General features: G+C 40.9%; 3 protein-coding genes and 1 long non-coding RNA gene across 19 annotated transcripts; 1 reads left to right on the plus strand and 3 right to left on the minus strand.

Annotated features, from left to right (window-relative positions):
• Window positions 1-1497: 1497 nt before the first annotated feature.
• On the plus strand, window positions 1498-177200 carry TIAM2 (TIAM Rac1 associated GEF 2). 5 transcript variants are annotated; one of them, XM_082306988.1, is made up of 29 exons: window positions 1498-1609; window positions 29994-30037; window positions 35142-35299; window positions 85992-86103; window positions 87172-88374; window positions 94200-94635; window positions 99501-99673; window positions 101158-101382; window positions 111654-111839; window positions 113083-113229; window positions 116873-116935; window positions 121747-121914; window positions 124574-124675; window positions 125126-125207; window positions 126116-126208; window positions 127300-127560; window positions 145921-146024; window positions 165011-165190; window positions 166711-166779; window positions 167160-167285; window positions 168553-168661; window positions 169240-169419; window positions 170851-170969; window positions 172119-172227; window positions 173102-173160; window positions 173985-174090; window positions 174867-174954; window positions 175522-175676; window positions 176554-177200. In XM_082306988.1, the coding sequence occupies exons 5-29, from the start codon at window positions 87178-87180 to the stop codon at window positions 177195-177197; spliced, it is 5181 nt and encodes a 1726-aa protein (XP_082163114.1). In that variant the 5' UTR covers window positions 1498-1609; window positions 29994-30037; window positions 35142-35299; window positions 85992-86103; window positions 87172-87177; the 3' UTR covers window positions 177198-177200. The 5 variants fall into 5 exon arrangements, with proteins under 5 accessions (XP_082163114.1, XP_082163113.1, XP_082163115.1 ...); XM_082306987.1 differs by lacking the exon at window positions 29994-30037; XM_082306989.1 differs by lacking the exon at window positions 29994-30037 and having other exon boundaries at window positions 121750-121914.
• On the minus strand, window positions 171005-173186 carry LOC309588125. The gene is made up of 3 exons (XR_014227677.1): window positions 172823-173186; window positions 172269-172346; window positions 171005-171533 (listed from the first exon to the last, which is right to left on the minus strand). It is a non-coding gene; the product is annotated as an uncharacterized lncRNA (long non-coding RNA).
• Window positions 177201-178439: 1239 nt separating the features above from the next.
• TFB1M (transcription factor B1, mitochondrial) lies at window positions 178440-206783 on the minus strand. Of its 12 annotated transcripts, XM_082307000.1 has the most exons (9): window positions 206736-206750; window positions 205834-205894; window positions 205280-205437; window positions 203580-203731; window positions 199792-199900; window positions 197921-198072; window positions 192078-192197; window positions 181395-181522; window positions 178440-178712 (listed from the first exon to the last, which is right to left on the minus strand). In XM_082307000.1, exons 3-9 carry the CDS (start codon window positions 205410-205412, stop codon window positions 178451-178453), a joined length of 1056 nt encoding a protein of 351 aa, XP_082163126.1. In that variant the 5' UTR covers window positions 205413-205437; window positions 205834-205894; window positions 206736-206750; the 3' UTR covers window positions 178440-178450. The 12 variants fall into 12 exon arrangements, 11 of the variants coding, with proteins under 11 accessions (XP_082163126.1, XP_082163125.1, XP_082163127.1 ...); XM_082306999.1 differs by lacking the exon at window positions 205834-205894 and having other exon boundaries at window positions 206736-206783; XM_082307001.1 differs by lacking the exons at window positions 205834-205894; window positions 206736-206750 and adding an exon at window positions 206756-206781.
• Window positions 206784-231041: 24258 nt separating this feature from the next.
• On the minus strand, window positions 231042-270219 carry NOX3 (NADPH oxidase 3; the record flags this gene model as incomplete). The annotated part of the gene is made up of 13 exons (XM_082305677.1): window positions 231042-231168; window positions 233063-233187; window positions 236413-236559; window positions 243896-244058; window positions 247677-247930; window positions 249062-249154; window positions 252299-252428; window positions 255195-255376; window positions 258440-258585; window positions 267170-267254; window positions 269099-269209; window positions 269412-269507; window positions 270175-270219. The coding sequence occupies 13 exons, from the start codon at window positions 270217-270219 to the stop codon at window positions 231042-231044; spliced, it is 1704 nt and encodes a 567-aa protein (XP_082161803.1).
• Window positions 270220-288358: the final 18139 nt, after the last annotated feature.

A 288358-nucleotide genomic window follows, 5' to 3' on the forward strand; every position in this document is an offset into this window, starting at 1 on the left:
ATCCCTCACTGACAATACACTTGCAGGCGTCCTACTACGCACAGGTAGGTTTTTCTGACAGAAAGCACTCGCTGGCCAGGAGAGTCTCTTCTCTCCTGACAGACTATCATTCTGATGACTCCATCTCTCACTAAATTACAGAAATGAAATTATAGGCATGAAGCCAGCAGAAAAATCCAACTAACGTAGTATATTGTCTAAGGCGCTGAGCCTACCATGAGCATATGTCTTCTGCTTCTTGCTCCAGCCTCCTGTAGAGATTCACTTCCACTCAGTTTTGCCACTCTGATGCAGTGGCCCCCTCTGCAGATAGGGTGTAGCCTGCCTGGGGAGGAGGCAAAACTAAGGGCCAGCTGGGGCATGAACTAGCTGAGGAACAAAGGACCACCACAACGTTCACCGCGCTGCTTCCCAGTGCAATGAACATTTTTTGATCTAGTCTTTTGATGAGAAATGCATCGTTCCTTTACACTCTTGTATTTCTCCTGTTAACGTATTCTGGGTGAGCAATCTGGAGCAGGAGCAATAGCAGTCAGGTCTCATTGTAGGATTAGAACTCACAGATGCACAGTACAGCAGTTAAATACGACTTTTAGTAGGTGTATTTTAAACCAAAGATCAGTAAACAAAACCAAACAAAAATCCTCAGGAAAAAAAAATAACGCAACTGATTATCCCAAAATAAAGCCCTTGTCCCCAAGCTCCCATCTCCCCTGGGGAGAAAATGACAGGGCTCCCAACATAGCAAAAGTTAATTATGTAATATAACATGCAAGCAACCTGTGCTTGCACAGTGCAATAATAGCAATAAATGCATCAGGAGAAGTGAACACGGGAGGTAATTGCAGATGGCGTGCCTGCTCCTCTCTGCTCTCACGGCTGGGCCGCGCAGGGGCAGCGGCCTGGCCCCAGCTTTCCTCAACAGCCGCAAGAATTGCAGCTGTGCTGCCCCAGCCCTTTGCAGCCCCTCTGCTGGGGAGCCCCTCTCGGAAGCGCTCTCCTGGGGGGTGTCTCTTCCCTTGCAAACCTGTGTGGGGAAGCACCCAAGAGGTGTGAGGTTCCTCTCGGGTTTAATTTCTCCTGCTGCTGTATTAACCGGGTAGGTAACTTGCAGTAAGTTTGTGAATAAACGAGGACTAAAACACAGGAGGCCTTGCTCTGGCAAACGGCGGAGGACGGGGCGGCAACGCCCGGATCCTGCACCCTTTGCCTGCCCTTGCAGGGAGCCGGCGGGTACAGGTGAGCACCCCCAGCCCTTCCCGGGGCACTACCAGGGCGGGCACTTCTGCCAGCCCGGCAGCCTCGCTGCTTGCCCGGGCCGCCCCTGCAGCCCCCGCCGCTCGGCCCCGACGTGCGGGCGCCCCGCGGTGCCCGCCCGGCCCGGCCCGGCCCGGCGGAGAGGCGGGGCGGGGTCAGGCCGCGCTGCGGGCCGCCGCCGCCCCCGACGGGAGGGAGGGAGGGAGGGAAGGACGGAGGGGCGGGCGGGGGAAGGGCCGCCGCCGGTGCGGGGAGCGAAGTAGAGGCAGAAACTTCTCCGCCGGGAGCCGGGCGCGCCGGGGAGGGCGCGGATAAAGTCCTCGGGGCTGCGGCGCTCCGCACCCGCGGACAGGTAAGGTGGGGGGGCGGCCGGCTGCCAGCCAGCCCCTGGCGGGAGCTGCCGTCTGTCTGTCTCTCTGTCGGTCTGTCTGTGTGGTGAAACCTGTCCTCTGCTGTTCGCCTGTGCGGCCGGGAGCGGGCGGCTCCGCGGCCGCGGGACGGGGTCTGGCCGCCGCCTGCCTCCGCGGGGCGCGGCCGCTCCGGCCCCCGGCGCCGCCGAACAAAGAGCCGCGGCCGCGCAGGGGTCCGCGGGGAGCCCCCCCAGCCGCCCGGGGAGGCGCCGCTGGGGCGGCCCGGCAGCGAGCGGGGCTGCGGCCGCCGGGTCCCCGGCTCCGGGCGCTCTCCCCGCCCCGGCTGCTGCGGCCGGTGCCCGTCAGCGACCGGGGGGCGCCGGGGCTCCTCCAGAGCCCCTGCAGCCGGGCTGGCAGCCGCCACGGGCGTGTGCCTGTGCCCGGCTGCTTAATGAGGATTTACTGGGAAACCTTACTCCGTCAGAGGCGGTCGTTGCAACGTAGGGCTCGGCAGCCTGAGAAAACACAGATCAAAATTTGAGCAAAATGAAAAGGTTTGCTGTTGCAGATCTCGGTTTAAAGATGACTGGAAGGTGAGCTTTCAAAGTAAGAGGTGAAAAGGGAAAAGAGTGGAAATAGTTTTAGGTCTGGTGAAGATGGCTTGCTGAAGATCATTTTTGCACTGAGTTTTAATAATGTGGAGTAAATTTTGCCTTTTTATACGTCTGCAGGGCTCTTGTTTTCCAAGAGAGCTGTGTGTATGAATCCAAGGGTGCTGTGCTGGGTTCCCTACACATCCAGAACTCCCACTGAAATTAACGTTTTGTTTTAAGTTAACAGCGGGATTAATGGTCATTTTCTTTAATCAACTTTCAGTAAAGCTATACAAGAAAATCCCACTGGAACTGTTGGGATCTTTGTATATGCAAAGAATGTGAAAGGAAACCAGTACTTTGTGTGACCTTTTTTTATCTAACTTAACTTACAGTAATGTCCTTTTATGTTTTTGGCATGAGTGAAACTCAGAATCCTACAAATATTTCTCTGTGTATTTGGGTTTACTGCTGTGATTGGTCCCCGTGGGAGGCATCGGCCGGTCCCAGAGAGGCTTGCTCTCTATAGCTGGGGGAAATACAGACATCTTGCTTTGGATGCTTTTGTGCTAGGATGAGCTGCTATGGTCCCATCACACCCTCTCCCTTGCACCAGTTCCTCTGACCCAGTGGAAAGCCAGCTCCGGGAGCCAATGTAACAAAAACATAACACGGACCGAGCATTTTTTGCAGGAGTTTTTTGCTGCTTTGGCTTCCCAGAGGAGGGTCTGGGAGAGCTGCTGAGCCCCAGTGCTATGGGGAGAGGGCAGGGAGATTGTGGGAGGAAGGGGGCCCACCCTTATCGCTCCACTGTCGGTGGTGATCAGATGAGTGTAGCAGGGCTGAAACTACAGTGTTGGGGTATGGTTTTACTTTGGGTGGTTCAAGCTGGCATAACCTGGGGTTGCCCTGGCAGCCCCTGCCTACCTCTGCCTCTTTTCCCCATTCATAACCAGCATGAATGCTTATGCTGCCCTGCGGTGAACTGGATCTAGGCACCAAGCAAAAACCAGATTTAATTTTAACCTGGATCACTTCCATGATTTGGTTCACTGGGGGGTAAGAGGAGAGGAAAGAGGGTGTGGGGAAGGTAGGGCTGCTTTTTTAAGCTGGCAAAACTTGATATAGCTGCCAAAACTGCTTGTGGAGCTGCAGTGGGACTGTAGGTGCTCCCAGCTGCCTCTCCCCTTCCTTGCCTCCCTTGGGAGCCTGTCCAGTGATTCTGCATGTAGCCTCGGGAGCCTTCCCTCCCTGGGTAAAAATGCGCCTTTGCAAATTTAATCCATTAAGCGCAATGGAGTAGTTTGTAACAGAAAGCAAGTGCCCAAGTGTTTGCATAATTGTTGCTTTGGACAACAGTAAACACTGTAGATAGCACAGTACAAGTGCAGGGTTTTGAAAAAGAGCGTGATTTTGTAAGCTCTTACAGGTTTTTGCTGTTCTTTGCAGTGTGTCTGTCTAGTACTTAATGCATAGGGCGAGCCAGAAGTTTTACAGGCTGTCATGACACTTGTAGTAATAAGTAATTATCACATGGGCTTGTGACAGCAACGGGTGCTCATCCGCTGGGTGAAATAAGCTGTGTGTGTTTCCTAATCCGGGAGCTGGTTGAAAAGTAGAAACTGGTTCCCGGCATAAGGCAGCAAAGTCCTTGTTCTAGCTGAAGATGGGGAATCCAGCCTTTTCCCTCCTGATTTACACCATCCCAGCATGTCACTTGTGCTGGCTCTAGTGGGTGTGAGTCAGATCAGGTCACTGATCAGGCTGAAAATTAGTTTTCACAAGTGGAAAAAACCCATCAGTATTCTGACTGATCTGCTCCTGTTTCAAAATCTGTAATAGCGTGGCCTCAAGACAGGAGGTGGAAATCCATGGCCAGAGATGGAGGGTGCTGTGAGACCACCCCTTTTAGTAGCAGTGCAGTTTGAGATGATGTTAAGTTGATGGTGCAGTTGCTCCTTCCGTTCCCCTTATTGCAGTCCCTTGAAAAGCTGGCAAAAGGTATTCATTTAGTGCTCAGGTCCTGCGGAGCAGTCACTGACTCATGTTAGATCCCTACTCTAAGTATTCTGACTATCTGGAGGTAATAACTCTTGCTGCAAGTACTGATGATAATTAGTTCTTATTACTTGTTGCCTACAAAAGGGAGGTAGGCCGTATGTTTGCATGCGGAGCTTGACGGTATTGATTTATGGCGTTTGGGCACTCTTCCTCTTGTGTCATGGTGCAGCTCTTCATGGGGTTGACCGTGAGTTGGTTAAGGGCTCTTTTTTGCTTGTTTTTAACAGCAGATGTGCTTCCAAAACCTGCATTTGTTATCCAGATCTGAGCTTTTCCGTGCTCAGCTGATGGCGTTACCACCAAGCACTGCTGAAGGCCTCACCGAACCGCCTTCAGTGAGGTGCCTGCAGCGGGTGGTGTGGGTGCCCTGCCTGCTGACTGTGCACTAGTGCTCTCCCTGCGCTGTCTGCTCGCGTTAGCAGTGACAAATTCAGCTCGGACCTTGCATTTGATAGTGCGTAGGCACATCAGTAAGGATCCTTCATGCTGCGGTGAAACGCCCTTATAGATTGGCAGGGTTGCCGTACCATTTAGAGCCAAAGTTGAGATTCTGATAATGCCAAAGTGAAGTACATTGCTTCTGAAAATGGAATAACAATAATAATAATAAAATGGAATAGAAAAGTGGCAACTGTTTCTGCATATACTGTCGAATTCTCTGTGGGATTTTCTCTCCGCCCCCCCCCCCCCCCCCCCCCAACCTAAATTGGAGTGACACAAAGTAATGCCCTGGAAAAGTTTGGACAAATGCTACCAATGAGATTATATAATACAATAGCGAAGGCATTTATTATGAAGCCTGTTCTTGATTCAAAGACGAAAGATTTTCCCTGGTGGATTGTGGATAGTTTATAGCTTCCTCTCCCCTCCCAAAAGCGTATGTATCGTATTGTGTAACCGCAGAAGTATATGCTTACTCCTCTTCAAGAAATGGTTTGTGAGACCTTTAATAGCAGTTGTAAAGCTTGTAGTTCGTTGCTTGGGATAGCATATCTGAAAATAGGTTTTACTGTCGGTGGCAATTAAAATATGAGCACTTTTCTGGGCTTTGTTTCTGTTTCTTGTGGGCCATGATTAAATGTTGGAGTGTCTGGATTTAGATGTGCTCCTGTCTATAGACGTTGAGATAACGATTTCCTAGGTGATCTTATTGCCCCCTTTCTCTCTTTAGAATTTTCTGTTTCTTTGTTTATTTTAAAATCAATTATTTGAAAAAGAGTAATAAATAGACTGCGTGTGTTTTTGGTTTATCACATTTGCCACTGAATCAAATATGCTGTAATATGCAGTTTGCAAAGCAAATAGGTGATATTGAGAAGCCTTAAAAGTTTTGAGGTCATGGGGAAGATCACAGCAAAGGAAGCAAGTTTGCTTTGCTTTAGATGTAATTCTTATCACTCATCTTTAATTTTTCATTCCTTTCATAGTTTGTTTAGTTTGGGTTTTCTTTCTTCTTTCTTTCTTCTTTAGTATAGGGTTTCTTATTTCTAGGATATATGTGCTTACATCCCAAACATTAGGGAAGTGTGTTTCTCTGCAAACAAAAGTGATATCATTTCCAAGGGATGAAGGGTGAGAATGAAACCCTCACCAGGTGCTCGCCTGCTGAGTAAACAGTGCCTTCTCTCTTGTGGGCACTCAGTACCTTGCTGCTGGGACTGGGTCAGCTTGTGCCTGGGCACAGCATCGTGGAACAGCAGTCTGGCTCCTCTTTGCTCACCTGCGAGCTCCTTTTCCCAGTGTGATGCTGTGGCTGTGGCTGGGTCAGAGAGCCGTGGGCTTGCGCAGTCGCCCGCGGCTCACGTGTCTGTAGTCTGTCAAACATGGCGGCGATGGAGGAGCCCTGCCGCGACATGCCAGCGTGCCAGTGATCTGAGGAGAGCCTGGATTTTGAAGGTACCAGAAGGCCCCTTGCCTGTCTTGTCGCCTGGTTGTGCTGCGTCATTTGCTAATGTGGTTTTGTACTTGCTGGCCTCCATCTTAGTGGAGTTCTTCAACCATGTTAACTGATGTGATAACTTTTGCCTGTCTAGACAGGGCCTTGCTGTGTCTGATTAGATCCCAGCCTTGTGGTGTGCATCACTGCCTGTTTCTTATAAATGCGATGAAGGAAAAAAAAAGTGCACGTTAATAGTGCTTAGTCTGTTTTTTTGCTTTGCAGTGTTAGTATAAAATGTTTATAGATGTTTACTTTTTGCCTGGAGGAAAATAGTTTTAGTCAAATGTCTCTCGGATGCAGTTTAGAAGTGAACTTCTTATCTCCAGTTAGGAAGGAGAAGACAAATGTTCTCTTTGAGAGTATTAATTGGGGCTCCACTGAAGGCAGTTGCAGAAGTTTGTTGCTCACTCAAGTCGGGAACTTCTTCTCATGTGTGTAAAGAAATTAATTTCTCTGAATCATTAATAAAAATCACAAGCAGGAAAATGGTTCTTGCTGCTTATTTTTCTTCCTTACTGCTTTTTGGAAGTGAACTAAGTTGAATTTAACTTTGTCGCTTTCAATATTTAAGCACTGTAGAGGAAAGGTTATATGGAATAGTTTTCTACTGTAATTAAAGAAAATAATTTTTTACTAGTATCGGGTTTTAGAGAAACCAATCTTTACAAAGTATAGGGTTCGAGGTAAATTTGGGGTGGCAATAGCGTCTATCTTGTCTTTTTCTTCCATGCCTTCCCCAGGAAAAGAGAGCTTAAGATTTTTAAGTCTCTTAATTAAAAAAGAAAAAGTATCTTGGGAGAAGAAATGAACTTCTAGTTTTGATTCGAAAAGTAAATCAGAAGGTGGTACAAACGTGCATGCTTCTCAGTAGCTCTTATTAGTGTTTTAAACTCCGTGCCATGGTAACAACTGCTTCTGTTTTCCTTGTGCTGTTAGGATGGATTTAGACTTAGAGAAGAAAGGAAACACGTCAAAGGAGTTACCAGACCCTTGTGGTGTCTCGCAGGAATGGGAAATAAGACAACATTTTTTGGAGCTGGGAAAAGCAGTCACAGCTTGGCGGGTGTGCAGTGCCTGCCCAGAGGAAATTCCTACTTTATAGCGAGAGAGTGGCCAAGGACTAGAGCATATTATTCTAATTAAATCATTTAGATTGCATCATCGTCGTTCGAAAGGCTGGGTGCATCTTCTCCGAGTATAAAAATGAGAGTTATAGACGTGTTCTGCAGGGACACTGTGAAGAGTTTGGATACTTACATGCCAAAATGTCTTCTTCAGCTGATGCTGTAAAGTTTAAATTGCTGATTTGCTTTGATATTAGTCACTTGAAAATGCTGTTAAAAACTGTATCTCTTCAGAGGTAGGAGACATGTTTATGTGCATTAACCATATGTGGAATTTGTTTCCTTTGTGAAGCACCACAATATTAATAAAATAGCTTTTAAAAGGAAACACTAAATGCAGCCCTATAAAAATAGGACATTCAGCTCTTGTTCTAGTTCAAGAAACCAGTCTACTGTGGAAAGACCCGTCCCAGCTCTGGACCTGATGTTGGTGTTGCCGTGCTCCTGCCACAGAGCGTTCCTTTTGGCCAGTTGGTGCAAATTTTATCTTGACTGCCCATAGATGTGACCTGCCCGTAGATACAGAGAGATCACACTTTAACATGGTAGTGGTACCAATAATTAGTGTATAATTGTCATGATTCCTAATAGAACTATATCGCAATTTTAGTGTGTGATATTTGACAGTGTTAACTCCCTATAATTAACTTGTGTGATCATTGTTTATATGACAGCAGAAAGAAGAGAAACTTGAACCATTAAGATACCATTGTTTGGAATACAAAGCTTGTTAAGTAATTATAAGCTTTCAAGCTTTACCAACTGACTGCAAGGCACCTTGTTTGAAAAAAGAAACTGTTAAAATAATTTACTTTTTTTCTGTGGTTTTAAACCAACAGGAATGTTTTATTTGAGCTAAAATATTTTGTATATATTCCCCTTTATCAGATCTCAAGGGGAAAATATTTGCTTAAAGATATTCAAGTTTTCAGGTACGTAACATTGCTTAGTTTCAGGCATTTCAGTCTGAACTAATTAAGTTGAAATCATCAATGAATACATGTCTCTGTTGAGTTTGACTTGGTCTGAACGTGAGCTTTCTAGAATCGATCTCATTGTGGTACAAGGGGTCTTATTAATTTGATCCTCGCGTTTCTTCCATTCGAGAGGCGTGCAGGCTGATGTTCGCCTCCATCCCGCTGCTCACCAGGAGGCGTAATCGGATCCAATTCGAAGGGATTCCCCTTCCATGGGCTTTTGTTTCCTGTTACCCAGCAAATGCATCAGCTGACTCTGTAGTCCCCTCTAGTTGTCTGTCGTATTGAGCTGGCTGGTGGAAGTATAGGGGATATGGGAGATGCCTGCCCCTGCTTTTTATTCTCCATGTTATCTTCAGCTCAGCATCAGCTTTTGAGGAAAGTGCCAAAAAAGGGAAGGAAATTCCTAGCCTGCTGTACTCATGCAAGCAAGAAGGCATATTGTTGCCAGAAGTCCAGTGAGTTTTTCTAACACTTTGATTCTCAAAAATGACAGCAGTCAGTTATTTCTGTAGGAGAAATACATTTGCTCATTTAACTGCATCACACTTTTTGCATGCAAGCTTTGAAGTTCCAGTTGTACTGGTGCTAAAGCCAGAAGGCGATGGTGGGACAGATACGGTGCTGCTTGTTTGAGATTCATTTTCACTAACAAAATAAATCAGTGTCACCTGACAACAGTGATTTCAGTGTAGCTATTTATCCACATAACTGTGGTCCTCATTTGGCATACTGTACCTATAAAATCCTTTGTATATGGGAATATGTTAAATGGTGCTAAGTGCTATTATGCTCGTTCATTATCACAAAGCACAAATAGCACCTGAAAAGCTGTTACAAATAATTATAAGTTGGTTTTTTTGTTTTTTCTTTTTTTTAAATAGTGTAATTACTCATGCTGACTTTTTTTTTAAAAACTCCCACTTTGTCTGGGTTTTCATGACCTCATGTTCACGGTCTTGCTGTGAACTTTTCCCCTCCCTTGGTATTTTTTATTTGGCGAGAGTATCATTTTTGTTGCTGAAAGTAAGAAAACTTTCCCTTAACTAAGTGCATTGGGCTCATGGAGTTCTGAATTAGGGGACAATTTTTAAGTTGCATCACAATCCAGTAGTTAACAGCAATAAAGGGAAATATCTGCACAACAGACAATACTCTCCCCTCAGTAAGGTTTATCAATTTATATGATGCCAGTAATGCATTGGACATGAGATAAAAGAAGACACCACTAGCAGGCAGCTTAATCTAGAAATATCCCCCAAGGATAATATAGATTGCAATTGGTAATAGGGATTGAACAGGGTTTTAGCATGTCATATCATGGCTGTGATTTTTATTTTTTGTAATTACTCTGTAGGCTTCTGGTTTTCTCTGCATCTGTGACTTACTTGTCTCAAGCCAGGTCAAGGTCAACACAACATTTCTAAGATTATTAAGATTTGTCTTATAACTGGCAAAGTGATAAAACTGTTATTTTTAAATTTGCGATTGAGTTGACATTTCAGGAACATAAAATGATGTGAACTTTGATTCTTGGCAGTCGCGATGTAGGCTACTGATGTGTGTTGACGCTCCCTTCTTGTTGAGCAGATTTGTTGCAGTTGGCGTATTATTGCTAATAGCTCTCAAATTCCAGGCAGTAGTCCTGTCCTACCTTTGTTCTTGTTATGAACAACCGGTTCCTAGGCTGTCAGCAGGCGGGGAAATTGTAGGGTAGTGGGCAACTAACTGTCATATCAGCCACTTGAAAGTGTGCAACAGATAGCAGCAAGGCCTAATTAACAGCTACAATTGCACCATTGGGAAGTACCTAAGCACACAGAGAAGTCCTCCAGTCTGCTCAGGGTTGCCTTGATTATTTCGCTGAATATTGTGGACACTTGAACGCCAGTAAAAATACTGTGTATCCGATTACTTCTCCAGCATCAACCCCTTAATAGCCATCACAAATACTTAAATGCAATGTGTCTTCCTAAGGACCAAGTCAGATGAGGTTTGGATTCAGATGATGAAATCTGTGTTTTATTTTTTTTTCTTTCTTTCTGTCTGGTCTAAACAAAAGTAGGAAAAAGGAGAGCTGTGCTGTTTTTTCCATTATTGAGAGACTTCACCAGAGCATCTATTTGAAATAAAGTCAGTCCCTGTCAGTTAGTTTTAAAATCTGAATCAGGGACTTCCTTTCATCAGTAGTAAAGATTGATTTTTACCTACCCTCTATTATTATGAGCAAAACTACATTTTTGTTGTTGTTGTCTGCGGTACTGCCATGAGCCTAAAACCGCAATGAAATCATGAAGGGAATATAGAACAAAATAGGAAACTTGGGACCAGTGCTCCTGTACCGCTTTATTTATTGAGGTGTAGCTCAGATATCGCTTACTTGCAGAGTGTTTGTTTCTTCAGTAATGAAAGGTCGGTGTTAGTATTTTCTGCCTTTCTAAGGTGATGAAGTCTGCTTCATTTTGTAAAGTAGTAGAAGGCCCTCAAAAGAGTTACCAGATGCATGCTATGTATTGCTCTTTCATAGAATCGTTAAGGTTGGAAAAGACCCTCAAGATCATCGAGTCCAACCGTTAACCTATCGCTGCCAAGTCCACTACTAAACCGTGTCCTCAAGCACCACGTCTACCCATCTTTTAAATACCTCCAGGGACGGGGACTCAACCAATTCCCTGGGCAGCCTGTTCCAATGCCTGACTACCCTTTCGGTGAAGAAGTTTTTCCTAATATCCAACCTAAACTTCCCCTGGCGCAGCTTGAGGCTGACCTTTCTGTTGAGGTACGCAACAATATTATCATCAGCACTGTCTAATGAAGGAAAAGAAAGATTTGGGTGTTCTAGTAGCATAACTGATGCTTGACAATTAGTGATAACATCCTTAAAGTAATTCTTTCCTAAGCGTTGTGCTCTTTCATAATGTTACCAAACCTGGGTCTTCGAGAAACGTTTTCCTTTCCCTTTTTTCTCTGTTGGGAGATACCTTCTAGACATCATCTTTCTCCCCTGTATTTCTTTTGGATCTTGACAGCTTCTACATTTGGTCATGGAAAAGACATTTCCCATAGCAGGGAACTACATTAGAAAAACAAATCACCGAACAGTTGCGGTTCTCTTGTTTGACAGTTTATGGAGCAAATGCTGGCTATGCACCATTTAGCATTCTCCAAGACAAAGTACCCACACAGTGCTGCCAATTTCATTAGAGAGCTACACCAGTTACTTTTAAAATTTGGTCCTGTTTACATAGGAATTTCAGTTTTACTACCATACCCATCAAAAGGTTATTGTCTGCACACAGAGAGTCACTGTTTTTAGCAAATCTGCCTATAAATCTAAGTAACCAGTAATTAAATGGAAGTCTGAATACCAGGCAAGGAATAAAACTGAGGGTCTCCCTGTGGATTACGAAGTTATGCTTAGCATGGGCTGGTTTTAAGCACCAATCAGCCAAAAAATATTGTAATTCATCATTAGGACCTACCTTTCCAAGAACCCAAAAGTTAAATTTCAACAAAAGGTGAGAGATGACTCAAGGAACAAAACGGTCACCATGAAGTGATGATTTCTTTTTCCTCTCAAAGAAAGGTAGCTGGAATTGGCGTTGCTTTTCCAGTTCACGACACACGTGGGAATAAAAGCTGGGTGCCTGGGGATGACGTTGGGAAAAGCATGTCCAAAAGCTTTGTTGTTTTCTCAGTTACAGCATCAGCCTCACGCTCATCCTCCACGTCTATCTGCTTTCTCCCTTCACTCCCATTTCCATGGCCCGAGATCCACAACAGGACCTCAGCAGGTTGAGAAGCAGGGTACAGAGTTCACATACTATACACATGAATTATATGTCCACAGTGTATCAGGCTTTGCCAGAATCTGTCTACAGCCAAGACATAATGTATAGCAACACATTTTTAATGAGGAACATGCATCTGTTACACGTTTAGCAGAGGATATATCTGGAGCAGTGTTAAGAAAATATGCTTTGGTTTTACAGTCCCATACCCCTCTGTCTGTCTGTAGAGATGTCATTTTTGAGTCAAAGACCAGACACAAGGGCTTTCAAAGGCTGTAAGTCTTAAAGCTGGAGAAAAGTCTGGCAGCTCTACCCACTGTAAACACGGTGTAAGTCTCATCGTCCCCTCTTCTGCTCCTCCACCCAACCCACTAAACAGGCGTGCTCTTCGGAGGTTTGAGGAAGTATTTCCAAAGAAACACTTCAATAAAAACACTGTTTTGTTTAAGAAGTCTTACGCAAATGTGTAAATTCCTAATTTTCAATAGAAAAGCTGTTGTAAAACTGTCTAATTCAAAGCTAAAGTCAAGTGTATTAGTTTAGTTAGACTCTCATTTCAACACCTTTCATCGACTTCAGGTGAAAAACTTTGTTTCCTTGTCAAAACATTGACACTTGAGTCAAAAACTGGCCTGAAATGTTTTTTGTTAGATTGATAATGCAGATAATGGGTGTGAATGGCCCAGACAAAGCTGTGAGGGTGATGGCAGCTCCCTCTGTGTGTTGCAGGGAAGGCAGCCAGGAATGAACTCTGCCCACGCTTTGAGCCAGCACAAAGCACTGAGCAGTGCCAGCATGTGCCGAGCCCAAGGTAATGGCACAGAGCTAAAGGTGATGTCCCTGCGGCTCAGCTGAGTTTATTAGTTTGGCCCAGAGCCATGCTAAGTGTTCAAAAGGCTTTTGGTTATCTCTGAGTGTGGGCAGGGATTGCTTGTATCTGTTCAGAACAAGTTTGAACCTGTTGGTATCATAACCTATAGAATATCCTGTGAATCTGCATCTTTGATGAAAGGAAACTGGCATCATTTGGTATCTCGCCTCTCTTTGAGTTTGTTAATTGATTTTTTTTTTTCTTTTTTTACCTTGCAAAGCTTGCCTCACTGTATAGAAATATTAAAAGAGGAAGAAGCAGTTAGTTTCTGATTTGGCAGCCATCCAAGTCCAAAAGACCAAAAAGACATCTTTTTCTGGACAGTGTTCACCTTCTTCATCAAACCTTGTTTTTTGAGCCCTCTACTCCTAGACTCAGGAATCGTCAGTATAAAGCTGCTAGGAAGCAGCGTTTCCACACGGGAAGGTTAGGAGAGGTGAAGCTTTTGAACCCAGTGCAATCACTCCCTTCTGCATCTGCAACCCAGGGCTCCTTTATCTCCCCTGCTGCCTTGGTCTGGCTTGAAGAGAGCTTTTGGAGAAAGATATAATGGTATAAGCATTTTTTCTGGTGTCTAGCCATTTTGTGCTTCAGGCCCTCTCTGTTTCAGCTGTGCTTGGATGGCATGCTGCAGGTTCCTCTGGGAACAGTTACCAAATGACCTGAAGAAGAAAACGTGCCAAGGAGACCTCCTTAGCTGTGCAGTGGAAAGTTGCATTGAGGGAATGGTGGCTTAGAGCAAGTTACAGACAGAGGTGTCATCTTCATCAGGAGTACTAGTCAAGGGCATTTTGTTGAAGCTACGAATCAGACGATGCAGAACTCGCATCTGCTCAGGATTTCCATGACCCTGTCAGCTAAACAGCTGTAGAAGAAGACCCCTGACAGAGTGATGGCACTGAAGGCTTTCCCATGAGGCATCCTGCTTGTATGACTTGTATGAAGCAGCCATCTCTATGGTGTCAGGAAGAAAGAGTTTTACTTGACTTAGAGCTACCTGGGTCCTCAGTTCAACAGTGTATCTCTGGTTAGGCCGCAGAAGGCATCATGCTGTATGTGGAGAACAGGAGGGAAGATGTGTTCTTCCTCTGCTGAAGAGGTGTTGAGGGTGAATCCCCCCTCCGCTTCTGTTCACAGTTTGTGTACAACTTTTACAGATCACTTCTCTGCAGATTTCCCCATGGCACCTCAGCTCCCACCTCTGGGACTGCTCTCCATGGAGAAGTCGGTGTGCATGCGGGTGGCAGGCGAGTGTCACCTGCACAGTAAGCAGCAGGAAATGTTAGAATGAACCACTACTGACTGAAACAAAGGTTTGTTTTAAAATGGGGAGGAACGTCCTTGCCCAAACCTCATGTTACTCTAAATTTGTCTTCCTAAGATTAAGAAAGGAGCGGTGATTAAATGTGGCTCCCGTTGTCCTCCTGTCTCTCACCCAGAGTGAGAGGAGGAGGAGGTGTGCAGAGAGCTTGTGTCAACAGTGCTAGTGATTGCCACAGGGTCTTGGGGGGCAGAAAGGATCTAGGGGAGAAAACTAAGTCATCTACGAGGGCTGGTGGTGCGTCCATGTGAGGAATGGGTCATTCTTGTGCCTGTTGCGTTGGGGTGGGGAGGTGCTATAGGGGTAGAGACAGCGGCTCCTGTGCCCCACTGCCTGGCCTCATCAGCCTTGGCCAGGCAACGCCACCTTCCTCCAGTCCTCCCCATCCAGGTGTGTGATTTTGGCTGCTCCCCTTACTGGAGGAGAGCAGCTTTGTCCATCAGGAGTTGCAGGGGTGGCTTGGTTTCTTCCCAGGCTTTGGAAGTGACTGTGTGCTGGGGCCAGGGAGCAGTCCAGCGCTGCATCATGTGGGGGGTGTGCTGCCAAATCTGGAAAGCACCCCTCATGTAACCTCTCATGCCCTTCCGTGCTGCTGGGGTGGCCGCCAGCCCAGACCCCTGTCTACCCTCAAGTACTAAGTGCTCGCCTGGCCTGCTCCCTCCTCCCACAGCTTCCCTGCCTCCCAGCCCTGGTGCGCTCGTCTGCGGCAGCGCCTGTCGGGTCTCGTACCCCTCACCCCCCAGCTGGCACGGGGGTAAATGGAGCTCAAAGTGCTTTCTGTTCAACTTCTTCTCTATAAGCAAAATAGGTCAAAGTGTGTTCAGGATGCTGTTTCAGTATGTATCAGAATACCTTGCGGTATTTTGCTTTACTAAATATTTTAAGGCTTTTACACTTTGGCCTGTGTCAGGATAAAAATAAGTACAGGACTATCAGACTTTCCCCGCAGGACAAAAATTCCATTTTCCAACCACCTCTAATTATTTCCATTCTGCTGTCTGGAAAGGATCTGGAGACAATTTAGGAAGCCAATTTACAATTGACTTGGGAAAAAATTATTTACCCTCCTGAGCCTCCTTAGATGTGCAGCCAGTGGCATGTGATCAATAGAAAATCTCATGCTCAATGATTTTGATGCTCATGGAAGGACCTTGAGACCACAAAACTCAGCCTGGGACCTTCTTACCTGTACGTGCAATTTTTGTAGCTACGGTGGACCAAACTGCCTGCTTGTTGAAGAGCTTTGCATGGTGGGGGCAGTGCCGAAGGACCATTAAAAATGTGAAACAGGCAGCTGTGCCCTGCAAAACGTCTTGTCGTGAGGCATGTGGCGTGCTGTTGCCCGCTTCCTTCCCCCAGGAGCTTGGGTAACCTTGCAGCTTCTGGACCCAGCAGTGGTATCTCCAGGCGGCAGTGGGGCACGCTCCCAGCTCCTGCGGTCCTGAGGGTGCTGGTGAGTAGCATCTGTAGCTCCAGCAGTGAAGGGAGGTACTGGGAAGGGTGCGTGTGCACCTTGGGCACCGAGCTGCCGCTGCTCCCAGAGCTTTCTGTCTGATCCCTGCTCTACAGATGGATCCAGATTTTTCTTTGGCTTTTCTTACATACCAGAGGTGCATACATCATCTTGCATGCCGCTTTAATCCTATCAGGGCTGTGTTTAACTGGGGTTAGGATTTGTCACTAATGAGTGCGTTGAGGTTAGTAATTTTCAATTACACTTTTCTAACTCTCAATTAAAAAGGTGGTTGACTTTTTATATGGAGAATTTAAAAATTCTTATTTTTCATTTAGGCTGGCTGCAAGTTGTAAAATCAGGACTCATGGGTGTACAGAATTAACATTCTTAAGAAATATTGTAAAAAGTGTTCTTCGTGGTTTACATTTAGAATTTTATTTTAAGATTTTATGTGCTTTATGCTATGCTGGCAAATTGAAAAAATATTGGATCCTTATATGGAGAACCAACAATTTCCCACAGCCCTGCTTTTACAGGGCTGAATGCATTTCATTTTGTGTGTGATTTTCCCCAGTTGCCAACTGACTACATCATACAGCTTTTTTGGCTTATTCTTTCTGTCTTATGACCATCAGCAGATATTTTGAGTAGCATATTATAAAGCCACAGGTCCTTTTTGCTGCCTTGGATTTTGCCTGTTACCACTGGTAATGGAAAAGATTTTATTAATTTTGCAGCATCAGTAAACGTTTCAGACAAGGCTTCGAGAGAGCTTTTGTGCGTGACTCCAGCGCTCGGTGCTGGTTGCCCTCCGCATTGGCAAAGGAAGAACGTGTCTAGCAGTCTCCAGTGCGTTCTTCAAAAGTAGCGCGAGATCACTCTGGAGAGGGATGAGGAAAAAGACGGGTACTTGTAAACAGTTCAAGATGCTCTGCAAATCCTTCAGAATGATCTAAGAGTTGAAGAGATGGAGCTGAATTTGAGGTGTACTGCTGAAGTGGAGAATAACTGGAGGAAGGAGAAGACGGGACCAGGCACAGAGGGTGGCGGTAGTGGTTGTAGAGACGTGGAGTATTCTTGCACAGCAAACTAGTGTTTTATGGAAACATAGACTGACCACCCGAAATTGAGTTACGGAAATCGGGGAGGGGATAACACTGCTGGTCTGTTGCAGTTGTTTTAGGGCTACATCTGGACTATTGCTTTCAGGACTGGGCACCGCAGCAGTAGGAAGGAATATAATATATATAAACTATCATGCAGTTCACAGCAGTTTAAAAATTTATGGTGTTTAGGACACTGTGTGTATTTTGGAGAGACTTTGTAAGAGAGTAACAAGTGATCGCATACTGAAGGCTGATCCAAGTGGAGTAAGCTAAGATGTGAACATGGGATAGCTTAGCTTAATGGTCATGGGGAGAGGGCTAACATACTGATCAGCGTATAACCCTTGTGCAGAAGGGACTATTGCTTAAGGTGCCACGAGGGATCACGAATGGTAAAAATTGGAAGTAGTAAGCTTAGTAGCCAGTTTAATCTGAATAAAAGGAAGAGCATCTTCGCAGTCGGATCTCATAAGTAGCAGAGCATTTATTTGGGGAAAAGATGTGAGCCCTGTCCCTAGGGATGTTTAAATTTAGGCTACACAGGACATCAGAATATGCATTGCTAGGAGGCAGCCCTTCACTGGCAGGGTGAGGATTGGCTGCAGTATTTGGCTGTCAGCGATGTTGTTACGATGAAATGTTTCCTGGAACGATACACAGGGGGGTTAGCACCATAAAACATTTGGGGTTTTGTTGGTATAATGCTTGGGGTGAAAATATCTGTGATGAATTGTCACTGTCAAATCTCTGAGCCAACGTTTTTATTAGAAAACATGTCCTGCAAGATCTCCCCATGCAGTTATCTGTGTGGAGAGGGTGTCACCCAAGGCCAGTACTGATAGATCATTCACTAAACCTTGTATTGTTGTAAATGGCAGTGTGTACTGAGAGCTAAGAGCAAGTGTAAAGGGTGGCTTTTATCGCTGCTTTCAAATTTGCCTTTAGTCAATTACTTTTGTCCTCTTGCACTTTATGAAGGTTGAGTCCCAGTTGTACAGGAGAGGAGGTGTTAATTGACGTTCACTGAATTCAGACTGAGACAATTCTTAATCAGTGGCTACTTCTTGCTTGTCTAAAACTGGTGTTGAAATGAAGACATGCAGCCTGCCAGCTATGAGGAGTAACAAATAGGACTGAATCATCCCAAAAAGCGCCTGGGTTATTTAAAATACTTATCTTTTACTGCTTCTTTTTCCCCATCACAAGATCATCATAAAAGATTTTTCCAGTTTCTGAGGTGTGCTCAACCAATAAGCCCATTTAAACATTTTGTTTCTTTTAAAACAATTTACTTTGGTTTGGAACCGTTCTTTATTTCCTCTGATTCACATGCTGACATTGTTTTTATTTCTTGCAGTATTTCATGTTTCACTGGGATTTCTGTGTTACAGGGAAGACGATCACCCAAATAAAACATGTTTGGTAAATACTTCAAGCAGCTATGTGGAGCTAACTGGTTTTGGATCTCAGGATGGGACCTTGACATTAACTTTTTGTTCACTTGTATTCTCTATATCCTCTTGAGATAGGAGGTTCTTATTGTGCAGTTATCTTCCTCAGCCAAAGACCTTTTTATGGGGAACTTTTATGTTTTGCTGGCGGCTTTTTCCATTCTTCTCTATGGATTTCTTTGTAGAATTGCTGTAGTTGAGGTTTGTTAGCAGAAGCTGGATTCTTAGTACATTGTTTACCATATTGCACTTAGTATTATGGTATGAAGTATTATTGGTAATTTATTCACCAGTGTTTTGAGTAAAGTTTTTTTTCTATTCATTATTGGCATCTTATTGTAAGTATTTATATTATTGTACTTATTATTGTATGTATTATTGATATACACACGTTTATAATACATATATATATATATATATATAATATATATAAAATCTTGCAGAGAAAAGATAGGAATGATTAAATGGTGTCCTCAAAAGTTGGTGGGAAGTTTATGGGGGAGCCATGTCAGTAAAGGTACAGCAGAAGTTCTCTCTACTGTATCTTGCCCTGGTTCCTGCCATGCTTTTTTGGACTGGTTTTGGAGTAGGAACCGTAAGCTCCAAGTTCATGGTTTAGCCGTGTGAGCTCTTTGCTATCACATGGATAATAGACATTCCCTTTTGCATGTCCAGCATAAAAAGCGAGTCAACTGGAAGCATGTTTGTACTAAGCCACATCAGAGTTATCCTCTGAATCAAGGCTATATAATAGGTCCTTTAAGAGTAAATTTGTACAAAAAGCTCAGAATTTTTTGTCAGTTCAGATATAATTTGACAGCTCTAGTTTAATCCCTAGTAAATTTACTGTTTTATTTCATCTGAAGGAATTGGAATGTGGTTAATTTGTATGCATCTTCATATACCACTAAAAACTTCTGTATGGAATTTAGATTAGATAAGGTTCCAGGAAATGAGAACAAGCCTTAGATGTGAATGACTGTAAACATGCTTAAAGAGTCATTCTGTAAGAATTAAATAATGTTTAGAGTCAATTCTCCTGATTTTTTTTTTTTCCTAGAACACAGCAAACAGTGTAATTTGAGTCCTAAAATCCAGATGAGTATCACTGCGATGCTTTGCTGCCTCGTCGTAATTCATGGACTATGCTACTTTACATAGCGAGGCAATAGGTGCTATGCAAAAAAAGTCAACAAAACAGCACCTCTGACAGCCAGAAACCTCTGGAGAAGTTTTTTAGTGGGTGAGGATTTTGTGTCCTAGCTGATTTGGAATAGAAGTGATGCCTTCGACTCTGGGTCACTGCTCTGAAGGCAAGGCGCTAGTTCCCTGGAGTTCTTGCTGTGGTAAAGCCTTTTAGTCGCTCATCCTTCAGCAAGTGAATGTTGACACTCTCTGCCTGTCCACATGGTAACACTGCTCTTCCTGATGCATCCTTTTATATTTTTAATTAGAATTATAATTTAATTATAATTATGAACAGCTTTAGCTGAATGAAACTATCGGTTGTTCCAGTGAGCACAGTATAAACCCAGCGTTAAGTATGCAACTATTTCCAGTGATTTAGATGGTAGCAGACTTGTGCCTGGGATTATGTCCATGTTCACTAGCCTCTGTGGTTTAAAACTCACGTGACAGGAGAATATCAGTTTGTTATCCAGTTTAGCAGTCCCATTTGCTTTTATACTTACTTTGCAAAAAGAAACACGTTTCACCTCGAGTGTTTTGTTGTTCTTGTGGTTGTTGATTGGTTTGTTTTTACTTTTGCAGGCAAGTAAGTATTATAATTAGAATAGACCCCTCCTTTGCTTTCTGTTTCCCAGAAACGTATTAAACATTAATCTCCCAAAGCTGTTAATCTATTCCATCAAGCTTTCCTGATGCATCCTTTCTTTTCTTGATTGTGGATGTATTTTTTGATATTTGTTGTTAAAGCTGCATGCAGTTTTATGATTCTTCGAAACCACCAAGATAGTGGCCTTCTTTGTATTAAAGTCCATTTTGGAAATGGTTAGAATGGGGTCTGGTACAAACCTCCTCATTATTTTTTCAGGTTTTTAACAGGTTTATATTATACTGTAGATTTACCTTTTTCTGAAATGCAAAACCACAGAGGGGGCAGATTTCTGAATTATGAAGCATGCTCTTAACGCTTCATAAATGGCAATAAAGACAGGTTGTGAAGTGTGTGTGGCATGATCGTGTCAACGAGGCTGGGCTTTTTTGTTGTTTTGGGGGTTTTAGTGGGTTCCTTAGTGCTTCCTCAAGTGGAATTCTGCAAGTTACATCTCAGAAATTAGTCTAAACTTGTCAGGTAACAAAGTAATCCCTTGCCAATCAAGGTATACTAGATAGAGTATTTTAATAATTAGAATTGATTAAATGTTAAAATCGTCCTAGGAATAAAGGGTAGGGATAGGATACAAAAAATTCAAGATGTTTCTGGAAAGTAAGCAGTGAAGCAGCCCAGCAGCAGTCGCGGTACTGCATGGGTCGCAGATTGTGGCAGTTCATTCAAGCTCGGCAGCCCAGGCAGTGCTGTCATTTTACAGATGTGCAAGCTGAGACGCAGAAAGTCAAATACAAGCTAGTCATGGCACTGTCAGTAGTCATAAATGATTTAATACTACCATGATTAGCCAAATGCAGGATAATTAGCTGGTAAATGCACATTGATTATTTTCTTCATTTTCAGCCCCCTCAGTGCTAGAGTTTGTATGCGTCAGGGCACTGTCACAGGGAGGAGCAGAAGACCTGCCTGGTGCATGAAGCTGATCCTTTGGATAAGACAAAAAATATTTTAAAGTAAAAGTGGAAGAGTTTTGACAAGGTGTTTGTTGTTGTTTAATAGATGGAGAGAAACCTCTCAGAAGAAGTCACTGTAGCCGGTCATCCCCGATTGCGGAGTTTCTTAATAGCTGTGACATTGCAGCATGTTGTGCTCTGTCTGCAGACCGGTAACCTGAACTTCAAGGGGCTTGCAATAAGCAAAGCTGTGAAAGACTGCTATAACTCATGTGCCAATCACACTTTTCATCCCTGTTGTTTGAGACAATGTGTTCCGTTTCTCTTTTCCTGGCCAGGTTCATTTTTTGGCTGTTAAGTATTTGATGCAATAGAAGCCTACGTTTACGCTTAGCAATGAAGCAGTCTGTGATGTCTTCTCAGCACATTATATTAGGTTTTCTTGCCTTGGGAGTATTGCAAGCTGGCTGAATGTGGATAGACTAGGAAGGCTGGCAATCTGAAGCCATCATTTGATCTTTCTTTGATGTAAATAAATTTCTGTAGCTAAAATAATCAAATCAAAATTTTCCACATCTTCTTACAAAGGTTCAAGAAAATTATAAACTTTTTTTCCTACTGTCGTGTCCCGTCCCGCCCCCCCCCCCTCCCCCCCCCACATTTTATATGTATATGTGTAGTGTGTGTGGAAACTTCCCCTCTGTGCCTCTCATACAAGTCATTGACTTGTAGAGTACAACTTCTGCAGAGTAGTTCATGGACTTCAAGATTTTGTTTTTTAAAAAAAAAATTAATTATATTAATCCTTTTGGCTTTTTCTCCCCATTGTCAATGAGATTTTAGGAAGTCTTCTGTCCCCTGATGGGATTATCAGCTTTGGGTGGTTTCCAAAAGACCCCTGGGGACTTTTTCTGACTCTCCTCTCTTTTATGCCCTATTGGCCATTGATACTTCATTCCTTAAAAAAAAGAAAAACAAAAAAAAAAAGAAAAACAAAAAAAAGAAAAAAGTAGTCCTCGATTGTTGTACCAGCTGGTTCATTGGGCAATTTGTCAGACCATTAAGATAACTCATAATGGTGTTGACACAATTGTGTAAAAAACAGTGAAATGGCGGCCGGGATGGGACTGGGGCTTGGGTCTAACTTCAAAACAAAGTGGATTTCATTACCAGGTCCGATACATCTTTTGCAGATGCTGTAACTTGCTCTGTGGGGAAGGGATAACCTATAGTAGTTTTTCTCTGCTGTTACAGCCTGGTGTAGAGTTCATTAAAATCAATAGAAGTCTTTCCATCAGTCTCTTAGTGAGCGATGCCTGCAATCTTCTTGTAATGCACAACTAGGTAAATGCTGCTTGTATTTCTGTTGCTATTACGTAGAGATTATTGAACAACCAGAGCTAAGATAAAAATGCTGAACAGTAGTAGCAGCGGTCCTGTGCCGCTACGCCGGTGCTTCCACCACGGATCAGCCCGGGGGACGTGCAGAAGGAGCGACCGCTGGTTGTGATGGGCTGCTGGGCTTCACCCAGCCCTCAGCCCCCTCCTCGCCCTCCTCCTGGCTGCTCTCCTGGCGTGCTGGATGCGCTGCCAGCAGCGGGTTTCTTAGTCAGGGGCTGGAATGCGTGGGATGACTGGGGAACGGTAAAGTATAAAGGGGATTTAGGAATTGAATGGGGCCAGGACCTCTCAGATTTACATTAATTTATGCGCTACTGCAATATACATACCAAGCGTAAATGCACTCTGTGTTTAAAAGGGATTAAATGGTTAAGTTCAAAATTCCTTGTATGCTGAGCATGGTCTAGATGGTTTATAGCTGTAAGCATGCAAAAGGTTTACTTACAAAATTGATTTATATGTTCATTTATGTTCTTGCATATTGAGAACAGGCAAGGAATTAGCAGTGTTGCATGAGCTGCACTAGCACATTTTTCACCTTATATGGAGAATTGCCTGCCACTTATCAAGCGGGTCAGATTTGCTGTTATTGTCACATTCCTTAAAGTTGGAAGAAATCACGTTTCTCTGACTAAAGAGTCAACTTGTAAACTTATGGTTTTGTAGTTTGAATGCTGTTTTTTCATCCAGGAATTGTTGGGATGGGCAGCGCTTCTTCAGAAAAATAGCAGCGTGCAAATTTTCACTGCTGTGTTGTGGAGTTCATTCCTCGGCTCGGGTGGAGAAACTTAGATGCTTGCAAGGGAAAATATGTCTCTTGTTTGGAGTCGTCTGGAGTTCCTCCTGGCTGGCTCTTCTGGTCCTGAAGAACGCCACAGGAAGGAAGATCTTGGGGAACGAAGGGAAAGACCTGCAAATCGTGTACCTGTGGTATTTAAGGGGCGACACCTCACTGCTTTGTGTTGTCTTTATTCCTGCTAGGGTGGCTGGAGTTTGAAGCAGCCTTTTCATGGACTTGTTCAGACAGTGACTGACAGCTGTTGGCTGTGAAGTCATCGACCTGCTGTGGAAATAGCTACGTCACAAATTCATCATCTGAGTGTGGGGTTAAATAAGTGGAAAATATGGAAGTGGAGACGAATTGCTTGTTCAGTCACTGATATCTCAGAGAAGCCAGACAAAAGACTGAAAAAATACTTCAAAGATTACGAAGATGACGATTATAAAATTTCCTTTTGTGATAGTGTAAAAGTAGAGCATAGAAGTGCCAATGGAGGCTACATTCACTGAAATACTTGAATTTGGAAGGTGGGAGATCAGTATCAGGTCTGACTTAGTTAAGTCTTTCAAATTAAAAAAAGAAATGTTTTCTGTATGAAATATTTCTGGGATTGTGGCATTCAGTAGGGCAGTAAGTCTCACCTACTGCCGCTTCTTATTTTTTGGGTACATAGACCATTATAAATTTTTACAGCGTGTGCTCCACCACTCTCGTGCCTTGAGTTTGCGTTGATTGTAAAGATTTTTCTATGGTACGACTTGGGAAATAAAATACTTTAAAATGGTAGTGATTAGGTGCAATGATTAGAAAACCTGGTCTGAAATTGCTGTTGCTGATTTTGCTTTCATGCAGACCCAGAAGAGTTAACTGGAAAATGATACTCAGGTTTTTCTTGCTCCATAAAGGCAATGTTGGCTGTATTTTTTTGAATAATAAGACATAAGGAAGAATTCATGAGTCTAGGAACATTTGAAGCCAACAGAAACAAAAGGGTAGTTTATATGGCTAAATACTTTGAAAAACCAACATTTGAAACATTTAGCCAAGTGGTTGCGTTGAAGTATCCATGCAATTTTGAGGGGGTAGGGCAAAAGATACGGATTTTTATTTTCTGTTTGCTTGTTTGCGGTTTTCCCATTCTTCCCCTTTAATGGCTCACCAGAAAAGAACCAGTTTTCTTATCGTGTATGGATATAAAAGATCTTAAACTACATATATTTATTTTTAGGACTCCACCCTTGGGCTTTGGATTTTGTGAACAGCTATTTCAGTAAATTTACATCTATATGGGGAAACTGGCAAATTGAATACTGTGCAAATCCACGTTTTAAAAAAAGCAATTGCTATTATAGAAGGTAAATGATATCATAAGAAAGCCAAGTAAAAAAGATTGCATTTTTGTTTGCTACTAAGGGAATGATCAATGCTTCCTGCTGGCTTTTGCACCCTGCAATTGGAGATCCTGGCATGCAAATGGTTTAAATAATGCGAGGTTTTGTGACTGGTTGGCGCTGTATAATACTGGGACTGGGGTGACTTAAATATACAGAGTGTGGGCCAATCCCAAGGTCTTTCTCAGGCAGAACACCCACTGAAATCACATTTAAGTGTCGTCAGTGAAAGCTTTGCCAAAGAAATCACTATGGATTTGACCCCAAAGTTATTACTACTAAATTTCATATGTAAGCCTTTCATTATTGTGTTTTTTAAGAATGGAGTACTCGAATGAATCCTGGAATTCATTATAACTTTAAGTTTTTACCAGGGTATCGGCCTCTTAAATTACATTTCCCCTGGAAAAAAAATTTCATCCTCTTTTTTTTTTTTTTTTCTTTTTTTTTTTTTTTTCTTTTTTGTTGTTGCTCAAAAAGAGGTAGGAAAGATACTCTGTGGTTCAGATTTGTTTTGCCTCAGGCAAGCGATCTACTGAGGTGCCTAAATTAGGAGCTTGGTCTTCCAGCCTCTCTGTGCACAGTGGAGAGGGTCATACCCAGAGGGGCTTTTGCTCAATGCCGCCTTCTGGCTGTGACTCCCCCTCTCACCCACCCTGTTAGCCCCAGGGGTGCTGTAGGGTGCCCTGGTTTAGGAACCGAGAGGGCTGTAGTTGGTAGGTGAAGGACCTGCTGTGATTTGTGATATAAGCCATATGTGATCTGTTTCGAAATTCCTTTTTAGGAGTTAGGGGGTTGATGTTTTGTTTTTTTTTTTTTTTGTTTTTTTTTTTTTCTTTCTTGTCTCCATGGATGATGGGGATTGGTGATAGAGCAGTGTCCTTTAGTATAGCAGATCCCGTGTTGCGGTCGGTCCCTTGCAAGGTCTCTAGTCTCTCTTGCTCTCTCGTACGCTTTGTGTCTCTGGCTTTGGTCCCTTCCCACAGGCTGCAGGTTTTGTGTCGGATCTCATGAAGTGTTTTGTGAATCGTGATGTGGACGGACGGATTATATGATCCGCAGACCCTTTCAGACCAGATGTCTGCAGTGCCTGGCTGCTTGTGGCAGGCCTGGCTGAACCAGGTGGTCTCTTCCTGGCCTCAGATCCCAAGAGAGGCATCTTCAGTACAGAAATCTGGATGTTTCACACTTTATACTGCTAAAACGACAGTAATACTGCCTTCCCCTCTTTAAAATACCGAAGCAACAACAACAGAAGGGGTGGGCCGTTAGTGTTTTAAAACTGTTTTAATATGCCCTTACGTTTCCAACTGCATTATACAGTATTATGCATAAAATATGGTAGATAGAGGTGGTAGGAGCACCTTTAAGCAAGCCTCCCATATTCTAACATCATATTTTTACCTGTGTTTAGCTCTTGCCAGCCTTCAGTCATTCATACAAAAAATTTCCACAGTGTTTTTTCTGCTTCAGGCTGAAACCTCTTGGAAAGGTTTTCAATAGAAGAACTGCAACTGTTTTTAAAAGAATGCATTACAGAAAATTAGAGAGGTTTGTCAACTTTATTTAGCCAGCCGTTCCTTCAAAGAGTTGTTATACCTTTAGGGAGTAAAAGGGGGAGTCGGGGTGCTTTTTGCAGCCCCATGGAAATTAACCCAGATTTACCACCCTACCAGATTTGGTGAAAATTGTTATCTGCACGTGCTCGCAAGAGCAGGTTAGAGGCTTGCTGATAAAATCTTCAAATACTCCCACTTTATAAAACGTGCTTCAACCCCACCAGCCTGCGTCTGTGCCTGGGGTGATGAATACGATGGGTGGTACCGAGCACCCAGCTGGGTAGCTCCATGGTTCCCGCTGCCTCTGCTTTGTTGAAGGAGAAGGTATCTGGGCATTTAATAGTCTTCCAAGTTCAGTAAAGCTTTATGCCAAGGCATACTTGAGACAATAATTGAAAAGCAGTTGAAATCACTACTGTTTTACTAGTCATCATTTGTGCAGTTAATTTCTGATGAAGCTGGGAGTAGAATTTATACTCTGGTCCATATACCACTCTCAAGAGTGCCTAGGATGAGAGGTGTGATGCCTGAAGTTTGGGAACAAGGTCTGAAAAATAACTTTGTCTTCTACCTTTCAAATACTCTAATACTGCCAGGTTTTAGGATTTACGGATAATTCTTTGTTATTTTAAAGTCACAACTGGTGGAGTCATGACTTCCATAGAGGGGATGGATCTATCTATTTTATTGAAAAATAGCTAAGCATGAAAATACTACTGGGATGTTTTATGAAGGTTGAAATAAAACAACAAAACCAAGAATCTAATGCATGTTATCTTTAAGCTGTTGAAGAAATCAGGATAACACAGGTTGATGACTTGAGGCTGGTGGCCAGACTAAGGTTAGGTCTGAGTCATTCTGCAGTGTGGGAAAGAAGTTGCTGATGATAAGTCAGCATTGCTCCAGTCAGGGTCTAAAAGCTTCATGTCGTTTGGGTTCCCTTCTCCCACGTTCCTCTTGTTCTTTCACATTTATAATAGCATTGATAAATCTTGCTTCTCCCTATCTTTTAAAATATTCAGCTTGCTCAGAAGGCACAAAATACTCCTCCTAGTGAGAAGTGCTTTAGATCTTTGCTTTCTCAGTCATGATCCCTGGAAGGCACCAGGAGCTTTTCTGGGAGGGAGAGTTTATCTTTGGGCAGGTGAGGTGCAAAGGGAGAGGGAAGCACTTGCCAGCCTCTAGTGTTGGCCAAGTTAGTGGGCTAAGAAATAGCTCAGGATTGCAACAAATAGGTAATTGCTTGCTGAGTATAAATGACTAGGTTGTTTTTACAATCTTTCTGCTAATCTGTCGTGCTAACCATGATGAAGAATGATGTTTTGTCACCCTTCAGATTTGCATTCACATTTCACGCCCAAAGGTGAATGTTGCCATGGACGTCCTAGCAACCTGCAGCAGTCATGATACACCATTTAGCATTTCCAGCCTGTTCAGGCTATTAGGATATTCTGTAAGGATTGTTCCTTAGCACTGAGACTGCCCATCTCAAAGCATGCTCCCACCAACAAAAATGCCACTAATTAAAACTTGTGTGAGTGGAAGTGTTATCATCAACATTATGCTCTTAGTTTGGAAAAAAACATAAGAGTTGTAAAGCGAGCTAAAACAATTAAACCATTCAAGACCCTGTGTTATAAAACCTTAGATAAGACTTAATCAGTGTGGCAAATTATAGGTTTGTCTGCCTGGCAGCTGGAGTTAGTGGCGGGTGACTTCCCAGGGATTTTGGGTGCTGAGGTAAGATGGAAGAACTCCAGTGTTTCCCTTCAATGTTTATCTTGATGTGCTGAATTTTTCACAAACATATTTAAGCAAAAAGCCAGGATTTTGGCCTATATTTCAGGTTAATATTTTGAAGTCAGTTTTTCCCACCATTTCTCTTGCTTTTAATCAATTATGAAAGTCCTGATGAAAACACAGAATTACAATATCAGGCTATTTTCTTGTGCATGACATAAGGTACTAAAAATTATACAAGATTAATGTGCTAGAAACAGGAAAATTAAGTACTTGGAAAACTATGAGATAATGTAGTATTTCCAAAGCATTTCTTACTTCATGGTATCTGTAAAATGTAGATATTTAAGTGTTAAATTTGCTATCTACCACCAAATGTGAGCAATGCCCCGTTGATAATGTTGCTAGCTTTATGGAAATCTGAGGCTCACCTTTCTACGTACAACTTTTTTTTGTCTTTCTTTGTTAGCTAAATGGAGAATTCCGCAGAAATAATGTCTAACTCTTTTTCTGCAAAAGGTTTTAATTTCTTTTGACATTTTGCTTAGGAAATGAAGACTTCTTTTTTATTTTTTGGTCCTGAACAGTAGCACCATTTGTGGGTCTTTACTGGGGTATTCAGCCTGAGCTGTGACAGAGAATAACACCGCTGTTGCTTTAAGCCCACAGCGTTGCTTTATATAGATATGGCCTGGTTTATACTGTTGCTTTAAATACACAATAAGAGAGTTCATCTCCATTTCAGAAAAGGTTTATGACTGATCTCTGCCTGGCTAGGAATGTTTATTTTCTGAAGTTGCTTCACTGCAAAAATGTTTTGAAATTGATAGTCCCAAGCTGGTGATGGGGCCTCGCTTGCACTCTCTGCAGATCTAATCCCTTCACCACTAGAAAGCTGTGGTTTTGTGATGGACCTCACGTAGATCAGGCTCAATTCTGGTATTTCTGTGTCCCTTCCCCATCGGTCACCCTCTTTTTAAGTCTGCATTGTTGAACTGATCTATGAGTGTTGGCAAGACCATCAGAAGCCTCAGTAAGATTTAGTTATTGGTCCCAGTCCTTTGCAATAACATAGGCTTATTTTCTTTTCTCCATAACTTGTTGATGATGAAATAACCTTGAAATAAAAAATTTTAGGAAAAACCTTTCCACCAGCAGGCATAATGGCAACAGAGAAGGGATTCACAATGGATTGATTCTGGATGCTCTTAAAATGGCACGCTGACATAGGGTCAGCTTTCTCGCTTGACTTCTGCTGATGCCACATATTGATTATGTATTAAGTTGACAGCGGCCAATGGAAAAATCCTTTCTAACCGTGTACCAGGAGTTCTGCAGGGCTGTGGTGTGTCCTGTGTGGTGGCTTGTGCTTTGAAGGTGAATGAGTATGCCAGGTACGAGAAGAAGCATACACAAGAGAAGAGATGATATGAAGCATGTAATTTAGGATGTAGAAGAGAAAGCTCTGCTCCTCCCTCCCTGCTCTGCTTAGCTTGGCTGTCCGGTCTGCCCTATGTCTGCCTTCCTAATGTCACTTTCGGGTGACCAGGAGAAGTTTTGGGCTGCTCCTGTACACAGAGCTGAGTCACCAGTTCTACCTACCACCTTGCAGGAGACCTTCCTGGACAAAGGGAGATGGAGCAGGAGGGTTATTTGCTTGAAATCACCTGGCGATCAGCCATTCTGTCCCTAGACCTGTGGGAAGGAGATGGCCTCCCCCTTGGTCACAGGGCAGTAGGCAAGGAGAGGGTCATGCCGTGGGGATGCTTTCTATTCATGTGTAGAGACCAGGAGGGGATTTTCATGGAAAGTGAAAAGTTAGCCAGCCCTTCTTGCTGTTCAGAGCATCAGCAGACTGAATTGTGACCCTAAGGGCAGGTGAAGCATGAGCTTTACCAGACTACGGGCAGCGTGAGTTGTGGTGCACAGATACGGTCAAGGAAGACTTACCCGTTTTTCAGGGGTAGAAGACTCATGACCAGGCTGTAGGCCAGTCTATGGCTGGAGAAATTTTGATGAGAGCTTAAATAAGAGTGAGGAAACCTTTAAATAAGGTTTTCTCTTTGATTGTCTTTCTAGGTGGGACCACTCGCTGGATGGGAGTATACCTGGTTTCAGTTGTGGTATGTATGTAACGCTGTGTACATTCCTGTCAAGTATCAGTGTCATCCTTCATTGCTTGCCTGAGCCAAGTCATTCATGACTGCAGTTCTTTGGCAGGGCTTTGCAAACGTGTATTGAACCTCTAGCCTGTGTTTGTTTATTTTGTAAAAACACAATAATTCAAAAAAATTAAAGAGATGGCTATGAAATCCAAGGTGAGAAACTGTGAGACTTCCCAAAGACTAAAGTAAAATAAAAAATGCCTCAGAAGTTTAACACTGAAAGTGTGGGTTTTTGGTTGTTGTGTTGTGGGTTTTTCCTTTTTTTTTTTTTTTTTTTTTGAAGTTGAATAAAGAGGGAAAGCACTTTAATGCAGAACTAATTAATGCACATTTCTCTGGGGTGGAGTGATCTCTGTTCAGTCACACCTTCTCCAGAGTAACTCAAGTGGATTAATCAATGATCATCTTTCTAATTAAACTACTGAGTAGAGAGTTAGAGGCTTTAGATGATGATCATTGGTTTTGTGTAAAATCAGTGAATTAAAGGTAAGTAATGTTAACAAGATGTTCTTTTTTCTCATAGGATCAGTGAAAGGTTAGGAAAAAGGTCAGCACTTTTGTTCATGTGCTGCCTCTGAAATGTAAATCACCAACAAAAATAAAAAATACTTTCAAGTGCTTTCAGAAATATATTCTGAAAATAGCAAGAGAGGCGGGGAAATAAATACCTTGGATCATCCCACACATACATACCTGCTTGGCTCAGTTTTGCATCTGACAGAGCGGTTAGGGTAGATCCTGAAACTCTGCTCGGGAGCATGAAGTTTCCCGAAACAAACACCCAGGCACAGGGAAGTGAAGTCCAGCTTTCCTTGTGCAGCTGGCTTCTGCCTTCTGGGCAGAGCTGCACACTGGGGCACAGCCCTGCCTTTGCGGGCAGGCCGAACCCATGCACTCAGTAAGTGGTCCCTTCCTGCGGACCGGGGGTTTACTGCCCGTGAGCTGATGCTCAGCGTGTCACTGGGCAGCCTGGACTCTCAGGAGCTGTGCTGCTGCTTATACGGAATATATGCTGAATATGTGCGTCCAGTACATTGGCACATTTAGAGTTGTTCAATTCAGCTGAAAAAGTTGTGGGATTTTTTGTTTGTTTGTTTTATTTTCCTGTAAGCAGGAGCGGCTTTCCATGGTATTACACCTGATCTGCAGACTATTCCCAAGTTTCTCCAGGGGAAGGGGGAGGGGTGGATAGCCAAGAAAACCACATGCAGCAAACCAATGGACTGTGCAGAAGGCTACAACAGCTGCCACAGGCTGTTTGCTGGTTGTTGGTTGAACATAGATGGCACAGAAGTTGTTAAAATCTCTCTCCTGTCTGATGATCGAGAGGTCAAGGTCTGGATGTGTATACTGTGCATAACTGTCCTGGAGAGCTGTTCGCAGTGCACTTTATAGGAGGGCACTGTGCTGTCGTTAGTTGGCTCCAAGCAGCTAACCCTCCAGGGGAACCACATGAATGAGCGTCACCTCTCTGCTTCCTTCTTGCCAGACCTGTTGAGGTTTGGTAGCATCTCGTACCTCCCTTTCGACATAGGAGATGTACCGCAGCTGAAACAAATGGAGGTGTTTGTAGAGTTGTGTTCCTGAATTGCTCAGCACCTGGTCATTGTACACTGGCTTTAACCAGGGCAATAGTTTGTACTGAAGATGTCTGCAACCCAGCAAAAAACACTCCAACAGTTGGTGTTTGCTCCCTGCTCGTGCAGGTGGCACCTACCCTGAGTTTGTACTGCCCTTCCCAGCTAGCAACTGAGGAACTACATCTGTGACTTGAATGTTGCTATTGAGTGTATAATGTAATTCACTCTTACTTTACAATAGAGCTGGAAGGGCCCATGGTATCTTTGTACTAATGTCTTTACTTCACTGCCATACCAGCTAGCCATTTGCTGGAGTTTATGTTTGTGTACTCCCCTATTCAGCAGGAAAATGAAAGTGCGAGTACGAGATTAAGGGCAAACTGAAGTTCTGGTACCATAGCACTTACTGTCTAATTCATTCTGTTAAGACATTCACAGCTATGCCTACTTGTCTGTCCTTAACTAGACGGCAGAGCTTCTGGTGTTGTATTTGCCGTGTTTAGTGCACAGGATTTTGTCATTGTTAGTGTACAGGAGGCTAGAGTCTCAGTGTGGGATGTGTGAGGTTTATGTGACTGTTACTTTAGTACAGCAGTTCTTTGTCTTTTAATTACTACTTTCTCTTTTTTACCCTTTTCCCTTTTTTTTGATGCATGAAAGATTTTTTTCAGATTGATTCCTTCAGAAGTGCTTTGCCCTCGGTAGAAGTTTGATGAGAATCCTTGGTATTAAAAGACTTGTTTTGGGAAAGGGGAAAGAGGAGTGTTGTAAGACCACCGGTGTAAGATGCCTTTTTTCTCCTAGCCTGCTCTAAAAAGATACGTGAATGGGTGAAGCTCTACATGTATGTATGCAGCAACATCCTACCCTGTATTTGGAGGCCTATGGATTTTCCTTACGTTAAGCCTCATTATTCAGGACTGTGCAGATACGGGGAAACGGGTATCACAGAGCTGGCAGCACATTGCTGGGAAGTTTGTATTCACCGTGGCAAACTTCCTTCAACATTTGATGGAGTGTTTGTGGGGGAGCACTGTGACCTCCCTGAGAGGTAACTTGCTGGGAGTGCTGGAAGCACTTCAGAAAATCTGGCCCTCTTCCCTGGCTGGGAAGCTTTCTTCAAACAGAGCAGGATATCATCCTTCATAAGTCTCCGAGTAAGACCTGAGTGGTAGGGAGCTCTTGTATTTCTTTGCTGTAAATTGGTTCTTTTCTATCAAAAGTAGTACACAATCTGTCTGCTATAAACGTGCTTTCATTTCTGATCGTTCTTGCCCAGATTGAAATGCTTTAGCTGTACATTTACAAATTTGGGGTGACTGAGTGTTAGCACCGTGAGGTCACCACGGCTGTAATTAGCTAACAGCCAGCTGCATTTCCCCTAGAGTTATGGGCCAGCAAAAATCCAGGGGAGTCAGGTTTGCCCATGAGGGCAGAGTTTAACTCTACATTGTTGAAATTACATGTATATACTGACACGGATCTTGCATTTAGCATCATACTAGGTCTCACTCCGTGTCTGTCAAAGCATCAGTAAAGAAGCCCTGTCTGTGAAGGGCTGGAAATGGAAAATGCCTGAGCAGCTCTCTGCAGTGAGCTGGAACATGGGAAGAAGGGCACTTATCAGTTCAGGGATTTTGCAGTCATGCGGGTGAGAGCAAGCTACTGTCCAAGTCTTTTAAGTCTTAGTTGCTGGTGTTTGGGAACTGGGTACCATGGTGAAGGAAGCGCTGTGTCTCTTTGAGAGGCGGATCCGTGCTGTGCCATTGTGTAGGAAAAGTAAGTATGACAAAAAGTACATGTCCGGCACGGTGGCAGCGCTATGAACTTTGTGACAGAAGGGATCCATGGCACATGGGTCATGGCGGTGTTTTCTGAACGCCATCGTCATGGCACTTGCAGCCCTGCCCTGCAGCTTGGCTCTGCGTCTCTTACAGCGACGATGAGGAGGGTTTTGGTGGTCTGTGCTCTGAGTGTTCTGTGTAGATAGATACATACCCTTCCCCACTACAAAAGCAAGTCTCTATTTTGTATTTGGAACTTTACAAAGTGGTTTTATGGTAACAACTAAGAAAAATATCACTTACACCTTCTTACTCATGTTTCCTCTTGGGTGTAACTTGCAGCCTGATATTGCTCTTTACTTTGTTGTCCCATTGTTAATTTGTCCCTTTTGTATGGTGGTTTTGCAGCTTGTATTATTTGCTGTTTTGTCTGCATTTTATTTTAATGGGACAGACTTTGTTTTCGGTGAAGTCAGTTTGGGACTTTGCTCTAATTCCACTGAGTAATCTTATAAAAAGAAAACTTCTAGTTGCCCTATTTGTATGCTTGACAGCTTTAGATGGGGGAGTAACCCCTAGTTTCTGTTTTACATGTTTACATGTAACATTTTAGTTGAGAATCTGTTTTGTTGTGTACTGACTCCATCATCAGGCTTTTCAGTAAGATCTGCCTTTTGAAGCATGAGTACGATAAAACTCTTGTGTTAGTTTTAATTCTGTGGTATGTCAGTTTAACTGTTGTAGAAATAAGGATATTTTTATGACAAGGTGCTGTGTGCCGTGAAGAAGCTGTTGAAAATCAGCCGTGCCAATTTAAACATCACAGAAAATATTGTAATACAGTCTGACACTTTGCAGCATGAAAACGACAGACTTTGTAGAGTATGAAGTTCTCATTGCCAGCTCTTGGGAGCTCAGTTAGACACCATGTTCAGTGTATTTGCATTCAACAAGAAGAGCGGCTCTGTCTTCTGTCTTCCCATTTTCAGGTGGTGTGGGCAAAAGAGCAGCTGGTTACTCTGTATCGGTCTGCTCAAAAGCAGTAGCCAGCCTTTCAGAGCCTGGCTCAGCTGGTGCCAGAAAACTTCCATGGGAGGTCTTTGTAGCTGATGTGCGGCTATTTTCCAGAGGTCTTGGCTGGGATTTGATAGCCTGTCCGGGCCTGGGATGCTAGAAGCTTTAAATAAGAACATATGGGAATAGACCTGAAGGTGCTCTTGCATGGGTCGCAGTCTTGTCGTGCTGCAGGCACTGTTCACTGTCGGTGCCACCACTGTAGAAAAGGGACCGTGGTGGTGCTGGCCCGTTTCAAGCCACCTTTCCTGGTTGTGTGTTTCCCAGACAGAAACCTGGACAGCTTAACAAAAGCTCCTCTTGAAGCATGTGTTTGTAATGTGTTGCATTAGTGGTTTCTAACGTCCCTTTGTCTATAGAGAGAAGTTTTTAGCTGCTGCGCGTGAGCAGTCCGCGCAGAACACCTAAGCGAGGTATGAATTGAGCAGAGATGTTTCTAGCTGTTTTTTTTTCGGGGGGGGGGGTTTGGTTTGGTTTTTTGGTTTTTTTTTTTTTTTTTTTGCATGCGAGTTGTTGGCTTTGCATGGAAGAGGTTAATGATTTAGTTGGCAGTGGTTCAGGACTAAACTTATTTCTAATGTATCTAGGGATACATGTATTAACAAAACAGTTTTTGTTTTTCAGATTGCCAGCACTACAAAAATAGAGACTTCCAGCAAAGAAGTCTTCAGCTCGTGAAGCGGCAAGGGCAGTGTTGATAATACACCCCACCCATCCTCTGTGCTTTCGCCCCAGGATGCAGAGGGAAACAAGGCGTGCGGAGAGCACATAAATTATGCAAGGTTTGTTTGTTTTTATTTTGTTGGTTTGTTTATTTCTGAATGTATAAATTGGATTATGAAACAGTTGTAGGCCAAGGTCCAGATACAACCAGCTTAAAATTCGCTTTACTCTCCGGGTCTTAATGTTTCATATTGGCTGGGTGCCTTTGAGGTTTCAGGGTCAACCAATAGTGAACACGAGCACTGGGAGGAACGTAGGCTATCTGAATTGTTTCTCTCGAGGCATTCATCCGACTCTTAATGCCTCTGACTTCAAAATAGCTTGTATTTACAAAACTTCAGTCCAGACAAGCATCCAAATCTGTAAATAGCACAGATGCAGTTTTCTATACTTAACTTAAGGAGGGAGCGGGAGGGGTTTAGGCTTTTTCCTGCCCAGCTATTAAGAGTGTTATGATGTGGTAGATGTCTGTCTATCAAAGGAGAGGGAATGAATGAGCAGTTTCTGGTGTAGACTGCATCATTCCAGAATTAGACAGAAAATTACCAGCAAAGAGATGCCCTACTCCTGATGTCTCACTGTCCCCAAAGGACAGAGTGGCATTAAAGTTTAGTTCTGGTGATCATCACATGTCTTTCTGCTGTAGTCACGAATCTTATGCATGACATATGAGAGAGAGAGATGCTTTGGTTGAGGGTTTGAAAGACCTGGTGCAGTTGAGCTTATGGGAGGGCAGGTTTCCTCCACCTCTCTTAGTTTTGTTACGTGAAATGAAGGGGTTGTTCTAGAGATTTTAAGACTTAATCATGATGTTTTATAAAAGGGTGATGAGAGAGTGTTTATTCAACTTTTCATTATTTTTAATTGCTTCAGCATTGTTTGCCATTATTAATTGAAGAAACCCCACATTGTTGTCAATACTGTTCTGTCTACTACACCATGTATGCTACTAGTTAATACAAAACCCAGACGTGTTTGGGCTTTGTAGCAGGAATCCACTGTGCAACCCTGACAAAGCCACCTTTTAGGAAGTTCAGGCCTATGGGCGGTTCTGCACATCACAAAGTCCGAGGAAGCAGGGTTGGACCTGAACGCATCCAGTTCATCCTCATTCCCCGGGAGTTTCTCTGACGCGGTCTTAAGTACATCCACTGGCGAGGGCTGCAGTTTCAGAGGGTTTCAGTCTCATCCTGTGCTAGGACAGGATTTCTTTTCCTGCCTGACAAAATACTTTGGGGCAAAATTGTGCTGAATAAACAAGGGGACTCTCCAAGTTGCACGTTTTTCTCCGACTGGCATGCACCAGGCAGGTGACTCTTAGAGCTAATTGTTGTATGATATTCAAACAGTTAAAAAAAATTTTTATATATATATATATTCAGTTTATTTTGTAACCCAGTCATCTCTCTCAAAATCAGTATATAATAGAGCATTGCTACATTTTGTCCTGACTTTAGAGTTCTGCCACTTGAAAGGAATTTAGGGCACCAATGCCGCAGTAAATATGCAAGAGTTCTGCATTTGCTGTTCATCTGTCAGTGGAGTATTTGACCCATTCTTTTCTAAAACAGACAGGTTATGTTTAATACTGGCTTATACATTCAGGATATATTATAAAATGAAAATGCATTTGCAGGAGTGATCAGTGTTATATTGAACATGATTACAACAGTCTAGAAGCTCTTCTGAATTTTGGAGTTTTACCTCCTCAAAAAGGTAAAGTAATACAAACAACCAACGCCAAAATAGTCAATTTGTAACTGATTTTGATAAAAGGACAGCTGTGATGCTGTGTCATTATGATTGATACAACTAGACTTACTGTTCCGGTGTGTTGTGCCATGTTCTATTGCCTCAGGTTAAAAGTGTCACTGAGATTTTATACACTGCAGCACTCATAAAAACTCTTAATTTGTCATGTTAGTCAACATGTTGGGGGCTTGGTTGGTTTTTTTTTCTTTTTTGTTTTGTTTTGTTTGTTTGACCCGTATTGGTAAAAAGAAGTATTGGACCTGATTCTAAAATGTAATGAAACGAATGTCCGTTGGGGGATTGGGTCCCACAACCGTCAAAGCCTGCTGTTTGTTTTTGCCATGTTTCAGTGCTGTGGGGTAGATGCAATATTTATTGCCTTGCAAGTTCTTCAGCTTTTTAACAGTCAGTACGTTTTGTTTCTTTTTGATTGTGATCACCTGCAGCTTTCCAAAAAGCAGTGGAAACACAGAGTGAGTTTGTCAGTGGCAGAAGGTGAATTTCAGAGCCATGTGAAGACATGGAAGAGAAAATTACAGCATACAGATTCCTAATGATAAACACACCAAGAGCATCCTAAAATTATAAAGCAGTGTGGTGCATTAAAGCATTAATTTGCATTTTGGCTAAGGCGTAGCTGCATTTTTGGACTATCCCTTTAATTCTACTCTGTTAATTACCTGCTGACCAGTTCCTGGGGTGGAAGCAGCAGGAGCTGTGCCTGCAGCAGTTCCCTGATGTAGTGGTTTCTATCAGAACAAGCGATGGGACTGCTAAGGTTACTTTGAAACCTGGGGTCTCCCGCTGTAGACCAGCAGACTGAGTTCAACAGGAATCTAATTAAAAAGTCCAAGATATTGAATAAAGCTCACACGTGCCATCTGTTCAGTTTTACAACCTGAAATTACTCAGTGAATTGCAGTAACGAGTTTGATTGTTCCCGCATTTGTGTTGCAGCTGAATTTTGTTACAGCAGTCAGCCCGTACAAGCAGAGTTGTGCAGACTCTGTTAGTGTTAATAACCGCTTGGACTTCGTTAAGTATTCCAGCAAAGTAAGTTCTGGAGGTAGAGGTGGTTTAAAACTTAATCTCATGAGGAAGGCATTGATACCCTGCAGGCCCTGTGCTGGTTTACTAGCTTAGAGCATGCTTGGAAGGGGCAGCACGTGCTGGGCACTAAGAAGGTACCTGGCAAGGCGCGCTTCCTCGGGCTCTGCAGGAGCAAGCCCTTCCTGGCCGGCTGGAGTTCCCGCCGGCAGGAGGCAGGTGGATAGTTTCCTTTGCAGGGTGGTGGGCTCTGGTTCCTCGGATCCGAGGGCTCTTGGTTCATGCAGCTGAAGAACCTGCTTGCTGTGCATTGCACGTAGTCTTCAAAGTGTCACTCTGCCTTTGGGTGCTGCTCAGAAGGCACAAGCACGCATGCCCATACTACATACCAACTCTCAAGTTGCTCTGGAGAGTGATTTGTTGTGCATGTGCAAAGTGTAGCAAACCTGAGTTAGGAAGAGAGCTGGTTAATGTGAGATATGGACGTACTGAAGGTGGTACGAGTGAAGTACCTCTTGGTATGCGTTCACGCTGGATCTTCAATGGTGGCGTAGCCTGAGGAGAACGGACACCTGATTTTTCAGAAGAGCTTCTTTTGAAGCAAAGCTGATGTATAATTGAGATAAGTAGGTCACTGTGTGCTTACTTTAATAGCTGTTTAATTATGACCCAGCATTGCTGACATATGCAATAAGACTGTGGACTCAGTTGTTCAATTAAGATATGATCATAACTCCATCTGTAGACTCTTGCAACAAATTGTTCCTAGGTTAAAGTAATTAAAACCAAGGCTTGGTTCTTTATCTCCTTTCCAAGTGAAAGTCTTACTAATGTGGTTGATTGGATGAGAACATGCCAAACAAAAGTGTGTAGACCCAGGGGAAAAAAAAAACACACCAAATTTGTGATAGAATGACCAGGAAACTACTCAAATGTGGGGAGAAGGACACACACCAGTGCCTTCACATAAACCGTGGAACAGAGCAATCTTCAAAACACTTTCAATAACATACAATGTTGATACCAACAGCATACATGCAAACTTCATGCGAAACAAGGTAGAAAAGGCAGTTTGGGCAAGCCCCTGTGACTGACGTTCAGGTGTAGTCTAGAGGAAGAAAGGTTCAAAACAGGCTGAGGAAGTGGAAGAAAACGGAGGGGAGCCTTGTGGCCTGCTGCTTAAGCTCTGTATTCAGGAAACAATTTCTTATTGACAGGCAATGGCAGATAAACTCAGTAAACTTAGTTACTGATTTCCTAAATAATCAATCTGGTGTATGCATTTTTTGCAGTGTAACCCTAGAAGGACTGTATAAGGCCATAAAGACTTCAAGTTGAGATAATGTTTATATCTCCAGAGCTGGATAGCTGTAGTTACTGCCTATCCTTATTTTCTAGCCGTACATTAATTTCCCCGTTGCCTCGGTGTTCTCTGTCACAGCCTCGTCCTCCACTGCCTGACAGCTCGACTGCACTGTCAGCAAGGATCATCAGCCTTACTAAAGATGACACCGAAAAGTTAGGCATGCCTGACAAAGCTTAATGATGCTACCCTCCAGCCACAGGGCAGCTCTCCCTGTTATGTATATCCACTTTGACACTTCTGTAAGCTGGCACTGCTGGCAAGATACTGAGATGAAAGGAGCAAAGTGGCACCTTTCCCCCGTGGAGCTGTTGGGAGGTACCATGGGAAAGGGAACACAACTTCCCGCGGGAGCGCGCGATGCCGACCCGTGGCCCTGCCAGGATAACTGCCTGTGTGCCCGCTCTTGCTCTGCGGCCAGTGAGATGTAGCTCGTCCTTCGTGCCGGAGAGCTTCTCCTCCTCCGCTGTAACACGCGGGGGCAGGGGGTTGGTGTGTGTAGGTAGCGTGGCTGATACCCAGTAAGCATCACGCCAGGTTTTTCCTGGTGTGTACGGCCAGGCCTTGAGCACGAATGGTGGTGGTCTGTGCCTGAGCACGGGAGCAGGAGCAGTATTTGTGTTTCTGTTTCTCTGAGAGGCATTTTAACTGAGCTCACTGTCAGTCAGGGTAGATCACTGTTCTCCCACCTGAGCCTTACCACTGTGATCAGCAGCCTGCGGACATCCCTGCCCGAGGTTCTGACAGCTGCTGCTTTTCGGCTGCTCAGAGATGTACTCTCCTGCTGAGGAGGAGCTCTCATTTCTGCTCCCTCTTTCCAATGTCCTGTGAAACCTTACAGTGTAATCTGCCTTTCCTACTGAAATACTGTCTTTTAAATGATACGTCGGAGAGGTCTTTTTTTTTTTTTTCTTCTTAAAATTATGTACATCAAATGTTCCCTACAGTCTTCAGCTGAATTTGCATATGGAGCTAATCTCTTAAAAACCATGTTCCACTTGCATATTGAAGAATGACATATTTCAAAATCATTGACTGTGTAATACAGGATAATTTTAAATAGGATAGCAAAATGATCCTGGAAATAGAAGATCCAGAAAAGAAAACAATGGATACTGGATATTGAGTATCCTCACTTCAAAACAAAATCAGTGTTTCTTGTTCACATGCTCATGCCTTGCACAACATTTGATGTCTTATAAAAGCATTGTGGACAATATTAAAAAGAAATTTGAGGTTTTTTTTTTTTCTGTCTAAAAGACTATTTAAGATACTGTTGCCTCTCCATATTTGCTGTTACAAGCAAACTTAGTGCTTAGTCCAGTCCTAACGTTGCATACATTTGCATGACTTGAATTTTTTCTTACTTTTCTGTCTGGCCTGTTGTTGACATTAAAAAAATAATTATTGATGGATCTGAACACAACAGGTGTGCTAAATTTAGGATTTTTATAAACATAATTAAAAATACCTTTTTTTTTTTTTTAAAAAGAAAACATAATATATAATAATTCAATAGTCTGGAGTTCAGTGCACTTCCCTGTAGCAACACTAGTCTGGTAGAAGTTTCTACAGTGCTGTAGAATTCAGTTTTCAGGTGGCTGGGCCAGTAAACGTAGCCTCAGCTCGTTTGTTAAGATCTTGTGTGAAAGCTCTGCTTTTCATATAGTGATACAGTTGCTGCTTAGGTTGCCCATAAGTGGATAGCTTGTATATGAGTAACAGCTGTTGTTAAGAGTCCAGTATCTTATGAAAGACATTTGGCCTTTAGGTATATTCTGCCTTTGGACCTACCAAGCCATTTGATTTCCCAAAGTGTTCTTCCTTTGAAGTCTCTGCAGTATATTTGAGGAGGTGACAATATAGTTGCAAAGCTCCCTTTCATTTGGGACCAGAGCGGAATTTGAATGGAAACCAAATGGTGCCACCCACTTTCCTGCATTGCTGATAAGGGATCTTGCACACTGATCGCTGAGGAACTTCCCTCTAACCTTAAAAAAACAAAACCAAAAAACCCGCCCAGTTTTAGGAAGTGCAGTGCTCTGGATTGAGTCACTGCAAACCTGAGGTTTAATGTTGTTGATCTTTTCCGCGCTATTAAAATGCGACTGGTGTAAGAGCTGCAGTGTTGTTTTGCTGGGCATGAAACAGTGGAAAGGGCAGGGCACGGTCCAAATCTGTATCACAGGGACCGATAAATCAACCACCTAAGCACTGAACCTTCAGCTTCTTGGCATATCAGAGGGAGGGGCCAAAATTGCATGGAAGATCGAAGGCATCAGAAGCTGTGATTGAAGCAATCTTCTTTGCTGTTTCAGTTTTATATTTCAAAGCTTTTTCTTTACCCTTTTCTGCTTTATGAGTTGGCACAATGGATGAAATTCTGTCGCTATTGAAGTTAGTGGGAAGTTTGCCATCAGCTTTAATGGGACCAAGGTTTCACTCACGGTGTTTTAAGATGGCTTGAGTGTTTATACAGCATGTGTGTATTTTATGATTCCTTGGTTTGTCGGTAATAGTGAAAGTGTTAAGGTATCTTTTTCAGTTACCTGAGGAAAATTATACTTATTTTTACAGTAGGAAGTTTCACCTAGTTACAGCAAATTTCGTACTGATTTTCTCAAAACTTCCTTTTTTTTTTTCTCTACAGGAAAGGGCGTTTTTACTGGCAGACTAACTTTCACTTAACACAAAAATTGACAATATCTTTTGACTTTTAAGTTATACAGTAGTAAAACTAGTCGCATATTTCTTCGCTCCTCAGCTGACATGCTTTAGGTTATTTCACCAGCTGTGTGACTTCAATGTACTTAATGGTAAAACTGCACATGAACTTTTTTGAGGAAAGGACTTCTGTCTCAAAAAAAAAAAAAAAAAAAAAAAAGGTGTCATGGAATGACATGGATGTTTTGATGGCTGTCTTGAAACAGCCCTGCTAATTCCTCTAGTGGGTAAGGAAAAAAATTGCAAGAAATAATTACACTTAAAGTATGTGTCAGTGTAATCTACTTGTGTAGACCTCTGTGTATTCAAATTCATATAGAATACTTCTGCTCTTTTTTCTAGAAAATAATAGTGTAAAGATGTCTCATTGATTCTTAGCCTAGGGCACTGATGTCAGATGCATTTTTTTAATATATTGTATACATATCTGCATATGTGGCTTTCATATATTTTCATTTCCATTAAAAGGTTGTATGAAGGGTGAGTGGGAATAGTAGAATATTGAGCAATAATGAGATAGTAGGCTGAGATATTTCTTCATTTTCTGGCTATTTTTAACTGGTAAAATTTACTTAGATGGAAAGCAGTTCTCTATACTCTGCATTCAGTTAAATCCTCATGAGCTATGTCCTAGCATTCCTTAATAAAATCCATGTTAAAATGTTAATGAGTTCATCTGGCTTCCAGGACGTGGTCTTCTGTTGCACGTTGGCAAACCTGACTGAAACACGATTATTTCTTTGCACCTGTTGATATCTTGCTGCAACCTGAATTAAGTGCTCTTGAGGGCAGGGACTGAATTTTTACTCCGTCCACTACCTGACGCGGTAGGAGCTTGTGGGAAGGGAACGGATGCTTTTGAGTTTCAGAGCAGAATAACGTGCTAATAGGATGGTATCTGAATGGAACTGGGGGTAGTTCATAGAATCATAGAATGATAGAACGGTTTGGGTTGGAAGGGACCTTTTACAGGTCATCTAGTCCAACTCTCCTGCAATGAGCAGGGACATCTTCAACTAGGTCAGGTTGCTCAAAGCCCCATCCAGGCTGACCCTGAATGTTTCCAGGACATGTTGCCACTCTGGGCAACCTGTTCCAGTGTTTCAGCACCCTCATTGTAAGAAATTTCTTCCTTATGTCTAGACTAAGTCTACTGTCCTTTAGTTTAAAACCATTACCCCTTGTCCTATCGCAACAGGCCCTACTAAAAAGTCTATTCCCATCTTCCTTATAAGCCTCCTTTCATGAGGGAGACAGACGAGGAGACGACAAGAAAGCTCTGGCGTGAGGCTTACTGTGACTTTTTTCCATGTGGCCTTCTTTTCCCCAGCCATTACTTGAGCATTCAGCACACATTAATCTCTTCAGCTTTCCTGTTTTCACAGCCGCTGCAGGTCTCCCCATCTGTCCATAGCCACTGTAGATGAACCATGACATTACTGAACAGTTAATACCCAAAAAAGCATATTTCCAGGTGTCAAATAACTAGCTATTCCATAGCTTGTTGCCTTGTTCATCCTTTTCTCCTCTCAGGACCCAGAAGCCATGCTGGGAGAGGGAAGCCTTTTTGATGCTTGTTCATTCCTTGCGTCAGCAGCATCTGGGTTATTTCAGGAGCTCAGCAGATTGCTGCGCTAGAGCTTAGGAAATGATTGTAAGATGTCTGTGTTGGTTTATTTCCTGTGTGTCATTTCCTGTGATATTTCTACAGAATAGCCCTTTCTGTTACACAGCCATAAATCACCTGCGCTATAATGCTGCCATAGAAAATGGAGCAGTACGTTACACACGCACACATGCAATGAGACTGTAGTGCTGTCTACTAATGCTATTAAATATACTTAATATAGTGGTAGATTTCTGGAAAATCAAAAGTGAATTCCTGTGGGAGTAACAAAATAACAAATTTATGGATATTTGTGTCTCATTTTGTGATAACTCTAAATGTATTTCTGTCTTCTGAAATGCTTTTGGAACAAGTCTTTTTTTAGCTAATGTACATATCCTCTAGCTTTTACAGGCTGTAATTTCTTTAGTGTTGGCTTTGTTCTCCCCAGAATATTTTTCATTTCTTCTTAAAATAATGTGAATTTAGATCAAAGTATTAGCAAATAGCACAGGATTGGCTGTATACCCAGAATCTCAAAATCAGTATTTATCCAGACTATATATAGCCAATTGATTAAAGTGGTTTCAGGTTTTGTGCAAGTCAAGAAGCTATTTATGTGTGTTGGAATAAAAGCCATAGTGTTGAACAAAGTTTTGATTATTCACAGAAGTTGGAATTGAAAAGATATTTGATTTCCAAGGCTTTTGTAGAATCAATAAAGGAAGATTTATAGTAAAATCCAGGAGATGAAGGGTGGGTTTCCTAAGTTCTTTGGACTTTATGGGGAAAAACACAGAGAATGAAGTTGACGTTTGACAATTTTTAAAAATTAATATATTGCAAAGCCAGAAGTGATCACTGTGGTCATCTAGTTTGATTTCCTGAATTACACAGATTGCGTGACCAGAATTTTTTTCTTTCTAAAGAAACATTAGCTCACATATTTTTGCTTTAAAAAAAGAAAATAGGCTGCAATCCTTGATAGACTGCTTCATGATTTCTGTATTTCTGTAATTCCCCCCAAACCTTGCTTTGCCTCTGCCGCTGCTGGTCACTTCTGGAGGCTGGTTCTCCTAAGTGGACCTGTGAGCCTGACCCACCACATCCCCTTCGAGGTTCTCGCAGAATGGGATGAAATAAACAGTATACGTTGCTTTACCAGCTGCTTCTTTTCTGCATGTGTTTTGACAGCCAATGTACAATGTGAAATCCTTTCCTGCTGAATTAAGTGCGCAGCCTGTAGGAAAAGGTGCAGCAATAGAGCTTGGGGTAGCTGAGCCCCGTCCATCCCTTGGCCACCATTCTGCCTGGAGAAGCCCTCTTGTCTGTGTGCCCATCTCTCTTCTCCCTGTCTTTCCCTCTCTTCCCCCCGCCCTCCGCTGGAGTTAAGATACCACTTCAGCACAGCACTTCTGGATTTGTAAATGAAAAGCCCTGTTCGTTATGATAATGTGCCCTGTGTAATTGTTTGAACATGCTTTGCCAGGCAGTAGCAGGTGGCATTCAGCAGTAAACAGCCTGATTTTTGAACTAGTTACAATAGCAGAAAATTGTAATAATTTCCCTAGACAAAGTCTTGGCATCACTGAACACTGTGGGGATTTTACCATCAATGAGATCTGGGTCAGCATTCATCCACTGCTGGTTTTTTCTTTCTCCCCCTGCCCTTGGCAACTTTGAGGAAGATTTGCCCTACTGGGACAGAGATGGCAATCTGATTGTAGTGCTGAGCGGTGCCTCCTGCAACAAACACTTACGTTTATTGACAACAGTCCTGGTCAGAACCATGTCATTAAAATGTTGTGAAATTTTAAAACCAAGGTTTTATAACTGAAAGAATTTGGAAACCTTAGTTACAGAGTCACTGCTTCTGTCTAGACTGTGGAAAGAAAAGAGCAAGTGTTACACTGCGAAGCGGTAGCTTGGTTTTTGGCTAAAAAGTAACAAAATATTCTGTATCTCATACAGAAAACTGACTTTGTCATGAAGATCAGTTTTCATTAGAAAAAAAAATGTGTAGAACTGTACTGTCAGCTAGTGGATGTTTTTTTCCAAACACTTCTGCAAGGAGTGTATGGAAAATGTATACTATGACTTTTCCAAAAATGTAGTCTAAATCTGAAAGGGCTATTTTAAAGCAAATATAGTATTGAAAAGTTTCAAAGCCATTAGTTGTAAGCTGTGCATTATTTATTTGGAAATAATTGCTTTTGCCTATTTCCTGTAAAAACGGATCCAACCTGCTGACACTTGCAACAACCAATTTTTGTTTCATTTTGGCACAGTCAGTTACTGGAGGCTTTTAGCACCATTGTAAGGGCTAATACGTCATTTCCCTCCCACGTTGCTTTTTTTTTTTTTTTTTTTTTTCCCCCCACTAGTTCATCTGTATATGTAACCTTCCTAAAGTAGCTTGGTCTTAGATGTCCTTATACCTAGAAAGCTTTCCCTGACATCTGTACAAAGGTTTCCTCACTGAAAATCAAGCGGATTGATTCTCATCTGTTCTTGATGAGGCTGGCCAACAGCTGATGCCAAATCTCTTTATAACAGTCTTTTATGTACTGAAAGAATATTCTGTTTTCCATTTGTTGTTCTCTTTTCTAGAGGTTTGTCCTTCCTTTTTCATTTCTTCAAATTGCCTATTGTCTTTCCTTTAAATAACTGAACAAAGGAGTTCTCTAAAAGTTCCAATAATATTGATGAAAGATAGAATTATTATTTTAGATCATTGTAATAAATCAAAGAATATTTTTTGTTTAAAAAAATTCTGACTCATTGTTTTGTGCATGTATCTTTTTAGTCGTAGTGTTATTCCTACTTCCTTCATGCACACCTGGAAAAAAAAGGTGTACTAAAAGAAAAAAAAGAAAACCAACAACACAAAAATGGTGATTTGCATGAGGAGAAGAAATGTAAATTAATTTCCATTTATTTAAGGAAATTGTTTGAGCTACTCTCAAAGCTCATCACTTTTTTTCCTACCTGGTTTCATAGTGATGTTTTATTCTGTGACTTATTTGTAGGGCATGCTTTTCAGACAAATGGAAAAATGCGGACTTCATTTTGGTTCTCAGTTGGACCAGTGTGAAAAATACAGGATGGAGTTGTTGTTTTGCTGGTAAAGATCAAGAACATGTCACACGTTCACAGGAGTTTGTCACCTAAATTCAGCAATGTAATGTGCAAATACACAGTTGGGATGTTGCTAGCTAAAGAAAGGAAGATGGTAGGTGGATATAATTGCAAAATGTTATGATGCATTTATCTGTTTAATTGGATGATGGGGCTTGCGTTTCTGTACCTGACTTCTGCGAATCAAATCTTCCTCCTTGCAGCTTTGAGAAGGAGAGCTGGGCTCTCAGACCTTGTGCTCCTGTAGAGTTCCTATGTGAAAATGCATTCAGGCGTTTTCGGTGAGATAAGGGAGCATTTGGACGTGGGCTGTGCAGTATTGGGTGCATCAGGGAGCAGCAGTGGTCTGGGGTGGGGTTCCTGTTGGCAGCCGGTGCCGAGGTCTGCCTGGGTCACCAGATAGCGGCCAGGAGCCGTTAGAGCAGCTGCAGGAAACGGGGTCCCTGTCGGGGTCCCCCCCGGTGACGCTGGCACCCACTGGAGAGCCTGTTGAAGGGGTTGTGCTGGTGGGAAGATAACCCTCCCTGGAAGGCGGAGAACCAAAATACATGAAGAGCTGTCTTTTGGGTGAGCCCTTCTTAATGCCCTTAGAAAAGGGCCTGATGGTGGCCTTCTCCCAGGTTCCAGTCTTTGAAGCGGTTGGGGAAAGGTCTGGTGCGAGGGCCGCAGGCAGGGAGGTGGGCAGGGCTGGGCAGGCAGCACCTCGCTCTGCTTGCCTATATGCCATGGTGGCATGATGGTTTGCATCACCTCTGGAGACCCTCTGCTTCTCTCAGCTGGTGGTTAGGACATGTTTGCGCCTGTCCTCTCTATTTTCAGAGCAGCAAAAAACCAGCAACTCGGGTGTCACGGTGCATTTAGCCTGGGAGGCTTTCTGGAGGGAGGGAGGCAGCCAGCTACAAATAGCTTTATGTTGCAGGGGAAAACTGATCTTGATTTATTGTCTGATTTCAGAGCATCAGTGTTCTCTCTGCGTAATAAATAGTTCATGTTCACCGCTTCATTTTCTTTTCTTTAATAAGCTGTTATAGTGGAAGAAAAGATGCTGTTCAAAGATTATTCAAAGCTAGTTTTGATGCCACAGCACAGACGGAATAAGGAAATATAACAGAAGCTGATGCTCCTGCTAGTTGGGGTGGGCAGAGGAACTTGAAGTCCAAGGATGTGAGTGGGAGAAGCCCATGTAAACCCTCAGGATGACAGCACAGCCATCTGGCCGTCTCGCAGGCATTGGCTTAGACGTCCTCAGTTCTCCTCATAGGGGAGATTTGTAGCACACAGCCATAGCAGAAAGTGTTACCCCTATCCTAAAGGCCAAGTTGCAAAAGGCAAGTGATGGAGTGAGATAAGCACGAGGGGAGACCCAGGCGGTTGCGATGGATGGGGCCATGCAGCAGAGGAGCTCCCCTCCACCAGGAGCTCGGCCCCCCTCCCTGCCCACATTGCTGGGCAGCTGGCTTCAAACCAGTGCCCGCAGCGGGAAGCTGCTCGAGGTGAACCAAGCGGGCACGACCCGACCTGCTGCATTGCCTCGCGTGGATAACTGGTTGGGTTTTGGAGACTTGTTCTCAGGCTGCGGCTGGAGCGGGAAGCAGGGAGAGGAGGAGCGGGTGGGGTGGCTGGCAGGGCCCAGAGGGAGCAGCTGTGTGTCGAAGAAGGGGGACTTCTGCAGGAGGGGGAGTGGGGATGGAGAATAGTTGTCCAGCGGATGAAATTTGCGGCGCTGATCTGAGAGTAAAGGAAGATGGGAAGAGGAGGTGATGGAGAAGAATAGCTAGAAAAAGAATCTGGGAAGTACAGGAAAGAAAATCAATACATGGTGTAGTTTGTGTTTTGTAATTACTTGGTGAGCAAAAAGGCAACTATGATATCAGCCTCTGAATGAGAGACAAGGCTTGCACCTAATTTGGACAGCTCGACGGCACCCCCTCGTTGCTCAGGTTGTAACATACCTGAATTGCTACACCAGGCTATTTCCTTGAGAACTCTTCTAGCTGTGGAAATGGTTTGAATTTTCAGTTGGGCTTTTCCTTGAAGAGAGGTAGCTTTTGTGTAGCAATGCCTGTATGTGCAGATGTTTCTTATCTTCTTGGAAAAGGAAGTAGGAGAGTTATTTCAAGGCAGACAGGATAGCCTTATCTGGTACTCTCCTTTTTTCAATTACTGCAAGATGTGCAACTTGTCACAAAAGAGGAAAGGCTTATTTCCAGGAAAAGTAGCAGTTGAAGGTGTTGATGAGTATGTTATTGGGGGGAAAAAAACCTGAGACAGCCTCGTAGAGTAGCTTGTATCTTGTATTTTCATAGCAAGAGAGGAGGCATGCATATGTTCTGGCTGCAAGATTACTCAGAAGAGAACAGCTAGTACAAGCACCCAGCTGTCTCTGGCACTTATTTAAAAGGGGATGAATTAGTCTCTGAAATGCCTGGGTCATTCCACTAACTGCAGCAGGAACTTGGATTACCAGTTCATTTACCAAGTTAGCTAAGATCAGAGGAGATGAATCCCACCTCCGTCCAAGAGCTCTCTGGTAAGTGGGATCCCATGGGAGGCAACTTGGAAGCACCAAGGGGCTCAGGAAAGCTGCCACATCTGTGAGGACAACCTCCCCGCTGCCGGTGGTGCCCGGTGCAGAAGAGCCGTTCAGCAGGTGTCTGGGCGGTGCTTTGGCAAGGTTTGGGCTGCGTGGCAGAGCCACGTGCTGTCTCTGAGAAGGAGCAAATACTGGCTCTCGTGCGCCATTCGGTCGCTGCACAGATGGAGTCAAAATGGCATTTCAGGCTGACTTCTCCACGGTTGTTTATGGCTTGTAGCGGTTTCAGGAAACGCTGCAGTATTAATGTTGCTGGGATTCTTGGATGGTGCCGTTTCCGTCACTTTGGGAGCCATTGTTCTGGTGTGTGAAGGGGTGCAGAGCATTTGTCTGACACAGGGGCGGCACACAAACGTTTGTGCTAAGACATACTGCCTTTTTTTTTTTTTTCTTTAAAAAGTCTTTAATTCTCTTATGACATTTTTGCTTTGTGATGTATCACTCTGTACTTCTTACAGTGCTTAACCAGTAGTTTAATCAAAACCTTTGGTTAACACAGATATATGGTTTTTTTTTTTCTTCATATAATAAAAGTTTGAAAATTTCCAAGGTGTTTTCCAATGAGTTGTTTTTACAGACCGCAGCAGCTTGTTCACATGTTAGCAGCAAACGTAAGCCTGCACAAAGTGGTGAGAACCCGATGATTAGAAACTCATCCAGGAGGTTCATGCATTTGCAGTAGATTCAGATGAGGAAATCTTTCATTTTTTCATATGCAGAAAACTCATCCAGTATTACTGCGCATTGCCTTCCTTCAAGTTATTCTCGGTAGTAATACAATTAGCAGCATTCACAGTGATAGCAAAAACCTTCCACCAGCATTCCTGTGAAGCTGTGAATCACACTTCTGTCGAGATGCCTCTTGATAGACTGCATGAACAATGGTAGTTAGAGATATTTATGATGAATTATAATATAAATGTGAACATAGTGTGAATTATAATATGAATTATCTTTGATTTGCAGAATATGTTATGTCTATAGAGATAATGCTGCTCATAGAGATGGGGTTACCTGCTGTATTTACAAAGAAATGGTCTTGTCCAGTTATGTGGCTGGCCTTGTTAGACCTGCTTGTTAATCAAACAGTCTTAACAATCTCTTCCAGATAGATTAAGTAATATTCTTTTCAGTTTGCTGCTGGAGAAGCTAAAACTAGCTTGTTTCCAGGGCAGCTCCCAGGGCATTTTTGAGCAGCTTGGAGGGAGGCTAGGGGGTGGCTGCTGGGTCTCCCCCAGGGAGCAGAAGTGCTGGGGGCAGGTAGCGGGGTGCAGAGGAGCAGTCCTGGCCACAGAGCGACCTTACAGACTTCTCCCTTGCGCTTTGCCGCAGTCAGGAATTGGACCTCTGCTACCGTGGCCATGTTGCTTTTAGGCCCAGCCTGGGGAGGTCTGCAGTGCAGTGAAAGCTTCTGCTTTCCTTTCTGAAAGACGGCTCTTGGGTTCGGGTGTTCATGTTAAAGTGGACGTGGCCGTACCTCGCGTTCAGCTGGTGGCCGGCCTTGGCTCTGAGGTTGCTGCCTGCTGCCTGCATGTGGCTTGCTTATGTAGTTGCCTGTGGCCCGGGTTGTCCTGGGCTGGCTCATGTACGTTGGGAACCGCGCTCCTCCTGCTGTGAGGCTGCTCAGAGCTAAGCTGCGAAGGAACAGAGAGGAGGAGGGATGGGGAACGACATGAAACATAGATGTCTCTAAAACAAGTAAGTTTTGTTGAGAATGGGAATTGAACATTTGTATGCACTTAATTAAGGGCGGGGGGGGGGAATCACAGTTTTATTCTTACTGGCGTAGCTTCTGACGATGCCGTCATGGACTCACGCGTCGCCAGAAGCGAACACGTAAGAGGAGGAGAGCGACCATGTGGTCCCTGCGGGTGCGGGCAGCAGGCGAGCGCTTTGTGAGTTGCAGGGCTCTGTGCCGCCAGGGTCTCGAGGTGCAGCCGACCGTCTGCTTCTGCCATTCCCTGCAGGGTCCCAGGTCAGACTGTCATATTCTTCTCTTTTCTCTTACTCTGTCTCTTCTGGCTACTCCTCAGTCCTTCCTCTCTTTCTCGAGTGTGTCGGCAAAGGTTTTTGTTTTAGCGAGTGCTTTTGTTTGCAGGCAAGGAGCAAGGTACTGTTGCCCTCTCTGCATACCTACCCAAAAGTCAGGTCCAGGCAGCGGGTTCTCCTACCTCCGCTTACGGGCAGAACTGAGTCATGTTGAACTATCTGTTCTTAATACCCTTGGATTATAAAATGGCAACACCTTCACAGCTCAGCACCAGGCTAGATGGGTGGGCTGCATCCCACACTGGCCAGGGAAAATGGCAATTTCCCACCGTAGCACAGAACATGCTGTTTTCTTGTGTGTATAATTTGCACTTCACAAATATATCTCCTGCTTGACACTATGCAAAACAATGCTGTTTTGTTTTCATGCTTTCTTTTCTCTTGGTCAAATGTTTGTGTTTAAGACTTGATTAGGTAAAACACTCGGGAAAATTAAGTAGAGCCTGCCTTTTTCGATGGCAAAACAAAACATGAGGCGGTTTGAGTGGAACCAGTGTTTATCTTGCTCACAAATGAAGGCTTAGATAATACTCTTCACATTGTTTTGTTTTGTTTTCTTTCCTTTTAGTGCTTTTTTGGGTGCATCAAATGCCTTAATATGCAGCAGGCATCATCAAAAGCTAGCCTGACAAGCAGCCTGAAACGCTGCTTTCAGCAACGTTTGCTCATTCTTAATGACTTTTTAGTAGATCAGTTGAGTAATTTCAGCAGCAAGTTTCCAGCAGATTGCAGATCGCCCTTAGACCGTTACATGTATTTAAGAACCATCTTTCCTCTGCTTCTCACCTGGTGGCTAGAAACGTGTTTTGCCTCTGGTTAACTTTGCAATCTGTTTTTTTAAAAGAGGACATCTGACACTGGTAACGTTACCTCCGTTACCTTTGCTATTCATTAACTTTCAATAGCGCTAGTTGTTCTCTTATAGGATTTTGTGATGGGTAACATTACCCATCAGCCCAAACCACCTTAGAGCACAGCATCAGCCGGAGCAGAACCAAAGCCCCGGCCCAAGGTGGGGGGCAGGGGTCCCTGCAGGGTAGGCATGAGGAGTTTTTGTCCTTGCAAAGCCTGTGACAGGGCTTCAAAGTGAAGGCCTTGTAGCCTTGTGCCTGCATGCTCCCCTTCAGGCTTCCTGGGCTTTCCTCATCCCACCAGGACAGCCCCCAGGCTCCTGGGAGATCAGAATAGCACATGTTACCTCTGGTAGGAAAAAGGTAGCGTGCGTCATTTAAAGTAACAAAACGAGGATTACAATGGGGCAAATCAATCTGGAAACTGTCCTGGCTCTAAATGTGGTCCTAGGTCTCTGTTGCCTGCAAAATATATGTTGTCCTTTTCCTTCTCTTTTTTTCTTGTCAGTCACAGACTGCATTTTTGTCCTACCAGTTTATTTCAATCTGTGGAAAAATTGAGTTCTCTAGCTTTTTTTGTCCACTTAAAGAATTTAGTAGAACAGGGATTTTGGTGACACCACTCATGAAAATACTGAACCAGCTGTGTGTTTTCCTGACAAACATCTGCAGAGGTTTCTGGGTTCTGTCCCTGTTGCAGGCTAGGTAGCTGTGTCAGTGTGAATTATATATAAATATCCCCAGGATGGAGGTTTGAGTAGGGGGCCTGCCGAGACCTGCTGCCTCAGGCCCCTGCCAGCCGCCGGGACAGCAGCCGGCAGTGCCGGCATGTCCCTGGGTGAAGCAGCCATGCGCCCCGCCACTGCGGTCGCAGGGCTTCGCTCCCGGGATGAACCCTGAGAAAGGGCAAACCACCTGGGGCCGGTCGGGTCAGACCCTTAAAAACTCGGGGGGCGGGCTGGGCTGTAAAATCTAGTTAATAAACACTCTGTTTTACTGGCAGAACAACGCGCAAATCTTCTTTATTTGCCCTCCCTATTGTAGTACAAGTCAGCATCACTTTTTTGGTTTTTATTTTCTTCTCTTTCATCCTCAGGTTATTCCTGCAAACGAAGAGGAAATAATTCCAACAATCATTTATTGAAGGTAGCTAATAAAACAATGGAAGGATGTAGGCTGAGGCATAAATGGGATATTGTGACAGATGTAGATGATTATTAACCAGCTGATGTTTCCGCAAAGGCTTCTAATCATAAACACAGCGTGGAGTGAATCTGGGTGTATTAATAGCAAAGGTTTTATGGAAAAACTGAGTGTGGGCTTTTTCTTTAACATCCCATTTCCTGCTTTAATTGATAGAGTGTGAAGCTTTCATACAAATAATTTGGAAAAGATTATTTTGTGCCTCTGACATTAAGTACATGGTACAGGCCAGGAACAACATGTTGCGGAAGGATTTCTTGAAAACGACTCCTACAATGATGCTTTTTTAGAGATGTGACTAGTGACAAATGCTAAACTCGGTGATATAATAAAGCCAAGTGGCTGTGGTAGAGGAATATCTATTTGTGTCTATGCAACCTATGTTTTAACGTGATTTTGCAAGAAAGAGGAAGATATTATCAGAGAGAGATAATTATGCTGCGAAACTTGTGGGCTACGCTTTCAATTTTTCCCTGGCTTTCTATCAAATGTCGTCTTATTTAGTTTTCGTCTCATATTGTCCTGTATTATGTTTTGGGAAATATAATGCTACGTTTGTACTGTAGTCTCTGGGTTACAGTTGAAATACTTTAAATGTGCACCTTTCTTTCTGAGGCTCTGCTACAAGTTTGGCCTATCACCCTCCTTTTCTGAATTTCTGAAGGGGGGAATAAAAAAGTTAAACAGAAATGACCCAAACAGAGTGATGAAAGCTCTATTTAACACCTTATACCACAGCTCTGCAAATATTGAGTCCTGATACCATTTGCAAGCATAAACAGTTTGTTTGCCTTATAGCAGCTGGTATTTTTGATGCGTAGAATGGTTGCTTGCAGTGGGGATAAAATGGGATAGAAAATGTTGAGGAAAGGAAATAGCATTATGCTGCTATAATACATTGAAAAGACAATATGGGTGCCAATGCATGTGTTGTTTTAATAATAATTTGTATTCTGCCAGTATCAGCCAATATATTTCAGACATTTTGTGACAGGAAGGGTCCAATCTTAAAATTTGAAAATAAGGGAAAATAGCGTAAGTTTAATCAAAAGATATGGACAGGAACCAGGTTCTCCACCAGTCACCCTCAGCACTCCAGAAAAATGATATAAAGTATAAAGCTAAAGAGGACCAGCAATATTGAGCTCACGGCGGTTCCGCTCGCCACAGCGTGTGCTTTCTGCAGGAACGCCGACGGGGCCGCAGCAAAACACGGCGCTTACTGCGCGTGGTCTCTCCTAGCTTCAGAGCCTGTTTTCTAGTGGCTAATTAAAAAAAAAATTATTATTATTGATCTTAATTGTTCTCTCTCTCTCTTTTTTTTTTTTTTCCTTCCCCTCCCCAAAGCTGTTGCTCTGCTAAAGAAATCTACTTAAATGAAGCAGTCTGTGCCAAATGAAATCATTCAATTATTGGTGCTTTTGGTCTTTCCTTTGAGTAAACAGAGCCTTCCTGACAGTACGGCAGCTCCTCAGGAATTCCTTTATGGTGAATTAGGCAGGGCAGTGATGAATAACTGGGGGCAAAGGACACTCTGAGCAGCGAACCAAATTGATTACCTAAGTCCTCAGCTAACTTCTTTAGGGCAATTTTGGATGGGCCCGGTATCCTCTAAGGCATAGGTGGAGCCTAATCTCACCCCAGGGGCCTGCTCTTGTTAATGTTTTCTGCCGTGTTATCGCAGCTTTAGAGGGCTAAAACTGTAATGAATTAAGGGTTTGTAAGAAAGACCAGGAGCTGGAGTCTTTGCACAGCCATTCTCATGGACCCCCGGTGTGTGGGGGGTGATGGGGACAGGACGTTACTGTGGTGCTCCGGGCAGCCCCGTGTCACCGGCCCTCTGCCTCTTCACCCTCTGCTCCCCTGCGAGCGTGCCCCTGCCAGGCAGCCAACCCCGCTGCTGGTTCACCATGGTGGCCTTCCCTCTTGGCACGTCCCAGGCAGCTCCAGCGGGCACGGGCTTTGCCACGCAGCTGTTACCCGTCCGGATGCTCGAGGAGTGCAGGAGCTGCAGGGATCCGGCCTGTCTGTGCCCCCGCTAGCCCCCGTGCCCCAGCGCAGAGTGTGCACCTACCAGGGGAACACAGCAACACGATTTCACCATCCTGCCGTGATTTGGGGAGAGGTTAAAGCATCTGACAAGAAGTGTAGAAAGACCCCTTACCAATATTTTCTGTCTACAGCAAACCTGTGATCTGCCATATCTTGTTACAGGAGAGAACAAAGCATCCTGGCATGGACTGTTTTTAAGTGCGCTTGATGTGGTAGCAGCCTGATGTGATCCCTGCTGTCTTAAGAGATTTGTCATTCCCAGCAGTCCTTTCTTTTATTTTTTTCTTTAACTAATTTTGGCTACTGAGGCTACCACCATAACAGCAGAGCATGAAGCCAGTCTGTAGGAGCGTGGAGCATGATCCCCCCATTGTATCCTGTACAAAACTAACATGCTGTGTGATCACTATCTTGAAAGGCAAAGGTGAATCAAAGGTTGCTTATTACACATATTTATTTATTTTCTGCCACTGTGCTTTCATCTCCCTTGAATGGTCCCCTCAAGATTCATTTAAAATATGACCCATTGTTACCCATCTGGTTAGGTTTGAAGAGGCCCTGGATTTAATATTAAGTGCTGCTCCCTGGTGAACACGTTGGGGACGTGATTGAAGATAGAGTGAGGAAATGGGATGTGGGACTCAGGAGGGAGTGATGACTTCAGCCATTTGTGTTTGCACTGCCAGCTTGCTGTGCTGATAAGAAACTTCTTCAGCACCGTCTTGTATTTTCAGAGTTAGTTTGATGATGAAATATGCTGCTTCTCATGGAAACTATATAGACCTACTGTGAAATAAGCTTTGAAATGGATTTAGGAGCATCCCCACTGTCGCTTTCCAAAGAGCATGGACTTGGATGGGTAAGTCTTGGTTCCTGTGCTGCTACAGCAGAGCAGCACTGGAAGTGGCAGCAGTCAGGCTGGGGAGGTTTCCAGGCAGTGCTGTAGCAGCCCCTAGGCACTTGTTCCTTACCTTTCCTCTGAAAGAAGAAAATTCAAAGGGTGCTAACCTTCAAGGATAACTTGAGCTCATAAGCTTTAATCCAATCTGCACCTCAGGTGCATATATATGTCATGGTTTAACCGCAGCCGGCAACCAAGCACTGCACCGTCACTCGCTCACTCCTGCCCAGTGGGATGGGGGAGAGAATCAGAAGAGTAAAAGTGAGAAAACCCATGTGTTGAGATGAAGACAGTTTAATAGGTAAAGCAAAAGCCGCACACGCAAGCAAAGCAAAACAAGGAATTCATTCCCTACTTCCCATGGGCAGGCAGGTGTTCAGCCATCCCCAGGAAAGCAGGGCTCCATCACGCCTAACGGTTACTTGGAAGACAAACACCATCACTCCGAACGTCCCCTCCATCCTTCTTCTTCCCCCAGCTTTATATGCTGAGCATGATGCCATATGGTATGGGACACCCTTTTGATCAGTTGGGGTCAGCTGTCCCGGCTGTGTCCCCTCCCAACTTCTTGTGCACCGCCAGCCTACTCGCTGGTGGGGTGATGTGAGAAGTAGAAAAGGCCTTGACTCTGTGTAAGCACCGCTCAGCAGTAGTGAAAACATCCCAGTATTATCACCACTGTTTCCAGCACAAACCCAAAATGTAGCCCCATGCTAGCTCCTGTGAAGAAAATTAACTCTACCCCAGCCAAAACGAGCACAATATAGCACAGAAATTCAGTGCCTGCTGGTGAATCGTTTTGATCTCTGATTTTTTTTTTTTCATTTTTATTTTAACTTTTTATTTTAAATGGAGTGTCGCAGGGGATGATAGGAGGCGCGGCAGATGGAAGATACACAGGACAGCAGTTAAAGTTTCTCTGTTCCGAAGCTCACTGGTGGCAGATTGGCATGCACGGTTTAGATTTACTCTTCATTTCTAGCTTCTTGCAAGCAATTGCTACTTCCAGTGGCAAGTCTCAAGATACCAGCAAATTCCTGAAAGAGTAACCTTTTTCTTGGAGGAAAGAGGAAGGGGAAGCTTTGTGGGAAGCTATATTTCATTGTCTTGGATATACAGAACGGAAGTGAGTTCTGACACTGGCCTCTCCCTGCTTCTGGGATTAAGTTCTCGTGCTCTGTGAAAATGTTTTCTGGGGCAGTATGCTTCCCTCCAGTAAATATTTAACTGGCTGCATCTTCATCAGAATTAAACAAGGAACCACCCTGCTATAGATGGCACATCCTTATCTTGGGCTTTGTGCTTCTTCATTCAAATTCAGCACAAACGGTAGATGATGTGTGGAGAGACGGGAAAAGGGGAAAGGCTGGGTGGGAAACGAAGTTCACAGACTGTCCAGATCCATTTTTTTTTTCTTGTCATGACCTTATGCAGAAAGTCAGTCTGATGTAGATTCACAGGTTGCCTGGTACAGAGGTCACACATGGAAGAGTTTGTCACATGGTAAATTTTGTGTTCAGTTTCTTTGCTTCTTAGTGCTATTTGTCTGAGAAGCTTATAAGAGCATGGGAAGCTTGGCTGGGCTCTGGCCAAGGAATTGCAGCTGGTCTCCTAATTACAAAAAGGGAAAATGATATACAGGCCTGTGGGGATCTGTCAGACGCAGATTTATTGGGCAGGATGGAGACGGACTTAAAGCTATCACCTTCTCTCAGTCACCCCCTCCCCATACAGTGCACGTGCGCTGAGTTTCATGATACTTTTGCAGCCATGCAGAAGTCATCATCTGGAGCACCCTTATCATCTCCCTTCTCCCTGGTTCCTACCTGGTTTGCAGCTCCTCCAAGTTCCAGTTAATGGCTGCATAATGCAGGAAATAACATGCAAAATAATTTTATCCATATCACAATAAGGGATTCTGCAGTTTGGGACTGCTAAGTGATAATCTGACCACCTTTGCTGTCTCCTATGCCTCCTCAGACATCAGTAAGGAAAAACACACCAAGATTGCCACTGGTGAAAACAAGAGAAGAACCCACATGTGCTGGCTGCTGCAGCACCAGCAAGTGGGAAGAGTTAAAAAGAATTTAAAAAAAAAAAAAAAAAAAAAGTTTGTCCACAGTGAAATTTGTTGATTTATACTGATTTCTGCAAAACTTGGGTCCCCAAACAAGTTATTGGAACAGTGCCCGGGGAAGAGGTAGAGGGACCTGCTCATATCGGGAATCTCTTCAAGGACCTGCATGTAACTTCCCTCATGATTTTTAATTATGGGAAAAAGAAAGGGGAGGGAGCTTACAAGGAAAGTGAGCAAAAAACATGCTTGTCATTCATTTGTGCAGTTCCAGGCTTTAGCTAATGTCCCTTGGACTTCTCGCTGCCTTTGCTGTCCCGGCACAGCCCAACTCTCTTGCGGGGACTGCAGGCAGAGGTGCGCAGCGTGGGCACAATCTTGTACCATTTGTCTAATACTCTCGTGACTCTGAGGCCACAGTTTGTCCCAAGCTAATCTGAGGAAAATTCATAGCTGGGGGTGAAATCCTGGCTCTGCATTAAGTGACCTCATGCTAATTTTGGTCTAGCTGGGATTTCACCTTTAGGAATGTGAAAGAAAATTAATCAAAAAAGAAGTGCTTTTTAAAGGGAGTAAGCATCAGTTAAACATTAAGCACTATTTCAGGATACAGGACCTCAGTAGGATAAAGATATGTTAAAAGTTAAACTTGTGCTTAAAATGCTTTTCTGAGGTTTTTCACAAATGGAAACTTTGAGTGCTCCAGTTGTGTACTCTGGCTGCAGGATTCTGGAGTGTATGTGGCACACTAACATATGTTTTTCAAAGCTGGGGGAACTATTGCATATTATGTCATTCTTCATTTCATGACACTGTTGATGCAAACCAGGACAGGAAGCTGGCTGGGATCACGATATATCTCTTTTTTTTTCTTTTTTTTCTTTTTTCTTTTTTTTCTTTTTTCTTTTTTCTTTTTTTCTTTTTTCTTTTTTCTTTTTTCTTCTCTTCTTCTCTTCTTCTCTTCTTCTCTTCTTCTCTTCTTCTCTTCTTCTCTTCTTTTTTCTTTTTTCTTTTTTCTTTTTTCTTTTTTCTTTTTTCTTTTTTCTTCCTTTCTTTTTTCTTTTTTCTTTTTTCTTCCTTTCTTCCTTTCTTTTTTCTTCCTTTCTTTTTTCTTCCTTTCTTTTTTCTTCCTTTCTTTTTTCTTCCTTTCTTTTTTCTTCCTTTCTTTTTTCTTTTTTCTTTTTTCTTTTTTTCTTTTTTTCTTTTTTCTTTTTTTTCTTTTTTCTTTTTTTTCTTTTTTCTTTTTTCTTTTTTTTCTTTTTTCTTTTTTCTTTTTTTCTTTTTTTCTTTTTTCTTTTTTTCTTTTTTTTCTTTTTTTTCTTTTTTTTCTTTTTTTTTTTCCTTTTTTTCCTTTTTTCTTTTTCTCTTCTCCTTGCTCTCTGGAAGGAAAAAAAGCATTAAAGCAAAAAAGAAAGGACAGACTTTGAAATCTAACTGGATAAATGCTTCCCTTTTGAGAGAAACTGCACATTTTCTCTAGTCTTCTGTACAATGTGACTCTTGATAACAACAACAAAAAAAGTCTAAAAATTAAAAGTAGCATTACGAATTGTTTTATAGCTACTGTTTCCGTTTTGACCTTGCTGTTTGACTGTGATTACAGGAGAAGCTGATCAAGAGATCTCAAGAGTTGCAGCTTCCTGGGATTGTCTGTCATAGGGATGAAGAGCAAAAGAATAGCTTTCTGTCATGAAGTATGTGCCAGTATATTTTAAAGTGTCCTTAAAAGACTTTTCTTTGGACATAATCAAGTGGATTCAAGGACCCAAGAGGCCAGACCAACAAACACATATCAGTCCTTAAGCTATTTTTCCTTTTAAATGGAAGTCAGCAGTTGATCTTGGTAGCATTTCCTGTGTAAATGCTGGCATGCCTTTTGGTGCTGGTTTGCTCTCCGGGTTGTTTACATTAGGAAGCAGAGTGACCTAAAGAATTAAGCATTTCTTTGAGGAAGCATTGTTTGTTTACAGTGAATATATAAATATATACCTTGAATTCCTGCAGCCTCTTCCATCTGCTGGTTTGATGCTTCGGGCTGGATGTGCTCGTCTTCCTGGCAAACGCAGAGCCCGGCCGCTAACTGGCCTTGCTTACAGTCTCTATTTGCAGTCCTTGCTGCTCAAACGCTTTGCTCCAAAAGCTGTACATGGATGAAGGGCAGCTGTTCTGTTCAGCAATTTTGGTTAATTTTTACTTGGAATAACAGTATCTTAATTTCCTTAGACTCTGGCGGGATCACTGTCATGTAAATGCTGGTGTACATGCTTCACTGTAAGTGAAACTGGTGCCTAGGGTAACAAGATGGAGCCCTTTTAATGTTCTTTTCTCTGCTGCTGAGGTATCTCATCTGTCGTTGAGTAGTTAGCTGCATACTGAAAATGTTTGTTTTCATGTAGAAAGTGATGTGTTCAGTTAAATTGCAAGTAGCAGTGCCACGAATTCATTGCTTCCCTGGCTGCGTGAATGGGCATAAAGAGACCGTACCCTACCCTGGGGGGTTGTGTGCGACTTTTCTTCCTCTTTTCAAAATTGCGTTTATTCTGTTCTGGAAAAATGACAACAACAAGCATTAGTCTTCTTTTCAGGTGGATATAAGAGGCCTCAAAATTAAGTGCTATTGCACCTAACTGCCGTCTGAGGGGAACAGCCTTGGAAAAGGAGGGTTTTGGGTTTGCCTCCTCACGCAGTGCCTATATGAAGAGGCCCGTGACTGAGTGCAACTTTTGTATGAGCATGAAGCAGTAAATGGCATTTCATCTGATTCTTATTATGCAATCGCATTACCTTCATGTGTGGCCTGGGGAGGGAAGTGGGAAGGGAGGGCAGAGCAAACCAACCCGCTTACCTCCCTGGTGGTAAACCAGAGTTTTAAATGTGAAATGGTTTGGGGGAGGAGAAAACCAGACCAGCGTCTGGCGTCTCCGAGTGCAGGCTTTTGCTGTGTTCAAATCCTGTGCATGTGTGGAAACTGGGCTTCATCAGCCTGAGATGGTTTGGAGTGGCTTGTGCTGCCATGCTAAGGGTCACCTGTGTATGGTAGTAGTGAGTGTGTTGGCTCAGCTGTTAGAGACACAGCGATGGCCAGCATTTTCTTCTGACTTTTGCTTTTTAATTTTAATTCAGAAATAACAGTTTTATCACATTTTCTTCTCTTTTTGTTATTTATTGCTGAAATTGTCCATAGAAGGTTCCATAGAATAGGAAAAATGTGATTTTTAGGATAGAATCAATTGGTAAAATCAAAGAGGACTTGATGATTTGAGTCGCTATTTTGGTTATTGAGCAGATAATCCCAAGTTGCTAAATTTATTTTGCACAGGGCACTAGTTGTCTTCCTAAAGCGGGGTTGGTTCTCCTTGGTTATTTACTGTTAAAAATTTTGTTTTGCAGCTGAGAAGCTGTCATCATACTTATCTTTTTGCATATCAGTACGTCATGTTATACCGAATCATTTTTATTTAAACATTCGTATGATTGTATCTAATTTTAGCAAATTCTTAATTTGGCACTTTTATGTATACAGTTAACGCATGACGTTTTCACGGCTTGTTAATCTGTTAGCTGTGTCAAGTTCTATTTTTTGGAAATTTGAGTTATATTTAAAAAGGATAAGCAATGTATTTATTTTATTTTGTTGATCAGAACATCTTAGATGTGGTGGCTACAAGAGGAGAATGGAGAAGGTTTGTCAAAATATGCAGTTATTAAACTGAACTAACAAAAGTTAGTTCAAAAGACCCATGGAAATGTGGTTTTGCTGCCCTCCTTCCCAGCCCCTTCCATGCCAGCTGGGCAGGCTGCTGCCAGTAGGGAGAGAAGCTAGAAATCAGCAGACCCCTACCATTGCTGTACCCCTATCCGTAGGCACTGGAGATGTCCTGGAGTCCAGCTCCTTATGAAAAGAGCAAATGATGACAAGTATGGAGATAACTAAATGATACCTGGAAGCCATGTGGTGTTGGCCAAAGAGGAATTTATTGCAGAAGAAAAGGAGCAAGTAGGATAGCGATGAGTATTTGAGGACAGAGTTGAGGAAAAACATGAAAATTTGCCAGATGGAGGATGTTTTTTAAAGTAAGTTAAAAGAAGGCACACTAAGATACATGGTCTGAACACCAGTGGTTTTTCTTCTTCTTCTTTTTTTTTTTTTTTTTTTTTAACCTAATCTTGGCAAAATCAATTGTCTTAAGTGCTCTAGACTCCCCCCCGCCCCACTCTACAGATGTTCAGTGGAAACTTTATGAACACTAAGCAGTCTGTGAACTTAGTCCAGGTCTTGACAACAGTTTTATGGACTGATTAATGACCTGTGTTACTGTAGGTGTGGGTTTCCTCTTCTGAATGCTGGTGGGGTAACTGAAACTTAGACAGATGTGGCTTTTGCAAAAACAAACAAACAAACAAACAAAAAAACACCCCAAAAAAACCCCCAACAACTCCAAAACCCCCAGGGATGCACTCTCTTAAGGCACAACTTCAGATGAGAAAGCAAAATGGAGAGCTTCCGTCCCAAAAGCTGAAGAAGGAAGAATATGTGTGTTATATACCCTATAGAATAATGACTTGCTCCTCTTAAGAACTACTTATCTTGAATTCTTCAAGCAGGGAAAAGCAGAGTAGATGCCACCTATTGAACCATCCGAGGAAGGAGATCTGTGCCTCCTCTAACTCTTCGTTAGGCAAATAGGATTAGCTATGGTGGATTAAAATGATCAGGTCTGAATTTTACTTTAATCTAAGTAGGAGCCCAGACCATATGTCTTTGGGGAACCCCATCTGGTTTCAGGCATTTTTAGTGGGAAAATGAGACAGTTTTGATACTTTTGTCATCTGTTGTAGGGTTTTTTGGGGTAAGGGGGGAGTTGCCACAGTTTCAATTTGTTCAGTTCATGAAGTTCCTGCTAGATAAATATTCTGTAAGTGAAATGTTTTGGTTTTGTTTTCCCATTTGTCAGCTTTACACTGTGTTTTCTGAAGGGATAGAGACAGCTCGAAAACTGAATACTCTAGCAAAAAAAAAACAACAAAAAAAGAGACCTTAGAGTCCATCATTTCACATAGCCTTCATTGTCTTCAGAAAAATCTGGTGTGACCATTTTTTTGGAAAGAAATAGATCCCCCCCGCCCCGTTCCCTGACTTACATAAGTCACGCAAATCTTCCACGTACTCTTGAAATGCAGGTTTCTTGGTTCCCTTACTTTCCAGAGTGCTCACAGGTTCAGTCTTCAACTGATGATACAGAGGAAGCAGAGAAACAGATGGAACTATATGAAATAGATGAATTAAACACAGCAAAACAGCCTGGTTGTCCTTTTCTCCAGCATTTCTTTCTTTGCTTCAGAATAATTGCACTGATTTCATTGGAGTTATTCCTGATGTAAAGATGCTGCTTGGGCACTGTTATGGTGGTCTTTGTCTGTCATGTAAGTGGTCTTGTAGGTGTTACCAACCAAATTGCTTTAGAATACAACAAAAGTGAGATTTTTTTTCTTTTCTTTTTAAAGAAAAAACAATATCCATTTAAAATAAAAATCTTACATATGGCCTCATGGTTTAGAGTCATCAAAATGTGAATTTGTGAGTTCATTCACTTAGTTTTGCTGAGAAGGAGTTCATCTTCTTTCTACCTTAGCCCCCAGTTCTGCCATCAGCCTGGAGTCCACAGCCTGTGGGATAAAGTTACTGTTTCATCTGTCACCTCATTTGGATCCTAAATGGCTGCATCACCTCGTAGAGTACAAAATAACAATAGGAAACAGAAAAAATAATACTGAGCAAGGCTTGTATTATAAGGGAAAGTGAAAGGAACTGGTGCTTCTGGTCCCCAGGGAGGAGAGAGGAAAAAGCAGTACAATGGCTGAGCAGCACAAGCCAAGCACAGGAAGAAGGTTGCTGTTTATGGGCTTCCTAGGAGTACCCGCATAAAGCTCGGTGTAGTATGAGAAATGCAATAATACAGAAAGAAAGGAGAAATCAATAGTTCTAAATATAAATTCATGCATAGCAGAAGAGCCACATAACGCTTTTCTCCAGAGAAATTGTATTTCCTGGTTAGTAAATGGTACTTTTGGGGTCACCAGAAATTCTGTTTCCCAGATTAACAACACGATATGATTTTCTTAGGCCATGTTGTACGCTTGCCAGAAATGCCATCCTCTGAGTCTGTGCTCTGAACTCTGGTATTTATTTAACCCAGCTTCCAGTATTTTGAAAAGAGTGGTCTCCCTCCCCGATCATACCCGAGACAAGCTTGATTATAACTGTGTCTTATTTTCTCAACCAATAAGAATAAATAAGAGAAGGCAAGACCAGATCTGCTGTTTCCACTCCGTTCTTGAACAAAAAGTGATTTAAACAGGGAACATCTCTCAAGAACCTTCTGTCTTGTGCATTCATTTGTGATGGTACGAAGCAGAAGGAAAGTGCTATGTACCATGATGGGTCAAATTTGATGCCCAGCCTGCACTTGCAGAATAAGAGACAGTCTTCTGTAGAGACTACTTTAAAGGGAGCTGGATATTCTTCAGAGGAATGAATTTTGAGTTGTAATCCTGTCTTTAGGAAATGCACATGCATTCATTTGTGTTTATTCATAACTTCTTGTATTTAAAAATGGGTCAAGGAGAGAAAGACATTTTGCCTGTTATTGCCAAATAATGTGCTATATGCAAATAGAGCAACTGCTTTCTTTCACCGTCCGTAATGACCAGGTGTCCACCACAGAAACCTGTAGAAAGCAGGCATGCAAAAGGACACCAAATATCAGTGAGCCAGTGAGCTACATTTACTAGCTTTGGTTCGTAATGACGCTGAGCTTCTCTGCATGCCAAGGCTCAGAGCAGACTCAGGGGGATCTCATCAATGTGTATAAATACCTGAAGGGAGGGTGGAAAGAGGACAGAGCCAGGCTTTTCTCAGTGGTGCCCAGTGACAGCACCAGAGGCAACGGGCACAAACTGAAACACAGGAGGTTCCCTCTGAACATCAGGAAATGCTTTTTTGCTGTGAGGGTGACTGAGCACTGGCACAGGTTCCCGAAAAAAGTTTGTAGAGTCTCCATCCTTGGAGATATTCAAAACCCATCTGGACATGGTCCTAGGCCACTGACTCTAGGTGGCTCTGCATGAGCGGGGAGGTTGGAGCAGATGACCTCCAGAGGTCCCTTCCAACCTCAACCATTCCGTGATTCTGTGAAACCTGGCATGACCCTTGGTTAGTTGACCATTCTCATTCACTAATAATGGAATTGCTCATAGTCTAAATAATTTATTTCTGGGTACAAAGTAAGGAACAAACTCAAAAACGTTTGTAATCTCTGCAAGGGTCACTGCTGAGTTTTCACTTTGGTTCATGCTGAGGTGTTAGGTTGGTTGCTGTAACAGCAACAAACCATGTAACTGAGGTTAATCTGGTTTATTAAAAGCAATGTCCTGTGGCCATGCTATGGGTGCAGTTTCACTCAGTTCTTCAGATGCTGGTGTGCCTAGCAGCTCTCCCCACTAGAGAGGACTTGCTGCCTGTCAGGGATGTTGAGCATTGACAGTTTATCTTAACCTTGCAAATACAGACCACCACACTGAAAATGAGGTTTATCTGTATGTGTTTCTGTGTGTGCATGTGTTCATTTATCAATTTCATAGTTATCAAGCTTAGTAGTTTGTTGCTGAAAAATGATAAGTCACCAGAACGTGTTGCAGATTTTTACATGGACTTTGTTTTTTCCAAAATTTCACATTTCAAGAAAAGGATTTTATTAAACACATGATTTTTTAAAAGTTTCAAACCTCTGTTTACTAAAAGTAGCGATTTGTCCAAATTAAAATATTAGATTGGAACCACTTTGAAAACGTAGAGCTGAAATGCAAACTAGACTGTGGGTTTGATTTATTCCAGGCACAATTAAGTGAAGCTTTGAGATCCAGACATTCCTAGTTTTTGAATATTGTTCAAAATCTAGGCCCAGACATGAATCTTGCATTGGAAGGTTCACCAATGTATATATCACTGAGGGATATTTAACAAGGTTTGATTGGACCTGGAAGGTAATGACTGCCTAATATTTCTGATTAATAGAGAGGAGTTAAGGATTTCCTGGGGATGGCCCCGAGGTCATCTTGCATTTCACAGATACAGCCTGCAAGAAGAGGCTGCAAACTGTCTCATACATTGCAAAACTAATGTCATCGTTGATGAACTCAGTATGTAGCGAGTGCGTTAGGTGAGCAGAGTGTTCCTTTTCTGTATTTAGCACAGTTAAACAAGGTGATAGTTTGCTTTATGTAAAGGTAACCTTTTCTTGATTTTATTTATTTTACGTTATTATCTCAAATTTGCAGGAAAATAAAGATGTAATAATCTGAATTCAAGCCAAGGCAAGGGATATGTTTTAATGTGTCGGCTCAGTGTACCTTGCCAGCCCAGCATAAAGTCAAGAATACAGTACACTACCTAAAGTTAGGCATATTTTTAAGGACCATGCTGAAATGAAAAGCAGATCTGTGTGACTTCATCCTCTGGGTACTTTCACTGCTTTTGGCCTGATCCAAAGCCCACAGAAGTCAGTGGGAGCCTTTCTATTATCTGTGGTTGGCTTGGATCAGGCTCTATTTTAGTAATGCCATTATGTCAGCAATAATATTTCAGGAAGCTGAAAGGCAGCTTGATAAGGTGGGAGAGAGCAGGCAGGACTCAGAAATCACTGCTTCAGAGTAGACCCTTCATACAGGCTTTGAACGTTGTTTAGAAAGAGTAGAGCACTTCAGAAAAACAGATCTGCTTCTGCAAATTGCTTAGGGATACTGAAGTCAAAGAGCATCCAAACATTGCTTTGTTGGTTGCCTTTACTGCAAATAGAGTTAATGTTTCATTATATATGGAAAAATGGTATAGAATTCCCCTCTGGGCCCCATGGAAAAAGTGAACCAGCAGGAACGTTAATTGTAACCCCCTTCTCAGATGCCAGGAAAGAGGAAAGAGTCCCTGAGGCTGCCATATCCTAACAAGATATCCTGTTGAGGTCAAGAACATTTATTTTCTTCCCAGATCTGAGCTTTCTACCTCGGGCAACGAGAAAGAAACTCAAATTAGTTGAGAGAAAATAGGAAACAGACAATGCCGATGCTCCGCTTGTTAATTCACATTAAACTCTGGGATATGTGTGGGGAAAGGCTTCTGTCTTTCCTGTAATCTTCATGGTTTCAGGGAAGAGCCCCTTGCCTCTGTCCCTGGGAGATGGATGGAAGCAGGGTGACGGCGCCTGGCCGGCTCTGCTCCGGGGGGAGTGCAGCACGCAGGAGGGGGTGCAAGCAGGGCTGGGCTGGGACCAGGGTATGCAGAATTTCACAGTGACCCAGACATTATGAACTTCCTCACATTGGGGTATTAAGGATTACATCCTTAAGTGGCTTAGCTTTGAAGGCAGTAAGTATGGGCAAAGAGGACCTTGGAAACCCCTGGTCCCTGATTCCCTTTTGTCCCTGAGCTGGGAACTAAAGCCCGGCTCTGCTCCCTCCCTGCGGCTCAGACTGGAAGTGGGAAAGGATGCCCTGTACACAGCAAGGGGAAGAGGAAATCCCTGGCCACATGACTTTGTGCAGATGGTCTTAGGCTCCTCGCATAATCCTACGCTTTTGTTTCTTGGGAGGGGACCCCACCTCTCCCTTGCCTGAGTGTAAGCATGTGTAGGAGGCTCAGTGGGGGGAATCTTGCTGATTTAATTATTCCTTACATGTTGTTTGCCTGTGTATGGGACAATTGAGCCCATAATAATCAATCTTGCATGCTCTCAAACAGGAAAATGCTGCGTATGATCTAAGCTGCATGCTGAAATGTGGTTATTGGAAATGAATTTTATGGCTGAATAGGCTGGTATCATGTTGTCTCTTTGCTTTTTTGGGCTTTTAGTTATTTATTCACAATGTCATGCCCGCAAAATATTTTATGTTTTTCCATTTAGCTTGCTGACTTTATCTTCTGCTTCTGGAAAAGTTTATATGCAGATGACAAAATATAGATTTTCTATGTAAACTGGTGGCTTACTTTTTGTTCATGTTAATTGAAAGGCTTGTCTCTGTAGCATCTTTTTAAAGAATGGGAAAGGAATTTCCCAAACTCCTATTATATGCATTTAGATAATTTATTTTTGCTATTTCTTATCCACATTGTGGTTGCTTAGGAACAGAAGTAATAATTTTGAAATCTTCTCCTTCCATTTGTCCTTCCATCAAACTGGCAATTCCCTGTATCTGTCCTGTTCCATATGGTGATCTACTAAATATTTACATGTCTTCCTTTATAGCCTTTGAATGCGTTTGTAAATCTCTTTCTTTTCACACGTGGTCTGTGTTTTGGTAGTAGAGGTCTATTGCAGGCATTGGTAATTACTACACTAACATTCCTTACAAAGTTTACGTAAGGAACTCTGTTGAGGTGTTACAATTTTGAAGGGATTCCAAATTTTAGAGGTCTCCTGATGCAGCGAAGAAAATAAGACAGTCCTGTTGATTGTAAGTCTGTTAAGTTTTTTCCCATGTTCAGAAAGGCTAGGATTACATGGGATAATTACTGCCGCAGAGCGTGTTTGACTGCTGTTAAGATAAGTGACTGAGAAATAATCCATCATAAGTAAAGCTGCTGTTATTCTGCTTCCTTACTAGTTGCGTTCCCCTTCATTTCTATACATAGTAGATGTGGGAATATCTGTCTGGCTTTATAAGCATGAGTGTCATTTGTTTGTAACCTCTAGTGCTGCTACATTAGTTTGTTTATACCTATTATCTATCATACGGCAGATGAGAAGAAAAATGAATAAAAAGTTATTTTGCCTCCCCCTCCCCATAACTTCCCATATGTTGAGATGCTTACTGTTGCTCACTTAGCATTCAGGCTTGAAACAGCATGTTTCAAATTTCTCTTTAATATAATTTACTTGTTTACTTCATTTGGTAGGTGCAGTGCTTATCAGCAACATATGTCCTCTTTGTTTAAAGTGAGGTTTTTAAAAAATGTTGAGACGCTATACCGTGGTGTGTATCCTTGCGGAAGCCGGCGCCCTCCGTCTTTCATTGTACGGCGGGGATAATAGAAGCCTCTTGCCTACTTAACTCATGTGATTAAAAAGGGACACATTGTGATGTTCTCCTCAATTAGCATGATCGGCTCCCGGGGAGCAAGGGAACCCTGACTGCGGTGGTTCACATTTTCCCCTCTAATGAGTAGAAAGAGTCTTTTGAGAATTGCTAAATAATTCAGACCATTAGGAACCTGTCAACTTAAACAATGCCCCCTCTGACCAGAAAAATGGTTGTGAGCAGTTGGACACCCTGACAGATGTTGAACTTGTTCTCATTGTTCGCTCTGCTTCAGGCAAATAGCTTTGCAGCCACGTACAGGATTCGTGCATCGCTCCATTCAGGCGGTGTGCGTGGGTATAATCAACACATGTTAGCCAGACTTTTTCTAGCTTTTATACCCCAGTATTTCTTTTAGTTAATTTAATGATATTGTAGTAAGCTCCTAATATTGCCATTTACCACTTTTAGTAGGTTTGCCAGCCAGCTATAATGAACAACCACAATCAAGGCTTAAAGAGCCCCCCCCCCCCCCAAATTTGACTTCTTTAATATTGCTTCTGTTGTGTTAATTCCTTATTTTGCATTTTGAAGTGCTTCTCTACAAACAGAAGGATTAGACGTACTGTCAAGCAGAATTTGCATGTAACCCTAGGATCTGAAGCTTAAGGGGATACACTTATGTCTTGAAACTTCCTATAAAATCATATGCATAAGCAGAACTACTTTAGTTAAAATTCATTATGCAACAAGATGTATTTTGTATGCCTTGTGGTGCATGCTGTTGAAGGAAACACTGATTTGACATAATTTTCTTAGAAACTTTGCCATACTTTTCCTTCTGTAACATTTATTTATGTCTGTAGATTTTCCTGACTTAATTGATGAAACAAGGATCAGTATTATAATGAAAAACTATTTAATACATTTGGTTAGAAAACAACCCCTTTAAGTGTCCCTGCCTCCCGGCAACTCTTTGCACTTCTGCCTTGAATGGGTGATAGCAAATAGTCAATCTTGCACAAGCAATTAGCTGGTCTGTTGGATCAGTTAATGGAACAAGCTATGGTAGTAATGCAATGTGAAATAACATCTGTGCTTTATAAATATTTATGTTGTAAGATCTCCTAGTATATTCTTGTGACAAATGACTCCACCTTCAAATATTTTTACATGTTTAATAGCCGTCCTTTTTTTTAACACTGTGTGTCAAGGCTTCAGTTCTCATTTTTTAACCTAATGCATTCAAAAAAACCTTTCCACTCCTATTTTTGTGAGATTTGTCCACGTTTTAGATTTTTGTTCCTGCAAAGTAACAGTCCTACATTGAGAGCATTTTTACACCTATTTGTTGCAGTAAAAGAACTTTTGATTACAGCTTGGAAGATACAGTTACCTAGTTAACTAAAATTTGTTACTGCCCATCGGGTATTGAAAAAGTGTATCACTGAGGTAGGGTGCTTGTCAAAAAAGATGCTGAGTTCTGCTCTAGTGATACAGAAAGTAGCAAATACTGCTCAGAAGGGATTCCCATCTTGATCTGGTGTATCAGTATTTCTCTCTCACTTTGTTTTTCAAAAATGAAGCTTTTGCCATTATTTCTGAAGACAAAAGAAAATTAAGAAGTGTGAGCCTCTGAGGCTGTGCAGGGCGAGCCTCTCTGTAGCGGTAGCTGCCACCGCTTCTGAGGGCCACCTTGGTCTCAGGTGTTGACTCTTGTGAGGGCCTCGTTGGTCTTGGATGTTGCAATGGCAGCCCTGGCAAAACACCCCCCCGTGTTTATTGCTGAGCACAACGTTCTGTGGCGTGGGATATCCCTTTGGTCTGCTGGGGTCAGCTCTCCCAGCCGCATCCCCTCCCAGCCTCTTGCCCACCCCAGCCTGCTTGCTGGAGGGGCACAGTGAGAAATGGAGAAAGCCTTGATGCTGTGCCAGCACTGTTCAGCAATAGCAAAAGTATTGGTGTGCTATCAACGCTGTTTTAGTCTCAAATACAACACACAGCGCCATAGGGGCTGCTATGAAGAAAATTAACTCCATCCCAGCCAGACCCAGCGCAGGAGTACCGATCATCGCAGGCCAGGCTGCTTGCATCCAGTATGCTCAGTCATCTATATTGAGGAGATGGGTTTGCTGCGTAGTTCATCTCTTTTTCTCCCCTAATTGATTTTCCATTTTTCAGTAATGCTTCTGCCACATGCCGTGCAATCACGTGATCATGCTTTATCTTTCTTCATTTAATTATACTGAAATTAATAAGACAGTAACCAGAGGCACTTTGATTCCCCAACTATTCTCTATAACTCACTTGAAAATATATCACAACCACAAATAGTAAGCCCATGCACTACAGCAGTGCTAAAGAACCACGCAACATAAAAATAAAGGAAAAATTTCATCTTGCTTTAAACATCAGGTGTGGTTTATTGCATGCCTTAACTGTCAGCGAGTCCTCCCTATTTTGGATGCTGGGAGAACCCATTTGAGGAGCACGAGGTGTGTGTGGATTGTGCCTGGACAGCAGCCCCTCTCCTCTGCTGAGCAGGACAAGGGCACGCTGGCTCCACAGGGAGGTGGGGATGGGGAGCATCCCTTTGCTCTCCTGTATTACAGCATTTCACAGGGAGAACAGGAGCCTCTGACAGGAAGGTAGTAGCCACTTAGGGTATTGTAAGTCTCTGTGATAGCTGAGGGTATAAAATTGTGCTCATCTGCAGCATTTTTCATTGCTTAACATCTATTCTGACCTATAGCCAGAGCTGTTAGACTTGTGTTGATGCTGTCATTCAGTAAGAGAAATGGCCTGCTGGGGTCTGTGAGCTCTGGCAAGAAGGAACGTGCTAACACATGGGCTCCTGTTTACTCTTTTCCCAAACTCTGAATCAGAATTAAGTAACGAATGACCTCAATTATTGTTGTCCTTTCCCATCTGACAAACATTTGGAGATGAGACCAGGAAGCCAAGTGGGTGGGCACTGGTTTGCAGAAAGGTGAGAAGTTCGCAGAAATTGAATTGATGTCTTCTAGAGGAATTTCATGTGGCGTAAGGTTTCCCTTCGCCGCTGGCTGAATGGGAGACCACTGCATTTCTTGTGCAGTTCCCCTCCAAGGCCAAAGACACCAAGGATGGACCTTGAGTACAGTTTAATGTGAATATTTCTCTAGCAGATGTTGCATGATTCAGATGTTTTAGTCATGAAATCAACAAGGCCTTGAAACTCATCCCTGGTTATTGTCTTGTTGACAATAACATGTAATTATTTTTTAGCACCTTAGTTACACTTAGGGTAGCACAACTTCCCAGCTTCCTTGAGCACTCCATTAGAGGTTTCTGATTTGAGAAACCCGATTTCCTACTTCAAACTTCTTTAATTCCTACACATATTCTGTTTTGGAGAACATGGGAACATGTTTTGGATTTCAGGGGAAGTCTCTGTACACATCTACCAGTCTGTGGTTAAGCCATGACAGGCAAGATACCGAAATCTCTCCCTGTGTGCCCGTCCAGTGTCGGTCTGTTGAGTATTGGCCAAGGGACCTTATGGACCAGGGATTTTCACACAGCTCAGCTGTATAGCTGTCAGGTGAGCCAGGCAGGAGAGGGCAAGAGGCAAAGTGGAGAACTGGCCTTTCAGAAATGGAAGGGACTGTGTCTAGGAAAAGATATTTTATAGGGGTGGCATATGTTCACAAAAGTGGACTGACTTTAGGGAAGGAGGTGTGTCTTCTTCTTAGCATAAATGCTGGGGATATGTGCATTTTCTGTGTTTTTCTTAGTGGATTTCGATTGCTTAGAAAACAGAACAGTGTTGACAGTGGGATGTCTTAGCACTTTCAAAGTAAAATCTAAATGTTTTTGTAGTGCAAAAGCATGTGTAAAACATAGGTTAAAATAGCTATCTGTTTAATTTTGATAATTCATTTATCACCATCTATAAATATAAGTTCTTGGATTTAAAATATTCGATAGAACACATTGCTTAACGCACAACCTTCATAACATCTTTTTAATCTAGTGTGTTTATACAGCCAACCTGCTATCCAAGGCACAACTTTTATTTTTAATTCCATTACGGACTTCTCTGTGCAAACTACAGTTTGTTTTTACTGCAAAACAGAGATGTTAAGAGCCATTAAGCTAGCAGAGACATGCATTAACACAAGCTACAGAGCTTCCTCTTACTGTATTGAAATATCCTTTAATTTCCTACGTGACCTAGCAGTTCTCTAGAAAATGAGGATAATGGCACCGTTCTCCTTCCCAGCAGTGTTGTGATGATACATTTCTGGAAGATTGTGAGGCACATAAGTACTTCAGATAGTAATAAGAGATTAATCTATTGTATTCAGCATGGAGCTTGCCTACTACTTGTTGATCTCCAGAGAATATTTCATTATCAGGTTGTCCCAAGTTGATAATGGCAAGGCAGTGGGTGAGAAAAGGGGGACAAAGTGGATGCGGAGACTCAGTTTTGGGGGTGTAATAAAGAAGGACCCTCATGCTGTAACCCATGAGCTAGACTGTACCAAAGCCCCATCAGCCTGTCCTTCCTGTACCCCAAGGAGCTCCTCGAGGAGCGAGGCAGGAGGAGGCCCCATGGTCAGGGGGAGGCACTTGCAGCAGCCCTGAGATGGAGGATGTAAGTCAAGGAGAAGTCAGAAAAGTATGCCTTCAGCATGTAATATCAGTATGCTAAAAGTAATCAGTTAAGTATGTTAGAGGTAGAAACCAAAAATAAAAGAACCTGGGGGGTATCAATTGGATTCTTGAGACCAAACTTAATGAGTGTTGGTTGGCTTATCACAAAAAGTGGGAATGCATTGATGAAACTGGCTGATAAAAAGTAGGAGACATAGTAGGTACACGGGTAGTTTAGAAATGATGTAGTAAATAGCTGGATGACCCCTAGGACGGGAATGATAAAATGCAGTGAACTTGAAGAAGGAGAAAGTACAGGGTTGAGTGCTTTGCACTAATAGGAAGAATGCCTGTTGACATTTGGGAGTCACCCTCTGAAAATGAAAGAGGAAGGGAATGGACAGCTTTATTATCCATTGCTGGAAGACTGTGAGGCACTAATGTGATTCAGCTGGGTCCTAGGTTATGTCAGTCCAGGTATTTTTTGTTGAGTTAGGAAACAATTACTATTATTGAACAGGGTGCTGGAGAGGCATCTTTGGGAATGGTATTTATATTTCTGAACATTTACCTTTAAGAAAGATAAATTCAACAAAATAGCTGCTGATGAAACGTTTCTGGGCTGGCTGGAGGCTAGCCTTGTCTAAGAAATCATTTGAACATGGTTTAAATAGTCAGCTAAGAGCTGGACTCGTGGGGGAAATGAAGTACTCTCTGTGTGAGAAGGGGGATGGGACCAGAAGCCAACTATTGCTCCTGAGAGAGACGTGGTGCTTTGACTTGTGAGCTGTCATTGCTTCCATGTTAGTCTCAGGACTTGGATCTGGCCTATTAGTGAAATAGTTGGACTGCAGCAATGCTAAGTGAAGAGAATATAACTGTACCGGGAACGGGAAAAAGAAAATAGTCTGCTCTTCACAGAGAGCAAAGTTGTCAAGAAAACAAGGAGATGTGAAGCCCCCAGACATATATTCAGGCATAGAATTAGGAGGACAGACGTAAGTCATGTACTGCTCTATTACATTTTACAAAAACTGACCTATGGAACTCACTTAGAGAAAACTTAATTGAGGTCAGTAGAATTAAAAGAAGGATTTGACATTTGCCGTGATGAGGAGAGCATATTCAGTGCTGATATTGTTAATCTGTGAAGTTTGAGAAGAGATCCAAGTTGTTGTTTTCCAGTGGAGGAGTTAACTATAACTTGGCTTTGGAGATTAAATAGGATTTTGTTCCAGATTATCCCAAAGCTGCTGGGTTTTGGAGTTTCGTCTGTAGTGAGACAGGATAGCGGACACAGTGAAGCAGGGGTCCACTTTTACGTGGCAATTCCTATGTTACTATGCAAATCGTTATTTCATTTTCATGGACATAAATATTGACTTGGGGCTTTTGTGGGTTACTAATGATTTCTATTATAGTGTTCATGTGTTTCTTTTCAATTGAATACGTCATCTGCAGTGTAACTTGGCTGTATTTTCATGCTTGGCACTTGAATGTGACCCTGCAATTTTATTAGAATATTTGAATAAATGCCTTGTTTTTGGCTGAGTTTGTTCACCAACTGTTGCTGCAATCAATGAAGTGTTGAGCTTTTCTGATAATAAAGCAATTGTTCATGCGCTTAACTACAAATTTAACAGCCTAGCTCTGTATATTGAAACTTGGAGATGTCATTTGCATCTTAAGAGACTCATTTTATCAGTTATTAAAAAACAACTAATTCTCTCCATAGGATAGTATAAAAAGTATGACAGAAGAAAGTAGCAAGGAAGAGAGCACCAGAGTTTGTGGTTGTATACGTGATGCTGTTGTGCGGAATCATTAAACACGGCTGAGAGCCTCTCTTAAGAGTGGGTTTTCATGACTACAACATTCCCTCTGTGGTTTGGGGAGTTACGTTTTTGCCAGGGTGTCTCACACAAGGATGTTAGGAATACTCACTCCCTCCGAGCAAGTTTAAAAAAAAAAAAAAAAAAAAAAAGGAAGGAAAAAAAGACCAAAAGTAAAGAGGAGGAGACCCTGGAGCTACCTTCAGGCAAGCAAACCCCTCTCCATTCGGCAGCCTTCCTAGCAGCTTTCCTGTGGAAGCAGCCTGGCGGCTGAGGAATGCGGGGTCAGACAAGAGCCCAGTCACGGCGTATTCCCCGGCGGCTGCCCGGCATCGTGGCAGGCCAGCCCGCGTAATCGTTTTAGGCGGCCCGTGGAAAACCACCCTCTGGTTAAGTCTGCATCATGCTGTTCCACCAATGGAAAAAATTGAACGGGAGGAGGGTGTGTAGCCTGCAGACAAAAATACATCCAGCCTCGCGCAGGGTCTGTTTTTAGTTCCTAACGGCTGAGCGTTTTGAAGTGTTAGGCACAGTTTCCTGGCGTGCCCAGGGCAGGGAGAGTCCCTGTGTCTGCGTGTCCGTGTCCCCGCAGCAGAGCTGGGGCGCCCGTGGGGCCGGGAGGCTGAAGCCGGCTCCTTGGGGAAGGTAAGCGGGAATGGAGAGGGGGGGCTTGAGCTGGGGAGGGACTGTGGTCCTCTGCTCGCCGGCTGCTGGCCAGACCTGGAGAACTGAAGGAAAAGTAAGGAAAGACTTGGGAAGCCTTTGAAAGCGGAGGGCAGAGCGGGCTGCTGCAGTGCCCAGGACTTGCAGCCCCTGCGCTGCCTCTGCTATCGCCAGCTGTGCCCTAGATGAATGGTTTTCCTCCAGAAAACAGTTCTTGGTGGTCATCTGTCAAACTCAATTGCCTGAATTGCTAAATAAACCACCACTAGGATCATTTTACAGCTCTGCTATGACTGGACTGGATTTTTTTTTTTAAGGCACAGTATGAGAATGTATGTTTGAGAGTGCTACAGTTTCTGCAACAGTAAAGTGACTCTCCTAATACAGTATGATTAATAATCTGTCTGAATCTTGTCTTTTTTATTATTCCATCTGTTCTCACTAATACTTAAAGTAACTTGCAATAAATAGACAGTGTACCCAAGCAAGAGTTATATGTTTGTGAAGTGTTAGAGGAAAAAGTTTCAGTCAACACTGCCACTACTACTGAACTGGGACGGTATGGAAAACCAGAGCTTCTGCATCTGGCAGAGGTAGGTCCTGCATAGGTTTTGATCTTTCTACATAGATTTTTAATACTATGTAGTTTTTTAATACATAACTATACACAAATTGTAAAAATGGTATGTTCTGTGGCAGAGAAAAAAATAAAAAAGAGGGAAATGCCCAAGAAATAGAGAAGTTCCTTTCCCCCCACCCTTTCTTTTTTAAGAGGGGGTGATTAATGGCTTGTGCAATGCAACCAAAGTTTGCTACTTTGTTTATGCTTGTTGCTGATGTGGTCACGGAGTTAATTTTGTACACTGGTGACTTCATTCTGGAAATCATGCATTTCTTTCCCTTCAGGGTGGATGGTTTGATAACATTATACAATGTATAGCAATTGCTAATTAGAGGCAAGGGATGGCATTTTTTTTTAACTGATCACCTTCAACAGGAAAGGGGTATCCACATACGATGGACCAGAGGACTCTCAGAATAGGGCACTCTGTAGCGGTGAAGCTACAAAGCAAGTGTTTTAGTGGGGAAACCTAATCCTCAGTGTACTTTTTTATTCTTTTAATGTGTGAGTAACATGCTGGTACTACAGGGGTTCAGTAAAAGAAGCCCTAAGCTGTGTTACTGCTGTAGGGCTCTTGGCATGCAAAAATCAAGATCTGCTTTTAATTTTCCAAGGGACTATGTCTCAAGTTTACTTCTGGTGTCTGACTCCCAGATCCTCTGTCCTCTTCAGGAAGTCCCAAGGCCGAAGGTGGGAAAGCATTTACTTTGGAATCGACACCCTCAGGTGTTTATGAATGTGTAAACTGAGAAGTAGAAAAGACTATGCCAAATGCATGGTTTTCTCCCTCCCGCCTGTGGAGCAGGCTGTGTAATAGGAGGCAGGCAGGGAGTCCCACAGCCGTCCCAGCCCCTGTCCCTCAGCCTGAAGTACGTTGTCCCGCCAGTTGCTACTGGAAGTTTTTCTCTGGTGCGAAGGGTTAAGAGTTGGTCCAATAGACTTGGAAGGTGTTACACCAAAAAGGGTCTTGGGGGGCAGAATGGTTTAATGTTCCTGCCTGGGATTGCTTGTCCTTGCTGCCGTTTGCTTCTCCTTTTGGTAGGGTCTACGGGGCTGCTCGGGGTACAGTGTTGTAAACTGTGCCCTAGTCCAAAAATAACCTTTCTCCTACCTTATCCAAAGCTGTTTTGGCACCTACAGTTTTGGGTGGGTAAGTGTGAGAGAATATCTTCGTAGCTGTGGGCTGACCATGGTTGTATCTGATAGCACGAGATGGTTGCTACTGAAGCAGACAAGAGAGGAGAAGGATAGATGTTCTTGGTGGGGATTTGGGAATCCCAGTTTGACCAGAAAGCCCCAGTCTCACCTTCTCTTGTTATCACGAGTAAGGAGGGCTGAGGCAGAGACCTCTTCAGGAGTTTGTCTAAGCTCAGGCAGATAGCCTGCAGACCTGAGCTCGGTCTCTGAAGTGTTGTTACTCCACAGCCCAGGGTGTGCAGTGAGGCTGGAGCATCTTGGCTCCTTCCAGGTGCACCATCCTCCCTGCCTGAGGCCCCAGGCCTTGAAATCCCTTGAAAGTACAGCATTAATCTGCATCGGGACCTGCCAGTATGCTTACAACCAGAGTAGGTGGAGAAGAAAAGACCTTTCAGATCACTGAGTTCATTTCCTCTTCAAGGGCAGGAAATAGACCCTTTGACATATCAACTCTTTAACTACTGTAGCTACTGCATTAAGCCAAGATGTTAGCTGGCATTCCTGGTTTCTTTTTTTTTTTTTTTAACAAGCTTAATGGCTTTTATTTAAATGGATGTGCACTTTAGCCATTGTGTATAAATTCAATAACATTTACAAATGGTGAAATTTGTTTTTCCTGCCAAAGAAAAGTAAGTCCCTAGAGATTTACACTGTATCAGCACTGGTGTAATATGATACGGATCTTCAGGCTTGACTCAACCTTCCATATTGCGCTGACTTGAAAGCTATAAAGCATAATTTAATTAAGCTGCCAATGTCTTGGACCCAGAAGAACGGGTTGAGTAAAAGAAGGAACCATGTCACAGGTACGGCATGTGTAATTCTGATGCGATACATCTGTGATGCAGTGTGGACCTGTTGTGATTAATGTTATTTTAAGAGAAGGAACCAGAAAAGGAGATTGTCCCTTTCTTGCTTAAACTGTGACATTAGAAGTCTATATGCAATGTAGGTATGATTCACAGCATGAAAAGAAGTGTCTGGGGTCATAATGACTACTTATGTTTAATGAGAAAAACGATTGATTTTTATAGAATCATAGAATCATTTAGGTTGGAAAAGACCTTTAAGATCATCAGGTCCAACCGTTAACCTAACACTACCAAGCCCACCACTAAACCATGTCCCTAAGCACCAGATCTACACATCTTTTCAATACCTCCAGGGACGGGGACTCAACCACTTCCCTGAGCAGGCTGTTCCAATGCTTGACAACCCTTTCGGTGAAGAAATTTTTCCTAATATCCAACCTAAACCTCCCCTGGTGCAACATGAGGCCATTTCCTCTTGTCCTATTGCTTGTTGCAACCTCCTTTCAGGTAGCTGTAGAGAGCAATAAGGTCTCCCCTGAGCCTCCTTTTCTCCAGGCTAAACAACCCCAGCTCCCTCAGCCGCTCCTTGTAAGACCTGTGCTCCAGACCCTTCACCAGCTTCGTTGCCCTTCTCTGGACACGCTTCAGCACCTCGATGTCCTTCTTGTAGTGAGGGGCCCAAAACTGAACACAGTACTCGAGGTGCGGCCTCACCAGTGCTGAATACAAGGGCCCTATCACCTCCTGGGTCCTGCTGGCCACACTATTCCTGATACAAGCCAGGATGCCATTGGCCTTCTTGGTCACCTGGACACACTGCTGGCTCATGTTCAGGCGGCTGTCACCCAACACCCCCAGGTCCTTTTCTGACAGGCAGCTCTCCAGCCACTCTTCCCCCAGCCTGTAGCGTTGCATGGGGTTGTTGTGACCCACGTGCAGGACCTGGCACTTGGCCTTGTTGAATCTCATACAATTGGCCTTGGCCCATCGATCCAGCCTGTCCAGATCCCTCTGCAGAGCTTTCCTACCCTCCAGCAGATCAACACTCCTGCTCAACTTGGTGTCATCTGCAAACTTACTGAGGCTGCACTCGATCCCCTCATCCAGATAATTTTAATTTGATCTGTGAGCTACCAAACAGTTCCTAATACAGGAGGCTGTAACTCTAAAGAAACTAATGACTGAGTGAGGAATTCTGGCTTCAAATTGGATTTTCAAGGCAAAATAGTCTTTTTTTTTTTGGAAGAACGGCATACTTGTGGTGTTTTGATTGTTCGTTCTTTGAATACAGTGGTATATAATGCAAAGTATCCTGCCAAGAATACCATAGTATAATTATTATGGTATATTTTTGTAATAGGAATGTGATTGAGATTGCAGGAATAAGAAATCTGCTTCTGATTTGTGGAACCATGTGACCAAAGTGCGTAGTTCTAAAAAAATACAGTAAATTGTTTCCAGTAAGAAACTCCACATTTAATCCAGCTACAGTGTTGTGCTAACCTGCCTCCCTCATTAATTTCAGTTATCTGTCCATACACAACCATGGAGGAAGGGGAGAGCAGGTTCACGTTCTAGCATTCTGTATTACTTTCATATTAAAAACCAAAGTAGATTAAAAGTTAATTAAAACTTCAAACCTGTAATTCTGTATGCCTGTAAGAATTCACAAAGCATATTGATTCTTTGCAAAACTTATGAACATGTTAGTGTCTGAAAGATAGTTATTTACAATTTCTAAGACTTTATAAGCCATTTAAAATGGATGGTGGTTTAACCATTAGGTGAAAAAGAATGTAAAAGTAGTTTGAAATAAAAAATAGGAATTGCTTGGTCAATTAAACAAACAAACAAACAAACAAAAAAAGCTTTTGCTGATGTAAAAAATCACTAACATAGTTGCTGTACATGAAAGCCTGCAACATTTCTAAGTAGATCTGCCATTAAAAGAAAACATGTTGGTCATTTCATATAAATGAGGGGGCTTTCTGTTTCCTTTTTTATTGCTCTGAAATAGTTTCAGATTCTCCATTATCCCAGCTCCACTAATCCTGATGCCAGTCTCCCGTGGTGCGCTTATGAACCACGCAGTCAGAGCAGCCACCTGTGTAAAAACCCTGGCGCTGCCTTTTCTCCTCTCCAGGCCTCCCCACTCCACCGTGCGCAGTCCGGAGGTGGCCATCGCAGTCCCGCTCTGCAGCTGGGAGTCCTTACCTGCCCTTGTGGAAATACAGTTTTCAAACACAGCAGAAAGCATACATGACTTTCTCCTCTTCTTCTTTACTAAGGAGTAGTTGATAGGACATACTCTGCCCTTTGCCTATAAAGGCCCTTGGTATAAGTATTTATATCACTGCAAAGTGAGTTGAAGCCCTGCCTTTCTTTGGCAGACATTTATACCCGTGTGGATGGCTGTTAGGGACTGTGCCCGGTGGCAGGTACTCGAGAATTGGGACTGTGCCCTCTTGAAAGGTACCGCACTGGTGCAGATAACAGTCCTCCTGTTGATGGAGAAAGTCTGAAGAGGTTGTGACACATGGTTGCTGCTTAAGCTACAAGTAGGAATAAAATGCATGGTTAGCTTATTTCTTTCTTGAATAATTTTCTGTCCTTTCCTCAAGGAAAGGCCTTCTTAAAAAGTTTAAACTGTGTTCTGGCGTGTTGTTGTAAAGAACTGAAAAGATGCAGGCTTTTATTTTTTAGGGGTGAGGTAGCTAGCTCTAGCTCTTACCTATTTTCTAGCTCTTAATCTGGCTCTTCTTTTAAAAACCTTTTTCTTGTTAAAGACAGGAGATTTTAAATTAAAGCTCTTCTGCTGTGCATAAAGAGTTATTGTTCCTGGTAACGCTGAAGACTCTCATGAGTTCCTGCATTTCTTAATGAGTCCTCACTCAGTGGTGCTAACTTGACGGGATGATGTTGTCCTCATCTGGACCAGTCCATACTGTTCTTTTTTTTGTCATTGTTTTTGCCATTTTTGCACTGATGCCGTGTTTAGTGAAGTGAGAATCAACTTCCCTGCACCCCATCAGTAGATTTTCAGGGAAGCTTCAGCAGAGATTAAATGGTTTGTAGATCACTTATACGTCTACCAGTGAAGGTTTGTTGTCACTAGCCATCTAGAGGAGTGAAGGCATCAAAATACATCAGAGAGAGAGTTTTGGTGCATGTGTTCATGCCTCGCTAGGGTAACTTCTTGATCCAGGCTAAAACTTAACATTGCTAGGGCTGACATTAGTTGAGCTCTTACAACATCCTGGGTGGCAAGATTGTCAGTCCCCGTCGGGGGAAATCTGCTGAACCCCCCTAGAAGATGCTACCACAATCTCTTGCCTTTTTGTAACTGGTACGTGGCCACTGTCCGATGCTGACTGTGGTGGTGGAGCATTCAGTCTACTTATGGCTCTGTGCTTGCCTCCTGTCAGTCTGGAGCTTGCCATTTTTCGACTTGTAGTTTTAGAGAGTCTCAGCCTGGTTCATGTGACTGTACTGGAAGCAGATGGCTGGCAGTAGCGAAATCATGTTTGGTGTGTGTTCCCACTGTAGCAGATGAGACCAGCGCAGGAGCCTGTCTCCCTTGACTCGGATCTCCCACTAATTCATAATGTAATAATTCTTTGTTGTATCTCATAAGCAAACCTAGTACTGGGATATTAATTGTTATGGTTCAGTTTTGCTTGCAATATGGTTAGCGAGTCAAGCTTTGTAAACTTCTATTTTGAGAGATTAAGACTGGGGAGGAAAGCACCCATGCAATTGCAGACCACTACTTGTACGTGCGCTCACCTTAATCTTAAGAAAGACATTTTCCTCTCTAGCATTTATAAAGCAGTCTCGCTGCTGTGGTACTAATGAGGGAATATAGGTGGCAGGCGCTTCTCCGGAACGGCTCCTGAGCTCGTGTGTTAGTTTTTCGGAGCCAAAAAAGTCTAGGGGAACTTTATGTGGAGAAGCCCCAAGGTGGGGAAATACGTTTTTAGCTCTGGGGTTATGATTTGCGTTAATTATTGGGTGTGGTGGGGTTCCTGGATTAGTATGTTTGCATAGCTGTGTTTTTTGAATGTGTCAAGGGGAACTGGGGTGAAGATTAAAAACTTCTTTTTAGGGAATGTGGGTATAATTGAAAGCAAATAAACTCTTAATAGTCATCTTCAGGCACAGTGAGCTGCTTACTAAATATACTGATTGTAATTGCAGAAAATATTCATAGAAACTGGTTTTGCTCACAAGAAGTATTCATCCCTCCACATAGGAAGAGAGAAAAGCACGTTGTCTTCTGTGGTGGTAGGTTGCTGTGAGAAATATAGGGGAAGCTGAACTCTGTCCCCTGCACTGTAATTTCCAGTGCTTCCATAATTGAAATAGTGTAAAATGTGTGAGTGTTCGGAGCGAGCGCAGCCAGAGCTTGTCCACGACCACCCCCTGCACCGGTGTCACGCCGCCTTTGGGCACAAGCCGACTCACTCCGCTCCTCCCCGCCCCGCCTCGTAATTAGCAGAAAGAAAATCGCTCCACATGAGCGTGAGGCAGGAGAAAGGCATCGCAGCTGATTTTCAGGGTGACGATCTTTGTGCAGCCTTGCAGACGCCCCGATTGATTATTGCAGCGTGGGCGAATGTTTAGCCTACCGTAGCTTTCTGGATGGCCAGGATGCTGAGAAAAATCCCTCGGGGCTATTTCTATGGGATTTATTGACTGTTTTGTTGTACTGCTGACTGATTCCTGCACAGACTGAGACACTGTTTTGTAGACTTTGTACCCCGAGATGAATTTATTCATTCACCCGTTATGTGACCTGTGTATTGGATCAGACACGTACAATGGACCCTGGTAGCAGCAGCTCGAGCCTTGACGAATTGAACGTCTATCTTCTGAGGTTCATGACAGCAGCTTTCTCGCTACCCACTCTGTTAAAAGGATTACCTAACCATTGCACAATCACTATGGAGACCAGATGGTCTTTTTGCCTGTTTCTTTAGACAAATTGGGTTCAGTGTTCCCTTATGAATAGACATAAACCCTTCAAAGCCCCCTTGTTGAATGTAGTTTCTGCTCCCAGATGAAGAATTCTGGATGTAAACTCATTGCTTGTTTGTGGTCTGCGCCTCCTGGACCGAGGAAGGCAGTTTTGCTGGGGGTTTGCAATTTGTTCAGCAGCTTCCTGAACTTAGGAAGTTTGTGTATTATCTTCTGTTTGTCTTGAATCAAAAGTCTTTTGTTCAATCCGTGTTGCATATGATGTTTTTAACACTGTTTACACAAATGCGTGCACTTAGCAGCACAGGCAAATCAAACCTGGAAGGCAAGGGTGTCCTGAATAGCAACCTTCCAGATTGTTAGAATAAGCAAGTTAAACAAATTTTTCTTTTTTTCTTTGAGGGTAAGATGAAATTTCTGTGGCTTATCTGTTTTATCAAATATCTTTTTGATAACAGCCATGAATTTGTGTTTATAGGTCTGTAGCATCTCTACCGTGATCCAAAAGGGTATATCTCTTCTAAGTAATTTATTTGCCTACCTTTTTCTAGGCTTGCTGTTGAGACCGTTTCTAGTTCTTTGAGACCGTTTTTACCTTTGTTTTTTGGTAAGGTTAGCAAAATACCTAGGTTACCAGTGAATTCCTTTAAATATCTTTAAGGTTCTTATGCGGTAAAATGAGTCAAAAAGACCCAAACTCCACGTGTTCAAATCAGGTAGTTATTCAATTGAAAATTGTGAACAGTAGCCACTGAATTTATGCAGCAAAGATTATTTTTTTGGTGGTAGTGTATTAAGAATGGTTTCTAGTTAAAATGTTTGTTCTAAAACTGAGCCTAAGATCTTGTACAGCTTCTTCTACTGAGTGTTTCAATCCCTAAACTGCTGGTGTATTCTGTGAGATTCAGCTTCTGTCCTTTTGTTTTGAGTTGCAGCCTTTGTGAGCCAAGTGAAGAGCCAATATGTTCAGGTGGTCAGGAAGAACTTGGGTCTTGTTACCGTCGGGTGTGCGCAGTGCTTGGTGCTGCCTTTTTCTTGTTTTACTGGCAGGTTAACTTAAAGACAGAACAAACCCAAAGAGGGAAGTTGCTGGGTGGTTGGTGGAGTGAATTGCATGGTGGCCTTTCACTGCAAGGGTCATAGCTGGAAGCCAGGCATGGGGAAGGATAAACAGATGCTGCAGGACATTGCTCTGATTGGTTCGGTCCATATTGTAATGGATCACCGCACAGTCCTGCCATTTGTAATTGGTCTTCCAAAAAGCAAACTGGAGGGGGCTCAGAGTTTGCCCTCACTTGTCAATGAGAGGGGAGAAGGACAGAATTAGAAAATTAAAAAAAAAAAAAAAAACCAAAACAAAACCAAAAAACCCTACCCAAACAGTGACAGTATTAATTCAATGTCAGTTGTTAAAGCATGTTTGTAAAAATGTATGTCTAAAGTCCAGGAATCCCCTTAACCAGACCTCTCTTCTCCATTTGTAACTTCTGTCAGATTTTTTTTTTTTATTCATTTTGCTTACAGCTGGAGTAAAGTGTAAGTTCTATTTGACTGAGAGCCCTTTTTTGTCTTTTTGGTGTTTTCTAGGAAGGCTGCGTGCAACTCCATCCTGGTTTTGGCAAGTGTAGTGGCTGGCCACGAAGACAATGCAGAGCGTGCTAACTGCTAACTGTGCCCGTGTTTAAGAGTGATCCTACAGGTATATGCTCTTTGTTCTATACTATGCTTTTCATCTAAAAGTGCTAAGGGCTAGAAGTAGAGATGTTAAAATATATACAAACTCTAGAAGATAAGATTCTGTTTTCACAATGGCTTATTTTGACAAAATTTTAATGAGGCTGCAGTGTATTCTCCTAAGAGTGATAGTCTGAGATCCAACATGCAAAGAAACACATTGCTGATGGAAAAAGCACTTTGATGTTGTTTCTGTAAATTACAAACAGTGGAGATTCACTCCAAGTAACAAAAAGAACAGATCGATCTGTTTTACTTTGGGGTACACTTTATGTAGGACCAAAATCTTCAGTCATCTCACTGGGAAAATTTGACTGCTCCAATGTGTGCTATTCCCTGTGAATTCAGTAAAAAGCTGAAGAGTGTTTTACTAAGAGTGAGCTATTGAACTGCGCCATGCTGAATGAACATAATGCAGTTTTGTGCTGTAATGGAAGATGAGGCTATTTGCTAACCAAGTTATTTTTTTGTTTGTTTTTTGGTGTGGGTTTATTTTTCCTTTCTCCTGGATTGACTCCATTTAAACACAAAGTTGGGGTTTGCTGAACAGTTTATTGAGGCAACACTTGGTTGCACAGAAACCAGTCAAGCTGAAACTGCAGTGGGCTTGTCTCCTGGCAGAAGGGATTTCTCTGAAAGTAAAGTTCACTTTACGTCTAACTTATGATTATCCTGCTGTCTCCCTTTCATTATGCCATTGTTCTTGGGAGCCAGAGATTTTGTCAGTTATAAGAAAAGGATGTTGCCAAGGGTGTGGGTGGAGAAAGGTGTTGACATGATTTCAATGGAGCTAGATTCCAGCTTTGTAAGAGGGATAAAGAACCATACAGAGAATAGGCTTTCCTAGTCTGCCCCTAAAATAAGTTCAGTTATGAATTTAATGTTGTAAGTGGCTATTTAATGGCTTTTTTTGAAACAATTGTTTCATATCATTTTTTAAAAAGGCACTTTCCTGTGTAGAGGGTAAAAATGGTCTGTTACTTTTCGCTCCGTCTTCTAGCCATTGTTTCTAATGAAACTCTTCTTAATTTAGTGGAAAATGGGGAATTCAGAAAGCCAATACAGTCTTCAGGCATCAAAAAATCATGCTGCTGCTACAGCTGGTGCCAAGCAGAAGCCTTGCTCTCTGAAAATTCGCAGCATTCATGCTAAAGATGAAAAGTCTTGCTCTGTGCATGGATGGGGACATACCAGTAGCGGCTCAAACTACAAATCGAGGTCCCTCGCCAGAAGCTGCCTTTCGCACTTCAAGAGTAGTCAGCCTTATTCATCTAGACTTGGTGACACTGTGGTGAAGGTCTCTAAAAGCAATGCCCATGCCAAACACAGGACAAATGCCTCAGGGAACTACTGCCAAGGAGATAACGCGGTGTTTTTGCCTGAGAACGGTTTCCACTATATTGGCCTTCAAGCTGGAAGTAATCATGCTGCATCTCGAGAATGCAATGGACACATTTTAAATTGCTATGGAAAGAATGAGAGTCTTGCATCAACCTCCCCATCAGAGGACAGGAGGAGTCCAAAAGTTCTCATTAAAACACTGGGGAAGCTGGATGGTTGCTTGAGGGTTGAGTTCCACAACAGCAGCAACAGCAAGGTACCGACCGAGGAGTCCAGTGGACCGGTCCAGTTGCTGAGGTATTCGCCTGCCTTGGAATCTAAGCCGAATAACCTACTTGACGTCAGGAGGAATTCCAGCACAGACTGTTCTTCCAACCATCGTCTGTCACCTACTGATTCAAAGCTTCGATCTAGTAAAGGAAGCTCCCTCAGCTCTGAGTCTTCATGGTATGACTCTCTCTGGGGAAATGCTGGCGATATCAATGAGTTGGATGGTCCGTATTTGACCAGGAGCACTCCAGATACAAGCATTCATGCCAGTTTCCCAGCAAGTGACAACAAGAAGTCCTTCAACCAAAGTTCATCTCTTTCCTCACTCCGAGATCTCTATAATGATACAAATTTGGAAAGCACCCCTCCACCTAGGATCAGGCTGTCTGATGAGTATATTGACACTCATGGTAGCCTAAGCAACCGTGTCTCATTTGCCTCAGACATTGATGTTCCCTCCAGGGTAGAGCAGGGAAGTCCTGCACATTACTCCTCCTACACACTCCCATGCAGAAAGTCCAAGCCCCTCAGTGAGGATGCATCCAAGAAGGACACATTAAAAAACCGAATGCGACGCATCAGTGACTGGACGGGAAGTCTCTCAAGGAAGAAAAGGAAGCTGCAGGTATGTACAAACCACAGCCTAAGTGCCTGAAAGTTAGTTTGTAGATTCCTCTCATATATGTAGTGATTGCATCATGTGTGTCTTTCTCGCAGGGTAATTACTTGCTAATCGCATTTGGTAATTTGTGGAATTCTGAGAAGTATTGCGTCCCTGGAGCTGTCTGAAATGTCAACAGCAAAAAAAGATATACGTTTGTGTGTATAAATTTTCCCTTCCTATTTTGTCACCTTCTTAGCTAACTCCAATCTCCCACCTGATCTCTCAGTGAATTAGCTTTTTGAAATCATTGCATAACTTAGAAAGTGACTTGGAGTTTTTAAGCCTTGTCTTTATTTCAATTATGAAAATATAACCTAGATATCATATATATGCTATGAATCAGCATACATTATCTAAAGAGTGTGTAAGGAGCAGTAGAAGAACGATGTTATAAATATCTTTGCAGATATTCCCTATTATTGGCTTCATCACTCACTTTGGTTTCCACTGTTGGTCCATCTCTAGCAAGGCGAGCAACTGTAGAGTATCAACCAGAGCTGCTGGTTCTGCCTCCACCTGCTATGAAGGCATTACAAGGAGCGCCCTCCTCCTTCCTGCGTGTCAGCTTAGTTCACCAGATGGGAGAGCTTGAGTTGCCATCTGGCTTGCCGGGAGATGGTGCGAAGAAGGAGATGGGAGGAGGGCAAGAGGGAGGGAAAGGATGTTTCTTTAGAAGAATTTAAGGCTAGTCCATTAATAGGAATGTAGGATGCCTGTGGTCAGGAATGAAATTCTCGTCTCTAGCTCTAGGCCCCAGAATTGGCTCTTTAAATGCCAGACTGTGCCTGGACTTCTGCGCGTGAGCTCTCAAGCTGAGATGGAAGGCAGAGACTGGTTTTGGTTTGGATTTTTTTTAATGTTTCCTAGTGTTTCTCATACAGGAATAGTCACTGTGCTTCTCTAAATGAAGGATCTGCTCCCTTTCAGCAACACTGGAGTGCTGGCCACTTCAGAAGTGAGCCAAGAGTGAAGGGAACCCCATAACACACACTTTCTGTGGCACGTAGAGCAAACGCTGTCTCCTGTGTTGGAAATTCAGGCAGGTATAGTGCTTAACAGGCATCTGTCATTGCAGTGTAAAACTCTGATGGACTCTTAGGCTCAGAAATGAGGTCAGTGTAAGGTCTGCCAGCATAAATCCTAGGTAAGGACTACAGAACTGGAAAAATGAAAACTGTTTATTTGGATCACTTCTTTTGTGAGTTGGTGCTCACGTATTTTATCAGATGCTGTCTTTTCACCTTCTTACTCAGCTGTGAAAGAGAAGGCAGAAAAAACACAGTCAGTGAAGAGCCTCAGCGCCTTGTGCCAGGATTCTTCACTGGTTTCAACATCCATAGCTGTTCTGGATTTTACAGCCAGGCTTTACACACAATCTCTGCATCCCAGACCTTTGCCATGTATTACTTAGTTATGACATTTTCAGAATGGTATTTGTGGTGCACGATTCATAGCTGTTTTGAATTCGCTGTGCAGTGAACTGACTTCAGACACAGCAAGGAAATTTGGCTGGCAAGATTGCATCAAGCTTGAATCTGATTCTGGTAGAAGGAAATCAGCCCTAGCTCCAAAAATCCTGATTCCTTAGAAAAAGGCATAGGAAATAGTTAGTCATTGATTTTTATCAGACAAGTATCCAGGGACAGGAAGGATAAGAGAGGTAGTGAATACTTTATGATTTTGCCTTCCTCATGAGGCTTGGTCAGCTCCTTTCCGCCTTGCACGCTTTAAGTAACCTGCTGTCTGTTCTGGGGGTTGCTGTGTTGTAGTTTGGTAACGATTATACTCTCACCAGGCCTTTGGCTTAAAAATGCAGAAGTATCGTGCACGGTTATGATCTGTCAGATGGTGAGTCCCTGTTTGTAGGACTGTTCATCACGGCGATTGTAGCCTCTGTGCTTTACTCTGAACAACGTGTCCCTTCCTCAGTACATTACTAATAACTGATTGTGAGTCACTTGGGCTGAACGTAGGTGAAAGCTGGAATATTTCCCCAGCACTGGCTGGCTGGATAGGTCCCTCTGTCTGCCCCCGTGGAAGCAAGTCAGCCAAGCCGTCCTGCTTCACGGGGACGCAGGACCGGGAGGCACAGTCTTGGAATATTGAGGCCAGTCCCTTGGCACTAGAAAGGCAGTGGAGTTTAATCCCCTTCGTGAACAAATTGCAGCTTAAAATCAGGTGGGCTTTTCCCCAGCTTGAAGGCTGTTTCCAAACCCTCTTACTCTGATGCTTGCTACTTTGCATAGTAAATGTAGTCCTGGCCCGCTTGTTCTGATGCCAGTATTGTCCACTACATTAGTTATGCTTCCCTATTATTTAATCTGTTACGATTTATTTAAGGGGAGAAACAGCACGCATTTCTGGGGCTATGCAGACTTTCTTTGGTCTCCTGTCTTGAGATAGGAAGTCTGTTTCCTTTTCATTCTGGCACCATTCCTCTGCACCTGTTTTAAATCATCCATAAACAGATTTGGATATAGGATATTCCAGAGGAGCCCTCGGCTGTGCCCTGTCCAGTGACTTGGATGTTTCCTTATGTCTGACTTGATCTGATACTTGATCTGAAATATCCTGGAATTGAGTTTGCCTTTCTACTAATGGTCTCACGTCAAGACTTGCAGTCATTCTGTGTCATGACCCAGCTTTCATTGCACGGGGGTGTCCTAATGCGTTCTCTCGATGCATCACTGGTACTCTACAGCATGGCATGTCCTCATTTAGTTTAATCCTTGCTGAAATGGCATTGGGGAGATGCTGTATCACAATACACTATGCGTGAGCAGGAAGGTATGTGTGATGCATGTGAGATCTGTGGACAGAATTTAGGCAGACTTGTTGCACAGTCAGCCACTGCTAGAGGTGGTGGTGTAAACTCAGTGTGCAACTGTATAACATGGAAAAAATGAGCAAACGCTGTGTAAAATGAAAATCCAACCACCAGAAACAGCTGCTGCAGATAGGTTCTTCAATGAAGTAAATAGCCTCTTTATGGGAATAATTTCTGAAATTTCCTGACATTAGAAGCCAGAGCCCTGGAGTGTGGTGTAAAGAGAATTTAAAAGAAAAGTGCATTGAGACGTCTTTATTTGGCTTGAAAACTGGCATTAGATTTTACTTTCAGCTTGAGTCCTAATGAATTTAGCAGGCTGCATTTTTTCCTGTGCTGTTTACAGCTAATTATTACATGCGTCACTTTGTCTAATTGGTATCTTAGTTAGCCACTTTATCTTTTGCATTATCTATAACTATTCCAGGGTATATCTCAGACATTGAGAGATCTGCTTGAATGCAGCTGAGCAGAAACTGTGGTAGTTTTCTATCATTGCTGATGCAACAGAGAGAAAACGAGCAGAAAGTCGCCTGGCAGGGAAACCATCACCACTAGCAATTTGTGTCAGACCTTTTCAGCGGTGACCAGATACTGCTACAGTGACAGCCTTGCTGAGGACCAGCAGAGACTGCGTGACTCTGCCAATTCTGTTCTTTAAAAAAAAAAAAAGAAAATACAAGTGATGTTGTCATAGTGAAGTGTATATATTCATTTTGGATCCCGTGTCCGTTTACTCTACTCTGGTACTTCCTCATTTCTACTCTTTCTGTGTGCGTGGAGAAAACATAGGATGTGGTTAGTGGCTGTTCATGGGCAGGTTGGATCCCACCCTTTTCTTTAGTGCTTGTTGTTCCAGTGGAGGTCCTTCACAGCAGACTCCTTCTTATGTATGTGTCTTGTGTTGTTTTTCTTACTAGTGCTTTGGGACTGAAAGAAATACATATTCTTAATAAAGTGTATGTTAATGTTTTCTAGCGGACACTGGCAGTTCCTGGAGAATAGTCAAACAATTAAAATACAGGATTTTGGCACACACATACAGTGGCAGTAATTAAAAAGAGGGTGGAGAAAGCTTCCAGTTTCCCACCGAACTACAGATGGCCGGCACGGTTGTACAATCCATGTGGTATGGTTGCTTTGTGGGCATAAACACGACATGCGTGATTGTTCTCCACCTCCTCCCTCCCCGGTTTCCCTCCCATTACAATATAAAAAGCAAAACTGTTGATGTTTAGGGAGTTACTTTCGGAGAACGCCGATTAACACTCTGCAGTAAGATTTGAGGAAGGTGCTCCATTACCAGGAGAATGGGATCCTTGTTGCCAGACACAGTGATCTGAAAAGCCAGACTCGAACTTCAACGTACGTGGGTTTCAGTTCAAGTTGGCTTTTGCGAGGCCACGACCGGCAGTGTCCTGCTGCTTGAGAAGTGGCTTGTCTGGCGACGCCTGGGAGGGCGTGCGATCCCACTGTTGCTCTTGGCTGCGCTCTGGAGGTCCCGACGCTATCAAAACACAGCACAGCTTTTCCGCTGCAGTTTTGAAGAGCATCAAGTAGGACGCAAAGGAACAAAAAAGTAGTTGCTTTCAAAGCTGCTGGTGAGAGCAGCTCACAGGAGACCAAGGTTTATTTACTTTATTCGTGTACAGAAGTCTGTGAGCAAATAAATGCTTTCAGAGAGGCAGTCTAAACTTGAAAGTATAATAGCTTTATTATATCTGAGGGTAATAGCTTCGCTTCTTGAATTGTTTATAGTAATCTCTTCCTTTCAACTTCCCTCACACTTTTACTGCAAATGGCAGCAGGTTTTTGTGTTGTATGTTCTTAAATCTTGGTTGCTTTTAAATAGCATCAGCAACGCTTGAGTTGGGAAGACAATAAATGGCTTCTTATGATGGATGGTGTGGTTCTCAACAGTGAAGTTAATACAAGGAGCTCTGTCTTGGGTACTATGAAAAATCCCTGTCCATCACTGGAGCCTGGGAGAGCTGGGAACAGTCAGCACATTACTGGGAAAAGCTTAAGAAAGAAAAGGCTCAATCTGCCAACAAGGTCCCATGTCAGCAAGCGGTGGCAAGAAATGGGCCTACGTTAGCATCCATATCACAAGGCGAAGTTGAAGTCATACTGTCAGGCCTGAGTATTTCAAATAAGATTGGCCAGCCCTCTCAATACAAGGGATGAAGTTGCACAATGCAATTAGGAGAAAGGCCCGTTGGTGCTTGATGAGATAGTCAAGCTCCCGGGAGGTTTCCAGCAAGTCAGAAAATACAGACCTCTGCAGTCTGGAGACTGGATTCATGCCAGTCAGCAAGCGCATCTTTCTTTTTTTAAATCACATCTTCTGCTAGATTAAATTTTTGTCAATTGGTCAATACTAACAAGCTTAAAATATTCTCAACTTTTGACCTTTCTTGTGTTGGTTAAGCACAGTTTATATGACAAATAGAAAGTGGAGGTAAAATCAGCCTAGCTGTGCTGATGCGAAATGTAGCTGCCTTGCACAAATGGAGTGCCACTGAAGTATTGAAAACCCTGTAATAATAAAGAAACTTGTTGTGACATGGTTCCCACTTGTACTCAAACAAGTAAGCGGTTGTGCCTGGGTTTCAGCCAGAGGATATGGTTGTCTTCTAAAGTCCATGAGGTTTCAGCCAGTAGAAGCCCCAGTAGTTAGTAGTGAATGTGGAGAGTACTCTCAGATGTTTGAGTTACCAAAGCTCACAGACATAGTGGTTAGGGTTTAATGGGGTTCTACTGAGAAAACTGTGAGTGGTGGCACTGATGGTGTCAGTGGCTGCCGAGGCAAAGCCTGTGATGTAATGGTGCAAAGAGGTGGCCCTTGATGAAGGAACTGGCCTTGGCTAAATATGAGACAAATTTAAATACCATATGGGGTGTGTCTTTTCATCGTAGCTATGGTGACTGATCGCTGGCAATTTCCTTTTTTGTGCAGGAGCCAAAGTGTAAAGATGGGAGCGAATACTTTGACAGCAGAATGGACAACTTCACCACGGACACGCTGGCACCATCGCAGCTCTCCGCTTTGCTGTGGTCACCTGGCTCCAGCCACGTCCTGTCCCAGAGAAGTGAGTCCACCAACGCTGTCAGCAGCGATGCCCTGAGACAGAACATTTATGAAAACTTCATGCGGGAGCTGGAGATGAGCAGGACGAACCTGGAGAACACTGAGACCTCGTCGGAAACGGAGGACTCCAGTGGCGAGTCCCTCAGCTCCTTGGAGCAGCTGGATTTGTTGTATGAGAAAGAGCAAGGAGTGGTGCGCAAGGCAGGGTGGCTGTTCTTCAAACCTCTGGTGACCCTGCAGAAGGAGAAGAAGCTGGAGCTGGTCACACGGCGAAAGTGGAAGCAGTACTGGGTCACGCTCAAAGGTAAACCCCACCGTGTTGCTCCTTCAGCTTGTCGGCAGCAGTTGTTTCCATTGTGTCTCAGCAACTTCTCAGGCGTGCTGGTTTCTCTTAGCAGGTTCAGGGGGTCAGAAACTCATGCCTAACTTTACACAGTCTACCCACATGCTTAAAGTGGAGCATGTGCCCAAGCAGGCCACTAAATTGAGGTGGTGCTCGTGTTTGGTATTGCATATGCGGCCTTGCGTTTTGTACCATAGCAGGAATTTCGTCTGACTTCCCAGTTTCTGTACTCGTACAGAATGGGGGGTTTAGAAAATGCTTTTGGATGTTTGGAGGTCAAAGACCAAATTGAACCAAAACTGAGAAAAATACAGAAGTTACACCTCTGTATCAGGGGAATTCAAAATTTAAGGATCAGGAGAAGTCCCTAGCGCCTGATTCCCTGTCACAGGCATGCAGTTCCCTGGGCTCTGCTATGAGGTTTACTTAAAGTTGGGGTAAGTTAATGGAAAAATGTTCAGTTCGTTTCCAGTGCTTCAGATGGCAATATAACCAAGAGGTGAACTCCCCGTGCTAGAGCATTTACACAAAAAAGCGTGTGATTCAGGGCAGAGGAGGCCGAAGCAGCAGCAGCAGCAGGGGAAACCCTGCAGTGCCCGAGTCTTAGCTGCCATGGCCCACTCCCAGGGCTCACCAGCCTCCCTCCTTTCCCTGGGTGGTCTTTCACCTTGCTCACTCCCTGCAATACCAACCCCTTCTGGCTTTCAGCGTGCCCACCTTTCCATCTCCCCCAGCTGCTCCTGCTATGAAACAGCCCCGTGGGAAGGCAAGGCACTTAAAAGGGGCTGCTGCTCGTGGGGCGCGGTGTGATTGCCGTGCTCAGCGCTGCGCTCGTGGTGCACGTTGATGGCTCGGAGTAATCGAGCAGGTGGGTGTGCCGCAAGAAGGGTACGGGTGTCAGGAAGTGGGAGAAAGAAAATAACATCTATTATGGGGAGGAAGAGGAATTAATGGGTTAGTTCATAGGCTTTTTTTTTTTTTTTAATTGCATCCAAAGGATTTGCCTTTCAGTAAATATAATGCTAAGTTCATGAGTAAGGAAATGATCAAACTTAATAATTTCCTAGTATATCTGGGACTAGAGGAGAGAAAATAACAACTTTCCCACAGGTTGCCATTTTCAAAATTCTTCATGGGTGTAGACCTGAAGAAAAATGAACAGCAAACAGCTAGTGCTGGGAATGTTGTCCTTGATAGTGCTGATTTAAAAGAAGCAAACTTGCAAGAACGTAGCAATTCTGCCTAATAATTCAGAGACCTGTTATCAAGGGATGGAAATGTAGGCAGTCTTAACAGTTTAAATCACTTACCCTGATCGTCAGATAGCATGATTCATGCTTACAAAGCGGTGTATACAAAGGGAAAAACAATATCTGAATGCCACCCTCTTATTGTATGTGTTTGCATTACAGAGTATGAATATGAGTTTGATCTGCCTCTTCTAAAATTCAAGTAGTTTCTAAACAATCCTATCAAAACTCTGAACTGAAGTACATTATATACTAGTAGTTCGTGTATTTCTGGGATAATGAAGCTCTGGGAAGGAATTTAGGTGCTTCGTGTTCAGTTCTTTGCTATAAAATTGGCTTATTGTTGACCTTGAACAAGTCACGTCCCTTTTTGCTGAATTTCCTCAGCTATAAAAAAGGAATAATAAAATTCTTTGCAAAAAGCTTTATTAACTTCTGACATTGTAAGAAGTATTAGATACAATGCTTTTTACTTCGGATGGGTGATATGGCTGCATTCATGGTGCAGAATTTCTTCCGCTTTGTTAGCTGTTTTAAACATACATTCCTCTTTTCCTTGATCTCATACCTTTATTGTGCTGTGGAGACTTCTGATGCCAAAATAAACTTGCCTGTCTGGATATCAAGGCGTAGTTCTGTTTTCATAATATGCTATATCAAGATCAAGGCGCTTGCTTTGGTTGTCCTTATACAGGGTTTTGAATAAATCTGTATTTAATTTGTTCTTGAATTTTCAATAGCCAAGATATTTTAAAATATGACTTAAAATAGCCACATATGCAAATGGAGAACAGCATGTTTCTTTGCACTCTGTTGAGATGTGTTTAATTATAAATATGCAGAAGGCTTATAACCATCTGGTTACCTGCCAGACTTCAAAGTATACATGTCCTGAGGCCTCTGCTCTACTTTCAGGGCCACCAAGACCTGAGCTTGAATAGTAACCCTTTAACAAGAGGAAGTCTCTTTTCCATCTGTCCTGTCTAATTAGTTTATTTTAATGAGGGAAATTGCTTTCCCATTGTCATCCCCCTTCAGTTCAAGTTTCGATTAAAATACTTGGATGATAACCAGTCCCAGTGGGTCTGTCAGAGTTTAGGAAACTAGCTGCTTCCAGGGATCACTTGGCTTGACCCAAAGATAGACCTGGGGTGCCATACACCTAAACACACATGCATGCCCTTCAAAATTTTTTGTTTATGTACATATAAACTGTCAGGATAAAAGGCAATGTATCTTTAGTTACCTTTTTGATAACACATAGGGGAAATATGGGAGTTTAAAATAAAACTTAATTTGCACTTTCCTAAAATGCGGAAGTGGAAGTGGTTGTACAGTCCTGCTGCTGCTGCTGAATAAAGAGAGGACTTGGTTTTGTTGATTTAGTTTGCCCTGTTACATTGAAATGATGACAGAAGTGCCATGCCTGATATGCAGAGTGTAAAAAACCGTATCCTCCTTTTCCAGCTGCAGAGATGTCCAAGTGTTTCTTTGTCATAAAGAAGATCGAGTGAGGGTCGCTAGGGGGAACGGATAGGACCAACTCTGTAGGATTTGCTCTTAGCCTAAATTTTCTGCCAAAGACTCTGTACATAATAGGAAAAGGTGCACTTAAGTAGTATACAGGCATTTCTACTTATTGGATTCCTTCCTTTGAAAAGTTTTCAGTCATCAGATGATTTGGTCAGTAACCTCTGATATATATTTCCCTTTTTCTTCTAACTGTTGTACATTCACTGGCATTGGAGAATGTGATGAAATCCATCTGATGGATCTCACTTTAGATCTGGGCTGTATGAGGACCAGTGTATTCCACCACTTTTCACAGCAAATCTGCCCCATCAACTCTAGTAGGCCCTTCCTTCCCCTTTACCAGACAAAGGAATCCAAAAAACCTTGATCTTGGTTCTGATTTCAGATTTGACCTTTGAGGAAGCTCCCCTCAAATTTACATGACTTTGGATGATGTGTCTGGGATTTTTAATACAGCATTAAGTGTAAATGTTAGAGAAGTACTAAAATAAGGTTGAACTCTGGTTTTACCTAACTAATTTAAAAGCATCCACAAAGGAAACATTGCTATTTTGCAGGTTTTGCAACATGCCCTTGATATGTACTTCCTAGGCATATTTGTGTGTGGATATGTACACACAGTGTGTCACACAGAGAAACACTAACAGCCGCAAAATCAGCAAGTCAGCCCAAAATCTCAGTTTTGGTGCTGCCCTGTGTTGTGGTGCCTCTTTGATTTGAAGGAAAAACCAACAACAACAACAAACGGTCTATAGAGATAACAATGCTGTAGCCCTAGCAAACTTAATCCTTATATTGGCCGAGTTTCAAGCCCTCTACTGAATATGTATAGGGGTTACAGCAGTAATATATTCATGGATTACTAGGCCCTAAGGGACCACTCTGATCATTTAGTCTGAGTTGCTATGTAATGTGGCCATAGGTCTTCTCTAAATTAATTCCTGAATGAATTTGAGCATATCTTTTGGCTTGCCTTGCTGCAGAATTTACCACCAGCCTCAGATTTTTCTAACTGCTTAGGTTATTCTCAGTTTTCAAAATGTATTTATAGTGTCTGGTCTTAGTTCTTCCAGGTTAAACATCCAGCCATAGTATAGTATTAATTTATCTTCCAAATTAAAAAAAAAAAAAAAAAAAAAAACCAAAACAAAACCAAAAAAACCCACACCAAAATCACTATTATTAAACTGCCATTTCTCAGGGGTGAAAGTGAGGTTTATTTACTTAGTTTCTCTTGATGCATAACTAGCCTAAGATATTCTTGACAAAGACAGTATAGTTTTTAACTAGATTATTTTAGTAATGCAGTTCAGTCTGTGACCCCTTGGACAGGCAAATCGGTGCATTTCAGAGGACAGTGGATTGTAACGTGGGTCAGGAATGGCAGGGATGGCGGGGACAGGCCCTTCTTAAGCCAGCTTCACTGCCAAAGGCAACATGGCAATGTAGTTGTACTGCTGGGGACTGGGATCAAGTTCAGTCTGCTGTCCTCCAGAAGTAATTCCTCTTGTTTACTCAGGATTGTCATCATCAAGGATGAAGTTTGTTTTCTGGATGCAGGTCTTGCACTTTACATGTTATACTATCTAGGAGACTGAACATGCTCAAACTCAACCCCTTTAAACCATTTTAAATTATTCAGATTGTGTTCATTGTCTAAGTCCACGATTTGCAGGTAGATTCAAGGAAATCCAGTTTAACTTTGAGAATTTTATTCACTAAGCATGTTGTTTGAAGACAGAAGTTTCTGCAAATCTTTTCAATGAATACAAAGATTTCTTAGGTGGCTGTTATGAGAGAGTTGGTTAAATTTGAAGGGGCATCTTTCACTAGATTAGGTTGCTCAAACCCCATCCAGCCTGACCTTGAACACTTCCATATTGAGGTACCTTGTTGGTTTTTTTTTTTTTCAGTCTATGGGTGTTTGTTGTGTCCTTGTTAGATGCCTGTTCTAACTTTTCATTGGCAAATTCTCATTAACTTTGCCTCAAATGTGAGATCCAGAACTTACTTTCTCCTTTTTTGTCCCTCTGAACTGCAAAGGTTGTACTCTGCTGTTTTATGAGACCTATGGAAGGAACTCGATGGAGCAGAACAGTTTGCCTCGATACGCCCTCTTTGTGGAAGACAGTATAGTGCAGTCTGTTCCAGAACATCCTAAGAAAGAAAATGTGTTCTGTCTCAGCAATTCTTTTGGAGATGTCTACCTGTTTCAGGTAACAGTATGCATATATAACTTTGTGGTTGTTTCCATTTTAGGATGCGTTTGTGAGTATGCACATGCACGTATGTTTGTATATACATGTACATACACACAGATCATGCTTGTGCCTTTGACTTAAAAATAATAGTATAGTTACACTATTACACTATGCTATTATAATATTGATTTAAGTTTGTGGTATGATTTCAGGTATATGATATTACATCAGTTGGCTCAGTTAATTATGGTTCAGAAATAAAAAGAGCAGATCACAAATCTGCAAGACACTTTTGGTACCTAGTGGCTACAAGCTTCTAGAAAATCAGCTTTATTATCATTTTTTTTTTCACATCTATTAGCATTTCACCCTTACAAAATGATGGGCTCAGCCCTGAATCTGGTGGCCTCAAACAGAGTTTGCTTGAACGAGACATTCAAAAAAGAAGGCTAAAAATAATCTAAAGATCTTGGCTGCTCAACTGCACCACTAGAAATGCTAATAAAGAACAGTATTATGTGGAATTGCCTGCATAAAAACATGTTGATTCATAGGCAAAATTGAAAATATCTCCAGAGACACTTTGTGCAGATGTATTCTGCACAAGTGAGACAACAAATCTTATGAGGAGAGGCTGAGGGAACTGGGGTTGTATAGCCTGGAGAAAAAGAGGCTCAGGGGAGACCTTATCGCTCTCTAAAATTACCCGAAAGGAGGTTGGAGTGAGGTGGGAGTTGGTCCCTTCTCCCAAGCAACAAGCGACAGGACAAGAGGAAACGGCCTCAAGTTGCACCAGGGGAGGTTTAGGTTGGATATTAGGAAAAATTTCTTCACTGAAAGGGTTGTCAAGCACTGGAACAGGCTGCCCAGAGAAGTGGTTGAGTCCCCGTCCCTGGAAGTATTTAAAAGACATATAGATGTGCTTAGGGATAGTGGTGGGCTTGGCAGTGCTAGGTTAATGGTTGGACTTGATGATCTGAAAGGTCTTTTCCAACCTAAATGAGTCTGTGATTCTATTCTATGATTCTCTTTACCTCGCTGTCCTCTCTCCACTAACTTGGCGTATTTTAAGCAAGCAAACACCTCTCCTCAGACCTTACATGTAAAATCATCTCTGTTGCTGTGTTACCTGCAGAAGAGGAGGTTTATCTTTGAAACCTGTTAGTTTTTACCTTAACTAATTGGAGCGATGAAGGATGCAAGTCACATCTTTTCCACAGCTCATGGGGCTCTGTTGTGCTCGCGGAGCCTTCAGACCTTGCAGAGCTAAGAAGCAGAAGCTGAAGGTTGGAGGCAAGTGATGAGAGAGTGCAGGAAAAGCTCACAGTTCCTTTATTTGCACAGTTTTAAAGATAAAACATTATTTCACTGGTTTTAAGATAAAGTGCCTAATATCTCAGTGAACCCGTCAAGCACTTAATGTCCTAGAGCTGCTGATTTTTAAAGTTTTTTTTTCCTTTTGTCTGCTCATAATATTGCACCGTTGATTTGTTTCACAGGCGACAAGTCAGACGGATCTGGAAAACTGGGTTACTGCCATACATTCAGCCTGTGCTTCCCTCTTTGCAAAGAAGCTTGGGAAAGAGGACACCGTTAGGCTGCTGAAAAATCAAACCAAGAGTCTCTTCCAGAAGATTGACATGGATAGCAAGATGAAAAAGATGGCAGAGTTGCAGCTCTCAATTGTTAGTGATCCAAAAAACAGGAAGGCCATAGAGAATCAGGTACTGGAAACTATTTTTACAGGAGCATATTTATCATTGTTTCTTGCTTTGGGCTCTAACTGTCAGTGCTTTCTAGGCCTGAGAGTAATTGTCTTGGGGATAGCTGGCACGGTAGTCGTAATTATTGCCAGCTTTCTACAGCAATCCAGAGCAGCGCAGGAGGTAGGCTCCGCAAAGCTGTTTTATGAGCACAAAGCTATTTCTTTTCTCTTCTGGAAAAATGTAATTAATTTTCACTGGTTTATGATATACTTAGCTGTTAATATCTAGCTGTTACATAGCCTACCACAGAATATACAGTACGTTCTGTGAATAATTTAATTTATTAGTGAATTGCAGTAGAGATTTAAGAATAGGTACTTAGCAATACTGTTCTGCACCTTAAGACAGGATGTGAAGAGTACGTTATCCAAATAAAATTGGAGGATGGACTAAGGCAGACAAAACCATGTGCTTCAGTTGAAATTTAGCCATGACTAGAAGGCCAGGATCTACTAGGATTCTTAAAAAGCCCCGTAGGAGTCTAAATGAGAACAAGAAGTAAAGACCAGAGGTTTTTCCATTCTAGGTGGAAAAGCACTGCCATGAGTACCACTGGCAGCCACTGGAGCATTATACCAGTATCAATTCAAGGAAAAGGGGGACACTTAGTCACTAACAGCACTTCTTGTAACACACTCTGGTTGCATGCTGGGAATTTTTCATCTCAGTATAAGCCCAGGGCCATCACTGCTTAGCTTGGGAGAGCTGACATATTACAGGCAAGATCTTTGCCCATGGCTGGAGCAGACAAGATGTTTGCATCCAAACTTGTGCTTAGGCTAATTTTGTTTCATTGCAGCAAGAAATGAGCTGAGTTGCCTCCCCCTGCAAATCTGAGTATGGCTTCTGAATGCCTGATGTGTTATTCTGATCACATTTTCAAACAGTGGTAGGAATGCCTGCATCTTGGCTAAAGCAGCAGCTTAGTGCTGAGGAAGATTCACCACTAAGATTTGTTTTCAAAACAAAAACCAGAACAACCCCCCCAAAATTTAGTGTTCATGTGTGTATGTACCTTGGGATTTTAGCCAAGCCATCCCTAAGACAAAAGGTCAGGACAGATTGATGAGCAGCCAGAACTGTTCCTCAGTGAAAATGGTCACCTTATTGTCTGTATGGTGGTGCATAGACATCAAGCCTTACCCTGCTCTCACTTCCAGCACATGAACCAGGAATCACTCCAGTGATACCTTGTGGAAGGACATCTTGAGATGTTGATGTCTTGCCCATGTCCCCAGTTTTGCAGGCAGCAACTGGCAAAAGATGCTTTAATTAGACATGCTTAGTGTTTGGGCAAAGGCTTCACTACCCAGGGCCTCTCACATACTAAACTTGTCCAGTAGTTTAGCCTAATAGGTCTATGGACTGAGGTTGCTGTATCTTTTATTTTATTAGGCCATTAAAAGAAGACGTGATAATTTCAATTCGTTGACTGGTGTTTGAGAACCTATCCCTACCTGCCTTTCCGGTCAGAGTAGCTATTGCTTTGTCATTACTTTAGGCTGCACATTATGGCCTCTTGAGTAGCAACCGACGTTTATTTCCTTTGATCCAATACAGCATAATTATGTTTCTTTGGTTAGTGGAACACTTTTAGTTTCATGAATTTGATGCTTATAATATTTAAAATTCTTACTATACTGGTTTGAACTTGATGAAGGGCAGACTGACTGGTACTGACTTCACTGTCAAGCTCCTGTAGCACACTTCAGTCTGAAGCTGCATGAGCAAAGTATGCAGGTTTGGGTAGGGGTTTGTGGTGCAGATGTTCATAAGCCCTTTGAGTGCTCAGATGTTCTTAATTTATTTCCAGGTCACTTTATTTCATGCTTCAGAGCCTAGTGAGGTGAATGGAGGAGGAAAAACATTCAGCATCCTTTTATTGCAGTAGGTTTTGAGACCTAGAGGAATATACAGATTTCTAGACATGTCTAGTGCTTGTAACATGTCATGCACTGAGGAAAAATCCTGGTGTATATTAACTTAATTTACCCCTCCCCCCATTAGATACTGATGCTAGTAGTTTATCTAGAGTCAGCTGAGGAGTATTAATGATGCTCTCTTAATATCTGCTAATTAGATGTTCTGTCCTTGAACAACTGCTATTGTTTTCCAGCTCAGTCCCTGGAAGAAGTTGGCTGTGTTCTGCTAGAACTGAAATCCATCACTAGGGATGCAGAAGATTTATTCCTGTTAATCTTCTGTCTGTGAATGTCTGAAAACATTGAATGAGAGCAAACCAGTGAGACAGTGTGAGATGGATCATGTGCAAACATCCACTAGTTAGTCAAACAATAAATTTATAATGAGCCTTTTCTCCAGTCTTGCTCCCTTTGATCTCTATAAAATCTCTCCTTACAACTGCTGAAGGTTTGTTGGCAAAGTCACTTCAGAGAAAAGTCAATAGATAACTGGGTTTCTAATCTTTTGATTTCATGTGTTAGAGATGGCCTTTTTCAAAGGAAAAAAAATCTTGATGTAATTAGTAACCAAGAATTCTTCATATACTTAGTAAGCTAACGATTTTGAAAAACATTATTCCTGATGGAGAAGTTTGCATGTATGTAGCTCAGTTGTTTAGTAACTGTGGTTGTTTAGTTGTCTTTTGCCCACTTTGAGTAACAAGAGGAATATAAATTCTGGGTTTGGTTTTGTGTAAATTTGGTGGTGTTTTCAATCATGTGGCAGTTATGATTCCTCCATGCTGAAGTATATGGTATTGCCAGTACTGTAGTTTATAAGCATGCCCTACATCCTGTGCTGGAAAACTTCACTGGTGATGTATTTTGGGAAGTCAGCGGAAATAGCGTGATTGACTTCAGAGGGACCACGGCGTTTTTTTATGTAGAAGGATGAGGCACAGTCTTAGTTTCTTTCCACTGGGGAATAATCTTGGAAACTGTGATTTCTGTCTTTTCTCCTTTTCCTTCCTCTTCCTCAGAAAAGCAACCACCCAACCTCAACTTTCTATTTTCTTTCACATCTGTATTGATTTAAAACCAATACTTCTCTGCTGAAGACTTAGTAATTCACAGGGCTTTACAAGCAAGGAAAACCTTTCCTTGTTTCACAGTTACCATCACCTGAAAGACAGTTGCAGTAGGGAAACCTGGACTTCTAAAATTGCTATAGGGATTTTAATGTGCATACATGTTTCTTTTTGGTGTCCAGCAAATGGACTGGAGAAGCTCATCTGATACTATCTGTTAAATTTGGTGGATTTGCAGGCTAGCAATTGATAAAGCTCATGCTAAACAGAAGTGTAAACAAAAAAATGAGAAGGAAAATGTTGGTTTTCTAGAGAAATGATTGTTTTAGAGACTTGACACTATTGAACTGGTTCAGAAATGTCTTCAGCCTTGTGGCCTAGATCAGGGATTCTTACTATCTGGGTTTACTGGTCCAATAATAATACTACACTTAGTAACTGTTTAAGAGAAAATGGCAGCTCTTCACATAGCTATTGATATCGTTGGGCAGTTTAGAAGAGATCAGTGAAGCAACCAGTTCCAGTAGGGCACTGGTGGCACGGCTGGAAATCCCAGCTCTGCACATACTACCTACAGCCACGTGTGTTTATATTACTATATGTAATAAATATGTTGTGGGTGGTGGTATTCCCCCAGGGTGTAACTTCTCCCCTAAACCAAAGAGAATTAAGATGAAAGGTAGCAAGTTTGAAAATCCCCTGGCACCAAGATGAATTTCAAAGCCTGTGGAGTCACAGTCTTTAAAAAAATGTTAGTTTTCCTAGCTGTTTAACCTGCTAGAGAAATCACAGTGTTTGCTGTGAATCTGAAGCCCTGTCTAACTGCTACTGAAGTTAGTGGAAGGAATTATTAGCATTTATTCAGAGCCCTTTCAACAAAATATTGCACATTAAGTCAAAAGCGAGGCTGTTTGTGCCTGTAGAACTTGTTTTAATGGGATGGAAAATCTACCTCACATTGAGAGCACCGCAGCTCTGGGTGTGCTTCTTTATGTACTTGGTACATAAATCTATTGTGTTGTCTCCTTTTAGAACAATAATATGAATAATAGTTTCTTGAAAGCATCTTGGGCTTTTCTCTTCAAATTTTAATATATTGGTATAATCATGTTTTCCAAGCTATTCAGAGGTTTCTGATGTGATTCATATTTTCTGTGCACATGATACTTAACTTACTTATCAGATGGGTTATAAACACAGATATTTACTTGGAGGCACTGAAATGATGAGGCATTAATGAGAAGAACAGGCACATGCTTGGAGGTGATTTTTATGGAAGTTTTCATGTGTGTCCTCCAAATAAAAGTAGTTTATCTGTTGCCATAAAAATCAAAATAAGGGGATCAGTAAGGTCCTGTTTACTCTGGGTAGTCATTAAATCCATTAGTATTTCTTCCCTTCCCTGCGGTGGTCTTTGGCTTTTTACACAGAGCGTAACTTCATTACTTTTTTTGTTTAAAATGTACCTGATACTTTCTCTTTTCTCTCACATTTATAGGAAGGTGACTGGAGTAGTTTGGGGGATTTTATTCTTCAGGCTCCCCAAAGCCCAAATTTCATGTCTTCATTTTCTTTAAAACATCTGGTGAAATAGTGTCTGACATTCTGATGAAAACTCCAGTAACAACATTCAAAGAGAATCTTTTCAGGGAACTTTGCTAGCACTTGCCAGTTCTGCTGCATACAAATTCAATGTGAATCACAATATACAGTTACTTTTCTTTCTTCCGTATCCTCCTAAACTAGAAAACAATATCTAAACTTGTTATAACAGATCTTCAGTTTGGGTGGTCTTTGAACTGGCTAGAGCAGAGCTCCACTTTCTGAGAGATTCAGTACTATTTCTTTTTGGGTGTCACACTTCAGTGTAGGATGGTCCCTGTCTACATCATTAGCAAAATCCTTCTCTTTTGGTAGTAGCCAGTCACTATGGAATGAAGTAAGAAGGCAGCCAGGAAAGTTAAGGAAGGTCATCTCCATTCTCCTCACCACTGTAATTACTGTTTTGCAGATGGGTGATTTTCTGTCTTTGTTTCACAAAGATTTAGTATAAAATAATGAATAACGAATAAACTGTTACTGAATGTGGAGTTGCATAGCATTATCTCATATGACGAAGCTGGTGGGGGAGCCTGTGCAGGAAGGGCTGGTCTTCTGGTTTTTGAGGAGGGGCAGCTAGATAATGAGGTTCAGTGGCTTTCTTAATTACATCTCTAGCTATAGACACACATATGGTACTGCCAATTTCAATCAGGTTATTAACAAGAATGTAAATTAGGTACATGTGGGTGTACTTTTGTGCTGTCAGGGGTATTGGGAATAAGATTTCCTCTATCTGTTTTGGTTAGAAATTATGAAAATTCTGCCCTTCCAGAACAAGCAGAAAGATGGCATTTATTGTAAAACAAGCTGTTATTGTCTTGTTTTTTCAGGAAATTTTCTTAACCGTTTTTTAAGTCACTAGGCAGAATGAAGAATAAAGGGTATTGCTAATTGCACATCATTGTTGTTGTACTCTATCATGTTCCCTTTTTTATTTCTTTGAGCTAAAAGTTATGACAGTATCTCTGTAGTGTCCTTTAAAGTAATGGAATTTCTGGGAGAGGGTTGTTTTTTCTTCTTTGAGTTCTCTTTAGGAAGTAATGACAATAAAAATCTTTTCCCTGTCCCCAGAAACCGAGTGACTCATTTATCCAGATGGGTACAATATGAATTGTGTCTGAGAACCAGGGACTGGAATGCAAAGAGTTTGGTGTTGTTTGTAATGTGGTTGAAAAACTGTTCATATAAAACAGCAGCAAAAGTTTCTTTTAAATCCATAGAGTTCCTGACATCAGCTTTCAGAGACACTTTCCATCTGGGAAGATGATGTTGTGTAGGGGAAAAGTTTCGAATTTTTTACTGCTACAGATAGTGAATTGTGTCAGGGAGGAGCTCATGTTTCTATATGGTATAAGAACCGTTACTAAATCCAATCAGTTTTAGAGGCTTATGCACCGAGAGAAGGCCCTCCTCCCTGTGCAGCTTTTCTTTTGTGCTACCTTAAATAAGTGCCAAGTGGAAAACTGGTATGTTGTTACCAGTTGAGCAGTCTAGGAAGTTTCTTCCGTCCTTCCTCTAGGTCCTTGAAGTATTGCTACTTTGAGTTGATACGGTGTCATTTCCGGCACTGCTTTCCAGCATTCACATAGCGGTTTCATGGTTCACACTGAGCTCTTCTTACTCTGTACAGAACAGGTACTTGAAAATGAGACAGTCCTTCCCCAGCCCCCCAAAAGATACTGCTTGCACTGGTCTATAAGAAGGGCGAGGAGCCAGGGACCATCCCTGAGCAAAACTACCGGCACTGCTTTCGCTGGGACGGTCAGGGCCCTCCCTTTACAGTCCGCAAACCCTAGGCATGTTCTAGTGGAGGTGGAGGTGCCACTAGAAATGTCACCTGCATAGAGGACTGTATAGCACATAGGAACGATGGATCCCCATGTTACCTGCTGGAAACCGCTGGTCTGTATTGTCTGGTCTGAACGTTTACCCCTTGCCTTTCCCAAGCTCCCACTTTAGAGTTTACCTATAGAAAACCTAGCAGGGTTATTCAATTAAGAGAGACCTGCTTTCGAGCATCTTCCTTTAGCTCATATGTTTGTGTGATTTAAAACATAATTAATTTACAATTGTTTCTTAGTGTCTGAATAGATTTTTTCACTAACCTGGAGGAGAATTGGCTATTTATGTTCTGAAAATGATCATTGCAGCTAAAGTACGTGAAAAGTAGCATGCTGATGTTCCTTTGTATGTTAACTCTTAAAAACTCATTCCTGAACTAAGTCTCTGATGCAAAACTCATCCCCTCACCTAGCATTCCCTACGTCATTACTGTTGTGTCCCTGCACGAGGCTTCCTTGCATGAGTTCTCCTGATGGCCCAGGCTAAATAATTCATGGCCCTAATTCTTAAGGCTTCCCACATTTTACTCCTTTCTATCTCTCTGCCACAGCCTCCTTTTTCTCTCTGCCTTACAGGGATCCTATTAGGCTGAATACATTTATTTGGGTGGCCCCTCCTTGCCTTTCTCCCAGGTGCTCTTAACCCAGAAATCCTTGCCTAACATTTGCCTGTACTGAGAATGACATCCTTCCTTTCCTCTAGGAAAGGCCTTTAATGCTTTTCCTTGAAATTCTCATGGAGGTTTTGAAACAGCGTCTGAGAGAGGATGGTTTTGGATGCCCCATGTGCTGTAGCCGGCGGTGCAGGGAAGCGCAACAGCTGAGCAGGTCACACGAGGAGCATTTCACGTGTGCTTGCTTGTTTTGGCGTGCCACATGTCGGGCCATATCTCTTATCGCTTTGCGGGCTTGCTTCGTGCTGCTGTTGGCCTTTGCCACCCGTTCCTACTCTCATGGCTGTCTGGTGCATCCACTTTTTCCCCTTTGCTTTTGAGCAGATTTCAAAAGGGCCCTTTTGTCTGTGCATGATGAAGTTAATTCCTTGAGCCGTCTTTCGGGCAGTCCTCCCATGTGGGGCGAAGATTTGCCTCACACAATAGCAGAATAAGGATTGCAGCAGCTAGTCTGCAGGCTGTAAATTAACTTCATGGACCAGGTCATACTGCGCTTTGAAGTTGTTGCTTTTTCATTTGTGTGCTTCCCCCATTTAGTCTTCAAGAATATAAATCTTTAGGAAGAATTATCATAGTTTAAAAGGCTTAGACAAATAGCAGCTGGTATTGGTTCGTGGTCTCCAATTGGTCCCAGACATCCCTGGTTTTGATAAGACTACAAGACAATTCCAGAAATTCCCTGCCTACAGCTTTTGCTAATGCCATTAAATGTAACGTCGTGATGACCAATGCTTTTGGAGCTGATTAGCTAGCATCCTGCGTGACTGATAAACACCGTGATTTAATTATTTCTTCAGAATGTCCTCTTGTTGTACCCCACTCCCCCTTCTTAAATTATCTTTATTTTAAAATACACTGACTAGAAGTGTTTAATGGGGATTTTGAAGAAGGCCTCAGAACCACAAGGATGCCTGTGTTCAGCTTATGCTCAATGGGGACAGGATGCTCCACTCCAGCAGCACCCAGAACAAGCCTTGCTCTGTTCCCGAGCTATTCAAAGTTGCCTTGGCTCTGTACCCATGGAGGTGTCATCCCAAATGGAAAGACTTCACCTGAGCTTGTAGCTTTTGGCTTTGTGAAAAGCTGACATCTATGTTTTCATTCTGGTTGGGTGTCGACACAGGGAGAGAGAGCTCGTCACAAAACCTCCTATTGGAGTCGTCCCATGCGTAAAGTACTGGCAAGCAGAAAAATGCTCTGTGAGGAGTGTCTGAGAGCACAAAGAATGCAAAGTAAAGAGCAATGATCAAATAAACCCAAGAAAAAAAATTATTATTCTTTCTGGGGCACAATGGTGAGAGATTAGATGAGGCGTCTTCATTATGTGTATCTCTCTGTCCTTTTTCTCTGGACTTTTGTGAATTACTCTCATGATAAGCTTTTGTAAATTCTATCTTTTGCTTTTAATAGTCATTCCTTGAAAGATTTTTTTTTAAGTGTACCGTAAATTATAATGTTGCATTTGCAGATGTACAAGATGGCATATTGTCTTCCCTTTATTCACTCTCCCTGCCAAATAAGATTACCTCTTACTTCCAACAGTATAGCCATTACTGATGCCACAGTTTGTGAGCACACGTGTAAGGAAGCAGGAGTAGGTAATGTCTCAGTTGTGGTACAAGCCTCAGCACCATTTTGTTAACAGAGCCTTTTTCATCCTTTCATTGCTCACTTTTTCAGCATTGAAAGTAAGAGGCAAGATTCTTGTTTAGTTCTTGTGATATTTGGCAGCATTATAAGGAAACTGAACTGATGTTGCTTCTAGATAAGCCTGCAGGTCATAGTTCCCCTGAGATTTTTATTATATTTATCAGCCTGTTTTCTGAGTCATAAAGGTGCTTGTCCCAACCTTGGCTAATCTCAGTGTAATGATAATGGTGATAGTGTCCTATATGCACAGGGACAGGCAGGGTGTGCCGGTGAAAGGTATGAAGTCAACGCACATTAGAGAAAATGGGATGAACTTTCTCCGCAGCCCTAAACCACCTGTTGAACAACCAACATGCAGTGATTGGAGCTGACGGTGGAAGATCAGCATTGCCAGGGGATTTTAACAATCTTCAGTACATGAACTTAGTGTACATTAACCTAATGGACATGCCTCTTCTGCTTTGCCGTGTATGAAAGTACCTACTCTGTTAAACACAGCTGCCTTTTTATTTGTACTGTTTGTCAGTATTAATGTATATCGTACACTGTGGGGCAGATTTTAGCTGCAACTACCAGTCTGTAAGTTGGGGAAATGAAAAGCAAAATTGGACTTCTGTGCAGTGCATAAGAATGTGTTTGTGTAGATGAGTGTGTATCTACACAGATATTTAAAATCTGTCATCTGAGTCTTGATTCAGAACTTTATTTGTCTAGTAAATATTTGAATCTCTTCACTTTTCTAATTTTACATTGAAACTGGATTAAGGTCTCTGTTACATCTGCATGTACCTGTGTTTGATATGTTGAAGAATTACATGAAGGGTATGTTTACATTCTTGCTTTTGGTCCAGTGATTTATATTGGGCATATATAGCTCATTTTTGCAGTTTGCTTGAGCGTAAGCATGTCTTTACGTATTAGTCAGACAAAGAACCATGCATGGTTGTGTTGCCAATATTGTCTCCTGTTTACAGATAGAGAGGCCATAGGATGATAGTAGAGAATGAGGAGGACCTATCAGTGTAGCTACTTCATTTTGCATAGTGCATTAGTGTAGCTATGCAGCTTTGCTTTCAGCCAGCCAGCTATACAATCTAAGCTCGTAAAAATGAAGGAAACAAAACTAATCTCCCAAAGAGAGAGATGGGGGGGGGCGGGCGGGGGAAGCCTTCATGAACCACAGGGTTGTGTTTTATGTAACTGCTTTTGTGGCTATCAAACTACCCGAAGTTCATGGTATGTTCATCTTGTCAGTATGCATTTAAGACCACCAGCTTTGTTTTATTTCAAGCCATCTTTCGGGTTGATGTAACGCAATATGACTGAGTGTGTTTTGGCAGGGAATAACTAATCTAATCCATATACCACCAGATGAAAATAATTTACTATGGGTTTGTGGAAGAGCTTGAATTTTCAGTGCAGCCCACAAAGACATTTTTCCCCTTTTAATTGTCCCTTTTTATATCTAAACAGATCCAGCAATGGGAACAGAACCTGGAAAAATTTAACATGGACCTTTTCCGAATGCGGTGTTACCTAGCCAGTTTGCAAGGTGGGGAGCTCCCAAACCCAAAGAGTCTTTTGGCTGCTGCCAGTCGTCCTTCAAAATTGGCACTGGGGCGGCTTGGCATTTTCTCCGTCTCATCCTTCCATGCACTGGTAAGTCCGAATGCACTTTTCATGGGTGCATTACACAAAGCCATCATTAATATTGTACTTAGATGTGGAATTGTGCTGGGATAATACATGGTTGCACCCACATGCATTGTCTCAGACAGCCCTGTTCCCTTCTCTCCCTTTCTGCCTGTTCCTTGACTGCAAAAAAAAATGTTCTTCTGCAGACACAGACCTTGAAACCATGAGGATATGGCCATGTCTTTTTTTTGGCCCCTGAGGACTCCAGAATTGGGTACTTCTGGCCTATATCTAAAAAAGAAACAAACAAAAAAATATTCTTCAGATGTAGATGAGTCATTGTGTTGAAATTTTGTCACTGCAATTTCACCTCCACTGAGTTCGGAGTTTAAAGTGTATAGGAGCTAAGTCACTTAGAGTGAAAAAAGCCTAACGCTGAAATTTCCAAAAGTGATTCAGGTCCCTCTGAGCTGAGCTGATCTGTTTGGAAGGTCCCAGATGGCTCTGTTTTGCAGAAAAAGTTCGACACTCTCCTGAAGAGGAAGTATTTTTAGAATAGGCTAAAACTAGAGAGAATCCAAAATTATAAGTCACTTTTTAAGAACTGTGGCCTGTGTTTGCAAAGAAAAATGAGGGAGACCCTCAGCTGCTGTAAGCTGTTGTCACCCTGTCGGCTTTAAGTGAAGTATGGTGGTAGCAGATTCGCCTCTGCTCTTTAACCTTGGCAGGGCTGTGACGCTGATCTTGGCAGCGGGGGGTGAGACCACATCTGCTGCACGAGAAGTCAGTTTGAATAGTAGTTCTGAAAGTCCCGTGAGGGAATGTGTTTCTCTCTGTCACTGTTTTTATCTGTGTGGTTTATGTCATTGCTTGTTAATAACTCAGTGCCATAGCACGTTTATCTCCTATGTTCGGCAATTTTGAGAGTCTTCCTTCATCTAGCAATTTCATATCTGAATGACAGGTTATCATTCTTCTTTGGAGTCTTTTCATTAACTTCTTTTGTTGTACACAGCACTATTTTCTCAGTTCGTCCCTTCCTATGACCTTCTAATTTTGCCCCATGACAACAAAATTGCGCTATCGTGCCACGGGAATACCAAAACAAGCATCACTGCTGAAAGTTTAGAACACTGCCCTTGCACCTTAGCGTATTACATTGAGGTGAACTGAAGTAACTCTCGTATGATGCCTCAAGTTGAAATAACTGTCAATATTTTGCTCTTACGAAAGCGATATAGGAAGACCTGTCTCTGTGTTTAAATAGATCTGCTCCAGGGATGAAGCTGCTCTCAGGAAACGTACCCTATCTCTGTCACAAAGAGTCCGAAATAAGAAGGGTTTATTTTCTTCGCTAAAAGGACTGGACACATTGGCAAGAAAAGGAAAAGAAAAGCGACCTTCCATAACTCAGGTAGATCTTATTTGCAATTTTGTTTCTGCTGGGGCTCATCCTGCGAGGTGCTGTTGGTGCATAGGGTAGGAGATGTCTGTCTATCAAATTTGCATTCGCAGTTTCAGTAGATGTGGCAGACTTGCAATGGGAACATCACTTGTGAAGAATATATATCTAATTTGGGGTTTCTTTGTGATAAATAAGATTGGTGAATGAGAGGATTTGACCTAGTGGGTTAGTTTATTATCAGCAGCACAAGAGCATCTGGTTTGAATTTGTAACAAGACTTGCCTTCTGGCACATTGCAAACTGTTTGGAAGTAGGGTTTCTTTGGAGATAGCCTGTATGCACGGTCCTTAACACAGTGTTGTGCTGGCTTATGACTGGGACTCTGACGTACTATTGCAATTTAATGTGGAGTAACATAGGTGAGTCTTCAAGGGAAGAAGAGGAGAGACTGCTGCAAAGACAGCAGTCTTTGGCATGGCCTCTCAAACCAACATGCCCCGCTTGGAAGTACATTTTAGCCGACAGAAGACGACTGCTGTCATGCAGGAGGCCAGCTGCGGGTGCAGAGAGCTGACTAATAAAGCCGTGCCAGTTTACACCAGCTGAAGGCTTGGCGCAGGGTTGATGTGCTGGGGCTGGCTGGCCACGGGGAGAGGGGCTGTGCTTATGCGTGCCCCCGCTGAAGGGCTGCGTTACTGCTAATGAAGCTACAGCATCTCACAGGGTCATTTTCTCTTTGTGAGACTAATGGCCCATGCATGCATTTAGTGTAAACCCCACACTTCAGGAGTCTGTATTTTCTCAATAAAGACACAATTAAATGTGAACCAAAAGTTCACTGCCTTCTCCCTGACAAAAAGGTAAATAACAGCAGAGACACTTCCTTGACAGTGAGGCAGGAGGAGTAGAGGAGCACCCACACTCAGAACATTACTATTTTCACTAGCCTTTGCCACGTCTGCTGTTTCTCCTGCAAAGCAGTATTTTGTGCATTGTTCATTAGGTGACTGCTCCTGCTGTTCTCTGGCCCTTGTATTTTGATTTTATTAGTCAAAAATCTATGATCGGCACTTGAAAATCAGCTGTCCTTGCATCTGGTAATCTGCTTGTGGAATATTTAAACAAGCCTATCTGTACACATACTGCAGTAGTCCCAGAGCTGATGCAACAGATTTGATGTTGCAAAATAACACGTCAGGATTTTCTGGTCTAGTGGTTTGTATTTTTAATAGGTAAATATTTATCTATGTGTTACACTGGGATTAAGCTTCTTTGGGTGACTGTTATCCATTTTAGCATATCGATCAAGATGTGTTTACATGGTGAAATTCAATAAGAATAAAACTCAAGTCTGTCTTATGAAAGAGAGAACTGAAGGAGAAATTTTCTCCAGGTCATCCTTTTTACATAATTTCCCCTGTGTTCCCCAGCAGGTGAGGCCAGTCTGTGAGTCCTGCACCTCTATTTCTTTATTAATAAGAGCCCCGAGGGAAGGAATGTTATGCCCCTTAGCTCTGTTCCCAGCAGAGCTGATACCTCTCTCTGTCTTAACTGGGTAATACGTCCTCCCATATGCTTTATAGCCCGTGAAGGGGATTCTGCAGAGCTCGGGGACAGGGAATCTCATTTCCATGGCAAGGAGAGGAGGCTCCTGCTGCCCTCCCAGTGCTCCTCCTGTGGAGGAGGGAGCCCTGGTGCAGGCAGAGGTGTCCCTGCTGCGTTGTCACCCTCCTTATTCCAAACCTCACAACCAGCTCGCCCAAAAAAGCATTCATTTTTTGAACACTTGTTCATCCCTCAGCTGAGGTTCTTGGGTGGTTTTTTTGTGTTTTGTTGTTGTTGTTGTTGGGTTTTTTTTATTAAACATCCTACAATAAAATTAAGGAAATGTAAATGCTGAGTGTTGCATATGAATAACACCAGGCTATGACTCATACCCATAAACTGAGGAATTTTTAAGGGTATGGCTTGAAAACTGACCTGTGAACCTAGAAGGTGGCTGAAAAGGGAGCCATGTCCTTGCTCAGACTTCTGTGTATGCACGTAATTGTGTATCAAAATCAGAATAGGCCTGAGGCTGCTTTTCTTGTCGCCTCTTCCAGCCCACTGGGAAACTGGGTTAAGCAGAGAAGTGGAGCTCGCTTCTCTGCTCATTGTGCTGCGATGTCTGTGTCGAACAATAGGTTAAAAATGTCTTGCTTTCTTGCATTTAATTAAAGTTCATTTGACTGGAGCTGGTATGTTTTAATCTGCTGTACCCTAGCTTCAAAATTAGATGGTATATTTTTGAACATTGTTGTGTGAGAGAAGTTCTTAATTTTATCTTAAGTTTAATTTTATGGTATCAATAAAAAAAAAGGTTCTGAGTTTCTATGCTGGGAGGCTTTCGTAAACATTAATGAAGTAGCTCAGTCTTTTACAAATCAGTTAATAAAACTGCACTGTAGCAGATGGGGGATGTCTATGCTCACATTATCCTCAGTTTCTTAAATGCTTATCTGCTTTATTGTGTCTAAATGATAAACTGTTTTGAGAAATCATAAACAATAAAATACTTTGATTACATCTGTGGGTGAGACAAGGAAGAGGAAGTTCAGAAGTGGTGCCCTTTATTTGCATTGGCAGAAACTGGATTTCATACGAAATTTTAAGAGAGGGTTTGTTGTTGTCTTGGATTATCTGAAAGGCTTTTGCTAGTACAAAAAAAAATTAAAAAGAAAAGAAAAACCTAAAGAAAAAATGCTCAGATGTAAGTTTGATATTGTCCTGATTTGTTGACTGCAGAAGGAGCTAAAAAAAATGCTATTTATATTTGCACTTCAGGAGGGTAATGCTATTACCTGCAAATTTCAGCATCGTGTATAAACTATATAGATCTATCTGTGTGTTTATACAACTCTTATCACCGAAATAGCTGATTGTATCCATAGCTATTTATTGGATTTTTAAAAAAAATTATTAATAAGCCTAACAGCTTTGTGAGATACTAGTAGTTAAGCTTTAGAAACAGATGGGGAATGTAAGTCTCAGTTTCTGCTTTCATCACTTCCAAAGCAGACACAGTGGTCAGCTATTTTCATTACTTAATAGTGCGAGTTTTGGGTCAAGTATGCCTTTAAAGCTGAGCTAAAAGTTTCCATCAATAGTGTCAAGCTAACTGCTCGGTTAGAAGAGATGAAAAACTATAGGGTAAGAAGTTTTAGAAAACAACAACAATGATTTGAAATAGTTCCTGTAAATCATTATGAGATTTGTAGCTGTACCTAACAGTATCCCCAAGGGTGAAACTATAACTTTGAGTGTAGTGCATGATTTGAAGGTGAAATACTTTAATCTTACTGCTAAACAGTAGATAGGAAAAAACAAGGACATGAATGCTTTTATACATATTCAAATGTGAGTGTACATGTAGTCTGAAAGAGAAAACTTGCTTAAATTTTCTTTATAGAGGGAGATTTGTATTTCTTTAATACTTCTTCTAGTTAGAATAAAGCTATAAAAAGTACAAAAAGATCCCTGGGGTTTAGCAGGTTGGTATATATTTATTCATTTAGTTTTCATTTTTATTTTTCGAAGAATTTACCTAACCCAGGTAAGAAGTAAAGGGTTTTATTTGTTCAACCTATTTATTTATCTGTAATATTTTTAATAGATTTTTGATTCAGCTGGAGGACATGGATTTGCTGGTGTCCAGAATTCAGCCAACTCTGCTGAGGTAAGATATGCCTGTCCTCATTCTGCACCATCTTATTTTTAAATTCCTGAATATATTTCTCTTAAGTGGATGATGAGGCTGGTTAACAAACTCCACAGAGGTTCATAAAATGATAGTGTTAGATGGAAGGATTATAATTCTGCTAATGAAACCACTTTACCATAAGTTTCTGAACATGCATGGTACCCTTTTTTCAAAAAATAATAATAATAATAAAAAAAATCCCTAGAAGCTTCTTCACAACACTAATCCTTACAGTGCATACACTGTCTGAGAATGATTTGGAACCAAGCTTGTTTGAAAGCATCCTTCACAGTGTGGCAAAACCCAAGGTGTATTCTTCCCATTTGCCTACTTGAACAGAACCTCTGTATTTTGAGTATAAAGGCAAATAAAGTCTAATTAAAGTCTGTGGAGCATAGCAGCAGAGAAGTGTGATTTAGTGTATAGCTGGAGATTGCCCAAGTAAAGGAAGAGGAAGCAGCATCCCCTCAACTGCGTTACTCAGTAAATAGCTGTGGCTGATTTTCTCTGGTGCCCAGGAGGGACTGGAGCTGCTGCTCGCCCCTGCCTGGCCTGAGTCATGGTTGCTCTCAGCTCCCGCAGCCTCCCTGGCGATAGCATCGCCGTGCCCCGGTCTGGAAGCAAAGCAGGACGCTCCAAAATCTGTAATCACATACATGTGGGACCACTGAGTGTTGTCTGTGTACTTACACAGACAGAATCCTTCTTGGCTTGTGCAGGCTCCAAATGAAAAATTCAAATGAAGTCTTAGGCACAGGGTTTCTGTATGGTATAGCTGGATTTCTTTAATGGCAACACGTGCCAGACTCAAAGGGGTATTTGTCTTCCCATCTACCCCCGTCCGTTTTCCTCCTTTGTTCCCTGAACCAGATATCCCCCGATGCAGTTTAAAACTTGAAAGACTTTAAAAAAATCATACTACAGTACTGTTCCCTTTTAGCTGCGTTTGTATACCAGGTATTAGACAAAAAGTTAAAATCTACATTTAAAATGGAATATTGCTCTTGAAAATGATTAACTATAATGAAGAGCTGTAATGAATCTCATGAGGAAGGTTTGGACAAAGTTCATCATTTCTCATAGGTTTTTATGGGGTTTTTTGTATCATTATGTGCTACATGGTTCATTTTCTCATCAAGTGCATTCATTTAATGGCTAGGTAAGAAAGACATATATAATTATGCAGAAGTTATACCACTGAGAGAGGCATCTCCCACTGACAGCAGCTAATCCTATAATGCTATTTTGCCTCCTGAAAGTATCTTCACATTTTGTCTGTTCTTTGAAGAAGTATATTGAAACACCTGAATTCCCTTAGTTACTTGACCACTTGCTTGTTATGTCCTGGGGTGGGAGAGTATTTAAACCAAATCACTCCTCTCTTTTCAAAATAAATTATAACTATGGGGGACTTCTGGGTGAAATTATCTCCTGTAGAGAACACTTCTGAATTCCTCCAGAAGGTACCATTGGGTGTGGTGTGTGGTGTGAGATGGCATCCATTTCCCACGTCAGAGACAGCAAATACAATTCGTTCCCATCTGGTCCTGTTAAAACATGGAAAGGTTTGGTTCCTCCTAAACCTGAGAAGAGGCAAAATCTCTTGGGTGCACCCCCTGAAGGTTTCTCCCAAAAGGCTGTGACGCCAGTCCTTTGGTTTAGCGCCGACCCCCTTGGGGTTGGGAGGTCGACGGTGCTGCCTTGTGCAGTGGGGTCTGCTGTGGGTCTCCTGTCCTCTGGCGTAAGAAGTTCATTTGCTTTTCCTGAACCCTTTCGAGGAGACAGAGAAAGGCTTTGAAGGTGCCGGAGAGCAGGCAGAATGAAGTCCTCTGCCTTTGCTGCCGTGTTGGGGAAGGGACAAGGTCTGGCCTCTTGACCCAGCTCTCACAGCAGGGTTTGTGTGTTCTCCGTAGCTGCTGGATAAGAGCAGCCTGCTCCCAGTTCGGGCAGGGGCTCTCAGCCCTGGGCAGAGGGGGCCAGCGTGGGGGCAACATTGCTGCAGATTTTGGGCCAAGCTTTTACAAAGTTTAGCAGGGTTGTGTTTCAAGACTGAAAAAACCCACCCCAATTTAGATGCTGAAGCAGAGCTCTGGAGCTCAACCTCATTTCTAGAAAAACATTATTATTATTGTTGTTATTATTATTATCTCAACCTTATTTCTAAAACCTTTTTTTTTAATGGGAATTAAATATAGCGTGGGCATTTTTAAGATCCTGACATTTTGATGAATCATAGAACAACTCAGAAATGATTCATCGTAACTCTGAAAACCGTTACTTTGGCATCAGCCCAGTTTCATTGGCTGATTTCAAATGAAAAACAAAACCAGCATCAAAACTTTTATAAAACGCTACCTGAGGAGTGCAGTGAATGACGAATAGCGAAGTCTGCCAGGGAGGCTGTATTTTCCCTGAAAAGGATGATAAAAACAGAGGCAAATAGTGGGGGGAAATTATGAAGTAACCTATTGGTCCTGCAGCAGCCCTGTGGCACAACGTGTGACAGTCTGCAAATCCTGGCGGCTATTTCTGGAAAATTGGATGGGTTGTTATAACTTTATGTGGCAATGAATGAATGAACTATTGTAGAATTAGTCACTGCAGGCATAACCGGGAAAAAAAAAAAATCTGTTTTCATGTCAGATTTTCTGAGATGGAAAATGTGGATGAAGCAACAGTACCTTGACTGCAGTTAAGGAACATAGTCATGTTTAATAACAGAGGCGAGTTTATCTGAAGGCGTATGCTTGGGCACCAGTGTACGTGGCAAGGAAAGGAAAACACCTTAACTGGCTGCAGAACTTTCTGTCCTGTCTTAAAAGCTTCTGGAAGAAGGTGGCCTTAAACCTATTTCTCATCACCTTCATCCTCTGTTTTGGGTTGGTTTTGTTTTTATCTCTGGCAATAGTGAGATTTATTTCTGTTGGACAGATTTGAAGAACTGCTGTTGCCGTGCAATAAACCATTGTGGTAGTTACAAACCTCTGAGCTGCTGGGAGCATCTCCCTGGCTGAGGCAACGTAGCTTCGGTTTCCCCTGGAGGAAGCCGCTGGAGAATTCAGTCTGACTTCATTCCTGCTCAACTCTCGCAGCCTGCCTGCCTGGCCCTTTCTCCTTTCTCTTATTTACACCGTGGAAGGAGGTCAGCGTTTATTCCCAGGCACTTGATACAGTGCTTTCTGAGAGGACCACGCTTCTACGGGAATTATCTTCTTCAACAACACCAGTGTTATGAGCAGTCTGGAACCACAGCCACCGAGGTGAAACTTCACCTGGTGTAGATTTCATTGCTCCGTTAATTGCAGTAGCATAACAGGATTCCTGTTAGGTATAGTAGTTGCTGGATTTTAGTAGGATTTCCATGGACCTGTGTTAATTGAAATTTCATTTTCAGCTAGTTAAAAGGGACAGTTGAGCAAGAGATATAAGATTTGCAAATGCCATTAGTTCATTAATATTATTCCACCAAAACCAGCGTCACTCTGGCATCAAATTATTACTGTGCCAGACTCTGGGTTGGCTGCAACCTGAATTTCGGCATTGTTTGGTAATTAGCTGAATAGGAATGCTTACTGCATCATTTTCACAGCCACGGTTGTTATGTGGAGAAACAAAATAATATTGGTCTCTCTCTTGCTGCTTGTAGATTGTTGTCAATAACTTTCCTGCCTGCAGCAAGGGAAGCAGTCCCTGTGCAGTGATTTTACTGCAGCTTTTAATTGCAGTGCACCCCTGGGCTTGTGTCCCTGCAGAGCCAGGAGGAGGAATTGCATAATCAAGGGGCTTTATGTAGGCAACAAAAACCCCCAAGCCAGACAAACGAACGAACAAATAAAAATACAAAGAAAAAGCATTAGGGAGGTAGGCACTCCTGAGAACAGCTCAGGATATCTGAAGATATGTCTTGGGTGGCAGTTCTGCCACTTCATGGGGTTATTGTCCCTTTCCATTGACTATGAGGGGAATCGAGGGACCCTATCTGTGTGAAGGTAAATGTCTTGATGTGGGTATTTAAGTGACGTGCTGAATAGGCAGACCCAAATATATAGGTGAAGCTCCAAATTCTGAACAGCTCTCAGTGTTTTTCTTCTCCTTGTGTGGCTTCCTTTGAAACTTGTAGCTTGAAGTGCAGTACAGGAGAAAGTGTGAAAATGAAGGGTGAGAAAACGACGGGAAATTTATTCAGGGTGGATGTTGTTATTTAATCAAGCCGAGTGGCTTTGGAATAAGGGTGAATGTGAAGCAAAATGGTAAACAGGCAAATACCCTGTGCTACCTATGAAACGATATGTTCTTAGACTGTAAATAGAATAGGAACACTTTATTCCTGCTTTAGCCCTTTATTATGTTATGGCAAGCCTTGCTCCACAGTGCTCTCTGCTGGAAGTTTACTATATTATCATTTTCTGTCAAAATTACAGTAATTCAGGTTCTTTCGCATTTGTTAATTAGGTAAAATTGTAGTAGTCAGTTCTTCTTAAGAATTTATTCGCACTGTGATACAATATCAGGTAGCTACATATTTTCACTTCGAGTTAGATCAACAATTAATATGAGATAAAGGCATAAAACCCCGTAATGGGAATGCAGAGGAAGTGCAATCTGTTCTCAAGAAAATCAAGTCTTTGATAGTGAGAGCAGGTAACAGAACTTTGTCCCTGCCTTGCCATCAGGAGATACGCAGTACCGTGTCTAAATACACACCCACTGCAGACTGCCTATGTAATTGTACTTTTGGGGTTTTTTGCAACATCCACATATGTTGTACGTTTCTCCCTTGTTTCCAGCAGCAAGTCGATGACTTTTTGAATGTCTACTGCTCAGTGCCAGAGAGCATCCAGAAGGAGAGTGCTTGGGAAACACAAACGTATGTTCACTTCTGTGACGGCCAAGGAGTGGCGCTGACCCTCAAGCCAGAGCACAGGGTGGAAGATGTTTTGTCTTTGGCATGCAAGGTACTCAGTTTTCATGTACGATTGCACCTTGATAATAGCTGAGGACTTTAGAAGGAATGTGATGTATCAGAGGACGTCTAAATAGTGAGAGCATAATACTAGCATCTCCCTGTCACTGTGTTAAGGCACATTGCTGTGTTTCCTTTAGTTGTGTTATTTATGTATTGTAGCCAAGGTAGTAGGGTTGTGGAAAGGTTTTCAAGAAGCGTTGCTCGAGACCACATGGTGAATACTTGAAGAGCAGTGACGGTTTGCCAGGTAGTCAGCCCCTGAGAAATCTCAGCACGTGTCCACTCTACGTTGGCATTGCAATGAACCCAGTTGTTATATGCAACTTAATGACAGAGGAGTAATGGGGACTGGTTAAGTTAATGCCAGGAGATTAAGACATTTAAGACTGCTGTGACAAAGGCTATCATATATGTTTGCTTCTTAAAGGACCCTTTTAAGCTTTTAATTAAATACCAGCTCTGCTTGTGACTTTCAAAGAGTGCATTCCCTTCTGAAAGTCAGTGCCAGCAATTTGAGAGGGACTGCTATTGATCTTGGGACAGAAAACTGAGTCACAGGTTGAAGGTAAAGTAAAAATACCAATTTTAACTACAGATAAAAGACCAGCACCTCTAGAACATCGCAACGTACCTAGCATCTTTGTCTCCACCTGTGTCAGTGCTTGAATTTAGCTCTAACTTCACAATTCAAGTCACTTAAATTATGCAAACAGGCTTTTTGGAAAAACCTAACTTTTTACTCCGAAGTTCTGTTTTCTGACAACTGGTAAATATAGTTTATTCATTTCACAAGTAAAGGGGAAAAACAGGCAAAAAGGAGTCCTGCTCTGTACAAAATCCAGCTGTAGCTTTTAGCATAGCTAAGTGTGAACTTTCAGGTGAGCTCATGCAGCTGGCTTGAAGTTAATAAATTTTGAGGCTTCTAATGGAGGAAAGGCCCCAATTTAATTACTCTTTGCACCTGGTAATGTTGTAAACAAAAAAAAAATTATTAAATTATACAAGTTTTTAAAAATCCAGGATGAACCATAGATTTTAAATCAAAATAAGGACACTGATTTAGCCAAGTCACAATGCGTCTCCATGGCATCACTGAGAAGAAATCATCTTGTTGCTTTTGCTGGTGGAGACTGAATCCTGGAGAAACAGATTAATGCGTGGCTTTACTTTTTAAAAATTGACTGTACCTAGGCAGGCTAAAGGGATTGTCTGAGATATTATTGGACCACCAGATGGCACGGTAGAGCTGAAACATTTGGGAGTAGTTACAGTGACATGCAAGACCCCTGAAAGAGGAAATATAATTTATAAACGTAAAATTAAGTTGAAAAGGAAATTCCTTACCTCTCTTACTCCATCATTCCAAAATATTTGTAACTGTAAAGCTGACTTTTATTTTTCATTGTCTGTATCGCATGAAAATTTAGTTTTAAATGATTTGATTTTTTTCTTAAATGTTTTTCTGTTTTATTTTTTCTTTCTATTCTGTGTGTAAAGCTTTTCATAAGCATTCTCTAATGCTGAATACTTTCTGCTCATCTATCCTGGTTCTTTTCCTTCTTACATTTTCATTCTGCTCTGGTGAGTGTAAGGAATCTTTCTTCTTAACAGAACATGTTTGAATGTTATATGTATAAGGATAAAGTTCAAAGGGGTTGTTGGTTTTTTCCATTCATTATACTTTTCTTATTTCTGTTTTCCATCTGAGGCTTTTGGGTAGCACATATAGAAAAAGTGTGCATTTGAATACAATTGTTCACGATACAGAACACATGCAACTTGTGAACTGTTATACATATAAAATGTTAAGGTAATTACTAGTTACTCAGCAGATTTAGATTTTGTAAGCTGCAGAGATGTGTTAAAGAGGTTAAATAACCGTCAGGGATGCAGTCATTCCTCCTCTTTTAGAACTGTTGCTTCCTCCTCTTTTAGAAATATTGCTCTATTAATACGCTAAAACGAAATGTTTTGTGCAGTGGTCTCACCAGCATCCTGATTTTCAGAGAGACTCCCATCAGGGGCTCAACACTTCCAGGCTAATATCCTTTGGGAATATTCCTATTTCCCTTTGACTTCCTGTTGAGACAGGATTTTTGCTATGACCTCACATGGTGAAAAAAAATAGGTGAAACTCTCTGATCGTAGATGGAACACAGCAATACAAATAAAATCCAATAAAGGCAACCCCTTAGGGAACCTGCTTCCCATTCCATCCCCTCTCCTAATAGCCCATACATGCATATACGTTTTCTACATCAGAAGAAAAAGTTGCTGAGCAGAACTGAGTCATTAAAAGTAGTCACAGAAAAAAATGGTTGTGAGCGTAAGTTCAAAAGGACAGAAAACAGTTGTGATATCTTTAGAAACATATAGCAGTGCTCAGTTAATCTAATAGCCAAGACATAGTGTTTATGAAAGGATTGGGGAGGATCGTAAGGGAACATGGAAATTGCACTTGAACCTTATCTTCTAAGCAATGCAGCTAGTTTTGTTTATACCACAAAAATAGTTAGAAAATGACTTGTTGAGGATTGCTTTTGCATGATTTCTAAAGAGCTTTTTGTGTGTGTGTGTGTCGCTTCTTTGTCTTCTGGGATTCTGGAAATAAGTAACAAATTCCAAACCCCATTCTCTTTATTCCTTAGATGAAACAGCTGGAGCCAAGACACTATGGCCTACAACTCAGAAGACTGGTTGATGAAAATACTGAGTATTGTGCTCCTGAACCATACGAATACATAGTAGACCAGGAAAGTGTGACTCCTTTTAGATAAAGCTCCATGATGTCTGTAGCTACAGTTGAATTATCACCTACAAATATGTGTGATTTAGATCTAAAATAAGTTTTTAAAGCTATTCCTGGATTGCATTCTGCCATCCTCGTTCACACAGTCCATGCCTATGCAGACATTTGGGTGGCTAGGCACTGCAAACACTCTCTTCAAGAACCATTTGAAGATTTAAGTGGGGCTTCTGGTCCAGAAGCAAAGTGCCTCTACTCCAGGCTGGTTTTTTTATCTTTAGCTTAGTCTGCATTTAGTCCCACTGCCACAGTAACACAGTTCTGTGTGTAAAGACAGCAAGTTTTGGCTCTTTATTGATGCAAAGAACATTGTACTTATTTCTCTTGCTGTACCTTTGGGTTTTGATGCTTGCAATTTCATAATTTGATGACTTCTGTTATTGCTTTTTTCCAACAGGTGTATGATGAAATAGAAATTTGTCCATTAAATGTTTATCACATTCATCTTACAAAGACTGAAAACATAAGTGATTTTGGTAAGCTCTCAGGAATTTTTGTTCTTCTCATTGCTTACTTTCTCCCTTCAGGATTTTTCTGTCTCTGAGAGCAGGTAGAGCCATCCTTGATAGCTCAAAGTCTGAGTCTGCAAAGGACTCGAAGCATTATAACAAAGACCCAAACTGGTTGTTTTACACTGGCAAGAGCATTTCTTATGTTTGGGAAGGGTCCACTTTCTAATTCTACTGCACGGGCCAAATAATTCAAGCATGGAATTGTCAGAAGACAAATGTCCTTTGCCAGGATTAATACAATCGGTCTCAGTCAGGCCATGGTCAAGGTCTGCCCCTTTTTTGGTAGTGGAATTCTCTTTTGGCACAGTATCAACAGAGTGTCCTTTGGTACAAATTCTGACAGGCTTTTTATCCATAGGTGGTTTTGCCTAGAAATAATTATATACCTTGCAAAGATACCTTTGTAAGGCAGCTCTGTGCTGTTCTTTAGCTGCAAGTCTGTTGGTATAAATTATTCCTTTCTGGGCTGTCTCACTCACTGGTCTATATGGATTTGCTGCTTTATAGTTTGCATTTCCAGTGTTTGGATCTGTTTAAGGCCCCTCTGTCTGACGGACACACTGCAGAACTCTTACCGTAACGATGAGCTGTGTTATTGAAATGTTATATGGGGCTGAGGCAGAAAATATTTTTTTGAAATGTAATTTGTTTTTTTACAGCACAGCACGACATTTCCTGGAAGTTGAAAAGTCCTATTAACTTTAACAGGTCTTACAATGACTGAGAAACAATGTGATAATTTCTCTGTGCTCCGTGAGTGTGTTCTCACGAGAAGTATCCTCCCTCTGGTTGTGCAGAGTCTACTAAATACACAAAATAAAAGGGAAATGTTTCCGAGAAAGTTTATTTGATTTAAACCTCTTTTACTTCAGGCTTTGCTGTCACAGCACAAGTTGATGAAAATCAGCATCTCACCCGTATATTTGTGAGTGATGTTCTCCCTGATGGACTGGCATACAAGGAAGGTATTGTATCGTATTTATGTTTAATACTGTACTTCATTATCTTTTTAAAGTCCCAAAACATGAAGGAGCTTTAGTACTGCTGTCTGAAATAGTCCTTGGCTTCTACTATTCATAGTTTTCTTTCCTGAAGACCATGGAAAGTATGTGATATTAGGAAAGATAACGTACACAGAGTAACTGAATTATGCTTTCAGTATAGCGGGGAGGGTTCTTGTTAACCCTTGGAGACAAAGTCTGTGTTCAGCCATCCAACCAAGTGCTTTTGCACAGAGGAACAAGCTGGAGAAAGAGCTCATCTCAGACTGGGGAATCTCATGGCCTTGGTCAGTCTCCAAGACCCATCACTTCCACTTTTGCTGGCAATGAAAAGTAGCCTCCCTCCCCAAAACAGTTTTCTGCATACGTTTCTGTGAGCGCCTTCTCTACTGTGCTGCTCAGAAACTGTGCTTCTCTTCATCGGCACAGCAGGATCACATGAGGTCTGCTCTCTGAGAAACAGAGGGACAAACCCAGTAAAATGGAGAGAGAGAGAGTTTCATTTGCTACCTGAGGGTAATGACCACTTGGTTGTTCCTGACCTTGAAAGGCAGTGGTTGCCACTGTTTAGATTTATACAAAAACTGATAAAGACTCCATCCACTGTTGTTCCAGCTTCACATTAATTATTTGATCTGCGTGACTAGTGCCTTGTTCTTCTTCCCAGATAATGAAATATGTGTTATGGTGCTGTACACTGGTGGTATCCGAGTCGTGCAAGGTGCCTCTGTTCTAATCTTCTTGCAAGTTGTGCTGCTCTCCCACCCACCAAATTCTGTAGCATCTTTAGAAAGAAACTCAGTTGCTGTACTATGTGTAACACCTATCAAAGTAAGCACGAGGTCAATCTGTATAATTATAGGTCAAATAAAGCTCCCAACAATTCTAATGGACTTGTGGTAGGATTAGGCTATTTGAATTAAAACCACAAAAATAAAAGGTGAATCAGCGTAACGTTTGCTTTGTGACCCTTTACGTTTCATATTCCCTGGTTTTTTTTTTGGTTTTTTTGGTTTTTTTGTCTTCTCTTCTTCTTCCCTTTCACATGCTCCCAGGGCTCCGAGTAGGCAATGAAATCCTGAGCATAAATGGAGAGGCTGTGTCTGATCTTGACCTCAGGCAGATGGAGTTATTGTTTTCAGAGAGAAGCGTAATGCTCACTCTGAGAATGAACCATTACGGGACCCAGCAACACTTATGTGCGTCCTGGTCAGATGGCGACATTTCCAGGGACCCAAAGAGTTTGTTGCCGCCTCCAAACCAGTCACAGCTCCTGGAAGAGTTTCTAGATAACTTCAAAAAGAACACAGCAAATGGTAAGAGGCTGACAATAATTCCATTACTTTCACCTCACTTCCAATATCACTGGTTTTTTAAAAAATCAATTATGTTTAAAATTCTGTGCTTGCCTCGGTGAGAAACCCAAGTACAAATTATTTAAGTTCTGTTTATGCTCCATATCTGTCTGTTATTTTATTAGTTTCTAGAAAGTAGAAATGGAACAGAATATGATCATTTCTGCAGGCAAATGGTATTCTTGTAACCTGCTCGGCTGCTCCATCCAGTATTATCAAGCACTTTCTTAACTGTTCTGTGTCATCGCGGGTACCTCCAATGTATCCATTTCCCAGGCATCAGTGTTTGGAATGACGTGATGGCTTTCAGAGGCAGAAGTATTGTTCTGTGTTTACCATGCTTTACATATGGTTAAGTACCGCATACATTAAGGGTACCTTAAATACAATAATCATCATCACCTCAGAAAGGACTCATTTAGCTGTGCTCACACCCAATGATATTATCGTGTTCCCATTGGATACAGCTGCTCACTGTGTAGAAGAAAGCCTATGAAAAAGAGCTTCCATAGGGATTGTTTTGCTACTACCCGCTCATATTTCTTACTCAATGTAATACCATTGTATTAAGCATCAAATGGAGGACATATCCTAACAGTGCTGTGTCAGGGTGAGATCCTGATGGGTTTCCATATGAGGAGCACCAGGCAAGAAAGGTGCCAAAAGCTTGTGTGGTAAGGACTGCTCCTGGATGGCACCCCAGCCCCAAGGAAAGTGCCGGTGCTCACTGCTGGGTTGCCTTTTCAGCTGGCAATAGGAGGTGGCACGTAGAGGGGCACTGCCACGCCTTTCCCTTTCCCTTCCCTCAGCTGATCTTACTTCACATGAGAAATACATCTTGTGATACCAGAATACTTGTAAATGCCCATCTGAAATAGAAAGTACGTGGGGATTTGTTCCCCTTCCTTCCCACGCCTTGACTATTTTTCAAACAAGATAGAAGCAAACTTAATTCTAGTTTCTTGAGTGTAAAAGGTGCAGTTTCCTCGCTGCACCTCTGGGGGATGCTAGTAAAATTCTGCAGGAAAGCTAGCCAGGGTGCACTGCTGTGCGAGGAGAGCAGCAAAAGGTACGAAAAGGGATCTCTGATTTTTGTATATAATTATGGTGGCAAATGTTTTCTGATTGGAATTTTTTTTCGTAATTAAAAATGGGAGAAAAAAAAAATCACATAGGAGAAGTTGTTAGAATGGATTTAATTATAAAGCAATTTTATTAGGTCATCTTCTGAAATTAAAAGAAATCTGAGTACAAGATTTGTGATACAGTAAGTAGCATCTCTCTCAGGGGCCTTATTTCAATTTAAAATGCCATTAAATTAACTAGTGGCACATAAAAGTTAGTGTCATAAAACAAAAATTATGATAGAGCTAATTAATTACATAATTATACCAGGGCTATCATTCAGCGTGTTGGCTTGATATCATAGGCCAGCATCACCTGGAGTATTCAGTATAATAAATGTATGTGTCTGTTCACTAGATTCCTCATTCCTCCAGGATAAATTTGCAACCTGTGCAAATATTCCATTATAGTAGCAAATTACTGGAGTATGTATTGTCCTCTAAGCACTAGTGGATAAAGGGGCATAGTATATTTGCTTTTCTGCTTAAAAGCAGCTAAGGAAGATTTATTTTGTTCTGAAAGGGAACAAATAGTTCTAAATTAAGCTTCATGAGAAGGACTTTCATGTTTTTTGAATTCAGTGCTTAGTGTCTGATCACCTGATCGGGTTCAAATGGAAACAGAAGAAAATGGCATTACTTTGAATTAATAGATAATCATAAATGGTTTAACTGTTCTATGTCCTGTTACGCACTCGGGAATTGAATAAGAATTTAGATAAGAAGAGGGGATATTTAATGATTTGAGCAGGGTTTTGGAGGCCAAAGACTGTTACATTCACATCCAATGTTTAATACTGTTCTATCCCCTTTGGTAGAGAGCCTGTTCTTCCAAGGCAGCGCCTTTGAAAGTCAGTTAGTGCCAGTGGAGGGGGACCTCTTTCAAAAATCAAGCACAATTTGGCTCAGGGTACATACCTGGAGTTAAAAACCTTAATGTTTGTGCTGTCACCTCCCTGTTTTTAAAAATTAACTTCGTCTATTTATCTTTCTAGAGTACTATGAGGATTAAGGAGGTAAAATTAACAAAGTGCTTGGAAAATGGAAATTTTCAGCACTGAGTCACGCAGTAATACCCTGCCTGGTGCTTGGTGACAACCACAGGGTGAAAGCAAAGCAGAATTTACTTTAAATCACTGGCTTCGTATAACTTGGGTGGCAATAGTTTGTCCACATTTGTTTACAGTTTTGTAACTGCTTAGTATAACTCTGATGAGTGCCTTTTCCTACGTATTCTGCTGTGTTGAGGATACCCAATTATACCTCGTGGCAAACTTTGGCAGCCTTTACTGTACAGAAGGGAAGTGATTGACTTTCTCCAAAGCCACTAACTCTGCCACTCCTAAAAATCATTCCCAGGGAATTTTCTGTGAGAGTGATTCATTTTCTCCAAGAGGTCGCTATACCCTTGTAGCTGTATTTTGGACCTGCTGTGGTCGTATCATTTGATCTCCCACATGGCAACGCTATGTGCTTGCTGCTTAGCTGCTTGGCTAGTAATAAGCTTATCCTGGAAAAGAAATGAAATGAAATACTTTTAAAAAATGCATTCATAAATGTGGAAAACCAAATAACAGAGCAACTAAATTTGCTCCAAGCTCCAGTGCTAAGGAAATTAAACAAATATTTGTGTAGAATTAAAAAATGAGGGAATTGGACTGGGATTCTTACAACTGGGGAAGGAAAAAAGGCCTCATTTTAAGATGGCATGGATATTTGAGGAATAAACAACAGAGAAGGCACAAGAATTGAAAACTGTATATTTAGGGCAAACCCGTGTGGGTTACTGCTATATCTATAGAGTGCTGAGGCAGGAGGTAGAAGCGTTAGTAGGTGTGAAAACCCATTGCAGTACGTGAGTTGCTGTCAGAGTTGAGCAATATTTTTTTTTCTTCCAGCAAGTGGGTTTTTGCCAAAAAAGCTGTCATTTCTTGTTAGCTGACACTGTTGAAATCAACCCTAATTTGTAAGTAGATCTCTGTGATTAAAAGAGGGGAAAAAAAAAAAAAAAGAAAGAAAAATAAAAAGTGGGGGATGGCAGTTTGGATATGCTTTAACAAGTTTCCATGAAGAAACACGTTCATCTGGGAGGGCTAGAGAGCTAAATGAGAAAGAAACCATTAAAAAAAAGAAAATAAAAAAAATAAAGGTGGACATACTATTCCTTCGCTCCCTGTTGTACTCCTCATCTTTGGGGTAGGGCACTTACCTTCTGTGCCGGGTCTGGGTTCCTGTCTGGCCCATCTTTCTAGAGGTGTGGTCCCAGGAGCGGTGAAGAAGGCTTGGGTGCTGCTGACAAGGAGGAGGCTTGCTCCTCCTCCTCCCCTGCACCACCCTAACCCTCCCTTCCAGCCCCATAGCACTCGGCCCGCCCCTGTGCCAGCAGCCGCACTTGCTGGAGCCCTTGATGAAGCTAATTAAGGAGAAAACTTTATTCCCCCCGCCCCTGCAAACTCAGTGAGTTGAACCGGCGGGTGCAGAGGTCTGACAAGGGCCGGAGCCAGGTAAGCAGGAGGAGGAGGAGCGGGGAGCAGGCAGGTGCCGGGGCAGAGCTGGTTGCAAGGAGAGTTAGTTATTGTCAGAGGCAGCAAGCTCTCCTTCAGCCAGCCTTCCCACAGGGCACCTCTGTGGCTTTTGCCCTCTGCTTTCCCACCTCTCACACTGATGCCCGGGCAGCAGCGTGGTCTGGGACGTGCCAGTTTGAGTCAGTCCTGATGAAGCTATTTCACGTTGTGTAAGGCGCGGCTGGAGTCAGAGGGAGAGAGAGAGAGTCAGGCTTCGTGCTGTTTGACAAGTAGCTGGGATGTGTGCTGGAGAGGAGCAATGACATTTCAGCTCCTGATCTGCTAAACACTGAGATGTTTTTGCAAAATGTAACTGTTTCAAGAGGAGGATCGGTGGTTTGAACCCTCACGTGGGAAGTGGCTCTTCTGTTTCCCAAGACATGAGCCGCTTCTGATTTTAATCATAGTAAGCATGCATAGAAGCAAAGCACATTAGTCGGCCACAAGTTTAATTTTGGTATGACTAAATTCTTTTTTAAAATGTGGTTGTAATAATTGGTTTGGACTCAATTCTAAGGTACTTTCTGTTTCAAATACGCTTTGCTAGGTGGTTTAGATGCCTCTGTAAAGCATAATTGCAACTCACAGCTTCTCCAGAAAACTTTGCTCCATTCAGCTTCGTCACATACCATTGAGTTGAGGGAGGAAAAGGGAGACAGAGGTTGGCTCTGCAGCCAGCTGGCTGTATGCATCTTGCTGCGCACGCCTCTCTGGGTAGCACCCTCTGCATCCTCTTCCAGCTCCAGCCTGAATATCAGAAAGACCTGTGTGTCCCTCTTAAGAAAAGAGATAAAGTCAGGAGGACATGAAACTAAGGTGGTCTGTAGCCTCCAGCCGCTGGGGGCTGTGCCTGGAGCACTGGCTCGGATACTCTGCTTGTTGCTGTTTGCCTATAGTTTTTAAAGCATTTTGTAAGCATCTTTTGATGTAATGTTCAAAGTGGTTTGTAAACAAAAGTAAAACTGAAACTTAACTGAGAAACATTTCTAAAATAACTTCTAGTTCTTCCCAAATCAGGTCCTGTATGTTTGCCTAGCCTCTGTTTCGACATTTAAATTCTCTTCATCATGCTGTAGGGCATGGCCTTCATTGTTCTGCGCCTGTGAAGAATCAAAGAAATTTATTTTTATTCTTTCACAGGAAACTCTTTTGAGCTCAGAAGGGGTGAATATTGCTTCTTAGCTTCCTAAGTCCTAAGGGCACCCACAGTCCTCTTAGATGTGGGCCCCGATCTGTGTTAGTTGTGCAGGTCTGCACACATCACTCCCTCCGGCCTGGTGGATCTAATACCAGATATCTGGTGGTTTTGCATGGTGTGAGGCAATGCACTAGAAAAGCAGTGCCTCTTTTTAACATAGACATGTAGTTGTCTATGCAGCATGACTGCTTATCTGCCTGAAGACTGATGACTCTGCTGGGTTTTCTTTTTTTTTACTCATTACCCAATTTACTTCAGCAAGAAGCCACATAGATGTGATAGGACATGCAGTGGCTGTTCATCAAAGCAAGCTCAGAGGTGAGGTGTGTGTTTACAGTAGTCTTGGACAGCCATGGTAGGTTGGCTCCTGCTCCAGCTGTTTGTGTGCCGTTAATGCAAGTGTCTCTGTCCTTTGTTCTTGTGAATCACTACAAAAAGACTAGGTCTGGCCTGGGACTATACCTGGGACTGTAGCAGAGTAGAGGTTAATTCAAAGAAAGCATTTGTCTCCTCAGAAGCTGGATCCGTAGGAGCACTCGTTGCCTACTACATGTTTTGCAATACAGAGTGTTTCCCAAGAGTGGTGGTTTAATGAGCTCTTGCTGGCACTTGACAAACTGTCCTGTTGCCTTCCTGCTAGATGTGTATGCTGCAAATTAAAAGATTGTTTATGCTGTAAAATGGGGCAGCTTTAAATGCTCTTCGTTGTGCTTTTCTACTGAAAGAGCGTTCTGTTCTGCTTTGCTAAATGCTGCTATGATTTAATCCCTGTGAAGTCAGTGGGCCAAATTGTTTTTTCCTGGTGTAAACTCCATTAAACCCTGTGGAGCTGCACCTTCCGGCTCAGTGAAAATATGTAGGCATAAATCATGACCTTGCCCATCCTACTGAATTCTGTAGAGTGACAATATGGACAGCAAGGAGATTTATTGATAATGATAAAGTTAGAGACATCCACATATAGACCAGTGCCTTAGACATAATTTAAAACACATCAAACAGCAGATGTTCTGTGTTTCACAGAGGTAAGGTAGGTTGAGTAATTATAAAAGCTAACTGTCTTAAGCTAGCCACAAATTCTTGCTAAACTATTAAGTAACTTCTTTTTTTCCCCCCTTTTGCTTTCTGTTTTCATTACTTCTGTGCCTATAAATCTGAGATGGAGAAGAAAATGTATCACTAAGGTGGTACACTTGGTACCTGGGCAGGGCCAGCTCCATTTGTTTTCCACCTCTCCTGCGTGCAGTTGACCTCTGAGAATGGCCAAAGCCATCCCACAGGAGCAATCCCGCAGTAGCAGCAGAAACCAGGAGAGGAGCCACTGACAGCATCCCTGCATGTCCAGCAGCCCCAGCCTGGAAGACCTAATGGCAGGAGCGGGCTGCAGCCTTTGCTGACACTTGTAGAGGATGGTGGCCACCCAACATGGGCTCTGCAATGTGTTCCTCCTCCGTACTGCAGCCACACATCTCCAGTTGTTGAACTGGAGTAGAAGGGTGATGCACCAGCTACAGCTAACAGTGGCCTCCAGTGAGACTGCATCTAAGAAGGCATTTGATGTGAACTTAGGAAACGAATGTATTTAGGTAACAACTTGAGAAGCCAGTGTGAAGCATTAAGCTTAAAACTGAAAAGCCTGAACAGTTGTCTGACTGACAGATACTTGGACAGAGAAAGTTTAGAAAGTTAAATAACCCTATAAAAACGTACCATTGACGTGCAGGGGCTAATCAGGCATTGCTACAGAAGTGCAGGCAGCTATTTCCTATTATGTTGCTAATTTGTATCTCCTATTGATTACTGAATTAGCAAATGAGTCAAATTACTTTGCTTCCCGATGAACAGTTATCCGACAAAGGAACTCCCAAGGGATCTAAAGGACTCTGCTCCAGCTTGAAAATGGACATTTCTGCAGATATTTAGAAAAAAAGAAAAGAGAGTATAAAGCAGCCTACAGAAAGTCACACTTGCAGAAGTAGGTGGCTGACTGGAGCTAAGCCACTGTTCAGCATGTGGCCCAACATGTCTTAAGCAAGCTGTACAATACAAGAATATTTGCATGAGCATACTGGCTTTTTCTAAACATGAAAATGTGGAGTGTTTAAAGAAGAAGCGTCATTTTCCTCACTGAAGGATGAGAACAAAGGAGAGAGACTTGTCCTGCTTGAGCATTTCAGACCCTGGCCAGAAGTATGAGTTTCTCTTTGTCTAGGCAGTATCAGATCTGCAAAAAGAAGCAGCCTGGTTGCATTGTCCTTTAGGAAGAATGTAGAGCACCTTCTGATGTTTCATAGTTTGCTTTCTGAAGCCAAAACACATGGATGAGAGGGGCCATGAAGGAAACCTTCTTGTCTGGCCTGTGATTGCATGTCTTGTTTGGTAACAATTAGTCTTGTCAGTGACAGGCAACTATTAATTCTGTGTTTAAGAACCCTATCTAGGAAGACTGATGTTATGACAGCTGTATGCTAATTTTATTTCCAGATCTAACATCTTGAATGAATTCCTGAATGAAGTTTCTAGCTATGCCAAAGAGTCAGTTGTTACAGCCTTGAAGCTAAGCTGAGAACGTACCTTCCAGACAGTCCCAAAATAGGTTACAAAATGCCTGGGACGACAACAAGTGATAAAAGCCAAAATATGTTCAGAGATTAAAAAATTCCTGAATTGTTAAAATCCAGTGCATTTTATTTGTTTTTCTCTAACATGTTTAGTTTTAGTTTTCTAGAAACTGAAGTTACTTGTATTAGTAGACTCAAGTCATGTTAATTTAGCAATGAGAATTTGAGCTAGTTAGCTAGTTAGTTAGTTAGAATTTGACCTATCTGAAGTTAGGTCAAAGGCTTTCAGAAGAACGTGAAATTTTTCTGGGCAAAAAGAGGAAGGGGTTTTGGAATTGATAATAAATTTAGTATTTCACTATCTTTTTAACTGCTGGTTAAAGCAGCATGAAAGCTGTAAACCACTGTACAGTTAATAAACACAGTTAGTGCCCGCAAACTGTTTTGAATTTATTCCAGCCTTGGAGTGTGAATGCTTAAGTAGTAATACGTGCCTGTGAGTACCAGCTGTGGGGGAACAACTGAACTGGCACTGTGCAATAGTTAAAAACTTACATAAATTCCTGTTAAAATTACTGAATTGAGCTAACAGGAACACTCCCATAATTCTGGAAGACTTAATTGGAGATTAATAAGAATCTGCACTTAGGGTCCATGGTACCTCAGTTGTTTGCCCAGATTCATAGAGAACCCCAATGAAGATGAAAGGTGAATCAAATTGCTTTTGCTTTCAGCTTGAAGTGGTGGAGGATATGATGTGTTTCAATGGATATTTCTCATCTGTGGCTGCAACCTACCTGCCTTCTCTTAGATCTGTTTCCTTAGTGCAGAAGCTACAGCTTTTGGTCTAGGAATCAAATGTGGCTGTAAAAACTCCTCATGAATAGCTCAGACTGTAGCAGCCGTTTCTCATATGTCAAGGCTTGTACTGGAAGGACATGAGTGCAAAAAAAATTATTTATTTATTTATTTATTTATTTGCTGCTGTGACATGCAAAGGAAGCAGATCAACAGCTTGAGGTAAAGTAGGACTTTTCAGTGCACTTTTCCTAGGTAGAAGTTAGCTCTCCACATGTCACTTGAGCTGGACCATTCTTGTGTTATGGGCTCTGAATTTTTTTCAGCTTACTTATCACCAAATTTATAATCAACCTTCTCTGGCCAAAGAGGGTTTAGAGGAAAAAAACTGCTTTTGTATGAAGGCCTTAAAGAACTGTATGCCTCCAAACACCTCCTGATGTTTCCAGACATGGGCCTTCATGATGGAAACCCTGGAGCAACTGCAGTGTCCTCTTGTGTCACAGCTTTACTAAAGCTACTTAGCTTTATCCCCACACCTCATCTTCTAGACCCTTCTCACTTTTACTAGCAATTTCTCCAGTGCGAATGGATGTTGTGGGACAGTTAATGCATCTTCCATGGGAGTTTGTCTTCTCCTCCCAGAACTCTCTTGCTTTTCTCCTTCCTGAATGCAGTTAATGTACTCTTTGCAACCTAGACAGAAATTTAAAGGGCCGCAGAGATTGCATGGGCTCTGTCCTGGATGCCAGCTGCTGGGTGCCTCTTCCATGCTGATCCCAGGGGATAACATGAGCCAAAGAACTGAAAGGTCTGATCCTCACATAAGCAAGACATACGAGTTATTCATAACTGAACTAGTGAACCCAGAACCCTTCATATCTCTCTGATGAAACTTGGATTCCTTCTTTAACAGAGATTGTGAGAACGTCTCTTGAAAGCCATTCAATAAATTCCTTTGGATCAACTGTTACTTTTTGAAAGTCTTGAAGTCTTTCAGAAGGGAAAAGGATACAGAAGGAAATGTTTACATACCTATATTTTAACTTCATTACAAAAGAGTAAATATACTGTTGAAAACCTGAGATATATTTAGTTATATCGAACCAAAAGAAATAAGCACATGCATGCTACCTGCCAGGCTGAACCGTTTAACTGAAGTTATGAGTACTAGTCTCCAAGGGACCATTTTTAGAGTTCACCACACTGATATTTCTCTTCTCCAGGCAATGCTGGAATGCTTCACCTACCACTCCCTGTTTTTCAGTAAGTCTGAAGGCATTAAGACCACCAAGGCTTTGTACCTTTCTGAGAGTTGGCTCAGACTTTAGTATTATTTGCACCAGGGATTTTGGAAATATTTGTTATCTTCTCTTGGAAGCTTACTTTTCTCTTGATAGTAGCATTGGCTAGAAGAATGTGGGAACTGCAAGCTTATCATAATTAACTGATCAGTCTGGAGAATTCACACAACAATGAAAAATGCAGCTTTCCATACACCTGGCTTAACTTTATTACCCAAATGTAATATCTCATTTCCATCTAAACCATGCACCCGTGTTATGGAAACTCCCTGTAATGGGGAGAGGGAGAATACTGTACATGCTGAAGATTGGCTGTGTTGTGTTTTATTGGCAGTTTCTAGAGCATTTGGGAATCAGTGAAAATATTGAATACATTCTTTCCTAGTGGATAGACTGGACCTGCTATAATTCCTTATAATTACAGATCCCAATTTTTTTTCAAGCTGAAATTCATATTAGTATTCTCCAAAATAAGTTGATGCCCACTTTATTGCTGTTTTGTGACATCTATCTGAAATCACTGGACAATACCGGTGTTTAAAAATGCTGACAATTGCTCTGATCTGAGATCAGGGTATCTGTCTTTTACAGACTAGACTAACCCCATCACAATTGCTTGAAGCTCTGTATATGTGTGTTGCTGTGTCTGAAGTGACTAACTACTGCGGATTAAAAACTGCAGCAGAGAGGATGGGAAATGAGAGCCCCAATTCCCTCTCAAGTGCCAGGGAACTACAAACAGGAGAAAGATCAGTTTGTAGCAGAGTAACCACTGGAGTTAATAATGAACATCGGAGCTGGAATCGGCAAGCGACTGGGGTGTAGGACAACTGTCGGGGCTTCTTCACCAATGTGCACGCATGATACAAGTGTTCTCTTAGTCATAAACACTCTCTGCCAGGATCTTTACATACCAGCACTGATGAAACTTAAAGTATTTCTTGGGCTTTACTGAACAGACAGAGGCTTCTGGCCATCTATTTGCCTGTGCAGCTGTATTTAGGCATCAGTGCAATATTTGCGCTACGTTGGTGACAGAGGAACCTAGGATGGGAAAGAATTTCTAGACTCAGTGAGTCCAGTCCTCTGCTAGTCCAGGCTTTCAACAACCCTACTGATACATTTATCAAATTCCATTTTAAAATAGAATAGACTGTTTGCATTCTTTGCTCCCAGGTAAGCCTGTTCCAGAAATTCGTTCATGTGATGGTTGAAAGCCCATCTTCTAATTGCCAGCATAGACATATTCCTGGCCAATGTTATAACTGATCATTATCTGCTGGCCTTGACCATTACTTAAGTAGCTCTAGCTCACAACTACGCGTTGTTAACCCTTTCTCCACACTGCTACGCTTCACTTCCTTTCATGTTCCAACTAATGAGTCACAGCTTATAGAAGAAATTGTTCTTACTGGTCACTGAAACTTTATTCTATGTGATTTCATTCTGGGACTGTGGCTCCATCTTCAAGGTCATCTTGCATCTCCTTTATGCATCTCCAGTCATACTCTTAATTAATGCTGTGTATTAACTTTGAATGATTAGGGTATTTAATCAGAGTACTTCCTATTGTACTTTTTTTGCTGAGACAAAGAATTGAAAATGTAACAAGTAAAATTGGTCCCCAAACCCACCTCAGACCAAATCTACCATTAGCCTCTCTCAGGCCTAGAAGTTCATTCAGACCAATCTATTGTTATCTTACCTGCTAGCCAGTTCTGCCTTGTTTTAATTCCTATCCTTTTCATTGTAGCTAATAATTTCCCTTAGGATATTATAAAGGTTTCTTTTTTCTTTTTTTTTTTTTTAACTAAGTTTCCAGAAGGTTGGATTTATCCTGTGTTCTTTGTCTTTAAAAACATCTTTTATCAAAGGCAGATGTCAGGTTCGTTTGACACAGTCTGTTTACCCATACTGTATGTATATAATTTTCCATTTATCTCCACATTTTAAATTTTTCTTTCCTTGAATTGATTGTGAAAGCCTTAGGTTACTATGTAGGTCACAGATCTGTAGTTTCCTACATTAGATTTCCCCAACATACTCATTCCTTCTTTAAACATAGCTATTGCTTGTTATTCACCAGCTGCATAGCATCATCCTCTTTTCCCCATCATCAGTTGAATCATTTATTAAAACCCTTGCTCTTGTGTTTCAATTTCATATGCCAGGTTTTAAATGTTGAGACCTAAAGAAAGATTAATCCTCTGGCTGAGTTGCAGGAGTGCAACTCGGTTTGCACCCACCTCGGACATGGTCATTTTCTAGTCATTAATTGCTATCCTGCCTCAGTCTTCCCTGTTGAGGACAGACAGATTTGAGCCTGGGTCAGTGGAGTCCTATGGGACTAGCTTTACCATGAGCTTTAGAGTCTGAATCTATTTGCTCTAGTGAATGTTTAGTGATACTGTAAGTAGATGAAGTGGAGTTGGGGGTACCAGGAAAGACTCACAGCTACTAGCTGTTAATCAAGCATCTTACCTTAGCTGAGACAGACCCAGGTTCAGTTTCCTCGCCTGAATCTGACAGAGCAGGAGACTTCATCTTTCTCTCTCCTACATCATGGATGAATATCCTGGTGTCAGGCTACTTCTTTTTGCTCTGCGGTGTTGCTTTCTCAGCATTTTGGCAAAAATAAAGTAGCATAAGGTAAAATGACGTAGTTTCATTCTGATACAAAGCAAACCATTTTTGCAATCTCAGAGATACTGCAGAATGGAAACCCGATTTTCCGTATTGGTGTAGTCACTATATTTTTACCGAGGTCAGAACTGCCTGTGGCTGTCAGAGTGCTTCTTTACTTGCTGAGGGTAGTTATCAAGTGATGCACAGAACTGCTGCTCCTGCTAGATCTGAAAATGATGCCCTGCAGTGGTCTTAGTTTGTCTTGGAATGAGAGACTGAGTACATTTAATTTTGCTGTGTTGTCTTCTCGTGTAGAGCTAGAAGGAATTTTTTTGTTCAATTTATTGTTGTCAGTAGAGTGGCAGGTGGAAACACACCCTCTTGCTGTAGTTTGAAAAAGGGGGTGGTTACACCACCTACATAGTGCTTGACATTTGATAACACTTGACATGCTTGAGATGATTATTTGACATTTTTTGAAATTGGTGAGAAAAATCTAAAACAGAACAACTTCTGAAGTATTATGAAAAAAAGAATTATAAAAGAAACAGGATCCTCAGTTCCTACTTTCTCCTCAGGGTAATTTTGCCTTTGCAGTGAGTGGCTGAAGTGGTAAGAGCAGCGCTGACTAGAAAGTAATTAAGGCTTCTTCGTTAATTAAACAGAAAAAAAGAGATAAGTGACATTTGCATTTGTCGATGGCTTCTTTATGGTAAATGAATTGCCGGATGGTTGATGTTGATGTTTTCCAGTTGATTTCCTTTGGTTTCTTGGCTGTGATTGTAGCACAGATTATTATTGTCTCACACATCTGCTAGAGGATGTGTTTCCATTGTACCTCACCGCTCACAAACATGTGAATAACTTCCATATTGACCACTTGTATGTGTATCACCACAGTGACGTGGGAAGAGACGTTCCTGTAGGCGTACAGAGCTCTTGGATATGCAGTATGTGTTTGTTTTTCTCACCGACTGTCCCATCTGTGTGCTCTGTTCTCCTTTTAATTGAATGATGAGTAGTGAGGAGCATGACTTAGGAAGTATGCTTTCTTTCAGTTTTTAGAGGTTACATTATAATTTCTCTTGAATGATTGTGAGTCACGTATCTGCCTGAAAGCAAGACACAACATTGCAGGAGTAATGGCATTCTTCTTTGGTGATGCTGTTGGTACCTGAAGGTGCTGAGCAGGTTATTAGTACTTGGTCGTTCATTGCTAGAAGCCAAGCAAAAAGTTTGGTATGGATTTTATATGACGTAGTTAAGCTTTTCACATAATGGCATTTTTTCCCCTGTGGTTTTCTGAGAACGTTAGCATTTATATCAGGTTGCTACTCTTCTTTTTTGCAACAAGCTGACTGTATTGGGTTTGCGTGGCAAGATTTTGGTAGCGGGGAGCTACAGGGGTGGCTTCTGTGAGAAGGTGCAAGAAGCTTCCCCCACATCCAACAGAGCCAATGCCAGCCGGCTCCAAGACGGACCCACCGCTGGCCAAGGCCAAGCCCATCAGTGACAGCGGTAGCGCCTCTGGGATAACATATTTAAGAAGGGGGGAAAAAAATACCCAACAACCTGTGCAACTGCAGCTGGAGAGAGGAGTGAGAATTTGTGAGAGGACCAACTCTGCAGACACCAAGGTCAGTGAAGAAGGAGGGGGAGGAGGTGCTCCAGGCACTGGAACAAAGATTTCCCTGCAGCCCATGGTGAAGACCACGGCGAGGCAGGCTGTCCCTCTGAAGCCCATGGAGGTTAATGGTGGGGCAGATCTCCACCTGCAGCCTATGGAGGACTCCAAGCCGGAGCAGGTGGATGCCCGAAGGAGGCTGTGACCCCGTGGGAAGCCTGCGCTGGAGCAGGCTCCTGGCAGGACCTGTGGAGAGAGGAGCCCAGGCTGGAGCAGGTTTGCTGGCAGGGCTTGTGACCCTGCGGGGGACCCTGGAGCAGTCTGTTCCTGAAGGACTGCACCCTGTGGAAGGGACCCACGCTGGAGCAGTTCATGGAGAACTGCAGCCCATGGGAAGGACTCCCGTTGGAGAAGTTCATGGAGGACTGTCTGCTGTGGGAGGGACCCCACGCTGGAGCGGGGGAAGAGTGTGAGGAGTCCTCCCCATGAAGAGGAAGGAGCGGCAGAGACAACGTGTGATGAACTGACTGCGACCCCCATTCCCTGTCCCCCTGTGCTGCTGTGGGGAGGAGGTAGAGAAATAGGGGGTGATGTTGAGCCCAGGAAGAAGGGAGTGGTGCAGGAAAGGTGTTTTAAGATTTAGTTATATTTCTCATTACCCTACTCTGATTTGATTGGTAATAAATTAAACTAATTTCCCCAAGTCGAGTCTGTTTTGCCTGTGACAGTAATTGGTGAATGATCTCTCCCTGTGCTTATCTTGACCCATGAGTCTTTCGTTGTATTTTCTCTCCTCTGTCCAGTTGAGAAGGGGGGTGATAGAGCGGCTTTGGCGGGCACCTGACATCCAGCCAGGGTCAACCCACCACACTAACTTCGTATTTTAGTGTCTGGAGACACTCCTGTTTGCTAGATCAGAAGAAGCTATCTGCTTAAGAGGTTCCTGTCCTCCCCAAATGGAAGTCATATGCATTTCAACTCACCATGCATGAGCATGTGTGTGTGAACAGGACAGAGAGGTTCTGTAGTAGAGAAAAATTATGTTAAAAGATTTAAACCAGGTTTTGTTTAACCCAATATTATCACTCCCTTTTTCCTTCCAGACAGGTTTGTCACAAGTATGTCAATAGAATAAATCAAATGTACTACTGCAATGGAGCTGTATAGGCAGACTTAGTCATGGTGTCATGGTATACTCACCATTACTATGCTGGAAAGCCTCTCAAGCAATGTTTCCAGCAAAGCAGTGCATGTTTTTTTTTAACTAGTCAGTAATGTAATTGTAGTAAGGTAAGTAACATTAGGGATAGTTTTTTTAAAAATGATAATATTAATTAAAAAAAATTGCCAGGAAGTGCTGATTTGACCTCTCATTTGGATCATTTTTAGTCTCCTTGCATACTTTTCTGTGCTCATTCCCAGCAAAGATCCAGAACATTATATACTGGAATGATTTTGTACTTGCACAGCTGTAGCATTTCTCTTAATTCTGTGCATACTCTTTAGAGTTTTATTGCTAGTTTTGCCTGAAAGAATAGTGGTTACCCAGCCTGTAGGATAACAGTTTTACATTACTACTTTTGAACAACTTTGTTAATATGAATCCCATTGTAGAGCTAAATCCAGTTCTGGATGTTTAAATAAAACACATTTTGTATGGTTTGGCTTGTTACTCCCCTTCCATTTAGTACTAGAACTAGAGAGAATTTCAGTATTAGACTTGCTGCTGTATTTATGTCCTTAGGCTTTGCATTTGAAATTACCTGTTCTCTAAGGTAATACTCATTTTCTTTGCCCTTTGATTTGTTTTGGTTTTTCTTTTTTTTTTTTTAGCTATGCAGCTGACGTTGATGCTTCTATGCTCTTTGGGAATAGTTTGATGGTTTGTAGGAGCAGATCCAAAGGAAGTCTGCTTCCACAGTAAAAGAAGGAAAGGGAGACAGGATATGGATGCTAAACTGATCAACAAGCCATACGTGCTTCCTTCCTTCCCTCCCGCTGTTCGTTTGGCATACAACGTGCAGTAGGATGTCCTTTTTCACCCTGGATCCTTTCCGTGTAGCTTTTTTTAGTTTTTACTATTTAAAATAACATTTACTGTTGCTTACTCTGCCTACTATCAGCAACACATTCTGCCAATAGCAAATGCTGTAAAAATGGGCAAGACTATATAGACCTACCTCTGGCAATCCTATAGACTATAAAGGAAAAGCAAAGATTAGGATGAAGGGAGGAAAAGACAGATCATCTGGACAAAGTGATATAATATTCTGTTTGCCTACTTTGGGTGTTGTTATCCTGATTTCTTCTGTTCATGTTGCCTGCTGATTGTTTTACCTTATTTTCCTCTTCCTACATTTATGTTTTCTCTTCATTGCTTGCGTAAGTTAGTTTTACTTCCTGTTTTGTAAAGGAGAAATATGCTTAATGGTCATTTTGTAAAATCAGGGAAAGGGCATAGGTTTTTTTCTCATTAGATAGCTACCTGAGATCAAACTCTAGATCCTTTCTGCCACTGCAACATCTGTCTCAGGTGCATGTTGTTTGGAGGTATGGGGGAGAAGTGCATTAAAACCCAGAAGGCAAGTAAAAAGAGCACAACTGGGAAACAATTGGAAATAATATCCTTGGCATCGCCTCACCCCCAAGAAAATGTTATTTAAGTTTTAGGGGTTGGCTTACCTTTTGTATATCCAGGAGTTGACAGTGGTGGAAGTCAATAGGCATTCACGTGTACCCACATAGAGAAGAGAGACTCAAAATTACTTTAGAAGTCCAGAGGGCAGGAGAAAATTATTCAGACTCGGTGGAAGAAGAATGGTAAAAGCATAATAAAATAAATAGACAAAGCAGACTCCTTGTTAAGTTCTTAAAGAAGATGGGTGCCTGTTTGTTAGAGTTGTATAAAATATATTTTTTCTGGAAAGGTGATAACTCCTGGGATATTGCATCTTATTTAGGCTTCGAGATACCAGAAGCCACACCTGACTCCGGGAGGAAAACGTAAAAAAGCTTGAGGGGAGAAAAGTGATGGGACCTTGGTTCTACAAGGATAGGGAAATGACAGAGTAGTCAAGTCTTTGGCATCTGTGTGGAAAGTGTCAGCCTCGATGCTAAGCTTGGCATAGGCACCTTGATAACATATGGAAAAATAAAGTATCAAGATGACGTTGTGCTAAGTTATTTGCATCTTTCTCTCTGGCTTTCCTGTGGAGTCTGTCTGCCATGTTTTGTCTTCCCAGGAAGGCTCTTCATGGGTTATAAGGTGCTCTTTTGGGCCTAAAATTCCCATTTCCTTCCCTGCTTCAGGCCATGTTTGTCAGTTCTTGTTGAGAGGAACTGGTCCTGCTCTGCAGGGACAGGACAACAGCAACACCCAGGCAGAGGTATACTGTTGTCCTTCACAATTTCATTATTGCTAGCTCTCATGATTTTACTGTAAGATGAGTGATATTTGTTTTAATTACCACCTCATTTGCTGGAGTCAGTGATTAAATGAGAATCTCAGCTTTCACTTAAAAATAAATCTCCAGCATTTGTAGGTGTTGAGAAAGAGTTTGAAAATGTGGTAATGTGGTGTGAATTATACCCTAGAGGCTTAAAGGCTCGGAAACAAAGCAGCAAATTAAAAAAACCCTTCATTTTATTACTATTTTATCATCTGAGGTTGCTAAAAATCCTCATTATTTTTTGGTGGTCGCTTTATGACTTTCAGCTACTCGGATTGATAATACCGCAGATCAAAAATCACTTCTTCACTTCTAAGAGTTTTAATTAGAATTTCCATGTAAACGTCTCTGCAGATTTTAAGCAGCCAATTGAGGAAATGTAAAGAGAAAAAACATCGTTTTTATATGGATGTTCAGCGTTGTTGGATAGATCTTGAGTTTACACATAAATGTTATTGAAAGCTATAGTCTGTCAATAAGTAGAGCAGGGCAGTGCCTCCTCTGGTTTTTGCATTGTGCCAGCTACTATGTACATGGATTCCAAACTTAGTAAAATTGGTAAACTATGAGTAACAAGAAGGGATTGTGTCCGTATTATGAACGGTGGTGTTTGTTCCAAGGCAAAATTCTCTTTTCTTCTTAAATCTTTAAGGGATTCAGGACTAAGTCGTGTTGAACAATAGTGTGCTCATCCAAGGAGAACTACTGAGTGCATTTAATTATCCTCACTGGTTGTCTCAGCAAAGAGTGTGCTGATTATAGATAATGCTACCTTCGAAAGCACACTGTTAGCAAGAGCATTAGGTTTATTTTAGTAGATCAAATATGCGTGTTGCTTCAGAGGGTCTTAGATGTCCAGCTGCTGTTTTGAAAGCGGTTTCCAGGCATAGTTGCTCCTTGCTTTGACCTCTTGTGTTATTTTCTGGGGGGTGGGGAGGATCACAGATTTTGTATTCCTTCTCTCCCCCTATAGTAATTCTACTAGACACTGAAAGTATTTGCAGATAAAAGCAAATACTTTTCCTGTTCCTGTCCTATAACCCTCTAATTTATTTGTTTTCTTTTTTAATGCAGATTTTAGTAATGTGCCTGATGTCACATCCAGCTTGAAAAGGAGCAGTACTGATGGCACTCTGGACGAAGTGCCACACAGGGAGAAGACTGATCCACCTTTCAGGGTAAGAACATGCTTGACATGACATAACAATCCTTATGAACAAAAAGATAGTGTTGTAGTGTTAATGCTCTGCATTTTGTGGGAAAGAATTTAATGTATGGCACTAATTTGGAAAAATTTTTATGCATATTAGCTGTATATAGTGTTTTATTATCTTGAGGTCACCCTGACAGGTCAGCATCTACGGCACAGCTGCTGCATCTCCGAAAGCAGTGTGATGGGGGCAAATGGCAAACAGGCAGAGACTTGTCAAATTAATCTTTCTGTGTTGCTTGAACCCAATTCTGCAGAGAACAGTAAAGCTGCTACAGCTTTCTAACTGATTTAGTTTGGTTCATGTTTTCTTCTTGCTGATACTTCTAGGGCTTGTTAAGATTGCAGTGACCATAGCAACACTCGCTTAACGTCAATAGTTTTAGACTGGACTGCAGGCTTTGAGAGGTGCAGTGTTTGAGGGCCAGTGATTCCCACTCTCTAATTTGGAGAAACTTTATGTGTCTGCAGTTACTGTTTGACTTCAGCTGGAGTAATGGATGCTCAGGCCTTCCCTCAGTCAGGACTTTGGAGGCTGAGGCAGGGACCCCCAGAATTAGTATGCACCTTCGAAGGCATTGGTCTTCGAAGAGCAATTTTTTGTCCATTTTGCTCTGAGTCAGTCAAATTGCAACCTGTGTCCAACTTAAGTGCATATTGTTTTGAAACCCCCAGCTGCTACCATGGGTAGTGTTTTCATGTTGGTGGCAGTGATTTTACTAGGCATTGCCATTCTGACAACACAAATGTTTTTGTTGCTTCTGTTGATGAGTTGGTTGTATCTCCAAGCAAATTTGTGATAACACGTGCGTTACACTCCTGCATAACAGAAATGAAGTTAGAGTTTTTATTGTTCTGGAATATATTACTGTCTTGTACTAGGTTGTACGAAAAATTGGTAGAGATAAGGCAGAAGATAAAAACTCAGAAGACCAGAAGAGGGAAGATACATTGTGCCTCTAGCCATACCTACTGAGAGGAGCTGATCCTCTCTTACTTTTGGAATTACTTTGTAATCTACTTCAGTCTAATATAGGTGACTTTATGCAGTTTCCCTAGAGAGTAAGGAGAAGCTTGGCGATTGTGTGTCTTTAGCCCATCTCCTGCTGCACAGGGGATTCCCACAGAGATAATCTATATCCTGTGTAACACATTGCTTGCAGTCCCAAAAAGTCTTTGCAACCAGACAAGAATAAACTGGATTTTTCTCCCCCTAGGACACATTGTTCCTTTGGAAGGGGTAATGTGGATTTCTCTGGTGTCCTGGATAAGGGCTTCTGCAGTGTTTTATGGGCAGGGATCTTTGCGGGAGCACAGCAGAGATGACCCCAAGGCTTAGGATGCCTCGGTGGCTGGCTGCACCAGCAGGCTAGTGCTTGGCCAGGTTTCCCCGGACACCTCAGGGTGCCCTGCTCACCCAGGGTACGTGCTGCCCGCCACGCGCTGTGCAGACATACATGACTGAGCTCCTGTCCTGCTGGAAGGGAGGAGATTCTGGGGCATCAGCTTTGCTTTACCAGAAAAACAAAGCCGATCCTAATCACTTGTGTCAAATGCACCAGATGACAGAGTTCGGGAGGATTTAAATACAGAGAGAACAGTTCATGTATGCTAGTTGTTGCTCTGATCGCACTAAATTTGCTCCAATGCTCTAAATTACGTGCTGCAATTAAAGCTCAAAAAAGAGGGGAAAACAGACAGGTCTTCTCCCTGCCTTCTCTCCAGCCTCAAATCTGTCACGTCTAGCAGTATTAATGGCTTGTGCACAATTCGCTGAAGTAACTGCCCATGCCATATTGCAGTTCAATTCTTGGGTTGGCATGCAGGTCTACTAGTGTCATTTTTAAAATTATCTGAAGCTGTCCTAGTTTTGTAGGTATAAGGGGAGAAAATGGCTTGGCAATCAGAGGCAGTCTGACTTGAACTGCAGCTGTAAACGAGTCTGTGACAGCTCTACAATTTCTGCAAATGGTTTGTAAATGATTGCTGTCTTTCTGTTGGAGGGTGCCTATTACTGTCAGAGCTTTTTGTCTGACCCTTTTGATTTCTCCAATAGATGTAGAATGAAAAAAAACCCAAACCTCACAGTAAATTTAGGTAGTGTATATTGTATGTGCTGTTGTGATTGGGTATAAAAGGAATTAAAATGATTTCTGTTTTTATAGCTGTGATTTGGGACTGCTTGCCAGATGAACAATAGCTATTGCTAATAAAAGCTAGTTCGAGGAAATTGTGCAGCCTCAAAAGGCATAGCATCTGGATTTGGGTTTGTTTTTTTTTTTTCCCCTTTGCCTTCTGTTTCCTGCATGTGCTAACTTGACCCACGCCTGTGGGAGAGCAGTAGTGCAGGCACCTCAGCATTAGGCGATGCTGCAGAAATATGGGGGAGAGGAGATCTGTAAGCACAGCTCTGTGGAGAAGACGTTGGCGGCGCTAAGAGGTTCTGAGCACAGCCTGGAACAACAGGCAGCTTGGGATTATTTCAGGGGAGAGACAGCTAGAGATGCTCACTTCCCAGCTGACAGCAACTGTAGATGTAATTTCTTGGCTCTGAGGGAGCGGACTCCTTTGAAGTTTGGTTGATTTTTGTCCCGTAAGTAAATAAAAAACAGTCTTAAAGCTTTGGATTTAGTGGTTGCATGTCTGATTTCTAGATTTTGTGTTTCTCGTTTGGAGCATTTTTGTTTGTTTGTTTGTTTGTCACTATAATTTTCTTCATCTCGTACCGAGCTAAGGTTAAGCATCATCTTAACTGAAAGTACAGTGAGGCATTTCACAAGTGCCCTGTAATCTCAAAGGAATGAGTCTTTTGTTGCATGTGTACTACATTCAAATATGAATTCGTTCATTCATTCATTCATTTTTTGTAGTCCGAGAAATGAATGAATTTAGAATAGTTGTATGTTTGTCTTTCATCTGAGGGCTAACAAATGAATTAGAAGGGCAATAGAGGTTTGTTTCATTCCAGAAGTGGAAGCTGTTCCTTAAGTTATAAAATATTATTAAAAGCACACGGACATCAAGAACCATCCATTCCAGATGCTCATTAGTTTTGTCAGCTCTGTATTCTCTGGGATGCCCCATTGATACCTTTAACTTTATTTTCTATTTTATTTAACAAGGATAGATGTTAGACTTCTAACACATTCTGCTGCAGTACTTTTTCAAACTGTGTTAAAATACTGTTTATGTGGCAGTGGCATGTCATCCTTGCAATTGTTGGTTCTGGAGTATGCAGGCATACTGTTGACAGAAGAATACAGGACCTCAGAAAATCTGGGGATTGAGTATGCCTGCCAGTGCAATTAGGTTTAGTTCTGTTTAATCATTTTGAGAACTAATTGTCTGTGCTCCTGGTGCTCAGTTAAATCCTGGTATGTTGACAGTTGCCAAGAATCAAGCTCTCCGTACATCAAAGTAGCACGAAGCTGAATAAATAAAAAATGCAACTTTTTCTTTAGCTACTCATGATTTCTCATTGCAAACTGTATTGCTTAGAAATGTTTTCTCTAGCCCATGGTTTCTTTTGCGATGAAGTTTAGTAGTCTGTTACTAACTTGCTTATCTTTACTTTGTATTTTCAATATCTTAAAAATAACCTTTTATGAAAGACGAACATAGCTAAAAGGTGAAATTTTACCATATAAGTAGCTACTATTCTAAGGTCTCTTGTGAGACTGCTGTGATCTGACTTTTGGTTGCTCTGAATCCTTTGAGTATCATCAGAGATAAGTATTTCTGAAATCATATTAAATTTTAACAGATGGAAAGAAGGAACCTCATATAAATGCATGTGTGAGAGGGGGAAGATGTATTTTCACTTTAAATATTTTACAGATCATAAGAAAAAACCTTAGAGTAAACTCTGTGCAAATATTTCACAAAACTTCATTATATTCTCAGCTGTATCTTAGAGTTCTTTAAGAAACTTAAGAAACCCAGTAAAAATAGTTAGTGTGATGCTTTGTAATCACGGTAAAAATAGTCAGTGAATGCAGAATGGTTTTATGCTGGCATCTTCAAAAATTAACATTGCAGATGCAGAAACGGAAGCTACTGTGATGAGAAACTTTGAATGTTAACAAGAATACTGGTTGGATTTTGTAATGCTTTTAAAGCGGTGGTATATTTCTTTCAAACAATGAAGTAAAATTGATTCTGGGAATAAGTTGGGTATGGAGACTTACAGAAATTGCCTTTGCTTTGCTGTTGACTCTTAAAATAGTCAATCTACTCTCAGAATGGGTTGTTGATCTGCATCAGTATGTGTATATGAGGACGAGTCTATCCCCATCTTAATAAAAAATAAATAAAAAATACTACACACTGCAGAGAGAGAAAACTAACTTTTTCCCTTGGGAATACCATTCTCAATGCAATGAACAGAAATTATGGTTAAAAATCCCTGAACACCTTTCCCTAGCATGGGCTGCTTTAGATTAGCTCAACCACTCCTCTGCTCCTGTTTGACAACCATGTTCACTTTCCCTCCGTCTGGTGAGGAAATGAAGAACTCGCAACGAGTCTGGTCAGCAGAGTGCATGGCACCTTTGGCAAACACAGACCTGCATCTCCTGCAGGATGGAGCATTTTCATCAAATGCTCTCAGCTTTTTATGAGGTGCAGGTCCGTATAATGGCCCTACTTGAAATGTCCATATTTATAGATATAGGGGAAAAAAGAAAGTAGGAAAAATACGCACTTGTGCATTTCAGAAGTCTGCTTTTGGATGGTGGGGTTCCCTATGTAATGTCAAATCATCCTTCCGGTGCTTTTGAAGCTTGTGTATTCTGTTTATTGTGATGCCAATTGTGGACAATCCTCCATTTGCCAGAGAGGAGCTTTTGCAAGTGCAGTGGGAAGTAGATGTTTCCATGAACTCTGCATGTCTGGGACCATGGTGAGAAATCTGGTTTTTGGTCTTCCTGCATACAGTCCCGCTTCTTGTGGTCAAGGAGCCAACGTGCAAACATGCCTAACTCGGATAACTGTTGAGGTTGTTCTTCGAACCCTTCTAAAGTGCGTGCGCAATTGAGCAGCTGGTTAGCATGTCAGATGGTGCCCGAGTGGTGTGAATGCAGAGACTGAGCCTGGGTCAGAAAGCAAACCCATTTTCCCACTTCTGCGTCATCCAACTACCACAACAAGCTTCCCAAAACAGTGCTTTCAACAGGTGCAAAATACATATGTCATGATTTCAAAAAGGAGATCCCTGTGTTACCTATTAGTTGATTTCACACAGCTATTTCTGTAATAAAAATCAGCGCGTGTTGTAAAGAGTTTGCTGCATGTGTGGTTTTGGCCCCTTGCATATACAGCATACCCATATACTGGAGGGATGGTTTTCATAAGTTGAAGAAATTAATATTTTGACTTCAAACTGTCTAAAACTGATTTTGAAACCACTTCATTAGAAGTAGCACTAAAGCCATCAACTTCTCATGCAGGGAGAGTAATTTAAGGGTAGAAATCCTGAGGTACAATGTGCATTCAGGTCTAGGTTCCTGAATGAAAGAGTGTGTATCCCGTTGCTAGTCTGTCTGAATGCTCAATTGTTAAAGAAAAAAGTGTGGTTTGATTTATGGGAGAGGAAGGGGGCAAGTGCAACAGTTGCCATGGACTACTAGAGGTGAAAACAGTTAGTAATCATTACTCTCATAGTCCAATCCCAGCAGAAAATTAATACAATTGTTAAATGTTTATGGATGATTTGAATGGTATTTTATATTCCAGAAGAAAGCAAGTGGATGCTGGGAATGATGTATTCCTCTGATTTGTTACCTAGAAAACATGGTAAAAGCATGTGATCTGTAGCATATGTGCTGTGGGATAGTTCAGGGCACCATTATTCAAAACACACCCAACAGCCTTCTATTGGCGCTGTCAGTAAATGAAATCCTATATATTCAGTTGTAGTGGTTCAGTTATGTATTTTGATCTGGTGATGACATTCATTCACTCTCAGAGATGAGGTAGGGATCATCAGTCTGAATGTGTGTATATAAGCAGTGGAAGATTGTCTTTTAGTGGGTAAATGTCAAGAAATGTTTATTCTTCCCCACCAAAGTTAAACAGTTTCCTAGTATGACTTCTCAGTGAGAAAGTTAATGATTTACCAAAATATACTGACTTAGAAGGAAGATTTGCAATAATATGGTGCATAAAACATAAGAACTGACAACTACAAATCGTGTTTTGATTACATTTAGGATGGTGTAGCAGTGTGCGTATGTATGTTCACGTGTATCTGGTAGATTTCAGAGCCGTATTTCTCTCCATTTGGTATAAGTGACATCCTTTCTTGCTAGTATGTGAGTGACCCCTACCCCCAAAACATCCCCAAAGAAACATGAACATTGAAATACAACTGTGGGAAATCTTAAAAAAAAAAAAAAAAAAAAAAAAAAAGTGTGTGTGGAGTAATTTTGTTAAGCAAAGACTTTAAAAATCAAAAATCTTGGAAGGCGAATGTTATTACTAATCAAGTAAACACCAACTCTTGAGCTACATTGAAAGAAAGCTAAGCAGAAATGTCCAGAAGCTCAATGGAGGTCCCTCTGGGAAAAGTGAAATAAGAGGAAGAAAAACCTACTGGTATGCCCATATGGCCCCAAACCTATTTCTTGCATGGAGGCAATTCCAGTTAAATGATGTTCATGGTGATAGCTTCTCATTAGCTCTATTTTGCATTGCCCAGACAGTTCCCATTTGCACAGCATGTCATTAATTGCAGGAGAGCTGCCTGCCTGAAGGTTTACTCAGCATCCATAGGACATTAAGGATCTTTCCTTTATTTTAATCGTGAGAACTTCTCTTCAGCAATTGATGAGATCCAAAAGCTTGGGGAGTAGTCCACAATTAACATCCTTTTTTTCTGTTCTTCATAGGAAGGGGATTACCAATGTAGTACTCTCCAAATCATGTATACTTCTCTGCAATCCAAGTGTCATTTCCTTCCAGATGTGAGGTGCATTTAGGGAGTCTTAAGAGCTAACATGGGAAAATAGCATGTTCCTCAGCAGTGGTTTTCCTTGATTCAGTTGTGCCTGGAGGGGACAGTTCTGGATCGAAAGCGTGACAGAAGCCTGTGGGGAGCTCTGCTAATTATTGTGCTTCCCTTGCAGACAGCCCAGCCTGCGGTGAGCCCAGCCAGAGTTGCTGGCTCCAGCAGTGTGGAGCCGTGGCCAGACCCCTGCTGTCGTCATGTGCCTTTTGAGAAGGATATCAGTGATATAAGTGAAATTGTAGCCTGTTAGAAGTCTGTAAGAATTTTGCGAATTAATTTAGGTTTCAGTATTTTATTCCATCCCTCAGAGAAGGCACCAAAACTGATGGACTAGGTTACAGAAGGCTTGCTGTAAACCTACCAGTAAGTGCTTGCTGCTGACCCCAGTCCTGGATTTCACTTTGTTGCCTTGATCCTGCAATTCTTTAAATGCAGCAGAGCCACCCTACGGATGACCCAAAATTCAAATACAACGGTTGCCTGTCTTGGCTAACATAGTCAGGAGCCTAGAAACCATAAAGCTTAAAATGTGAAAGGTGCTATATCTATAGTGAACCTGCACCCAGACATTAGGTCAAGCTCTGGATGGAGACCTGTGTGCATAGTTACTGGTGGGGAGTCGCAAGAACGGCAAGAAAGAAGAGCAAAGTGAGACTGTGCAGTTCTTGCATGCAGAAGTGTGAACTCGTGTTGCTCTGTTTTGTGCTATTAGATTGGGTCGCTGGGGTTTGGCAGGAAGATGGTATTTGTTGTCTTTCCTCTGACTGAAGGAAACATCCTCTCAAAATTACTGTGACAGTTGTCGGTGTTAAATGTGCAGATGGTTTTGATGGGGAGAAGAAATTGTGTTGTGTTGATGCTTGCAAATGAAAGAAGCCGGTGGGAGATGACTTATAATACAGCTTTTCTTTGTAGTCTTGGGGGAAAAATCCACGAGGTTTACCAGCAGGTGAAAAGAGAAGCGTATGACGACAGTCCTGGATCATTGAAACAGGATATGGTTAGCAGTGGCTCTGGAAACGCTTGTGACTTCACCGATGAAGGGCAGGAAGCAGCCTTGGAGTCCACCACCCTGGGCCTCCAAAGGCAACCCCAGTCACCTGCAGTGCAGGATATGACAGCAGCATTTCACTTTGAAATCAAAGGCAGAGATATCTAATCGTGCTTCTGACAGACTCAGGGAACTGGGTAACCTCTCTGTCAGCTGTAGATGATTTGGTGGGTTTTTTTTAAGACCGAGATACTGTTCAGTTACAGCGCTGACAATAACATACATGTTTTTTCCTTGCGATGCAGAAGCATTTAAGCACAATTTTAGCCCATGCCAAGGTATGTGATATGCCCAGCAGTTGCCCACAGGACACAAAGTCACTTCGAAGTCACACAAAGTTGCAGTACAGGATTTCAGACAAATACTGTGTCCTGGGTACCATCGTCCACTTCAGTGAGGCTTTGATTTCTACTTTGTGCTGTCGGGAACATGTAAGGCCAAAGGTAGACCTGAAATGCCAAAACTGAAAAAATCTGCTACCTGCAGCAGATTCTGCAAAATCAAAGATAACAGGAAGGAAAGAAGGAAGGAGGAGGAGAATTAAAAAAAGTAAGGAGTCAGTTCAGTCAGATACACAGGGAAGTTCCAACAGATGTTCATGTTTTGTTACCTGTTATCCATAGCACTGTGTGCCTCTGTCTCTACTTGTTAACATACTGTGGGCAGACATAGACCTTCACTCACATGGTGATTATTTCCTTCTGAGACAGCAAAATCCTTCTGTAGTGCCTAAACAAAAACCTGCTGAAACCAGGGGAGACATTGATGTGGAGTTCAGGGGGTCTGCATTTGTCTTTACAGGGGGGTTATTGCATCTTTTAACATTTGAAATGCAGTATGCCTGCTACTAACAAGAGATAAGGGTCACCCTCTCTACCTCTAAAGAAGGTGCAGTGCAAAAATATATTGTGAAAGATGAATGCAACTGCAAAGATAATGTCTTGGTGGTTGCCATAGTTTCTAATTCAGCACTTGAGAAAAGTTTTTGCATTCAGCACAAAACACTTTGGGTGAGAATGTTACAAACAGTATTTAAGATGCTTGAAATTAAAAATTAAACAAGAATTCATTTTAAACATTTGCAATGTTAACTAATTTTTTTAGCACTGGAATTAAAGCAAATTTCTTCACTGTCATTAATTATGCTTCAAAAAAACATTTTGAAGGCATTTTAAAAACATGTTATTAATATAATAAGCGTGATAGAAAAATATTCAGAAAAGTCGTCCACCCACATTTATAAAAAGTAAAAAACTGGGTCCTTTCTAGATCACTGAGAGATCTGGAGACTAGCTGAATTAGCATGAGCTTGTAATGCTTAGAGACCACTAATATCACAGAGCTCCTCTTTAGTCCAGGGTATGTATGTACATATTGTATATTTTTATATGTGTGTGTGTGTGTGTATTATATACACACATACATACACATACGTGTGTATATATATGCGCACACACACACACTTATATATAAAAAATACACGTTGTGTATACAAATTCTGCTTCTGCTTGATAGTCCAGACTGATGTTTTAAAGTAGCCCACGAGTGCTCAGAATTGTCCCGGAGGCAAGCCGCTGTTTCCTTTCATTCAAAGTTATACAGACAGAGCAAAATCAGCCTTTTACCTTCATGCATTAAGGGCAAAAGCAGGATGGAAAACAAACTCGATGCAGATGATAAGCGCATCTAGACATATCAGGACAATAGAGGGAAGCCTGTATTATGAAGGATGTTACTGTTACGGTAACTGTCACGCCTGGTGCCACTAAAATGGAAAGATGAAAACCAGATGTCTGTAAAGGGAATGTGTGTTACTCAAAGCACACAGGAACAAACAACAAGGCTATGTCATTTTTCCAGTCATCTTGAAAGTATTTCAAGTTGATTGATTATTTTACATGTAAATTTTACGTAGGAGACATAGTCTTGAAGAGGGCTTGAGTGTTTGTTGCGTGCTTCTAGAGAAGAAAGGCTAAAGAAAATGCTTTCATTCATTTGGTTTATTTTAGTTTGTGCTTTTCACTTTTTTGATTTATCCAAGTCCCTCAATAGGAGTTGGAAGTATTACTAAAACATCGTTGTTTTTTTTCTAATGAATACACATTAAAAAAAAAAAAATCTGTTAATTGGTAACATCTTTTAGCTGGCATATGGCTAGCTAATAGCTCAGGCTTAATTAGCAAATCTGGGGAAGAATAACTTCCTAATATGGAATTAAAAAGGCCTGTCATTGTTTTTCATGAAGATGGATGATATTGTTCAGACCTGAAATTTAGCAGCCTTTTTTTTCCTTGGTCCCAGTGGATGAGCTGTGTTTTAACACCTATCTATTACAAAAACAGAGCTTGAAATTGCCACGAGTCATGCTGACAGAAAGTGGAGAAACAGTACCTTTCCAGAAAGTATAGTTACACACTTAATAAATGTGGATCTGGTGACCTGACCTGTGTTATTTTTTCAATGCCATATGCAGTACCGTAAACATTTAATTTCCACAGACTAGTGGTTTTATTTTTTTTTCTCTTCAACCTTGGTCTGTGGATCCCTGGGGTCTATGGACTGCTGCAGAGGCAACCACTAATGGTGGATAAGTAGCCTTGTACATGCTACACAGTAGTCCACATACTTGGATTTTTAAACCAGGCTGTGCGTCCATTGAAAAATGAAATGTTAGGGAGCAGGCAAAACCTCTCTTGCTCCCTTGAGACCATTCCCTCAGGTTTCTGTTATATAGTCTTCTCACCCAGTGAATCTAATATCTGTGTCCAAAAGAAAGGGCATAGTCCATCAGCTATCAAGAGTTTCCTGCTACTGTGCTGCATTCTGCGAGCCTTATCAGCAGCATGTTGTTTCAGGGATCCAGCATCCTTGTTCCTCTGATAGGCGGCCGCTCGGCAGCTGAGCTTCACGGTTTGGCAAATGCTGAGCTGTCAAGTTGCGCTAATGATTTGGAAAGAGAGGGATGTAAGTTTAATTGCAGTAATTAAAGGAGAGGGCTGCGTTATTCCCTTGCTCGTACGAAGGTGAATATCCTTGAAACCTCTGAAGCAGCACACTCATAACCAAGGATATAGATACCAAGGCCTGGTGTATCATTTGGGTTCAAGAAAAGGGTTTGCTAGAGAGCGAGACGTGGTGGCAAGGGCAGTGTTGAATGAAGCCTTATAGCTCGACATCATTGCACCCTAACAGCGCTGTGCTGGAGGGAACATGGGAGTTACTGTGTTTTATTATGCCGCTGGTATAGTTCTCCTTTTATTAATGAATTGCTCGTTAGTCTTGTAACTCTTCAGCTCAGCAGTGTCATGTCCTATAATGTTTTATTTAAAGTTACATTGTTTTTAGAATAACCTAGCTGTAGACCTGATTGGTTTTGTTGTAAATATATCAACGTGGGGACTTTTACTTTCAAGCCTGAATTTATTACTAAGCACAGTTTAAATTTCTTTTTATTGATGTAACTACAACTAAAAAGTTCAAACAAAGGACAAGCACAATTATGTAAAGAAATCATCCAGAGAGCTGTTGTTTTTCATTTTATCATTGTAAGAGCATTTGTATGCCACACCATTTAGTGGCACTTACCCTTGACAGAGCATCAATACCTTTGATAATTCACACTGACCTTCAGGGCAGTCAGCACCCTCTAGATATTTTTAGGTATTTGGCTAATTTTCTCAAAGCACCTGATGTTGTGTTTATGCAGTAAATTTCACGAGCGCAGAGGCAGGTACATTTCTGGGGAGATAAAACCCATCTTCCCTTGCCATAACTGCACTTTGTCCTGCATTCGCTACATCAAGCTATTTATAAAAAAATCTTCTCATCTGGCATGTTTTCCCTGCATATGTAGTAATAAAGGGAGGCATGGCAGGTCTGTTTGTGCTCTCATATGCTGCTTAGCCCCGTTACAGTGGGACACGGACAGCATCTCTGATTTTCGTTAGTTGGCACGAATGAGAAACTTGTGCAGCTGAGCTCAGAGAGAAGGTGTGTTCGTGGGAGGTCGCAACATCCGTGGCTTCCTTCCGAGGGGCCTTTTCCTTTGGCAAAGTTTGTATTCACAAGCCACAATGCCCGCCTTCAGGAGGAGTAAAACCAGAGCTAAGAGTTTAGCCTTGGCTCGCAAAACGCAGCAGCAGGCAGCAGCAGCGTACGGCTCCCTGCACAGGATGTTTTCTGTGGTGAGTTCTGCAGCGGCGTGGGTTACGCTGGGGGGGTGCTGCTTAATTAGGCTAAGGTAGGTGACGGGGCTGCACCAGCGTGCCAGGCTGTCTGCGCTTGATAAGTAGCGGCTGTCCCAGCATTCATAATTAAATAATGGATTCTGGTAACATGTAGTTGGTGGGTGAGTTTATACCAGTACGCTGCATGGGAAAAGGTTTGGGCTTTTTGAAGTTCGGGGGGAGGGAAGGGTGGGTTGGTTGCGTGCACCGTTTGCTGCCAGGCTCAAGCAAATAGTTATTTCTTGCATCTGTCAGAGAAAGGACTAAGTCATGATGCAGATTTTGACAGAAGTGGGATGGTTTTAACAGGATTCTTCAGGGAAATTTGGAAATAACTGCAGCATGAATGTTTCAACTATTTCTCTGGTTTTTGACAAATAATTTAGGATAGTGGAAACAAGGAGGAAAAAGTAAGAGCTACAATCAAGGTACTGCTGGGGGAATATAAGAAGGCTGTAAATATATTACACAGGTGATAGAAAAATACATGAGCCTTATCCATTAAAAATTGACAACATCAGGATAAGGACATGGGGAAGGAAAGAATCACAATAATTTCACAACATCAGGGTTTGGGAAAATTTGCATTTTGTGCTTTAATATTACCTGACAAGTGTTTCCTTTTTGTGACCTAGGCTGTCAGAGGTCCTCTCTCTTTGTTTTCCTGATGCTCTCATCTTTACATTTTGTATGGTCAGGATTTAACATGCTGTGATGGAAATTACTTCTGTTTTGCCTTTGACTTTGGTATGCACTGGGTCAGATGACTTTGGAGACTGATTTTAGAGAAGCTGAGCACAGCATCTATGAACTCAGTGGGAGCTGCTGGTCCTTGGGACCTGGTTCATGCAGGCTCTTGGGCCCAGATCCCTTCTGCGTGCCTTGGTTTATAACTAGCATTTCAGTCAAGTACCTAAGTCACCAGCGGTTCTTCCTCTATACCCAAGGAGAAAGATGGGCATCTCTCTCTGTGGCAAGTGAGAGGGAAGATTTGCCACTATGCAGTTCATATAAATAGCTCAGGCACCATGTCAGGTGGGTTGCATCTTAGCTGTTTTACACAGCTGTGTGTTCAGCCTTCTTTCAGGCCTTGACCTGTGCTGCCAGGAAAGAGTTACTAGGTCATCAATGCCTCTTCTTGCTGTACTTGTGATTTCCAAATGAGGTTGGTGACACCTACTTGCATTACCAGAACAGGCTGACTTTGCTAATGTAAATCTCCCTGAAATTGGAAATTTCTGACTCAAAGACAAAAGGTCATTGTTAAATCGTCCCCTGTTGTCTGATCTGGTAGTGTCTGGTAGGGCAGCTTTTCATAATGCGGCATAGAGGGGTTGCTTCTCCGTCCTTAAAGCATAACTCTAACCATGCTTGGCTTATTGCTACGAAGGACCCACGTGGGCACTTTTAAAAAAAATACCTTTCCTTTAGCAATGTTTTAAACGTTTTAATTAAAAGACATGCAGGAGAAACAGCAAAACAAGACAGATCCCTAAAATTTCAGCAGTGTCAGTCAGGAACAGTTTCATATTCTGAGTGGCCTTGAAGTTGGGAAAAAAAGGAGAAGGACCAGAAGATAAGTGATGACTGAGGCTACTGCTTTGTTTTAGCTTCTGTTGCCCAAAGCTGAGCAGCGGTCTTGCCCAGATACCTGTGGAGAAAATCCCACAAGGTGGTCAACTCTGCTGACATTTTTGAGTCTTAGTAAGCAATTTAGAGGAGTGCACATACTGTATTGGTGTGTAACATAAGGCAACTTTTTTCAGTGGTCTTTAAGGCCTGCAACTTTCTAGCCTTTTACATTGCTTGGTTACAAAGTACTTCCCGTTCTGAGGATGACAGAGATGCCTGTAGGGTGATGGACCCACGAAAAAAATGACGGCTGTTAGGGCTGCCTTTGTTCTGGAGAGAAGCATCTTCTAACACAAAGGAAAAGTGATGGACATCTCCAAAGGCTTTCCTTTTTCACAGAATGAGGGATGTAGAGAGGTCTCTGGCCAGTTCATTTCTCAAAATCCCGTGTAATTGTATTTCTTCTGCTGACTGGTACATTCAGCCTTCCTGGAAATACATACATTAGGCAGAACTGAGCTGTTAGCGGTTCATTTTTAGAGAGTACAAGACTAATCTGTTTCTGCAGGATGTTTTCTGAGCATACTTCCTCTTTGGATAAGGAATTCAAAGGATTGATGATCACTCCGTAAATGTGGTCAGTGGTACAGGAATCTGAAAACTCATCAAAGGACATGCATGGTTTTAACCCTCCCAAGGAATCTTTCTTAGGCTGTAGAGTTTTCTAAGCCTTCTCAAAATATTCCTTTCCATCACTTTTTCAAACAAACCCCAACCGACTGACAGATTACATGAGGTGTATAAATGAGGGTAAAATAAACAGCAATGAGCAGAGACACCGTAACGCTAATTGACCTTGTGCAACATTTATGGTCAATCAGTATCATTCAGTAGAAAGTCACAGGGTAGCCATGAAATTGTTGTGCTAATGCTTAACCACTGCTGATTATTGTCTTCTGCTCTCTCCGCGATTAATTTCATGGAGATTTTTAACTCTGGTGGGGATAGCACAGCCTCAAATGATGATATGCTTGTCTGCAAGGAGCAAAAGAAAATTTGTAAGAGGTTCCTTGTAAGAGTATCCTTTTGTTCAGTTTAAAGGAATAATCTTTAATATTTCTTATCATCAGGTGTATTATTGAAAATGGGATGTGCTTCATCTCCATCTGACAAGCTGAGCAGCACTGTGGTGGTTGACACCTATGGGTCAAGCTGACAATTATGTGGACTGGAACTCTCTCTTCTAAGGTTACTGTGAGCAATCCTCACTCTCAGGGAACACTCCCTCCAAAAGGATGTGGGACCTGACAATGAGTCGCAAACATTCAGGGATGAAAAAAAGTTTCTCAAGGCTGCTTCCACACATCCTTCAGTTTTCTTAGAGGCCGAGAGAGTATGAGGCAGGATGCTGCTTCCCCTGCCTGCCAGGTCTGTAGAAGGGTTTACACAGCTTTGTTGGAAAATCTGTGAAAATGGCCAATAAAACAGTACAGTGCTACTTAACTTCATTCTCCCTGGAATGCAAGTATTTGTTTTTTCTGTTAACTGTTCATAAGCATCAGTTGTCTTTCTCAACTCTGATATTCAAATCTAGCTAGCACTGTTAAGTCTAAATTTTTGGATTTTTAGCCTCATCTGTCTGCTGTTCAGTGCCAAAGGTAAGCTGATGCTGCTTGCAATCTCCTATAAATGTTGCTGAGAGTAGCATACATAAGCTCAAGTGATGGATTTTGGAGAAAGTTGATTCCACTGTATGCTCTCCTCAGCTTTTCTCTGCACCCTTGCAGCCTTGTTCACAGTCAGTCATCTGGGCTTTTCTTTTCATCAACTTAAATGTTTTTATTCTGATGAGCTGCACACTGTAAAGATTGGCATAAATAATTTTTTTACCATTTGCTAAGTACAGTCAGTCTTGGCCTTGTGCAAATAAAAGCTGTGTGCTTAAGGAGTTTACCAGATGTATCTGAGAGTCAAGTCTGCCTGTGTTAGCTGTTGCAATGTCATTGTCAGAGCAAATTCAGGGTTAATTCCTACCTTAATTCAAGGTTACGGTGAGCGTATGTAGTATCAACTTGGGGCTTCTCTTGAGACTTCTTGGTTTAAGGACACTGGACCGCCAAACTCTGCTTTGATATCCAGAGCGCCCATTGACATTGAAATCCCAGCTGCAATCAGTAACGGGGCAGAGGCTAGCACTCTCCTGTGCACACATAAAAGATAGAAAAGAGATGTTCTTAGGGGTTGTCACTGGGGCCTTTCTAGAAAAGACCTATTTTAAGCAGCAAAAGTAATAAAGAGCAGGACATTGTTTAGTGTGGGAGACAGAAAGTAGCATCCAGAGCAGTGTGGAAAAAAGATGGAGATCCCGACTTTGGTGGTAAGGGAGTTTTGGGAAGAAATATGAAGTAAGAATAGCTTTTATTCCTCTCTATTTATGCGTTATGAAGTTTATGATGAGTACTGGGCCCTTGGTCCAGAACCTAACGTACACTTTGTGGTTTCACTGGCAAAATGGGTTTCCACATCTTCTATGGTTTGTGCAATGTGTAGGAGTGAATGTGAAATACTTCTGTCCTGTGACCAAGTAGCATTTCATGCTTGCTTTGACCCAAAAGTAAATCCCACAGTGGACACAGAGTGAGAATCAGGTCTGGATGTTGCACAGTCTGAAAGTCTCCCATAAAGGGAAGGACAGAGAGCAGCAAAGCTGTGGGAAAGGACCAGAGTCTGCAAGCAGCACTGCAGGACAAGGGCAATATTTTTAATGCCAGACTTGTAAACACAAAGTGCTTACATGTTCAGGAACATAAAGTTTATAAAAATCACTACTTGTCAGCAGTATGGCTGAGAGATACCTTAGAGCAATCCTGTGCCTTGGGCCTGGACCAGTTATGCGGAACAATTTCTGACACCAAAATTGTGTTGCTCAGGTGCTCAAATAGTATTTATGTTGAGGAGCATCATCTGTTTCCATATGCTTTCGTATCCAGTGGTTCTTGATGGAAGATGCAGCTCTGGCCCCAAAACTGAAGGGGATGGAGGACATAGCACGTTCTCCAGTCTGCCTGCCCTATGTGCGAAGGTGGTTGAGGAGGAATAGAGGATCTCCAACTCCTCCTTGTAAAACTGTGCCTGACGATGATGTTTATGACTCGCTTTCAATAGCTGTCTCATATCCTTGATCTGGTGTCCTTGATCAGGCATCAGGTTGATGTAAATCAAGCTGCCCACGTGCACTTTGAGCTGTAGAGAGCGTAAAATCTGAGTCATTCTGATACAAATACAAAACTTTCTGACATCAGAAACAAAGAAAACAACACTCAAGTACTTTGGCATTCAGCTATTTAGAAGTTGTTTTACAATACACCCTCCCCCTCCCCCCCCTCCATTTCCTAAATTGAGTTGTGATTTATTTCCAAAACACCAATTAATTTTTGTGGCACAGACTGACTGTGATTTTTAAATGTATTCCATCAGTGTGCAGCTGTAATTCCAACAAACACCATTCAATTTACCTTGCATTTTGTTGGGTCCTAATAAATGTTATAACTATAAAATGTATCTAAATTTCATAGTCCTGCAAGCTGTCATTATAAAGGATTGTGGAAGATGGTTACACATATTAGTGAGGAAAGTAACTTAATTTTCTTTAGTGTGGTGGCATTGCTCAAAACTGGGGGCTGGGAAGCTACAGAGTAATATAGACTATATGGTAAATATTTGACATTTTAACATTTATTTCCGTCATATAAGTGTGAGGGATGTACCTGTGTTTTGTCACATGAATGGCTGAGGTTTAATGTTGCTAGTGCATTTAGCCTCCACCTTACAGAAGGCTTTGTATAACTCAGTTCAGTTTCAGAATAACTTTTGCATTTGGTCATTTCATGCCCTAGTATGCTGGTGAACTTAGCTACACAGATAATCAATGGTGAATCAAGAGATCCAAAACAACCACTTGAAACAGCGTGTGGAATAAATTAGTACAGATTAAGACAGTTCTGAAATGCACTCATGTTCTGATTTCTTCACTGAAACAAGACTTCCACTTGAAATAAGGCAGCATTCATGTAGTCCTCATTTGAATGCATTCACTAAATAGAAGATAATATATGGTACAGCATATGCAACTGTTTGGTATCTTAGAGAGTGTCTGAAAGACAGAAGCGCTGCAGAAGAATTGTTTCACGTAGTATAAAGATGTGGACACCAACAGCTGTTGAGGTAGAATTGGGTAATGGTAGTGATAGTCTAGCTTTCGGGAAAACGTCATATAAGAAAGAGAATTCAAATTAAGCATTAAAGATTATTGCCTGCAAAAGTTGCTCTTGGATATTAGTGATAGTCATGCAAGAGTGAACTGCACAACCATTTCATAGTGTCAGAAAAATCTCATTCTCTTCCATCTTGGCCTTATAAGATTAACTGTTGTTGTTCCAACTCCAATTCCTACTTTGCTTTAAAATTTTCTGGTTTTTTTCGTTTATCATTCTGTTAAAGAATCTCAAAGATTTACGTTTCCATTCACCATTTTTGAAAGCAAAAAATCTTGATACATAGTTGTTTCCTTGGAGAGAAAGTATCTAAACGTCTTTTGACAACCTAAGACATTGGAATCCTAACCCTCAGCTCCAAGTCTCATTGTTTGAAAAAAACACACAACACAATATAGGCAGCAGATGACAAATAAAACAGTTATTCTGGATGCTTAAAAGATCTTTAGCTATTAATTCTTTCTATTTTGCTGCAGTGAGTGTTGCAAAATAAGAGAGATGGAAAACTGTGATGCTAGTGTCATAAGAATCAAAGTGTATGATATATCTGAGTGCTCTCTCATCTTTTGCATCCCACGAGGTTGTATCTGAAAACTGAAAATAATTTGCACCGGAAAATCACTAGAAAATCTTCATTTCATTTCACCACTGTGATCTGGATCCGCTATAAATTGAAGCTGTCAGGATACATATTTGACGAAAATCAATGGCATGCTCTGGCCCCCGAATTTGGAACAAGAGCAAAATTTGAGGAATTTAAAAACAATTGTCATACAGCTTGTATTCTAAAACACTGGCACTTGTCTCCTTCTTCTCATTCAACAGAGCGCAGAACAGATCAGCGCATTGTGCCGAAACTTCCAAGAAGTCCAGGCAAGCAGTATGGAAGGACAGAAGGACAACCAGGATGCACCTCCACGGCCACTGGCTCGCCACCTTTCCGATGCAGATAGATTGAGGAAAGTCATCCAAGAACTTATGGACACTGAGAAATCTTATGTCAAGGTAAAAAAAAAAATCTGGCTAGCTACAGCCTTCTTTTTGAAGCTAACCATGATTTGTGCATGGTCTTTACATATTTCATACTTAACTTTACATAACTAACCCTCTACAAGAGCCATAACCTACGGAGTCCGCTTATCTAATTGTTCTGTTGTTTTCAGTGGGCTTGCTCCTGTAACAGAAGCTGTAGGATTTGTTCTAGTAGCTTTAGTTCTAGTCGATTTATATTTATATTGGAGAGTGGTAGTTTGTGGGGAGTAGATCCCTGCAATATTTGAACATTGGTGTTTTCCAGGGAATGCTTCTGTAGTTTTCAAAATGAAAATAAATCTGGTAGAAGACGAATAGATTCTCCTACAAATTAGAAAAAATAAGTTTAATTGTGGAAAATAGTGCATAATTATTTTTGAATCAGCAAAGCTAAAAGGCACAATTCCAGTTGGTTGTAGCATCACACATATGTTATTTCTCCTTTGACTGATTAGTCCATAATTTGTTAGATATATGTCTCTTCTTTTTATAAACCCCAAATTCATGTGACTGGATGCCAAAAGAAACATGAAAGCATTGATTTCATTGACCTTCAGCAAGGAGGAATCATGTACTTTACTTGATCTCAAAACCCATACTTACACATACGAGTACTTGCTGCAATAATGCATACGGAAAAGAAGAGAAAATGCTTTCAGTCTGTTGTTGTTAGTACATCCACCAAGACACTAATAGAGACATATGCTGTAAAGCTTGAGGAAGTTTTACAGAACACGGATGCCCATGTATGTCCAGCTGATGTTTCTTATAGAGGAATCACTTGAAGAAAGGCATGACCATGGAGGTCACTGATGTGTGAAATTTTGCACCAGGGGAAATCCTGGCAGGTTGCACATACTCGTTATGGCGTTCTCAAGGAGATGCTCGTTATTCCTTCTCCATAAGAATTTCTGCCGTTTCTTTTCTCAGGGTCGGAGAGCCCTGCAGTGGGCCCCAGCCCTGCCGTCATGCTTTGGTGTGGGATAGTAAGTCTTCAAAAGTGGCACTAATTCTTTGAAGAAGTGACTGCAAAAGCCCTTGATCGCATCCCCCCCGACAACAAAACTGAACACTTCCATACCTAATAATAGGATTTTAAAATGTGTCTTTCTGAAGATTACTACTGATGTTTAAATGAGTGGCTATTTATATGGCTTATCTAACATGCATGAGCAAAACATTTGATGCTGTTCATATACATGGACTCTTTAGAAAGCCATCATCTGTAACATTTTCTCCTCATGCTATACTAAAATATAATTTGTTATAATCAAGTTGTAAAGCTTTAAGGATGAAACAGAAATATTACGCTGAAATCGATTTGTGTCTAATTTAACAATCACTTTAGTGCTAACAATACACAGGTGATTTTGTTATAGAAAAGGAATTGTACCCCTAGTTCATTTGCAAAAATGACCCCTATCCCACAGTTGTCGTATAAAGAACAATTTCGAACTGTTACATAAAAAGTGAACGAATTGTCTTTCTTGCAGGACTTAAGCTGCCTCTTCGAGCTATACTTGGAGCCCCTTCAAAATGAAACCTTCCTTACCCAGGATGAGGTGAGAGAATAACTGAAAGATGTGCTTTTCTTTCTTTCATGGGTTAAGACCTCAGCACTTGGGTTTTTCATTGCTGAGAGCATGACAGAAAAAGCAAACAATGAAGATAACAATAGGAATTACACCAGTCAGTGCCTTTCTGTCTGGTGCATGCGTCACTTCTTTTTTTAAAGGGTAATTGTTCTTCTGACTTAACTGCTAAGAAATCTTAGATTTTTTTGTAAGGATTTTTTTATAAAACCCGTTTGAAAAGTATTAACGAAGATGTTCATAAGCCTTTGCAACCTCTTTGTGTGTCACATCTCCTTAGTGGACTGTTTTCGCAAGACCACAGTTAGATGTATGGAGTTATGTACTTCATAGCCTGATGTTTTTCACAGATGGAGTCCTTGTTTGGCAGTCTGCCAGAAATGCTGGATTTCCAGAAGGTGTTTTTGGAGACTCTTGAAGATGGAATATCTTCTTCCTCAGATTTTAATACACTGGAAACACCATCCCAGTTCCGGGTAAATATTTGGTCATTTAATACCTTGCAGTGTGCCTGGAAATGTTTGTGGAAATCTGGCTTTAAGAACTTATATTTAAGTTTCGTATGGTTGCTTTTATGTTTGAAGCTTTACTTTGGATTACAACACCTATTCAGCAGTAAAAGATAAGTGCTATTTTTCACGGTTTTATCATCCTCTTTCCCATGGCAGAGGATGCAACATGGAAGATGCCGAGTAGGTTTTGAGTATGCTATAAACGAGCGATGCTTATGATGCAGAACTCCTTTGTAGAAAGGTTATTGTCACTCTGCTGAATTCTGCCCTGCCTTGTGCTCCTCCCCGCTGTGCCCAGTTCACCCGCTACAGACTGGGAGCTTTTCCCATTAAATGCCGCCTGAGTTGCTCCAAGAAGAGGACCTGCAAAGTGTAAATGGCTGCAGACTGTGTCACAGTGGCACCACCTGGTACTTGCCCCAACTGGAGGAATTAGGTTCCCTGGGGATGGAGCAGACTGTCACAGGACCAGGCGAGACTGCTGGCAGGTCTCCCGGAGACTTGCTGCCTTTCATGGAGCAAACAGTGATTAAAAAGAGGGGAGAGGGCTGCTCTCCTCCTCCTCCTTCGCCTCCTCCGCCTCCCCCTCCTCCTCCCTCACTACTCCTCTTTCTTTGCTTTGCTTTGGGAAGCATATTTCTAAAAACATCTCCCTCGTGATTCAGTCCCTCCCACATCTTCCCAACCACCCCTTCATCCAAGAACATCAGAGGTGCCCTGTAATTACCACCTGCCTGAAAGAAGGAAAACAGTTGGAAAGCAATCCTTTGTGTTTGTTTTACACTGTCCCTTCTGGCTTTGGCACTTTTATGCCTTGCTTCCTATTGCTCATGTTTTTTCCCAGCACAACACACCCTGTTACATGTCTGTTGATTTTGGTTCCTGTGCTGCCTGGAAGATACAGTAAGACAGAATGGCTGTAGTGGTGTTACCTGCTCAGGGAGAACAGATAAAATTGCAGGCTTTGCCTAAATAGGCTGAACTCTACACCCAGAGAAATAGAGAAACATGACAGAGCTACTACTAGTAGTATATTCATGTTTTTTATATATATATATATATATTTATTTATATATATATATATTATTTATGTATATATATATACATAAAAAATATAGGATATGTATAGAAAGATAGCAGATAATCACACTGTTGAGCCTCTGTGTTATGTGCATGAACATTTATTTAGGATTCTAGTAATGAATTAATATTTTGATTGTGTTGATTTCAGAAATTGCTGTTTTCCCTCGGAGGCTCCTTTCTGTATTATGCTGACCACTTTAAACTGTACAGTGGCTTCTGTGCAAACCACATCAAAGTTCAGAAAGTTCTCGAGAGAGGTAATTTATTGTCTTCATTATTGTAATTCATTTGCATGAATTTAAACTGCAGTGAACTACCCGAACAAATCTCATCAACTTGCAGAGAATATGGGTACAAAGCAAGGACTAATCGGCTATCTTTCAATAGGAATAGCTAAAATCTGCGGTTCTGCTGAAGTATGGTATAGAACTGAAGGGATAAGATTCCTTTTGTAACATCCAGGCAGCAGCCTGAATAGCTACAGAAACATCTTGCACAAGTTTGTGCCATCTGCAGATCCAGCTCATACTCAAAAAAGCAGGAACAAATGGTAGAGTAAGTTAGGAATGACTTCTTCTGCCATCCACTGCACTGCAGTGGAAAACCCACATTGACGAATAATCTCACCTTGATATAATTGCTCTCTTAGCCCTTATGTATGTTATTTAATGCAGGAAATGATTATGAAACTGATAGTGTAAACTACTTTATAAACCATCAGTTGAAAAGGGTGAGGCTTTTGGTGCTGGTTACAAGTTGCAATTCTGTGCTTTCAAATTATTGTAGGTTCTGTAACTTCCATGTTCAACTGACCAACTCTTTCATTTACATCTAGCCAAAACAGATAGTGCCTTTAAGGCCTTTCTGGATGCTCGGAATCCCACAAAGCAACACTCTTCTACACTGGAGTCGTATCTCATAAAGCCTGTTCAGAGAGTGCTGAAGTATCCTCTGCTTTTAAAAGAGCTGGTGTCTCTGACAGACAACGAGAGCGAGGAGCACTATCATTTGACAGGTAACTTCTTCCTTTCTTCTACAGGAATGAATACGAGTTAAGTTTTATTTCCAGCCCTTTCTGAAGCTGCAGGCAGCCATTCTGGTAGATAGCACAGAACTTGTCAAAACCTAGAGAGAATTCCCTCCGTCTCCTTAGAAAGAATAAGTAGCTTTTTCGTGCTTTTAGCAAAAAGTCCTACTTGGTATGTCCAAGTCCCTTGGAGAAGTAGATATACCCAGGATTTGCCATGGCAAATAGGACTGGGGTCTTTCTCTTCAATTCTTGCACAGGAGCATGTCAGGTCATAGTGTTGCGGTTTTTTTCCTCCACTTGGGAAACACTGACCAAAGCTCCATCTTGTGGTTATTACTCAGTTCTTGCAATGTGTCAAAGTTCAAGAACACCACAGAAGGAAATTTTAGTTGTTTGAGGTTTGGATGGGACTTTTGCTTGCGTAGAAGAGATCTGTGTGAAAGCTTTGCAGTCTTCCCATGTAGAAAGACTTGTCTGTCTAACATATATTAGAGTTGATTGCTTTCTAGGCTGTTGATTGCTTTTCTAGGCTCAGATACTTGGGACATCACGCTAGCAAATTCCAGTTCAGGTCTGTCAGCACCTGGTGGATGACAGTCTAGATATTTATTTTATGGAATGATTGTCATTTTAACAAAATAGATTCAGGCAAAATACATTGTCAGCAAAAAGTCATGAGGCTGTTACTGACTTCAAAGGGAGCTTCTAATATTTGCCCTTGCCCATGCAACCAAGCTGGGGGTGACTTACTTGCAGGTCAGGATGGATGCCAAACTTATAAAAGGCTGCACCGTTAAGAGCTGGCAGGACTGGAGAGACTAAGTGCCCTTCTCCAGCTCCTTTCTGAATTAACACAAAAGTCTAATGAAATCTAATGAAGCGTCATTCTTGCTTAGAAAACACGATGTAAACAAAACCTGGCCACCAGCATTTAATTTCATGGATACAATCCATGAGGAACTTGTACAACCTAGCGCTGTATTTCTTTGTCTCTTCTGTGGCGAGCCAAATGCAATTTGTTTCTATTAAATCTCATCAGATGACTTATCCTAGTATCGGTGTAGATTACTCTAGAGATCCTAGTGGCCCTATATATACAAGATGCAAAACCTAACCGCGTTTACTATCATGTTGATAGGAATATTCATACATCTGGGGGCTTATCACTGGAATGCTTATTGCAGCCTTTTCCAGCACTTAAGACAGCAGACAAGCATTGTTCACTTACTCTGATTAGGAAGCATACCTTCTACTGTTGCTATGAGAAAGCACTGATATAAAGCTAGAATTCTGCTCAGCAAACCTTGGGAACACTGCATCATTTTGCCTGCGTCAAGTGGAATTCAATAGAAAATGTCATGTTTAGAAAATACAATCAAATTACATAGCTGTCTATGAAATTTTTAAACCTTACAGAAGCGCTGAAGGCAATGGAAAAAGTAGCAAGTCACATCAACGAGATGCAGAAGATATATGAAGATTATGGCGCTGTATTTGACCAACTGGTTGCAGATCAAAGTGGAACAGAGAAGGAGGTAAGAGAAGGAACAACACGTTTTATTCACTCCTGAAGCATTATCCCACTTGCCATTGGGTGTTTTATCTCTTCCTGGGGTAGTTTTGGGAACTTATTTGTGCTGGGCTTCCTCCATTCTCCTTTAATATTTTGACTTCTGTTTCCTATCTGCCTGTAAAGTTTCTTTTTGTCAGTAGGTTACGGTAAAATTTTCAGACAGCTGCCAGAGCCGCCTTCTGGACTGACAGGAATTGCAAGCAGGAGTAGACATAATTCTCAGCAGGAAAAATGTTCCTCTTCTCAAATGCTGCAGAGATTATCCATGCCCCAAGGCATTCAGATTTTATGCTATAGAGTTCTTAAGATATTTTTTCACCCGTATAAATGAAAATAGCAGTTTGAGGGATTTCACATTAAGGTCTGTTATTCTCATTCTCTACGCTTCCAGTGCTGAAGCATCCATGGGTATTTGTCAGAGCAGAACCCATTAGTTAGTTAGACTGTGTGCGCGCATCTCCCAGAACTGGGGCAGCAAGGTCTCAACGTAGCTATTTACATCAAACGATTACTGAGCAGATCAAATCTGTAAAGGTGAAGATCAGATATGAGAAATGCTGTCTGGGTTGTTTTATTTCCTCCTAGTAAAAGCCAAATCGCCCCCGTTGGCTACCTGGTTTCCCTTCATTTATGGGGAAACAAAACTTGACAGCCTGGGAGATTCTTCACAGTGTTACGTTGTGTCCCACAGAAGAAAGCAGCCTCAGAGTACAAGACCTCCATTAATTCTGCCATTGGCAGTGTCATTAATACTAATTACTCTATAGAAATTAAAGATACTTACAGCTAATAAATCAGCCAGTTCACAACTGGCTATATGTAAGTGACAGATCATCAGATCAACTTAATATTCTTCTAAGTTATTAATAGTAAGAACTTCTGTCCAGCTTCCATAACTTAGGGGCTATTACTTTTTATAGTTACTTATTTTAAAAAGGGGATTACTCACACTTTTCCTGCTGTTCTGTACATACAGTAAATACAGAAAATGTAGATCCTTGAAGTTATTGATGTGTGCTCATTAACGTTTTACTCGCATATGTGGATCACAGCACTGATGTATATATTTATACTATTTATTTATATTATCTATTGTTATAATTTAATACAGGTGACAGAGCTTTCAATGGGAGAACTTCTGATGCACTCTACGGTTTCCTGGCTGAATCCTTTCCCATCACTGGGCAAAGCAAGAAAAGACCTTGAACTTACAGTGTTTGGTAAGTGATCTAAATCTAAAGTGATCAAATCTGAAGATTACCACATTAAGTCTTCTCAGAAGATGAAAGCCACCATCTCCTTTCCCTGTAGCCACGTGACATCTAGGGTAGACTTACATCTGAAAAAATACATATTTACATTTCATAATATGAGAAGTGAAAAGTTTCCATTTGTTTGTTTGCTGTTGCTGTTTGCTCTGTGAGCCAACCTCAGCTGCTCTCCCGCCTGTATGTAAACTATGGAAATTAGGGATTTTCAAGAGAAGATATTCTCTTTCGAACAATCTGCTAAACCAAGCCTTCAAAGGAGGCTGGTAGGAAAATGGTGATTTATTCTACTCTTGGGAATTTAGGCTAACCTCTGCTTTACAGCTACTGCATTGAAATCCCCACCCAGATTATTTTAACCTGAGAAATGAATGTGGAAATGAAAGCATACTTAGAACAGAGAACAGACTTAGTGTCCTTTTTCACAGCCCTCTCTTGCTCTAGGTCCTTCAGTTGAAAACATCCACCAATTACAAAAAGAAAATCTGAACCTTTACATCTAACCTACATCTGCTGTAATAGTTTGTGTGAAGACTGCTTCACATACCAGGAGACAGGCTGCTGGTAGTTTCAGAATAAAGGTGCAGAATGGCGTCATCCTAAATGTTCAGAACAAAACCTGAGGAAAAAATACTGCCATTGCATGAACAAGTGTAGGATGAAAAACCCAGTTGTCGTCTTAATACAGAGCAGGTGCTTTTCAGTCAGTGTGCCTATCTCATCTTTCACATTCCTGTGACTACCATCATCAGCTTTTCCAAGATAATATTTTCATTGAATATTACACCTGTAATTAACAGTTTTCCTTTTTTCCCTTCCTTTTTAGTTTTTAAGAGGGCAGTAATACTGGTGTATAAGGAGAACTACAAACTGAAAAAGAAAATGGTAAGTCTGGTATCAGTGGAGGCGGTGAGATCGCATTGCAGTGTGAGATGGACCATACCGGTGTTGAAGGGGGAGTGACTGCGCTGAAATGCCACCTTCCCTCACTAGGCTGGAATTCTAGCTATCACAGCTAAAACAAATGCTCAGTATCTGTGTAGCAATACATATTTTTTGTTAGTAAGCAGCAGCATCTTCTCTGTGCGAGCCCCGTGTTAGTTCCATCAGGTGGAACATGAAATGTTGCCATGTGGGAATTATTAATTCTTCCAGATGGCATTTATGATGGCCTACCTTAACGTCGTGTGTAGGTTAAAGACCTGTGTATAGACCCTTGACCACCCTGCAAGGAAAGGACAAGGGACATTATAAACATAACCTCCTCTGTCCCCATTTACAAAACTGGAATGCTGAACTCAAGTAGCAAGTTGTATATCCCGAGTACCGGTGGTGAGGTACTGCACCATGCTTATCCTAACAGATGGAGGGGCTCTAAAGTAGCAGCAGCAAGTACATGATTAATGTATTCTGCTAATCAACAGTCTGCGTGTTCCTTCATGGGAAACTTGTTCCCTAGTAGTACTTATATGCAAAGTATTATTTTTATCCATTAAAAAGAAATGCTTTTAAAAGTTGAAGCAATTACAAATTCCAAAGGTTGTGTCTATCACCATTTCAACTACATTTACAAGCACATATTAGAGTACTGAAGGAAAAAGTCTAATGAGTTTAGTTTCTCTTCAGAGGCAGGTCTTCTAAGAGTAACACAAAAAAACCCCACTTTTTTTACTTCTTAGAAATAACCCTTGTTGTGTTTCTTTTTGCAGCCTACTAATGTTCGTGCTGCACATAATTATGGTGACTTGGATCCATTTAAATTTCGTTGGCTGATTCCTTTATCTGCTCTTCAAGTTCGACTGGGGAACACAGCAGGTAACTCCCTTCCACTGAATACTTTAGGACTGAATGCTTTCCTGGGATTCTGTAATATTGCTTCTTCCATATGTCTTTCTGGAGCCTCTGGAAACAGGCAGGTGTAGAGAAAATAGTATCTGCTGTTGTCTTTACACTCAGGGGGTACGGGCTTGATACATTAACAGACTTTAATTCATTTGGTATGTTGGCTTCTTCCATGAGTTCAGTAAGATGCAACATGATGTGAAGGGATGACAGACTGGAAATCCCCAATGAAAAGACGTCATGAACAGGAAGCTGATTTACCCTGGCTGACGTCCTGCTGATGCCCTTATGCTGTGTGTCTGCTGACCCTCGCTTTTTTTTCAAATGCGAGAAAGCCGACTGTGTCATTTGTGGTAGCAGAGGGCTGTGTTTTCCGTTTCCCCTTGAGTTGATCTTGATGATCCTATCCAGGTCCATAAACACGGTAAAGCGTCACTAGGTGTTTAGAGCAAATGCTTTGCACGCCTGGGAGAAGGCCTTCGAAGGCTGGGAGGCAGCGGGAGGCAGCAAGAAAGGGGGAAAGCAACTCTCCAAGAGAGAAGGGCAGGCATCAAAGGCAGCACTGGGCTGCTACAACAGGAGAGTTCAGGGGACTTTCCCTCGGGTGCCATCTCGGGTGAGATCTTCTGTGGATCCCCCCATTGCTATGTAAACACTGTCTTCAGGAGAAGAGGAGCTCTACACTGTTCTTTTTCATGCCGAAGGTTTTGTGAAATGTATACAAAAGTAACGTTTTCTTCCATGCACAGGAACAGAGAACAGCTGTATCTGGGAATTGATTCACACAAAGTCAGAACTAGAAGGCAGGCCAGAAACAATTTTTCAGTTGTGCAGCAGGTAAGCTTTACACGGAGGTTGTACTTGACAAAGCACATTAATGGAATTAAAAAAATAAAAGATTTTCCCCTGTGTGACCTTTGCATCAGCACTTCCAATGCGGCTCTCACTCTTTGAATCCAGGCACTCGGCCAGTGTTTAACTGCATAAAGTATAACAACTTGAAATGGGAGGGAATTTGGCACAGTGATCCAACGTCAGAAATCTGCACAGACGTATGATCATAAGTTCTGGTACGATGTTGGCAAAGTAACTGATTTTATCAGACTCTCAGTGAGCAGAAATTACCTTCCGATAAAGACCACTTAAGGGGTGATCCCTTGGTACAGAAATTATCTTTCAGGCTGTTTTTCTAAGGGGAAGTAACCCAAGATCTCAAAACACAAAGTGCGTGAAATGCCCAACACCACATAAAGATGTTAGCTGCAAAACCACCACTAAAGCAACCTACTGAAAAAAACCCACTGCACTAAAGCACATCAGCAGAAGGGAGCGGGCCAGATTTTATCCCAATAGTGTCTTTCTTCAGAGGTGATAATTCAGTTATCTGCTTTCTTAAACTTGCAGTGACTGCGAGAACAAGACTAACATCGTGAAGGTGATCCGTTCCATTTTGCGGGAGAATTTCAGACGTCACATAAGATGTGAGCTACCACTGGAGAGAACATGTAAAGATCGCCTTGTCCCACTCAAGAACCGTGTGCCTGCAACAGCCAAATTGGGTAAGAAACACATTCTCAAAGTGAACAATGGAGTCTGGACTCCAGCGCTGGCAGAGGGCTTGCAATTACTATCATGACTGTAGTGTGTCATGTGCCAGACCCACAAATCCCATTTCTTTTTTGGGCTGGGGAGGTGGTAGAGTTTCTCCACAACTCAGTGCATGACAAGGGCTAGAGGAGATAAGCAAGCTTGCCGTCCCCCCACACTGTATTCTCACATTTGATGTGTCATTAGCTCTCTTAAGGGAAGGCTTGATAAGGCCCAAATTAATTTTGCTGGGAAGGAACAGACTCCCTTTGGCATGCAGTATTCGTGTTCTTTCCTCTGGTTCCCTTTAGTAACTCAGCCCTGATAACATTTAAAGCTAAAACAACTGGCAAAAGGCAGGGGTCTTGCTTCTTTCAGTGCGCTAAATCTGCATCCCAACAGATACCCTAATTAAGTACAGGCTTCAGACATTTTAGTTAAATGAGTAGCTACTAGTATTTCAAGTTCTCCATCTGATCAGTTATCTGTAAAATCCCCTTAACATCACAGGAACTGGGACAGTTCAACTCCCGCCTACAGCCTGGCCCTCCAGTGCTTGAGGTGCCTGAATCAGTCGTGCTTTCCTGCGGACACGTGTAAATCATTACTACAATTTTTGGAGGATTTTGTATATATTACACATGAAGGCAAGCATATAGCCCTAGGGTAGGTAGAAAGAAAACTCTGACATGGGACGCACTGTTGGTATCAGAACGCTGACACATCTGACCTGGGCTGATGATCAAATGAGACTACGTACGCTGTAATTACAAGCGGGCTATTGAGACAGACGGTATAACCAGCTGGTGTTTTGCTGAAAAAATAAAACGGCCTTTTTCCTCTGCACAGCTTCCACGAGGTCCTTGAAGGTGCTGAAGAATTCTTCCAGCAGCGAGTGGAACGGTGACCCGGGGAAAGGCACCTTCCAGGACTCCGATGAGTGCAGCCTGAGCAGCAGCACTCAGAGCAGCAGCTGCCACACCGCCGAGAGCATACAGGAGCCCAAAAATTCATCTCCCGATAAACACGTACAGAGCTGTGCATCCGACTTTTCTAATGTTCTTGTCAAAGAATCTGATATTCTCAGTGATGATGATGACGACGAGGACTATCGGAGCCTCAAGAAGGGCAGCCCTACAAAAGACATTGAAATACAGTTCCAACGGCTGAAGATTTCAGAGGAACCGAGTACTGACTCTGAACGGGATCAGGCTGCTGAAAATGAGGAAGGAGATGGCTTCCAGACAGGAGAGCATCCAAAGCTGGTGCGTGGCCACTTCTGCCCGGTGAAGAGAAAAGTAAACAGCACAAAGCGTAACAGAGGAACTCTAATGGCAATGCAAGAACGTCACCAGTCCCTTGACAGTCACTCTGACGCTGCAAACCTGGATCTGAACTCAATTTTAGAGAGAGAATTTAGCGTCCAGAGTTTAACATCTGTAGTTAACGAGGACTGTTTTTATGAAGCTGTGGAGAGGCATGGGAAATCCTAGCTTTCTAAGCACTATATTTAAAATATTCTTTTGAAGTCCACATAAAATTCAACAAACTTATTTTGCTTTAAAACTAGTCAATTCATGGAAGCTGCAGGAAAACTACTATCTGATTTTGTGCACTAATACATTTTTTCCACAAAAACAGCTGTAAAGGATTCTTAAGTTATTTTAATTTATTGTGGATCAAAAATAGATTAAGTTGGCCAAGGTCTGTAAATTAGTTCATCCTTGTCAAGCAATTATTAAGGTGACGCAGCGTTCTTAGGGAGGGGAAGGGAAGGATGGCCTCATTAGTATTTTAAGTAATGATGTGGAAAAGGTGCTAGTGAGTGGCAGAGGGGATTACAATGGAACGTAGCATTGCAAAATGAATTTTTCAATACCTTGGGCATTTTATTTCTTTGGTTTTCATTTTTGCTTTATTTAAAGCAGAATTAAGTTATTTTAATGTGTTTTAGTGCACAACAGTGCAGAAATTTCATTTTTGTAAGTTTCAGGATGCTGTTTATACTTTATACATATGTGTAAATACAAAAACAAAGCTTGGCCTGTAATCTTTTATTTGACTGTATTTTTTATTTTCTCTACCAGCCTGTACAGTAAAAGACAAATAAGTATTGTACTTAGCCATGTTTTCTACTTTTTATCATGCTGCTTTTCTCTAGCTGGAGCTTTAAATCCCCAATTTTTTGCTTTTGCATAAATGAAAAGAGTATTAGGAAACCTTGAGGCAATCTGTGCACTTTATCCTCCTTTAAGCCAGTCACTTGAGTATATTAATACAAGAGTTTTGGCTTTTGTGTTTTAAATTACTGTGCACAGTAGGATGTTCCAGGATAAAAAGAGCACAAAAACCCCAACACCATCTTACATGCTGAAGTATGAAAAGTATTTTTTCTTCCGTTTCAATAATGCACTTTCATTCATACAAAACTCAATTATTTCAGAAGTATTACATGTCTCACAGCATACCTTGTTCTTGGTATGTGTTCTAGCCATTCCCCTGAGGTAAAAAGAATCTGTGGGCACCTTGTAACTGGACTCTCTTTTCACTTTTGTCTGCAGCTGAATGGAATGAATAAATAAAATGGGAAAGCCCTCTCTCTCCACCACTTTCTCAAAAGTAGTTCTTCCACATCTGCACAGATGTAGGAATATATAAGCCTCCTCTTACTGCATCAACACCTCTAGATCAAGGAGTTAACAACTAATAAAAAAAAAAAAAAATCAGTCTGCTGCAATTAGAGCTGTTACAGCTGATTTTCCTCTTCAGTCTGTTCGGACTGACTGGTAGGTTTAAGTAAATTCCTCATCGTCTTCTTTTGCTTTAGCTCTTCTCTGTAATTGTAGGGGAAAAGGCTTGGGTCTTCATCGCACATTTTCCTGTAAGTATTGCACAGATTTCTAAACTGTGACATGGAGAGCTGAAAAGGACGCAGAGTTGGATCAACATTTGCTGTCATCATCAGCTGTTCTGTTCTTTTCAAACGTCCACTTTCAGGAAACAAGGTCCTAAAAGGTGTGAGGAGAAGACAAACGAATTAAAACAATTCAGACAGTCAATTCACTTTCCCTGAAGAGTAACAGGATCCTCTCCGGAATTTACTTAATATAGGTTTACTATTAAGTATGTCATTATTTTAGCTCTGGCACTCTTAATATTATCTAAGCAAATGGAAACATCTAAGGGCCCTTTTTCTGAAAATGCAAATTATGACAACATAGGAAAGCATATACATACATTGTACATTAAACACATGCATTTATGTTCATGTTTGCTAACATTAAAAAGAGCTTTGGGTATGGATACAGTCACAGAGCCCTCTTATTTAGAGAGCAACAACAGATTAAACTGTGCAAAACAGATCAGATGCAAACCATATGACTGACTTTCCTTCAGGCCAAGTGTTTCATTCCGATGGGAAAGATATTGTGATCACTTCTCATTAATACCGTAATTCCAATGCCAGAAAAAGAGCCAAGAAGGAGGAAAGGAGTATTTAATTATCATTCACTTTTTAATATTTAGAACTTGGAGAATGTGCCAGGAGTCCTAGGTTTTGTTTTCAGCTCTGTCACTGTTCATAGAGAGTCATATCAGTTCATTTACTCTGTGGCCAGGTGCGTTAGCACCTCGCTCTCACAAGTTCCCCAAATTTTTACGAATAGCATCAGCTCACGTGATTTTTAACGTCTCGCAAAAATGCATACTACAAAGTGCAAACTATTGAAAGGACTAGCTCTTATTAGCAGTAGTTCTCAGTCTACGACGGGTCAGGAAGGCAGTAAATTTGCACATGGTAGATGTGCACGTCTCCATTTTCAATTGATCTGCCTCCGTCATACATACATGAGACCTAAAAACCCTGTGCATCTCACACAGGAACTCCCCCCCACGCCCAGCTGTGTTTTGCAGGTTGGCTGACAAGCTAGCCAAAAGGCTTTGTGTAAGTAGGTGACAGTTGGCTCTTGGTGGGCAGACAGAATACAAAGCTAAGAAAGGGTTTAAAATGACAAGAGGAGGATGGAACTTCTGGGAACAACCTGGTTTAAAGTACTGCTACTCAAGGCCTTGGTCAAAAACGTCCCTGTTTTACTTCAGCAAGCTTAAAATGGATCAACGCTTATTTTGGTTTCCCTCCTTAAGTTATTCTCTCCTTTGCTTTGGTACTTAAAAGATGTACCTGGAGCCAAAAATGTTTAATCACCTTTTATAGACAGACTGAACCATCTTATAAATGTCCATGAACAGTAACTCAAACCACAATATTTTTCTTCATGGGCTTAATATGTAGACTGATATATATATATATATCACGTAAACTGATTCTATTACCTTGTTTTCATACAGTATATGTGATAGATAGCTAGATACCTTACAATGAACTTAATAGCTTTATTATACACCAAAATTTGCTATTTTTTTCAGGTCAGCTAAAGAATAAGAGGATTGTGTTTCTTAGCTGCACACTAGGGCTAAAGTATGATAAGCTGCTAGGGGATACGTGACGTGCAAAAGTTCAGATTCCCCCTCCTTGCCTCAAAAGAATGCAGAGCAGTTATTAGCAACTTGAGATTACACAATAGTTGGGTATTTTTTAAACTTTGGCAAAAATATTCTACATAACAACATAGATACGCTGATTGCACATGCCTTCTGCTTACATTGTCAATTGAAACCATTCTTCCACAAAAAAAACCAAAACACACCACCCTGTAAATCAAATGCAAATCGATCTAGAGTTCCGATACCTCATTTTCTAACCACCTCCAAATGCATACTCAAACCTTTACACAGGCAAATCCGTACTCGTTTTAGATCCAATGTCTGCATCCCAGACATCAATGGCATTCACTGCCTCAAGCAAAAAAAACCCAAACAACAGAACTAGAGGCAAAAATTCTATGTTCACCTTTAAAATAGTGACATATAAGGCTTGCAGTTCAGTCAGGTGGCATCTACCCTAATTCTAGACTGCATCAGGGCCAAAACCATGCCCAAGCCGCAGCAGCATGCCTCTAGTCCTGACAGCAGCCCTGTCACACGGCCTGCAACGCCGAATGCTGGCTTTTCCCCACACCAAGTCAGACACGTGGCTGTGCTCAAGTTAAAACAGGATCCTTGGTGAAAAGACTGCAGGTTTCTCGCACCAGTTAGAGAACCTAATAAATTCCCTCAGTAAGACGTGGGGATTTTTAAAGTCAGTAAGAACTCCATAAAAGGGCAAACACAGAAACAAGAATTTGACCTTCTGACATTATCGCCAAATAAGTAAGATTTCCCACAGATGATGTTCTCCCTCCTCACGTGGCCATCTTTGGTTCTGAATTTGAGACTTTCATTTTTTTAACTCAACCAGCAAATGTTATAATTTTTGTGGCTGGTGCTTTATTCTTGTTTCTGAGACAGACAAACTATGGAAAAGATCACCAATTTATCCTAGTAATTGTAACAGCTTCAACTGCTCTAACAAAAATGCACTGTAATTATTATATAATTACAGCAGAAAGAGTCATCTCATGGTTTTGTCTCCAGAAACCATTCTGAACTGGAAAGATCTGATGAACTATAATGACAAATTTTAAAAGGGATGAATAAAATCAAATGCATAGCTACAAGTGTTTCTCAACTCATTTAGTAGCTGACACATTTACAAAAACAGTATCTGAGAATTCATCGTTAAAGATCCTTACTCGATTCCACGAAAGCAGTATTTTCTTCTAAACTGAAAAACACTTCGAACCACTTTTTCTACTAGCTCGAACGGCTGCTGTATCTTTGGTTGCACCAATGGAGTGAAATGCACCACAGCCACATCCACCTATAAGAAAAAGAAAGATAAATTTGATCAGATATATTCCTCCGAGACACATTGTTTCCACATTAACCGGTTAGACATCAGGAAACAGGCGGAACATAGGAAGACATTATTGTGACGGGTACCATAGCTGTGCAGTGACTAATGTCATAGCATCGGAACATAAAGATTGGGCTTAACTTTCAAGGCCCTGCAGAATTTTTGTCTTAGTTATCTACATATTTCCAATTAGTTCACACGCCATTACAACTTAGTACTTTTTTCCCCCAGACACTTCCTCCATCTAGAACAACTTCCATGTAATCTGTGAAGCAATTAGCACTTCTTGCTTCAGATCCTTCCACCAGACAATTCTGACATGATACACAAATTAGAAATATTCAATATACAGGCTGAAGGGCAGCCAGAGAAAATTGGTATTATAATTAGAAATCAAAGCCATTCCCTGCATGTTTTCTGTTGCTCTAGGGCTTTTCTAAAATGTAAGTGAAGGATTTACTTTTCAACATATTAAGATTTTAAAACTCTAGTCTATTTAAATAAATGGTAGGTAGAAATAAGTTTGCATTCAGTTTAAATGACCATACAACTCTGTATTTACACTGTGTATCACAGTTCATCCAAAATTACATTTGAATGCTTTTACACAGCTCTCTTTCAAGCTTCTTTTATTCTTTTATGGCTCTAAAATCAGCTTGGCTCTCAGAACAGTCACTTTCGCTGTGTCTGAAAACAATGAAGTAACATCATTCCTTCAATGTACACATATATACATATAAAACACATAAAATATGTCACACAATTACAGATATACCGTATTATACAGAAATGCCCTGAATTCAGACTTCTGTATTACAAAATACAGGCTGGGCTAAAAATCCCATTCCGCACAACATCGAATAAAGTAGTTCATCTTCCAAACTAGATATTAACAGCAATAAAAATGAACAATTTCTGTGGAGGTACACATTGAAAATTTGTACAGTTTGTACAAGTACTGGTGCTGAATGACAACAAAATTTTTAAGTGCCAGGCTTTTAAAAATACTCAGTCTCTTATTAAAAAAATCTGCTAATATGATGGACAATCATCCATCTTTTTAAAAGGTCTGAAAGTCAATATTGGCCTTCATAGAACAGATTCTATGTGACATTAAACTGAAGACGTGCTCGTTCTGACTGAAATAAAAGATACACTCAGACCAAAGAACAGCTTCTGTTCTAAGCACACTCTCAGTGTACAACTGTTTGAGAAAACCCAAAAAACCTTCAAAAAAAGAGAGGGTTTTTTCTACTGCTCTAACCAAAACTGCTGTAAGTTTGTGGTTTTTTTTTTAAATCAGTTAAATCGTAGTAACCTCTGATGTGGACATACTCTTCTGGCACAAAGGTGCCGTGCATCCATGTTGTGCTTTCAGTGGGAGCAGCTCAGCAGTGAAGTACCTCCGTCCAGTACAGCTGCCTCACCAGCAGAGGTACTGTATTTGCTTCCAACAGAAAGGACGGAATTCAAACCACCTAAGTTTTTCATGTAGACAGAACTTACAAAGCCAAACGAAAATACCGGCCAGAGAAAGGAAACAAAATACTTATTAATGGTGCTGATGAAAAAAAGCACAGCAAGTTTCCAGGATTAGCACTGCTGATCTCAAGTATATGTTACAGATAGTGTTTTTTCTCTACTTTTCCAACTTTTCTGAAAGCTAGAGTCAAGAATAAGACAGGAAAAATACTTAAATTGCTAAAATGTAAAGACACAAGAACCTATTTAAAAATGAGGTGACAAAGAAAACCTGACACACGGAATCTGCAGTGAAATGTGCATAAACGTATTTTCCAAAGCAGTTTCTGAATTTCTCATGTGTTCATAGCTTCTACCCTTGCCACAGGTTGCTGCTGCCGTCAGGAAGACCACAGGAACGCAGCGAAAAACTTGTGTTCACACTGAGCGGTAGAAAAGTTTATCTTTTTGATCAGGGCAAATACCTACTTCACACAACCAACCGGCTCCTTGCACAGGGCTTATCTACACACACATATGTTTATCTACATTTCTGTCAAGAAGGTATTTCCCCCAGAAAATCAGGGATAAGAAAACCACCAGCGACCATTTGGGATCTCACAGTCTCCTCAGTTTTGCAGAACTGCTTGAGAGAGAGAGATGAGGGCTCTTTGGGAGCAGGAGCTGCATCTTTAACAAACATTTCTGAAGGAAAAGAAAAAAAGAACACAACCTAGATGCAGTGTACAGTTTAAGAGAAAAACAGCTCAATTTGCGGTCTCAAGGCCAGTGGGCAATAATTTCTGCTTCTGAAACAAAACACAGCACTTCTCGGCATTTGTTCCATTATAGACGCTGTTTTCTTTGGACCCCAGGAAAGCTGCCTGGTTACTATAGCAACAGATACAGGGGAAAGCTTTTCACTTGTAATTGGCCACTCCTTTAAAATTATACATGCTATTTTTCCCTAACCTTTTTAACATGCATAAAATAGAGAGTAGAATTATGAAAGCCAATACAGAGTACACAACAGCACTTAAAATACACAAGTTAATTTGCGGATAATGTTATTAGTAACTCTTTTTTTCCCCCCACCAAGTACGTTAGAAATATTTACAAAATACTACTCAATTCTTACAAAATAATGAATCTGAAAATTATTTAACTGATAGATCCTGAACTGTCGATAGTGCAGCAATTATTCACCCTTTGCTGGTTTAGCGCACCAGTACAATGAAGGTTTATGTTCTAGCAGGGTAGGAGGAACACATGACAGTACAATTAAATTCAGAGAAGTCTGCTGCCTTGCTGATGAAATCAACACTCTACATCAGAATAAGCTTAAACGAGACAATTTTTATTAATTGTTGACGATAAAGGTCTCATGATGGGCAATACACATATCTTGCAACAGGCCTGTATTAAAAGCAAACCCACATACCCTTTTTCAAGCTGTAATTTACTCATAGGGACCTGAAACCTAAGCAGAACATATTACAACTTCATTAAAACAGACTGCTTGAGATCCTACCAAGATAGTTGTAAGCCAACACTTTCACCACCCAACTGTTCAGAACCAGCATTTTATCTGTCTGCTACAGGCAAATGTTAGGTGTATCTTGTAGTGATCTTGTTCTGATGTGAGGGTTTCATTTTGGTTCACTCCCAGCAGAAAATAACTGTGCCGCTGCACTAACAGCAATAATCTAATCCCTGTAATTTAACTCCAAACAGGATCACAGGAAACCAAAAGTCAGGTACAGAACCTATGGGTATATCGCTGCTGCAATCAGCAAGACTTTTCTCCTAACGAACATCTTGATTTCACACACCAACTTGTCGAGGCCACTTCTCCCATGTGCTGCGGTTACCATATAAGCCTTAGCAGTAGCTTTATTCCTTCATTCTTTTGCACAGACTCATACAAAGGCAACAAGTTATAGGATGACCTACAGAAGGCTAAGGCTATCAAGAAGAGATAGGCGAAACCTGTAGCTGAACAGAAATGTCCCGCTGTTCCAATTACAAATTAAAATAAATTGCAGAGCTCTTTCCTAGGAAATTTAAACTCTTAATAAGATTATCTGTAATGAAAAAAAAACCCAACAACCCACAAACAACAAAACCCTCTGGCTCTCAGTTCAACTTAAATGAATCCTAACCTCCCCCCTAGCCGCCACCCCCCACCCCCCCCCCAATCCATAAGTCTACAGAGTTTCTAGATTCTCAAGATTTTACTCTTTTTCATCACTATTCACAGTTTTCATCATAAACCGTGGATATCATTATGTATTTAGGACTAAGAGCCTCCATGTGTTTGTCTCCATAATCTCTCTGCTTTCCCTTACTGAGCGTTTGTCAAACAAAACTCATTAAACAAAGTACTCCTTTATTCTCGGGTAGATGGAACTAAGAGAGGGAACAAACAGCAGTAATGCACTTGCTGTAGAGAAGAGGAAAAAAACAACATTCCAAGAAATTTTGTTAATACATGCCAATGCAGTTTTATATGAGAAGGGATAGTTCCATTCAAGAGAAACTGCATTTTTCCAGGACATCTACAGTGAAGAAAACATCTCAGACCTCACATCCAGCAGTAAGTGCTACACAAACAGGAATGAAACATAACTGTATTTTTTGTTACGCTTGCAGTGCTGATACTTGACTTTATCATGCTTTTAATTTGGTTCATCCCATTAAATGTAATGTATGACTACACTTGCAGTGGTTTGCGTTTATGTTTGCATGTTTGTATATGCTGAAATTTTTAAAAGCAAGCAATGAAAAAGGCTAACTCAAGATCCTAATTAGCTGCTCCAGAATATGCTTTTGAATGAGTTTTGAGCTATCCAGACATGTCAGTTCCTTCTGTAAAGGGAAGTTAAGCCATCTTTCTCATGGGCCCGATACATCAAACACTATGTATTTGCCACAGCCACTCTTCACAGTCTGAACAAACTGAAGGGATTTGGAAATAGGCAGGTCTCTGAAATAAGATTTTAAAAATGAGTAGCTGTTAACATTCTCACTTTAAGTGTTTTTAATATATATATGCTGGACAGAGCTGGCACATCCTTGAACAATTACCTGAATGCCAATAAAGACTGATAGAATACATATTGATCAAAACCTTGTTGTCTTATGTATAATGAATTGAAATAAGAGTACAATGCTGCAGATATTTTGTGTTCCTCTTATTTCAACTTTATTCCCCATTATTATGGGTTTTCAAAGAAGTTCTAATGCTAAAGACCAACTTTAATATTATTGTTCATATTTAGATAGAATGTCCTAGAAAGCATAATCCAGACTGAGGACCACCCTTTCTCTATCGCTCTGATAAAAGACAAAACCTGCCAATTATGCAGCCCCACTCAAAAGGCAGGACACCATTTCTAATCCTCATCACAGAGGTTTCAAACCATTTTTCTTCATCTGCTATCCCAACAGTCCAGCTGATGTAACAGCAACAGTGCTGCCTTCCCAGGTGCACAGTTATCATACTGCCTAGAATGTTCTCATCTGTCAAATGAACTTTGACTCTTTATGCAAGAATAGCAGGGAGGTTTTTTTAATGAATTTTTAAAACCGCCACTTCACGGCAAATTTGTAAATGATTTCAGACAGGTAAGTGACTGATAAAAATAAAAAAAGCACTTACACAACTGAGTTGTTCTGTATCAGTGTTAAAAACAGTATTTTATTTTATAGACAAAAGCAGATCATATTCACTCTTATGACTTGCTCGATACTGCTGCTCTAAGTCAAGGACTGAGAATCACTCACTGCAAATAAAATAATGATTCAGAAAAGTCACACGTGACTTAGTTGCAAAAATACTGCAAAAATTAAATTCAATCTTATTCTGTTTCAAAACCATGAAATTTTGTAACAGTTATTAAACAAAAGAACAGACAATATTTAAATAACTGAAATAAAGGGTTACCTTTAACCATACTTTAAACAAAAGATAGTACTATTAATGTTCATTGTTATAAAATAATCAACAGGAGCTGACTACAGCCATCAACGCACTTAAAAAAGGTACTTGAAGAGTACGATATATTTTCTACCACAGCATTTTTCCACAATGACTTCTAATCTGCAAGTTTCTAATGCTCCATTTACAATGTATATTTCTCTAGTAAGCCTGCAATCTGTACACTATTACCAAAAACAACTCCAGTAAAATAAGTTTTGCTTGATGGCTTGCAATCATGTATGAAAAGGCAGCAGCTCCTTCTTGCAAGCAATTCTGAAACACTGTCCATTTGCTGTCATTTATGTTCAAGTACCTTGTGTACAGCTGCTCAGCTGCTCTCATCTGCTGCAGGGTCACGTTCAGATACTCATTCAGATAGCTCTAATTTTAAATGCAAGCTGTTTTTTGTTTGCTGATTTCTTTTTCTTTCCCCCTCGCACTTCTCCCCCCTCCCTATTACACAGAGGGCTACAGCCTTGGCTCCGAAGCTACCAACCAGTTACACTCATTTACGAGAGAGAAACGGGCAGGCAAAAGGTGGCAGCAGATAATCATCATGGCATCAGCAAGTCTGCAGTTCTTTGCTTTTATTCTGGCTTTGTTTGGTGTTTTTGGAGATATCGCAGCCACCTTGCTACCAAACTGGAAGGTAAATGCCGATGTTGGTTCAAATATCATAACAGCTATAACACAGATGCAAGGACTTTGGATGGACTGCACGTGGTACAGCACTGGGATGTTTAGCTGTACCCTGAAATACTCTGTTCTCTCTCTCCCCGTCTACATCCAGGCTGCACGGACCACCATGGTACTGTCTTGTATCCTATCAGCCTTTGGGATCTGCATCACTACAGTTGGAATGAAATGCACAAAGTTGGGAGGGGACACTGACAGCAAAAGTCACGCTTGTTTTGCTGGAGGAGTCTGCTTCATTCTTGCAGGAATCTTTGGATTAGTACCAACATCCTGGTACACGCGAGAAATTATTTCAAGTTTCCTGGACCAGACCATTCCAGAGAGCAGTAAACATGAACCGGGAGGAGCGGTTTATACAGGATTCATTTCAGCAGGGTTTCTGCTTATCGCGGGTGTGATCTTCTGCACCTCCTGTTTTAAAAAGCAGCAAGGAGCATGGATTTACCCTCCAAAGCAGCACCATTTCCCATCCACAGAGCAGGAGAGCAACGCAGGTTACAACCTGCAGGACTATGTGTAAATACAGTTATTTCTATCCATTGAGGCTTTTTTTGTGCTAAGTGTAGTTTGATTATGTCAAAGAATGTGTAACATAGCACTTAACTTTTCTTACATCTGGGTTGCAATTCTGTTTAAGCAAGGTATTTCATTTATAGCAGCATCCACAAAAAGAATTAATTATGAAACAATGCTTAAGTCTGCTACAAGACTACTTTTTTTGGTGATTTTTCAAACCGTTCTTTTTGACTTTCCAAGTAACATTGATTGAAGAAAAAGAAACTATTTTAAAACATAACTGACAGTACAATCAATGTACTGATGGCTTGTTACAGCAAAGATGCTTAAAAACTAACTGCTTTCTATTTCACAAATCAGGCTATCAATAACATGTAATGTTTTATAGTGTATTTTACATTTTTATCTTTGTTTTAATTATGATGCAAGGAAAAAAAAAAACAACCACTCTGCCCAAGAAGCCCAATTTAATGGCTTTTAAGTAACAGATGCATCTGCCTTTCATTTTCAGTTCTAAATTGCCTTGGTAACTAGATTTTTTTTGAAAAACAAAACCAAACAGAAACACACACACACAAAAACCAAACCAAAACAAAAAAACCCACAACAAAAACCCATAGCCCCAAACCTTAGCTGCATTGTATATTCTGCATATCAGGCTGAAGAATCAGCAGTACCATTCAGATCTTGCCAAAAATGGCTCTCCCGCCCCAAACTGCCACCTGCTGTGGGTTTCATTTATTATTGTTAAAGAAATGTCTATTGGGCATTCACCAATTGCTACTAATCTATCACTACACAATGAGTGTTAGATTTGAGGAGCAATACAACAACAGAAATGTAACCATGACTATGGAAACACCTGCAAACTGTAATACACAGGATACAAACTAAATATCTGTGTTCCAGAAAAATCTGGGAGCGTTCTAGCTTACACTTGCTCAAAGTAGCTCAAATGATACAGCTGCCATTTATTGTCTTCTATGTTTCTGGCCTTCTGAAAGAACTTTAGAAGTCTTTTTAGTTATTCCAGTAAGGTCTGCTTCAGGCCCACTCCCATGTATTCTATTACTGTAAAATGTAATATACAATGGTGATAAAGAGACAGCTTCTTCATTTAAATTTATTTTCTTAACCCCCTTATTTTCATTAATAATCTTAGATCCTTTAACCTTTTCTTTCAACACCCAAGTTTTGTTTTTTAATGGTCACTGGCAGAGTATGTTCTATCTAAATGCTTCCCTAAATGAGAATCAAATTGATGTTAATCTACTAGCCTAGGTAAGGGAATGAAAAGGGGATATGATACAGGCCTTTAAATTTAGGAATATGATAATGCTGGATGAGTCTTTCAACAAAACCAACTGCTATTTATTTTGCATATTTATACACAACTTTCATTTCCCATATTATTAGCCTGAAATTCACTAGAACAGTATGAAGGGGCCTTAACATTATATGTATAGTTGGTTTGAAAAAGTGAGATCTTCTGTTATAGCATTTGAGAAAGTGAAATGTTTTATGCATCTAATATGTAAAGAATCTTTATTCTAATATACCTAGAATGGAATTACATCTTGTTTGTATTACTACTGTTACATAGCCATTTTGAGTTCCTATGTATTCATCAAAGAGCTTGTTTTGTACTATTCCTAATGCTAATATCAGCAGCTATCAATACTGCAGAGACTTAACTATGACCAAAAAAGCCAAATTTTCTTTGCTTGGACACAATACTGTGCAGCACCATTCCATTCCATAAACCAAGAGTCTTTTATGTCTCAATATTCATAGGTATTGTTAAAATAACATTCATTCACTGAGCAAATAAGGTGAACAACTCATTCCCAAAAACACGCATCTCTGCCTCTAGTAAGGGGTTTGACATGACACTAAGCTGTGATCATTGCTGAGTATGTGAATTAAAACCAACATTTCTAAAACAAGAACCAAAGGCGTTTTTACAGGAGGGCATAAGAAAAAGGTAACAATTGCATATTATGAGCAAAACGAAGCACCGGTTCCATAAGCAGCAAGTTTTTCTTCCTACAACTTTATACAGAAGTACATGAACTTCTTTGTATACCTATGAAACGAAAATCAAGCACTGAGCCACTTCATTCACAATACTCTGCAAGAGCTTTCCAAGAAAACAAAGATGCTATCAGGAACGGTAATATCTAAACCCACAAGTCAGTCTACAGCTAAAAGAACAGGGACAAAACAGAAGATCAATCTAAACAGGAGTTTGAAGGAAACAAAATATAGTGAAAACAGGTGCCAGGTCTGTCTGAAAAATTTGTACTTCCTGCTTTTGCAATATAAGCAATACTTGCTTTAACTCAAAGGAATATATTAAATAAAAATATGCTTGCCTTTAGTGGTACTGCCCTTTTTAGTCAACAGAGCACCAACTAACTGTAGGATTTGCTTATACCAAGACATTTGTCACAACTCTATGAGTTACCTCTCTCTCAGTCAACCATGGCCTTTTTAGTACAGGAAAATGGGAATACCAGTTACAGCTTCCCAATTCTGAGACAGTCTGCACAAGACTTTTGACTACACTAGCTCTACTATGCCCTCAAATTATATCCACCATTGAAAAACTACCACCACAGAATCGCAATTTTGGCCTTACTGAGCACTATTTCACATATTTAACAGTCAGATGACATCCTGAAATTATTTTTCATTCAGCTAGGGGACAGGGAAAAAAAACCCCAACCAACCCAAAAACACAAAGCAAAAAATAAGATGTCTTAAGCATGGTCATTTTTCTTCAGAACAGACTGCTGTGACGACTAATAGTTTAACATGTTTGAACAGTTACTTGCTCAAAAAATACTAACAGAATTTTAATCATCCTCAGAATATGCCCAGATACAGGCCTTAAAATTCATTGTGATAAGAGAGAACGACCTTCCAAAGGTTCTCAAGAGATAAGCCTGAAGAGTAAAAAGACCAAGAGACAGACTGTTGTAAGGGGGAAGGGAGATGTATTGATGTACTGAACCAACTATTTAAGAAGAAGAACTTTCAGAAGCTGCAAGTTAATTTCTGAAACAGAACATTAGATTTCCACGTGAAACAGACCCCTCAGTGTCAGGCAAACATTTTTACAAAAAAAAAAAACCAAAACCAACACACAAAGAAGATACGTTCTCATCCAAAATGGAGTTCAATTTATTAATTCTTGATTCCTGTAATCATAATGGCTATTAACAAAAACCAGTAGCAGTAGATAAGAGGACAGCAAAGAAACTGTTCTCCTCTACTCACTGAAGAGCAGATAGGAGGGAGAAGATATTGTTACTTTTTTAAACAGGCAGTGGGATGTAGGTGACAAAGTGCTACAGCAAATAGGAGGGAGTTAAATATGCTAAATATGAGTAGGGTGAAACATAAGAGATTATAGACATGGTAAAATTAGAGATCTTTGACAAAGATGACAAATGAAAAGCTTTTATTTATCAGGGTCTTTCAAAAGACCCATCAAATTTTCTAGGCACAATTCCCAAACTGTTTATAAATGTGAACTGTAAAACAGCAGGCTTTCCAAAGATGCTACAATCCTAGCAGACTATCCTGTCACTAAATCCTAATCTCCCTCTCCAGAAACACCCAAAGAAGTATGCTGATCTAGCAGATAGGCTTGAGGGTCAAAGCCAGGTTCTGAGGAACCAAGAAGTAAGGATCTTCTTGAACCAAGTATGCTTCATTTACAGGAATCTTTCACATCACTCCACTTCATAGTATGGAGGTGTTGAACTACAGCACCCAACTGTGTTCCTTACTCAAATTCAGATATATTGCTTGACTGACAAATTAAGAAAAAACCCAAAGAAATACATCAAAACTTACCTCTGGCTTTGGAACAAAGGCTTGACCTGGAATTATGAAACAGTTTTCAACAGTGCAGAGATGCTGAGACATGATGGACAATCTGCTACGTTGCTTACCTCCTGGATTAGCTGTAAGCCTCTATGGAAGAATCAAAACATGTAAATCAGTGAAACTGAATTGACCAAGTGGTCAGTTACATTAAAGCTTGATTTTCGGTATAATCAAAGGCAAAGACAAATTAAAAAAGCCCAATTGTTAAGAACTCCTATCAAATTTATGCCCAGGTCATGTAGAATTTTTTTCTCCAAGGTACCAGCATTTCACTAAGATACCATGCTAATTTACAACGTCAGTCCTGCAATCAAATGCACATGAAAAGGAGCTCCTTGAACTTCTGCAGAACTTAATGAATGTCAAAAGAATTTTGTATGGGCAAAAGAGAAAACTAAAACTATTCTGACTGCAGGATTCAAAACAAACATAACGCCAGCTGACAGTATTCTCATATCCTTTCCTTCCACTGTTTCTGTATCAAATATTACTATTTTTTCTCTGTCAAGGTGAAAAAAAGCTCCATAAACTCAAAAATCAGACAGAAACTAAAATTTCTTCATTATTAACTGGTCTATGTTTACAATATATGCAAGGAAGCTGGATCTACTTTACATAAATTTAGAATACCTAACAGTAAGAGCTTTTAATACTTAAAGCTCAATTTAGTAATTCTATGATTTTCCCAAGAAATTTCTTACAAAGATTATCAAAAAAGTAGCCTGGACAGAGGTTTTCTACACTTTCATGACCTGGCAACAAACATGTGCTGTGTGTTCTGCTAGCACAAATGAGATTTAAATGTAAAAAAGCACCTAGTAAAACAAGTCTCAAATGGTGAAAGACATTACACTAACTATGCAGAAACAGAATTTTGAAGATTCCTGTTCTTATTTACCACCACCTTAATAAAAAATAAAACATGAAAACCAATTTACATAGCTGGTAACATCTGTACATCATGTAGCTTCAGATGAAAAGCCTACTCATTAAATGCTTGCCATGGTTATTAAAACTATTCCTGAAAAATAAAATTAAACCTATTGCTCAAGTTTTAATTTTTTTTAACAACTCTCCTGAACTGCAGTTTAAGTATCAGCATAGAGCAAATAGAACAGTTTTCAACGACTTCTCAGAAAGAAAGCTCAGTGATTCATTTTGCCTACATCAGCATTTAAAACTACTTTCGTTATTGTTTCAGAGGAAACCTATTAAAAAATTCTATCCACCATTGTTGTTATTCTCTGAAAAAAAAAACCAGACTGCAAAGTCTAACAATGCAATCAGATATGCACCTCCTTAACCTCTGCAGGGGAAATGAAACAGACCTAATGACAATGCTTGTAGCCCTTCCAATGCCAATTCAAACAAGCCAGTCTTCCCACAAAACAATCTAAGAAGTCTCAGGCAGTTAGTTCCTGCTTCTCACCTACAGAAGGGATAACTTAACAACATCCACCTCTGGGCAGTAACCACTTCAACCACATCAGCAGAACATACCAGTGTATGGCACTGCTCAAGGAATGCAAAAACGCTGAGCATATACTCATAGAATAGAATTATAGAATAGTTTGGGTTGGAAGGGACCTTTAAAGGTCATCTAGTCCAACCCCCTTGCAATGAGCAGGGACATCTTCAACTAGATCAGGTTGCTCAGAGCCCCATCCAGCCTGGCCTTGAATGTTTCCAGGGATGGGGCATCTACCACCTCTCTGGGCAACCCGTTCCAGTGTTTCACCACCCTCTCTGTAAAAAATTTCTTCCTTATATCTAGTCTGAGTCTACCTTCTTTTAGTTTAAAACCATTACCCCTTGTCCTATTGCAACAGGCCCTACTAAAAAGTTTGTCCCCATACTTCTGCAACCTGACCTATTTTTGTAGGTTTCTTCCCCTCAGTTCTCAAAATTTTCTGTGGCCCTACTTTTAAAATACAGGTAGCATCTGAAACTGCACTAAGTAAACCATGCTGGAGTTCAGCTAACTGGGTAACATTTTTGCATCCGTTAGTAAACTTTTAACAAGGCATGAAGCAAAACAAAGAGTCTGAAGCCTAACCTGGAATACAGTCAAGGTGGTACTTGACATCTCTTCTAATGCTGCTCACTATCAACCACTCTCAGTAACTACCTTAGGAACAACTATTTGTTTTGTTCTTCAGTAAGCTATACCATACAATTGTGCTTTTCATAAACGCATATTAAAACCCTGTTATCAATGAATCTGCAAAATCTGTCACAGGAATTAACCTACATGAAGAATTAGACTGGCAAAGCTGACCATAAAAAGGAATATTAAACACGTTTTAGTACACAAACCACTTTCTGCAAAACAACTTTTTTTTAGAACATAAGTATTTATATTTAACCTATATCAGTTACGAAAACATAATGGTAATTTTTCTTCTGTTTGCTGCTCTAAAATCTGAACTATATTCCACTTTATTAGCACCTTTTGCCTAGTGTTCTAAATAGACAGCAGTGTTAGATACAAAATGATTAAGTATTCTGCTCTTCTAACATGCCTGTCTTCTCGATATCTAACAGTTTAGCACTCCACCTCCCAGCCTGCAGATCGTGTTGGCAGAGCAGTTCAGGCAAACTACTCTCTCTGCCCAGTTTTACTCAAAATTAGAGACTGACAAAGCTCTTCTATTTAAACTAAAATATGACTCATTTTAATGGAAGTGGGCCAGAAAGTACCCGGCCCAGGTGGCAGATTTGAGGTGAAGCACTGAGGAATTCTGGGCAATGTGAAAATTCTTAGCCACAAAGTTAGTAACAATTTTATGAATGTAAACTACAGAGAGACAAAATTATCTGCTCAACACTTAAAAGTGTCCTTTTTACTGCTGTGGATATCCATCCTTATCCTCCTTAATAGGCCTCAGAATTCAGTATATAATATAACTGCTGGTTCTCATCAACAGTTTTAATCAATGTCATCAAATCATATCATAACAGAGTGGTCTGCAGTAATAGGTCTAGACTGACATAACTCATGCCAACGTAGGTGTGCTACAAGGAAACAGAAAAGCACGAAACTACCACCAGCAAGAAAGGCAAAGGTATTTTCTACCTGTTACACTAGCAAAAACGAGCTTGACCATAAATAACACAGCATGTTGCTTTATTTTCTTACTGTTAACATCAAGTTATCCTAATTGATTATAAAGCACATGGCTCTATTCCATGACAGCATCTTACCCTTCTACTGAGCTTGTGGCATATACACTGAGACTTTGATATTTAGGCTCATAGCTTAGAACCATCCAGTGAGGACACCAAACTTCTGAGTATAAGACATTTTCCTTTCAAGAAATCCACAGATACATAAAATATCAGTAGCAACTTATTTATTTTCTGCATTACACTGTTCGCTATTTCCTTGTACTGAATATGCCTGTATATGCCAAATTACAATGGTTACCCTAAGCAACTCCAGAGGGCCAGAAAAAAGACACAGATTTTGATTATCATCCTTTCACCTAATCATAAAACAGTCTCTCTCAAATGAGGTTTTCATGATGTCAAATCAATTATGGAAACACAAACCAGAAACTATGAACGATTTTGTCTTCACTGGAATATCTGTGTTTAGACAGATGTAGGAACAAGATCCCAAAATGTAAACTCAACAACAGTTAACACTGTTGCATGACCTCAAACACCATATTCAATTTCCCAGTGTTTCTAACTTCTCAGCGTTCTAAGTACAAGGAACTTAAGAGTGCATGGTATTTTGCATCTCATTGAGCTACGGTGGGTGCAGAAGCACTATAATCTGCATGTCACCAATGGTTTATGCAGCTGGTTACAGCTATATAAAGTACAGAGTGCATTTATGCTCCCACTCATTGCTAGGCCAATTTTTTCACTGCTGTCACAAAGCTTTGCATCTTACCCATCATCACTTTGCATCTTCCGTCATAGTCCATTAGCCATATTTTGCAACAAGGTCTAATCTCAAATGACATGAAGTCCTTCTGGAAAACAGATCTGGATTTTTTTAATGCCTGAAACCACATGAGCTCAGAACTGAATTAAGAAATCTAGTTTATTTCATACTACATGTTTGTCCCTGGTGTTCTCTAGAGCCACCTACTGGAAATACTTCAGTACTTGCCTTGAATCTTCCTTGCAGGGCTAGAGTAATGACAGCACAATGTAGTTTTCTATGACCTCAAAAAATGACAGCAGACATCCGACTTGCATATATAATTATTACTAATTTACATACCCAAAAAACCTCAGCAAAATTTTCCTATCAGAATTTTTACTTTGAAACATTAAAATTAAAACACACACAGTTAGGAAAACCAGATATTTACGAACACTTGAATAATTAGATGGAAATTCAGTTTTCAGACTGGTGTGCAATTCCTTTTTCTTTTTTATTTAAAAGCAAGTGAGATGCTGGTAAGAAGCCATACCACTTTCATAAATACAAAGCAAAAAGTCTTCCAGCCTCTCTGTTATGGTATGTTTCATGCAATGGCAACAGAAATAAACTGTTAAGTCTGAAAACTAATTGTTGCTGTTTCATATTTAAAAATTAATAGTATCCTTTTACCATGCAATTTTGAGGCAGATAATGACAGTAATGGAGATGATACAGCGCATCGGAAGACTACTTTTACAGCAACACTGAAATATACTAAGCCCAGTATATACTAAGCACTAATGAAGAAAAAGGCAATGATAAAATATTACTTGTATGGCAGGTGTGAAAAACACATTCAATGCGTCCAAATACTTTTTTGGCATAATACTCTTAGGTAAAATATGGTATGGTGGCTTTGAAATTGCTCCAGAATATTTCACAACCATCTATAGATTTCTCTCTTCAGCCCAGTTCTTAATAGTCTCTGTTCAAAACAAATTTGTGTATACGTGTGTGTATGAGGACTAGAAGCAATTTTAAGCTTTTATTCTGATCAACTTGCTTCTGCCTTCTTTCCTAGGAAGTGTGTAGAGAGCTCTGGTGCCTCAGCAAAAGTAACCGCTGTGTTACCAACAGCATTCCATTAAAAAGTCAACGTAGTATCAACTGATCTAGAATTAACACTACTACATAGCAGATCAGTGTGGCCTTTGAGAATCTAACTACTGAGACAAAGTGAAATCTCAATTTGCTCTTGGACTTGCTGTGACAGAACTCAAAGGACGCCTTTTTACACACACAAGGCTGGCAGCAATCCATTAATAATTCTGATATCAAGTCTTGTTCAAAAAAGCCAGAGTCAGTTTCCATGGTCTTGACAAACACTCCCTGCATTTTAAGTGTTTAATCACAACTGGAAATAATGCTAACGTTCCATTTTTCCTCATTTCAAGGAAGGTGTCTTTTCTAAAGATCATTTTTAATTAAGAGGGCAAAGAAAATAACTATGAGTGTATTTCTTGAGGTGACTGGAAGGTAAAAAAAAAAAACAACAGACATGAACTGGTGCATGAATGACTGTGAGAGAAGAAAGATATTTAAAAACAGAAGAGTGCTGTAGAATCTATTCATGTCGGAGAAATCAGACTTCAGAAAAGAACAGATTAAGTACCTCAAAGAAATATATCCCTCCATAAGATATTTAAAGAAAAAAAAAATTTATGTGCTGTGAAGGCATCAGAGCAGATGATTAATTCAACATTAAAATTCATAATTCACAGCCACACAAACTAAAAATTGAACCAATTCTTTCCTCTCTTTTTAAAGCCAACTAAGATTGATTTTGTACTTTTAAACAAAAGGTTGCATGTAAACAAAATTTTGTTCAATTTAGCATCTGTAAAATTTTGGGAAAACACCAACATATTACCTCTGCAACTTCCTTCTGAAAAGTCAACGTCATCTGTGTCCTGCCATAAGTAAAAGGTCCATCTTTTTTGGAAACATTTTCCAGCCATTTGATGATTAGAGGAGTTGAAACACTGAAGGGCAGATTCCCAATGATATGTATATCTGGTGGCTCTGTTAACATTTGATGGAAGAAAAATAACTGTCAAAAAGTTTTGGATAAGATTTTGTCATGAAAGAACACCAAAGTAGAAGATACGTGCATATCAACCTAGACTTAAAATATGAAAACAATTTTTATCATGCCACGCCAAAATTATGCCTTTCCATTTATACTTGTCTTATACTGACAAAACTGTGTTACTATTCTCAGTAATTATTTGGAAAAAAGTGCTTAGATTTGGTTCTCATTTACGTTTGAATAAATCAGTAGCTTTCAGCTGATTAGCAGATTCAGCTGAGCTACTCCAGAATAGCAAAACTGTAACAGCAGCAAAGCTACAAGAGTGTTTCCATGATTTTAAACTATGACTATTAGGTACAGAGTAAATAGCCACACTCATCCTTCTGTTCAACACATTCCTCCCGGGCCATTTTACTGAGTCTTCATAATCCCCAAAACAATCACCTAGCTCAAACTGGACAGAGCTCTCCTTCTGTATAGAGTCCTGTGAAATCTAAAAAGTCTTAGAGCAAGTACAAGACTTACCCATAAGAAGTTCTATGCATTGTTCAATTATGTATCATATCAGTGTATATGTGTTGTACAACACAAAGCAAGCATTTCAGTGGCAGGGATCCTTATGTCTAAGCAGGAGAGCAATAGAAGCAGACAAAACAAAAGCAAGTGTGTTGTTTCTTAGCTACTACAGCATTTAATAACATGAATAAGAGATTATAATATCAAATTCAAGCTGGTTTTCTGGCACACTTTACTTATTATGCACTTTTTAGGCTGTGCTATTTCTACCATATTTGTGATATTACACATCTACCAGAGATGGCTAAGTATCTTTCTGAAACCCACCAGCCTTTCAGATTTTCATATGGCAATAATACAGAAAAAGTGTATCTTACCTCTAATTAGTTAGCTCCAAAGACAACAATGACTTATATGTATGTTCAAGAAAGGTAAATTTTTAAAAACTGCACTACACCTTCATACATGCATTTGCTCAGAGCTTTGTTTTGTGAAGCACTTACTTTTTGCAATGAGGCACATACAGCATGGAATTTTTCAAGGTGAACATAATGTGTCATGGTCTTTTATGTCCTAAGTCAGAAAGCAGTTTACTGTTCTTCAGGCACGGCAGGCAGTGACTCTACCTTAAATTAAGAGATTTGGAAAAGGGGCCTGGGAGGTCATCTCTGATTTATCTAATAATGTTACATGTTTTAAAAGGGAGGTGCAATCAAGTCCTACGAGAACCTCATATTTGGAAAAAAAACCCAAATCTCTGATTAGAAAGGACAAATTTCCTAAAAGTTTCAAAGCAAGATACAGAAATTTCTTCAGTGGAACAACAGCAGTGGTGGCTTCTGACTTCTTCAAAAAGAGAAAGAAGTCGGGAAGAAAGTATACCATTTGATTTGCTTTTATACTTTCCAAGAGTCATTATTGTACAGTCAAGATACCCTAAGGTTAGTAACTGCAAATCTCCTCAACATTGACTAAGGTGAATGTTACACAAATTCCACTGTTTTGTCTTAGAAGAGAAACATTATCTCTGTTTCCTTCTAGAAAGGAAGAAAGGTAGCTCATCTCTCTCTTCTTACTTTCAAAAGGTACCAGACGAGAGGAACACCTGCACTGAGTGAACTCCAACTCTATCACTACCCTTAAGACTAACTCAGAAGCCTTAAAAATGAAATAAACCAAATCCAAATACTAACCGTCCTCCCAGTTCTTTTTTAAGTGCTTTGGAAAAGCCTTGTCCATCTTATATGTCAGGATATCTCCATGAACAATGTGCACTTTTCCTGGAGCTGCTTCAGATAACATCTGTTTGTAAGCAAGCAAGCAGAACTCACAGTGAGTATTAACCAAACTGATTTTCAGTTTCAGCCACAGCAGGAATGAAATCATTGCTATATATTTATCTTCAATATATAAAAAAGCACAATAGTAGTTAAAACTGAGCACACTATTAGTAAGTATTTACTTTCAAAAAGCAAACACTAATGGAAAAAAATTTAATGTGTGATTCTGTAAATGCTTACTATTTACAGCTGTAGAATTCTTAATAGGGAATTTAAACCTGAAAAGACCACTAAGAGTCTCTTCAACAAGGATAATTAACAAACCCTGGGCCACTAACAGGACCCCACCTGATTTAAGTAATAATGCAAACAGCAGGTTTTGAGAAGTTTTTAGATCCATTACCTATGGAAACAAGGCTCATGTTGTTTATTCTGTTTCCCCTGCAGCTGTAGGGTCTATTATCCAATTTTAGCCATATGTGATACAAGGCTGCATAAATATTCAGTCATTTTTAAATTTACATTAAAAATGGGGGAAAGATTCTCTTAATACTCCCTGTAGTAGTCTGAACTCACACCATTAGAAACCAAGGAGTTCCCAAAAAATGAGAGAATGAGTACCAGTAACCATAGTGAAAATCTCAAAAATTTATATCTTTTTAGCCATTACAAAATCCATTCTGTTGTCAACTTCTCTATCCCACTTGTGCAGCTTACCTAGTATTTAATAAAGGCTGAAATGCAAACTCAGAACTGACTGTAGCTTGATGACCAATTCTTTCATTTCCGGTGTCAGTTTACACAATCAAATTAGTTAAGATTTTTAGTGTTATACTGATCTTTTCTCTTACAGTATGAAACCATGCACAAACAGCACAATTCAAAAGCAAAGTCAACTTTTATAAAGATGACATTTGGGGATATTTATTGTTCCTAAGTCAGAATAATGAAAAATGGCTTAAAGAACAACTTTGCTTTTGCACAGAAATCCAAATCCATGAACAGTTAAGTGCTAGTGGCTTAACTCCTGAAATAAACTGCTCACCATTGTCAGTTCCATCTTCAATCTGAATCATGTTTATATGCTCAAGGGCACAAACAGCTCTTACAGGTCTCTGAGCTAAAGGAAAGTGCTGCTTTCTCATATTGTTCACAAAATGTTTGCATGATTTTTTTTTGAGTAAAAGGGTTTTTTTACCATCAAAACAGCTAAATTTTGTGTAGAGTACTAAAAAAAAAAAGCTTAACTAAAAACTAAGTGTTCCTACATGTTTTAAGTGCAATTATTTCCAAATAGAAAAAATAAATCTAACCTCAACTCCAAACCACTTAACGGATTTTTCAGCATTACACTAGCAATTATATGGCATACAAATTCATTAATCTGCCATGATTTGTCAAATCTTTCTTTGAAGCTGTTATAAATGCTATAACAGGATGAAAGATAATGTAAGATCAATAAAGTTAGAAAATAGCATAAGAGGAAGCAGACAGCTGCCTACACAATAATGGATTATTAACATATGTTATAATGTTTCTTAATAATAGTTTGCATGTCAAGAGGAGTTTGGGGTTTTTTGAGTACCACACTTAACATAATTGAGAACTGCATTTAATTCGTGAGGAGAAAATCACAGTTGTATATTCCTAATTTGAAATAAAGACTCAGAAACCCACTGAAACTTTCTCCACTTTAAGGCCAATGTGTGCAGCTAACAGTTCCAGGAACTCTTGTGCACCAAGCACATGAGCCAAGTGATTCCCCATCATACAAATCCTCTTGTTCTTCACACACAACCAAAAGGACGTGAAGAAAACGTAAAGGGCATAGTTTAAAAAAATGAAATAGCGTTCCTGGAAGAATTCTATATTCAATCGATTCTCTGGCTGAGCACGCCCTTTCTCTCCTCGTAAATCTTTCCAGCCTAACAACTATTAGGGCATATGGCACCAGGAGGCTGTGATTCTTTAAGAGCGAGACAGAACTGACAAGACTCTCAGCTTGTGTAAACTGTTACTCTGTACACATATGTTCTTCACCATATTTCAGTTTTGCAGTAAAGAGGATCCCAACATCGGTTTTGTGATAGAGACCACAGCCTGAAAAACAGTTAATGAAAAATGCTGTATGCTTTACATCAGTGATTTTTTAAGTATCTAAAGAGGTATTTTTAAGTTATAGTCCCCAATTGTTATTTTAATCTCTGACATTTTCTGTTATTCAAATCTCAACCCTTTTATAAGCATTTGGTTTTGATAGAGCTTTTAACGGGAAACCAGAAAAAAATAGGTATTACAACCCACGTTATCACAAAAGAAAGATTCATTGTTATCTATCATCTTATTTGGAGGGAAAAAACCAATACCAAATTTAGCCCTAATGGATGCAACACATTTGTTCATTCACATCCACTGTTATTGAGTTATAGCATCCTTACATTCAGTAACCTCATTCAGACATACTTATTTCTACTGTGAGGAGGTTGCTAATTAAAAATAATGACTAGTGTTAACTCACTTGAATAATAAAGATAATTACACACCAAAAGCTCATTATAAACCTTGAAAAGTATACTTTTATTCAGAGAAATCTGTTGTAGTGACTGCATTTTGGAAGATCAGAAAAATTGTCTAAGTACTTAAAAAACTCTTAACTAAAGTAAGTATCATTTAAGCTCAAATTCTCTCCAATCCCAAAACAGTTCTTAAAATCTAAAACAAGAATGCAGATTTGCCACCACTCAAGAAAAGTGAAAACAAAGTTTTCATACTTAGCAAGGTAAAGACGGCATACTGTAAATTATCAATGGCTAACCCTACATAGTTACGTGCATATTCAGGTTTAAGGATATGCACAGTTTCATTCGTATCTTACATAATTATTGTCCTACAAAAAGATGGTACAAGTTCTCAAGTGAACTACCTGTTTATTTTCACTGCTGATTTAATACAGAAAGCACAGTGCAATATAAGAAAAGCCCTTTGAATTGCTATGATTTGAGGTTGTAGAGGCACAAGAAAACAGTCAAATCTAAAGAGATTTTGGACTCTGTTTTTCTTGCTGGATTTATGCAGCCAAATTCCATAAACATGGAAACTTAATAGCAACACAAGTAGATGGTATTTGAAAAATGCCACAATGACTTCTGAACTTACACCAACTTCAAAAGAAAGGAACAAAACTGTAAGAGTGTTTTTTCTGAAAATGTAAAATAAATGCTTGCTTTATTCTTCTGTATCTGGCTGTTAATCCACACTGAACTATATTAACTGGAGATACATGTTCACAACTTTATAAGCTTTAAAACATAATTATTAGGATGAAAATGAAAAGTAATACCAAAGGACACTACATTTAGCCTTCAAACTACTATTTCACCTGCACAGATAGACCTTTAAAGCACCTGAAACATCTCAACCTGAAAAAAACAGGCAGGCCTCAGTCTTAATTCGGTTGCAGGATCAGGTCCTGAAGAGACAATGGGTATTTAAATGAAAAGGCATATGAGAAAGCAGAAGCAATTAATTGCTATACTGTGTATTTTCATCTTCAAGCAAATGATAGCTTTGATTTAAGCCAAAGAAGCAAACCTATTTTCAATGCTGAGATCTCAACAAGACACTTGGAACCTTCCTATGTTCTTAAAATGTTCTTATTCAATGTTGTGGATACATTTATGCAAACTATTTCCAGATGGTACCTGCAATCCTGGAATAAATCGAGCATCTTTTTCAATTAAAAGGAGTTGTTCAACACCAGCACTGAGAATGGATCTGGTAATTCCTCCTGGCCCAGGGCCCACTTCGCAAACATGGGCATTTTTCAGCTCGCCAGCTTGTCTCACTATCTTGTCTGTAAGACACAAAGAACATACTAAGCCTTTATGCTCCAAAGGATCCAGCTCACTAAGATAAACTCATTGTTTATTGTTAAAGCACAAGTGTGCTTATCTCAGAACAGACACAAACAGTGACACAACCCAGTTAAATGGTCACACACCTGCTAGACTGCACAGAATTCAGATTTGTTTCATACAAGATATGCTCAACTGTTTAAAAAAGACTATTTTCAGTTTAACATCTTTAATATACATTGTTGCTCATTACAGAATCAAATAAAAAGAGACTATTATTTCTCATCTGTAAACTAGCAGTACTATTCTCCTCCTGCAAGTAAGCACTTGCGTTCACTGTCCTGAAGTCTCAGCACTTATCCTTATAAAGGTATTTCACTACATACCTCTGTTTCAAGGAAATTTAAAAAGCAAAAAAGATACAGTGAAGCTCAACCAAGATTACAATATGTATAGAGCAATTTTATGAGGGAGAGGCTGGAGTAAAGTAAGAGTTGGAATACAGGCAACTGGTAGTTAGAGAAAGTGGGGCAGCTAAAAGATGAAGAAAAAAATACCTGTACATAAGTGGAAGGGTACAACATTGGAAGGCATTACAGCCAGGAAAGAAAACAGATTAAGGATTGAAAAAAGGATTAAAAACGTAGCTAATGAAACAAAAAGATCCTTAGGAAGCACAGAGGGAGGGATGCTGAGAGAAATTATGCTGCTCACTCCATAACTTCTTAAGTATGCAATAAAAATAAGAAATACCTGAAGACTTGTCTACTTGTAAGATTTTACTAAATGCATGCAGACATTTTTATTCCAGGGTAAGAGTCTAGTTATTCAGGAAGTGGAACCAAGTTTCATGTTCACAACCTAAATCTTTATCGGCCTGAATCTTCAAATGTAATCAAATCATCCACTACATGAAGCTGGCACATCATTTATTATTGCAAAACCCAGCCACCACTAGGACAGTAAAGAAACTCTCCACTGATTGAACAGTGCCAGTTTTGTCACCCATTGCTGACATGAAGCTGGAGAAAACTGAATTGTTCAGAACAACATAACTGGTTCAATACAGTTACAACATTTCTGATAAGCTGAGACAAATGACCATCCTAACCACACTATATAGCAAATTAATTTGCACAATGAGTTACAGTACTTTCTATGATACATAATAATCTGAAAAAAATACTCATTTTTGATTCAAACTTATAAACTATAATAGTACCTGGATGGTAAAAGTACTACTAAGGCTTGGATTTTTGCATTTCAATCAATAACTCACATTTTATATAGGAATATAGTTGCTACCTAAAAATTACTCTATAATTTATAGAGAAACACATTTTCTAGGAATTTACAAGTAAAATCAATTTGTCTAAGCCAAAACTACTTTTAAAAGAAGTCCTTAAAGGTTTACCATTGAGATTTTTACCATTAGTTTGACAGATGTCATCATGCAAACATCATCTCCTTAGCTAGAACCTAGATTCTGAACGAGACTGGGATACATGTTTTATAGTAGCTAAAAATACTAGAATAAAATATTTAACCTGTCAATCGCAAATCCAGCAGAAAGTTCTGGGAAAGTTGTTTCTGTGCTTTAAGGCGAAAGAGTTTAATAATCTCTCCAACAGTTGGCAGGGGAGGCAGACGGAAAGCTGCCACCTTTCCTGGAACAGCCATAAGACAAAACTCTTGCTCCTTCTTCCTAGAGAAACATTGAAAAGATGATTCTAGTATATGCAATAAATTCTAATATACTTAATATTAAAAACGCTAAGTTTACAAACCAAGACATGATTTACAAATCATTATACAAGTGCTAAATTTTAAACGTCAGTATTTTGACTATTGCATGCAGTGGTTATGCTCATGTTGTATGCTTATGTACATATTTGTGGGATTTGGGCAAGTCTCGTTTTGTAGCTTCGCCAAAACATCAGGTAAAACAAAACCCTCTCACAATTGTTCAATGTCAATCTCTCCTTACTTTAGAAAAGAATCATTAAGGATAATCTGCTTGAATTCATGGCATCACGTAAAGACACAACGTATTTAACTAAACCGTCCCTGAAGAAGAATGAAAAGATTTATTAGTCATCACCTGCTTTTCTAAACAGAGATAAAGATGGAAATCCCAAGTGTAAACAATGGCATTAGCTAAGCTGAAAAACAAAACAAAAAAAACCCGTTTAACTTTCAGCACGACAGGACAAAATGTTTCGCCTCTCTGCTCGCACCCGCCAGCCCCAGCCTCGCCGTTACGGACCCCGGGGCCAGCACGCCTCAGCACCAAGCGCTCGCTGCTTGGCAGCGGGGCTCGCCGCACAGCGCCGTTGCTTGCCGAGCGACAGCCCAACGCACGCCGGACCGGCCCAGCAGAGCCCGCCTTCGGCACCGTCGGTTTTAGTGGCCTCACGACAGGGCCCGATGAGGGCAAAGCCGTGGTCGGACCAGCGGGCAGGCGGCGGAGGGGAGCGCTCAGCGCGGACGCCATTTGACAGCTGCCGATGGGCCACGGGCAGCACCGTCACCCGCGGCGCTCACAGCGAACGAAGGATGAGCCGCCCCTCTCCGCCAGCCGCCCGGGGAGGCCGGCCATGCCCGCGGCGGCCGGCGGGCAGCCCCCCGCCTTGCCGGGGCCGGGGCCCAGCCCCACCGCCCCGTCCGTAACGGCCCCGCCCGCGGCAGAGCCGGGGCTCGGGCGGCCCCGCCCCATGCCCCCCGCATTGGCCGCTCCCACCACCTCCCCCCCACCCCGAGGTCCGGCGCCGCAGCGCGCGTGCTCCCGGTGACGGCGCCCCGAGGGGCGGCACGGCGGCCGGCTGCGCCGGCGCAGAAGCCGTCAGCGTGGCTGGGGAAGCGGGGGCGCGCAAGGTCCAGGCGAGGAGCGGAGCGGGCCGGGCCGGAGGCGCCGTGCGGCCGCACCGCTTCCCCCCCGCTCTGCTTCTACGAAAAGGAAGCCTCAGAGCCCAGCCCGGCAGCGGCGCCAGCGCCGTTCCTTACGGTGTAGAGCGGGAGCTAACCCGGAAAAGGAAGTGCCGCTCCTCTGCCCTCGCGTCTCACTAAAGGCGCATGCGCTTGTTCAGCGCCCTGATTGGCTTCGTGTCGGGGGGGCACGCATGCGCGCCGGGGCGTGCGCATGCGCTGCCGAGCGGTGTGCGTGGAGCTGTCCGTGGGTGGGTCTGTCCGTCGGTCCGTCCGTCCCTCCTTGCGGCTCCGCGGGCTGAGGGAGCAGGCGTGGGAGCTGGGGGCGGCCGCAGAGGCCTTCCCGCACACACAGTGTAACCCTTTCAGAAAGCTTGCATTTGCCTGCTGCTCCCGTGGCTGCCGAGGAGGCCCCGGAGCAAGGCCCCGTTGGAGCTGTAGGCTCTGCTGGCAGGGGCGGGCCGCGGTGGTGGGCCTGAAGTGGCAGTGACTATGGCTCTGCGTTAGCCGCGGCAAAAATTATTCTAGGCAATAAAAAAAACCCGTTGGCAATCATCATTGTGGGTTAAAGTGTAGTTTATCCGTTTCTGTGGTAACTCCATTTGTCTGGCACCGTTTCAGATAGGTAAAACTGTTACCTGCAGGCTCCAGGAACAGGCCCGTGGGTGTTGATGGTATATTTTCAAAGGACATGGAAGTTGCATGGGAATGCAGGTTCACAGATTTGCAGATCAGTCTGGAACTGAATTGGACCTCTATATTCACGATGGAGGGTCTGTCTTTATTTGAGTGAGCCAATTGCTGGGCCATTTTTCAGCTAGTCTGGATACGGCACGAATGTCTGGCTCTGCTCATTTCTGTGTATCTACAGATTAATTCTAGAGTGTGATCAAAACCTGTAGTTTGTTTCCTTTAAAACTATGAATGCTTCTATGTTTCTGTAGATCTAAATTTTTCCAGTTGGAGCCATAAAACACACTTCTTCATCTGACTGGGAAATCGGCATTGAAGAAACAGATTTAATAATAGTGTTCTTATGAGTAATTATATAATACGAACTGAGCAATTGCTTGTTGCAACAGAATCTTAGCTACCATATACTGCACCAACATATAACTGCATGTGTTCATACATATGTGCATGTGTATTTATGAATATATTCTTAAAACGTTGTCCAGTTTTGCTCATCGTAAAATTCACTGGTAGCATCAGAAGCCATTCTGGCAGAGTATTTCTGCAATATCTTTTGTCACAGTGGATTAAGGAAGTTCCCTTCTCCACAGCACTTTTGAACAATTGTTGGATTTTAAGGTTCTTTTTCCATTTTGTCTTTATAATTTCGTGCTTGATGATTGTTATGACAGTGCAAGTGAATGCTAAGGAGATGTTTCCAGAAAGCTAAACAGTTACTAAAAAGCCACAGATAATCAAGGATATTGTTAGGTAGCTGTAAGAAAATGAAGACACTAAAGGATTTGCAAAAAGTAATTCCTCACTCAGGATAAATAATGGGTGTAATTCTAAATAGCTTTGTGCATTAGACATAGCTTCTGCCATCAATAGCCTGTTCTAGTTAAATAATAACAGCAGATGCTGTAGTGTATTTTAGTGTTGTACTCTGAAGAACTATGTGGAAGAAGGCTAATACACAATATCTGCATCAATATCTCTTTACAGATGTGGGTTCAGTTGTGTTCTGAGATCAATCAAGTTTATCACAGTTGAAACCTATGCATGTGAGATGAATAATACGTGTGTGAATATTAGTGGAGTCAACAGGAAAGAGAACGTAATGCGAAGGGGCCACATCTAAAGAAAAATGAAAATGGATCTAATTAGGCAGTCATTAAAAACATAGGGAACTTTGCAATTGGTGTCAGTAAGAAAAGGAGCTGACCTAGGCTTTATTGTTCACATACAGTGGAATATTGGAATAAAATGTCATGGTCCTAATCTTATCTGAAACACTGGAGTTTTGAGTTTGTGAGGTATAAAGTATTTGACTTAATATATATTATTTGAATTTAAAGTCATTATAAATGAAACATAAAATGTAAGCTCCACCTGTTGGTGAAAATGTGGGATTTCAAATGGTATCTGTTACTTCACCCAATTCCAAAAGAACTTTAAGAGAAAATAATATAATGGTGATTTTTCTACTTCAAATCTGAAGAAATTTGAATGAATATGGACTGGGTCTTAGGAGAAGCAAGTGTGAAAATAGCATGGGATGAATCAGCTTTATGACCAGCTGAGATGTCCAGGCTATTTTAACTCTAAAACAAAAAAGATGCCAGTTTAAAAGTTTTTTGCAGTACATAAATAATGTTATGCCAGAGCATTGTTTTAATAATGCATTTCATACTTGATTGTCACCAAGGCTGAGCTTTTTCATCTCGCAACCTCAAGTCTACTCAGTCTTTATATACAAATATTGTTTTGTCATATTTAAAGTGCAAATTCTTTCTTGATTAGATGCACATACAGAAGTTTCCAGGTATTTCATGTGGCCATAACTCTTACTGTAATAATAACAAGATATAATAGATTTATACTTAAGTACTTGAAATAAATATAGCCATCTGTGCTAATAGGTCTACTTGTAGAAAAAATTTTGGTAGAAAAATCACTTGCTAACATAATAATTCAAGTTTATAGTTGAAATGTCTTCCAGACTCTTGAAGTTGCTATAGGGGTAGTAGTGTATGGATTGGAGAGTCAAGGTGGCCCCTAAAACTCATGAAGGGAAAGTGAGTGAGTTAAGCCTTAACTCATCACATCATCTGGTCGTTTCTAGAAGACATCTCCAACTAAGTCTTACATATTCTCTAACTCTTGTGTCTCTTATGAGGAAAGGCTGAGAGAGCTGGGTCTGTTTGGCCTGGAGAAGAGGAGACCGAGAGGGGATCCTATCAACGCTTACAAATATCTTAAGGGCGGGTGTCAGGAGGACGGGGCCAGACTCTCTTCAGTGGTGCCCAGCGGCAGGATAAGGGGCAATGGGCACAAACTGAAACACAGGAAGTTTCATCTCAATATAAGGAGAAACTTCTTTACTTTGAGGGTGACAGAGTGCTGGAACAGGCTGCCCAGAGAGGTTGTAGAGTCTCCTTCTCTGGAGATACTCAAAATGCACCTGGATGCGATCTTGTGCAACCTGGTCCAGGTGAACCTGCTTTAGCAGGAGGGTTGGACTAGATCATCTGCAGAGGTCCCTTCCAACCCTAGCCATTCTGTGATTCTGTGATTCTGCAAGAGGAAAAAGTGAGCCTTACCAGCTTTCATCTGCTTATCCCAGCCCTTTCGTTCCTCTGCAAGTTATGTAGGGTCTGCAGGAAGAGCGCTTCCTTTTTATGGTCCTAATGAAGTTCACGGAAGAAATGTGAGAAAAAGAAACTGGAAGGAATTCTTCCATTCCTGGGAATGCCCGACACCCACACTGTGACTCTCCAGCCTCTTAATGGAAAATGCTTTCTCCTTTGATGTGTTGGAATTGCCATTGGAAGACATTTCTGATTACATGCCTCAAATTCTGCAAGAAGAAAATAAGCTACTGGAAGATCTTCTGCATTACTCTAGCTATTGTGTCACATCTCAAGGTCTGCCACTGTTAAGAAGGTTGCCTTCTAATGGCCTGCACACTATACCTGAAAGGTTTGTTTTCCAGAGTTCACTGTCCAGAGGAGAACCTCGAGGAGACATTGTGATTCCGCAGTGACCCAGAAGTGGGGAGATAAAGATTTTGTTCCCAGTTGTCCCAGTGATCTGCTGTGTGATTGCTGGGAGATGCTGTGCGTGTCTCTGTGCGTTCACTGCCTTATAGCTGTCTTACCTGCTTTGAATGTAAAGTCTTTGGTGACAGGATTGACTTGCCAGTATTTGTGTAACAACGAAGCGTTATGAACACCACCATCAGGACAGTCCTTAAGTATGTAGAAAGCAGCTGGAATATGGAGAGCACTACCATAAATAGCAATAATGAAACTTTAATGACCCCTCAAGTTAGAGTTTGGGCAGCTACATTTTGATGCTGGAGCTTGGCCCAAGAATCTATTAAAGCAGTTTTTAATCTATTTTCTTTCCTTCCTCCAGGGTGACAGCAGTTGACAAAAAAATAAACAAAATAATACAGAACTTTGGAATGCTGGTGACATACTTTATTTTGAGAATGGCAGGAATCCACCATCTAACTTATTTCATCATTCAGCTGTGTCTTGACCTTAGAGACAAAAGCCTGCTAATTTTGAAACCAATGAAGCATTCAGCACGTTTTCTGCAGATCAGATGGATGCCAGGGAAAGATAAACTGGGCATCTGAAGCAGCTCAGATTCAGGTCCTGAGATTAGTTGTGCAGAGACACCCTTATGGGATTACTTAGAGTTCTTCTCTTGACTGCAGCTTCAGTTCAGGTTCACCTGCCAGCATTGCAAGGGTTGAAACCAAAGTTGCAGCCATAATTATGAAAACACATGCACCAGTGGAAAGTTTCCACAGTAATTGTGGAATTTCAGTGGCAATTTCAGTTTTTAAATTTACAGACTTGCTGAGCTCATTCATAGATACTAATTACTTACTGGTTCTATGTTCAGGTTGTTAAAAGTAATCCCTGCTAAAAGGAAGTACGATATCACTGACCTAAAATGATTGTATTGCTTGGGATTATTGTTACTAGTTTTATGTTATGGCATCATGTTGTAGAAAACAGGGTTCACACCATGCTCTTGAAATGCCACACTCCATTTGAATTCTGAGACAGAAAAATCTATTTGACAATTATTTTACATCAACTTAAGGTAAATAAGATGACAAGCTGTAAATGGCCAGATTACATTGAAAAATGATAAGGAGACGTAACACCCAAAAGAGGTTAGATACAGAAAATCTTTTATTTTCTACCCTGCTGGAAGTATTTTCATACCACAAGACTTTTATTCTTCAGCTTGTTCTCAAAGACGCTGTTTCCTATTGTTTGTTAAAATAAAATGTTTATTATTTCTATTGCACTACCTCATAAGGACCCTAAATAGATTTTAGGAGGTACTGTACAAGGTACTTGCACCAGGTACTGTACAAACAACACGGTGACTGCCCTCCCTCAGGAAAACTTCTGTGACCAGATAAAACGCTGAAGAAAATAAATTAGCAAATGGGAAAAAGCTTAGGTAAGATAACAGCAGAGAGATGTACATTTGCATAGTCACAGTAATTTTAGGAGCCACAGGCTGCAATAATGTGCAAAACTGTCATGAAACATCTTCAGTATTAACTCTGTAGAGGATCTGTTAAGATGGTTTCTTGCTCTTTGATGGTGGAGGCAATGCATTTTAGAATACCTTTTTTGAACTAAATATTCTGCGCAGCGCAATGGTTACATTCAATGTGAAATAAAACAGAATATTGCTACATCCATTTCTTCCCCTAGAGCAAAATAATCCAGATATGGGGAAAATCTTCCTACTTTTGTCAGTCTGCCACTGTAGATTCATCAGGCCATATTACGATCAAGAACAGTATTTTCCTTGTTACCACTCCAGTAATGCTGTGTAGCAAAAAACAAACACTCAAGGAACAAAGACTTCCCGTTAACAGAAAATCTGGCAGAAATTTCTGTCCAGACTGCTGAGTTCTTTCCTAACATAACTCAGGAAGTACAAAGATCCATGGCTTTCAGTATTGCCACAGCAGATGTCTAAAAATCATTATATTTATTTTAAAACATTAGAATTTCTTTTAATGCTTGATTCTTCTGATGTGCCTTTTGATTTGTGAGCTATTTAATCTACTCGGGTCACATTGTCAAGCTCTAGCCGTAGCCATCCACGCTAGAAAGTTTATTTTTAGTTGACAGTTTTGATTTCCACTTGATCATACCATTCTAGGTGCTAGAGCATTTAGAAGAAATATCAGTTAATGCAAAGTTTGGGGTACAATTTTAGAAATGCCAGGAATTATGAGAATCAAGACTACTCTCACTTATGTTTTCTGCTGGCCTCTGTAGAAATGAGGATTTTCACACTGCAAGTAGGACCCAAAACCATAAACCCAGACTGAGCGCTGCAAGCTGGTGCACCGTTGTCCCCCATTTATCACTGAGAATTGTACAGCATTGTGAAACATCATTGGTGTTTTAGTGAGCTTGGTCTTGTTCACCCAACACCCAAGTCTCTATCTTGGAGAATGTTTCCATGAGGGTTAATAGTTGATTGCATCTTAATTAGGCTCTCTGGCAGAGTGTTTCCAAAATTGATGTTCCAGTCTTAAGCATTAAGTATCTCTAAGTTAAAGAAAAAAATTGAGAGTAAAAGCTTTCTCCCTACTTACAACAGCTTCCACAAAGAATTTCATTAAAAGTACAGCATACCGTATCAGCTGAGACCCAGACTTTTATACTCGATTTCGTATCATGAAAAACCAATACAAAATTACGTGAACCTCTGAGAAGCATGTAAAATTTGTACCATCGCACAGGTAACCGTGCTCATCGCCACACTATGTCACCATCTATGCCTCTTCTGCAACAATCTAATTTACGGTCTTGTAAAAGCCAGCCCCGGACTGGGAGCAGCACGGAGCCGGTAGGTTCCTCATGAGAGGAGATCACAAAGCAGGCTCCATCCCTGGGTTTTCCTTTCCTGCTGCCACGTTTTCTGCGGGGCAGTTCAAAAACAAATGTTTACCTCATTTGGACTTAACTGGACAATGTGCTAGAGTTAGATGAGGTCCTTGAACTCGTCCTTCTGTGCTTATGTCAGGCAAGTCAGTTGCTGCATGATCCCTCAGAAATAAGCGGCACCCTGTTGTAGGTGCCTAATACCTGTGGTGGGTTATTTATGCTCTCAGAAAAAGTCGTATTCAAAAAGAGTACAGAGAGGAAACCTTTTAGATTCAGTTCTCTAGATTCTGTATTTCAGGTGCAGAGGTGAGAGAGGATTCCAAGCTCGAGCACGGAAGGATTTCTGTCTTCAAAATGCTGGCAGCAGATTTATAAAATGCAGAAGGCAGAAACTGCAGGGCGTGAGTATTTGGACCAAGCTCTCTGGCCACTGGGTGCCACTCTTGTTCCACGGCGAGTGAGCTGCACAGTCTTTAGCAAGGAACAAAAAGTTTCCTGACTCCACTGTATGTCCTTATGTCGAGTCAGGCTGCCAGAACAAGAATGCCGTATATTCCGCCTAGCAGAAGTAAAAAGCAGAAGGTCAATGATAGACGCTTACAGTAAACAAGAAAGGAAGATTTAGCAAGCAAAATCCAAGCCACAAAACCTGGAGACTCAGGTTTACTGAATATACCACATGAAAGGGTAGGTTGTTAATCATAGTTGCTCTGCTTTTTGGGAGCTCCTAAGTAGGCTAGGTCAGAATTTGTATTTTGTTAAGAAAAGCGTGAGAAGACTGATTCAAAAATCTATTTTAAAAAAAAAGCATTTCATTAACTGTTAGATTTTAAGTCATCTTTTTCCATCTAATGCAGCTGGTACAATAAAACATAGTGCCTCTGTTCTAACCTTGACTTATTTATATCATTAGGGTGCTGTAGCTACCACAGCATTCTGGTCGTGCATTTCTGAGGTGGCAAACAACCACCACTGCTGTAGTGATGAGTATGGGAGAGTAAAGCTAACTGGAATGATTCCCCTGTCCAGGCTAAGGGAAGTGCTAAACTGAAATTAAAAATTGTCAGCAAGAAATCGCTCCCCTGATCAACAGCGTGAGTTTTTTCTAAATATATTGTGCTTAGGCTTTACCTGCCATAAATTGGTACAGTTCTGTTAAAGTCATGGTGACTGTGCTGATTTCTAAGAGGTGGGAATACTTTTTAATTCTTTTATCTCTTGTTAGTTTGATTTGGTTTTAAACCAAAATATAACATCTTTGAAAATACAACAGTGATCTGCTCACTTCCAGATACATTCTGTCATACTGTGATCTGAAAATGGAGGTAGATGGGGAATAAACTGATTTCTTTCTGGCTCTTCACTTGCAAAACTCTTGTTTGAACTTAATTTGGAGCCACAGTTCTGCTCAGACTGCTAATGAACGTGTCTGTTTAGCCCTGTGTGTTAAGTAGACAGTATTCAATGTTGTATTCAAAGCTTAGAATGGATTTTTTTTATTGTAGTTACACCCAGAGGCCCCCAACAGAACTCCAGCATGTCAGAAATTGTACTAACACAGCAGAAGATATGACCTCTGTCAGGAAAGCCTTGCCATGTGAGTCTAAAAGAATAGAGAAAAGTAGATACGGACAGATGAAGAGAATAAGGAGGCACTGAGTTAGTACTGGTCAGCATGACAAGCTGTGGTCTCAGCAAGGCAGCATTTTTCCTATAGCATCACAAAAGAAGGATCTGAAGGGCACAAAAAGGGAACTTTGCGGATGTTTACAGGGAGGGCAGAGGGAAGAAAATATCAAGGTGCTTCTTTGAAATGTGGGCTGCTCTCATGAACGAGCTGGCCTCTCCACAATGAGTAAGTTTTCAGGAAGCAGGCTCAGAAATCTTTGTATAGGGGCAAGTGAACGTGAGGGTTTGTGGCATGTGTTGCAATATAAAAGGGGAAGCAGTGAAAGGTGTAAAGAGAGGAGGGATCTGGCCAAAGTGAGAGGTAGATAGATACGTGATGAAGGATGTGTGATTTTTGCTGGATGTGACAAGGGGAATAAGGAAGCACTTATGAAGGCTAGAGAGAAGGTGGTTTCAGTATGCAAGGTATGAAAAGTTGAGAATTGGATAAGAATTTTAACTATGTGAGTGAAAAAGTGTCTTAAAGATGTTGTGCAGAAAGATCTGGAAGACAAAGGTTGGGAATGAGGCCCAGTTGGAGGTCCAAAGTGATAACGATAGTCTGATTATATGAGTAGATGGGAGAACAGTGGTAATACTGTCAACAGTGATCAGAAAAAGTATTGCTAGGAATGCGCAGGAAGAACATTTTAAGGTGTTTTTTTAGTCCAGGCCATGCCATCCCAGGCCTCATTCTGGGCACACAGGTACACACTGGAAGCTTTAGTTCTTGGCCCCGACTCTTAGCCCATGCTAAGGATGAAGTGAGAAGATCAAGATCAGAAACTACTTGCCAAAGACTTCATATATTTGATAACAGGAAGAATTTAGGAAAGTATTTGAAGGATAGGAGAAGTCTACCAGGACTGAAGCTGTAAATGAGAAGGATACGAAAGCTTGGATCTGGCTGTGATCTAGAAGGACAGCTGAGCGTTAGAGGAGGAGATCTAACCAAGACTCTGAAGGTTTGTTGCTCTAAGTACCTTGAAAACTTTGTTTCTGTGTTAAATAAAAGGCCTTAAAACAGGAATTAAAGTCAGCAGGAATCCAAGGTATGGCTTCACCTGAATAAGTAGCTCACTGACTTGTAGAGTCACACTAGTGAACAAGAGATCATAAGAAGAGTGGAAATAGGGCATTGGAGGACTTCGGGGTGAAGATAAGTGGCTTATATTTGATGTGAGAGAAATGGAGACTTCCTTTGATTAAACCCACAGTAACTAGGCTGCACAGGGTCTAAATACCTTATTAGATATTACTAAAACCTACAGTCAATTACGTGACACTGTTGGAGAAAAAGTCCTCAGAGACTTGAGGCGCTCTCTCTATGCAAGGACTCAGTTCACAAGGTGGTGTAGCAAGATATATGTCTGAATATCCATAGTATCAAAGTACCTCATCCACAAGTTATCAAACCATTCCATTTAGCCCTAGCAGCAGGATGTGGAACAGGTACAGCTGATACAGGGACTAGAAAGGCAGTTAATGTAACTCTTGGTTTTCAGGGATATCAGAGCTTGCCAATATCCATTTATTAACTCAAGATTGTTTTTTCAATGGCTATTCCCCAAGTCTCTTGCATTTCATCATTTCAAAGCATTAGATTGTGTCAAATTCATCTGCTTCGTTTTTTAGTACCTTTCTAGAAATCAATACAAAATGCAGATACTACAAGCTAAAACAATTGGGACTTTTCAGAGATGCTTAAATGAACTATTTTCTGCAACTGTTTCTTGATTGTCTTTGATAACCACCTCGCAGAGTGTTTTCTTACACTTAGGCAGTGATTCCACATAGTCAGAAAGGTGCTCAGCTGACCTGGTATAAACACATCTGACAACTTATGAACCAGTCATGTAGCTTCCTCTTTGAGATCTATGATAGGTTTTCTCTGCGGAGTCATTTAGATCCTCTGCCAAGACACATATTTGAATTGTTAAGGTTAGTTTGGACAGCACAACCTTGAATTTAAAACACGTTCTCTGTTTTCCATAGTAGACTATGGCAGCCACAATTCCCTCCTAAACAAATGACGTTTTCAGCTTCCCAGTTCACCTTGGTATCTCAAATGAGATGTGAAAATTACTGACAATTTTTCATCAGAAAGCAAAATCTGATCAGCTTTTTGGTAAGTAGCACTCAGCACTGAATTACATTGCTGTTGAGAATACTGTGTGGCATGTATATTCTTGGCAAAGGATCCAACTCTGTGCAACCTCTCCTTCAGATTGAGGATGTATCAGATCAGATTTTTACTTCTGGTCTATTTTACTGCAGGTTCAATATTCCCTGGTGCTACCTTATGTATAATAATGGAAAGGGAGAAATGTCCATAGATGACCCTGAGACCTGTTAAATTGCAAACAAGAAATATATCAATGTCTTTAAAGAATCACAGAATTGTTGAGGTTGGAAGGGAGTTCTTGAGATAATCTAGGCGTGTGTTTCAGTTTATGCCCATTTCCTCTTGTCCTGTCACTAGGAACCACTGAGAAGAGTCTGGATATCTTTTCTTCATTTTCTCCCATCAGGCACTTATACACACTGATACGATCCAGCTGACCCTTCTCTTCTCCAAGCTGAAAGTCCCAGCTCTCTCAGCTTGTTCTCTCATGAAAGATGCTCCAGTCCCATAATTGGTTTTGTGGCCCTTTGCTGGACTCACTCCAGTAAGTCCATATCTTTCTTATACTGGCTAGCCCAGCACTGGACCCGGCACTGAGATGTGCCTCGCCAGCGCTGAGGGGAAGGATCACCTCCCTCAACCTGCACTTCCTAATGCAGCCCAGGATGTTGTTGCTATTGAATGATCTCGTCTTAGAGGGAATCAAGATCTGGTGTTGGGAAGCCCTGATCCCTTCGTTCTGTGCAGTCCTCATGAGGACAGCTACCTGTGGTACTGGGAATCCTGTATGGGATAAATTGGCATCTCACTTGCTAGTCATCTGTAGAGTGAACTGAACAACCTGGACACCTCTCTTGGAATTTTGCCTGCTCCAGAAACACAGGTCATTTTTCCAGTCAACCTGCAGAGACTGTTTTTCTGGGGTACATCGTTATCCTCCAGCGATCCACCATTCTGGACATGATTTTCATTGTTTTGAAGTGATAAGAGGAAAGGACGGTTTCTTCTAGGCAGTTACACAAGTGTACAGAACTTGATTTATGACCTGTAACAGAAATCAGTCTCCAAGGTCCCAGTTTCAAGGTCCCTGCTGCTATATGCAGCAGGGTCACAACTATTTGCCATCGTCACCTTACCTGACTTCAGTATCAGTGTCTCTTTGGCCACATGGTAGGGTCCACAGCTGCATCCTGTAAACATGCCTTGGGCCTGTTGCTCAGCTTTGGGAGTTCTGAGTTGTCTGCTACCTGTATCCATCCCGTTGTAGTTCTAGAAGCTCTCCAGCAACCTTTGAGATACAGCTCAACATGAGGGAACCGTAGACGTTATGTTTGTGACTTGTTCACAGTGAAATAAATTAGGGACGTCTCCTTTCTGCTAAGATGTTCACCTCTCCTTAGTCACTTCTGTTATCTACCATGCTTCCCAGTGTCTGTGGACAGAGAAAACTAGACCCAGCTCAGAAGAGGGGGCAGCCTAGAAGTTCAGCAGGAGCTGACAAACTTAAGAGCTCAAGACCGTAGGCTTTTGTCTCTTTTGGTTTTCTAAAGCTCAAGTCAAAATTCCTATCAGTTTTCTGCGTGTTATATCATTTCCTCAGGGCTAGAGTCATTGCTGGAAGCAAAACCTTTTTTTGCATGGTGCCAGATATAAAGCTATTCCAAAATCAATGATTCAACAGGGTAACATGCTTCTGGGTGACCTGCACAAAGTCCTGAGCTGCAGTGATGTTGTCCTGGAAAGTCTGAAAAGAACATTTCCTGCCTAAATCATCATCAGTAGACATCTTCACTGACATTGCTGCAGTCAGGGATGGCAGCTCTATGCCCTGTGCCATGCACCATGCCGATCACACAGACAGCCCATACACGCCTGGGGCATTTATGGGCCTTACAGATCACTCTGAAACATCTGTAAAGGAGCTGCTGCCATATTAGCATTCCCTCTTCTTGTGTGACACTACCTTGTGTGGCATATCTGAGCCCAGTCCAATAGCTAGAATAAGAGTAGTTGCTGGGCCTCCACATGCTTTACTGCCTCCTGCGGTTCCTGCTGCCCTACCGCCCGTTCTGCCGCTGACTGTGGCCTCGTTGTCCACGTTTGCCCCACTATGGGACTGGTCTTCCTGTCTTCCGACCATGGCAAGGGATTGACAAATCCATGTTGGTTTGAATTTCACAAGCTGGCTTAGTTTGCATAAATCACAACAAATCCAAACACCAGACAGAAGACAACACTAATGCTCCTTCAGAGCAGCATGAGCAAGCCTTCCAGCTGTTCCTGGTTGAGGGCAAAACCATGCTTCACTGAACACTGGTCACTACAAATGCTCTGCCCCCTGTTACGCTTCCTTTGCCCCTCCTTTTCCTTAAGGCCTTTGGCTTCTTCCCAGTTACAATGTGCTGTTTCCCAACTCCGTGAAAGGCCTCATACCTTTGACACAGGTTAGTATTGAAAATACTAATCTATATGTGTCACATATTTATGTCACATAGATGCCTGCCTTGTGTTGAAAGTCAATGTGATTTAGTCTCCTAACTCAATTCCTTTTGAAATGTTACCTTTGATAATCTCATGTATTTGATGAAAAATCCAGTTGTAAATATAATTTTGATTTAGTTGATAACCTAGACAAGTAAATGTTATGATTTTCAGCAGCTGTAGCATCGTTTAGAGACATTAGCAGATGTGGTTTTATAGCCATATACATCTGATCATCCTCTCCCAGCCTAAACACACATTGAAATCTCATTCTTGTCTATTTCAGAAAGCAAAGTATCCAAACACGAGCAGCTAGGAATGCAAATAAACTGGAAGGGCTTGAAAGAACCGTCATGGACAATGTCCCGTGTTAAAGTCATTTTGCAAAATGTGAAAGTAACTTGAAAATATTCCAGTTTCATACCCTTTGTAAGAATGGTCTGTCCTGTTTCCCATTGCTAAGGTAAAGGGATCTGCTCAATCTACCCTTGGTTTTTATTTTCACTTTCTTCCAGGCGTCTGAATGGACAAATTATTCTGGTTAAAAAAATTGCATAGTTCACGCTCTGAATGTCATCGTTGTGCTTTGATACTAGGATGTTAAACTCCTTTACTGAAGCAGATATGTAAGACTGAGCTGACAAAGGTACCTTTTCTAGAGCTTCCAAAGAGAGCTGTGCAAGGAGTAACTCTGTGCAGATAATTAAAGGATGCTTTCTGCAGCAAGCTTTTTTGCAATATCAAGTCATTCTGTATTTAAATATCTTAGGTCATCTTTGTTTTTTAGGAGATTTTCACTTTAATTGTTCATCTTTTCCCTTCCTGTAGCGCAATTTAATCGTGTGCTCCAACCTTTTAAAGTGACTGGGTGGAATTTTAAGTGGCAGCATACTAAAAAAGTAATTCAGCTGTGGAGCTGCTATCATTCTGATGGTTTGGGTTCAACCCTACATGAGAGCATTAATTAGCTTCAGTTCATGAAGCAAGCTCTCAATGACTGAATTTCTAGATTGATATTGTCTTTTAGAGTAGTTTTCATTCCTCTGCTTAACAGTATGTCCCAGTCCTTTGTGGTGTTGGCAGCTAGTGGAGTTGAACTTACACAGCAAGGTATGAATTACTCCCCCCTGCCCCCCAAATTTATTTTATTGACAGGGAATTTTGAAAATTCATAGATCTGTTTTCTCCGATGAACTTTGGATTTTTGTACACTAGTTAACACCAGTCAAAAGAAAGAGGATAAAATCAGCATAATAAAATGCCTTCTGTTCTATTCCTCCCATCACAACTGCAAATGTTCATAAATGTTTTCTGATTACTTCTGCAGGAGGTGAAGTGTACTAAATCCTTCCTCCCCTAGCATTAATTTAATAGAAAATATTAGTGAATGGAATGAGAAGAAATGAATTTACTCTTGTAAATAGTATTATTGCAGACACAGCTTTAATACACCTTTAAGCAGGGCAATAACCAAATACCATTAGTTTGGATTACTATGGAGCCAATAACAGAGGTGATAAAGAGTAAGGATGAAGACTTCATCTCTGGTTCTCTTAGAATTTATTTTAAGCTGTTAATGGAGGATAGACATAAGAAATAACCGGGTCGTCCTTTGCAATCTTAGAAAATTCTCTAAGTATAAGCAAGGTGGCAGAAATCAGAGAGCAAACAAATGCAGTGTAGCCTCAAATGGTCATAAAGGGGGATACGTGCATCCCAGGAAACTGAAGCAGAATGTTGTTTATTTACCTAGCTTTATTATTTGTTATTGTACATTCTTTACGTGAAATATTTAAAGAGGAGCTTTAATATACTTGAAAATTTTCTGATCTGTCCTACATGAAATGAAATCTTGACTTTCTTGGCAGCACGTTGCTGTGCTATGTGGTGTTTAGCTGGATCCTGTTACTATGTGAGGCAACAAGCATTTTCCTGTGCTCTTTGCTCAGAGTAGGATCAGGCTTGAGTCCAGCATCAAAATTTGTACTCAGATATTTGGATACTATCGCTTAGTAGAAAACCCCATATCTTGTTTCTTTCCTGATACATATTATTTTTGTTTTAAATCTTCTATCTTTCTATCACAGAAATCACTCATTGTATGCCAGAGGACCTACTTTTCATGTAAATACTTGATATCATGCATATAATTCTAAGAGTGAGCAAGCATGTATCATGCTGGTCCTGGGAATCAAAGTACTTGCCTTTCAAACCATGCTGCCTAATAACGATATTAACCATTGCCACTAAAACAAAAATAATTCAATTCAGTTTTATGTTCATTCAGAAAGCTCACAGATATTTTTAAGGGCCACGTCAAATATACATAATACAGTTTATGGGAGAGGAAGATTGCTGTAGCAGTTCAAGCAATAGTCTTGGTCCTGAAAGGCTGTGGTCTAATCCTTGTTTTGCCATTCCTTTGAGAGCTTGAGACAAACCACTTAGCATTTCTATGTCTTAGTTCCCCATCTAAAACTGGAAGTAATAAATTTTCTACCTGACAAGGATATTATGAGAAGACATACATTCAAAGCATTTTGAACCCCAAAGGGACCACTACATCTTTTACCCTTGATGTGTAAAGTAGCAGCAGCCAATAACTTGAACCCAGTTACCCAGCTGCACCAATAACTTCCACTTAACTGAGCCTAACTTGTGTCTGGCTAGCATGGATCTTCAAGAGTAGCACCCAAGCTTGACTGGATGACAGCAAAAGATACAGGTTTTACCATTTCCGATGGGGCCTTCCCGTAGCTAATCACCTCCTCTGTTTAAAGTGAGTGCCTTATTTCCTGTTTGAGATTGTTCTTGTTATGCTTTAATATGCTAGATTAAAGAGCCTGCTAGTGCCTAGATTTTCTCCACATGAAGGTACTTGTATGCTATTGTAGAGTCATCTCTTAATCTAATTTTTGATATGCTAAACTGATTGAGCCCTTTAATTGCAAGGTATTTTCTGAAGTCCTTGAATACGTTTGTGGCTCTTTTCTCTACCCTAATTTCTTAACAACCTAAGATGTACAACAGAACAATTTGCAATATACCAGTATTAGTCTCATCCCTCCCTTGTACAAAGCAACAATTATCTCTTTTGCTGCATTATTTTACTGAGTGCATGTGATGAGATGTTTGTCTAGTAAAGCCTCGGTTTCTTCTTCAGCGTCACTAATTTCCAAGGTCCAGCAGTATGCTCTGCTTGGCATGCCTTTCATGCCCTGAGATGTGCAGCTTCTCAGCTGCATGTGTTCAGACAGGTTTTGTTTGAGTGACTGCTCTGTGACATTGCCCACTTGTTAAAGCTTTTGAAGTATTCAGACCTTTTTTGGTGATACGGGCTATATAAGAGTTTAGAATAAGATTATCTACCTTATATCTTGGTTGAAATTGGTTGGCAAATTAAGCAATATTTGCTGAGGAGTAGAGGGGCAGAAAAGGGAACGAACAGACAGACAGACGGACATCATAATTGCCTAAGTCTTATTTCTTTAGGAAACCACATTACAACCAGCTATTCCGGCAAATGCTAATCTAAGAATTGAGATTGGGCTTACTTGGCTTCCCAGAAAAGAGGACAAGCAATTTCATACCCCTATATAAGACAAGATTTATTTGGAGAGCAAAGCCAAGGAGATTCCCAGTTTCTTCACAAACCCTGCAAGAAAAGTCTCTTCTAATTTAGGAAGAACTTCCCTGTGGAGGCATTTGGTGTCTCGCTTGAACAAAGCTCTCAAGATATGGACTGACCCTTGAGCGTGGTCTAACCCCCTTGAAACAAAAACCCCAACTTATAAGCTTTAAACTAAGCTAAGCACAGATGCTCTGGTGAACTGGAGCCTGGTGTAGTAACATTAATAATATATATGGATATAATTGCATCCATCCCCAAAAGGTGTCTCCCCACTTACAGACTTCATTATTGATGGCTATCTACATGTATAGCAATAAGACAATCAGCATGTAGTAAAGCACTGGCTTTTTCATTATAAACAAGTCAGACAATTTGAAGTGAATTAATTTTTTTTCCTTTAAAGTTCACTGTTCAATATTTGCAATATATCATTCTACACTGACATCGACTAACTGAGCCAAATTCTACTGTCCTCGTTTTGGCAAAACTCCAGTTAATTTTGTTGTCTGGACTCCAAAGGTCTGGTTCTGCAGAATAGCAAGCAGATACAGTTTCTTTTGGTTTCACTAAAAGCTCTTTCAGCTCAGCACCTCCCAGCATCAGACCATTTATAAAGTGTTTTCAGGCTCTTTTATGAATGCATAATGTTATAGAAGGATGATGTACTTGCTGTCATAGACATAGGGTGGCCAGCATTTGCCATTATGCTTGATGTCCCTTACTATGGATACATCTTTGTAATGATGACCATAGCTTCCATTAAATAATAAAATAGTTGATGTACATTCCTGTCAGAGAAATTGTACTTGGGCATGTTTGTATTACACAAGGTCCAGTTGAGTCAAATCTAGCTGTTCTCCACATGATTTATATTTGAAGTAACTTCTGTGTTGACCAGTATCACAGCACACGTTTGTTTGTTTCATCCTCAAACCTTTGATATTACATTCAAAGTTGTCCAACTGTGCCTCTTAACTATCTTCCTCTTGCCAGCATGGTAAGGAATCTGAAAAAGGGTGATCTTAAATGGCTAACTCTGCATTGGTATGCATTCTGCGTAGCCCTCTGAATTTCCTTAGCTGCACACAAACTCAGAAAATTGAATGGATATTTTACTAATATTAATGAGCAAATGGTAGGCATTCTTCAATCTAAACATTTTTATCTAAATGTAATGTAATTGTGTAGTAATGTATAATTAATGAGTGTGATGTGTTGCAGGTTGATTAGGTGCCTGTGACCTTTCGAATCCAAAGTTTGTCTTTCATTTTTTTAAGCTTGATCAATTCCTGGAAACATGAGAATAAATACATTGTGCTTGTTACAGTAAGAGGGGATTGCGGACATCAGCTTCTGTGAGATCTAAAGCAGATAGGTTTCTGCAAATTTCCTGTGTGCATCCGTGCCACAACTACTGCGTGTTAATTTGAGCTTGTGCATGCTTCCTTATCTTTGCTCCCAAAGTCCCACTTAGTTCCATTTTTGACAGTAATGATTTCTGTGAGGGTTTTTGCAGCCTTGGACAGCAGCAGGAGGAAAGATGTTGCTTTTGTGCAGAGAACCCCTGTCTCCAGCAAGGGCACAGGCCTTTGCGTGGGATAGAAGATTCAACGTTCAAGACAGCGATGCCGGGGAATCGTCAGCAGTAGGCTGGAGACCAGGACTTCTGTCTCAGAGGACAGGCTTATATCTGCCTTCTCTCCTGCTTATTTGTGTATATCCATGGAATAAAATATTCGGATCTGTGTGTTCATCATTTGGCCAAAATAAAAAGAGAGAAAAGCTCTCCCCAAACCCACATTTTTTTGCCTTATATTAAAGTGCATAAGTGCAATCTTATCTGTGTACCTTAAGGCAAGTGTGACTGTAAATTGTCTTTCATATTCAGAATTACTGTACCAGAGAAATGGTCTCTAGACAAGAATCAAGACAGTCCAGTAGTTTAATAGCTGAATAATACAGATCAGCCTTCAGGACCCAACCTTGAGCCTGACATCAGTCTTCTGTGCATGAGCTTCAAAGGAAACCATATTTAGTCCTCTAGGACAGAAAAAAAGATTGTTTGAAGTTAGTAAAGCACATGTGTAAGTATTGGCAGGCTCAGGGCTTTTATCCTCAATGAATACAAATGTCTTACCATGTTAGAAGTCATTATTGTTTAGAAATAATAGTTGCAAATATTTGAAGCAGATAGCCTTTGAAATATGCTGGTTTGAGTGGTTCACTATCCTATACAACTTTTGTTTTTTTCTATGCATTCTGAAAGGATATTAATATACCTTTTAAAGAGTTTAAGCCTTTTCGTCCTTTCTTGCTTTTGAAAGGAGAAAAAGTGTGTTTCCATGTCAACTAACACATTTGTTCACATATATTAAGACCATTGTGTAAATGAGGGTTTTTTTCACTATAAGACATGATTTGTTGAAGGTCAAGAAGACTCCTGTTAAATAGACTTAACTAGTTAGAGTTTTAAAATGCAAATCACCAGTCCACTCTCATTTGAACACGTTCAGTAACATGTAAGTAGACACTCCTGGAAAATGTGTCTTTTTGTGGCTGCAGCTTTAATGAAATGGACACCTGATTTTATTCCACAGAAATGCAGAATTTCTCAGACAATTAAGTGACCCCACAGGAGGAGCTGGAGTTCCTGCTGCAGAACAGGTAACCTGACTGAGGTGAGAAAGCCTCAGCTCAGCTGGTTTCCAGCACTCAGAAGGTTTAGGCCAGCCAGTTCTTTGTAGAGTGCCTTCCACCTTGTAAGTGGTCACCAAGGTGACATCACGCCTGGTATTTGCCTGAGAAGTGTCAGAAGAAGAGATGAAGGCCTAGGGACAATTCTCCTCTGCTGCACACAGTACTGCACCTTCCAGTCCATCGCCTGCTATGCTGCTCTGACCATCACAGGTTTGCGTTCCTCATTACTTGACTGACTATGCATGTTTCATTTAAGCTTTTGGTCTTCATCAGGCAAGCTGGGTGGAAGCACTGTCACATTTTTCTTTTCCTTTTCTCTCTTCCTGAAGAAATTCAGGTGATTTTCCCTCAAAAAAAATAATTCACTGAAATTGTTGACCAGTTGAGATTATAAACCTACCATGTCATTTAGTTTATTGCTTTTCCGTATCGGCTGAGCTGCCTTTAAGGCAGTTCTTATAAAATCTCCTGTTAATCAGGAGTACTCAAACATCTGAAAAGTTTGTCACTTTTTTGCAGTTAACAGTATTTCCTCTTAACCATTTTATTATATCTAAAACCAGGAAGGAAGCAGGAAAGTCCTTACAATGATGATGATATGGCACACACACTGTATGATGGACGTTCTGTTAAGAGTGGCAGTTCCTGTTTAATCTTTGAGTGTAAACTAAGGAGCAAACTTACTTAACTGATTTCTACTACATGCATAACTTGGGAGGAGGGGGAGAGGGAGGAAGCCCAGAACATATAAACCCATGTATTTCAATTTACACTTACTAGTGAATAAACTTAAAATTACCGTTAACACAACTTCAATCATTATAATACCACTCTTTTTATTGTAAGAGCGAAAGTAATTAATCTGTATATTTACGATCCTTGTCTATGATTAGTTTTCTGTCACAGGATGTGGTGAGTCTGTGCTGTTATGACTATATTTTATTTACTAATATTTTCCTACACAGTGCTGAACACTTCCTGCTGAAGAAGCTGAATGGACAAATCCATGAAGATATCTTTCATTTTCCCTGACAGTGAATGATGTTTCCATATATAAACATAATAATAGAGTCATTACATATGCACTCACATTATCATAGCTGCTGTGTGCTCAGTGTTATTCAAAACAAGGCAGGAAGCCAAATCTCCCTAGTTCCCATTTTGATTTAAATTGTATTTGTAATAAAGGGATTTTCATTCAGCCTAAATGCAGTTTCATCCTAGTCCAACAAACCTCCCCACTTCTTTTTTTTTTTATTATTATTATTATTTTTCCTTTATTCTAGGTCACTCAGTCCTGATACAAGTGAAATTCTCCTCTGGTGGTGATAACAGCAGTGCCACTCAATGAACTATAACAAGGGCTCTAAATGCATCTCCTGTAGCATACCACAGTGATTTGCAAAAGTGGGAATAAATCAAAGCAGTGAAGAGATGCCGTGTTGAGCCAGAAGCTAAATGTTACATCTTGTTGCATGAGGCTAGGGGGAGAACAGATCCTGTTTTTCTGGCAGCACAATATCTTTGTGCTTGTTACCTCCAATCCAACCCCATTAAAACAATCATTCAGAATCTGCAGGAAATTGTCACCTCTTTCTTTCATGCAATGGCAGCTGGTATTGGTGCCTACACACATTTCTCATTTCCTTCAAGATTTTCAACACACATAAAAAAAAGAAGCTTAATTTATATTAAAAAATGTGTCAGCTTACCCTGAGGCTCAGCACGGGCACCAGGGAAAAAAATAAAAAGATAAATGCCTCTAGGTGAACTGGCAGAGGCTCTAATTCTCCACTCACTCTACTGCTACACAGTATGCACCGCATTAATCATTTCACATAGGCAGGCATTTAAAAAAACTCCAACAATTTTAAAACAGATGCATTGCCCTAAACTTAATAATAATACAACTGTATCTTGTAGAACAATCTCAGTTCACACATACTGTATTCACTAATAGAAGAGGTATAAAATAATATTGGAGTCTTCTGTGACATAATTTTTATTATTCTGTTTCTTTTGTCTATACAGTTATGTCCCCTCTAGTGGGCATTTTTGTGTGTGTGTATAAGTATACATACATAATGTCATTTGTCTTATTTGAGTGCTGACATACACAGAATGTTTTCTACCTCCCATTTTTACTGTGTGGCTGGATAAATGTGTTATGTGATCCTAGTGAGCTCTGTTATGCCTCAGTCCAACTCAAATATAGTTTTTCTTTAACTTTCTGTGCTGGGGAATAGGGAAATATTTTTCTCACTTTTCTAGTTTATGTGAATGTTACAACATTCCCATATTTTTTATTTTGTTTCTCCCTCATTCTGGAATTGTCCTGTGCTCTACGTGCTTAACCATGCGAAAGTCACAAAGCTTGAACGTGGAAGACATCAGGTCTAGGAAGGTGGCAATGATATACTCAAGCGTCAAAGATGTGCAATACAAAGCTGTGAGGGAAGGACTGCTTTAGGGGATAGGACGTATAGTCGTGGCAGTTCTAGTGCCAGTGAGCGCTATGAGAACATGAGTAAAGCTTTGTGTTGCATGGAGGCCATTGTTTCATTGCTTTGATATACAAGGTGCTGCAAGGCTGGCTGACCTAACCAGCTGGAGGCAGTCCTCTCTTGGAGAAAGCATCAGCAGTTGTACAGATGGCATGCATAGCTCTATGTTAGTCCCAGTATGTTAGAAGATGTGGCTCCAGGGGACACTCCATGGGACCTGGATGGGTTGTTTGAAACACAGTTGTCGGACAACAGCGTTTCCAGCAGCTCTGCAGCTGGCCTCCCAGTATTTCAGGACTCCCAGCAGCTGCCTGAGAAGGCTTGCAGAGGTGAAAAGATGACTTACTGTTTTGTACCTACCTCGCGGTGCTGTGTGAGTATAGCAGAGAATAGATAGCTTTTCTGAGTAACATAGTCTGTGAACTATGAGGAAAGGCTGGATCAGTTGCAAGGCAGATTTAAAAACAACAAATGCAGATATGAATTAGACTTTGTTAAAAATGCTAAGCTGCGATATATGTATGGGTGCATTTTACACCCATACACTATTCTCAAGGCTGTCAGCTTGGCATATGACAAAATGGCAGGGAAACACAGTTCCTCCTGCATCGGCAGAGATTATTGAACAACCAAACAAACAAAAGGCTTTTCAGTATGATGGGGAACTTGTTGGGCATGGATCCTGCAAGTCAACAACTGGTTGCACAGCTGGTGTTGACAACAGGGATCTGGCTATTACAGCCATGAGACCTGCTCTGAGGATCGAGGACTGTTAGGAAGAGATGGGGTCCCCTGCAGTGGGGCAAAGGCTGGCCAGCCTGTGACGAGAGCTTTAAAGTAGGAATGATGGGGAGGGAGTGGATGACCAACAATCAAGTGAGGAAATGGTGGACTGGGGCAACAAGAAAAGTGTGCGGGATGATGTGAACAGGAGAGACATTGCAATCAACAAAACAGGGCAAAAGGGGGCCCACCCCAAGGATATCCACACAAACAAGCAAGTGCCTACAAGACAGCTCTAACACCTCTTCTGTAAAACCCACATGACTGGATGCCTCTCTGAAGTGCCTGTACACTCACACACGTTGCATGGGGAGAACACAGGAGGAATTCCATGCTTGGCAGAATCCCACGCAGTTTGGTCCTAGAGAGAAGAGGAGTCCAGGAGAACTGGATGATTTTCAAGAATCACCTCTTCCAAGTTCAGAAATGATCCCTCTTGCTGTGGAGTAAGTCAAGCAAAGGTGGTAGGAGGCCTGCATGGATGAACAAATCCCTCCTGACAAAACTCAAGCACAAAAGGAGGCTTACAAGAGGTGGAAGAAGGGACAGGTGATGCAGGAGGAATATAGAGAATATTGAATGTGCAGGGATGGGGTTAGGGAAGCCGAAACCCATGGGGAGTTGAATCTAGCGAGAGAAGCAAAGGGCAAGAAGGGCTGCTATGCATGTATGAATAGCAAAAGGAAGACTAGGAAAATGTTGGTCTGCAGCTGAATGGGGTGGGGGACCTGGTGCCCAAGGAGAAGACAGAGGTACTCAGTGCCTTTTTCACCTCAGTCTTTACAGGCAAGGCTGACCTTCAGAGATCCCAGGCTCCTGAGGCAAGTGGGAAAATCTGAAGCAATTCAGACTTACCCTCAGTGAAGGGGGATCAGGTTAGGGAGCTTTTAAACAAGTCCATGGGAACTGATGGGATGCACCCACAAGTGCTGAGGGAGCTGGCCATTCTTCATTTTTTTTGAATGGTCGTGGCTATGGGAGGAGGTTCCTGAGGACTGGAAGAATGCAAATGTTGCTCCTGTCTTCACAGAATCAGCTCTGAGCAGAGGGTTTGGAGTAGGTGATCTCCAGGGGTGCCTTCCCACCTCAGTCACTCTGTCATATATCTGTGATTCTGTATCTTTTAAAGCCCATTCGTCAGTGCCCATGAAGCCGTGTGACATTTAAAGGACACCTGAAACTTTTTTTCAGTTTCAGTTGTCTGTCTCAGGAGATCCATTTGCTGAGTGTAAAAATTTCTGGAGTCACCTTAACATATTAACCCTCAGAACATGTTAGCTTATGGCACGCACAGCCACCATCGCTGTGGAAATGGCAGGTTTAAATGGTGCATAGTTTGGTAAGGCAAAAGGAATTTGTTGGACAGTGTGTATGTAAACAGTATTGCTATGGCACAAAAGGTGATGTGGATGTGGATGTGTGCGCAGTGGGAGGCTGTAAGTGCAAAATCAGAACACCAGGAAGGAAAATGCTTTGAACGTCTGGGCACGATTTAAACGGCAGGAATGCAAGTACTGCCTGCGGTAGTAGTTTGATCACACACAACAGTGAGGTACAGTTCTAAATGTCCATTTTACTCACGCCTTGTTCTTCAAAGGTTAGTGGTTTGTGCTTGTTTTCACATAGATGCAGATGGATTCACAGCATCATTAAGTAAGCAATGGAGAACTGGCCCTTCGGTTCTTTGAAGGAAAGGCTAAGGATGGGGTCCAAATCTTTAGTTGGCATAGGATGGCATTTTTCTATTGAACTCAATGCACCTACTTCAATTTACAACTCCTAATGTCTGTCCTGAATGCTGCAGAATGAGTAGAGGACAGGAGAAGGTGAGGAAAAAATACACAACTTGGTCATACCTATTGTGTAGTTAAGAAGTACAGCCTAGAAACTTTCTTTGTTATAGTGAAACTGAACTCCTCTTGGATCAACTGATGAATATGAGTTGCATGTCTTTTGAAGGATCTTAGAGAGAGTCTTGGGTCCACAGAAGAATACTCCAATACTGTTGCTGTAATGGTAATAACAACAAAAACATGAGGGTAGCAGAGTAAATGAATAAACTGCACCTTTTGGCTGCCTCCAGCTTTTCATCTTTTGAAATGGCTTTGTGAGAAATACGTTTGAAAAAAATTGTGTTACTGTCACAAAGTATTACAGTATAATTATTTTAATACTTTAGTGTTTATTATGTCTTATTGCATTATTTATTTGGTTTGCTATATTAGAGGTCACAAACTATTTTGAATGGTAGTTCTTTGGTTTTGATCTTCATAGCTTTTTCTAATCAGAGAAACAAACACACTGCTTGGGCTGAAAATTGTTAATGCTTTTTCTCCAGCTGAGTTAAATTTAAAAAAAAAAAAAACACCACAAAATTCTCAGTTACTTCTGAGTTTTCTGCTCCCCCCCCCCCCCCCCCCCTTTCTGCCTATGGACAAGTTTTAAATAGCTGATTCAATAACAAAATTTGGAAATAGGTAGTTCTTACAAAATAAGAACATGACCACTGTAATAAAGAATTGTGTTCATAAGCACACCAGTCTGTTACAGGGAGCTGGAAACCTGGTTACTTGCTGCAAAGTGCTTAAGGGGTTTGCTTCAGTACACACCATGTATTGCTTTAAAACATATGTATGTACACGCAGATACACACACATGCTGTGCTACTGGGGAAAGCTCAACCTATGTAAACGCAGTACAAGTGACAAGTGACAGCATGAGTTTCAAAAAGTTTGCTCCTGTAAAGGAGGGGCTGCAGATATAATTTGGGTGCCCAAGCCATAGTCCCCAGAAGTAGTGCCCATATTGCTCTGGTGCTCAATTGCACTAGGTTTAGCCTGGAGTGGTATATTCCTGCTAATCTGCTAAAAGACACTGGTGCAGCCAAGATCCAGCATAGAAAGTTAATGCCCATCTCCTTCGCTGAGCATCAGAAAAACATATTTTTCTCAATTGTACTTAACAAAAGTAACAAAAAGTAATGTTCCAACTATAACTTTAAAAGCTCTGTTTATGCAGTAGAATCCCTATAAAAGGTCTTTCAAAAATCATATTTTCTACCTTGGCCTTTTTCTATTTTTAATCTTTCATATTTCCTGATTGTATTTATTTTGACCTCCATCAAGTGGTTTCTCTATTACTGTTATTTTTGCAATTTTATGGTATTCTTGTAGCTTACTATATTCTCTTTGATCTCTTCCCTTTCAGCTTTTTCTTGGGTCTTTTTCATCTTTAAAAAAAGTTTTCTTCTTTTCTTTTTGTATCTCTGTCTCCCAAGTGCAAGCCTTTATTTTGCATTAGCAGGTAAATGTTTGGAAACCATAGAGAGTCACAAAGATTCTGGAATTTTCTACTGCTGAACACAAAATATTTCAAATTCTCGCTTCAAAGGCTTTCAGGAACAAAGAAGCTTTTCTCAGACCACTAGCGAATCCACCAAGTTCAAATGAACTGTCTTTGCCAGCAGAGATGAACTAATAACAGAACAGCATAGTCTTGCAAGAGTAGCCAAATATGTTAGGGGAACAAACATATCCTTGACATCATAAGAAAAAAATCACAGTTTATCTCTTTAATAACCATCTTCAAGGGAAATTAATGCTACTTTGTCCTTTGTGCAGAACAGTAATTGGATTGTGTGTTTCAATTATATCTGGACAAAGGCCAGGATATTGAAATACTTCTAAATATTAGATTTTCTTGTCCAAAAATTAGATTTTATTGGCATTCTCTTTCCGAGATTTCTTCATTAAAAGCTTCATTAAGCATAAATCTTCTTTCCACACAGCAAAAAAACTAAATTATTTTAAAAGGGTCATTTAGAAAGGTTTGCCCTCCCCTTCTCCCCCTGTTTATACTGAGAGAAGAGTTGCCTAACAAGGTTAGAAGGCAGCCTGCCTTACCTAGGATGGTTTTTGGCTAGTTGCTTGAACTCATGGTCCCAGTTTGGCCTTCCATAGCAGGTCTTCTGTCTCAAACCAGTAATTACATCCATCTTGTCATCATAATGTAGGGCTATGTGAGTAGCCTAAAGGCAAATTTACAAGATAATAATTTTAGAGTCAACAATGTATACTCCAGGTAAGAGGAGATACAAATAATGCTGCTTCATGGTGAAAGAGGGAATGGAAAGGAAACTGTAATTATCAAATGGAAGGAGGACAAAGAGGAGAGGAGAGGAGAGGAGAGGAGAGGAGAGGAGAGGAGAGGAGAGGAGAGGAGAGGAGAGGAGAGGAGAGGAGAGGAGAGGAGAGGAGAGGAGAGGAGAGGAGAGGAGAGGAGAGGAGAGGAGAGGAGTACTCAACAGTTCAAAAAATGACTAGAAGTGTAAAAAGCACTTCTAAAAGTGCCTGAGACCTCAAAGTAGTTCAGTTTCTTGACATGAAATGTTTGAAATGAGTTGGGATTAAATACCTGTCTTTAATGGCCTGGGCCTAAGTGCCTCAGTCACTTTTACAGGCAGGTCTTAGATTCCTAAACCTCTTCTCAGCCATTGAATACCCCACCCTACACTTCCTTCACTGCAGATCCTAAAGTGACAGTCACCATTTTAAAGGCCGAGTTGGAGTTTAGGAAAGGGAACAAAGTGTACTGTAACAGATTTTGACAATAAATACTAGCAATTACATGCACCTTAAGTAAGTCCAGAGCATTCTGCTGCTGATGTACCACAGATGTACAGCGGATGTACCAGCCCGGGAGGGGTAAAACCCTGAGTGGTTTGACTCTTCTCCTCAGGTGGAGGCAGGTGCAGAAAGTGGATCAGCTCAGGTGAAGCACTGAACTAAGCGAGCTGCACAGCTCCCAGTGCCAAGAAAACAAATCCTGATTTTTCTGGGCATTTACTGTCTCTCAGCTCCTATGCTATGCCCATTACCATGCTATCTGAGTACTTCCCAGGTGCATTTGAAAACAAAACCACCGTCTCTCCTAATTGTGCTGCTATTGTGTAGGAGTAATATGCTTGTTTTCACTACAGACTATCATCGTTACTATCACTGTCAAGAAATTACCAGAGGAAAGGTAAGCTAAAAAATGGGCTTTGCATTTAGTTCAGGCCCTAGCATGAACTAGGCATCATTATCATCTCTTGCAGAAGTGGTTGCTGAAATTTAGATCCATTTCCTGGGAATATTGTATCTTTCTCGTGCTAATGAGTCTTCCATGTTGCTTAACAACTCAATTATTCTGGTCAATCACAGTTGTCACAAGAGGTCATGTTTCTAAAAGATTCTTCTTGTTAGTTTGGGCCAATGTCATAGAGGACTTGGAATAGCCTAAGAAAGGACTTAAAGTGTTTGGTGGGAGTGGGAGGTAGGGAATTGCTGGATTTTTTAATTGCTTACAGCAAAATTGCTACTGAGCAGATGGGCTATTTCTGTTCACATTAAGTGGAACTTTTCCAGGATTTTTGGTGTTGGCCCTTGCTATAGCTCACAGCACTAAAGTTGCCTAGGAATCTCAGGGGCATTGCAAAGAGCAATAGCTGAAACATGATTTCTTGTCCAAGCAGAGGCAGACATGTGCCGTATCTGTTTGACCGTCTGATGCCAACATGGAATCTACAAAGAGCTCAAAGCATTGAACAAACATTATGTCTGAGGAGTAAACACCTGCCGGTAGTGGAGGGTGCACTAGAAGTTATAAATTGCCCATCCTCCTTGAGTTCAGCTTCACCCAACTACTGGTCATCTATGTGATGAGACAAGGAGAGAATGGGGAGAATGTTGGTTTTGTTGTTTGCTAAGGGAGAAGTAAAGTAAAGCATCATCCAAATATTACTGGTGTTAAAGCTCAAATTTTTAGGAGTGATGAACTGGAATTTACTAAAGATAAGTAAGACCCATAAGATGAGGGAGCTTTGTGGATGTCTGAAGAGGACGGAGCTGTTACCTAGCACAGTTCCGTGGGCTTGGTCAGAGTAGGAGAAGCAGCCACTGAAAAGCATTCCTTTTTCCACACAGCCCTTTAGAGGTGGGATGCTGGGGGGCTCCAGGAGCAAGAGCAGTACCAGTGTAGGCAGGGAGGCAGCACAGCTTCAGGGATGCTCCTCTGTCACCTAACCAGTAGCACAGGATAATGAGGCAGTGCTGACAGGAGACTGGATGACAGGGTTTGAAGAGAAGAAGGAGGCACTTTGGAAAAGTGCAGGGCACATGAGTGAAGAGTCAGACATCCCAGCAAGAATAGTTGTCTCTCTACCTGACTTCTGGCCTGATGTTTGCCCAAGAGGGAAGTGGGATGATGACAGTTGAGAGATGAGGGCAACTTTGTGTTTTGTTATGTTCCTCAATAGCTTCTTTCAAAACAGGTTTTAGGTAATACCCTCTGATACTGCTAATGCACAGTGGTGGTTTCTATGACTGCCATATACTTCACGGTGGGAGTAGATTTTTCTGAATACAGCTTTATGCACATACCTCATTACTTGACAGAAGCCCTAAGGAAAGCAGAAAGAAACAATGGTTTTTTGTGGCAGCAGAGGCAGGAAGGGAAAAGCTCCATGAAATCTATTTTTTTAATCTCTGCTAGACAGTCCTTCATTCAACAGAGACAGCAGGAAATAAAACAGTAGAGCAAAGACTTTCTTGTGAGAGTTTTTCTGGCAGGTGCCTAACCAATCACAGTGTCATCTGAGTGATCCATTAAAAATAAGAAGGAGAGAAAATCAACTCATCTGGGTCTAGGTAAAGACTGAAGAAGTTGAATAAATTGACCCAGTCTAAGGATTAAGCGCCTCGAGTTGGGATGATCCAATGAAATTGTAGGATGGCAAATTTGAAGTCAAGCAGAGAAAATCTGTTTTCAAACAACATGAATTAGTCCATAGAGTTTGTTGCCAAAATGTTGTAAGCACAGCAGGGTTCAAAAGTGAACTGGACATGTATGTGAACAACAAAAATTATACTAAATAATAAGAGTAAACAACACGTTTTATACAACCCTGTGTTTTGAAGACGTGGACAAAATGTCCCCTCACAAGCTCCTGAAAGGCTCTCTGCACTTTTCTGCAAAACACCTGGTAATCAGCACTGCCCAAGCCAAGATACAGGACTGCAAGGATGACTGGCTTGATTTCTCCATTCCTGTTTTCCTAAATGTGAGATGGAAACAGACAGCTTGGTGTCGTTATATTTACAGTTCTTTGTCTCTCTGCTTCATCCATCATTTAGTCAGCTGTTCCTGTTCCATATGTTACCATACTGGAAAAGCAAGGTACATTAACTCAGACTCACAAGACTTTCATTATTACCTGACTTTCATCCCAGCCAGTAAGAAATATACGATAACTTAGAAAATCATTTTTCCCTTTTTCAGCCATTTTTGTTTCCAAGTGGAACAGAAGATCAGCAAACCACTCAAATGCTGATGGGTCTCGACAAATCCAGTAAAAATAAACCTGTCAGATAAAAGTAAAGAGATTTAACAAGAAGAAAACTTTCAATAAAACTTCCTAATGATTAGCTCAACTCATTAACCACATAGTGTGTGACTCTTCTCTACTGTAAATTTAAACATCATTACACATAATTTTGATGATGTAGTTTCTATCTTTTAAAAATTCCATTTTCTTCTTAAACATTGAGTGAATATATTAATGTAGTAGTGACGGTGGGCAATGTACAAGTTTCCCATCTCCCCCTGCCAGTGCATCTCAGCTTTGACTTACAATATCTAACCCTGCATTTCTTGCAAATAACTTGATTATTCTTTGAAATTTTGGATTTATTTTCAGTTATGTTTAAAATGGAATTTCAGTTTCATTCAGCACTGAAGCAAGGAATTTCTGTTTCTCAAGACCTTATGCCATAGGTTAACAGTTGATGTGGTTGAAAGGTACAGTTATGTTCTTCAAGTCAGATACCCTATATAAAACAGACTACACCCCTACTTCTTTTTTAATGTATTTCTTGTTTAAATTGGAGCATATAATTTCTAGAGAAACATGAAACTGTAATTTTAAAGTTGCCAAAGGGGTAAAATGAACCACTATCCCATGATTGGTTTTCTGTTGGTTGAAAACCTCCTCTCTATGAAAAATTTACACAGGTTTTCTCATCCAGATTTCTCTAGCTTCATCTTCCATATGCTGGATCTTGTTTTAGTTGTCTATTGGATTGGAGAGCCTGTTATTAAAGTTTTGTTCCCCAGGTAGAAATTAGAGGCTGGGATCAAGTCATCCTATAATCCTCTCTATGGTAAACCAAACATTCCTGGGATCTGTCACTGAGAGGCTAAGCTTCCATCCTTTAATCATTCCTATGGCTTATTTCTGTCTATTTCTCCTCTACTGCAGTCAGTCACAAACAGAGCAGAGCGTTTGTTTAAAAAAACAACAAAACTAATTTATTAGGATCTTGGCATAGGGTAACGTTTGCATAGGGAATAAAATCTTTCAAACAAGATGGTTAGTCACTGTCCATATGATGATGAGAGATTCTATTTCAAGAGTCCTTGCTGTGGCATCTTCAGCTGGATCAGATGAGACTCCCTAAACCCCTTTTTCTGCTCAGTTCTTATAGCCAGCTGGCCCAGGGACCGTGTGATCACTCTGGCATGTGCATGATCTATTATGATCTATTGTGATCTATGGTCTTAACTACATACAAGGCATCTTCTAAGTAATTAACTATGTATAAAAGACTGTCCTGCGTGACCACTTCTGCAGGAACAGTTTCTGCTGACCATTTGCACATGTCTTATCCATGTACAAGTTAATCGATTTTGCAGTAGGAACTGCCTGCGGAGTCTCAGGACTAGTGAGATTCCGCTCCCAGGATCTTGATCAACACACTGAGACATACAGTTGGCCTAGGCAGAGAAAAAGCTGCCTTAAGGAGTCTTCAGGACAGTTGGAAATTCCCACCTGGAAACCTGCTCCACCAATGCTGTGCTGCAAAGAGGGTTGGGAGTACAGCCCATCCCCTGCTTTGAGCTCACTCCCTTGTCTCGAGCTGGTCCAGCTGTGTAGATGACTAGACTGGGAGTTCCTGCACCACCCAGGGGATGAGTGTCTGAAGTTCCCTGGGTGTCTGCTCAGGCACCACTGTGATGCCCAGCTGAACCACAATTATAAGACAAATCTGATTGCAATTCTTATAACTTGAGTTCTCTAGCTCTTGCCATGCAATCCATCATTACTTTTGAACAGAGGGCACCAGACCTCGAATGGGCCTCTGTGGGCAATGTAATTTTGAGTGTAATTATTTTTATAATGCCTCCAGAGAAATAATTCACAAATGTGGAGGAAGCCTAAAAATACACAGTTTCAGATGAAAAAAGAACAGCATGGAGGACAATGCATAAGCTTATAACAAAGGGATGGTTGGAACTTGTTTTATAGTGACTGTGATTTTTATTTTGTTGCAAAATCCCTCAATTTCCTCCAACCCACCTCTGTGCTCACCAGCCCCTCTGTCTTTTATTATACCTCAATATCAAAGGTAATCTGGAAGGTCTGTCCCCAAGGCAATCATTGTGGGAGCTCTGATGATTTGGAAATTGTAGCCCTTTTCCATAGGATCACTGAGATAAAGATGCGTATTAAACATTTCTGAAGTGAAAAATCAGAGAAGAAACCAGAAAGCTATAAAGAGATTTCCCGAAGATTTAACATACTAGGTTGTCAGACTTCTGGTAAGGTGGTGGGAGAAAAATGCGGTAACACTATGCTTCACTGGAGATTTGGTGAAAGAGACTAACAGTAATTTGAGGTGTTTCCTAGATCTGAGTGTACTGTAAGGGACCATCTGTGGTTTCGGTAAGAAATATAAATGAAGTATGATCCCAGGAAACAGAGATAAAGCACTCAGGGTTAAGCAGGGTATTTTTACAGCCTAGGAATAGGACTGTCTGCAGAACTTTAGTATCAACCATCTTGGCTGTTTGCTTTTTCCCCTTCTGTTTCAATGTTTTGCCTTAAATATAACCTCATTGCTTTATAGGAGGATTGCTGCTGATTTACACTGGCATAGGTTATGAGGAAAAAGCAAGCCCACTGACTTTATAGCATTTCATTTTTGTGACCAACAACAGTATTATTTTAAATTACCAAAACTAGGTAAGATTTATAGCCTTAACCTTTATGTAGTTTTTTTGTGTCTGAATCCTGAAGTCCCTGCTTGTTCCACATCCTCAGCACCTCAAAAATCAGGCCACTGAGTGTTGTCAGTCTGTATCACGCCATGGCTGTTGACTTGTAGTGAGAAATTTCTTCCCCCAGCCTCTACTCGATCATCTTATTTCTCAAGTCTTTTCAGCAGTTCATTTTATGGAAATGTATATTTAGTACACATGTGTGGAGAGGAGGTATGTGCTTCTAAATGAATAACAAATTGTGCATGGGGTAGCAACTGGGAGCATGTGGGCAGGCCTGGGAGCCAAGCACATTCAGGGAAGGAGGAAGAAAAGCTAGCCGATGAGTTGAGACGGTGTGGTCTTGGAAATGGGGGACTGGTTTCCAGAATATCAGGATATGGAGCTTGAAGGCATGCTTTTAGCTGGTTTCAGACCTAGCTGTTGTGGTAACAGCCAGGCCAACCAAATGGGGTCAAGCCATCTCTGTCACAGTCCTCTCAAGAAAGGATGTAGCTTTCTGATGCTGCAGGAGTTTCTTAAACTCATCCCTGGTGCGGTCCTGCTGAATTAGTTCCCATTGCACTGCCTCTAATTTTCACGTTAGAGGTGGAGAGCATTTGGTAATGAAGAAAGGCTGTCATTATAAGAAGTATTTTTGGCCATAATTATATTCTTAGAAAAAAAAGAGGTAGTGAAGAAGGATGGCCTATGGGTAAAAGGTCTCCTTTTCCCTTAGATCAAAGAGGACTTCTAGTATAATATGTTAAAATAAATGGTGCTTACAAAGAAGTCTTTCTTTTTTTACACTGACTGCCCATAGCGTAGCACAACATATTACATGTATAATTAAAATACAACAAATGCACAATAAAATTAATCCTTATTAAAACTGTAAAATAAAGCCAGCATCAGTGCATTTCTGTAATTGTACAATTATTCTGAATCGTGTATTTTTTTCTTGTAAGCCTCATACTATTAGCTGACTACAATTATTTAGGACCCTTAAAAATCTGTTTTAGATTTATGTTTCATTAGTCTCCACCCACCCTACCCCCATCGGCTACATTCATCAGCTTGATGGCTTGCCCAAGTAAACTGTCTTAAATTTTCCAAGTGTTCTTTTTGCAAATTGAGTTAGATGCAGTATTGCTATTAATCAGATCTGTAATGCAGGGTTTTGAGTGGTCGCTTATTTCTGTAATACTCTGCTCCCTTGCAATGCATGCATATTTATCATTCGGTTTCCCACATCCTGAATTTTGTACAACAGACAAGAGCAAGGATACAGCAAGAGCTCTGATACCTCTTTCCTGTAAGGTGAAAGAACATACTTTGTAAATCAGCTTCCATCATGTGGAAAGTCATTAATAATTATCTGTTGATGACCATCCATCTGTTTCTCCCTGCTCCTTGAAGACAGAGGTGGAGCTGCAGCTCTGGGCAAAGCCAGCTTTTCACCAAAGGGGTGTAAAAGGTGATGAAGCAGGGGATGCCCAGGGAGGCATCTTCATCTCTGACTCCTGCCGCTCTCTCTTAGGCATGACTAGTCCCTGCAAAACCCTCTTACACCTGCAGCTGGGCACCTCCCTGCAAAACCCTAGTCCTTCCTGCTCCTGAGTACACCACACCACCCGTGGGCTGTAGCATACCAAAAAAGATCAGAGATCTTCCTCAGCCTAATTAATTGATCCAGTCGTCCACTACAGGTGAGGCGCAGCAGTGCCTGCAGCCCAGGGCATGTGGGGGACTGGGGTCTGGCAGCCTGCATGAGGCACTGACTTAGAGCTAGGGTGGCAGCGAGCAGCCTTTCATATAAATGCAGGACAAGGCTCAAATTCATACCCCTAAATTTGAAGCAAGAGGCCTAAACCATTCTCAAACACAGTTCAGAAAGATGGTTACATTTGGCAGCAAAAGGAGCCCAGGTTTTTAGGTCTTCGGGAGAAGATGTTTTGCGGAGAAGGCTGTGGGCTGGGGTAGAGCTTGAAGCAGAAGGTTCCCTCAGGCAGGGACGGTCACTCTCAAAGAAAATGGAAAAGGGTTGTTTTCTTTTCCTCACTATATGTAGCTGAACTTATTGCCACAACGTGCCGTGTCTGTCAAAGGTCTACATGGATTCAAAAAGTAATTAGACAAATTCATGGAAGAAAAATCTACTAAGGGATATTAAACACAGAGATGCAGCTCTTGTATCAAGATGTTACTGAACTGCAAGTTGCTCAAAGGCGAGAAGGTGTCCACTAAAGACATATCACAGTGTGATTTTCTGGTCTATATACTTTTCCCTAGATGTTTATGAACAGCCACTGTTGGAGACAGGATATTGGGCTAGATGGATCTTTGGTGACACTCACTAGGACCTTTCTTCTGTCCTTATGTAGGGTAAAAGAGAAAGTGGATGTTTGCTAATATTATCATCTGATGGATCAGTACAATTTTACCAATTTCAGCAGCAATTGATCTGAAAAACGGACCACTAATTTGAAAAAAAGATCATTTTATGCATAACTAAAGCCAGTAGAAACTTTCCAGTCATGACTAGTAGTAGCGCCCTTCCTCATCACAAAAAATTATAGGGAAATGAAGGCTCTAAGGCTATTTAATTGCGAAGAATCGATTAGATAAATGTGTACTCCTTTTGATTTGCTGAGTTTTTTAAATTATACAGCTGCAGACATTATGGAAGCTATGAGTATTTATATCTCAACCGTATGTGGGCAACACTAAGAAATATTAGTTCAATAAGCGTAATGATAGCTGTACTCAAATCAAAACGAAGTTGTTAAAAAAAAAAAAAAAAACTCTTATTTATTTCCTTAATAGACATTTCTATGGTACTCATCATGGCAGAAAGAGAGTGCTGAATACTTTGAGGACGATTAAATTATTTGCAATTATACCACAAGTGGAAGCTTTTAACCAATGGAAAAAAAATGTGGAGCTACCCTGAGATTAATCGTTCTCACTAAGATGGCTGCTAAATTTTTTAAGTAATGCTGTGAACTTCCCCAGCACCTTTCATCCAGGCTTTCAAAATATTTTACAAACACCAATGAAGTTTAGCCTCATAACACCTGTGAAAAATAAGCATCACTATTCGCACTGCACCAGTAAGGAAGCCAAGATATAGAGAAAGGACATATAGAAAACATGATACTTTTGTATTTCACAGGAATTCAGAAAAACTGAACTCTGTGGCAGAAAACCATGGCAGAAGGCACCATGCAGTCATCTTTGCAGGCACACTTAACCAAGATTCAACCTGAGCTATGGATGAACACCCTGAGGTATGCCATACTCTCAATGCATACTTAAATTCTGTTCTTTTCCCTTTAGAGAGAACAACAGCAATGACAACAATAACGATTTTACTTGTATACATATAGAATATACATAGTATACATATATAATGTGTATATACATATATGTAGCTCTCCTTCCAGTGGAAAAGATCATTCTGATACAGTGGTAGTGTTTGCCAATACATTTCTTTTCACATCTAGCACATATTTTCATTTTTATTTCCCTCCCTTCTCAGTGCTTTTTCTGCCTCAAAGATCCCTCCTGGCAATTTGAACCTGTCCTCAACTCCTCAGTTACTAAAATCCCAGATGCTTTTTCAGTGGCAGCTTGTCATTAAGATGCCAGTTTTAACACTCTTTCATTTAAAAAGATCAGCCCCTTGGTCCTGCAATCAGCTCCATATGTGCTGACCCTCTCAGAGGTCTGTCCACTCCAATGCAATTTCAACATCTGTCCTTAAAAGTGAAATGTTGAACAGTTCCTGATTCAGCTTTTACATTGGAAAATGAGCTAAAAGAAGCTGTAAGGCCCACAAGCTACCACTTGCCATGACAGATAAGGAAGAGAATGTTTAATGCTGATTTTTTTCTCTTTTACCTTCTTATCCCTCACCCTACTTCACCCATTATCTCTTCACCTATCCTCCCCCAGTGCTGCCTCACATATCCTTAGCAGAAGATGTATAACAGGTTAGCAGATCAAGAGTATGTTAACTTAATTGGTGCCATCCATGCCTTACAGACCCCAATGTATTTTTTCAACGAAATAATTAAAGTGGTTTGAGGCAGTAATATGCATCTTGATATATGCATCTCATCCAGAGCTTAAATGCCTTCTTTTATTCCTTCTATGCTGGCTAATGTCCTGATTTTGCAAGGTGAGAAAAGCAGTTAATGGTTGCTGAATGTAGCACTCTGGACCAGGACACACAGCCAAAGGGCCCTCATGAAACCTGCAGCTGGACAAGGAGCAAGTGCCACCCTTCACTTCTGAGACAACCTTGCAATATTTTTTTTCTTTGTAGGAAGGAGGACAAATTTCTCCTCTAGCTCTCTAATAATCTGTCTAGCTATGAAAGAAATTCCACATTTATCTCCAGTTGCTATTGAAAATCTGATTCTTCAGCTTTTACTAAAAACACTGTGGCTAGGGATACCTTCTTCCTCTGGAAGTGACAGTGAATTCAAGAGACTTTACCCCACAACAGCTCCTGAGGCAGCTGCAAAGCAAGTGGCTGCTTCTGAGAGGGAGTTAAAGCAGTCAAGTAAATCTCTAGCTCTGAATTGTCTCTCTAACCTGGCAAAACAGGCTCATTTGTGGAACTTTTTGATGGAGCAATAAACTTTCCCACCTACCTTCTGCAGCGCCAGTACTGTGTTAGGGTTGCAGCATTTGTACCAAATGGATTTTAGAATAGAGGCAAATGGCGTGACTCCAATTCCTGCTGCAATGCACACACTCACTCGGTAGTGAAAGACGTCTGTGGTTGCAGATCCGTATGGTCCATCCACGGCCACTCTACAGCAACAAGACATTTAGTCAAGGGTCACCAACATATAAAATGACAGAAAGGTTAAAATTTGTTGGGCTACATATTTTCAAAACTGAACTTCTGTTAAAATAAAAGAGAAAAGGCATGTCTAAACTGGCACACAAATTACCCGTACAAACACATTTAATTTTCGGTGGGTGCCATTTAATAGCAAAGCAACTGTTTTTTCTGAAATGAGAGAACAAGAGCACCCATGTGGGTGTGGGGCCTGGCCATCTATTTAAGCATGCAATTGCAATTTTCTGGCTTTCTGAAATGTGATTAGTCATATAATTGCATGCCCAAATTTAGCTGTGGAATTTGCATATTTAATTATGAATTACTGAAAAGCATCCTGTTTTAGAGCTTTATTTTCTATATTGTATATATCAAAGTGAAGAGGAACAGATTATATTAATCATTTTGAAAAGTTCTCTATATGTGTTAAAGTAATAAAAGAAAAAGCAAGAAAGAGGTCATCATATGCAAGAAAACTACTATTTTCTCAGCTCTTTCTGAAAAACCAATATTTCAGAAATACATTCTTGGCAATAATACTGTACTTAGTATCTGACATAAAGGCAAAATGTGTAAGGAGAAACACTTGTTTATGTTACTGCCTCCTATAATCAATGTTGCTGATGCTGAGGCATTCCTTTGCGTTAAAATTAGAGATGAAAAAGATTATTAAATAATCAGATTCATTCCTCTAGCAACGTGGAATGTAAATACACACAGTACTTTGGAGTGCTCCGTCCAGTCTGTCTTTAAATAACATAAGCGCTCTGGAAGATGGTTTCACTATCTAACACCCAGTCCACAGGAAAAATGAGTTTTTTCCTTCTTTCAGATTTTGTATTGTTTTGTGCTCTTTATTGCATGAATCATCTTTAAAATTCAGCTTAAATACTACAAGCAAATATGCAGACATAGGAAGAATGAAATGTTTTAACAGGAAAAGAAAGGGGTATCACCAAGCAATGGTACACACAAATATAGGGACACAACGTGTCTGAAACCCTGTTGTTGCTTTCTTACCTGAAGTCCTAGCAAACATTTTACCTTTCATTTGTACTTGTCACATGGTTCATTTTTATTTCAGTATTCCAAATGCTCTGCAAGTGCAGTAGCAAATGAAACAGCTACTCAGGGATAACTTTTAGAAATCTGTCCACAGATATAAATAAAATAAACTTTTTTTCTTACTATGTATTGTTATTCAGATTATTGCCCAGCCTGGTACGTTTTGAGCACTCAAAAATTCCCGTAAAATACGGTTAATTTAGGATATATATGTAAAGTGCCTAAGAACCACTTTCAGGTAAGCTGTCTATGTAGTTCAATGTGGGCTTGGGAGCAATTCTCATTATTGTTAGTAGATTGAGAAAAAATTATCTGGAAGGAATTCCAAGAGATTCTTTACTCTGTCTCTGTGCTACAAGACAGGATCAATTATTTCTGAATCATTCCTTACAGAGATTTGTCTTGTCAGTCTGCTACTAAATCCTCAGGTGACAGAGATCCCATCATTGGTTTGAATGCCTTGCTCAGCTGTAGCTAGAGAGCTTAGCCAAATACAAAGACTCAGAGAAGTAGGGAGGAGAAAGTGGAGAAACTGAGCTATACAACCCATTCATTTGATCTAGAGAGGATGGAGGAAAGTAGGAAGATAGTAAACAAAGTGATGAAAAATACTACATTTGCATTTGCCAAGGGAGGAGTAGAAAATAGGGCTGTAGACTGTTTCTAGCTATGGCTTGGATTGTCCGTATTCTTTGTTTCCAGCTACACAATTTCATTAGAAAGAAGCACTATACCTTTGGGGAAAGCAGGGAAAGTATTTAGTTTTGGAAAAGTAACATTAGCAGATTCTTGTATTATTTTTAGAATTTAAACATTTGCTGATCAGCATGATTATGTAGTACTGCTGACTGTAAGTGAAGTTAGATTTTGGGACAATGTGCTAAAACAGTGAGCCAAAACCCTGAAGAGGCATAATATGGAACTTGATTATTTTCACAGGAATAGTCTATTCTATGGTCTTATCTCTCAAATTGTCCAGAAATCACAACTAACTGTCTTTGCTACCTGTATAAATGCACGTACATTTTATTTTAGTCTTCCTTTATGAATTACAATATACATATTTTATTTTTAGAACCTTACCTTATCATTCAGTTGCTACGTGGCTTCTGTCTTCTGCTCAGTTTCTGCTATATGTTATTTTTTAATACAGTCACCAGTTTGGTGTTTATCTTTAGATATTGAAACCTGTGAAAAAGACTTGTTTTTTGCTTTATTGCTAGCTTAACTATTGAAATATTCTTTTTAATATATTGCAAGAAAGCAACTGAATGATGGCATTAGGCACCCTAACAAGATTAAAAAGAAGATGCTTTATATATGACAGCGCTGTTAATTTCAACCCTGCATTGTGGCCAGCAACGTTTGATAACGTTTTTCTCTTTCTCATTCTTTACACTGGCTGTCAATCACTTCAGACCATTTTTGCTCCAGTTCTGCTGAAATGGCATACTTCTCATTCCAGTTGCCTTTAACAAAGGCATGGCTTTCATTTCTAATTCTTATTAACTGATATAATGCAAAGACTGGACCAGGCTTTCTTCTCTGCCCCCACCTTCTAGTATGCCTCTGTAGCTCAATGGTGTCTATAAGCTTTTTAGGAGAATGTTCTTTAGCATCCAAGTCCCATTAAATTATATAAATGTAGTTAAACAAGTGCCTTTTGCTGTTCAGTTTTACTAGAACTCCCTCATCAAAAGCAATTTTCCAAGGGGAAAATTGTCCCTTCAGTCCCAGGCCCTTCACTCTCCACCAGAATTGCAATGATCCTGTGCTGGGCTCTTCTTTGCTGAAAATCTCCTCTATGCCTGCAAGGAGCTATGTGGTTTGAATCCATTACATATAGAGCCAGATGCTTAGCTGGTGTAAGTCAGGATTGCCCTAATAACTTCAGCAGAGCCCTGCTGACTTGCAACAGCGAAGCATCAACCTTTTGCTTGGATTAAGATGCCACAGATACAGAATTTGAACGCCAACAACCTTTATAAAGTGGAGCAGGGTTTGGACATCGGAGACAGAGTTGAGGGAGACTGCTGGAATGAAGTAAGGTTCAGGCAGAAGTTTCTGAGGCCACAAAATATGTAAGTAACTGAATGGGAAAAGCTGGAAGTTTGGGTGGCCGGTAATGGGTGCCATCAGAGCATAAGCACACAGGCACAAAGCTAGCAGATAACTTCCAGTGTCGTTTTGATTCAGTTCTTAAGCAGATATCTGTCGAAATGGATATCTTTAGGTGTAGATATAGATGTTAGAGATTTAGATGATAGCAACAGAGATATAGGTATTGATATGGATTTTAAGTCTTGTATTAATCATCACGTCTTCGTGGTAGCTGTTGGCCTAAATTCATGACTGTGTTTATTTGTGGGTTTTTTTAGTGTAATGGCATATTTATGGATCCAGAACTGCAATCTAATACTGTATCATAAAGAACACAAACAAAATTAATTAAAGTTAAAATGTGAACATTTATTTTAAAATGTAAAATTAACATTTTAAAATGTATTGTTTGTTATTCAAACCTTGGTAACATCCACAATTCCTTGAAAGCTTTTTCCTCGGCTCCAAAGGCCTTGAAGAGGGCTGCAGTCCAGTCCCCGACGACCCGTATGTGAACACTGAAGAAGTCGTCCTCGGGAGCTGAGGTGAGAGTGAAAGGGTGCCACTCCAGGTGTGAGACAGATGGACACTGTACAAAGATATATTGACCAGGTCCCATTTTAAAGCCACGTTTCTTCATGTGAAGCTCAAGGACTCCAGAAGAATGTATCACCACCTAAACAATAATAAAAGGACCTGGTTTATTTTCCTTCAGAAGAGTAACTGTTTCCACTAGGTTACAGGTGACTTTGCAATCATTTCTGCCTGAGTTCAACCACAAGCTAATGCAAACTGGGATGCACAGTAATTTTTAAATGTCTTGTAGATTATGGCCTAAACTGCATGTTGCAGTGCTGTTGCTGGCCAACAGCTTGAGAGTGAGTACAATGTGTATCGTGGGGCAGCTTGCTCTGTGAGTGTAAGAGGCAGAGGAAAGGCTGTAACAATTCAACAATTTGTCAACTTTCTATCTTAGTAGAGCCTGTGCAAAAGTATTCCTCAATAGACTGGAATAATTTGCCAGTTTTACTGTCATGTAACACAATTAACATGTATGGGATTATCGTTGGTTTGTCAAGAAGAAAAAAGCCCAGTGAGCTCAATTCTAATATACTTTTATTAAGAGGTAATCTCAGTTAAGCAGACAATTTTATATGTCACACATAGTATACTGAGATTCTCAGATCACAGCCACTCTGTGAAATCAGCAGCAAGACTTATCCGACATGCTTTTCCCCTCACACAAGATAAGCCTGTTTCTGATTGCCAGCTTGATACGTGCTTCAATCACGGCATTCCCTATCCATTCTGCTGTGACTTAGATAGGCCCTTAGCACACAGAGATATTTACAACTGGGATAAATTGTTACAGTGGTATTAATGAAGCTTTGACTATTTATGCTAACTGATAATGTAACCCTTAATCTCCTTGGAAGCCTCCAGATTTGAAAGTAAAAGCCATGTCCTACTGAAGTCGAGAGCATCTCTGGCATTTACTGCAGTGGAACATGGTTTCAGTTCATTAAAAAGAGAGACCCTCTGTGCAGATGTTTATGTTATGGTGGTGGTAAGTCTCGTACTTCATTAATCAAGTTTGGTCCCGTATGGAATATTATTCTGGACTTGCTATTGGAATAAACGTAAAACCTAAAATCAATACTTGGCTGAAACCATGGTAATGATGGAAGAGCTGCTGAAGCTAGGAGTGAAAAATGAGGTCATAATATAGAGAAGTTATCTATAAAAGACAAAAAAAGTCATTGACATAGCATTTTTTTTATGCAGACATGCAAGCTATGTTACATACCTTAGTAATGACCACCTCCTGTTGAAATCTCCAAAATCTGACAATTCTTTCACAGATGTACAACACCACAGGACTTAAAACCCACTTCCAAGCCTATAGAAAGTTGCATATTAAAAAAAAAAATTATTTTACTATATACAAAAATATTTTGCATTTCTGGTTTAAATCAGAAAGTAGCCTAAAATGAAATTATTTGATTTCTCTTCTGTGATTTTTGGTTTGCCTTTCTCAAGAGAGTATTTCTGTTTTGCTACTGTAGCAGTTCTGGCTTTCTTGTGGAACAGACATATGGGACTCCTTCACAGACACACTCCAAAAGCAGTGCTAATATCTATCTGTATTCTGGCCAAGAAGAGTCCTTTAAAATCTTTTCTTACTAAAAGGCAAAAGGATTAATCTATTTAGGTGTTACATATAGACGTCATTGGACCTGAAGACGTATAGATGCATACATTTATACAATATTACTCATAGTCTTACTGTTTTTTTTTTCTTCAAAGTTTAAGATATTTCAGAAGGGTCAGATAGGAGTAGCTCTTATTGTCAGCCATCAGTTTTCTGATGCTGCATGAGAAAACATTAAGTCCCAAATATTCAATTAGAGGAATGGGATATATTTCCATTTAATCCATTAGTCGGCTCTGTATCAATAAATGTGGTTTTTTGATCTAGGATCCTAAGCTGGTCATACTTTAAGTATTGCAGATGATTGCTGTGCTTGTACTTGCTAATTGTATGTACTGATCACTATAACAATCAAAGATACTTGGCTATTCAAGTATACCGACTGATGATTTCATTGAGTTGCACTGATAGCTGAGATGATAATTGGATGTAATTGAATCTTCATGATTAAAAAAATTTTTTTTCTGTAGGAGATACTGTTTTATTTCCAGTTTTGTTAATTACATAGCTCATTCTAGCAAACTGAAGACTCCACAATCATGTGGATTTTAAAATCTCCAAAGAGTAACTTTACTTGCTGAAACACTGCCTTTGCTCCACAAGCTGGATAACAGGGCTTATAAAGTATCTTTTATGAGAAGCAAACCATAAAATTATGTGACTTCCTTAGAAAGTGTTAAGAGGATGGAGTGGCAATTTCCCAAGGTTAAGTCTTGAAAATTAAATTAAAAAAATGCATGATTTAATAATGGGAAGAAACCAGCATAAGCCAGAAGATTCTCAGTTAAAGCAGAAACCCAACACATCCGTTGTCCCTAAATACTACAGTTGTCTCTGCACAGTGGGTGATCTCACATGTCTTGAATATATTTGCATATATCAAGCCACAATAATGATGAGACCTGTTTTTCCTCCCTTCCATTTGTGCTACCTGTAAATAAACGCACGTGACAGGAATATTAAGGCTGCAGGCTACCCTGCGTGAGAGCTCAGCTGAGATTTCAAATGTGCCATCGCTCCAGTGCAACAGAGCATTCAATCCAAAATATCTTTTGGCTGGGTTGGGACAACAGGGCATCCACCAGGAGGGATGGGCTGCCAGGCAACACAGCTCCTGGCTGCCTAATCAGGGCATCAGTATTCTTGCCCAAGTGGTGTTTGCTCCTGTAATGAGAATGAACTGAGATGGGGCAGCGATGGCTCAGGAGAGACAGTGAGGATAAAAGTCTGGACGCCCCGGGTGCAACAGAAGTGCTTCATCGTCCTCAGTGGGAGCCAAATCGGGCTCCTACCTGCTGAAATATGGAGCAGGGGAGCAGATGTGACATGACTGAGAGAGGCGCTCTGCCATGGTAGCCTCCCCTGGAAGCCATGGCCAGTGGGGCGTGCACTCCGGTGTCACCTCACACAATCTCAGCTGTGCAAAAGGCTGTCTCCTCCTGCTCAGTCACATCCGCATCTGCCCCTGCCAGTGCTGTGCAAGCCTCGCCATGGCTTTTTAGCCTCTGAATGAATTTGTGCTAACTGTGGCATCTAGCAGGTATCACACCATAGCACATTACCCATCCGGCAAAGCACTGTTCTTATAGATGATCTATATGCCATATGGTATTATCACAATTCATTTAAAGTAATGTGACTTTGCAAGTGTGGCCTTGGGTATGCAGGAAAGTGTGGCAAAATAGGTTTAACACAGAGAAGTGGAAGTTCTCTCCAGTTAGCTTTATGATAATGAATGTGAAGACATGCTGTTGGAAGCAAGCTTGTGTCTGTATTCATGGTGTGTAGCCATGTATTGATTTTTATGGCGACATTGTAGCTGAAATTTTTAGAGAGGCATTCATTTTCTCATTAATATGCGGGTTAGATAGTGGCTAACAATAGTTTAGTTTAAGAAAAATCTATGTCAGCCATTAAAAGAGCTACAAGACACTGAATGCTAATTTTTCTCCTTTACTATAAGATTTCCTTTGGTATGTATTCTCTTTTTGGAAGAAACAACAAAAACTTGCATATGAGCAAGCTAAATCTTGAGCTGTAAATGTTAAATGATATTGTTTGGATGCTAGACATCTGACATACTGTACAAGTCTGCTACTTAATTACCCCCTGTGGATTTGCAATCTTGTTGCAGCAAAACCACCCTTCCGTGGGACATTTTTCCTGCCTTTTGCCTTTCCCTTTTTTAATTCATTGTTTCAAATTCTCTCCTTTTTACCTAACTTTAAGACATCAAGGCTGGACAATCTGAAGCATGTGCCCCAAGGCAAGGACATAATTTTATCTCCAACTTATTCTCCCTTGGTATTTAGACTATCCCTATTAAAGTACTATTGGTTAAAATAATAGTATTAATTTGCATCCCTAGCTTTACTGTTCCATTGTATTTTCTGTATCTCTACCCCCATAAGGTTTTCACTTGGAGACTCTGTTTGTGCAATGAACACATCAAGGATATTGCTGATACCGAATAATTAAAAATAAATGTACACAACAGATTTAAATAAAGTACAACTCGGAATCCATACCCTTTAAAGGGAGTGTTGCCTAACTAAAGGATCTTCCAGAAATAAAAATTTTTATTAATAACACCAAAATTTTGCATATCACTCTTCATCTGTACCTGTCTATACTGATTATATAGGAGGTCGGGATCAGTGTCTTAATGCACAGAGAGAGGTCATGGAACAGAAATGTGAAACTACTCTCTAAACTACTCTCTAAACATGACACTAAGTGCCAGTCATACACTCCAGCCCCCTACTACCTAAAACATTTGGCCTCCCAAGGAAGGACATTAAGTTAAAAACAGAAGACAAACATCACTCTTACCACAGGTTTGTTGCCAGAAAACTCCGGCAAAGGGCACTGAGTGGCGTTCTCCCATTCCAAGTAGTGATCCTTACAGTAAGTGACATTGTGAAGCAGCAGACTCTGAGGTGTCTGACCTCGGACAAGCTGACTTAAAACAAAAATGTTCATCAGTGATATGCTGCTTTGCAAGGTTTCTATGCATCTGTAGGTTTTGCACCAGTAGTCAAATGCAGATTTGGACATAACTGAAAGTTCAGGAACTGGCCATTTGAACCCTATTCTGCTCTCTTGTTCAAATTACCTTTCCTTTAGCTTTGCTGTGACTTTTTGACCACATGCAAGAAGTGTGTTATAGTATTGGTATACATCAATGCAGCTGAAGTGTGGAGAGCCCTTGCATAGAAAATGTGCATTTTGCTGTTTGTGGCAAAATTAGAATGATCTCGAAGTTCTTTGGAGCAGACACTTCGACCTCCTCTGTATATGAGCATCTGGTATTGTTTAGGAAAATAATAAAATTTAATAGTGACAGACCTTCTCTTTCCTTTGCTGCTTTCTAAATGCATTTTTAAAAGCTGCAAATAAAGTTGGAGGACCATAATTAGATGTGTACTCTCTAAACATATTAAATTCTAGCTTCTTTACTTCAGAGAATGTTAATGATGTGAATTTTCCCAAACATATCAATCCTGACTGTTCAGTTTAAATGGGTTTCAGCTGGTGTTGATTATGGGTAGAGAAGGAAGATTTTTATGGGGAAACCCTGTTTATTTCATGCTGTTTCTCTGAATTTTCCCTTCCATACTTACTTTGGCTCTACAATGTTAGCCTGTCCTGCCCACTAGTCTAACAGGAGACAAGGAGATAAGAAGTGCTGCCTTCTTCTACAGGGCAGTAACATTGGCTGCCACCAGCTCAGACAGAAAGACAGAAAAGGACGTAGGCTTGAGTGAGTTTTGTTCAATCTCCTGGGAAGGAGAAAGAGGTGGGAAGTGAATGGAACCTTGGGTTTTGACTCCTTTTCATAAATGGGGTAGTGGTAGGGACATGCTGGGGCAGCAGGGAGCTGCTCTGTTGCACCACACTCCCAGCCTGGAGCAAGCAGCGTGCTCATGGAATGCTATCGATAAGGCTGTTAAATAAGTGTCCCCTTTTTGGGGAAGTCTGTTGCTGAGGAATGTCGATCAGCTGGCTAGGCAGAGGGAGCTTACAAAGCTGAAGGTTTAAAGGGTTCATTATAGTTGTTTGAAATTGGATTCTAAAAGATTTGCCAGAGAGAGAGGGGAAGGGAGCCATTTTAATCAGGCCAGGATACAGTTTACAGCATTTGTTTGCAGCTGTGCCTCTGAAACTTGGGACTAATTAATTGGGCCAATTTCAGGAACACTCAAAGCCAAACTGAAAGTGGCAGCTCTCAAATCGCAAGGAAAGAGGTGAGAAAAGTAACACACCACAAAACATTGTACTGGCCTGTTCCCTGCCCCGTGGTGATGCCATGTACCTCCAGGGAACAGCTCACACTGCTGTGGGCTAGGAAGTTCCTCTGTGTCAAAGAGTAGTGGCCTGTACATAACTTAATGGTGGGCAATACTATCTGAACGTTTTACGAAACAGACATGAAAAGTATATTATGATAACACCAAGTGACTCTGTCCTTAGATGTAAAAAGCTTTACGACAGCTCCAGGCCATGTGTACGTTAGATAGTCAGCAGGAAAAGATCTATGGAGCAAAGCAGTCTTTCTTGAGGGCCTTGCACTGTACATGTTTGAGGGTTACCTAGGGCTTAGGACTAGGTCTGGTTTGATCACGTGAACTGATCACATGTTAGTTCTTGGCACACAGAGATGTGTTCCTGTCAGTGTAGTTTCATCCCAAAACACTGTGCTATGCAGCCTGAGGTTGCACCATGGTATGAACCAAAACATAGGAGGTAAGGAGGACCATAAGATTTGCATCGAAACTGCACTCCCTATCTGAATTAAAATGTGAATGTAGATGTACTGCTGTAGATTCACATTAACACTATTGCAAAGAAATGAGAAAAGGAAAAGGGGGGAACCACACAAAGGAGAAGAAGCAGAAGATGTCAATGGAGCTGGAAACAGAAGATGGAAATGTTTTCAGCAGTAGGCACCTTTTTGCTCTCACTCTGCATCAACAGGGGATTTATCAGCCCCTGAGCTTCTAAGGAAGGCTCCCCCGACCCTGCTGTCCCTCAGTGTGAGAACCGGAGCCCTGTACCAACAGGATGGACCTTCCTCTTGTGCTGAGGAGCAGGGAGACAATCAGCAACCTGGCAGTCATCCCTCTCCATAAATGCCACCTGACTGGGCTAGCTATAAACTTGAGTTGTTTGTTACTATAGTCATTTAAACCTGGTTCATAGTATAGTGCCTATTTCTCTATAGTGGGGAAATTTGGGGTTCTTCTCCCCACAAAGAAAGAAGGTCAAAACCACTTTACATTTATGGGTGTAAAGGAGAATGGGCACAGGGACATTCACCGCCAGGTAGCTGACATGCTGAAAGCTTGTCAGGCTTGTACAAGCTCTCTCACAAAATGTCTTACAAGAGCTATGAGCATAAGGTCTATCCCTTATTAATTTGAACCCACAAAGGTCTGATCCCTAATCTGCAGTCTCGCCAGTTCTCAGGGATGACAGTTCATTTGGACTGATGCATTGATAAGGTGCAGGTTGTAAGATGTTGTAAGAGTGGTTGAAAAAACTAAACCACACTTTTTGTCCTCAGAAAAGTGGTGTGTTTTAATTTCAAAATGCTTTCGTTTTGCAATCTATCTCCAAGCAAAGATCCCAGCAGTTTGTTAATAGAAAAGCAAACGATTATAGATTTGAATCGTGTTTCATCTCAAACTGTGTACATATACCCCATGTAGTTTATGCAGACACTTACCCCATACCATGGATTATTAAACCAATAAAGAAAACCACAAAGAGGTGATGGGTATACCAGAACACCTCATAGCATGACCTTCTGATGAGCTCAGTGGATGAAGTCATGATCAGAATTAAAGCCACAGTTATCACAACTCCAGTTACTCCAGCTATGGTGTTTAGTACCTCTCCTGTTGTGTTCTAGAATAAGAATACATTATTAGTATTAGTATTGGTGTTAGTGTTAGTATTAGTATTTGCATTAGTATTAGGAGTAGTTGTTGTTGTTGTTATAATTGTAATTTTTGTTACTACTTCTGTTACTGTTACTATTGTTACTGTTGCTGCTATGACATATGAAGCCAAAATCTAAGATGTATTTTCAGCATAGGAACCAAACCAGAACAAGACATGGAGGCAAGGCAAACCTCCATTTCACCCCAGAAGAGCATGGAAAAACATCCCTCTGTTCTACTTCCACTCAGACAGATGTGTAAATGTTTGCTGCCACTTACTTGTTTCAGGAATTGAAAGGAGGAAATTAGACAGTCTCATTAGTACTTTTATCTATTTTGCTTATGTTAAAGTGTCTCAGAAAAAAGGAAAATTATTAGAGAAATGAGAAGATTAAACTTAGAAGTGTAATAAGCGAATCAGGACTAGAAAACAGCTTATTCATATGAGGGTGATGAAGTGAGGCGCTAAGACACCTGCAACCATAAAGGTGTGTGGCTCTTTTGTGCTTATTTTACTTCAGTTTGTGGGTTTTTAGCAGCCCTTGAAATGGTGTAAAAAAGTGGCATGCTCTCATTTACCTAAAGAGCATATCTCATTTACTTGTTCCTTGGATAATACTTGGGTTTATTTTTTAAAAGACACATTTATGTTTACATTTTTATACTTGTCAGTGATGAAACATTAATATTCTGGGCTTGAACATGTTCCTTCTTGTTCATGACTCACAGACATCAGCACAGGTCTGTTACATCTGTCTAAACTCACCAAAATAAACTGAAGTGAGAATGAAGATGTATTTTGAACACAACAGTCAGATGCTGATCTCAGTTATAAAGTGCAAATTGTGAAGAACAGCAGTAAAAATCTCACATGCAAGATGAGGCTCAAGCTAAATATGCCAGCAGAGTGTAAATGAAGTCCCCATTTGGCCTGCAAAGCATATATATCTGTTTTCCTGGTGCTGATGCGCAGGAATGAAGGCGCTCAGCATGCCTTCTGGATCCTGAGTTGGTTCTACAGCTTAATACACTAGGAGAAAAAAACCCTATATTGTACTTGGAAAGTGCACTCATTTGATATGGAAATCCTAGAGGTGATAAAATTCCACAATGCCATTTTTACAGTCACTTTTTACAATAAAATCATTCTTTCAAATGTTCACACTTGACAGCACACAGTACATTTTCAAATTGGTGCCTGTGAAGAGTGTGTTCAGATCCTATTACATATTAACAGGATTGATGTAGGTGATATTTTGAACATTTCCATTACAGTGGCTAGTTTGAATGTTGAGATGAAACAAGAAAAAATGTCAAAGACACTTAGTGCATTGCTACTACAGGGGTAGGATGAAACTGAAAAGAACACCTGAATTGTTGCTCTCAGAACTTTCTTCTCTGAAGTTAGAAGCAATCTTTGATTCGTTTTCCTTCATAATTTATTAATTCTGAGTATAGCTGCTGAGACACAAGTGGGCGATAAAACAAATAGAAATATTAGAGGTTAGAGTAAAATCTCGGCTGGTAATTGTGGGGCATATTACTGTGAGAAATCTGGGAAAGGATCTCAGAAAATGCTAGCCTTCCTCCTCAAGGGTATTTAGGATCTTAATGCTAATTAGAGGCCTGCCTCACAATTATATCACCATGGAAAGGCTTAGTGGAGAAAAAAATGCATGCTGAAAGACGGTAGGTTCCCATTCACAGCTGTGAGCTCTGTTCTGTTCTTGGGGAACATCTCATGTGCCTGTGGTGAGAGTGGGCATGGTGTGTGCAGAAAAACCGGGCAGCTTAGTCCACGCTTGCTGTCCTGTTCTGGTAAACCTAACTACTTTGTCAACACTAACATCAAGACTTTTGTGTTCACACCATGGAGACCATTCATTTACTTGGTTTTGTTCAAACTTGGGAATTGTTTACTTGTTTGTTTTGAAAGATGCAAAAATCGCATTATCTAAACTGGAAAGGAATGAGAAAAAATAGGACAAAATGCCTTGTAACTGAAAAGTAGTATCGAATCCTACTGATGGTCGTCCAGCCATCATCTCACTTTGTTTCAGTGGAGCACACCACTGACTGAAAGAGCCCCACACCATGTTCGTGCAGCCTTTTTTGCATGCTGACTATGTGGGAAACTTCTAAAGAGCAGAAACAGTATGTGTGGGAGTCTCACCAGGGCCATTTCAACCCTGGAGTACACAAGAGTATACAACAGTGTCCATAAGGAAAGAAATAACATCTATGTGATGTATAGTATGATGGAATAAGGAAAAAAGCTGATTAATTTTTGCATGTTTTACATGCATGTGTTGCAGAAAGGATCTGTTTTTCTTTATTATAAAGAATAGCTTCTCTACCCATGCTGTTTTGAGATAGCCAAGGAAGCGGAGAGGAGACACAGTCACTTTTCTTCCCCAAAGCAAGCAGAACCATTTATTTGCAAGGCTGAGGTGCACATAGTCCTGCTTGTCTCTGAAGAACACACACCAGGACGAGCTTCCCAGTGCAGTGACTCCTCTATGCAGCAACCCTCGGGGTGGTTTTGCACGTGCTCTTCCCTGGGCAGCCACACCTGACATGGTACAGGGCAGGATCAACCCCCAGACTGGGAAGATACTGCGCAACCATGGGGAGAGACAAATAGCAACTCTGAAAGAAATGTTGTTATGTGATACTGTGTTTTTTTTCTTTCTGGAAAGAAGTTGTGTTTGTTCCATATAATGATAGTTTGTTTTAGTTTTTTTAAAATTCTTTGCAGGTTCATTTCATTGTCTGCTATTCACAATGTTCCTTATCCCCCTGCCCTCAACTGTCTCCTGACGAACTAATTAAAATACTGTAGACACTTCTTTGAGCTTAGTAACCTGAAAATTGCAGCTCTGAGTAAGTGTTTTCAGCTGAAATTGAGGTTAACCTTTGGCAGCACCTTCTCGCTCTGGTTAAAAGGCTTTGAAATACATTTTTACCGACAATAGAATCCACAGAGGAAAACTTTTTAGATGAGGAAAACCAAAAAGTGACAGCTTACCGTTTCATAGGTCCTGATTGGGTTCAAGTAGCTTTCATTTGGGCTCTTGCCAAGGCCAGAAAGTTTATTCCGTAACTCCCCAGCTTCCTTTGACTGGCTGGTATGATACCGCTCAATGTTGATCAAGTGGGCAACAATATGGATGGCTGCATGAGAGAAAGAGTGGTGTGAAATTACAGACGCACTTTACATGTCCACAGTGCCAGAAGGAACTTCATTAAGCACACTATGAGCTATTTGAAAAGCTTGGGCATAAATTGAGAGCTTTGCATAGGTTAAGCTGACAATAAAAGGAAAATTTTATCAAATACATGTCTAATATGAAGCAACTGCTTCACATTGGAGAGGAGAGGAACAGGTCCAGGGTCACCTCCCATGTTTACAGTTAAATGCCCTGCAGTCTTCAGTGTCATCAAAGGAGGACCTCTTGAGAGATGATATAAAGGTGTTTGCCTCTGATTTTAAGTTGTTCAAAATGAGGTAAACTGATTAAAATCCCTATTTTTTTAATTAATATACTAGGATGTGCCATGGTCTAATATTGCTACGCAGGACACTAACTATTCCATTTTAGGCATAGACCAGTTTGCAACTTGCACCAGGGATATTTAAGAGATGCATCCAAAATCTGTACCCTATTAGCAAGTGGCTATAGCATTACTTTATGCAGGTGGAGCTGGGGAAGCCGCAGAAACTGTGATTTTAAGGGAGAAGTCTGAACCACACTGTTAGATCTGATTTGCCCTGAGCATCATATATCACTTCTACTTCTGGCCTGCTCCCAAAAGCTATATGAAATGGTCAGTTTAGAAAAATGCCTTAGAGTGAAGAACTCCCCTGTAATTCTTCTCCTGAGTGGAAAGATGGTAATTTCAAAAGGGGGAAAAAGGAAAGAGTTGGTTTTGTTATTGGCTGACATAGATAAAGTCATAGTCATGCTAGGTGCAGAGTTTCAGTTTTTAATATGAGAGATTCTCAAATCCATTACAGGAAAGTTGTAATTAATGCAAACTATTAAACACCAAAGGATGAAAAAATGACAATGAAAAACAATTATATGTTTACAGTAGAGCTATTAGGATATGCTATTTCTAGATTTTATAATTAGCTTCCCATTATCATCTCTCCTTCAGTGTGTGTCTGTTCCTGTCCCTCACCATTTAAGAAACCTTTCTAAAAGGCAGTATTTGTAGGAAACCAAATATAATCTGCTTCCCTGAACAATATTCTCTCAATAGAAGATTCTTTTATTCCTTTTTCTTTTTTTCTCTTTTTTTCTCTTCTCTCTTCCCTCTTCCCTCTTCTCTCTTCTCTTCTCTTCTCTCTTCTCTCTTTTCTTCTTCCTCCTTCTTTCTTCTTTCTTATTCCTTCTTTCTTCTTTGCTCTTTCTTCTTTCTTTTTTTTCCACTTTTTTTAATTGCAACTATTTGTACAAAAGTAATTTCTTACTGTGCTAGCCACTGTGTAATCACAGATGAAAACACAGGATTAAATACATAAGGACTTCAGTATTGCTAAGTCTTTTGGGTGCCTATCGACTTAGTGAGCTCCCTCACTCCATGTGCCAGAGTCCAGCTCCTTTGCAGCACCTGGGGAGAGCTGTGGGCATGGGACTAGAAGTTAAGGTGGGATGCTGGCCATGGCAGTGCTTAAAGCAGCCAGTGCAAAAAGGTAGAAGACTGCACTTTCCCCCAACAGTAGGTTAGCCCATGTGTCCAGGCTGGAGAGAGGTTATTTTCACTCTGTTCTTCTGAGGTGAACCTTCTAGAGGAGCAGATGTGCTGTGGTTGGTTGACTGTCAGGTTGCACTTCGTTCCAAACATAATGTTAGCGTAGGGACTCCCCACCACCACTCCCTAATACCTATTTCGCCTCATTGCCCCATGCTTAGATGCTCACTGGGAGATGAAAGACCTATTTTAAAAACCTTGTTACATTCAATTTAAAGTAGCGCTTTGAACCAAATCACACGTCCTAGTCACTGGGCTGACTGGTTATTGTCTTGTGAGCTGTCTCCTGAAACCCTTAATAAAAATAATCAAATAGTTATTGACACAGGCATCCCAAATGAATATCCTGAGCACCCAAACTGCAAAATCAAGGTCCCATTTTTTCTGAATCTTTTGTATAAGTTATTTATACAAGCTGGAATAGCTTCAGCAGAATGGAGACTGAATCCAAATGGGTACGAACTGCACAGAGATAAAACGAGTCTGGAAATTAGAAGACAGATTCAAGCCATCAAAGGAATGAGACTCTAAAATAACCTTTCAATAAATTGGATAATGGGATCAAGCAATCTAAGCAGCTTTCGGCTGAAGATTGGTCATTTTATGAAATAGCGTATATGACGTGACTGTGAGCATTAGAGGGTATTGGACTCAGTGACCCGGCATGTCCTGTGTACGTTGTTATGGATTAGGTGCTGCATGTGAAACAACCTGGCCAGCATCAGGCAGGAGACGTTCCCCGGAGCTTGCACATGAGAGGGTGCTCCCAGCACCTCGGCGGCACCAGGACACTGGAAGGAAGGTTACACTAGACCACAAGCAGCGAGTGAGATGTGTGGATTCAGACCGTCAAAACCCAAAAGCCTGAGAGGCTCTGAGCTGCAGAGCTTAGGTGGCAGCTGTGTGGGGGCTGTGGCAATCTGTTCCCCAGCATACAACTGATGTATAAGCAGTATATAAACACTGTTTATGTATTTAAGTGTAACAGCACTTTTAAGTGCTGAGCGGGAAGGAGGGGAACTGTTCCTACAAGGGGCTCCTTTCAGAACAGATGTTTTGGCCTGGTAAGGATGTTATCAGATCCAGCTGGAAGGGAACCAAGTCATTACTTGATGAGGACCTGATTTGTCTGACATCTGAAAGAGCTCACTCGCAGGACGGGAGTGCAAGGTAATGGACTGCTGCCTGCGGTAGGTTATGGAGTTACACGCTGCATGTAGTCCAATACAGGACTAAGGGAAAGAGGAGAGAAAACTTTCAAAGGATGGAAAGCCTTGACAATGAATCTCTGAGTGGACTTCTACTGAGCAGTTATATCTTGGCATCTGCTAGTGATTACTGGTACAACCAGTAATAGTACTTGTGTCTCTTGTCCTCTATACCTGCAGGATGCTCTTTATAACTCTGATATGATGTAATTGTCACCATAGCCTTGGGACCACGTGAGTTTCACACAGTTGTGATCCATAGTGTGGGTTTACCAAGGGTTCCCTGCAGCCTATAAACTGCAGGTTTTGGACTATCCTTGCTCACTTAAAATAGCAACATTGACTAGAGGTGGAGATTTGCGTCTGTGTTCGTAGCATAACACATTTTCTCTCACCTTCAAAACACATAGATTTTTAAAAAAGTGATACTGCAGATTGTGAAGTCTTCATGTGAAATGATGACATTTCTGCTGTTTAGAAGGCTACAAAATCTTGCACTTTCCTCAAAGTGCAGGATTGTACATGATTTGTACAAATTCCAGTCATGTCAGCAGTGACAGGAAACCTAGTGCTATCTGGTATATGCCGAGTGTTGAGAGTGAAATGAGGTGGTATTTTTTTCCAAACAGACAGACGTCCACATTTCCTAACAGAATATTTCTGGCCTTGAACAGAAAAAAAACTGGGTTGAATAGATATAGCTTCCCAAGAAGGTCTCAAGCCTAAGGTTTAATGAAGAGTAGTCATGTTGCAACTTTTCCCTGGAAGAAAAGATCCGCTTTCTGCAACTTAACCTAGTAAGATTTTTCTGCAGGCTATTAAAGGACACTGTTTTGTCCGTCTGCATATGGTTCTGCTTTACTCTAAGTGTTAGTGTCAATGGAAACATCATCATACCTTCTTCTTTGGGATTTACCATATCTTCCCTTCTGGGTGACATTCCCTCCAGCTTTCATCTAACAGGTAGAGGATACTACAAGTGTAGAAGACTTGCAGAATGAACAGGAGAGGTTTTTTTTCTGCAAGCTATTCTGTGGTAGCTGTTAATGTACAGAGTATAATGATACACTGGAAAATATTAACATTCAAACTAATGATGTACTGAATATGTTGGTTTACCTGAGTCTCCCATGATCTTAAATATTGCCTGAAGTGTTATTAAATTAATACTTGTGATGGTTTTTTGTGTGCTGCTAGGAAAAAATGATGCAATCTAAAAATGAATTATAGCTGGATGGTGAGAGTAATGCAAAGATCTAATTCCATTTTCAGTGTGGTTCATTTAATGTACAATAGTTGTAGCAGACTAAAAAGTCTGGCACTGGATACATTGCCATTAGCTAAAATATTTTACATCCCTAAAGTGCATTTTCTGAAGGTCTTTGCATCTGCAGTGTATAGAATTTACTAAGCAATTCCAAAATTAATATGCAGATTTCTGAAATCTGAGCTTACAACAGTGGGGTTTTTTTCCCGGCACCACTTAGATAAGTTAATCATGAGGGCAAAGTTTAAGGTAGTACATCTCAGCATTTTCAGTTCAATTTTTTCCTCATTCTGCATGATCAAATATAAAGTACGGAATAAATCATGCAATCTTTTAAACAAAGTTCTTTTTTATAACTGTGCATGAAGACTGAAGGATTTTGACTGTTGTTTTTAACAACATCTGGAACCTCTGAAGCACTTAACATACATTAATTTGTGTTTGAACCCGAAATGTTCTATCTAGTCCACCTCTGAGATCAAATAAAAGTTTTTATTGGAAAGAGGGAGGGAGGAAAAGGGTTGCTATTAGAGCATGGTGTTTACTGTACATATTATTAAATACAAAGAGATGTAATTAAATTATCTTGAAAGTCTCGTCAATTTAGCCAGTCTTATTCAGCCAATTGTGCCTTCAGTGAAGCATGCACAACTCTCATTGAACTAAACAGAAATTGCATGTGTTTATCTGAGGACAAGAATCTTTTTCTGCATGCCTGTACAGGATAATAATCAAATTGGAGCTTGCTGCTAGCAGTTAAATGTTTTGGTTAACCAAGCCATCATGATAAAATCAAAGGGTCAAATCATGGCCTTTCTGCCCACAGTGAAGAGAGTGGCTTTGCAAGCAGCTAACCCGGGCACGGGGAATTCTGTCCCCGACCAAGCCTGGGTTCTTTTGCCACCCACCGCCTTGTGCCATTTGTAGTTACACAGAACCCTTAATTCAGCTTCATGCTGTCTTTGTGGACTAAAAAAGTGCAGGTTATGTAAAAATTACAACAACAGTGACCACACACATACTTGCATCAGTTTTTTTTTTTTTTTTTAGAATGGTTATAAACATCAAAGAAGAGCATGACTTGGACCATTTTTTATCCTAGCTGGAAGCTTATAATCTTTAATTTAACGTAGTTTCCTTCCTAGTACTTGCACTAAGTCTGGATTTAAACAATCTGACTAAAAAAAAAGCAGTTTAATGGAAATTTGGTTTTCTGTAATTTCTGGAAGTACAACACTGAGATACCAGCTAAACCTCTTTTGAAGATGAGTGTCTGCTTCCCTGAAAACTTCATCACTTACACAAAAATGTGACTCAGATCACCAAAGTCCTTCACATAGCCATCACTACCAAAATGTGGTTGAAAAAGGAAAGGTTTTCTAGTGTTTTTAGCTATAGATTTTTCAGTGCTTGTCAGATGCCAAACACAACAGGCATCGCTATACTTCTGTCTGCATTTTGCATGTTTTTAAAGAAAATCGCACTGCTGGAATTTTTAAGGAGCAGGAACCACCATTTCAAACAGCCTAACTACAAAGAACCTCACCGTCCTTCCCCTACTTTCCCTTAATTGCTTAAGCTTTATTCATATCATAATTCAAAGACTGTTGGAGCAATATATCTATATACCCTTTCTGCAAACAACAAAACAACACCAGAAGCAGTTTGTTCTTCAAAATACGCACCGTACGACAAAGTGGAAAAAAAAAAGAAAGAATCCCCTTCAACACTCCCCACTTCAGAAAATGTATGAATGTACTTTCTTAAGAGGGTAAAAACAACACAGTAATTGTATTGGGATGAGATGTACAAAATGTTATTTACTATCTTGTGTAGATATCTTTAGGTTTCAGACAACTGCCTCTCAACTGAAAAGTGTCTTTTGCCTTAGAAAGCATAGAATGATTTGCACTGATCAAAATAAGAGTGCATGAAACTATGATTTTATTCTAGCAGCGTTACGGGTGTATAAGGAAGATTTATTAGTGGGTGAATAACTCCCAGACAGCTCTTATCACAGACAGGCATGCAGAACACAGGAAGCCAAACTAAGCAGAATTCCCTTTACTGAATTTTCAATGATGCCCTTGATTATAGATAGCATTGTTTACTCTCTCTCTTTCCTCCAACTTCCCTCTTCCACTAGTCTCTAATTATATCCCTTTATGACCTGACCAATTAAAGCCCGCTCTTGAATTTGTATTAGAGCTGATGAAAAATTAAAGGTACAGATGTACTTTTTCCAAGGCCACGCGCACCTCAGCTGAGCTGGCTGCCTGTTAGAAGCCAGACAATACTAATGTTGCACTGACTATTTTTAGCACGCTATTAAATAAACATGCTGGAATAACACCACCTGGCAAGATGAGATGAATACATGTTACTTTAATAATAAAGGCGTCTACAATTTTATATTGTGAGGCTAAGCTTACTGATCTGATCTGCAAATTGGTTTAACTTCTTGCTGCCACATTTAGACTATTGATCATACAGGGGAGAACATTCATTTAACTAAGAATTACTAAATTGCAATAGACTAATAGGAGTTGACTATGCTTTTGTGTTACAAAAGGCAATATAGGTAGTACTTGGATAAATTATGTGTCAGTTGAGAGGAAAATGGCATCTATTTACACATCATTTTAACACTTAGATTTTATAAAAAGGGACTCAGTATACTTGTGGGTATGTCTTTACTCTGAAACATTGCTTTTCTGTCACAATATGTGCTGTAGATTGTATTTTTTTAATGAATTTGAAATTTAATTTCAGGCAACTGAGTTTCTGGCCATTCTTTACCCAAGTCTGACTATACAGTGATGTCGTGTTTTCCCAAATATGATAGTTGTTTCTCACTTGTCTGTTAGGGAAGCATGAGTTCATAAGTTGTCATATTTTGTTCATTAGACTTCCTTGTATTTTGCTTTCTTCTTCAAATATCTCATCAACTATTTGTCCATTTTATGTTTTGGAAAAAAACCCAACACAAATAACAACCCAAGAATGAACCTTCTTTTCCTCCCTAGAGAGTGACAGAATTAAATACTGGTGCTTTCTGTCATTTCACATCAGCTCCTGTGTCTTTTTCCTTGGAATTACTGAAGCCATAAAGTAATCACTTTTCTGATAGACTTGCACTTCCCAAACTGTCCACCTTAATGCACTAGCAAACATTTTTATATGAATGTAAAAACCAAAAACATAAAAGGTTTGACTGTGCAGTTTTCCTTTCTTTTTGGAGCATGACAAATTATACACGAAGTAGAAGTTGGTTAATTTACATTCCTGGGTTGATTTGTTAATTAAAGAAGCAATGTTGCATTCTGTGGGAATCTGCTTTATGCTGAAACTGAACTCTGATAAATGAATGGACATGACAGATAAGTAAATCATCATAATACACTATAAGATGCACGTTCTCATCCCCCAGCCTTCCCCTCTGAATTCTTTAGCGCTACATACAAAGGACAAATTTTAGCTATTGATTCCTGATGGCAATCCTGACTTCATATTCTTGTCTCACTGCATGGGGACATTAACAGACTATACACGCAAAAGCAGCTCCCTCATGTAGACTGAAAAAAATATTGGGACCAGGATCCACCCTGGCAGCCTGGGGGTAGAACTGTTACCCTGCAATGTCTTATGCTTGCAAATAACCCTGATTTACTCCTGTGTCTCCTTCATGTTTTCTAAGAGAACTCTCTGGCCCAGATACCTCTCCATCGCTATGCGCTTACGTCCTTCCTCATATTGCCTTTCATTCTTCCTTCCCTGCACATCCCTCTTCCCCATGCTATCTTCTGTTCCCCTCATGTCTTCTGAATTCCTACACGTTTTAGTCTTCTCCAGGTCCTTTAACCACTTGCAGATCAGGAAGGTGCTATGTCTTCTTCCCAGCCAGGCGAATGAACACCTATAGCTCAGTAAGTCACTAGGACCAGCAGAACAGAAAACATTTGATCTCAAGATGAAGTTTTTCCCTCAAGGGGGGCATTAGTTCCCTGTACTCATCACCTATTTAAAAAAAAAAAAAATAGGAATTTAATGTTTTTGAGACAGCTGCTTGTCTTAAATTCAGATTACATTTATTGCCTGGTTGAAAAATTATTGAAGAAGATGTAGCGGTGGATAGATGAGCAGCGTGACTCATAAGCATCATTTCCTTGGGAAATCAGACTGTAATGCTGTGTCATCTCCCCAAACATCTACTCTCAGGGATTTAATGAAAGTTATTTAAACTAAATGTTAAGAGCACACAAGTTGGTCACATTAACTAAACAGCAGCTAGTAGTTACTATCCAGGTTGCAAGTTTATTGACTTAACAGTCAAACTTATCTCAAGCAAAAAAGGTTACAAATGGTTAATCAGATGGGACTCCTACACCTATTTAAAGCTGCAGCCACCAAATGATTGCACTAAAATAGCACGTCTCAGAGCTGATGGGGATTACAGCATTAGGCAGAATCACTGTGAAATTCAAAACAGTTCAAAGGCAAAGAAGGGAAAAAAAAAAAAGCTTACTTGCATTTACAGCTATTCCATAGGCAACCATCTTGTGAAATGCGATGTTTTTGTCAAGCTGTCTCCTCAGTGCTCCTCCACAGCACTTGGTGAAAAAGCAGAACTTGTTTTATATCATTCCTATTACTATTTACAACTTACATTTTGGAGAGGAGAAAAGAGGAGTTCAGTACATTTAAAAATGGAATGTTGAAGGAATTCAGTGGAAGTTTTGGGTTAGACTTAACTTTGGGGCTCAGGTAACTGTTTTCGGCATAGTGACACGCCAGGATTTCTTAAGCTATTCAGCCTATGTAGAAGCTCAAAACCAGGTTTGATAAAACTCTGCTACATTTAGCTGTGATTTGTGAGTGGTTTACCTGGGCTGGTGATTAGCTCACTTGCTGGTATAAGGACATCAGGCTGGGCCACCACTGCTTTGCAAGCTGAGGTTTAGCTGCATGAACACAGCTGAACGGCTGGCAAAGCCAGCTTGCAATGAAAACATCTTCGCTGCTTTCATGAAATGAACACCCCAGGAGGGTGAGGCTGTCTAGACCTCAGGTGGCTGCACACTTATGTATTACTGAGCCATCTTCCCATTATTGGAAGTGCTCGATGGTGGTGTGCTCGTGGCCAGCTGGGTGCCTCTGCGCAGAGCCAGCCTGGGGGCGGGGCGGGCTGCGGTGAGCCAAAACTAACACACTCTGCTGGAACTTAGACAGCCCTCATGGACCTAATTCAGTCTCTGAATGGTGTTGTGGGTGTCTGGATTGCTTGCTTGACCTGGCACGGTGCCATGCCAAAGATCCTAGCATTTATCCACGTTGTTTCCCAGCTAATAAATCTTCCAAAAATGTGGAGCATCGCAGGGTGCAGTGCCAAGACACAACACCTCCTTGGAGAGTCACTGGATCCAGCCCTGTGCTGACCGTGCTAGAGCCAGTCAAGTTGCTCCGTACCATGCTCCTCAAGAGCAGCATATTGTCCAGATGAGCAAAATATTGATTATCTGTGAGAAGAAAGAGTTCCAGTTCTCTAAGTTCTTACTCAGCATCTAAGTGTGCATGCATGTATTTTAAGTTAACTCACAAACTGATTCAGAAGTCCAACAAGACTTTTTTTTCTTAAATGCTCAGCTCCTGGAGTCAAGCAATTATAAAACAGTATTGAGTCCCAACCTAAAGACTGCTTGAAAAATAGCTCCAACTCTGAAGAAAAAAAAAGGGCAGAACTGAGATGAGAACCAGCTTAAAATAAAATAAATTAATGTTACAATTTCTGAATTCCTGTTCTCGGAGTCATGAAGTGATCAGTGATTTTTTACCCAAACATGTGGTATTGGAATTGCTCTGACTATAATAATTCACTGCAAGTTGAAGCTATAGCTAGTAGAGCTAAAACCTTAAGTAAGTACTTCCTATGCGTGATGCTGACGTTATATGTAAATGCCTCTGAGCAGATGACCACTCCATTACGAAAACACATGTTTACAAGAAAGGAAGACCTGAATGATGTCCACTCAGACAGAAGGGTTTAAACATGTTCCTTATTATCCTTATGACACTTTTATCTATCGCTACATTTTCTCTCTCCAATTTTCACTTTGCAGCTACACAGGATACACATGATGGATACGTATTTTCTCCATTTGGCCAAGTTGCATTACTACGTCCCTTTTTTGTAGCTCTTCGCTTTTCACTTCATGACACCATGCTATGTTGCAGCTGCTAAAATCAGTGTTGCATTTAGAGCACTCTGTTAAACAAGCCATTTGTTTCTCTTCAGTCATGAATACTGACAATTTAAATGGTAATAACTAGGCAATAGTGTACAGACTTCTCTATCAAAAATTAAAGTTCCTTGGAAAATGTTTGATATGGATAATACTGCTGAACCACGGAAATAAAAAAGGGAAGATAATATGGCTATTTGAGAAATGGTACTTACAATGCTTGCTCCTCTTAAGAATGAAATAAGGTTTCTACTGACTGGTAACAGGATTAGCATGCAGTTAAAATTAAGGCACGTTGCAGAAGCTCTTGCCCAAGCCAGGGTTGACTGTGCATATAACAGTACAAAGAAATTAAATTACAAGCTTGGTATAGGAAGCGCAAAAGAAAGAAAATACTATATCAACATAATACTCTTATATGGGAAAACTACTGTTGAAGTATCAAAAATATTATGAAGGATGTAAATAAAATCAGACTATGCATACATTCTTCTTGTGGAGCCCTTTAACAATCAAACTCGTACTTACTCCCAGCATAATCCGTGTATAAATGTAAGCATCTTCGTCTTCATACCAGTGGAAGGTATCAATAAACAAATAGAAATTCAGTCCCAGCCACACCAGCTACAAAGCAGACAGGCTACAGATTAGTGATGCTTACAGTATTTTTTAATGCATATAAAACTGATTATGGTTATAGTTTTAAAAGTATCTGAGAGATACTTCAGAATCAGTGTGCAATGCAGTTCTTGATCAGAGATGATAGAAATCACAAATGCCTGCTGGAATGAGACTCTTTTAGCAAATGCAGGATTACAGTCGTATCCCCACATTCCCAGTGGAGGATATAGATGACATTTACTGTGTGATGGTAAACTTGATCTTAAACACAGGGCTTAGCCTGGTATCTAAAAAGGCAATAAAAGCTAAAATTAAAGAATTCCAGAAATGGAGGGAGTTAGGAGCTGAGGAAATTCCTTTCTCTGCTCCCCATACTCAATTCACCAAAGCCTCTGAAAATAATTCAGAATATAATTTCAATTACAATTGCAAACCCCTGTTCCCTTTATCTGAGGACTAAAGTACATGGACTTAAAAATAATTAAAAATAAAACAGTAAGACTTTAAATTGTTTTTAAGACTAGTTATAAAAAGGCTGCTGAATATTTTATAGCAAGTTTTACATTAAGCTTGGGAGTATTACTGTAAGCAAACCATAAAATGTCTTTTAAACAAGCTTAAAATATTTATATATATCCAATTAGATTTTTTTAATGCTAAAAATACTCACTAATAACAGCACTGAGAGTTTTTCATTCAAAATCCAGCATCCCATCCTGAGTGCCTCTCCCTATGCTAGCAGCAGCTGACTCTTGCCTTCCAGTGTAACCTGAGTTCTCCGTCCATTCCTCAGGCTTTTCTACTAACTCCTTTTGTCTTTAGATTTTAATAAGCACCTAGTGGGAGCAGGAGCTCTCTCTAGGAATTTTCTAATTAAGGACTGCCTGACAAGAACAGATCACCCAAGTGACATGTCTCATGACCTGTGTAAATAAAATGCTGGTCATTGTCCAGTCCTTTCTCTCTCCAGAGTTATTTCTCAGCAAATGAGAGATGCTGTCATTAAATTGTCCTCTTGTACTAGCATGTATTTGGGTGGGTGTTTTTGCTTTGTCATTGCAGTTTGAGCAGAGTGCGACATTTCTTCATGATTTGTCTTTTAATTTAGTAGCAAATGGGAGCATCCCTTATGTGTGTATAAGATGGGAGCATTGCTAAAAGATCTTGGGAGTGGCAAAGTCACTCAGTCAGAAGTTGGGAATTGTCAGTATAAAGGGTGTCCCTCTAACGTTTGTCTGGATTTCTTGTGACTATAGATTATGACAATGTTAAAATGCATTATAGTTTTTCATTCATGTGGCTGCAGTCATAAAATAAGCGGTTACTTTCTCTTTCACCTATTTACATTGTTCAGTGTAAGGACACGAATCCTACTTCCTTCCCTCCCTGCTAAGAGGAGAGAAGTAACAATTAATTTCCTCCTGGGCTCCTCTGTCAAGCTTCACAAACGTCAGGTGCCTTCGCCCGTGACCCGTGAGGTGAGGAGAGGATGCGAATTTCAGAGGTCTGAGCACAGAGGGGTTAGGAAAAACCATGTCCCTTACTTGTGCATGGGGCTTGAGCTGGTGCTGTGGTGCTCCATGTGCTCCGGACCCTGCTCCCGCATTTTGTCTGCAAAATGACGTTGCTTTGGCAGGACTGCAGGTACTCAGGAAATATAAGCCTCTTCCAAATACAGTCCACAAACACTGTCCAGTGCTAGAGCTTACCCATTTTTTTTCAGGATTTGTTTTTATTTATAAAACCAGATGTTCCTGTTCCTCTGGGTTTGTTGTGAGGGCTGTTCAGCCTACTTCCTTCTCCTGGGAGGTTTACTCTTGCGAGGATCTAATGAGCCATCTGCAAAAATGAGTCAGCAGGATTCAGTACCTCTCAGCAAAAACTTTTTGACAGGCCAATGTAACAGAGAATGCTGTTAGTCTGTTCAAGACTTTTCTTTAGTAGGTGGTTATTTGAGCAGCCAGCACCATGATTATAGTTAACATGAAGAGCACATTTGCTGATTTGCCTTTACTAAGAGAGAAGAATAATTTATTGACTTTTCTGCACTTCTCCAGAGGGAAACCCCTTCCCCTTGGCCTCCCTTACATCATGGAACTGGCAACAACTGGGGTAAGGAAGAGATTGCTTTGAAACATGGTCAACTCCACTGCAGGAATTTCCTCCTAGCTGACCAAGTCTTAGCTCCTCTTTAGTCCTGTCCTGGTGAGCGTGCTGCATTTACCCTTGGCAAACTCTGCCTGTGGTAATTTCGATCCTTCCCCAGTAAAACCATTTTCTTAAGGCCTTCCTGACTTGGCTGCAAAGGAGACCTTACTGTGACAAAATAGCTTAAAAGTTGAAATGCTATTAAGATCAGCTACTTTTTAAACCAGTGCTAATGACCATTAATATGAGTTAGCAGAACCATGGAAACATGGTTATGAATACTCTGAATACAAGCATTTACAAGGGATTTATTTTGAGTTTTATTTTTCTTGGATTGTAAAATTAAGCATTATTTATTAACAAACTTTATGACAAGCCATGTGCAGTAATTGGCCACTGTCCATTATGTGACTTGATGTAGGCTATTCCCACAACCACCCTCTTTATAGTAGCTTTGGTAATGCAGGAGCTAACAAGATAGTGAGTATTGCTGTATTTTTCAGAGAGGTCAAAAGAAGAGGAAATAAGGGAGAAGGGAAAAAGAATGTGCAGAGGGTGAGGAGAAATACTGGTAAGGTCAGATGCCAATTTTAACTACTTAAAAAAAAGGGGGGAGAGAAAACCCACTATCTGGATTAGCTGCACTTCAAAGGGAAATGCTGCACTGCGATGTTCTCCTTTGAAGTTCAGCCGATCCAGACAGCAATTTTCTAAAATGAGTCAAAACTGGCATCTGAAATAGATTTTTTTCAGAGTACAGCAGATTCATATGCTAGTTTAGGCTCCAAAATTTGTCTGGATCAGCAGCTGTACTTCAAAGCAGCACATCTCAGTACAGCATTTGACTTTGAAGTGCATGTGGTCCAGATGCCAGTCCTCTTAAAGGAGCCGATGAATCAACTGCACTTTATTTTTTGTCTGTTGAAACAGCTAGTTTTTTTCTAATATATAATGGTAATGTGTGTGGTCTGTAGTATGGAATCTATCAATAAAAACATAAAGCTAGCACAAAAGCTCTTTATTGCTTCATTTTCTACAAAGGAACTGGTCATCATCATTTTATTATACTGATTTGCAGTGATCTCAGCCAATTTCTAGCACAAACTATTCAGACAAGACTCAGGAAAAGACATTTTATTGATTAAAGAACTAACTGTATTCCATTTTGTTATTGTTTTATCATTATCATGAGCTGCAACTGTCCTAAAAAGGATATAGAATAAGGATGAAAAGAGATTTGTTCTGGCAGTTGGGGGAAAAGCAGTGATGGGCATGCTGAGTTCCCATGCAAGGGACAGGCAACTCTGTCATTAGCTTAAAAGGTCAGTTTTTGCATGGAAAGAGGTTTATGAGGTGCTGAATTCTTCCATGTAAGTATCTCAGCATTAATGTCAATGTTTATATCAATTACTGCTACAGATCTCAATCGCAGTTAGTTCTATTCTATTTGACAGCAACCTCTATCCGAGGTTGTTAGTAATTTTTTCAAAGTACTTTCAACAGTGCTTACCCTTTACAAGACAAATTAATTATTAGCATGAGACTGTATACATATACCTATGGATATTTCATTTTGCTAGGCTATCCTAATTCTACTATTAGATATGCATGCCTTGTTTCTCAAAGGCAAAATCATTTCAGTTGACTCTGAACTCTGCCCTAGCCCTTTCCTAGTTTTCCTGTGTGCTTGACTTTATGTCTGTTAGTAACCTGGATGAACTTGATAAGCTTCACTATGCTACATATAGAGATGGATATAGGTAAACAAGTGATCCAGAGGATCAGAGTGCTTTTGCAGACCATCTGACAGCCATTTAATTGCTGACTATCTCAGAGTGTACACTTTGTATTAGACTGTACAAAATGGTGGCACTGCTGTGTTTTTACATTATTTCTACATAACGTTTCCCAATAATGTTTAAGAAGTGAGAGGCAGATTTGTCTCTGTTGAATGGATGAAGAAGCTGCACAATATATTTGATAAACCATTCAACTTTTGTGGAGAGAGAAGCTGCTGAAGCTGATTAGAGTGCAAACCTTTTCCTTTTTTTTTTCTTTTTTTCTTTTAAAGACAATTCTGAAGGAACAGAGGCCAAGGTTCAGCTTTGGTTGTTCTTCAATGCTCTGATTCTAGCTTTGTAAAAGAAACTTATTGAATTTCTATAAACAGTGGCTGAGTGACTAGTAGTAGAAAAACAGCTACATAATTTTTAGTGATTTTCTTATAGTGTTTTTTTTTTATTTAACTACCTCATTAATGTTAGTCGATTTTTTTTATGGACTGTACTCACATTATGGATGGGGGAACTGTTTTGCAGTTTGAGAACATTCAAAAAATCCCTAAAGCTCTGAAAGACTAATGTAATATCAGCCTTGTTAGTGCAAAATATTCAAAAATCATCAGGTTGTTCTAAAATTTATGAAATGCAAAAAAAGAGTGTGCAGTTTGGGGGAGAGTGCTGACTGAGTTTTGAGACTTCAAGGGCATCTGGCTTCTCATTTACAACTTTTTTTCAGTAACAATGTGTTTATCTTTTAATAAAATATTAAAAGTCTTGGCCCCAGACAACAAAAAAAAATCATGCAGTTATCAAAACACTTGTGATGCAGCTGGCAGAATTAGCAATGGTATAGCAAGTATTGACTATGTCCACAAACCCAGTCGTTGCTCACAAGGCACACAATGGAGAGAAAGACTTCTGTCTCTGTCCAGAAAAGCAGAATGACGTTTCAGAACTCCTTTAAAAAGAAGATAAGTCTTTTGGTTGTAGGTCCAGCTCCTCTTGAACTCCACAAGCCAGTGTAATAAAACAGTTCCTTTCCCTGTGTTAGCAGACCTGATGCTGGTATCAGGGATATCTCAATGGACGGGCAGTGCCAGGATCTGGAATTGCAGCGTACACCAGCAATGCCTACAGGAGTCAAGAAAAGGAGTCAAAAGAACAATGAAACGCAGAGGGTCTGGGATCAAAATCAAAAGTCACGCTGGAGGCTAAAAGTGAGATTGTCACTGACCAGTGTGGGAACAACTGTTGTTTCTGCCTGAAGCAGGGCCTGGCATGCTATTTGCAGGGGGCAGCCCCAACTCTGATTCTTTCCACAAGCCAGCAGAAAGGTTTGTCAATGGGAAACCTAGCAGCTCTAGCTTGGGAGATAATCAGTTCCTAGCCAAATGCTATTAATATTTGAATCCAAATCTTTTCTCTCTCAAGGGATTCCTTTATTACCATGCTCACACTGTAATCAAAATATAATAGGGAGCAATTTCAGATGTTCAAAAGCTATTTGTGTCAGTAAGTGCCAAAATCTCCCAGCTCTTGACTGTGCATGTCCAGAAATAGAGTATCCTACCTTCCTAATTATATGTGCAAAATGCTGGTTTTCCCACATGAGCTCTTTTCCAGCTTAATAAAACAAAACAACCCCTCAAAGAAGCTGAAATCTTGTCCACAGGTTACCCAGATGAGTTTACCTTTTATCTGTTTCGTAGGTAGCAAGCTGTGGAAAACAGGTTAAAGATGAGCTGAGAAATGGGAAGAACAAGGAACAGGAGGAAAAAGGGATAACAGTAGCATCCATGATGTTTTCTCTGTGTTGCCAGAGCTGGAAAATCCCATAATAGATGAGATATTTTTCATCTGGCCCTGTCTCATATGTTCCTAATACAGCACAAGCAAGTTGTGCATCAGCTGGCCTCCTTCCAGCTCTTCATCTCCTGTACCCGGTGCCACTACTAAATCCACTGCTCCTCAATCTGTGACACTTTTTTGCAGGACTGTGCTCACAGGATCCCCTTTATGGGAGCAGGTTCTGCCAGGCCCAGTATTACCCACGATAACAGGGAAGCGAAGGCTGTGCCCTGGCAGGTGAGGTGACAGAGGGGGAAGATGGCTGTGAGCTGGCTTTTCACCTCCCTCAGAGCCAGGGCATTGCCAGCACAATGGAGAACTTACTGAGAGAGATTCAATACGGGTATAAAAGCGTTGTTCAGGTTCCACATCAGCACACAAACCATTCCCCTACACTACTGCACATACATAATCCTCTCCATGCTCTCCAGGACTGACCAGAGCAGAGGCAGGACCTGGTGACAAAGGACATGGCAAAGCTGAGGTACTCAGTGCCTTTTTCATCTCAGTCTTTGCTGGTAAGACTGACCTTCAGTTATTCCAGGCCACTGAGGCAAGCAGCAAAGTCTGGAGCAAGGAAGATGTACCTTTGGTAGAGGAGGATCAGATTAGGGAACATTTAAACAAACTGGATATACACAAATCCGTGGGACCTGATAGGACACACCCATGAGTGCTGACCTGGATGGTGTCACTGTGAGGCCACTCTCAATCATCTTTGAAAGGTCGTGACAGCTGGGGGAGCCTCTTGAGGACTGGAAGAAAGCAAGTGTACTCTTGTCTTCAAAAAGAGCAAGAAGGAGGATCTGGGGAAGCTGAAGTGGTCAGCCTCAGCTCAATCCCTAGGAAGGTGATGGACCGAATCTTCCTGGAAACCGTTTCCAGACACCTGAAGGACAAGAAGGTATTTGGGAGCAGTCAGCATGGCCTTACAAAGAGGAAAGTATGATTAACCAACCTGATAGCCTTCTATGATGAGATGACAGGTTTGGTGTTGAGCAGGTGGAAAAAATGAACTGACAGGAATCCAGTAAGTTCAACAGGGTGAAATGCCAAGTCCTGCATCTGGGCAGGAGTAAGCCCAGACACCAGTACAAGATGGGGGCTGACTGCTGGAAAACAGCTCTATAGGGAAGACCCTGGGGGTCATGGTGGACAACATGCTAACCATGAGCCAGCAATGCACCCTTATGGCAAAGAAGGCCAACAGCCTCCTGGGCTACATTAGGAAAGCACGTTGCCACCAGGTCAAGGGAGGCAATCCTTTCCCTCCACTCAGTGCTGGTGAGACACATCTGGAGTCCTGGGTCCACTGCTGGGTTACCCAGTACACGAAAGATACGTACTTACTGGAATGAGTTGAGTCAAGGCCACGAAGATGATTAAGGGACTGGAGCATCTTTCATGAGGGGACAAGGTGAGGGACTGTTCATGTGGGAGAAGAGCAGACTCAGGAGGATCTTATCAATGTGCATAAATACCCGATGGGAAGGTCCAAAGAAGATGGAGCCAGACTCTTCCCAGTGGTGCCCAGTGACAGGACCAGGGGCATGGGCACAAACTGAAACACAGCAGGTTCTGTCTGAACATCAGGAAACACTTTCTTACTGTGAGGGTGACTGGCACAGGTTGCCCAAAGAGGGTATGAAGTCTCCCTCCTTGGAAATATTCAAAACCCATCTGGACACAGCCCCAAGCAGCCTGGTGTAGATGACCCAGCTCTGAGCAGGGAGGTTGGACTGGGTGATCTCCAGTGGTCTTTTCCAACCTCAGACATTCTGTGATGTCTGTGATTTCCACATAGTTTACTAGAACAAAGTGAATGGAGCATTCTGAAATTTCTTACCCTAGACTATGAGCATACTTAATTTAACTAAATTAATTTGTCTTTTGTTAAAATTTTCATGAAGAAGTTATTAGATTAGTCTGATTTTATTTCTGGCTCTTATTGAGAACTTTGTGATCCCATTAGCAGTCCATTTTTATGAGGATGAAATGTTTTGGAGTGCTAGATTGAATATTTTCAGTGGAATTTGGTTGATGCAGTCTTAAATTCTTTCACTGGGTACACCAAAAACAATGATAAGAAGGAAACATAGGTATTTAAGTGACTTCATATACCCTTAAAATGAGTAGCAATGATATGAATAAAGACTTTCATTAAATTAATATAAGGACTTGTATATAGGTATGTTTTTAAGACTGTGTGTCACAAATCATTTTTCCAAAAAACACATCACCGTGCAAATTCCTCATTTGCATAGTAGTAAAATTATCAGAGTTGATAAAACTGTATGTTATCTGAAGGGTTTTCAGTGAATGATTTCTCCTCATTTAGACTTTATATTCCTTCCCAAATTCATTCTTAGATTATTAAATCCTATTCCATATTAAATTAAAAATGAAATACAGTTTTCCCAGCATAGGAGCATTAAAAGGTCAGTCCTATGTACTCCTTGGTGTCAGTAATCATATGCACATGCAGGAAGAGCAGCAATACGTACAACCTTTCCAGATGGCTATTCACAACTGCGCGCAAGAACAGAGGTCAAGAGCTAAGAGTTCACCTAGTAGAAAGCATTTGCTAGCATATTCAAAGTGGAAATTGTATTTTAAGGTAATTACAGGCCATCATTTTTAACACTGCAGTACAGCAATATATAAAAGCATAAGCTGTAAGTGTTCTGGACTCATTTCTGTGCCACTAAAATGTTATTTGCTTCCATTACCTTAAATTCAAATAAGCCGGTGGCACTGTCGATAAAGTATCTCTCTGTTGTGAGAAGAGGCCATGAAGAGGCATAGGCAGGGGGCTAGAATAAAGATTAAATACACCAAGAAGAGGTGAAGAAACAATGAATAAAGACAAAGTGGGAGGATGACAGACATTTAAACAGTATTTTCATAGTCTAAGCAATAGTACCCTTGTGAGCAAAGGTTTCCAAGTGATGCCTGATTCTATCTATTTCTCCTTTCAACACTTTCTCCCCACATCTTTATCCCCTCCCCTAAACTTTTTCTAAAAACCCTGTAAGCTTTAGCAGCTAAAAATAATTAGTCCTATGTCAGACTTCTCCAACATCTCATGGCAATAGTGTGCATAGCTAAAAAGTCTTTTACTTACAATTTGTGACATATTTGATTTAACATGCTGTGGACAAAGCAATGAAGTTTTAGGATGTCGGATCCATCCCAAAGGGCCAAGTGGTTGCACATGTTTAACACATCTCACGATTTGGTCCTCACAGTTGAAATTAAATTTTGAGTGATTCCTTTCTAATAAGACCCTGATTTCATTCATTCTCACCTGTAGTGGAGTAATTCCCGATCAATGGGGGTCTGAGCCTGAGCATGGAGAAGAAAGCAGCAGACCAGCTCGTGCGCTTTTCTCACCTTTCCTCTCCTTCGGGCAAGGCGCGGGCATTTCTTCCTCCTCTCCCCACCGTACGCAGGCTGGTCTCCTGCCACAGTGCTTTCCTGAGAAAGCAACAAAAGCAGCACAATCAGCTCCCACGTCCTCCAGCCAGGCAGTGGCCAGCAATGTCCCTGGCTGACCCGTCACCACCACAAGCACCACGACATTGTCCTGGCCCCGTGGCCTTACCCCAGCCATGCCTGCTCTCCCCAGGCATCAGTCCTCACCAGGGCTCCGGGAAGTCAGCTCTTAAATCATTTTGCTCTAAACTTAGATTAACATTGCAAGTGTTTCAAGGCTTTGAGCTACCTGCAATTTCCGTGGAGCTGTAAATTTACCTTATTGTAAGTATGAACATAAAGGTAACTGCAAGGACGTGGTGATTATAGTATTTAATGTATGCCTGTTTATATTGTAGTTACAACTTAAGCTAATGAATTCAATTTTGTTAAAGGTTTTCCCAATATAGTGCTTTAAAACAGAAGAGATTAAAGTTGGTTTATATTCAAATATTGCTCATTTCAGATCTCATAAAAGTTCTAACAACTGCCTATGGTTTGAGAATAAAGAAATTAAAAGACACTTAAAGGACCATCAATAAAATGCTATTAATTTAAAAGTTGAACAACATTTTTAAAATTTAGTTTTTAGAAATAAAACCTTGAGGGAAGCCTATTTACAAATCATGATAATTTCTAAATTGTTTTAACAGAAATTCAGTTAAAATGTTCTGTTTCATTTACTTCAATACTGAATTGATAGTATTTGTATTATATGTATTTTATTATCTAATTATATAATTTTATAATGATATAATTTTATTATATAATGTATTTTTCATTCAAAAAATACACTCATTTTTTTGGTAGCTCTTGCCTTACTTAAAGTACTCTGCAAGCAATTCTATTTAGTCTTTACTTCAAACTCTGTAAGATGAAGACAAGTTATTATAAGAAGGAAAATCAGAAGGGAAGATTAAGTGACTTGCCAAAGAGTCACAGCAACTGTTAACAGGTTGTGTCTCATAAGCAGTTCACAAGACTTTTACTATTTTTTCTGTTGTTTTGAAAAAAGCTGAAACATTCTTCATATATGAGAACTTTAAAACTGCGCTGTTAATTGTTATCGTACTGGAGAAAATGATCATGCGTTATCACTAGACCCAAATGTTTTTACTGTGATTTGATAGATTACTTGAGAGAATGGCAGCGAGAAACAAAGACAAGAGATTTATTACTTAATTCATTATTTGTCTTCTAAAGTCTTTTTCCCCCATGTATTATTAATACTTGCTAAATGTGAAACTGCTGGCATGCCTTGTGAGACCTGCTCCAGCACCCCTGTCCTGACATTACGGCTGATGCTGGCTTTGGCGACTGGGACTTGCCCCTGGGGCAGGGTCTGCTGTGTAGGGAGCAGCTCCATCCCCTGCCCAGCCTGGGGGAGGATGCACCACCCACACTTCCATACTGGTTCCTTCTGCGTCCTTGGCCATTACAAACAAAATGGACTTCAAATGCCGATCTATATATTTAAGAATAAAATTGTATGCACAGGATGAAGCTTTGTTTTCTGGCAAGCAGTGACTTCAGAAAGGGTCATGGTTTTGAGCAGAAAACTGACTCATTCTGAATTCCTATCACAGTGAGTTGGCTGAGCAAGACAATGGCTATGTGGCTGTGGGAGTCCTGAGTAGGAGTAGGAATATGACATGCTTTATAGCATTGGTAAAATCAATATAAGAAAATGCATCCAGAGCTGGTAGTCAAAAATAATGTAGAAAAATTGGTAATGATAGAGAAGATGGCCACAAAGATCAGGGCTGAAGATAATGCTGTCCTTTGAAAAACTTTTGCACACAGTCTGTCTCAAATATTTTTCACCCCTTGCACAGGAACGGTGCTCAAGGATCTCAGCTTTCAGTTGACAAATAAATAAACAACATCCTAGACCTAGTTGTTGTGGTGACAGCCTTGAAAATATAAATCAAGTATAAACTGATCTAGTGATTCTTTCCAGACCTTAAAGACATCACAGGATGATTGCTGAGGAACATGAAGTGTCCTACACATATGAATGAACTATTAACTCAAACTTGCAAGTGACAGCCTATGGTACGTTGAAAGCTGGAACAGCATGGACAGCATGAAATAAATGTAATATCAGACACACCATATAAATCATGCTGTGTGCAGCAGTATGTACTGTTGTATTTAATCAAATAAAATAAACCTTAAAAATAAATATTTGCTGCCATAAAATTTCCACTGCAGTTCCACAAAACGTAAGGACCTTGCCTCAGATCATGCTTCCAAGACAGATAAATGAGGGCTGCTGTAAGTGAGCAAATCTTCCATCAAAGCTGGCCTAACTTTAGCAACATCATAAAGAGTGACAAGCTGTAGACTGAGCCTGTCAGAGAATGGCTGTATTAATTAAAACATGCAATTTATCCCTGAATTTAGGTGCTGCACTGGACTGGTGTCGATTGAATGAGATGGGGTAGAAGTGCCTATAAGAGAAAAGCAATCATGAGGGTGGCTAATTAAAGTTCTAAGGGAACAGATTTTGACTTACACTATCCCATAATTTGTTTTTCCTTTAATGACTTCCCTCTGTCTCCTATACATGTAAATTACACTGTCTGAACATCCGCTGAATGCCAATGTGTGCAATTTTTTTTTACTTCCATTCTCTTTCATCCAATTTCTGATCCTCAAAGCCATTAGAAAATTTGTTGATATTCAGTTTTCCACCAGAGAAAACTGTTTGGTCCAATTTGTATTGATCAAAATTGTGATATTAAAGTTGTCAATATCTGTTTACACTGGTATTTTATAATCAAAACATGTTAAAATAACATTTTATGGTTTTGGAATTTTCAATTTTTATTTTTCTCTTTGAAAAGAAAAATTATCAGGAATTACATTGCAATAGTCAAACCCAGCTGCTTATATTTTATATAGTCAAAGTAGTTTAACTGTCCTAAGCAGTTTTGGAGATGAGTATCATTAAAACTCTTTCCTCACTCAATTTTGAATAGAAAGCAATTCACAATCTGAATTTTTCATTGAATAGAAAATTCTTTTTCTGAATAACAATGTTCTTTATGTCCAAAGAATAAATGATATTTGATATGTTTGATAAATGTGACACATCTCACTAAAACTGTGTCGTTCCTACAGTCATATGCCTGATAAAGATTCCATAATCGTGACTATGTGTTTGCTTATTACTTTTGGCTTTTGTCCTACAAGTTTATGAATACTTTGATTTTTTTCTTTTTATGTGAAGAGTGCATGCAAGAAGTGAAGATACGAGGTTTTTGTGCCCAGTGCTGATCACTTTCCTATTGATATTGAACTGGTCTTAGAATTTCTGCCTAAAATTTCCTTTCGTTTGAAAGAATCTATAATTTTCCAAGTATTTATTAGATTCATTGTGAGTATATTTTAGCAGAATACGTACTCAAATTACTGCAAAATCATTACTATTGCTATTGCTATTGCTATTACTATTACTGTAGGTGGACTGAGGGTGAGCTGTTTTGTACCTGATCTACTCTTTGCCCAAAGGACAGGTCAGGACCCTGACCTGAACAAGGATCCACTTGGGAAAATGATTTAAGGAACCTGTCTATACAGCTTAGGAGTTAAGGTTGATATTAAGAAATTGTCGACATATTAACTTGAACATAAAGCCAGATTTTTGTCCTGGGGAATTAAGATCAGAAAGATACAGCTCACCCTGTATTTGTGGATGACAGCCTAAGGGCTATTTGTCTGCATAGGTCCTCTATGAGCCAAAACACCATAGTGAGAGGAGGAACTCAAGTTGTATGAATTTTCTTTAGCCTCCTAATTACCCAGCACCTACCTGCTGGAGGAGGATGGGGGATGGAGTCAGACCACAGGGGAAGTGGGCTGTGCAGTGGCACAGGAAAGGTGCATGTGTAAAGGAGGGACACGTAGTTTCATTTCTTAATGTTGGGGTTTTTTTTTTACTCTTGCTCTTTTGACAGAGAGGATTGCCTTAGATTCAAGATTGCCTTGTATTTGGGCAAGAGAGTATGCAGCTAATAGGCTTAAAGTTGCTGTGCAAATGAATACCCCTATCTGTATATCCACCGTGAGCTGGAAGTTCTCCATCATGTCTTAGGCAAAGCTGGGTGTATCTCATTGGCTTCCTGCAATGGAAGAAGGTGCTTTCGCACCCAGTCTAAAGAAAGGTGCCTCAGACTGGACTGAGAAACAGAACTAAATGCAATAATTTGAAAAATAGTCTCAAGGTGTCAGGGTGTGTGTGTAGGAGAAATAAGTTGGAGAAGAGTTTGACCTTTATTTCATGTGTGTTAAGCTGCAGGTCTCTTCAAAGACAGGGCAGACAAGCCATGAATTTCTTGCATGTGTTCCTAAACACGAATGGCTAAACTGAGAAAGCTAAAATAGCCTATGTGGCACTATTTCCTGAAAGTTTGTTTTTGAATGACTTGGCGGCTTTATCTTTCTGAGTAAAAAGTAATGATGCAAGCAAATGTAATCCATTATGGCAATCTGTGGTGCATCTGTATCTACCTCTAGCTTCATTTCCCTGTTTGCTGCATGTTTATGGTGTGCCTTCTAGAAAGCTGAAGTGCAAACCAGGCAGCTCGCAGGTATGACAGGAATAATGGGAAAGGACAAATTTGTATTACGGTGGAAGAGCGATAAAAACAACTGGGTGATAGGAACGAGAGAGGAAAGCAAAGTGTCTCTTGAGAGGAAACCCGAGGGAGGATCCTAACCGGCACAGCAGCATCCCCTGAGTGAGCAGGGGAAGTAAAACATAGGCAGTGTTTGGGCTCTGTAGAAGCTCTTGAGGCTTAAAATATTTGGGTGATCCAGTAACTGCTCTCCCTGACAGTAACCTGGTGACTAGATCACAAGGGGTGCTAAGCCAGATGCTCTCACAGAGGCAAATTTTCAATGTAATAGCTAGAATTGTGCACATATTTAATTAATGGGCACTGCTTCCAAGGTTGACAATGCGTGCACCCTTTAATCTTTACTTCTATGCCTTTCATATATTGTGAAAAACTTGCCATAGATTATTTTTTTTTTTCAGATTAAGGATGGCGTTTGCAACTTGCTTTTTAAAACTACTCTCTTCTCATGGGAAATTCTGAAAACATTTTATATATAAGTAATTCTGTTTCTAGAGCATATATGTTTTTTTATCACTTTTCCCTATTGATTACTAGAGATATTTGCATAAAAATACGCACATAGGAATTTATCAGCTGCTGCTGCTTTTTCCTGACTTGAAATTAAAATCCCTGTGGAACAAATGTACTCCTAAGCAACAAGAATTTTCATACGAGTATTTCTTTTTAAATAAAAACAAGCAGAGAAAGAAAAACCCTGAAAATATTACTTACTACTTTTGTAAAATAGTTTTTACTAATGGCTTCCACAAAGATCTTAATACAATAAACATGCTTTTAAAGCTCTCTCCTAATTTAGTTGCAACCAGTATAGTTTAATGCAGAAAAATTGATAGCCTGTCCCACATTAGTATTGTTGTGGTCTGTTCTGGAAATCTTGCTCTACTGGCCAAGATGCTCTTGAAATTAAATTTTTGTCCTACATCTAAAGCTGGTCAAAAGAGTGATTTTGCAAAACTGCCCATGCTGGGTGGGAAAATGGAGCTATGTTTTATGAATATTTTGCCATGATACATCTTTAGTATTCTCATGTAATCCATAAAAGAAAGTCATTAAGTTCATGTAAAATTATTTTCTTGTTTGAGTGGCCCCAGGTCTTTCTAGTTATTTCACTTTTGTTTCTTTAATGATGACTAGCACAATGGGAGACTCCTAACTAATCAAGGTATTTTCAAATCCTTTTTCCTTGTCCCCTGTTAGAAGTGTTGTTTTTCTTTTCTTATCCTAAACAGCATGATGGTTATTCATGGTCCTAGACACACAAGGAAAAAAAAAATCCAGAAAACATTCCATCTTGAAGACTTTAAAAAGAGGACTAGACAATGTGTTACTTCTTGCTTCATGTAACCTGCCTGACTTTGCACTGGCAAGGATTTTGCTTGCTGACACATTCAATGATGACAGTTTCAAGAGCTGTTCCTTCTCTCCACCCAAGCTCCTGTGTGATTTCTCTGCCAGCCCACCCTCAGGGCTGCTTCAGGGGCAGCCCACAGGCACAATTAGAGGACAAAGTGCAAACGTCGCCTTCTGACAGTGTGCGTGACTGGGGAATTAATGCTAGTTTGGCACAACTTCTCCAGTGAACTTCCATTGACTAGAAATGAAAGCTGAATCAATATAACACTCCCTAACTACCACAGACATGGTGAAGTTTTGATCTTAGCAGAAATTTCAGGTGTCTTTGGGAAATTCTAAAGACTAGAGCACACCACAAAACAAACAACTTATCCCAAGAAAGGTCCTTTTACAAACAAAAGCAAAAGGAATGGCAGTGACAAGTGAGCCCTCTTTGAGTTTATTTCTAGGCTCCAGAAATCTGAAGTAAGAGCAATTGGAAGTCATTTAGCTGCATAATGTCAGGTGGTATCTTGAACGTCTTATCAAAGTGATAAAGATAGGGACATAAGCATTTTTCTCTGTTTAATATTTTTACTTTAAAAAAAACTTTTATGTTATTTACTGGTTTGTGGTCTCTTATGTTAAGTTTAAAAGAGTAAGTTCTTCTTCATTTGTTTCTTTTAGAATATTAAATTTGTTTATTTGATTTGGATACTAACAGACTAATCAAGAAGTTTCTTGTGAAGATGGAAGATGTATGACACCATAAATTCAACAAACATAAGGTGGAGGTGCATAGCCGGGAGCTTATCCTGTGGTTATCTTTGAAAGTAGTCTCCAGCAAAGAGAGGAAACCAGCTGTGTTTTCCTAGTAAGGGACAGTCGCTCTGGAGTGCATCTCTGCTGACAGAACCTCCACCAGAACCATTTCTTGTGTTTGCTCTAGAGCAGTGGCATTCATATTCAGCTCATCCCTGCTTTGGAAGGACTGATGATGACATTACCCTACTTCCAACTCTTCGATGTGCAGGGTAAAAAGTAAAGTAAAGAAGTGAAAAGGAAAGAAAATCTGTCCAAACTTCATCCTGAAGCACAGACCAAGGGGGATAATGATTCATCCCCCGCCAGCTATACTGCAGCTGATGAAACCAAACTACATCAGCTCCTTGAACTGCTAAAAATACCTGTTGCACCACTCATTTCCCCCTCTAAATGTCTCTGTCTCTGAGGGAGATGATAGCCCATGGATAGTTCTCCGTGTGCGCCCCAGCTGATAACAGCAACTAGGGCTGAAATTATTTCCTTGAAAGGAAGGACCTATACGCTGGAAGATGGAAAGGTATCAAAGTTGTTCTCTAATTAGTATGCTGATGTAACTTTAAAAAAGCTGTTTTAAGGCTATTAAATGAACTTTTCTATTTTATAGGAAAAGGTTATAGAGCTCTTAACACTTGAGAACAATACAGGAACTCTTATTTTCAATGAATTCTAATAGGAACATTGATTCTTTTAGTTCCACTTACTATAAAATTATCCAGAAGGTTTTTATATGATTACTAATTATACCTAAAACAAAGTGTAATTACATTTTGCAATTAGATATAGTGATAAGAAAATCATAATTTGGTGAATTTCTCTAAAAGGACAATATGTAATCTTTTTCTATTCAAGTGAGTAATAATGGGCATTTCTGTATATCATTCTCTAGTTTAAGGCCAGTTGACAGTATATATAGGTAATATATGAGCTCATACATTATTTTTATCAGAACAGAACCTCAACATGGTATGTTTGGTGAATTAGTAAATGAAATAATTTCATGCAATTTTCCAAGATTCTACAAAGTGGAAGTAGAATATGTAGTTCTCGATATGATACAAATATCTGGTACTCCTGAGGTGGTTTTGGTACTCTATGGCAGCTAAAAACAAACAGAACCTCGAATATTGGAATTCTGCAAGGCATCTAATGGAATTTCTTGGTACTCCACACAGCAGTCCACTACACCTGTGGAAGTAAAATGTCCACAAGAGGTCTCTTCCCCCAGATTTTTTTTCTCAGCTCTGGAGTTGGTCATACACTAGCACAGGACTCACTTTGCCCGAGTTTAATCATCTAAAGTGATCTTTAATCTCTGTAAGTGACTGATATAAATTCAAAAGTTTAGAAATACAGAGATGTTTCTCCCATTTCGTGAACCTAATACATAATTCTTTGATGGCTAAAGTCAGATGGTAAAGAATACACCTATAGTTTTTACCGCTATACATGTAACTGAGAGGTTCTTGCCCAGTGATATCATCTGATTTTGTAATCATTGAAGGATCTCTCAGTCTTTGTACATTGTGATAAAGAGCACATAGTAAATTCTCTAAGGAATTAACAGTATACAAGGTGCAAAGTCAAACTACAAATACACACTACTGACTTTGCTGATTTCTGGTACCATTTGTACAGTTTAGAACCCAACTTTACAGTCAAAGTACTTTATCTAGTTTGGGTACTGAATTATTCAAAACTTATTTCATTATGATAACCTCAAACTTGGGGACTTTTGAAATAAAAGAACAGAAACATATCTTTTAGTTCACAATTTAACTTCATTATGAAGTGGTTAGGGAAAGATTTGTAGTTAATGATGGTCCAAATACATTAATTAAATTATTAGCTTAAAACTACAAGTCTAGTTAATGAGTTTTCACATAGAGAAAGAGAAAGGTACTTAGTCAAAGCTAGAGTTAGGAAGTTATTTCTATCAGTATAAAAGACCATAAGCTTGTTTCACAACCTTCCAACAATCTAGTTGTGTAGGTGGGCCTTCAAGACACACTCTGCATTGACATGTGTAATATTACATCACTATCACCTTGATTTATATACTTAGCTAGTAGTTCTGCTAGCTACTCAATCTAAACATTGACTTTAAAGGCATGCCCCTACACATAGTGATTGAAATTCTGGTAACTTTATCATTGACTTAAGCAGAGCAAAGTTATCACCCAGTGGCTTTCAACTTGCCGTGAAGGTATCTGTGCTTTAAGAGAAAACAGAATTATATAAAGCTGGTGAAGAAATTGCATACAAAACGGCAACTATTTCACTATCCATTATAAAAAATGGCAATAAAGAAAAGGCAAAATGTAAGAAGCCACATTTTTAAGACCCTTAATTGCTGAATTGTAAATTATTTCAAGAAAATAGGTAACCTTAGTAACTTTATAAGGTACTTGAGAGCATCTCTTGAAATCTGATACTTAAGTAATTCAATTGCATTCTGTTTCACAGAATAAATCTGGTGTATAAGGCTATGCTTGTGTTCTTACTGCTTCATAGTATGTGTCACAATGTCTGGCATTTCTAGTATTCCAAAATGTAATATATCTTTAGATTAAATTATGTCCTCCTGAGATAAAAAAAAAAATTAGATAAGAAACCCAAAACAATAAAACATACACAACTAGCTATAATACTGCCTTTAATGCATTATGGAGACTTTGGTTGTACCACTACTGAGTTTATTCCTGAATACTTTTGTATGCTTTTTTGTTTAATATTAATATTACGGTAATGTTAATCTGTATAAACACCTTAACTAGATGTAAATCAGTTAGGATAATATTCA

This window comes from Platalea leucorodia (assembly GCF_965183815.1).
Source record: "Platalea leucorodia genome assembly, chromosome: 3".
NCBI classification, from domain to species: domain Eukaryota; kingdom Metazoa; phylum Chordata; class Aves; order Pelecaniformes; family Threskiornithidae; genus Platalea; species Platalea leucorodia.

Excerpts from the sequence above, each read along its gene's own strand:
- TFB1M (XM_082306992.1), bottom strand. The coding sequence starts at position 206,226 with ATGGCGTCCGCGCTGAGCGCTCCCCTCCGCCGCCTGCCCGCTGGTCCG. Across the intron at positions 198,073-199,791 it reads AAAAAAGAACTGGGAGGACG|AGCCACCAGATATACATATC; the intron begins GTTAGTATTTGG and ends AAATGTTAACAG. Across the intron at positions 178,713-181,394 it reads TACTGCTTTCGTGGAATCGA|GACCTTGTTTCCTGAAAGTG; the intron begins GTAAGGATCTTT and ends CACACCTTTTAG.
- TIAM2 (XM_082306988.1), top strand. The coding sequence starts at position 87,178 with ATGGGGAATTCAGAAAGCCAATACAGTCTTCAGGCATCAAAAAATCAT. Across the intron at positions 127,561-145,920 it reads CAAAAAGAACACAGCAAATG|ATTTTAGTAATGTGCCTGAT; the intron begins GTAAGAGGCTGA and ends TTTTTAATGCAG. Across the intron at positions 167,286-168,552 it reads AAACACCATCCCAGTTCCGG|AAATTGCTGTTTTCCCTCGG; the intron begins GTAAATATTTGG and ends TGTTGATTTCAG.